This window comes from Stenella coeruleoalba, assembly GCF_951394435.1.
Source record: "Stenella coeruleoalba genome assembly, chromosome: 1".
NCBI lineage: Eukaryota > Metazoa > Chordata > Mammalia > Artiodactyla > Delphinidae > Stenella > Stenella coeruleoalba.
In genome coordinates this window covers 146,367,919-146,653,506 of record NC_137169.1, presented here as the reverse complement: position 1 = coordinate 146,653,506, position 285,588 = coordinate 146,367,919, and the positions used below count along the sequence as shown (strand labels likewise).

The 285,588-nt window shown below is 46.8% G+C and overlaps 8 protein-coding genes and 2 pseudogenes across 20 annotated transcripts; 7 read left to right on the top strand and 3 right to left on the bottom strand.

Annotated features, from left to right (window-relative positions):
- Positions 1 to 14,678: 14,678 nt before the first annotated feature.
- Positions 14,679 to 22,870, bottom strand: H3-3A (H3.3 histone A). The gene is made up of 4 exons (XM_079915134.1): positions 22,730 to 22,870; positions 21,036 to 21,186; positions 19,694 to 19,847; positions 14,679 to 15,341 (listed from the first exon to the last, which is right to left on the bottom strand). The coding sequence occupies exons 2-4, from the start codon at positions 21,161 to 21,163 to the stop codon at positions 15,213 to 15,215; spliced, it is 411 nt and encodes a 136-aa protein (XP_079771260.1). The 5' UTR covers positions 21,164 to 21,186; positions 22,730 to 22,870; the 3' UTR covers positions 14,679 to 15,212.
- A 47,380-nt stretch (positions 22,871 to 70,250) lies between these two features.
- On the top strand, positions 70,251 to 84,014 carry SDE2 (SDE2 telomere maintenance homolog). Its single transcript, XM_079942691.1, has 7 exons — positions 70,251 to 70,486; positions 76,282 to 76,399; positions 77,404 to 77,515; positions 77,852 to 78,021; positions 78,810 to 78,924; positions 80,860 to 81,364; positions 83,687 to 84,014. The coding sequence occupies exons 1-7, from the start codon at positions 70,367 to 70,369 to the stop codon at positions 83,906 to 83,908; spliced, it is 1,362 nt and encodes a 453-aa protein (XP_079798817.1). The 5' UTR covers positions 70,251 to 70,366; the 3' UTR covers positions 83,909 to 84,014.
- Positions 84,015 to 102,982: 18,968 nt separating this feature from the next.
- On the top strand, positions 102,983 to 107,815 carry LOC307175908 (deleted in azoospermia-like; annotated as a pseudogene). The gene is made up of 4 exons: positions 102,983 to 103,036; positions 106,451 to 106,866; positions 107,031 to 107,492; positions 107,761 to 107,815. The product of its transcript is annotated as a deleted in azoospermia-like (transcript).
- Positions 107,816 to 116,717: 8,902 nt separating this feature from the next.
- LOC307187228 (left-right determination factor 2-like) lies at positions 116,718 to 120,209 on the top strand (the record flags this gene model as incomplete). The annotated part of the gene is made up of 4 exons (XM_079923037.1): positions 116,718 to 116,967; positions 118,062 to 118,308; positions 118,532 to 118,774; positions 119,780 to 120,209. 4 exons carry the CDS (start codon positions 116,718 to 116,720, stop codon positions 120,141 to 120,143), a joined length of 1,104 nt encoding a protein of 367 aa, XP_079779163.1. The 3' UTR covers positions 120,144 to 120,209.
- A 6,586-nt stretch (positions 120,210 to 126,795) lies between these two features.
- PYCR2 (pyrroline-5-carboxylate reductase 2) lies at positions 126,796 to 130,934 on the top strand. Of its 2 annotated transcripts, none has more exons than XM_079940901.1 (7): positions 126,796 to 127,029; positions 127,330 to 127,400; positions 128,401 to 128,580; positions 128,705 to 128,896; positions 129,114 to 129,206; positions 129,392 to 129,555; positions 130,202 to 130,934. In XM_079940901.1, the coding sequence occupies exons 1-7, from the start codon at positions 126,963 to 126,965 to the stop codon at positions 130,365 to 130,367; spliced, it is 933 nt and encodes a 310-aa protein (XP_079797027.1). In that variant the 5' UTR covers positions 126,796 to 126,962; the 3' UTR covers positions 130,368 to 130,934. The 2 variants fall into 2 exon arrangements, with proteins under 2 accessions (XP_079797027.1, XP_079797026.1); XM_079940900.1 differs by having other exon boundaries at positions 128,675 to 128,896.
- A 29,203-nt stretch (positions 130,935 to 160,137) lies between these two features.
- On the top strand, positions 160,138 to 163,186 carry LOC307187711 (left-right determination factor 2-like; the record flags this gene model as incomplete). Its single annotated transcript, XM_079924167.1, has 4 exons — positions 160,138 to 160,387; positions 161,683 to 161,929; positions 162,155 to 162,397; positions 162,766 to 163,186. 4 exons carry the CDS (start codon positions 160,138 to 160,140, stop codon positions 163,127 to 163,129), a joined length of 1,104 nt encoding a protein of 367 aa, XP_079780293.1. The 3' UTR covers positions 163,130 to 163,186.
- Positions 163,187 to 165,677: 2,491 nt separating this feature from the next.
- On the top strand, positions 165,678 to 198,412 carry TMEM63A (transmembrane protein 63A). 5 transcript variants are annotated; one of them, XM_079925600.1, is made up of 24 exons: positions 165,678 to 166,113; positions 169,265 to 169,441; positions 171,243 to 171,442; positions 174,412 to 174,491; positions 176,416 to 176,479; positions 177,434 to 177,471; positions 181,147 to 181,289; positions 182,018 to 182,069; positions 182,485 to 182,593; positions 183,374 to 183,444; positions 185,423 to 185,503; positions 185,690 to 185,813; positions 185,906 to 186,039; positions 187,335 to 187,472; positions 188,872 to 189,025; positions 191,174 to 191,280; positions 191,422 to 191,508; positions 191,972 to 192,034; positions 192,983 to 193,145; positions 194,043 to 194,148; positions 195,579 to 195,746; positions 196,467 to 196,582; positions 196,933 to 196,995; positions 198,232 to 198,412. In XM_079925600.1, the coding sequence occupies exons 3-24, from the start codon at positions 171,257 to 171,259 to the stop codon at positions 198,403 to 198,405; spliced, it is 2,421 nt and encodes an 806-aa protein (XP_079781726.1). In that variant the 5' UTR covers positions 165,678 to 166,113; positions 169,265 to 169,441; positions 171,243 to 171,256; the 3' UTR covers positions 198,406 to 198,412. The 5 variants fall into 5 exon arrangements, with proteins under 5 accessions (XP_079781726.1, XP_079781729.1, XP_079781725.1 ...); XM_079925603.1 differs by having other exon boundaries at positions 171,087 to 171,442; positions 187,410 to 187,472; XM_079925599.1 differs by having other exon boundaries at positions 171,087 to 171,442.
- Positions 198,413 to 198,457: 45 nt separating this feature from the next.
- Positions 198,458 to 239,820, bottom strand: EPHX1 (epoxide hydrolase 1). 3 transcript variants are annotated; one of them, XM_079925645.1, is made up of 9 exons: positions 231,359 to 231,492; positions 219,531 to 219,718; positions 216,676 to 216,856; positions 208,825 to 209,052; positions 208,114 to 208,243; positions 207,394 to 207,599; positions 204,957 to 205,065; positions 200,833 to 200,949; positions 198,458 to 200,221 (listed from the first exon to the last, which is right to left on the bottom strand). In XM_079925645.1, exons 2-9 carry the CDS (start codon positions 219,711 to 219,713, stop codon positions 200,020 to 200,022), a joined length of 1,356 nt encoding a protein of 451 aa, XP_079781771.1. In that variant the 5' UTR covers positions 219,714 to 219,718; positions 231,359 to 231,492; the 3' UTR covers positions 198,458 to 200,019. The 3 variants fall into 3 exon arrangements, with proteins under 3 accessions (XP_079781771.1, XP_079781770.1, XP_079781769.1); XM_079925644.1 differs by lacking the exon at positions 231,359 to 231,492 and adding an exon at positions 222,674 to 222,855; XM_079925643.1 differs by lacking the exon at positions 231,359 to 231,492 and adding an exon at positions 239,673 to 239,820 and having other exon boundaries at positions 199,696 to 200,221.
- On the top strand, positions 231,665 to 232,181 carry LOC307175858 (small ribosomal subunit protein eS19-like; annotated as a pseudogene). The gene has a single exon. The product of its transcript is annotated as a small ribosomal subunit protein eS19-like (transcript).
- Positions 239,821 to 248,115: 8,295 nt separating the features above from the next.
- On the bottom strand, positions 248,116 to 282,376 carry SRP9 (signal recognition particle 9). 4 transcript variants are annotated; one of them, XR_013830634.1, is made up of 5 exons: positions 282,150 to 282,376; positions 277,913 to 277,981; positions 260,955 to 261,109; positions 257,302 to 257,420; positions 248,116 to 248,385 (listed from the first exon to the last, which is right to left on the bottom strand). XR_013830634.1 is itself a non-coding variant. In XM_079938164.1 (4 exons), exons 1-3 carry the CDS (start codon positions 282,219 to 282,221, stop codon positions 260,990 to 260,992), a joined length of 261 nt encoding a protein of 86 aa, XP_079794290.1. In that variant the 5' UTR covers positions 282,222 to 282,376; the 3' UTR covers positions 257,155 to 257,420; positions 260,955 to 260,989. The 4 variants fall into 4 exon arrangements, 3 of the variants coding, with proteins under 3 accessions (XP_079794290.1, XP_079794289.1, XP_079794288.1); XM_079938164.1 differs by lacking the exon at positions 248,116 to 248,385 and having other exon boundaries at positions 257,155 to 257,420; XM_079938163.1 differs by lacking the exons at positions 248,116 to 248,385; positions 257,302 to 257,420 and adding an exon at positions 257,875 to 260,331.
- Between the last annotated feature and the right edge of the window lie 3,212 nt (positions 282,377 to 285,588).

Sequence of the window (285,588 nt, the reverse complement as noted above, 5' to 3'; positions counted from 1 at the left end):
GCTTGCTCAATGGGCCCGTGGAACCAAGTGGCCATGGCGGCAGGGTCTGAGTCCAAGTCTATGCACAGGGTTCCCCTCACCAATGCTGACTTGGCCGACAACTGTCTCATCAGCTAGAAGCAGATACCAACACTGAGCCATACTGGGGGGCCCAGCCAGCCACCTAGTGGCAGGTTGATTCCATTGGCCCCTTTCCATAATGGAAGAGGCAGAGATTTGTGCCCAATGGACTATACACACATTCTGGATATGGACGTGCCTTTCTTGCTCATAGCGTTTCTGCAAGCAACCCATGCATGGATTTGCGGAGTGCCTCGCTCACGGCCCTGCTGCTTCACACAACACTGCTTTGGATCAAAGAAGTCACCTCATGTCAGAAGAAGAGCAGCAAAGGGCTGATGCCTGTGGAATTAACCAGTTTAGTCACATACCCTATCACTCAGAAGCAGCTGACCTAATAGAAAGGTGGGATGACCGACTGATGACCTAGTTATGGTGCCTGTTGGGAGTCACCACTCTGAAGGGATGGGGTTCTGTCTCACAGGTCTCACAGGCCACAGTGGATGCTTTGAGTCAGAGACCATCACGTGGCGCTGTTTGTCCCACAGCTGGGCCTGGGACTCAGGGTGAGAGTGGCTCTGCTTTTTTTTTTTTTTTTTTTTTTTTTTTTTTTGCGGTACGCGGGCCTCTCACTGTTGTGGCCTCTCCCGTTGCGGAGCACAGGCTCGGGACACACAGGCTCAGTGGCCATGGCTCATGGGCCCAGCCGCTCCGCGGCATGTGGGATCTTCCCGGACCGGGGCACGAACCCGTGTCCCCTGCATCGGCAGGCGGACTCTCAACCACTGCGCCACCAGGAAGCCCTCCTCTTGCTTTTATCACACCTAACACTCCACTCGTGGTCCCAATTTCTGTATCAGTCAAGGGCCAGTCAGGAGACGGAAGCCACAGTAGTTTTTTTTAACAGAGAAAATTTAATATAAAGAACTGTTCATTAACACGACATTGTAAATCAACTCTACTTCAACAAAATAAAGTTTTAAAAAAAGAACTGTTAAGTAGGTAAACATTTAACTAGTAAGTGAAAGAGTAAAAAGAAAGCTTTAAGGTATCACAAAGGGAGTAACTGCAGGAAGCAGCGACCGCTCTAGGGCTGGGAGAATCTAAGTGGTCAGAATGATGAAAACAGAAACTCACACGAGAGGCCCGGAGCTGACACACGGACCTCAGAGAAGGGGGTACTGCTCGGCTGGTGCTAGCATCTCTGAGCTGGGAAGAAGGGCCCTGTGGGTCTGGAACCCAATCTTCTGAGGAGGGGGTGTTGTCCAAATAGTGCTGAGATCTCCGGTAGGTGAGGGGGGCGGGGGGTTGCGGTGGTACATGATGAGGAGAAACTGCAAACTGGGTTGAGCCGCTGCCACAGGAAAGAACTGCTATTGCTGGGCTGAAGAACTGAGACCGGGGTGATGCCCCCACAAACTGGAAGCAGATGGAAAGCCCACAGGAAGCCTTCGGGAAGAAGTCAGTCCCCTTTGCCCCCTCTAGGCTGGCAGTCTCCTGCCCTGCTCCCCGGTGCGGTCTACAGGTGAGCCAGCGGGAAAGCAGAGGTGCTGACCCGCACTGCAAAGTGGAAATGGCACAGGGCAACCCAAGGGGTTGGGGTGCGTTGGTCATTCCCGTTTGGAAGACCCTGCTTACTAAACCTGTGGCTGGGTCCATGTTTGTCCTTATATGCTTCCCAAAACCTAACAAAGGTTTCATCCATTTCTTAATTATGTAAATTTCTCCTTCTACCAAGATTGAAGTCAAGACCTGTCTTATAATTCTGATTCTGCCCCTCAATAGCTGTGTGATTGGTGTCCGTCATTTCATAACTCTGAGCTTCAGTTTCCATATCTCTAAAATAGGGAAAACAATACTTATTCCTCAGGGTTGCTCTGACGACATGAGAATGAGAGCTTAGCATAGTGCTTGGCTCATGGTGAAGAAGACATACAAGAACATCTCTTCATCCTGAATAGGAAGCCGAATATCTCCCTTTAAATTGTTTGTCAACCATTCTCAACATTAAGTTCCAGGGTCCTAGAACTCTTGGGTTAATCCATCGTTCTTTATTTCCCAAGAGCAGGCTACTGGGAGACTTCCACAGTGTCCCCACCACTCAACCTGCAGATGGAAGGGAGGGAGGCTCTGGGGAGATCCCAGGTGGCACCTACCGGAAATTCCCAGGAGTGGAGGTGGCATCCTCTCTCTGGATGTGCCCTTTCCTTAGAAAATTATTCCCCTGCTGTCCTGAGGACTGTTTTATTTTATTTTTTATTTATTTATTTATTTTTGGCTGTGTTGGGTCTTCGTTTCTGTGTGAGGGCTTCCTCTAGTTGCGGCGAGCGGGGGCCACTCTTCATTGCGGTGCGCGGGCCTCTCACTGTTGCGGCCTCTCTTGTTGCGGAGCACGGGCTCCAGACGCGCAGGCTCAGTAGTTGTGGCTCACGGACCTAGTTGCTCCGCGGCATGTGGGATCTTCCCAGACCAGGGCTCGAACCCGTGTCCCCTGCATTGGCAGGCAGATTCTCAACCACTGCGCCACCAGGGAAGCCCCTGAGGACTGTTTTGACCTGCTCTTTCTCTCAGACTCATTGCCAAGTGCTTGATTCTGTGAGGAGGGAGGAAATAGTCCTGTTAAAACCTCTGGGCAGGACCTGGGGTGGTACAGAGGCAAAGCTCTGTTGAAGTGGTATTCGTGCTGGGGTCCCCTCCCCAGGTCGCCCCAGGCCTCCTCCCCAGCAAGTGGGAGAAGCTGAGCTGGGCCGTTAAGGCACCCTTGGGAGACAGCCCCCATCCCAGGACCCTTCTACATTTGGTGTCCCCAAGATGACTCCTCCAGGACTTAGGATTCCCTCTCCCCCAGGGGCAGCTCCTCAGGCCTTGCCCCGACCTCATAACTGATCACTTTGCGATAATCGCACATGACTGATTCCTAAGTAAAATCCCATCCTAAAGCCTCCCCGATTGCCTCTCCTGACCTGTATAAATCTTGCTTATCCTCGAGGGCACGGGGAACGCTGACCTGGACGACCGCCCCCCACCCCCGCTTCCCTCAGCACTGGCTCCCCTCTCCTGAGTGTCCCCTAAGGACTCGCTTTCTCCGGACAGGGAACTGCCTGGTCATCCTTTCTCCTAGCTCCCAGCGGGGCGGCTGAATCAAAGACCGAAGCTCCGGGTAAAAAAAAACCTTAATCCGGAGCACTGGGAATCGGGCCGGTCCGGGCGAGCCAGGGAAGCGGCCTCCTCCGCCACAGGGGAGGCTGGGGCGCAGTGACTGCGCCTCGGAAGCCTGCGGCGTCCTGGCGTTTTCTCCGACAGCCCTGCTTCCTGATCAGTTTCAGCCAGGTCCAGGTGGGTTAAAGGCTGAAGCCCACCTTCGAGGGGCAGAAGGAGGCGGCTGCCGGAGACAACCGCGGGCGCGGCGGGACGAGTAACTCCTGCTCCCCGGGAGCCGCGGCAAGAATAAACGCAGTTTACATGCTCATGGCTTCTCCGTTCATAAATGTTACATTTTCATCCACAGTTTTCATCTGAGACAGCTGAGCACTAACCAGCTTTGTTTTCCCAAAACGCCAAGTGTAACCCCTCGGCGGGACGCGCGGCGTCTTCGGGGCCGCAGCTGCAGCTCGCGGGCCTCCAGATGGCCACGGGAGCGGGCCGGGGGCGGGGAGGCCCTGAGCTCGGAGCCGTGAGGGCCGCCGGCCCCTCGTCGCGGGAAGGGACCCCAAACCTGAGGGCCGGGAGAAGCTGCGGGGACAGCGAGCCCGGGCCCTGACCCCCGAGGAGGCTGAGGTCTGGGAAGCAGGCCTCATCGTGGGCGCGTGTGGCCCTCGCAGGGACGGCAGGGGGCGTCCAGGATCTTCCCTCCTGGGGGTGCGGGCGGGGAGTGGGCTGCAAAGCCGGGACTCCCAACGCTAGCTCACCTTCCGGAGCTCCAGAAGAGCATCAGGCGCGGAGGGGCGTGGACTTGGAGGGGCGTGTCGGGATTCCGAGGGGCGTGGTCTGGATGGGGCGGCCTCCAGTGACAGCGGACGAAGGCGGCGGTGCTGCCCGCCGGCCTGGCGTTAGTTTGGAAAGGGCTGGAAAGATCAGCTTGGCGTCGTAGGAAGGTCCCTCAGACGCTGGACAGTGGGTGGGGAGGGAGAGATCGCAGGGAGAGAGCCCAGGTCAGGAGGCGATTTCAGAAAAGTGCGGAAAAGGAAAAGCCCTCAGTAGGGCAACAACAGGGGCAAGGAGCGAAAGGGGTGGGCTCGAGAGGCGAAAGGCGTGGAGGACTGGCCTCCCAACCTGAGGTAGACGGGGTGTGGGCGGCGAAGGGCAGGGAGGAGTCTGAGCGCTCGGTTCTCGAGGCCCCGTCCGTTCCCCGTCCCCCGCTGGCTGCTCCCGAGGGCGGGCTGGCAGCGGCAGCCTTTTCCGCACCCGATTCCCCGAGACTGGGCAGCGCTCCTTCGGAATCTGTCCTTGGCAGCCGCCGCTTCGGGCGCTGAGAGCCGCGAGTCGCGCAGGAAGTGCAGGAAGGACCCCTATGCGCGGCCCTCTGCTGACCAGTCTGGAGCCAGCGCGGTCGCCTCGGCTCAGCTGGCCGTGAAGCCACCGAGTTCCCCAACACGCTGTCGGGCCCCACCGGGGCTAAGCCCGGGCCTGGGACGTCTTGAGGGTGCCCGAGGCTGGTGACAGGAGTCCTGGCCACCTCTCTCTCTCCCCACTCCATCTCGCTCCCCTACACTTGGAATCAGAACTGCTTATTTCAAGTCCAAATGTGATGATGATAACCAATTAAATCTGTGCATTGATCACACACTGTGTGTGCGTTCTGGCTCTGTGCTAAGCATTTTTTCATGCTTTTTCTCATAAATTCCCCTCCTCTCCTACCCCTTTCGTCATTTTGGCCAGCACCACCTGTACTATTATTTACTTATTATAATTTTTAATCCACTCAAAATGTAAAGAGGTGCTATCTGAAATCCCAGGTTTGATGTACAATGTTTATTTTACTAGTTCATAAACTATATATATATATATATATATATATTTAAAATGTTCACTCATGGGAGTTCCCCAGCGGTCCAGTGATTAAGACTGCGCTAAGAACTGCACGGGGTGGAAGTTCGATCCCTGGTCTGGTAAACAAGACCCCACATGCCCCGCGGCGCGGCCAAAAAAAAAAAAAATCTCTCATAAGCCACATGAAATCACCTCATGTCCCACCAGTGGTCCCTGTTTTTTGGACTGGTAAACTGAGGCTCATGGAGGTTAAGTGCCCCGCCCACGGTTGTGGCATTGGCCAAGCTACTGCCCTACTTAACTCCTGAAACTGCCCTCAAACCAGACACAGGCGACTACAAAAGGATACAACCTGGAGCGGTCCAAACAGAAGGATTCTCGCAAAGGGGAACCACAAACACAGGGATGTGTCCAAGACACTAGGGCTGGGCAGGGATGGGAAGCTGGGGATACTCAGCCTCACTTCTCCCATCTCTGAAATGGAGATAGTAACAGTCTCCTTCCTGAGGTCCTTGTGAGAACTGAGATAAAGCAGAGTGTTTAGTACAGTGCTTGGCTTGGCACATAGCAAGCCCTCAATAAATCCCTCCTGTTGCTATAAAAAGTTGGGTAAGGAGCTCTGAAGCCATGCTTGTGAGTGAGTGGCTCCTCTGCCAGAATATCTAAGATTCCACAAACTCTGTTCCCCTTAGGCTACCACTGTTAGCGGTTTGGTGCATATCTTTCCAGACCTTTCCTATGCATATGCATGTAGTCTCTGGTTATATATAATGTGTACATACACACACGATTTACAAGTAATTTGCGGTTTTGTTGCTGTTTTTGTTGTTAGACTCATAGGAAGAAAAATGCTACACTTGTTGCACAGCTTTCTTTTTTATTTAACAGTATAGCTTGGAAACCTTTCCACATCAGCATGTATAGGTCTCTCTGCCTCATTCTTTTCAATGGCTATATAGTATTTCTTTCTTTCTTTTTAAAAAATATGTGTTTATTTATGTGGTTGCATCAGGTCTTAGTTGCAGCAGGCGGGCTCCTTAGTTGTGGCATGTGAATTTTTTTAGTTGCGACAAGCATGTGGGATCTAGTTCCCTGACCAGGGATCGAACCTGGGCCCCCTGCATTGGGAGCACAGAGTATTATCCACTGCACCACCAAGGGAAGTCCCAGCTACATAGTATTTATTTATTTATTTATTTTTTGCTGTACATGGGCCTCTTACTGTTGTGGCCTCTCCCGTTGCGGAGCACAGGCTCCGGATGCGCAGGCTCAGCGGCCATGGCTCACGGGCCCAGCTGCTCCGCGGCATGTGGGATCTTCCTGGACCGGGGCACGAACCCGTGTCCCCTGCATCGGCAGGCGGACACTCAACCACTGCGCCGCCAGGGAAGCCCTCATTATAAATTTTAACTAATTATTAATGTATAGAAATTATATTGACTTTTTAAAAACGAGTATAATTGACTTACCACATTAAATTAGTTCCAGGTGTATAACATAGTGACTCAATGTTTTTATACATTACAAAATGATCACCACTATTGACTTTTGTATATTTTATTACCTACCATCTACTGAGATCTCATTAAAACCAATAATTTTGTAATTGAGACTCTTGGGCTTCCAAGATAAATATTATTTGTTAATAATAACAATTTTATAATAAACATATCAGTGAATATTTATTGAGCATTTACTATGTGCCAGGAACGTTCCAAGTAGTTGACATGTTTTAATACATATAATCCTCACAACCCCAATAGCACAAACATACAAAACACACAACAGCAAACAAATATTCTATCTCTCCCACCCTACAGGAAACAAAAACAAAAACACTGAGCTACACTTTCCTCTTCATTTACTTTCCATTTCTCTTTATTTTAAGCAAAATTCCTGGAGTTACCAATTCATTTCTTCTAATTCTTTTTAAAAACATTTCCAACTGATTGTTTTGAAAATTTTAAGCCTATAGAAAAGTTGAAAGAATGGCACAATGTAAATTTACCAATTGTTATTTTACCATATTTGTTTTATCTTTTTCTCTATATATGTTTTCTTTTTTTAATTGAAGTATAGTTGATTTACAATGCTGTGTTAATTTCTGCTGTACGGCAGACTCAGTTATACATATATATACTTTTTTTTATATTCTTTTCCATTATGGTTTATCCCACGACATTGAATATAGTTCCCTGTGCTATACAGTAGGACATCATTGTCTATCCATTCTATATGTAATAGTTTGCATCTACTAACCCCAAACTCCCAGTCTATCCCTCCCCCACCTTCCCCTCTATATATTTTGGATTAAGCTGCAGCTGTTATGACTCTTCACTCCTTCAGCATGCATGAAGAACAAGTACATTCTCCTCTATAACCTTAATACCATTATCATACACTAAAGAAATTTGAAATTGATGTATTATTTAACATATATTCCATACTGAAATTTGCCCAACTGTCCCCAAAGTTTCTTTTTAACTTTTTTTTTAAATCCAGGATCCAATGAAGGATTGATTAACATGCAATTAATTGTCATGTCTCTTAAGTCACCCTTAATCTGAAACAGTTCCCCGGCCTTGTTTTGTTTTGTGAAATTGACATTTTTGAAGAGTCTAGGCCAGTTGTTTTGTAGTATGTCTCACACTTTGGATTTAGCTGGTTGTTTCCTCATGATTATATACAGATTAAACATTTGGGGTAAACGTTTGGGTAATGTTGTGTCCTTAGTGTTTTACATCAGGGGTTTATAATGTCAGTTTGTCTCATTATTGACAATGCGAAGTGTGATCATTTTGCTTAAAGCCCCAAATCTTGAATCCACTCTAATCAGGTTTTGTTCCCTCGATTTCACCAACATGGTTCTTATCAAGATCACCAATTACCTCCACGTTGCCAAATCCAACGGTCAACTCTCAGACCTCCCTCTTCCTGACACAGCAGTAGTATTTGTCACAGAGACCACTCCTCTTCCTTGGAGTACTTGCTTCTTCAGGCTTACAGACATCACGGACGCCTGGCTTTCTCCTATCTGCCTGCTCGTCTCAGCCTCCTTCGGAATGCTCCCTTGCTCCCTAAACTCTGAATGTTGAGTCCCTGAGTGCTTGGACCTCTTCTCTAATTTCTACCTACACCCACTCCCTTGGTGATCTCATCCAGCTTCTTGGCTTTTAGACCATACATTTACTGATGACTTCTGGATTTCTGTCTCCAGCCCAAACCTCTCTCTTAAACCCCAGGCTCGTATCTAACAATCTACTTGAAATCTCCACTAAAGTCTAATAAGCGTCTCAATCTTAACATGTCCATAACTAAGGTCCTTATATTCCCCTCCAACCTGCCCCGACATGTCCCCCTGTCTCAAGCAAGAGCAACTTCATTGTTGCTGTTGCTCAGGCCAAAAACCTTGGCACCGGGCTTCCCTGGTGGCGCAGTGGTTGAGAGTCCGCCTGCCGATGCAGGGGACACAGGTTCGTGCCCCGGTCCGGGAAGATCCCACATGCCGCGGAGCGGCTGGGCCCGTGAGCCATGGCGGCTGAGCCTGCGCGTCTGGAGCCTGTGCTCCGCAACGGGAGAGGCCACGACAGTGAGAGGCCCGCGTACTGCAAAAAACAAAAACAAAAAACCTTGGCACCATTAACTCCTCTCTTTCTCATGCCCACACCCATTAGCAAGTCCCAGCCATCCTACCTTTCAAAAATAGCCAGCATGCCACTTCTCACCACCTCCACTGCCATCACTCAAGTCCAAGCCACAATATCATGTCACATTTAGGTTACTGCCAGTAGCTTCCTAAGGGGTTTTCCTTCTTGCTCTACCTTTATTCTCCTCATTTTGCACACAGTAGTTGGAGTGATTTTGTTAAAACTTAAGTCACACCATATTAGTCTTCTGCTTAAAACTTTCCCGAGGCATCTCCTCTCACTCAGCGTCCTTACTAGGACCTCTAAGTCCTGCAGGATCTGGTCCCCATTGCATCTCTGATTTCTCTCCTACTCTGCTCACTTCTTCCACTGCACCCATTCCTGTCTCCCTGTGGTTCCTGAACACACCAGGCTTGCCCCCAGCAGGACCCCCAGTAGGGCCTGGAATATTCTTCTCTCACATCTGTGTGGCTTGCTCTCTCATTTTCTTTAGGGCTTTACTCCAAAGACACCTCAGTGATGCCTGCCTGGCCTAACTCCCAACACCCACTTCCCTTGTATCACAACACCTTTTACCCATGTTACTTTTTCTCTTTAGCACGTACCGCTATCTAATAAACGATGTACAGTCATCCCTCCGTGTCTGTGGGGGATTGGTTCTGGGACCCGCCTCGCATACCAAAATCTGCCGATGCTCAAGTCCCATAGTGGGCGCTCGTATTTGCAGATACGGAACCCGGGGAAATCGAGGGCTCACTGCATATTTATTGAAAAAAAATCCACCTATAAGTGGACCAGCACAGTTCAAGCCTGTGTTGTTGAAGGGCACGAGCTTGAACTCTGTGGGTCCAAGGATACGGGGATTTTTTTCACTAAATACATCCTACGGTACCACACGATCAGTGGTGGTTGATTCCCTGGATGTGGAACCACGGCCATGGAGGGGCCAGCTATGGGACTTGAGCGTCCGAGATTTTGGTATCTGCGGTGGGTCCTGTATCCAATCCCAGGGGATTCGGGGGAACAACTGTATTTTACTTCTTTATCCTTTAAGGATTATCCTTGTCTATTTCCCTCACTAGAATGTAGCTCCATGAGGACAGAGAACTTTAACTTTGTTTTGTTCACTTCAGTATTCCTTCAACAGTGCCTGGCACATGGAATACTGTGCCTGGCTCCATAAATACTGAATGAACAAGGCATCGAGTGGACCTGAACTACCCCCCGCACTGCTGGTCTTGCGCGGTCTTATTTCCCTGACCAGGGATCAAACCAAGGCCACGGCAGTAAAAGCCCGGCGTCCTAACCACTGGACAGCCAGGAAAGTCCCAGAGCTGGAACTCAGCTATGAAGCTATACTGCAAATAATTATTTCCTTTAAAAAAATACATTTTCTCGTTGACTAGAACTTTCCAAAGAATGTTTAGTGATAATGGTGAAAAAAGTACTCATAATGACTTTAAGAGAATGCCTCTTAACCTATGGTTTCACCACTAGTTATGTACTTACTGATTCAACTGACTTTGTCGTGATAAGGGTGTTACCTAAATTCTATTTCACTTAGACATCTATGCTTAATGGCATAAGAATGATAACTATTCAGCAGGGTTTTAATAGAAAATGCGTACTACTTAGAAAGATAGGAAGTTGGAGGCATTTTTCTCTACAACTTTGCAAGAAACAATATGTATGCTGACTTGATTTACCGGAATTTAAAATTCTAGCCCAGCATTTATTGAATATTATGTGCCAAGCCTCACGTTTTCACTTAATCTTCAAAACAATAAATCAGTTACTATATTTTAAGGTTATACAAGCTTAATGTTAAAATCTGAAGGACAGCAAGACATTCATTCTAGCATGAATGCAACTGATTTTTATTTAGGTTTACTATGTACCAGCACTGGGGCTACAATGGAGGAGACAATGAACCCCTGTTTTGTAGCACATTCTAATAGGGATAGAGTCAGGAAAAATGTAATGTAATTTCAGATTTTGATAAATAAGGAGATAAAGCCAAGGGATGTGACAAAGGGTATGTGGGCAGAGGGTTTGGCTACAGCTTAATAAGCAAGTGGTGGGAAGAGAAGATTGACAGGGCCAGATCACGCAGGGCCTGCCTCATGAGCCTGTTTAGATGTTACTCTGTGAGCAATGGGAAGTCACTAGATATTTTTAAGTGCGGAAATGATCTGAAATGATTTATGTTTTAGAAACATTCTCTGGGGGCTGTGTGAAGAGGCCGGAGGGAATGAGTGGATGAATGCAGACTGATTTAAGTTATGGCAATAGTCCATAACTTAGCTGCTGATAGCAGCTCGGACTAGGATGGTAGAAGGAGTAAGTAAGTGCAAAGTTTTGGATGCACTTGCGGAGAAAGTCAACAGGATTTAATGGAGGTGAGGAAGAGGGAGGAATCAAGGGGGTAGCTCAAGACTGAGCAGGTGGTGAGCAGCATGTTTTCAAATGAAGAGTTTTCTTGTAATTTCTATAATCTGTCCCTCTCATTCCCAATTTTGTCTCCTCTGGCCCCCATTTGTTTCTACTGTCAAGACTTTCCTTAACTTCTAGTGCCCCCGACAAACTAACTGCTCTTATTTGTATGTCTCACACTTAGAGCATGGGAATTAGAGAGCAAGGCCTTGGATTTAGTCTACCGGGAAACAAATCCCATCCCCTCTATTTACGGTGCGATCTTGGGCAAGTTTCACCTGTAGAATAGGGTATATAATAGCACCCACCTTACAGAGTTGTTGAGAATTTACATTGGAGCAGCTTTATACCTTTACATACTCAGCACCTAGCAGATCCTCGATATATTCAAATGTGCAAACTTGATTTCCTCTCAGATTCTAGGCTGTCAAGATGAGAAGGGCAAGAGCTTGGACATTGTTCAAGCACTAACCCACCTGACGGTATTTAGCCAAGAGAAGAATTCCTCCCCTCGTTTGCCTAAGAGAATGACATTTCCAAATTCCTTCCTAGAAGTTCTTCCAGCATTCCCTGATTTCCCTAAAACCTTATCTAAAGTTTTTTATCTTACCACATGAGTTCATAGGGTTTTTCATCTGTAAATTTGTCTTAGACTTTAGGAATATTTTCTGGAAACTTTTACGTATTAATCAGCTATTTTCATAAGATACTTCATATTCAAAAGCTGGTTACCACCTTGTTACAGATGTTAAAAACTGAACTTAATAACGAGTGGTGAGTTTAGCTATGGTCCCCACATATCGCTTTGGGCCCAACTCTAATTCACTATAGATTTTTCCTAGGTAAATTCTCAGGTAGCCAACTCCAAAGCATAGCAGGTAAGAGGATTTTCAGCCCAGGAGGTTAATAAGCATCAATGGGAGTGGCAGATCACACTCATATCTAAGTCAAAGAATAACCCTGACCTCAAAATTATGAATATTGTTTAGACCCTAGTCAAATAAGAATAATCCTCCCAAATTTCATTGCCTCTTTAGTTAAGTAGGAAAGAGTTACCTACCTTATAGGAACAAGAGAATACATGTCAAGTATTAACAGACCATGGTATACTGAGACAAGCTCAGTACATTGACCAGACATCTGTGTACCTGCTTTGAGTGCCAAGTTCATCTATTTTGTATCAAACATACTTCAATTGGCTCTTGGTAGCTTATACTGCAGTGGACATATGCTCCTGCCAATACTCCAAGTAATACTAGTGCCTGCCTGTAGAAGCCTATACAAACGATCACACTAAAACTAGGATACCACATCAACAAATTAGAAACAGGCTCTCAAAAAATCTTATATTTCTCAGTGATTTTATAATGACCTAAAATCTAAAAATGAAGTTACTGCTAAAAAGGAGCTTAACATCAATGTTTATAAGCCCAATGTTACATCGTATTGACATGAATCTGTTCTTAGCCCATTGATTAATACATCTCAGTTCACTTCCAGAGCAGCTTCACTCGTATGCTACAACTAATGTCAGAGTTCCCTGTGCTATACTGTAGGTTCTAATTAGTTATCTATTTTATACAGAGTATCAATAGTGTATATATGTCAATCCCAATCTCCCAGTTCATCCCACCCCCCTTCCCCCTTGGTATCCATACATTTGTTCTCTACATCTGTCTCTATTTCTGCTTTGTAAATAAGATCGTCTATAGCAATTTTTTCAGATTCCACATATATGCGTTAGTATACAATATTTGTTTTTCTCTTTCTGACTTACTTCACTTTGTATGACAGCCTCTAGGTCCATCCACGTCTCTACAAACGACCCAATTTCGTTCCTTTTTATGGCTAATATTCCATTGAATATATGTGCCACATCTGCTTTATCCATTCCTCTGTTGGTGGACATTTAGGTTGTTTCCATGTCCTGGCTGTTGTAAACGGTGCAAGGAACACTGGGGGAGCATGGTCTGTTTTTGTTTTGAATTTTTTTTTTTAATTAATAAATTTTCAGCTGCGTTGGGTCTTTGTTGCTGCGCATGGGCTTTTCTCTAGTTGCAGCAAGCAGGGACTACTCTTTGTTGTGGTGCGTGGGCTTCTCATTGCAGCAGCTTCTCTTGTGGAGCACGGGCTCTATAGGCACACAGGCTCTAGAGCGCAGGCTTAGTAGTTGTGGCACACGGGCTTTGTTGCTCCGCGGCATGTGGGATCTTCCCCAACCAGGGTTCGAACCAATGTCCCAGTCAGGTGGATTCTTAGCCACTGCGCCACCAGGGAAGCCCCCTTGTTTTGAACTTTTTTACACAGCAAGTTCTTGTTATCTGGTTTATACCTATTAGTGTATATATGTCAATCCCAATCTCCCATTCATCACACCACCACCCCCTCCCCGCCTGCTTTCCCCCCTTGGTGTCCATACTTGTTCTCTACATCTGTGTCTCTATTTCTACCTTGCAAACCAGTTCATCTGTACCATTTTTCTAGATTCCAAATATATGTTAACATACGGTTTTCCTCTTTCTGACTTACTCTGTATGACAGTCTCTGGGTCCATCCATGTCTCTACAAATGACCCAATTTTGTTCCTTTTTGTGGCTGAGTAATATTCTGTTGTGCATATGTACATCTTCTTTATCCATTCGTCTGTCCATGGGCATTTAGGTTGTTTCCATGATCCGGCTATTGTAAACAGTGCTGCAATGAACATTGTGGTACATGACTCTTTTTGAATTACGGTTTTCTCAGGGTATGTGTCCAGTAGTGGGATTGCTGGGCCATATGGTAATTCTACTTTTAGTTTTTTTAAGGCACCTCCACAGTGTTCTCCATAGTGGCTGTATCAATTTACATTCCCACCAACAGTGCAAGAGGGTTCCCTTTTCTCCACACCCTCTCCAGCACTTATTGTTTGTAGACAATTTTTTAATGATGGCCATTCTGACTGGTGTGATACCTCATTGTAGTTTTGATTTGCATTTCTCTAATAAGAAATGTTGTAAGTCTTAAAAGGTTCACCATCCTCATTTCACATTAATCACCCCAATGCTAAATAAAACACAGTGCTAAGAATGAACTATAGGTGCTTGATTAATAACTTCAGGGTTAATATACAATATCTTAAAATAGCCAGCTCTCTGATGCACTAATTTTTGAACTGAAGACTGTTACATTTGCAGTTAAATTACCATTAAATATTCAAAGTTTAATAACAGATTATGTTTATATATGTACTTTCACTACTTACACAGATTTAACTATTTTCATGTGATTCTGCTGGCCAGCTAGGTTTGGGAACTGCTGGTTAAAAGTACACATATCCGTAGTCAAACTCTGGTTTTGGAAAATAGAAATACCATCTTCAAATTTTTAAAAATTTGAGGAAAGCCAGTAGCTCCAGTTTCCTTCCCATACAAAGCTTATACTTTCCTCCTCTCTCAACAGTTTCAGATAAAAAGTGACAAAACACTTGATACTAAAATTATTCTGAATATGGAAATTTCAAGTAAGTTAATTGTACAGATAAGGTTGATAGTAAAGACCAAAAGCAGGTATAGTTTAATGTATTTTAATAGCAAACTTACAGGAACAGCACAGAAGACAGACAACATTAAAAACATGTACTTGCATATAGGACAACTCAGTTAGAAAAGTATAGTGAATGGATGGAATCTACTGTATGATAAAAATGCTACAAACACCATTTAGTTGCAGTCAATAAGAAATTTACTTGTTTTAAAAAAATCCAAATGCTGGCATTGTCCAGAAAAATTTAACAGGTTTATTTATAATTGTTATAAAGTTGAACTGCTGAAACTTGTTCACTGAAACATTTTGACTTGCATTAATGCTTTATGTCCCCGCATTTATATTAAAAATTCACACACAAATGAAAATGGAAAAACTGCCAATACCTGATTTCTGTCCCCCATTTTTCCACCTGCAATCATATACTTAGGTACCTTTTGACCCCACGGGGAAAAAAAAAAAATCTAACATTCAGAACTACCAATAACAGGAAGAGATTTTTTTTTTTTTTTTTTTTTTTTTTTTAAAGAATGAAATGTTTCCCATCATAGTGGATTCTTAAGCACGTTCTCCACGTATGCGGCGTGCTAGCTGGATGTCTTTTGGCATAATCGTTACACGTTTGGCATGGATAGCACACAGGTTGGTGTCTTCAAAAAGGCCAACCAGATAGGCCTCACTTGCCTCCTACAACAGGAATAAAGAAAAAAATATTATCAATAGTTAAGTTACATCTGTATCAGTTAAAAAGATGAGGTTTTTGAGCCCTTTAAAAACCTACTTCAGAAGATGTTGACTATTTTACCAAATGCTTACATTTTAATATCTGTGCGACGAGGCTGAAAGGCAGCTTATGAAAGTGAAAACTCAAGTCTTTATCAAATAATACAAGTCAAATAATTTCACTACTAAAAAAGTTTAATTTTTTTAATGTTATATGTGATTTTTAGTAAACTGAAATGTGTCTTGAGTAAAGCAAAAACTCCAACTTAAATTCTAACATTCATTCTCATCCTAAGATAAATGGAATCATGTATCTAATCCAAAGTAATATACTCTCCTACCCTGCTGTGTCCTCCTTTTTCTGAATCTTACTCACACTTCATTATATCTGTTTGACCACTGGTTTCCATCATATGGTCCCCATCTACCTTTCCTTTAACACCTCAGTTTTACCACTAGAGTGCTATTGGGTCCCAGGACACACCAGATTTGTGTCTTACTTATATACATTGACCTACTTTGCTGAGATATGCCCCCATGCCCCCCACTAACTGTACCTTCCTCTATGCACCCCTATCTGTAATGGCATTTTTGCTACCTCCCAGCATTAACATTGATCCCCCTGGTTTTTCTCATGATATTCTTAAGACTTTTCTGAAGGCATCTTCTTATCCCTACTTTCACTCAAAAACTGGTAGCTACATGAATCATTCACCAACACTTGGCATGTAAAGAGGAAAAAACGGGAGCTTCTACTTATAATTAACTCTTAAATTGTTAGCACATCTTACAGCTGTCTGAAAAGCTGAAGAATCCTTTCGTCTAGGTTAAAACATCTGCTTACTCATTTTGAAATGAACCTACTGTTTTACCAGTCATCAGTCCAACTGTTTCAGCGGATTAGGAACACACTAAATGAAAGACGATATTTGGCTTCTCTATAAGCAAGTTATTTCTCTGTTCGAGATATATTTAGGGGAAAAAAACAGATTTTTGTAATTGCTATTTTTGTCCTAATTAAAAAAATTATATCCATTTTGGAAACTCTGGGTAATAAAACTAAAAGGGAAATACACAGAATACTTGAGCAATTCAAGCCCCACAATACTACATAACACACAAGATACAGAGATGGGAAGAACCAGTTTTGCTTTTTACAAACATTTTGACTTTGCCAATAAAACTTGAGATTCTGCTTTTAAAAGAACTAACACAGCAACAATTAATTCAAATGGTTTACGTTATTCCATCTTATGAAAAAAATTATTCCCTACATTTATATCTTCATTCTTTTTAGCCTAATCTCTCTTCTATAAAAATCTGTTTCACCTAAAGTTTACTATCCCTACATGTCTTTCTGCAGCATTTGTTATCAAGAGCTAAGTCTTATTTACCTCCCCTTTATGGACTACCTAAGATTATTCCATGAAGGAGAAAGCAAACACTCCTCCTGCCCCTGGTTCCCAGGTGCAGGTAACTTTGAACTCCTAATGCCTTGGCAATCATAATGGCCTTGTACACTAGCCATCTTTTAATGCCCTTAAATTACTTAACAGAGACCTCTAACCCTAACTGAAATTTGCATCTTTTCCTTTTTTTTCTTGGCCAGGATATGTGGCTGCAGGACAGTTCCCTGACCAAGGATTGAATGCAGCTCCTCAGCTGTGAAAGCGCGGAGTCCTAACCGCTGGACCACAAGGGAATTCCCGAAATTTGCATCTTTTCTATGCAATTAGTTCCGTGTATCTTACCTATTCCAAAGAATATATTAAAAGCAAAAGTCCTTAATGTTTGGGGATTAATTCTTGGGATACTCTAGAAATAGGTAAAAAATTTAGGAAACACAGCATACTGTAGCCTGCCTACTCTTAGGGGTTCGCACCACACATCAGATACTAGGACTGAAGTTCCTCAAGAAAGAAACTAGTTTCTTTTTTCTTTCACCCAGCGTATCTCAGGATTATGCAAATCTAGAAGGCTTCTGCAAAACACAGCACTATGAGCTGCTATATGGACAAGCCAACAGGCCCTGCAATTCTGAGACCATTTAAGAGTGGAATAATGATCTACTGGCTCCCCTAGTACGACTCAAATGTGGCATGTAGCAGCTGGGCCTCTCACTGCCATCTTACAACCTGGCTATAGGTTTTATAGAGTTGTGTCTGGTCAGCTCTGGGAGAAGAGTCAATACTCATAGGGAATTTAACCATGACTCATATATTTCTAATTCTATTGCTAGTGTCTCAAAGTCTCCTAAACATTAAGGCTATGATGGGAATTAAAGACTGACACATTAATTTATAGCCCAGTGAACGTAATTTTGATAACAGCAAAAGAAAAAGTATCTTATAACTGGAAGAAAATGTTAATTTACAACATTTTGAGTATATTCAATATCTGACTCTTCCACCACTTCAAACCACCAATGTCCATTTTTAACATGATACCTCAGTTCAAACTCTCAGATATTAGGGGCAAAGGCTAAATTTCAAGTTAGCGAATTCTTGATTATCTATGGCAAACCTAGACTAAATTCTCTCCCATCCTCATTGGACTACCTCCCCTCCTCATTTAGTTGTATTAGAAAAGTTGTAAACTGTGTAATTCTAAAGGCAAAAATAGTGACTTTTGGAATTCTATTTCAACTGCTCTCTTCTATTGCCCTATTTCCATTAGCAAATTCTCCATCTCTGTATCTTTAAGAGAACTGATGTATAAAAAAAGCAACACAAACAAAATAAACTTCTAACAAAGATTACTCTTCCAATAAAGAGCTACCTAATGCAAGAGTACTACAGGCAGCAGAATTGAACATTTTGCTCAAAACCAATACAACCACATTTACTGACAAATATAAAACACACACCTTAATAACAGCAATGTGGAAGTTTAGACATGAATTTTAAAAAACAATAGTCTTTTACTCAGACTGTTAAGTAATCAATTTACAAAGCTCTATCATTGACACTTAAGCTCAACAATGTTGGACTTTCAAGTATAGTGTGTTCTTCAAGCATAGCCCTGCTAACTCTAACTACAAAACAAAATTGGCAGCTTTAGATCAATGCTTGAGAATATCAATAATATTTCTATATTTAAAATTAGTGGGGAAAATGTGATTAGCAATTATAGTAATAAACAAAATGGGATCTAAAGATAGTCAATGATTAAAACAGAAAATAAGGGTTTTAAATAACAGCACTGGAAGATTTTAGTAGTTTGAAATTTCAGTAATTTCAATTCATTGAGAATTTAATGGATGCCTACTCCTGGAATTTACCAATCAAATGAAGTTCAGACTAACCATAGAAACAGCTCAACCAATTACACTTCAGGGTAGAATCCACCTATCAAATCTTCCTCACACATAAAGGAAAAGCTTGGCAACAGCAGCCTTGCAAAATCCTCCAATGGAGTGTATGTAGATTCTGGACCCTCCCCCAAAAGAGATTCCGATTCAGGTCTGTGGAGGTGCCTAGCAATCTGCAATTTTAATCACCTCTAACCCCACGCTCTGAAGGAGGTGGCAGTCTTACCATACTCTGAGTTACAACGAACGCCAAACTCGTGAACATTATAGGTTACTTAAGTGATTGATGTTAATTATACCCACATACCTAATCAAATATCTTACTTGTGGGCATTTCAAGTTTTAATCTCGGCACAAACCACCAGTATTTCAAATAGATAACCACAGCTAAAACAGTATTTCTCAAAGTTCTGACACACTGGAGCTAAGAATAAATTCACTATGTTTCCCATTTAAGTGGAAATCCATACATAATCCCCTTTAGCAAACTACAAGTCTTCCAATTTCTTTTTACAAGCCTAGTATCTTTTTCTCCTTATCGTCAACCTAATCCTAACTACCACTCATGCTTCTTTTACCTCAATGCACAGTTCTTTTATGCTGCCTGTTCCCATCCCAGATATTATGTTCTCTCCACTTGCAACTGCCTCTTCAGGCCCAGGAAGCCATTTATTCTAACATTCTTTTTATATCAGTCACTGTTTGAAACTAATTACCAATTACCTTTAGCCCCATGACTTCCTGATGTCCTGCAGCAACTGTAAGCCAAACCAGAAGGTTCTTTTTCCCTTTAAACACTGCAACGTCTAAAATTTTAAAATCCTATGTCTGCTTGTATGACCTTGAGCAACTTAACCTTTCTGACATCTTAACAGTGAAATAGATAAGACCTACCTCATCCACTCGTGATGATTAAATTTAACAAGCATATACAAAGATTTAGAATTGTTCTTGGTACAAAGCAGGAACGGCCAACTCTTAGAGCCTTTCCCACCCGCCATTTTACCTGCAAAGCACCAATAGCTGCACTCTGGAAGCGCAGATCTGTTTTGAAGTCCTGAGCAATTTCCCGCACCAGACGCTGGAAGGGAAGTTTGCGAATCAGAAGTTCAGTGGACTTCTGATAACGTCTAATTTCACGGAGTGCCACGGTACCAGGCCTTTAAAACAAAACACAATAAAGACACGGTTACCAAATACATAAAAAACATAAAAGAGTGGTCATCAGCTTTAAAAAGACGCAGTCACTTTTCACAAAATAAATCACCCAACTATTCTTCAGCTTCTGTATCAAATTTCACTTATTAAATTATGACCCGAATATTCAAGTCTGTTAAGAGTAACACAACAATCCTTTAAAGCAAAAAGCATGATATTAAAGTAGATTCCTGGCAGGGGGGTTTAATCAAAGTCCCCTTATTTTCTTCCTCTTTAACATATATATAACTAACTTGTTATAATTACAACTTGGGAAAGTACTAGGTCACAAATAAAGAGGTCAAAATTGTTCAGACTCTTCTCAATTTGGCAGCACTCTCCTCCTTCCCACTGGCACCCCCAATTCTTCTAAAAGACCTACCAGCACAACCCAATAAGCTTCCTTTAAAAAATACACTTATGGCATTTAAGTTTGATTTCCCAGAATACCTTTGAACACTGCACATCCCTCATGAATGATTAAATGTGAATACTCTTTTATGGTGTATCTTCTATATGGAAGTTTTCTTTCTTTCCTTCTTTTTAAAACTAATTTTAAGCAAGAAATTTACCTCAATTCTGACTTATTTCTTCCACTTTTATTTTAGGCTAACTAAAATCATTTGCAGAAGGCACCTAAATACAGACAACTTCTGCCCTCTAATGGCAGATGCCCTTAACAACACTGCTCAGGGTAGTTCAAAACTGTGCTAACAGAAGGAAATAAACCAATTCAAGTAAATGAAGGACTTACCTAAAACAAAATGACCTCCAATCTTGATTAAATTACTTTACCAAGAGAAAGAGTATCCTCAAAAATGTATTTAAAAATGTATTTACTATTTAAAAAATATACAATACACCTAACAGCTAAATAAAATGTTACCCTATCCCATTAACGTTATTAGTGATACAACCTCTCCTCTGGGCTATGGGCAAGATCATGGCTTCAAAATTAAACATGTTCCCAATAAAACCTAACACTAAATTATATATATATATATTTTAAAGTATTAGTAAATATTCAAAAGGAAAAATTATTAGTTTCTCTAAAGCAAAAAGTATAATTATACATCTTTTTATTAAATTATATAGATACTGCTTCGGGAGATAGGCTTTGTCCCATTTTTTCCCTCCTCTTGTTTTAATACCTGTAACGATGAGGTTTCTTCACCCCTCCAGTAGAGGGCGCACTCTTGCGAGCGGCTTTCGTAGCCAGTTGCTTCCTCGGTGCTTTACCACCGGTCGATTTGCGGGCAGTCTGCTTTGTACGAGCCATGGTATAAAGACCTCCTTACTTACCTACCAGCATCAAAACACAAAAATCACCATATGCAACTAACAAACATACAAGTTTTCCTGCCATTACCACCGCTCCCCCCCCAAAAAAATCTGGAAATTATGATCAGTATAAAAAAATAATGTCTGTAATGTTACATAATTTTAAAGTGTGCAGATTACGTCTACCACCCAAATATGACTTCCTGAAACAAACTGTAGTACTAGAAAATTGTTAGCGTTAACACCAATCATCTCTCAAAAATGCCAAATCTGAGCGATAAACGGCAAAACAAAAAGACCCCTGACAGCCTTCACTTCAGTTTCTTTAATTAAAGTAGAAATTAGAAATGTCTGTAAATATTCGATCCACTAACAAGTCAAAAGAACGAAGCCACAAACCACAGAAAGGTCGAGTCAAATTACAGCAAAAAAGGTTTTGGTCACCCCCCCCGCCGCCCCCCCCCTTTACGTCTGGCAGTTGATAGACTGCTGTAAATATCTGAAAACATTCCTGCTTCTGCATCTCTACAGTTCTGTTGACAAAAAGGCGTCTCAAAAAACAAGAGAGGAACAACAGCTACCACCAGCGAGCATTCTACAAAGCACCGTCCTGGCGTCCAGTCCTCAGAAGCTTCGCAGTGAAATTAAAAAAAAAAAGTGCCCCGCACCCAGGCTTTAATTAACGCACGGGACCGGCCGACCAGTCCACCCCAAGCACCACATAAACTTTTGGTTTCGCCTCCTCCGGCCCCTCGGCACAGGGTCCCCCAGCCTGCCCGCCTCGCTCCCAGCGTCTCGCGCAGGCACAAACTCGGCTCCCAGACCAGAACAAAATGGAAACAATCGCAAAACGTATCCGATTCCCTACCAAAGAGACAAAACACCAAATCGCTCGAAAATAGCCCGATCCCCTGCCACGTGCCGCCCTCCAAAATGCAAAAGTTTTTTTTGTGCATTTCAAATGCATCAAGTTTCCGCTTCTCTAAAAAAGGAGAAAAAATTTTTTCTCTTTAAAAAATTTTCCTCCTTTTTCAAATGGGGAAGAGAGAAACGGGGGAAAAAATATGGTCGGTGACCAGAGAAGAGAGACAAGATGGTGAAGCTTAGCAACAACTGTGGGGAGGCAGCAAAAAGCGAGTTACCCCAGGGTGGGAAGCAGCGGCGATTTCCACCCTTTTCCCGCTCGAAAACTGGGGTCCGGGGTCCGGGGGCGGTAGTTAAGAGGCCCGCGCGGGTCGTGGTGAAGGTCTGGGGTCCCGGGAAGGGGCGGCGGGCGGGATTTCACCGAAGAAAGAGGAGCCAGGGGCGCGGGGAGGGAGAGCAGGCTCGGCGACGCGGCGGTTGCTGCTGTTGGGCTGAGGCGGCGAGAGACTGGGGAGCCGCCGGAGCCGCCGTCGCCTGAGGGGTGAGGGAAACTCGCTCCTCACCTCCATTTCTGGGCCAAAAAGTTTGTGGGCCAAGCCGGAGGGACCCTGGGTCCCCTCACCGCACCGCCGGGGCCCGGCCCGGGGTTGACGGCAAGCGGGGCTCGGTTCCGGGGAAGCGGGCAGACGGGGAAACTTACCCCCCTTCTCCTTCGGCTGGAGCTCAGCGAGCTAGAGGCGGCGCTGGCGTCGGAGAGCGACAGCGGCGCGGCGGCGGCAGCGAACACAATTGAAAGATGGCTGACACCGAGGCTATCCCCCAACACACGCCGCCCCGCCCCCGCGCCGCGCGCCAACCAATCACACACAATGGAGGGAAGGCTCGGCCCCGCCCCCGCCCCTCGCTCGCGCCCCGCCTCCGCCCCTCCCCCCGCGCGCCCGTTCGCTGGCGCGCGCTCGCCCCTCCCCCGCGCGCCGCCCGCTCCCTCCTCCCGGCCGCCTCGCGCAGTGTGTGTACAAACACAAAAGACACGCCGAAGGGCCGCCGGCTCCGGCCGAGACGGCCGCCCGCCCGCCCCCGTTTTAACTCCGGCTCTCCGGCCCCGCACTCCCACCCTGCTCCGTGCGCACACGTCTTGGCACTCGGGAAGCCCGGGTTTGGGGCGCCGAGGGGGAAGTGAGGGGGGAGGGGCGGGCGGGAGGAGGCGCGGTCGGTGAACACCCGGCCTGCGGGCGTCTCAGGCCGCGGCGGGGAGGGCGAGGGAGGGGGCGCCCCGCTCCGGCGCGGGCCCAGGCGCGCGTCCCCGAGGCGCCCCGGGGGCGGGGAGAAGGGCACCGCCGGTCGGGTCGGTGCACCCCAGTTGAAAACACTACCCAACCGGAAGCAAATAGCAGCCTAGCGTCCCGCGTCCACTTTCGGATGGGGCTGCTCTAGCCGCTGGCAGGGCTGCCGGACTGCAGTCTTCACGCTCTCTCTCCGGGCCAGGTGCGGCCGGCCCGCCCGTAGACAACTTTAGTCGCTCAACACGCCGGCCCGGGCCGTGGCGGGCCCCGCGGTGCGGGCTGTAGGCAGTCCGCAAGGGCTCTGCCACCTAGGACGCCCGGCCCCGCGCAGGTGGCATCTCCAGGGCGGAGGGGCCGGGGCTCGCCTTCCTCCTGAGCCGGGATGCCTGATGCAAGATGGCTGTATTTTGTAAGCCTCTAAAACAATGTGTGGAATACACAGCTAACTGCACCAGAGCCTGACTACCAGTCCTGGCAGCTTGTTCTACTAGCAAGTTCGGCCTTTTAACCTTTTCAGTATTCGGTAGAATTGCCAAATACTGGATAGTCAAGTGTTGTCAGCAGCTTCTGCATAGTTTAGATGCGGCGGAAAACGGCAGAAATAAGGAAAACGTGGTTTGGGGATTATCACATTTATCCATTTTCCAATTCTCAGTAGCATAGGAAACAGACTTCAGGTTCAAGTCATCCACGTTGTCAGCTCATTGGCCTTAGACTATCTGTACCGTCCCTAGATGGTTTTGACAGCACTCGCAACTATGTGTGAGGGTTTTCAATAGAAGTGTCATGAAGACATCCCATAGGATAGTGAAGGAGATAAATTTCATAGATGGAGGGCATAACTACTACTGGTAGTCTGAAGATCTTATAAAGCATCTTAGTCATAAACATTATCCTGAAACGGATATATGGAAATCAGATATGAAAGGTTATCCTGAAACGGATATATGGAAATCAGATATGAGAGAGGGAGTAGATTTGTCCAAGGACACTTGAGTGATGAAGAGACCCAGGAGAAACCAAAAAAAATCCAGGCCTCCTGTTTCATTATTATTTAATGAATGTTAAGTGTGTGTGGTTGCTCTGCAGAATACATGCAATCTGCAAGCCTCTCCTAAAAGCACGTATGCAAAAGAGCTTAGGCTGAGCTGCCAGCGAAGACTTTCTATAATTCGGGCCAAGAAGAGGTTTCTTTGCTTGTTTTTTGTTTTGTTTTGAGGAAACCAAAATATTTGTTGGTTTTTTTTCCAGGATTTTTCCAGGAAGGCTGTTGTACATCAATTAAACTCATCATATATTCAAGAAATGTTAAATGACACTGGTAACGTTCTCTTTATATGCTAGATTTTTCCATAGCTTCTATTTTTTGTCTTCAAAATATTTTTAAGGACAGGAAAGACTGTTTTAGGTGAAATAGTTCTGATCTTGGATTATCTGAACCTACTCAGCTGTCCATATGTAAAATAGAAGTGATATTTATCTGTGTGAAGATAGGCCACAAGTTTTTTCTACTTGTAGGATCAAGTACGTTTAGCACCTAGGTAGGTGCCTGGTTACCTACCTAGTGGCTTCTGGAAGTTTTCTCACTGAGTGAATATTTATTGGGTGCCAACTGTGCTTGGCATAGTTCTGGGTGCTGGAAGACAGCAGTGAACAAACAACACAAGCCCTCATGGGGCTTATAATCTCTGGAAGCATTGCTTTGCACAGGGAAGTAGCACTTGGAAGAGGGAAGGAAAGACATCCTTTGGAGTCCTAAGATTGGCAAAAACTGTAGCTGAGGGGAGAAGAGCACTTAGAGTCAGATGATGGGGGAAGGAAAGCTGTCAGGGCAAAAAGGGATTCTAAAGGGGGTACCAGGGTCAGTCCTGAATTGGCTTTACTTCTAGAACTCTTGGGCTAATAATGGCTTCAAAATTTGGAGTTTAAAAAACAATGGAGGGACTTCCCTGGTGGTCCAGTGGTTAAGGCTCCATGCTCCCAATGCAGGGGGCCCGGGTTCGATCCCTGGTCAGGGAACTAGATCCTGCATGCTGCAACTAAGACCCAGTGCAGCCAAATGAATTTTAAAAGAAAAAAAGAGAGAGGAAAAAAAAAAAAAAAAAAAAAAAACAGTGGAGAGGAGGGGAGCAAAAGCTTTTAAGTTAAAACATTTTCCCTAGAGTAGAAATCTTATGGTCACTAATTCAGATTTGTTTATGAGTAAAAGTTTAAAAAGTAGAATGGAAAGGACTTTAAAAACACCACTATTGATATCTGTTTAGCTTGTGAATCAGTCCAATGCAAAGATTACTGCCTCAAGGAGCTGTTGCTTCTGGCCACTCAGTTGCATGCACACTTTATCACATCACCCTTCCTCTTTATCACATTGATTTAAATGTGTCATATTTGTTTACTTGCTTGTTATGTCTCTTCCCCAGAGAATGTCAACTCTAGGACAGCAGTGGTCTTATCTCTTTCTTTCCACTGCACTAGCACCGCCACCTCTACTCCACTCCCCCCACCCCTGCCAGTGTGGGGCTGTCCCCATTTGTTGAATATTAGGTGATCTCATCCAGTCCCATGGAATTGTCAAACATACGCAAAAGGAGAGTAGTATGATGAACCTCTAGGTACCCATCAGCTAGCTTCAAAGATGATCTACTCATGCCCAATCTTGTGTTTCATCTACGCCTGTACTCATTCTTCCTACCTCCCCCCACTCAAATGATTTTGAAGCAAATTGCAGGCTTTACATCATTTTACCTGTAGATATTTCAGTATGTATTGTAATCATTGATTAATGATTCATATGCCCATTAAATCTCTTATCGTCTATGATTCTATTTGCCCTTTGTTGAAAACTATGTCCTGAGACTTTGGATCCCAGTGTCCTCTTTCCATAACTGTCCCTCCTTCAGTGTTGCCCAGTAAATGGCATTATGATTTACTTAACTGCTTAAACCGAAAAGTGTAGGCATCCTACTTAAGCCTCCCTTTCTTTCATTCCCATAGTCCTATTGGTCCTACCTATGAAAAGCTTCTCAGAATGACCTACTCCTTTCCTCCTCTCCTCACCTCTCAGCTGGCCCCCAGTTACTTCCTATATGACCTTTCTCTTTCCACTCTTGCACCTCTGTATTCCATTCTCTACAGTGCATGCAGAGATTAGATTTATAGAATGTAAATCAGATTAAGTCATACCCTTGTGTAAATGCATTCAGAGGCCTCCCACTGCTTTTGGTTAAATGCAAGGCCTAGCATCACTTCTGCCCTCTCCAGTGGTATTCTGCTCCAGCCCTGCTACCTTACCTTTCAAGCTCTTCCCTCCTGAGGGTCATTTCACTGTGTTTCGCAGCTTGAATGCTCTCCCCACGCTTTTCACAGGGCTGGCTCCCTCATCTTCTAAGGCAGCTTTTCCACTTTTCCATGTCTCTTAGAAAAAGATCCTCTTTGTACGGTACACTGAGGAAAAGTGAAGGGGATTTGGAGCGATTCAAATAGAACTTGATTAAAACTTTCGTTATACATTTTTATATTACATAATCACTATGAAAGAAAATAATTACATTTTTTAGATTACATTTTAAAGAAGATAATACATATCAAACTTGTGTAAAACTCCCAAATAAAACGTTTTCAAAGTTTTTAATGGGAAATGTTGAGCTTACATCCATGAGCATAATTTTTTATATCAGGTTTTATACTTGAAATAGCCACGTGCCATTCCTGATCAAGATTTTAGGATGAAGAGCTCTTCAAATTCTTGATGATCTTACTGAAAAACTTCAAAATAATTGTTTTCAGTCATTCAAAAAAGTGTAACTGTTGAAGTTATATATTTAAAATTCTTGCCTTTCTTTCATTGACAAATGTAAACTTGGAATTTCTTGTGAATGGATTTTGAATCTAATTAAACTTTTTAAAGGTCAAGTATTTTAAAATTATGATACAGCTCAAATTTGCAAAATGCACATGTTGCTAAGTAGTCACCCTGTAGGTGCCTTGGTCACCACCAAAAAGAGTCTAAAATAGTGAGAAGTACCTGGTAGGAGAACAGAAGTTCAAATCTGCACCAGCAGCCCTGTTCAGCCTCCTTGTCCCCAGCCCCGACTGGCTGCATTTTGGGCTACACCAACACTCCCTGGGCACCTGGCATGGTATTCCTATGTCTCCTTGTCCATGATGGGCAGTGTTCCCTGCCGCAGAACTAAAGCAAGCATGAGGGGCTAGAGCACCTCCTGGGCTGTGCTCAGCATATCACATGGAACAGTGGGTCGTGGGCACCACTTATCTGCTCAGCTCTGTGCCAACCATGGGGCACAGGTCAGACCCATGCCTCTCAGGCTGCCCTCCAAGGAGCCTCGGAAGGGGCTGCTTACAGCCAGGATCCCTGGGCCATAGGGCTGAGAGGACCTATCTCCTGATACCTACGTAGCCCAAAGTGAAGACCACTGGATGACTCTGAGGTCTCAGTTCAATGTCACCCCTCAGAGAGCCACCCTGTCTTCCTTGCCCCCCACCCCTCATGTTATACTCGGTCACATTTCCATGCTTATTTCCATCAGCAGTTCTCACAACCTGATGTTTTGATTCATTTGCTGATTAGTGGTCTCCCCAACTAGACTGTAAACTTGATGAGAGCAAGGACCTTGACATTTTATACACTGTTCTGTCCCTGTCAACTTGCATAGTACCCAGTCCATGCTGGACACTTAATAACTATTTGATGGATAAATAAACAAAAAGTGACCATAGTTTATAGAGTTTTATAACCAATTTTTAAATGTATTTTGTTTGCAGGATATTCACATCTGAAAAAATGTACCTCTTAGAGTTAATGAGCTATGATATCTTTCTCCGTATTCTCATCCGTATAAGGAAGGTAAATATTTTCTCATGGTGAAGTTGTGAGGATGAATGTGCTTTTGACCAGGGCTAACTGTCACTATTAATGTTTTATAAATTTTGAACACTCATTAAATGACTAATGGCATCTATTATCATTATTTTCTGCTCACCAGGCAGCCTTGGGATTGTAGTTGGGCTCCTTATGTAGATTGGAGGTGCCCTCCCCAGTATCCTAGAGATTGTCAACATTTCTTTGTAAATGAATAAATGGGTGTCCCAGTTCTACATCAGTCTTGGTGAAGTGAGTTGGTGTAGGTCTGCCCTGAAGAAGGACGGCCAAGAGGTTAAGTGGTTTCTAAGACCACAAGGCCCAGAGCCAGGCCTTTGAACCATTGTGAATTCATACATATAAATGGCACCTGGTGAAGCTTGTTGGACATTAGACAGCCTTTGAGACACTCCCCAACCCCTTGCTTCAAACTCCAACATTCTAATATAATGATCTTGACACTTGCTAAGTATTAATAAACAGGTGAGAAAATTCTATTTCATAAAAAACCTTTTAAAAAAAGAGGATTCTCTCTTTTGAAAAAATCCCCCCTTTTCCAAGAACTGGATTAATTGTCCAAGTTCAAAGAAAAGTAAGGTTCAAGAAGTATACTGCCTTTGGGACCTCCCCAGTGATGCAATGGTTAAAAATCCGCCTGCCAATGCAGGGGACACAGGTTTGATCCCTGGTCCGGGAAGATCCCACATGCCACAGAGCAACTAAGCCCATGCGCCACAACTCCTGAAGCCCACGCACCTAGAGCCCGTGCTCCTCAACAAGAGAAGCCACCGCAATGAGAAGCCTGTGCATCACAATGAAGAGTAGCCCCTGCTCGCTGCAACTAGAGAAAGCCCATGTGCAGCAACAAAGACCCAACGCAGCCAAAAAAAAAAAGTACTACCTTCTCCTCTGGGAAAAAGAGGAGTTATGCTTCCTTTGACAGACAGAATATTCTACTCTGCAGAGCTTGCCTGTCAGAAGAACAAGGACTTGAATTACCAGGGAGCCCTGAACTGCCTGGTACCATTTTTTAATGGTTCAAGCAGTGGTGTTCCCCTTTTCTAGTATCAAAAAAAGAGTAAATTCTTTCTTCTATAATCCCCTTTCTCACTCCTAGCATTTATAAGAATACCTCAAATACCAGACAAGTTAACTTATCCCTAGTATATTAAGATTTTTTTCTTTTTAATAGACTATTTTTTCCCAATTATATTAAAATTTAAATTATGGAACACATGGGGACTTCCCTGGTGATCCAGTGGCTGAGACTTCACGCTCCCAATGCAGGGGGTTCGGCTTCGATCCCTGGGCAGGGAACAAGATCCCATATGCCGCAACTAAGTGCACACTGCAACTAAAGATCCTGCGTACCACGACTAAAAAGATCCTACACGTGGCAACGAAGATCCCACATGGCACAACTAAGACCCAGCACAGCCAAATAAATAAAGAAATATTTTTTAAAAATTATGGAACATATGTTATCAAACCTTAAGTATGAAGTCTTTACCTGGAAAGGAAAATTTCTAAGTCACCTCAGTCTAAAAATCCATGCACATCCGCTATATTCTTAGATGGCTTGTCCTACCCTAGGCTGGCTTAGGGCTCATATGGCTCCCTGTTGAGACAGTAAGTTTCCCCAACACCACTTCCAACACTGACATCCACCAACAGCATCCTGGACACACTGTCCCCTCATAGAGGGAACTCTTTCTACTCAAGCTCAGCTCGGCTAGGGTTTCCAGATAAAATGGTGCCTGGGACATATTTATACTAAACAATATTTTGTTGTTTTTCTGAAATTCAAATTTAACTGGGCATCCTGTATTTTTATTTCCTAAGTCTAACAGCCCTTACGCATGCTAAGGGGATATTCCTCTCAACTTTCCATGACCCCAGCTCCCATTGCTCAAGCTTCTCTAAGCTTATTTAGCAACTGAATCTGGCTTCCTTTCATGGGCTGGCAGGGCTGGTGTCTGCCGGCACTCTTGCCACACCCATCTTACCCTTTCTAGAAAGCAAAGTGTTCCATGTAAGATCTCCACACTCGAGGAGTTTCCAGGCCCTCTCAGGTCTCTTCTGGGGCCTTTAGAACCCTCCACCGTCATGGCGAAGTGCTGTAATACCTGAGGTTATTACTCTGTTCTCCCTCCTAAATATTCTGCCAAGAAACTACCCCAGGAAGCAGTCTGGAGTCCTTGTCACATCCTGCCAGTGCTGTGAGGTTTGACAGTGCTATCTGAGTTCAATTCCTACTTAGTCCTTCCCCCAGCAGAACCTACCCAATGATGACTGACACCCATGGCACAGCCAGGATCAAAGGAGACCAAGTAGGAAGGGAGGGGACTTTGGAGGCAAACAGGACTGAGTTTGAATCCTAGCTCTGCCACTAATCAACGGAGCGTTAACCTTTCTGGGTCTTAGTTTCCTCGTCTGTAAAATGAGCAAAATTACCTTAAAGTGTAATAATAATCCTACCTTGCCAGGTCACTAAGGATCAGAAAGAATAAATACAGAGCACCTGACACAGAGTACGGGCTCCACAAATGACCATCATTGTGTCAAACCTGTCTTCACTGCTTTCAAAAGGTATGATCTACTATGTATCATTGCAATTTAAAGTAGCTGTGTTAATAGTTCCCAAACACGTGGGCAAACTGTAACCTTTTTTGAAGCATGAAGGTGCAGGTTAGCTTGAGAGAATTTGTCATGCTTTGTTTAGCTTCAGTCCCCTGCTAGGTAGCTAGTCAGCGCCCCCCCAGGACATAGTATGGGCCCAGTACTTCTACATAAGGTTTAGGAAGAAGCTTAATTAAACAATAACCACATTATTAGAAGCCCCACAATGTCCCCCAGTCTCTGAGGTGGAACAGTAATTGCAGAATCAGGAGGGAGGAAGATCTTTCTATGCTGGATCCATAGGAGTGTTAACATCTCAGAGAGAGAGACAGGGAGAGAGAGAGACTGACTCTGCCTAGGTGATGTTTTGGCCTGTGAGTAGTGTCCTTCCCTGGATATTCTCTCTGATGACCCTTGGGGGTCAAGAAGGACACCCTGCTGCTACTCCCCTTATTCTATGGAGGAGGCTCTCCCTGACTTTATATATGACTCAGTTATCTTGGAATGATATGTTTATGCTTCCTCCAAGAGTGATCAGCTTTTCCTTGCCTCTGGGTTATCTTGAATACCAAAAGTAGCTTCTTCACACCTAGTTACCAGGATTCACAGATGAGAGATCTGTTGTCATTTCAGAGGCAAAGTTTCTCTCCCTAGGTGCCTTAAACTTATTAGGAGATGAAGAAACCCCAACACATTAAACATGGTTTATACAAAGATTATTAAAAATCTTTTATATGCACTATTGCCCCCTACAAATTTTCATGCGTGGGCATAGACTCCCTCCATTTCCTAATTGGACCAGTGCTGGGAAAATTTAGAAGTTATATATGTGCCAGGAAATGGGAAAAGAAAATTGAAAAACATTGATTTAAATAATTCTGGTTAAAAAATAGTAGGTATTTGGACTGAATAGATGTTTTTTTTTCTTACTTTATTGCAGTATATGCTTTCCAAATTTTTATTTTTATAGTGAGACTGTATTACTTCTATAGTTAGAAAAAATGGAAGTGCAAAAACTGGGAAAAGGCACCCACGGCTCCTGACAGAGTGACTGGGAATGGCAGACACAGAAAAATGGCTCTGCTCCGGGGTTTGCCTCTTACAAATGTGTGGCCAGGCTCTGCCCACAGATCTGAACAGGATCTGCTAGCTGCTCACTAGGTGTGAACAAGGGCAATTCGGGTCGGTTCAACAAGCATCTATTGAGTGCCCACTGTGTGCCTGGCACTATGCTAGGCACTTGCTACAAAGGCAAAGAGATAGCCCTTGTCCTATTGAGAAAGGGATCATCTCAACATGGTGTGATGTGTTCTCCATTCGAGGCATTTCAGGAGTTCTGTGGGAGCACCAAGGAAACCTCAGGGTCAGGGAACATTTGGGAAGTGGCGACACCTAAACTTTCTTTAAAATATTTTCAACATTTTAAAATATTTTCTTATAAGGAAGAAAATTATTACAGATAACTACTTCTAACAGTTTGTATTTTCAAATATTTTGACTTCTTTCTATACATCAACATGCAATTCATATGCAAACTTTTCTTTTGGCATTTTTTTTTACAAAAAATAGGAATTAGCCCTGAAGAATGAGTAGGAATAGAGCAGGTGAAGAAGAGATGGAAGGGTGTTCCAAGCAGAGGGAATAGCATGAGTAAAGGTAGTGAGGCAAGCATTTTCATAAAACCAGGACACATATATCAAGACAGGAAGTCTCAGGAGAGGAGGCTGGAAAATGACCAGAGACTTGGTCCTAGATGGCCTTGTCTGTCAGCCCAAGACACTTGGGCTGTGGAGAGGGTTAGGGAAGAGACATGATCAGGTTTTCTTGTATGAATATCACGTTGGCAGCAGGGTGAGTGGTAAGTTTGAGAGGGTTAAGACTGAAGGCAAAGAATTTGCAACAATGTGGATGGACTTTGAGGGTGTTAGGCTAAGTGAGGTAAATCAGACAGAGGAAAACCAATACTGTATGATCTCACATATGTGGAATCTAAAAAAAACCCCCAAACCCCAAACCCCCAAACCAAGCTCCTACGTACAGAGGACAGACTGGTGGTTGTCAGAGGTGAGGCATGGGTTTTTGGAGGCATGGTGTGTGTGTGGGGTGGGTGAAATGGGTGAAGGGGGTCACAGCTTCCAGTTATAAAATAAATAAGCTATGGGGATATAATGTATAACATGGTGGCTGTAGTTAAACGTACTGTACTGCACATTTGAAGTTGCTAAGAGAGTACATCTTGAAAGCTCTCATCACAAGAAACAAAGTTTTGTAACTCTGTGTGGTGACAGGTATTAAGTAGACTTATTGTGGTGATCAATTTGCATTATGCTGCTTCCCCTAGAATTACACGGGGTTGGACTGTGCGGGTCTACTTATAGGCGGAATTTTTCAATAGTAAATACTACAGTACTAAAACAACCTCAGTTGGTTGAATCCGCGAATGTGCAGTTGTGGATACGGAGGGCCGATTGTAAAGTTCTACACTGATCTTTGAATGCCGGGGTGTGTTACCCCTAACCCCTGAGTTGTTCAAGGATTGACAGGATATAAATATCGAATCATTATGTTATACACCTAAAAGTAATACAATGTAGTATGTCAATTATACCCCAATTAAAAAAATTTATCTCGGGCTTCCCTGGTGGCGCAGTCGTTGAGAATCTGCCTGCCAATGCAGGGGACACAGGTTCGAGCCCTGATCTGGGAAGATCCCACATGCCGCGGAGCAACTGGGCCCGTGAGCCATAACTACTGAGCCTGTGTGTCTGGAGCCTGTGCTCCACAACAAGAGAGGCCGCAATAGTGAGAGGCCCGTGCACCGCGATGAAGAGTGGCCCCCGCTCGCCGCAACTAGAGAAAGTCCTCGCACAGAAACAAAGACCCAACACAGCCAAAAATAAATACATAAATAAATAAATTTAAAAAAAAATTTATCTCTACTCAACAAGTATAATTGAGCATCTACGAAGTACCAGACACTTAAAAAAAAAAAAAAAGACTGAAGGTAAAGAAACTCATGAGGAGACCTCAGGAATGCATATTTATTATTATTATCATCTTTGGCCGCGCCGCATGGCTTGCAGGATCTTAGTTCCCCGACCCGGGATTGAACCCAAGCCCTTAGCAGTGAAAGTGTGGAGTCCTAACCAGTGGACTGCCAGGAAATTCCCAGGAATGTATATTTTTTATACTTAAAGATATAGTCAATTTCACCTCCCTAATCAAGAGGAATTTAGCTTTTTAGCAAAAATAGTTTAATGATTTGATTGTATCAGAGTCTAAGGGATTAAACATTCCTGCTTATCCTGTGCTTTCATCTGATGGGCTCCATCATCATCATCATCATGTAAAACAATAATAATAAACATAGATAATATTTATTGAGCATTTATGGTATGTCAGGGACTGTGCTGAGTACATTAGATATGTTTTCTCAAATAATAATAAGTATATATTATTCTGCCCCATTTACAGATGAGGAAACAGGCTAAGGAAGGCAGGACTAGCAAGTTGCAGATCTGGGAGCCCAGGCTCTCCTGCCCACATGATTTGCAAACTTTATTTGACTAAGATTAGTCACAGTTATCAGAAATTTACCTTGAAAATCTTTCAAATGGCCACATTTCATAATATTTTTACCTACTAAGAACTGGTCAGTTTTTCCAGGGTGTCATGCAGATATACTAAGAACCTCACAATAAGTTGCTAAAATCCAGAATGTAAACCATAATGCTTACTATTAAAAGCTGCAGTAATTTTCAGAGAGATTAGCATCTAAATGCAAGAGCCATCCAGTAAAGAGGGTGAACATCAACCACTGGCCATGTATCGGCAGTTAGCCTATTAGCCTAGTACTTAGTAAATACCCTTCTATCATTTTAGAGGTGCAGTGCCTGAGCCTGGGGAGCCCCAGCCAAGAAGCCCCAGCTCAGTCACTCTGCACCCCTGGAATATGGTTTTCAGAGCTGCCAAGTGAGACTGAAGGGCCGGCACATTGGATCCAAGCCCATTAAATGGACAAAACCAATGTGAAGGGCCTGGCTCTTTGTAGGTACCCTGTAAATACTATTTTCCCCTTCCCTTTGTCAATGAATTGCTGTTTAGTTGTATCTAGCCACTATATATTGTTGCATTAGAAAATAATAGATTCGTTCCCATATGTTACATCCATAAGTAGCGTTGAAAAGACCAGTGTGTGGCAACAATGCTTTCCAAGGTATTTACATAGAAATCAGACCCTTCGTATGAGGCAGTGTGCCTGGAGCTGTTTGGAGTTTGGCTTCAGACTCAAATCCACCAAAAGACTTTTCTTCTGAAAAAGCTCCCCTAATTGGGATTGCTGCATGCCGTTTATTTGCCTGCCATAGTTTTATTTCCTAGCAGTCCTCAGACACATCATTGGAAATTGTGGTTTAGAGCATCATTTAAGTGCTTTTTATTTTTTCCTGCTCATCTGGCTTAAAAGATAACCTTTGTCAGTTTACCATCGTCAGTATATCTCTGTTTATAATCCATTTTGTACCTGTACTTTCCCTTCTAAAACAGGGGACCGTTACTCAATGAAACTATCATGAGAATCGTTCCAAAACTTCACCTCGACACATCGGTTTGTTGGTGGTGATGACGTGGAACAGACACCCTCATGCATTGCTGATGGTTGTGTATGTTAGCTCAACCCTTTTGGGAAGCAATTTGCAGTATGTATTGAGAGTCATTAGCATATTCATACTCTGAGCCTGGAATTCAACTTGTAAAAACTAAACTAAAGAAAAATTAAAAATATAGAAAATGTATATATACATGGTATATATACAATCCACAATATATACAATGGTATATATTGTGGATTTATTAACATTAGTGAAATTATAAACAAATATAAATATGATTAATGTATTTTAGTAATCTTCTGAATGAAATATTACCCTTTCATTAAAATACATGCTTTAAAAATGTTTGTTAGCAATGTTTTTTTAAAAAATGTAATGTTGGTTGGAGAAATCAGAATATAAAATTGTGTATTTATTTTGGTAATATGCTGGGAAATTATACACTGGTATATATAACTATACAGCAGGATGGTGGTATTATGGGTGCTATGTTTTTCTTCCTAGTTTTACAGAATTTTAATACTATGATTATATTATTTTTATAGTGGAAAGGTTTTTAATAAAAAACTCTTATAAGTACAATTAGAACCATATGACATTATGATGAGAAGTTTTAGAACTAAAAGCCCCAGGATACATGGACTGACTTATGGTCTGGCAACAGGACACAGGATTTGAAATTGGAATATTCCTGCAGATCCAGGACACGTATGTACATGTAAACTGGCAGTGATGACTGTGAGCCAAAAGTGAATCAGGTGACAGGGCTTTTGGAGGGAAGCCCTCCAGGCACTATATTGTCAGTGACTCAAGGCCACCCATGGTGCCTTAGTCCCAGGGTGGTGCAAGCTGTCAGGGGACCAAATAAAATCCATACCCTCCTGTGGCTAAAACAATGAATCTTTTGAGCAATTGTCCTGTTCCAGAAACTTCTCTGTTGGTGGTGTCATCATTCTATACAAAGGCAAGTCCTAACTAACATAAACACTGGTACAGAAGCATTACAATGCCTTACCCATAATTTAGAAGCTTTTTGGTGGAATTCAGATAATGACATTCTGCTACTTTTCCCCTCTCCCAGCGCATTCACCGAGTTTGTCCTGGAAAAGAGCCTTCCTTCTAGCCCCTGCATTAAACAGCGCATCCAGGATGGTGCCTGGAGACTACACCAGATGCTCATTGCCATTGCTGCTTTCTGCTCTCCCCCACCCCACCCCTCTCTTTCTCTCTCTTTCTCTGTCTCTCTCTCGCTCGCTCTCTCTCACTACTGTTACATACACTCCAAATTAAGTTTTCGTAAAAAGGGATTGCTGAATGTCCTGAAGACTGATTCAGTCATTTGTTCATTTATTAAAGGATTAATTTAAATGGGCATAATTTATTACATACTGGAATTAAAGACTACAGAAAAACATCCCTTCCCCTCCCCCTCAGTTTATAGGTTAAATCAGAGTCACAGAAGCTGCTGGGTAAAGGGGGGCAGGGTAGGGGTGTCTGTGTGCTTAGGACCCTGATCCCACGAGCCCTGTAGAAAGGGCTCAGACGGGGAGCTGCCTGCAGAGAGTGGGCCTCAGGGTTGTGCCTGAGGAAGGCCTTCGGAGGGCTGGTGACTTACTCTTAGTGCTGAGATTAGCTGGAAATTTAGAGGGAGATTCAGAAAGGGGAAGGAAAAGACGCTGAGGACAAATGTCACATACTAGACAATATTGTTTGCTAAGTGAGGGAACAGCAGGACTTTCGCTTTTTCTTCCTTGATCCGCCTCTGGATTTCTCCTTAGGGTGGTTCTGCTAATAGAAAAGTGTTCATGGCCACCTGCCTAGGAGGCTTTCTAGGAATTTATTGACCAGAGTTCTTTGATGCCTGAGATTTGATGCTTACCAAGAGTCAGTCTGAACAAATTCCTAAATATTAGACCTGAAGACAACATTTACAGGGGCAGTAGATGATGCTAATCGCTTCTTTCCCTACCAGAGACTGGCAATAGCACAGGCTACCTCTAACTTGTGGGATCCTAGCTCCCCGACCAGCGATCGAACCCACCTCCCCTGCATTGGAAGGCGGATTCTTAACCACTGGACCGCCAGGGAAGTCCCTAAAAAAAGCACTATGCTGAGTGCTTTCCATGTGTTAAGTCCTTTAATCCTCCTGAAACCTAGGAGGCAAATCCTGTTATTAGCATCCCCATTTTACAGATGAGAAAGCTAAGGCATGGAGACTAATTTACTTGTCCAACGTCACAGAACAGTGATAATGAGAATTCAAACTAGGCAGCCTGGTTCCAGAGTCGAGGTCCTTAACCCCTTATTAGTTTTGTGATAATAAAACCCAACTGTGCTCAGCAGCCTAAATAAAGAGCAGAGAAAATGCTTTATCCTTCAGAAAAGAACAAGACTTTTTCTGGAAGCATGGTTGTGAAAAGGAGTGATCAGTCTCTAGCTCTAGTGCCTGCACAGTCAGTGCCTCCTAGTTGACCAAGAAAACTGAGGGAATTGGGTGTGAATTCCCCTGGCTCCCACCTGCAGACATCTCCATTGGACCACCCTCACCTGCCTCCTCGGGCTCAGAGAATTGGGTGTCCCCTCGCTTTAGCGGATCTGGGTCCCTGTGGCATGCTCCGGGGGCTGGCCTCATCGGATGCGTGAGCCAGGGTCCTGGCAGAGGGAGCTGACCCCTGAGCACCACTAGGGCTTGATGGAGAGACTGTCCCCGGGGATGTGGGCAGGGTAAGAGGGGGCACCTGGGCCCAAGCGACAGCAGGGAGCCGTGGCTTACTCTATGCAGAGGGGTGAGGGGCGTGGGGAGAGGTGACACCGTGAGGAGGGGCTGTCTGAGAGAAGGGGGGCCTTAAAGTCAGGCGGAGCAGAGCTGTGTTTGGGGGGACAGAGGAGAGAGGAGGGAGGGTCTTGGATAAATGGAGGAGATATTCCTTCACTCCTGTATTATCAGCCTCTCCCCTTTCTTCTTCTTTTTTTTTTTTTTTAATTTATTTTTGGTTGTGTTGGTCTTCATTGCTGCGCTGGTGATTTTTCTAGTTGCAGCGAGCGGGGGCTACTCTTCGTGGTGGTGCGCGGGCTTCTCATGGCGGTGGCTTCTCTTGTTGTGGAGCACGGGCTCTAGGGTGGCGCAGACTCTCCCCTTTCCATTGGTTTCTTTCATCAACTATATTAAAGAGAAAGTTCCCTCAACACTATCTTCCCCTCTGCTGCCCACCTGTCCCCTTCCTTGCATGGACAAACTCCTCTGTAGAAGAGTTTATAATACTTGTCTTCATTGTCTTACTACCTGTTAACTCTTTTAAAAAAAAATCCCTATTGAGCTTTAGATTCCAAACACATATTACATTATGCAAAATTTGAACACTACAAAAATATGTAACATAGACAGTAAAAGTCCTCCTTAATATTAGCCCCCCTCCACCCCGCCCTGCACATACACACCAGAAATAACCATTGTTAAAAGTTTTGGTGCATATTTGTCTAACTTTTAAAAAATACATGCATAATAAGACTGGCTAAAATAAAAAATTGTGACAACACTAAATGCTGGCGAGGATACAGAGAAACTGGATCTTTAGACTTTGCTGGTGGGAATGTAAAATGGTACAGCCACTCTAGAAGAGAGTATGGCTGTTTCTTAAATTATTAAATATGCACTTACTGTATGACTCAGCAATTGCACTCCTGGACATCTAGCTTAGAGAAATGAAAACTTATGTTTACACAAAACCTGTGCATGAATGTTCATAATACCTTTATTTGTAGTTGCCAAAAACTGGAAACAACCCAAACATCCAGACAGCTGAAAGGTTAAATAAACTGTGGTACAATCCATACCATAGAATACTACTCAGCAACAAAAAGGAAGGAACTATTTATACACACAACAACCTGGATGGATCTCCAGAGAATTCTGCTGAGTGAAAAAAAATCTCAAAAGGTTACATAGTGTGTGATTTCATTTATATAACATTCTTGAAATGACAAAATTATAGAGATGGAAAACAGATTAGCGGTTGCCAGGGGTCAGGTAGATGGGAGGAGGGGGGTATGACTGTGGCCATAACGGGGTGGCACAAGGGGTGTATGTGATGCAACTGTTCTTTTTTTTTTTTTCTCTTATTTATTTTATTTATTTACTTTTGGCTGTGTTGGTTCTTCGTTGCTGCGCGCGGGCTTTCTCTAGTTGCGGCGAGCGGGGGCTACACTTCATTGCGGTGCACGTGCTTCTCATTGCGGTGGCTTCTCTTGTTGCGGAGCACGGGCTCTAGGTGCATGGGCTTCAGTAGTTGCAGCACACAGGCTCAGTAGTTGTGGCACACAGACTTAGTTGTTTCGCGGCATGTGGGATCTTCCTGGACCAGGGATTGAACCCGTTTCCCCTGCATTGGCAGGCGGATTCTTAACCACTGCACCACCAGGGAGTTCCCTCATAAGAGTTTTTGTGTTTGCAGTTCTTTTAGGTACATACCTAAGGAGTGGAATTGCCGAGTCATGTGGTAACTCTACACTTGACTTTCTGAGGAACTGCCAACCTGTTTTTCAAAGGGTCTGCTCCATTTTGCATTCTCACCGCTGTATGAAGCTTCTGATTTTGTCACATCCTTACCAACATTTGCCAGTGTCCATCTTTTTTATTATGACCATCCTGAGTGTGAAGTGGTATCTCACTGTGGTTCTGTAGTATCTGGCCTTCTATCTTCCACTGTCATTCTTTTCCCCAGCCCCATCTCCTGTCCTTTGGCCCCCACAGTCCCATGTGCACGTAGGCAGCTATTAGAGCGCTCAGGACACCGTGTGTCACCTGTGCACGCACTGGACTCCCCTACTAGGTCCAAGCTCCTGGAGCATAGGCTGCCTCTTGCCCACGTGCTTGGTCATCCTTCACATTGCTCAGCACACAGCAGTCACTTTAGGACAGTTTGTTGGATGAATGCATGGGCAAACCTCCCCAGAAAGGAACACCAGTGGGGTAGGAAGATAAGGAGGCTCACCTAATGGCAGGTGGCCGCATGGAGGCTACATGGAGGTGGAATGGAAAGTGCTTTGTGAGCAGCAGAAAGAGGGACAGTTGGAAAGGAAGAGGGAAGAGAGGAAATGCCTTGGGGCTACCACCTGGGGACTGAGAGCCTCAGAGCCTGCAGGAGAGTCTTCCTCCACTGCTGTCCCGGGTAAAGAAGGAAGAAAGTGGAAAAGTAAGGGAAGATACAGAGAACTCAGTCTGCCTCTGCAGTTCCTCCTTTGCTAAACTCAGCACCTAATTTCTAAATTTGGAAGCCCTTTATTAACTGAAAAGGTGTTCAGGAAGAACGGCCTCAAACACTTGGCACTTCTTTTCTCCTTGGATGGAAGGAGAATCCCTCTGAGCAAAGGTTGGACAATGGCTTTGCTGTGTCCGTGGAAACCTTTCCCTCTGGGAATAATGCGTCTTCCCGATTACATGGGTATTTTGAGTGTTCTCCTTTTCAGAAAAGTTTAAGAACAATGCATATAAATGCAGTCTCTTCTAATTATAAATTTATATTTGGGTAAAAGTTCATTCACAGCAGGGCTGAAAAAGAACAAATTATAGGACTCAAAGACAGAGAAAACTCCCTGCAAGAAAGTTTGAACTTACTTAAAAATAGTTGAGTGAAATTCATTAGTTTTCTTTTTGCTTATATCTATTTTATAAATGTTTTAGAATGAAAATGTCTTATTTTTGTAATAAGAAGAAAAAAAACCCAGTACTTCTTTTTAACTAAAAGAATTACTGATCAGTGAACAAGGAGTAAAGATTATAAGTAAAGCAGAGGAGCTGAGGCCACCTTACCCAGACTGGGGGCTTATAGGATAAGGGAGTGTGTGTTTTCTATGCTGCATAACAAATGACCTCAAACTTATAGTGGCTTGAAACAACTCCCATTTATTATCTCACACCCTGTGGGTTAGGAGTCTGGGTGGGCACGGTATACACTCGACCCCCTGCAAGGCTGTCATCATGGTGCCAGCCAGGCGGAGGTTCCTCTGGGGGATTAACTGGCAATGGATCTACTTTCAAGCTCACTCACCATTAGCAGAATTTAGCTCCTTGTCGCTGTAAGTCTGAGGACCCAGCTTTTTGCTGACTGTAGGCTGGAGGCCATGCTCATCTCCAAGAGGCTGCTCACAGCTCCTTGCCACGTGGGCCTCTCCACAGGGCCTCTTACAACATGGCGACTCACGTCTGCAAAGCCAGGAAGGGAAACAGCTAGCAAGAATGGAATCTTACATAACATAACCTGATCACAGACTAACGTCCCATCACCATCATATTCTAGTGGTTAGAAGCATCCCATTCAGGAAAGGGGATTGTACCAGGAAGTGGGAATCATCGAGATGATCTCAGAGTCTGTTACACAAAGCTCAAAAATTTTTGTGGGAAACACATCCCCTTGTCACTCAGCATTCTGGTACATTCCAAAGGCTGCTACTGCAAGCACCCATGATTCTCCGCCTGACAACTTTCCTTCCATACCACCGACAGACATCCTGGGGAATTAATGTCGCTAGAAGCTGGCCTCAGCCACTGACGGCTGGGAAGTGGAGGTTCCCCCGCTTCTTAACCCCTTGGGTAGGAAAACTCAGAGGCGTGTTCAGTACTGTCTCCCAGAGTCCCCAGCAGGACTGAGCCCCAGTTCCAGTCGCCACAGAGCTAACATGCTTGATAATGTTCTTTCCTTGGCTTCCCTCTCTTCCCTGCCTCCCTTCCCCACTCCCAGTCTTCCTCAGATCACCTCTTTTTTTTTTTTTTTTTTTTTTTTTTTTGTGGTACGCGGGCCTCTCACTGTTGTGACCTCTCCCGTTGCAGAGCACAGGCTCCGGACACGCAGGCTCAGCGGCCATGGCTCACGGGCCCAGCCGCTCCACAGCATGTGGGATCTTCCCAGACCGGGGCACGAACCTGTGTCCCCTGCATCGGCAGGCGGACTCTCAACCACTGTGCCACCAGGGAAGCCCCAGATCACCTCTTAAGTAAACTAGTTACACTCAAATCCTGCGTCAGTGTCCCATTCTGGGACAACCCAACCCGAGACAGTGGGAGTCAATACTAGACTGGGTGGCAGAGGAAAAAAATCAGTTACAAGTTGAATTTAGTATTATACCTGGAGTGTGTTGTAGTTCATTTGGACAGCTGTAACAAAATACCACAGGCAGGGTAGCTTATAAACAACAGAAATTTATCTCTCACAGTTCTGGAGGCCAGGAAGTCCAAGATCATGGTGTGCAGAGTTTTGGTATCTGGTGGAGACCCACTTCTGGGTTGCAGATTGCTGACTTTTTGCTGCATCCTCACATGGTGGAAGGGGTGAGCTGGCCCCCTGGAGTCTCTTTTATTAGAAAACTAATCCCATTCATGAGGACTCCATCTTCACAACCTAATGACCTCCCAAAGGTCCCACCTCCTAATACCATCACCTTGGGTATTGGCTGTGAACATGTGAATTTGGGGGGAGGGACACAAACATTCAGACCATGGCAGAGTCCAACAAAAGGAACCTGATATCAGCAAGGACTTGGAATTGGAGAAAGAGCCTAGCGGGCCTGGGGTTGGAAAGGAGGAAACTGAAAAATCGGACACAATCCTCAATAAGTTAGTGCAAACGTAACTAAGCTGGGCATGGTTACCTTTCCCATCTAGAGACAGAAAGTATTCTAAGATTCATCACAGTGTAATAAAGCAGGTTCTTGCACCCTAAACCGCTGCCCCTGAATGGGGCAACTGGACACATCACAGAGGAAGTGCACAGAAGAGACAGCCAGGTTTCGGTCCTCTGACAATTAGCAAAGTATGGCCACTTCCTTGTTAACTGTACCCTGATTTTCCTCCAAGTCTTAAAGATACCTCAAAATCAATATGTCCCAAACCAAATCCATGATTCTCCTTGCTACACTCCTGCTTTTTTTTTGGCTTGTGGAATTCCAGTTCCCCGACCAGGGATCTAACCCCAGCCCTCAGCCCTGAGGGCTCAGAATCCTAACCACTGGAGCGCCAGGGAATTCTTACCTGCTTCTGTTAGTATTCCATATCACGACCCACCCTGTTGCGTGGGCTAAGCACTCAGGCATTGGTCTGGTTTCCTCTTCTCAGAATCCATCACCAAATCCTGCCCTTCTACCGTCACAATTTCTGTTGAGTCCGTCCATTTCTCTCCATGCCCACCACTCCGACTGCCTCAGTCCAGCCCTGCCATCTCTGGACTCCCAAATTGTGTCACTTGCTAATGGGCAATCCCTCTGGGAGGAAGGCCCCTCCTGCAGCCTCAGCTCCCCTCCTTAGGCCCCCATTCCACGCACCCAACCCCAAGATGCACACACTCTCACAGTCCCACAGACCATGTTAACTTTCTGCCATGCTTATTTCAAATCTTTTCCTTCCCCTTTAAAATAAATCAAACAGAAAACAGATGTGGTTGAAATTCTTTTGAACTTTTCCCCTCCCCCTCACCCCTGTTCTCTTTCCCTTGTCAGAGACACTACTATCAAGAATTTCATTGTGTTTCTTTCCCATTCATGATTTTATGCTTTTAATATATAATGTGTGTTAAAAAAAAATCAGTGGTTATGTTCCTTTTGTTTTTTGAAATTATGTAAGTGACACTGTATTGAGGCTAGAGGCAGGAGAACATGTGAAGCTTTGGGAGCAGAGGATCAACGTGTCCCTGAGTTGTTACCACAGAAGTAACTGGGTGCCCAAATGCCTGAGGCCTTCTCTGGGACATTTTCCCTCGCTTCCACCTTCAGCCTGTTATAGAGAAGAGGATATGGCTAAATCAACCTCAGATTTGTTGCCTCCAGATACTGAGGGAGGGCATAAAAAGGACGCAAACTCTCTTCCAGGTGGTAATGCCAGCCAATCTATACATTCCAGGTTGAGAATTATACCTTGCCATGATAAAGGGTCCAAAGAACATTGTCAACTCAGTGTCTTTGGCCAAGAGTGAAGTTAGTGAATCTTAAGAGGCAAGGGATCTTATGGCCTCATGTTGTCTACATGCTTGTCACCTCTACCTAGAACTGATCTGGTTCAATGAGCTCCATCACAGTGAAATTTAGAACCCGCTAATACCACAGTGGGATGGACGACATAGAATTGTTGTTTGTTTATCTATAGAATCTATATTTTTTGAGGGTGAGGGAGGCGTGGAAAATGAGGAAGTGGAAAGGACGCGACCTTTGAAGTCAGACAGACCTGGGTTCCCTTCCTGGTGCTGCCTCTTCCTGTGTGTTGCTTAAGCTTTAGTTTTCTCTTCTGTAGCACAAGGAGGAAAATCCCATTATACGAAGAAGTAGAGAGAATTCAGTGAAAGCACTGAGCGCTCTGGGACATGATCGGATCTCCTTTATCTGAATTTGGGGAGAGTGAAAGTTCTGGTTCTGGGTTGTGCCTGCGAAAGGCAACGTACAATGTGAACATCAAATTTGGGCGACCGTTCATCAACATGGTCAGCTGGCCTCCGCCATCGTCTCACGGCCTGCCAACGGAGGGAGCTGGCTTTGTTTTGATCCTCTGGAGTAACCACAGTGATGGTTCAGAGTTTGCAAGTGGCCTCCTTTAGTCCTTCACTGTATCACCTTACCAATCCCAGACCCACAGGCTATCATTCACATGTGGAAGGAGAGCGGTTTTCTGTTTTCAGAGAACCATGAATGCCATAGCCTCCAGGTGACAATTCAGCTCTGAAGTGTCTAAGGTAGCCTGTTAAACCCTGTCCTGAGTGAAAGAGGCTTCAGACACTGCTATCAGACGTGTCAGGGATCTCTTTCTCCGTTTGAACTAGATTGGAGAATCAGAATCTCTTCTCCTTCTCCACAGCTGAAAGAGCAGTTCTGTCTACTGGCCTCCAGAGCCTGTCATCAGGCTACAATTTGGCCTTTCATCTTAGGAAGGTCAGAATGGGTAGAACAGCTGGGTTCTGTAATTCCACCCCCTGCTCCATCTTCACTCATGTGTAACTTTAGGCTGGATAAACATTGCCAAAGGAAACATACATTATTCAGGGAATGTGAGCTTGTAGGTCTCACGCCCACAGCATGTATCTGTATCACACACTCACCGAAGAGGTGTGTTGCTGATGGTGAGTCGGCCATCTTGTTTCAAACAGTAAGAAGCTAACAATAATTGGAGGAAGATGCCCAGGTCAATTCTGTGGATTATTCTCCTCCTAGGAAAACACAAAGACATTTTGGTGGACAGAGTTCAAGGTGATCACTTCTCCACCTAACCTATTCTTTAAGTCCTTTCAAGCTGGTTTCGGAAGGCTTTCAGTAAGTCACCCAGTTGTGGGTGGGACCTTATCTCCTGGGAACTACTCCCAGGTACCTGAAATACCATTTGAAAGCAAGGAAGACATGTTCCCAAGCCCCAAGGGCTTCTTTGAGGCTACAGTTACACTTCACTATGTACTGATCACACATGGATTTTGGGTTTGACATATAAACCTTAGCAGGTTGTTGGTTAGTGATTCAAAAATGTGAAATCATAAACTGTACGATATTTATCTTTTCCTTTTTGGTTATAGCACTGTTGCCCTGGAGCTAAGGTGGCAGATATCAGAAATGTTTTACATATAGTCCATGTCTTGTATTGTGTGCTCATTCTCAGATTCGGGCTTTGGCACAGATTTGCTAAACACGCAGATGCCAATTAGGAAACTAAAATCCAGTCATTACTCAGAGATTAAATATTTCAGCAGTGCCTCGAACTATAATTAAAGGCAGTGAGCTTCGTTATTGGGAGAACAAAACCACAGAGAGGCAGACAACTATTTTTGGAATTGTTCTTATCTTCAATACAATTGACACTTTATCAACTTGTTTACAGTATTTCCAACCTTACAAATCAGTCTGGATAAAGTGCCGTAAAATGACACGTTTGTGAAATGGCCTAGAGAGAAGCAGGGAAGAAGCAGGCAGAAGAGGTGATGAGAACAAGACAGGGATAGAATTCTCCTCCAGAAAAAGGTTAAGAAAGAAAATGAAATAATTAAAATCTGTCATCTGTGTTGAATTTTAAGGGGTGGTACAATTCAATTTTGACCCAGATTTACTCTTTGTATTTTGTTGCATCATCCAGTTTATTATTTTTTATTTATTTTATTTTATTTTTCAAAAAAACATGTTTTTGGAGTATAGTTGCTTTACAATGTTGTGTTAGTTTCTACTGTACAGCAAAGTGAATCAGCTATATGTATACATATGTCCCCTCTTTTTTGGATTTCCTTCCCATTTAGGTCACCACAGGGCACTGAGTAGAGTTCCTTGTGCCATACAGTAGGTTCTCATTAGTTATCTATTTTATACAGAGTATCAATAGTTTTCATATGTCAATACCAATCTCCCAGTTCATTCTACCCCTCCCTTTCCCTCTTGGTATCCATATGTTTGTTCTCCACGTCTTTGTCTCTATTGCATCATCCAATTTAAATTATAGTTGCAAGAGTATAAAGTACACATACAGTATGTGCATGTCTTGAGCATATGCTAATTAAATTAATTACTTTATAAATATCAAGATTGTATAAATGATGGGCCATATATAACAGAATATATATATATATATAATCAGAAAAAACTGACGAGAGAATTAAAGTTAAAAATTCCATTTCTCATTACCTAAACATTTGGTCAACTATCTTCTTATGATTTCATTTGTCTCCTTCGTATCCTGTTGTTTTGGCATCATTTGAGCACTTCCTTAATGGCTTTTTTAAAAAATTAAGAGTTAATATAGGTAAAGTGCTTAAAAGCACTGTGTAAGTGTGCACAATTATTATTACTTCTAACTCTAGAAATTAAGAGAACTAAGAATATTTTGAAGGTACTGAGAATATTTTACTATATATTTTAATACTCATACAGCACAGGTATTTCCAAAGCAGTGTCAGGAAACACCACACATTTCAATAACATTTCATGCTTCTGACTCTACAGAGAGTGGAACAGATAGATGTATGGCAGGAAACTGTACTTAAGCTGACTGAGATTCATCTTGGTTAATTACATTTTCTGACAGCTAGTGTGATGTCACAGCATCCAAAGTGGAAACTCATTTCACAGGTACTGTAATAATATCCAATCCACAGATACTAAGGAACTCCCCTCTAGTACTTACAAACATCTGTATCTAAAAGAAATATGCATTCTTAGAGATATTTTACAAAGAAAGATGTCTAAAGTATTTTCCCTCTTAGTCAGTTTCCCTCTAAAGTTTATTGTGGTAGGTGGGTATCATAATACAGAAGATAGCCAGTTACAACAGAATTAAATAGACTCTATTTCAACAACCAGAGAAATCTGATTATAGTCTGGGTATTAGGAGAAACCGAAGAAGTACTGTTCTTTCTGTTAGGTGTCATATTGACATTATGGACATGTGAGAACATACATATATTTAAGAGAGGCACACTGAAATATGTAGCAGTGAGTTGAAATAATTTCTAGGATTAAAAAAATAATTCAGAGAAAAAGAGAGAAGGGATAGTACAGCAAAATCTTGCTAATTGTTGAATCTGAGTGATGGAAATATGAAGGTTTATTGTTCTACTCTGTCCACTTTTCTGTGAGTTAAAAAGTTTACATAATAAAACTTATTTTAAAGAACATTAAAATATTTGGTTTAACAGTTTATTTTTTGTATATGCAGAGCATGAATTAGATGGAGAGAGTTCTGCCGTATTTGAGACTGTTAAAGGATTTTTTCTAGTTTACTAGCTCTCAAACGAGTATACATCAGAGTCCCCTGGAAGGCTGGTTACAACTCACATTGCTGGGTCCCCCCCGCCCCAGAGTTTCTGATTCAATAGGTCTTTGCAGGGGCCTAAGAATTTGCATTTCTAAAAAGCTCCCATTTGATACTGATGCAGCTGGTCCACGGACCACACTTTGAGAACCACAACTCTAGCTAAACCATCTCTTCTAAACTAACTTGCTTCTTCTTTTTATTTACTTATTTATTTATTTGGCTGCATCGAGTCTTCATTGCGGCACGTGGGATCTTCATGTGGCATGTGGGATCTAGTTCTCTGCTCCGGGAGCGCAGAGCCTTAGCCACTGGACCGCCAGGGAAGTCCCCTGCTTCATTTTTTCTGTCACCAATTCCATTCCTTTTCTTTTTCATGTCAAGTATGAGCTTTAACTATTCACTTCGGCCAGTTTCTGATCCTATTTAATTTATTGTAGAATATGCTGAGTGTCAAAATCTGAAGAATTTAGTATTAAGATTTTCACTATTTGATCTCAATCTATTTAGCTTTCCAATCTTATCTTTCACTCTTCTTCCGATTCCAAAAATATCAGGCTACCTGACTTCTAAACAAATCAGTCATATTCCTACCTCAGTAGGAATTCCTACCTATCATCCCCTTCTGGGATGCACTTGTGCACTCACACACATACACTTACACACTGGGTTCTGTCCAAATACCTCCTCCTCCATGAAGCTCTCCTGGGCTACCAGCATCCATGTTGATCTCTCCTGCTGAAAACCTCTCATTTTAGTCTAATCATATCCTGTCTTGTAATAATTTTAAAATTATTATTGGTTATATGTATGCATCTTATCTCCAATAGACTGTAAACTCCACAAGGGCAGGGGCTGTGTTTTATACAGAACTTTTTTTTTTTTTTTGTCTGTGTTGGGTCTTCCTTGCTGCGCAGTTTTCTCTAGTTGTGGCGAGCAGGGGCTACTCTTCGTTGCGGTGCATGGGCTTCTCACTGCAGTGGCTTCTCTTGTTGCAGAGCATGGGCTCTAGGCGTGCGGGCTTCGGTAGCTGCAGCACACGGGCTCGGTAGTTGTGGCACACAGGCTTAGTTGCTCCGCGGCATGTGGGATCTTCCCGGAACAGGGCTCGAATCCGTGTCCACTGCATTTGCAGGTGGATTCTCAACCACTGCGCCACCAGGGAGGTCCCTATACAGAACTTCTTTGTACAGCTTACAGACTTTGGCAAATTCATTTACCCTAAAAAATGGGGAGGGGGATACTTACTTTTTGCTAAAGTAAATAATGGAATGGAACCTGAAGTCTACAGATGTAGAAGCATCAGTGAAAGGCAATTGAATTCTAATATCTGTTTACCTCCGAGCAGTGTTATGAGAATAATTAATGTTTACACAGGACTTTGAGATGTTCAGTTGAAAGGGACTTTAAAAGAGCTGAAATGATGATGATGATCCCTGGGACTCTTTCAAAGCCTCGTACCAAATTTCATAGCACCCCTCAGGTTTTCTCAGGCTGGGAAGAGGGTCGAGGGCTACTCCTCTGATAGCGGCTAAGAGGTGACTTCCCAACAGCGCTTGGGGTTTTCAAGGAACACAAACTTTAAGACTGGATGTGTTGAAAATCTCAACATAACAAACTCTTGGCTTCCTGAGCAAAACTGAAACTGGAATGCTCCTTTTCACCCTCCCACAGGGATGTTGGACTCTAGAGCTGGTTCTATGCTTCACTTCTGATATCATCCCCTTTGTTGTTATCACTCTCAGTGATGACAGGACTGTGCCTGCAGGTACCTGGACTAGAACCTCCATATTTGTGTTATTACAGTTCAAAGGCATTTTTGGTCTGAGTATATATATATATATATATATATATATATATATATATATATATATATGTCTGAGTTCTGCTTTTCCGCAAGCATCCTCTCTCTCTCTCTGTGTCTCTCTCTCTCTCTCTCATAGAATATCTCAAGAGGTCTCTTGTTTACCAACTGAAAATCTGTTTGTGACCCAAGCTAGAGAATGTTGCATCAACATCTCAACTCAGGTTTTCTCTAGCCCTCATTTTCCTTGATAAGAACTTTCCTCTCTCTTTTTTCTTTGCTTTCTTCCTGCATCCTTGTTTAGGCCGACTTAGCTTGGTACCACTTCGGTTTATGGTTAATAATTCATTCACCATAAAAAAATATTTTCTCTGAATGCGTAACTATGACTGCCTATTATAGATGAAAAGAAAAGAGCTCCAGTTCTTTTACAGGCCCAGGCAGATGTGGATACAGTTATAATTAAACAGTAAATCAAAACAAGATACTGTCAGAGCATGCCTCAGATGTGTTGGGAGAAGTCAAATGTCCTCACCTGCCAGCAGGAAAGAAAGAAAGAAGGAAAAAAAAAAAAAAAGAATAGCCCAGTCACGCTTGACCAGACAGGGTTTATACCTGGTATGATCATAAAGCCACTCCTGGCCTGTATTTCCAGGAATAAAAAATCCAGTGTACAAAGAGCCAGGGTCATGTCCCACACCAGATGGTTATTCCTTTCTTAGCAGCAAGATCAGGTCAAACCATTTCCTGGTTGGCAAGGGGCAACTTTGGTTAAATTAATGCATGAGATTAGAGGTCCTCAGGCTGCTATGACTCGTGTGCCAAGAAAGTCTGCAATTTAATTAAAACAACAATAACAAAAATCACATAAAAAGACTCCACTCCAGACCCTAAATTAGAAGGTGTTGGTTCTGAACCTGGATCTGCCATCAGGTAACCAAGATCTCAGGGCTACTTCCTCTGGCCTCGAAGGCTCATTGTTGACATTTGCCCTTGCACAAGGACATCAATGTGGGTGGCCCTTGATTCCTGACTCAGACTTTAGGAAAACAAACAAATAAGCAGTGGAGGAGGCCTGGATTCTCAGTCTCTTAACTGCCCTTTGAGCCCAATTCAGGATATGCTTCTGTGAAAGAAGCATCTCTCTCATGGTCTAATGTAAATGAATGATAACTTAATGATGCTTCCTCCCTACATTACTGTTATAGGAAAATGTTTCCTGAGGTGTACACAACCGACTTATTACCTTTGGTACACAAATCTCCCAGTAAGTTGATGACTGTCTGTCCTCATCATAGGATCTGATTCTGGAAGAAACCTTACAGATAATATAGTCCGAACTCTAATTTTTCTATGCCTTCTTTTAGACTGCTCCAAGGTAAAGGGATCAAAGGATTTGCCACATTTACAGAGCCACAGTCTGTAACGTGTCCTGTAAGTGTGGTTCCCAACAATCTGGCAGCCACAGCATCGCCTGGGAACTTACTAGAAATGCAAATTCTCAGGCCTCACCCCAGACCTACAGAATGGGGCCCAGCAGTCTGTTTTAACAACCTGACCTGACGGCGCTAAAGTATGAGAACCACTGGTCTATAAGAAAAACATATATTTACAGAGGCAGAAAATTGGGGTGGGGAGGGACGCTTTATTGTCCGCCTTGAGAGTGCTTAATATTTGTATAAATAGCCATTTTTCTCCGTCCTTTGCAACTCAGTTTCTTCGTGTGAAAATTTAAGATTACCTTATTTTGCTCTATTAACCAAGAGAGGGCTGAGTACGTAATGGAAGAGCATTCTCTTTCTACCCATCTTTCGTCTCATGATGGAGCCAGATTCTGCTCAGAGAGAGGCGCTCCTGCCAGTACCAGCCCAGGAGGCTGCTAGGCAAAGAGCTTTCCTGTATGATTCAGAAGCAGCCTGGGAAAGTTGAGGGAAGAAATCTGCAGGAGGACCGCCTGGTTAGGAAACACCTGGTAGAGAAGTCCACATATGATCAGAGGGGCTGAGGGCCTGGGGCCTCGCAAAGAAAGGACAAACGTCCCCGGTAACCTTCCATGGGCTGTTATCAGAATAAATGATGGTAAGGTGGGGTGTGCCCAAAGGGCTCTGAGTTGTCAAAGAAAGGCATAGTATAAGGACTATTCATAGCGACCTGTATTTATTTATTACATGTGGGTGACATTTTCCTATTTATCTTTCTGCCTTGACAAATCCATCTGAGAATTCTTTTTTTTTTTGGCTGCGCCACGTGGCTTACAGGATCTTAGTTCCCCGACCAGGGATTGAACCCGGGCCCCCAGCAGTGGAAGCGGAGAGTCCTAACCACTGGACTACCAGCGAATTCCCCAACTGGGACTTCTTGAGGAAGTCCATTACTTGGACTTCATAACCCTGCCACCGGGTACCTAGTGAAGTCATTCAACACTGACCATGTGTGGAGACGAGTTAATTGCTTATTGAACTTGTGGCAGTATAGGCTAATGGTTTGGCATGGGAATCAAACTGCTTGTCTTCTGCGTTAACTAGAGAGGTGGAGAGTTGTTTAACCTCTTTGTGGGGGGACTTCCCTTTGTGGGGGGACTTCCCTGGTGGTCCAGTGGTTAAGAATCCGCCTTCCAATGAAGGGGACGCGGGTTCGATCCCTAGTCGGGGAACTAAGATCCCACATGCCTCGGGACAACTAAGCCCGCGTGCTGCAACTACTGAGCTCACGTGTCACAACTAGAGAGAAGCCCGCGTGCCGCAACGAAGAGCCTGCGCGCTGCAACAAAAGATCCCGCATGCCGCATAGAAGATCCCGCGTGCCACACCTAAGACCGGATGCAGCCAAATAAATAAATATTAAAGAAAACAAAACACTTCTTTGTGCCCCAGGATTTCTGCAGAAAAAAAGAAATCAGTAACAATAGCATCTACCTAGTGAGACTTAAAAGAGATAATCCATATTAGTGCCTGGTATGAAAGCATGAGTAAAATCAAAGTCCTCTGCTTGCGCCTGCGTCCTTGGTTCTGCCATTCTGCTCTTCGGAGCCTCCCTGGGCCTCGCCCCCATCCGTCGCAGAGGTTGCCTGCTCCGCCTCCTTCTCCAGAGTGTGCCTCAAACGCCGCTCCTCCCAGAGCCCCTCTCGATCCCCCATCAGGCACACAGCACTGCGTTTTTATACTTTTATCGTATTCATCACATTTCCCCTCAGATTTTATAATGTACCAGGGACCTCAGCTTACTTGTTCTGTTTCATTTTCTATATCCCTCTGACGTGCCGAGTGAGAGGCGTCCTAGACTGAGCATATTGGTGTTACGAGGTTTTCCTGTCACAAGGACTCAAAACCCCAGTTCAGGTTGGCTTACAAAGTAGAAGGACTTTCTTGCTCATGAAACTGCAGATTCCTGAGGAAATACATTCAGGCTTCATGGGTGGTTCTATCAGGGCTCAGGCTCTGTGTCCTGGGATTCCCTCAGCTCTGGTTTCTGAGGTGTCATCTCTGTTCTCAGTACAGCCAGTAGCAACAGGTTGGGCTACAGACTTCTCAGTTCAAGTCTAGGCGGGGAGAATGCATTTCCCTAAACAGCAAATGGAAGTCTTTAACTTCATTCTGGCGAGGCCAGTTTACATCAGGTACTCATCCCTCAACCCGTAAGGGATAACTGAGGTAAGGGGGTGGGATCACCCTGGTTAGTCAGAGCCTGGCCGGGAATGAGGGGGTGTCCAACTCCTCCCAAACTCCCGCAGCTCCACAGTGGGGATGCTGAAGACAAGTTTGGGGTTGTTGAAGAAGGGAAGGATGCTGGGAAGGAAACCCTTTATTACCCACTGGAGTACACAATCCATACAGATTAACTAAAAGAGTGTGGAATAAATAGCAGTGTAATTTTTTATGACACTCACCTGCTAGTCTTTACAATATTTTTGTCAGGCAGTTTCTGAGTAGCTCTTTTTTTTAAAAATAAATTTTAATTAATTAATTAATTTATGGCTGTGTTGGGTCTTTGTTGCGTGCACGGGCTTTCTCTAGTTGCAGTGAGCGAGGGCTACTCTTCATTGCAGTGTGCCGGCTTCTCACTGCGGTGGCTTCTCTTGTTGCGGAGCACAGGCTCTAGGAGTGTGGGCTTCAGTAGCTGTGGCACACAGGCTCAGTAGTTGTGGCTCACGGGCTCTAGAGCGCAGGCTCAGTAGTTGTGGCGCACGGGCTTAGTTGCTCCGTGGCATGTGGGATCTTCCCGGACCAGGGCTCGAACCTGCGTCCCCTGCATTGGCAGGCGGATTCTTAACCACTGCGCCACCAGGGAAGCCCCTGAGTAGCTCTTTAGATTACATTGAAGTGCAGTAACAAAAATCTTTGGCCTTGGAACATTTAGAACTCAACATACCTTCTCAAAGCCCATTTCTATATCTTTTATTTATTCAACTTATTTATTTATTTTTGGCTGCTTTGGGTCTTCATTGCTGTGCGTGGGCTTTCTCTAGTTGCGGCGAGCGGGGCTACTCTTCGTTGCGGTGCACGGGCTTCTCCTTCCAGTGGCTTCTCTTGTTGTGGAGCACGGGCTCTAGGAGCTTGGGCTTCAGTAGTTGCAGCACGTGGGCTCAGGAGTTGTGGCACATGGGCTCAGTAGTTGTGGCTCCTGGGCTCTAGAGCGCAGGCCCAGTAGTTGTGGTGCACGGGCTTAGTTGCTCCACGGCATGTGGGATCTTCCCGGACCAGGGCTCGAACCTGTGTCCCCTGCATTGGCAGGCAGATTCTTAACCACTGCACCACCAGGGAAGCTCCTATATCTTTTATTTCATTTCATCTTTTAAACCTCAGAATTGGATTAATCATATCCTCATTATTCAAGCAAGTCTCTCTTTTATTTAGTTATGTTTATTCATGTAACACGTACCCATAAACCCACCCCCAAGAGACACACGCCTCCCTGTACCTCAAGGAACCTGTCATCCTGAATCCTGTGTTCTCATTTATTTGCTTGTCTTTTCATATCATTTTATTTCATCTCTATGTATTCCTACAAAGTACATTTTTATTCTGGTCTTTTCTGGCTATATAAAAAGGGTCATAATAAATGTAATTTTTTGGAATTTACTTTTTTCACTTCATATATTGCTGAGATTCAACCATATTGTTACATGAAGCTGTAGTTCATTTGTTGTAACTGCTGAATCACATTCCACTGTGGGAATAAAATAGAGCTTATCCATCTATTCTCCTTTTGATTGGCATTTGAGTTGCTATGGAGTTTTTTGTTACAGTGAAGAGCAGATAGGATACTTGTGAAAGAAGATCAGCAAGGAGAAACTTATGCTGTAGATAGCAAAAACTATTGTGAAGCTATAGTAATGAAAGCAGTGTAGTGCTGGCCCAGGGATAGAAAAATTGACCAACGGAATAGAATGGGATGGTATGAAATTTTTCTGTGTCAGAGGTGGCATTTAAGACTAGTGGGGAAAGGAGAGACTACTCAATAAATGGAGTTGGGTAAAATTATTATCCATATGAAAAAGGATGAAGTCGAATCCCTACCTCAGACTATAAGTAAAAATTAACATTAACTGGATTAAAATCCTACGTATAAAAAAACACATAAAAACTCTAATTAGAAAATGCAGGTGAATCTTTTAGAACTTGGAGTTGGAAAAGACTTCTTAAGACACAAAAAGCATTTAACGAAAAAGGAAAACTGATAAATTTGACTACATTCAAAGTAAGAACATTTGTTTGCCTATAGATTTTAGGCAAACAATCTCCAGGACTAAAGATTATTCTGCTGTTTTAAACCCCACCCCCATGATAAACATTTTATAATTTGAGATTAGATGTGAATATAAATAAAATTGCAGCTGACTTCACAGTCTTAAAGAGACCCATTGTTTCCTCCAAATTGCAATAGTCTTACTGTAGCCAAATCACCCTCTTCCCTGGATGTGGCTCTACTTAACCAGGTGTTCGCCTCTTGCTTCCTGATTGCTCTCTCACTCCCACTTGGAATATAAACATCAGAGTCTTTACAGGCTGGAAATAGTGTTGGGAGAAAAAGGTTAAAATCTTCTGTATTAAAACAAATGGGAGGGCTTCCCTGGTGGTGCAGTGGTTGAGAGTCTGCCTGCCGATGCAGGGGACATAGGTTCGTGCCCTGGTCTGGGAAGATCCCACATGCTGTGGAGTGGCTGGGCCCGTGAGTCATGGCCGCTGGACCTGCGCATCCGGAGCCTGTGCTCTGCAACGGGAGAGGCCACAACAGTGAGAGGCCCGCATACTGCAAAAACAAAACAAAACAAAACAAAGAAACAAATGGGATATTATGCCTACCCCAATGTAAAAATTTGAAATTCCTAAAAATAAAGTTTCCAAAGAAGGTAATAAAAATTAATAAACATTCCTTCCTCAAGAAATTAAAGATGATACAAACAGATGGAGAGATATACCATGTTCTTGGATTGGAAGAATCGGCACTGTGAAAATGACTCTACTACCCAAAGCAATCTACAGATTCAATGCAATCCCTATCAAACTACCACTGGCATTTTTCACAGAACTAGAACAAAAAATTTCACAATTTGTATAGAAACACAAAAGACCCCGAGTAGCCAAAGGAATCTTGCGAAAGAAAAACAGAACTGGAGGAATCAGGCTCCCTGACTTCAGACTATACTACAAAGCTACAGTAATCAAGACAGTATGGTACTGGCACAAAAACAGAAATATAGATCAATGGAACAGGATAGAAAGCCCAGAGATAAACCCACGCACATATGGTCACCTTATCTTTGATAAAGGAGGCAAGAATATACAGTGGAGAAAAGACAGCCTCTTCAATAAGTGGTGCTGGGAAAACTGGACAGCTACATGTAAAAGAATGAAATTAGAACACTCCCTAACACCATACACAAAAATAAACTCAAAATGGGTTACAGACCTAAATGTAAGGCCAGACACTTTCAAACTCTTAGAGGAAAACATAGGCAGAACACTCTGACATAAATCACAGCAAGATCCTTTTTTGACCCATCTCCTAGAGAAATGGAAATAAAAACAAAAATAAACAAATGAGACCTAATGAAACTTAAAAGCTTTTGCACAACAAAGGAAACCATAAACAAGACTAAAAGACAACCCTCAGAATGGGAGAAAATATTTGCAAATGAAGCAACTGACAAAGGATTAATCTCCAAAATTTACAAGCAGCTTATGCAGCTCAATATCAAAAAAAACAAACAACCCAATTCAGAAATGGGCAGAAGACCTAAATAGACATTTCTCCAAAGAAGATATACAGATTGCCAACAAACACATGAAAGAATGCTCAACATCATTAATCATTAGAGAAATGCAAATCAAAACTACAATGTGATATCATCTCACACTGGTAAGAATGGCCATCATCGAAAAATCTACAAACAATAAATGCTGGAGAGGGTGTGGAGAAAAGGGAACCCTCTTGCACTGTTGGTGGGAATGTAAATTGATACAGCCACTATGGAGAACAGTATGGAGGTTCCTTAAAAAACTAAAAATAGAACTACCATATGACCCAGCAATCCCACTACTGGGCATATACCCTGAGAAAACCATAATTCAAAAACAGTCATGTACCACAATGTTCATTGCAGCCGTATTTACAATAGCCAGGACATGGAAGCAACCTAAGTGTCCGTCAACAGATGAATGGATAAAGAAGATGTGGTACATATATACGATGGAATATTACTCAGCCATAAAAAGAAATGAAACTGAGTTATTTGTAGTGAGGTGGATGGACCTAGAGTCTGTCATACAGAGTGAAGTAAGTCAGAAAGAGAAAAACAAATACTGTATGCTAAAACTTACATATGGAATCTAAAAAACAAACAAAATAAATGGTCATGAAGAACCTAGGGGCGAGACAGGAATAAAGACACAGACCTTCCAGAGAATGGGCTTGAGGATATGGGGAGGGGAAAGGGTAAGCTGGGACAAAGTGAGAGAGTGGCATGGACATATATGCTCTACCAAACGTAAAATAGCTAGCTAGTGGGAAGCAACCTAGCACAGGGAGATCAGCTCGGTGCTTTGTGACCGCCTGGAGGGGTGGGATAGGGAGTGTGGGAGGGAGGGAGACGCAGGATGGAGGAGACATGGGGATGTATGTATATGTATGGCTGATTCACTTTGTTATGAAGCAGAAACTAACACACCATTGTAAAGCAATTATACTCCAATAAAGATGTTAAAACAAAAACATTCCTTCCTCAAATATTTGTTGAGCACCAACTATCTTTCAGACACTGTGCTAGAAGCTACAAGTACAAAAACAAATAAGATGCAGCCCTGTTCTTAGGGAGACTGCAGTGTGTCAGGGAAGACAAGGAGTTGATAGGGCAACAAGAGTCCTTGGCGCTGTTAGAATTGTCGTACGGTCCAGTAGGGCACCAGGGAAGAGATGGTCCATCCCACCAGAAAAGGCAGGGAATGTTGAGGAAAGGTAGGCATAGGAGAAGCTTGAAAGAGGCAATTGAACAAAAACATGTAGGTGTGAATAATAAGGTAAAAATAGAGAAACATAAGTAGCCAGCATGGCTGAAGCATAGAGTCCAGTGGGGAAGGTTAGATGAGATCATGATGCAGCATTAGGCAGAGGCCAGTGGGTGCTTGAACTTTTGCCTAGAAGCCCCAGGGTGCCACTGAAGAGTTTTGAACAGGGAGTGACATCATTAAATTTGGTTTCAGGGAGATCACTCTGGAGTGTGGGTGGAGGGACTGAGGATGGTGGCTGAGAGCCCACCCAGGCCAAAGACCATGACAGCTGAAACAAGGTATTAGCATCAGGGGAAGAGGGGCCGGGAGAGGTGTGAAGGATTTGGACATTGATCTGATTTCAAAGAAAAGGTAGTGGTATTTCCAGGAAGCCACTTTTACCCTAAAATAAGTCCTAGATAGTGTCAAAATTATAGCACCTCTTGCCTCACGGAGAGCAAACAGCAATTTCAATGCACAGACAAGGTATATATCCAACATTACAACAATCACACAAAGGAATGTAACTCAGGGTAACAGGTTCAGGCCTAACGTCTTTATGTATATCTGTATTGCATGAATATGCTAGGCATCCAGCCCTTTTCATTGGGGTTTTCTATTTACGCAGATGTATTCGGTTGGCCAAAAGTTTCCTTCGTTTTTTGTATATTTATTTATTTATTTTTGGCTGCGTTGCGTTCTCGTTGCTCCGTGCGGGATTTCTCTAGGTGTGGCTAGCGAGGGCTACTCTTCATTGCAGTGCGCGGGCTTCTCATTGCAGTGGCTTCTCTTGTTGCGGAGCACGGGCTCAGTAGTTGTGGTGCACGGGCTTAGTTGCTCTGCGGCATGTGGGATCTTCCTGGACCAAGGCTTGAACCCGTGTCCCCTGCATTGGCAGGCAGATTCTTAACCACTGCGCCACCAGGGAAGTCCCTCCTTCAGTTTTTAAGTAAAAATAAAAGACATATTTTTCATTTCACCAACAACTTTATTGAACAACGTATTCACCCTTTTGTTCCACTACCTCTGCCATTTTTCAGGCAACTTCATAATTCCATCTTCCCAAAACTTTTTATCTTTTTGAGCAAAGAACTCTTCCAGGTGCCTTTTCAATATTCCAGGGAATTGAAATTTTTTCCATTAAGTGAATTCTGTAAAGACTGAAATAAATGGAAATCCGAAGGTGCAATGTCTGGTGAATACAGTGGATGAATCAGAACCTCCCAGCCAAGCTGTAACAGTTTTTTCGTGGTCAGCAAAAAAACATGCAGTCTTGCGTTATCCTGATGGAAGATTATGTTTTCTGTTGACTAAGTCTGGACGCTTTTTGTCGAGTGCTGCTTTCAGTTGGTCTAATTGGGAGCAGTACTTGTTGGAATTAATCGATTGGTTTTCCAGAAGGAGCTCATAATAGAGGACTCCCTTCCAATCCCACCATATATACAACATCACTTTCTTTAGATGAAGACCGGCCTTTGGTGTGATTGGTGGTGGTTCATTTCACTTGCCCCACTATCTCTTCCGTTCCGCATTATTGTACAGTATCCACTTTTCATCCCCCATCACAATTTGTTTTAAAAACGGAACGTTTTCATTATGTTTCAGTAGAGAATTGCATGCGGAAATATGGTCAAGAAGGTTTTTTTTCCTCTTAACTTACGTGGAACCCAAACATCAAAGCAATAAACATAGCCAAGTGCGTGCAAATGATTTTCAACGGTTGATTTGGATATTTTACGTATGTCGGCTATCTCCCATGTGGTATAACATTGATTGTTCTCAATTTGATCACTATCAACTTCAACTGGTCTACCTGACCGTGGAGCATTGTCCAGCCAGAAGTCTCTAGCACGAAACTTCACAAACCGCTTTTGACACGTTCAATCAGTCACAGCACCTTCTCTGTACACTGCACAAATCTTTTTTTGTGTTTCGGTTGCATTTTTGTTCTTGAAATAATAAAGCATAATAAGTCAAAAATGTTGCTTTTTTCCTTCCACCTTCAATATTAAAATGGCTACACAAAAATTCACCAATTTTGATTTTTTTTTTTAAATGCAAAAATTGTCTTGAATGAAGACAACTAACTGCTACTAGAGCCATCTTACAGAGAAAAAAACTAATGAACTTTTTGGTCAACACAATATGATGCAAACACACAAGCATTTTCCAGATTCATGCAGATACTAACAGAATATCATTATGAATTCATAACACAGACATTGACAGACTGCACACAGAACCCAGATATGTAAAACAAAAGGCAAAGAAAAGGGATCTGGCAAGAAGTGCATTGAAGATAAAGACACAACAGAAACGAGTCCCTGAGTTTCCCTGCTCAGCACTCAACAGCCATCTTGAGGCAGGAAGAAGACGCTCAAGATTCAGCAAATGTCTTCCTGTTTCTTCCCCCATGATCATCTCTCTTCTAGATGGTGGTTTCTCTATGACTTCTCTGTGAGGATGCCACGTCATGGTGAATAGGCAGGGAACCAGCTAGCCATTCTGCTTCCTCAGTGTCTCCCACCTGTTCTCTTCTTTTCGCTGTCACTGCCTGCAGGCCTCTTTGACCTTGGCAACAGCCTAATGTAGGACCTACTAGTAGGTCTTATGCTGTGGAATCAGCTATCAGTAGGGAGAGCTACTCAATAAAGTGTGGCTCTTGTGACTGCTTATGCCTCTGATCTCTCCCCAGATTTATTTTTCTTAAATATAGATCTGATCATGTTTCTTCTGTTTGAAACCTGCTGTGGTCTCTCCCTTCCTTGAAAATTGAGGTCTGGATGTCTCAGCCTGGAGTTAAAAGCCCTATCCACCCCTCCAGCCATTCTCTTCTACGGTTTCCACCCTCTTCCCCCACCTCGCATGCTCTTGCAGTAACTCAGACTTCTTGCACTCCTGAACCCTGTGCTCTCTTCTTCTGTGCCTTTCTATCGTGTGCATGTGCGTGTGTGTGTGTGTGTGTGTGTGTGTGTGTGTGTTTACCTAACCAGCCTATACAATGCATAGCCATTCAAAACTCAAATTCTTTGCCTTTCTCTCTCTCTTCCCTATATGCCTATAGGATGTAGTTCGTGTTTGTATGTTAGAATGCCTATTATAGCATCTATTGGTCTGAGCTGTTTTAAGAACGATTTTTCATTTATTACAGTTTTAGAGCGTCAGGAGAGTGGGCCCTTAACTCTTTTATTTTGGTATCTCTCTGTCCAGTCCCCTCTCTCTCCCTTCTCTTCTCCTGCACTTAAGAGGTAAGAAATAGCGGTTGTTAAATTGAATTGAACAATTCACTCACACTGCAGGTCTCTAAATCTCCAGTATGAACTATGAAGGTAGTAGAGGTTCATCTTGACACAGTAAATTCCTTTGTGTTTATTGACTCTGCATGTGGGCCTGAAGAGGACAAGGAATGGCATTGTGTTCACTTATTACCTTATCCCCCAAGAAGCAGAAAGAAGACTTAGCTCACCAGCATAGGTCCTAACAATTTAGAAAAAATATATATGGTAAAGTGGATTTTGATAGTGTGTGGAGGGAAAAAATGTGTTTGTTTTTATGAATTAAAATGAACTGAGCTCTATAATACCCTGAGGAATTGCCTTTGTGGTCAGCGTCTCTGTTTTTTTTTGTTTTTTTTTTTTGCGGTATGCCGGCCTCTCACTGCTGTGGCCTCTCCCGTTGCGGAACACAGGCTCTGGACACGCAGGCTCAGCGGCCATGGCTCACAGGCCCAGCCACTCCGCGGCATGTGGGATCTTCCCGGACCGGGGCACGAACTCGTGTCCCTTGCATCGGCAGGCGGACTCTCAACCACTGCGCCACTAGGGAAGCCCCTCTAGTTTTTTTTATTTAGAATCCCCATAGGTTAATATCAAAGAACTCATACAACTCAATAGCAAAAAAAAAAAAAAAAAATTCCCAAATAATCTAATTCAGAAATGGGCAAAGGATGTGAACAGACATTTTTCCAAAGAAGATATATGAATGGCCAACAGGTACATGAGAAGGGCTCAACATCACTAATCATAAGGGAAATGCAAATCAAAACCACAATGAGATATCACCTCACACCTATTAGAAAGGCTATAATCAAAAAGACAAGGGAAAACAAATGCGGGTGAGGATGTGGGGAAAAGGGACATTTTGTGCACTGTTGGTGGGATTGTAAATTGGTACAGCCAACATGGAAAACAGTATGGAGGTTCCTCAAAAAGTTAAAAATAGAAGTACCACATGATCCAGCAATTCCACTCCTGGGAATATATCTGAAGGAAACGGAAACACTATGTTGAAGAGTAACTGCATCCCCATGTTCGCAGCAGCATTACTTACAATAGCCAAGACATGGGAACAGCCTAAATGTCCATCAGCGGATAAACAGATAAAGAAGTTGTGGAATACATACAATGGAATATCATTCAGCCATGAAAGAGAAGGAAATCATGCCATTTGCAACAACATGGATGGATCTTGAGGGAATTATGCTAAGTGAAATAAGTCAGACAGAGAAAGATAAATACTGTATGATCTCACTTACATGTGGAATCTAAAAAACAAAACAAAAAAAGTACTCACGGCAAAAGAGATCAGATTTGTGGTCAGCAGAGGTCGGGGGTGGGGTGGAAGAATTAGATGAAGGTGGTCAACTGTACAAATTTCTACTTATAAGGTAAATGAGCATTAGGGATGTAATGTACAACATGATGATAGCTGTAGTTAACACTGCTGTGTGGTATATTTGAAAGTTGTTAAGAGAGTAGATCCTAACTAAGAGTTCTCATTACAAGGGAAAAACTTTTTTTTGGTACCTCTATGAGTTGATGCATGTTAACTAAACTTATTGTGGTAATTGTTTCACAATATATGTGAGATAAATCATCCTGTACACCTTAAGCTTATACAGTGCTGTAGGTCAATTATATCTTAATAAAACTGGGGGGGGAACCCATAGTTAACCATACTTCAGCCTCACCTTTTTAAAATACTAATCCTAGGGCAAACTAATAGGTGTATCTAGAAAAGAAGTTCCATAGTCAAATATGTTTGTGAAATATTGGATTAAACAAAGATAACAGAATTTCTCAGGGCTTTTATCATGTTAATGAACTTTGTGAATCTCTAGGGGCCAGCGTACGGTATGTGAGTGTTCCCAAATTTATTTGAAACTGGAATTCTTTTATAATAGTGCATTGTAAGAACCTAGCGCTTCATGGAACACACTTTGGGAGACACTGCTCTAATTTAACACTAATACCTGAAGACTGTATATGGGTTGTTTGCATCTCCTAATAGCAGCACATAATACGCATTACTCCTCTCCTTCTTCCAAGGTCCAGAGGATTTCAACAGTGATTACAGGAGAAATATGCATTTCATATCCTTTGTGAATCCTTTAGCCCAGATACCTGGGTTGTAGATTTTTAGCAAATATTCAGAAGAAAGCCCTCTACTAATGTATGGAAAATGAGAGAATTTTTGTGTCATTTCCAACCTTATCTCCTTACCCAGAGTGGCACAGATTGTCTTTCAAGGCACTGGGTAATTAAAAGAGAAGTTATGTGTTGAAATCACCATCATATGATAGTAACAAGGAGAAAGTTGTTTATTTGTACTCAAAGCAGTCTGTCTTACCCTGTATTTGAAATATGTTAGAAGACAAAAGTTATTTGTGGGGAGAGCCTAAACAGCTAAGACTTTCACATCTGGAGCTTTCGGGAAACATGCTGTTCTGGAGAGCTGAGTTTTCTTTATTGCTAGAGTTTAACCTATATTCTCATGAGTTTTCAAAATTCTACCTTTTGGGTAGATCTTTTCTAAAATGTGTATCATGCCACCTTGTCATCTTAACTAGGGTACACTCCACATAGCTGAGTCTTTCCTTCAAGGCTTTCACTCTGCTGTGATATAGGAAGATCTCCAGGGTCTATAGTGGTGTGTCACGCTGTTTGACCCATCACAAAATCTTCTCCAAATCTTCCCTGGCATTAGTTTTGTCTTTTATATCACTCTGGCCAGCAACTATTACTTCTCATTCTTGTTCCCACACCAGACTCTTGCAGTCCCCATTTCGCTCTTCATTCTTGCCTCCCCATTTCATAGAATTTACTTCATATTAATTTACTAATTTTCTGTAGCAGACCACCACCCTTCTTAGAATCCTTTTTATTTTTATTTTTTTTAAGTTTTGGTCACGCCACGTGGCTCGCTGGATCTTAATTCCCTGACCAGGGATTGAACCCAGGCCCACGGCAGTGAAAGTGCCGAGCCCTAACCACTGGACCGCCAGGGAATTCCCTTAGAATCCTTTTTAAAACAAAAAGAGTCTAGGGTTCTGTTGTTATAAATTATGCTGAAAATCTCTTCATGTTTATTGACTATTTGGCTTTCTTTTCCTATATCATTTGCTCATTCTTCTATTGGGTTGTCTGTCTTTTTCTTTTTGATTAGGAAGTGGTTCTATATATTCCAGATACTAATCCTTTTTGGTTATGTGCATTGCAAGTATCTTCTCCTAGCATTGTCATTTTGCTGGTGACATCTTTTGTCCTTTAGAAGCATTTCCATTTTCATGTAATTAAATGTATTTTTCTCTGCCTCTATGGTCCCACTAGAATCTAAGTTCTCTGGGATGAAGAATTGTCTATCTTATCCTCTTCTTGTTCTCAGTGCCTAGATCAGTGCCTGGCATCTAGTAGATTCTCAGTAAATATCTGTTAAATGAATGAATAAATTAATTAATGGATAAAAAAGGAGTCTAGGATTTTATGAGATAAATTCACAGATGTTAGCTGTGTAGAGACTTTTGGGCTTATTTTATTTTTTACTTTTAAAAAATGTGTTCTTAGGTAGATGAGTTAGGCAGACAGCTGAGTTATTAAAATAAATTTAGTTAATTTATTTAACCTAGAATCCTAATTCAGTTGCCCAATGACTCCTGACATTTTAATTAATAAGGTACAACACCTTTCATGCAAAAAATCTCAAAGGATTTCGCCACTTGAAGTTTGACCACACCCTGCGGTACAAAGATAAATTCTAACAACAGCTGTAGTGTAGTTCTTCAGCTATTCAGAAGCAGATACACAGAGCAGTCAGATGAGTTTCCTGAGTTCATACAGTGAAACCTCTGGGGAGTAAGAAATATCTAATTTTTTCTCAGTCTCTCTATTCACCACATAACATTTCCTCTTCAGGTGCAAAGTAAAATTAAATAGTTAAAGTTATTTCTTTACTAAAGATAACTCCAGTTAGTGGACATGATGGTTAATTTTTTTTTTTTTTTTTTTTTTTGCGGTATGCGGGCCTCTCACTGTTGTGGCCTCTCCCGTTGTGCAGCACAGGCTTCGGACGCGCAGGCTCAGCGGCCATGGCTCACGGGCCCAGCCGCTCCACGGCATTTGGGATCCTCCCGGACCGGGGCACGAACCCGCGTCCCCCGCATCGGCAGGCGGACTCTCAACCACTGCACCACCAGGGAAGCCCCTTAGTTTTACTTTTTATTTATTTTTTTAACATCTTTTAAAAACTTTTTTATTTATTTTATTTTTTGCTGTGTTGGGTCTTTTTTGCTGCGTGTGGGCTTTTCTCTGGTTGCGGCGAGCAGGGGCTACTCTTCATTGTGGTGTGCAGGCTTCTCATTGCGGTGGCTTCTCTTGTTGCAGAGCATGGGCTCTTAGGCACGCGGGCTTCAGTAGTTGTGGCATGTGGGCTCAGTAGTTGTGGCTCACAGGCTCTAGATTGCAGGCTTAGTAGTTGTGGCACATGGGCTTAGTTGCTCCGCGGAATGTGGGATCCTCCCAGACCAGGGCTCAAACCTGTGTCCCGTGCATTGGCAGGCGGATTCTTAACCACTGTGCCACCAGGGAAGCCCCATTTTTTTAACATCTTTATTGGAGTATAATTGCTTTACAATGGTGTGTTAGTTTCTGCTGTATAACAAAGTGAATCAGCTATACATAAACATATAGCCCCATATCTCCTCCCTCTTGCGTCTCCCTCCCAGATGGTTAATTTTATATGTCAACTTGACTGGGTCACGAGGTGCCCAAATATTTGGTCTAACGTTATTCTGGGTGTTTCTGGATGAGATTAACATTTGAACCAGTAGACTGAGCAAAGCAGATTGCCCTCCCTAATGTGGGTGGGCTCCGTCCAATCAGTTGAAGGCCTGGATAGAGCAAAAAGCCCAACCCTCCTCCCAGTAAGGGAGAATTCCTTCTACCTGACTGCTTTCAAACTGGAACATCAGCTTTTTCCTGCCTTCAAACTCAAACTGAAACATTGGCTCTTTCTGAGTCTTGAGCCTGCTGACCTTCAGACTAGAACTACGCAATCAGCTTTCCTGGGTCTCCAACTTGCCCACTTGCCCTGCAGATCTTGTGACTTGTCAGCCTTCATAATTGCATGAGGTGTGAGCCAATTCTTTATAATAAGTGTGTGTGTCTCTCTCTCTCTGTATACACACACACACACACACACACACACACACACACACACATCTCCTATTGACTCTGTTTCTCTGGAGAACACTGACTAATGTAGTGGACATACTCTAATGTCAAATAATTAAAGGAAAAAATACTCCCAAAGACTTATCACTTCTCCAGCAGGAAAATCCCCTTTTGAAAGGCTTAGCTATGCAGAATTCATAAAGGATTGTGGATATCTATTGACTAGAGAGAAATTAAATTTCAGTGTTGAAAAAATTCCACTGCTGAGATAGTAAATTTCTGAAAGATAGGTGCTTTGCCAGTTTTGTTTTATAGTTCTAGTACACTGAACAGCACGGCAGAAATTTTTAATGTAATGACATTATTTGATGGTGATGTAAGAATGATGATACCAAATAAGCCTTTGGAAACTACTGTTGGCATGATGATGCAAACAAGGTAATATCTAGGGCAATCAGGAGTGACAGAATGTATTGATGTAAGTCTACCCTAAGTGAAGATGCTTTCTTCTTGCTGATACTACAAAGAGGTGGGCTTCTTCATTCAGCACTGACTGTGGGTCCAGCTTTTTATCTCTGCTCTGTGCTTCTACCCTACTCTCCTCTTCTGCCCTCTCCAGATCCTCTCCAGCATCAGAGCTAAACACAAACCTCTTCTACATCTCAACTCCATCTCACCCTTGACGGGTCCTGTTTTCTTCCATCCAGTAAAGGAAGGAGGGTGGAGCTGTGCCTTCATTGGCAGCCAAACACCTTGGGTGCTTGCTTCAGGCTCCACCTCCTACACCAACCACCACCCAGTGTGGATTACACAGCTCTTACCCAGAAGCTGTTTTTCCATCCTAGGAGCTGACCTCATTGTTCCTGGGTCGGGAGCCATCTACAAGGTGACACTTACCAGTTGGGGAGTCTAGAGCGTTTGCGTTTGTGGCACTGGAGGAGTCATCCTGTCCCATTGTCTTTTGTCGTAAAGATGGCATTGACAACCTCCTTTCGTCTTCTTCTGAGCACGAACATGGCTGAAAACGCCGAAGTGCGACTTGCATGTCACACATGGATATAGTCTGTGAATTCAGTAGTTCAGGAGCCTTGCTGTCATTTATGAAAACTGCCAGAGCTGTCCGGCTCTGCTTCCTGTTCTTACAGACCAGCAGGACATTCTGGCTCAGTTGAGCCCCTGTCACGGGCTGCCACACAAACGTTGTCTGGTGCTGTCATTTCCTGGCAGTGAGCAATATTCCCCATTGCCTCGGGATGCTCTCACAGTGTCCTTCTTGTGGCGGTTGAACCAGTTTTCAAAAAGCAACTGTATAGCTAGAGTCAATCTTCTGGAGAAGATGGGCAGAAACAAGGTCAGTGTGGTTTATTGGAAAGAACACCAAATACAGTTCTAAGAGCACAGCTACACTCTTTTGATAGTAGAGGAACTAGGCCCCCACCCCCTCACCACTTAGTGTCACAACCCTACATGTGTCTTCCTGTCCCTTCCCTACCTAACACCGTGCGGTGGGAAACGTGGCAGCAGTTATCTCTGTTTTATCATAACCACTGACCAGTCTGGCCACACAACACCGTCTACTGGACACCACCACACACTCTCAGCCATCCAGCCAGTCAGCTGTGTTTCTAGGTTTTTTTCCACTGATGTGCACTGTTTTCTTGGCCACAGCCCTAACTTTAGGCACATCAGTTTCCTCATTATTTAAATGTATTCAGTAATGATAACCCAAGTTGAATCCGCATCCTTAGGAGAGAAAGCGTTCGGTTAGTGCAAGTTATGTCTCTTCAGATGTGTATTGGGAATAATTAGACTTACTACCTTAGTAATTCATCAAATATCCAGCTAATATTGATTTAATGTCTACTTTGTGTGTGTCATAGTGCTAAGTGCTTATTGTGAAGATTTAACAACATTATATACTGCTCAGGAGATTTTTGTCTTTGAAAAGTTAATAATAGCTATTTCATATATTATATGACAAACGCCTTTTCAATACTTGGGATTTTTTTTAACAATAGGAATTTAAATGCAACAAAGGGATAAAGAGTGAACAATTTCATTCAGACTTCAGGTTTTGGAAGGACTAGATATGATGTTAGTAATAAACAATGTGGACTTCCCTTATTAGAAAGATACATACTTAGTGAGACATTTACTGACTCCAGGGTCACCATGTCACCCTCTTTGCAAAACACTGGTCTCTAGCACCGCACCTTTGTTATTTTGTGTAATTTTTCTTTATTTCCTGGCACCCCCATGGAGGCACTTTCTCATTTTTCCTCCTGTGTAAGTGAAATAAAGGTAACAGAGTCTATAACTTCAGAGGCCTTGAAATTTTATTGTTGTTCATACCGCCACAGTTAAAATGATTTCTGAATTTTTTGTTGCTTTCCCTTCAGCAGAGTTTCATTTGCCAAGTACCTGAGCGTCAGAGAATTCAATTCTGCGGGCGGATATATTTGTGTTTAACAGGCGCAGATATCTCCTAAGAACCCTCCTATCTTCACACTCGTCGCCTTTATATTTTTCAGGATTTTAGAAACACCATAATCTCAGCATATTAAATAGGAAGGGACTCCTTCGGATTCCCAGAGCCTTAAAGTTAGGCTATGCAAATGCGTGCGAGTGTGTTTCCATGGTGCGGAATGAAAGTTACGGCAGGGTTTTTCGAAGCAGCATTGCTATAAGCGTCACTCCTGCCACTGCCTTTCACAAGGGCCCACTTGCTGTGAAATATTTTGAAAACAGAGCTGAAGTGAAGCTAACGCAGAGCGCAAACAGGCGGAAGTACGAATAAACTGAGCGTGGCAGGCAGAAACCGAGTGGTTGGCAGTTTCCGCAAAGGAAGAGAATGCTCGGTAAACCGGGAGGAAAAAACCGCCCAGGGGTGTTGTTTAGAAACCTCCTGACCTCCGTTTCCCTTGCCCCTAGGGTTGGGGGAGCTCCCCAGAGCCGAGGAAGCAGCCCCCCAAAACCGCTTCCGGGACTGAAGCTTCCCTCCTCACGCCCCCAGGGAGCAGCGCTTTCTCAGGCCACGATTCCCTGCGACCCAAAAATAACTACACAGACGTGAGGAAAAGGGCCAAAGCCTGCGGCACAGGGAGGTGCTTAGTTACCGACTTATCGCTTACAGCCAGAACGCTCGAAACCTAACCCAGCGCTAGCCTTTTATAGAGAGTCCCTGGAGCCCCGCCCTAGCAACTTCTCCTAGCAACGCCTCGCCCGGGTGCTCCGAGGTCTTATCTGCCTCTGCCAGGCTCTTCCTGTTCCCCTCCCCCAGGCAGCAGGCTCCGCCGTCCCAAGTCACGTGACTATCCCCAGGGGAGGAACGGGACGAGCGGAAGATGTGAGGGGCGGGGCGCTGGAGGGCGAGCTCAACGTCATCAAGATACGCCGAGCTGGTTGTGGCGCTTAGCGCTTCTGGGAGTCTTGAGATTCGGCGAGTGGGTGAAATGGCGGAGCCTGTGGCTGTGGTGTGGCTTCGGGGCCCCAGCTTCGGGTGCAAGGCGGTGTGGTGTACCTCGGCCACGCGCTCAGTACGCGATTTTATCCACCGACACTGCCAAGATCAGGTGAGGTTTGTGGTTCCTGGAAGGAATGGGAAAGCAGGACAGGGGCAGAATTAGGTGCGGTGAGGGTCTGTCGGGGTCACGTCTATTCTTTGGGGTTCTCAGTTTTTGAGGCTGAGGGTTAGGGTTTTAAGGTGCTTCAAACTGATGCTGAGGCCTGCCTTTGCTTTTGTTTTGTGGTGGTTCTGTCTCACAGAAGGGAGAAAAACCCCTCCGCTCACGGGCGTTTAGTCCGGCCCTCAGTCTGGACTAACAGAATACACTTTGGTATTCTCTTCATCCGTAAATGAGGCAGTTGAACCAGATGATTTTTAAGGCTCATTTCCTTACTTTCGCTCTGTGCTTATGTGACGTGGATTTTTTGTCCACTGATAACACAGCCCTCTTAGCTCCAACCTAGAGAAGTATGTCATATCCAAACCCAGGCCAAAGGATGGTTGGGAAGGAAATGGATTTATCTGGTCACTGGTCGGGGCCAAGCACTTACATAGGTCATGTCGAGGGCATGATTCTTAGGGCCTGTCATGTAGATGTTTTCACTAATCATTGTGATGCTCTGATTTGCCCAGGCATATTTTTGAAAACCTGTCATTGACTTCTAAAGTTACATGTGTGGTTTACTTAATTATCAAGTAAGCAAGCTTTTACCAACTATAAGATACTAAACCTATTCAGTTATTTAAAGAATATGCTGGTCTCAATGAATCTAATTTTAATTTTGACATTTGATCTCCTATTAACACGTTAACACTGCAGTCTAAACCAAATCTTTACTTGGATTGGTTCCGTGAAGAAGCAATGTCTGTTTGCAAATAATGTGGTTTTTCAGTTTCCCCATATTTATTCCCAGACTTCAGTCCAGTTTAAAAACTGTCAGATATGTTTTTACCATCTGAATGGGGAAATATTTTCCAAAATAGTTGGATTTTAGTATCTCTGAAAATAACTTTTATCTGATGACCAGTTTTCAAACTTACTGACAGTTGATCCAAAGTGAGACCAGAAAAAAATAAGATCTTAATTATGAGGAGTCTTGGAAAAAATAATTTAAAATAAGCAAGAAATATAAACGAATGGATTCATTCATATACTTAAGACACATGGCCATAACAAGTATGAACAAAACTTACAAAAGGGCATTTAATGAGATCCTGGAACGAATAAAAATAGCTCAAGTTCATGCTTATGCCTTTTAAAACAGAACTATTCTGACACATGATAAAGTTAGTGTTAGCTCTCCCTGAGAAAGTAAAAATCAGCCTGGCTCTTCATCAGACTGGGATAATACACAGATAAAGCTAGCTGCAAAGTTGATAGGAAACAGTGTTTCTCCCAAGGACATGGTACAGTGATGAAATGTCATAATGACTTCCTTGAAAGTCTGCTTCTTTTTTAGTCTTTGTGAAACCTTACCTCAAAAATCATAGACTATAAGAATAAACTGCTGTTGGAAGTTATATCAGTAAGAAGCATCCCACTCTTACCTTGAGAATCTAAGTCCCTTTGACGTAGAGAAGCACTCTTGATTTCCCAGGTGCAGAGCTTCAGATTAGGGGTTTCTGGACACAACATTCCACATTTATCTTAACTTTGTAGTTTCCGAGGAAAGAGGAGCCTGGATCTCCTTCACAGTCTAGACCTGATGTTGACCCTTACACACACAGCCCTGCTTTATTGTGAGCCTCTCAAAACATTGTTTCATTTAAATTTTACCTAAATTCCATCCACCCCAAATCCTATAATAACTATATCTTTTTATTTGTTGGTGAGACACCTCATGATTCCTCTTGTGTGCAGTCCCTCTCTTGTTGTAGTGAGTCAAGAAATTTGAGTTGTTGAACTGTATGTTGTCTCTGGTGGCCTTTGGCTGATTGGCCTAAGACACACGTAATACTTTCTGCTTGAAATGCTCTGTCATGGTTAAAAACAGTTAAATTGATTGTAAATTTTCTTTGTTATTTTTTTCTACTAGTGATTATTAACTGACAAGAATCTTAGCAAGTAGAAAATGCCATTTTGTTAATCAGTTGTCTCGTTAAATAAGCAGTTCTGTTTGGAAATGAAGTATGATGCATGATGTATAATCTTTCAGCCTTCATGTTAAAGTCTTTTAAAGTTATTTAGGATTTTAGAAATACCATACCCATTGGATATATAAGATATTAAAAGAAACTAAAGTAGCTTTTAATTTATAAACATTAAACATATAGGAGGTATATTATATGTCTCATTTAATTTTTACAACTCTTTAAAGTGGACAGTATTTTATAGGCAAGAATAGTCTTTCATGTTAATCACATCATTGCATATAGCCTGAGCCCCCTTGCTCCTCTCTCCTGGTATCATATTTGCCTGGGAAAACTCCAGTCAGTTTAAATCCAACTCTCCACCTGTTTTACCTGGCATCTGGGCAGTGACTGTGGTAGGGGAACTAATCACGCAAACAAGTCTCACTACAAATTCATAAACACCAAACTTAGTGGTGCTTGGCATTTCTACTGTATTTCTCTAACCCAGAGCATGCTTCCACTGGGTTGCAGGACTGCTGAGAATATTGATCTAAGTAGTCCTTGGGCAGCTGGACAGAACCCAGGATCTCAACACATCTTTAATAGCTTTGCTCATTTTCCCTAGAGTGTCATCCAAATATTATTTGTGTATACCATGATGTGAAAAGCGTTGAGAGGCACTGCTCAGTTCATCACTCTTTCACTCTCCTAGATTACTTTTTCACATCTCTCTTTAAATCTCCAAGACTTCTTCCATCCCAAGGACCATACTTTGTACTCAAGCAGTAAGGAGAGAATTTCTGCATCATCACACCAGTGCCTCTGGTAGGTACCTGCTGTATATTCAGCCTTCTTGTCTGTTACTGTGGATGCACTGTCATTATTTTACAAATAATTTGCAATTATCTTCTACTTTGTACAGTAACCCCTCCCCCTCACCTACTGAAAGACTTATTTGGGCATTAGTTCTTTCTCCCCTGTATTTTCCAGTGTTTTCCCTTTTTACAGCATCATTCCTACCAGTGCGCAAACGTGAGCCCACATCCATTCTAGCTATCACCTTATTTTCTCTGATTTTCTTTATAAAAAAATATTCTTGAACATAAAACTTTTCTCCTTTAGAACCCACTCTAGTTAGGCTTTTTTGTTCCCATCACTCCAACAGAACAGCTCTTTGTCATACTGGTCAGTATCTTCTATGTTGCCATATCCAGTGATCAGTTTGCAGTTTTCATCTTGCTTTGTCTGTCAGTGCCAGTTTGCACAATTGACCATTCCCCGCCGGAGTACACTTTTCTCACTTGTCCAGATATCACTCTCAGTTCTCGTCCACCTCACTGGCCTCTCCTTTCCAGTCTTTTACAGTTTCCTCCTCATCACCCTGAACTCTAATCTTGGAGGGGCCCGTCCCTCATCCCAGTGATTTCATCCATACTCATGGCTTTAACTACCGTCAGTATGCCAACAACTTTCAAATGTAAATCCCCAGTGCAGACCTCTCCCCCACACTCCAGACTTGTATAGCCACCAGTCTACTTGGCATCTGCATCTGGCTGTGCAATAAACATCTCAAAGTAAAATATCTGAGATGAGACTAATTTTCTCCCTCAAACTTCCTTTTCCCTCTTAATGAATGACAACTCCATTTTCCCATTTATCAAACCGGATTTTTGCAATAATCTCTAATTCCTCTATTGATCTCACTCCCTTCACCGAGAGCATTAGCAAATCCTGTTGCCTTTACCTTCAGAGTATCCTCAGAATCTCACATTTCTCATCATCTCTGCCACTGCTGCCCTGGTACAAATAGCCTTCATTTCTTACCTGGATTATCGCAATAGCTTCTCAATGATCTCTCTGCTTCTATAGTCTTACTTTCAGTTTAACAGCTAGAGTGATACTTTAAGAGCATGACTCAGATCTCACTTTGTTCAAAACTCTACAATAGTTTTATTCAGAGTAACATCCAGAGTCCTTACAATGGTTTTGAAGGCCTTATCACTCCCCTTTTGTGTACTTCATTCTAGCCTCATTGGCTGTGTTGTCATTCCTTGAATAAGTTCATTCCTGTTGCGTTTGCTCTTGTCTCTGTCTGGAATACTGTTCCCCCAGGTAGTCACATGGCTCATTCTCTCACGTTCTTTAATTCTCCGCTCAAATGTCACTTGATCAGAGAGGCTTTCCTTGACTATATATATTAAATAGATTACCACCACACCCATCCACATATCTTATCCCCTTTACCCTGCATATCACCACTTGACATGATATATAATTTGTTCATTATTTGTCTTCCCCCTCTAGAATGTTAGCTTCATGAGACAGGATCTGTATTCACTGTAGTATTCATGGTAGTATTCCAACACTTGAAAAGTACCTGGCAAATAGTAGGTACTTAATATTTGCTGAATGAATGAATGGGTCCCATTGAAATAGCTGTATGATGTGGTTCAGAATGAATGTTCATACTTTCCACTTCAGGAAGATGACGGCAATGCATTTTTCCTTTCTATTCCTATTTAGATCTCTCTTTTCTTCATGTTGCAGAGTTAATTGTCAGCCTCCTAAGTTCCATATAACTTTGGAGAATACTCCTCTCTTGTCTAATTTTATGGCATTAGAAACTTGTTTAGAAAGACTTACAGTTTTTATATTTTCCTTTCATCAGTTGATCTGAGAATTTTTTTGAAATACATAGAGTGGGTTTGGGGGAGTGTACTTGGGCTTCTGCAGTGATTGGCTGGAACTCAGGGGGATGCTGGCAGAAGAGATGAGGCACCAACTGCCAGCTGGTCCTAAAGCTGTTAAAGCTTATATAGGTAGTATATTAAAAATCAGGGCTTCCCTGGTGGCGCGGTGGTTGAGAGTCCGCCTGCCGATGCAGGGGACGTGGGTTCGTGCCCCGGTCTGGAAAGATCCCACATGCCGCGGAGCGGCTGGGCCCGTGAGCCATGGCCGCTGAGCCTGCGTGTCCGGAGCCTGTGCTCCGCAATGGGAGAGGCCACAACAGTGAGAGGCCCGTGTACCACAAAAAAAAAAAACATACTTTTGTCTCCTCCTCTCCTCTCTTCTTATCCCTATCTACACTTTTCAAGACGTCACTTTTAAACTTGGGGCCACTCAGTGTTCAACTTGATACTACCTGTTTTAAAAAGTCAGAGGAAGTGGGACCTTCAGAGTTACTAGATCTGAGCACTGAATATTCTACCTTGACCCCTATTTCCTATTAGAGAAGGAGAAAGAGCAGGTTTTTTGTTCCTGTTTTTTTTTTTTTTTTTTAACATTTATTTATTTGTTTGGCTGTGCCTGTCTTAGTTGCGGCACGTGGGATCTTCATTGCTGCATGCAGGCTCTTGCAGCATTCGGGATCTTTTTTTAAGTTGCAACGTGCAGTATCTTTAGTTGTGGCATGCGAACTCTTAGTTGTGGCGTGTGGGATCTAGTTCCCTAACCAGAGATCGAACTTGGGCCCCCTGCACTGGGAGTGTGGAATCTTAGCCACTGGGCCACCAGGGAAGTCCTGAGAGCAGTTTTAATTTTCACCCAAAAGGCAGAAAGTTCTTTTATATATCATGATTAAGTATTAGGAAGAAATTGTACCTAGAATACATCATACAAAATGAGGTTTTTCTTTTAGTAGTTTCCATTTTTGCAATTCAACAAATATTAATTGAACACATACTGTCTCCTTATAACTGGAGTAATAAAAAGATAAGCTAGGTCCCTTTCTGCAAGAAACTTGTATTGTCTCATAAACAGCATTGAAAGAACCCCCAAACTTGTCTCTAGGATATTCCAGTGGAATGCTACTTTGTGAAATGCAATGGATTACTCGTTAACACCAGTGACACAGTGCAGCATGGAGCTGTTTATAGTTTGGAACCCAGACTTCGTGGTGGAAAAGGAGGTAGGACATGAATGTTGATGGCTTAGTTGTAACACATCTGCGTTCTGTAGCCATATGTATTAAATTAACAAACTCCTTGGTGTCTGTAATGTACCAGCCTCGATTTGCCTTGTGAAATCCTTTGTTTGCTTATCTAATTTTGCATATTTTCTCTTTTATTCTTTTTGAGGTAGATACTGTATGATAAAATTCCCACCTTCTCCAGCTGGATCACTCTTAGGCACCCTAGGCTCTCAAACTCTAGGGAGGATTAGATGAAGAGGGATGATTGTTATTTTGTCCAGTTTGCAGACGAGTGTCAAAACAATCAAATCTCCTTGTGCTTTTCTCAAGATTTTTGCCTAGTTATTGTAGTTCCAAGGGAGGTCTAAAGTCACTTTATGAAATACAACCATTTACAGATTGAGGTAGATTAAGGTCCTGGTTGTAGTAACTCATCTTAGAAGAGAAAAAAGAAACTAAAAGAGCAAAAACTGAATATGAACAGTTCTTTGTATTTCTCCTGATGCACTAACATGTAATCCTTAGGCTTTCTCAAAATCTGTGGTGATTCGGTTTGGTTTTCAAAGAGCTAACATTTCAGATTATAATCATCCTGCTGTTCGAAATTGTGTCAATAAGAATGAAGCTTGTCGTATCAGCCAGTGACAGCTTAAAATTGCCTCCTTGCAAAATCTCACCATATAATTTTTAAAATTCTTAATCTTGGAATCTTGGGATTTCTGGCACTAGGTAAAGCCCTCTAAAATAGCCCAGTGGTGTGGGTATTGATACAATATTGCAGGAGTATAAGAGGAAGTGTAAAAAGCATGAGATTGGACCAAGTTTGTCAGTACTCTTACCTTTGCCACCTGGGTTAGAATCTTGATGTACATTTCCTTTAAAACTGAAAAGAAAGTAGAGATCACCTGTAGTCTTCTGATATAATACTATTTTCACAAATTTGGCTTTTGTCCATCCTTGAACACTTTTTTAACCTGCTTTCTCCAAACATATTTGCTCAGGTTTTGGCTCTATGCTCCGAGCACTTGGTGCTCAGATTGAGAAGACAACCAATCGAGAAGCTTGCCGGGATCTCAGTGGAAGGAGACTGCGAGATGTCAATCACGAAAAAGCGTAAGATGCCCACCTGTTTTTATTTTTTTTTAAGAAACATACTTTTCTAGCATTAGTGATTGTACGCATGCCATGCATATCAGAAATGTAAACTTGAAATACTTATGCTCTAATTTGTTGTTATCAGATTTAACTTTTTCTGTAATTTAATAATTATCTTTGGGTTTTAGTCAAGTCCATAACAGTATGCTAAGTAGTAAGCATGGCACACCTTTCTGAGGGAATATCACAGTATGAACAAGAGTGCATTAATTTGTCTGGGTGGGGTGTTTAATGTATAAAAACACACGTGTATAATATGGCCATTCAGTTACATCTCTTCTCTCCCATCCCCAGAATGGCTGAATGGGTAAAACAACAAGCCGAGCGAGAAGCTGAAAAGGAGCAAAAGCGCTTGGAACGACTGCAGCGGAAGCTTGCAGAACCCAGGCACTGCTTCACCAGCCCCGACTACCAGCAGCAGTGCCATGAGATGGCCGAGCGTCTGGAGGATTCCGTCCTCCGAGGTGAGAATGAGGATTCCTTAGTGCCATCAGCAGGCATCCCTGAAGCCAGCTGTTCCACACAGAGGGCAGTTCTTAAGCCTTTTTGGGTTACAGACTTCTGAGAAACTGATGAAGCTGTGGAATTTCTCCCCTCAGTAATGAATACAGTATATCTTATACAACCCAGGGAAAAAACCCATACACTCTCACAACATTTGACATACTTGACCCCTGAACTCTGTGGGCTCATGGGCCCCAGGTAAGAATACTTTTTGTACTTCATGGGAATAAGCTAAGTCTTCAGGAGGTGCCTAGACCCCAACATTTTGCTTCCAGTTTTAGGTCCCTTTTTTAAAACACGGTTTTTAATGAGAATGATTTTCATTAACTTTTATGTTTTTAGCATCCAAAGCATTATGCTAGGGCTATTGTGCATTCAATTGAATAAGAAGGAGTCTTTTCCATCAAAAGGGTTATGGCATAACAGGGGAAAGACAGTTGTATGCAAATAACAAGGACAAAGGGATGAATCATTAGGTTTGAGGAGAGATAGGTATGAATCTGTCAGCCTCAAAATTACAAATTGGACATGGTGCTTTAAAAATCCGGTTCAAGAGCCAGAATGCTTATCTTAAATCTGTATAAATTTGAGATTAGTCTCCTTTTAACTGGATTAAATTTTGGTATGTTAAGAAATTTAAATCTAGAGCTTTAGATTGCAGCTGTTTTTGCAATTCAGATTATTTATAAATTCTTTAATTGAACTTAGTCCTGATAGTAGAAACTGAGTTGTTAAAATGTCTGGTTAGGTATGCAGGCTGCCTCCAGCAAGATGGTATCGGCAGAAGTTGGTGAGAGTCGGAAACGGCCTAACAAATCAAAAACAGACAGAGCAGCCAGTGCAGAGAAAAGGAAATGCTTTTGGTAAGTGTGTTCATTTTCATTTCAAATAGATCTTTGAGAACTGAAGGAAAAAAAAATGTTTTTCCTTCTATTTATCCCTCTGGAATATCTTGTTCTGAAACTTACCTACTATATTTTTTTCTTGTCTACCTGGAATAAACATACTTTTAAGTAAAGTCTGATGGAAGCTCAGAAATTTTCCAGAGTGCTTTAGTTCAGGTTTCAGTGATTCTCACATTGTATACATTAGTAATGGTTTCTGCCATAAGTGCCATTCATAGAATCTAAAGGATAATTCTTTTCCTTACAGTGGAAAATCACATAAAAATAGCTTTATACTTGAATTACTGTTAGGTAATTAACTAAGTTAACTTTCAGAAATTCCAGGTGGAAGCCATGGCTTTACTTTCCAGGTGGTTCTGTTTTCTCTGTGGTTTTTCATCGTCATCACTGAGGTCTTTGGTCACTTTGCCAGACCTCTCTTCACCACTTTTGTACCTGCAGGTGAAAAGCACAACAGTACTTTTTCTTATCCATTCTTCTTACAGTTCTCCCACCCTTCCCAGTTGGTCCTCTGGTTACCAGCTCAGTTCCCTTGGGCCGAGTTCTAGAATATGATAAGTGCAAATGGATCTTGGTTTCCTTGTTGGCCTCCCCTTTGGGGATAGAAAGATAATTATTAACTAAACACCATGTAACTCTGTGAGTCCAGCATAGAATTTTTTGTGTTCTTTCTGAAATGTGAATTAAATGTTCCTGAGAGAAAAGATAGTAGTATTTCCTGTGGGTTTCTTTTTTTTAAGCCAGGTTTATTGTGGATATAGATATACCATATCTATATATGGTAAAATTCACCCTTTTTTTTTTTTTTTTTTTTTTTTTGCGGTACACGGGCCTCTCACTGTTGTGGCCTCTCCCGTTGCGGAGCACAGGCTCCGGATGCGCAGGCTTAGCGGCTGTGGCTCACGGGCCCAGCTGCTCCGCGGCATGTGGGATCTTCCCGGACCGGGGCACAAACCTGTGTCCCCTGCATCGGCAGGCGGACTCTCAACCACTGCGCCACCAGGGAAGCCCAAAATTCACCCTTTTTGAACAGTTCTACAAGTTTTGAAAATTTTATAATATACATCATGTAACCATCACCAAAATCAAGCTATGGAATATTTTTATCACCCTAAGAAGTTCCCACGTGTCCCTTTGCAGTTAATTTTCTTCCCCCACCTCCATTCCTGGCAACCGCTGATCACTGGTGTGATGTTTGTTCATATGGTTTTGTCTTTTCCAGAATGTCATTATGTCTGCTGCTTTCACTTACAATAATGCTTTCGAGATCCACAGATGGTATTATATTGTATCAGTAGTTCGTTCCTTTCTATTGCCAAGTATTGTTGCCTGGTATGTCTGTACCACAATTTGTTTATCAACCATTCTCTAGCTGTTAGAGGTTTGGGTAGTTTCCAGTCTTGGGCAATTATGAATAAAACAGGATTTTCTTTCTTTTTTTTTGGCCGTGCCATGTGGCATGCGGGATCTTAGTTCCTTGACCAAGGATTGAACCTGTGCCCCCTGCAGTGGAAACTCGGAGTCCTAACCACTGGACTGCCAGGGAATTCCCAGGATTTTCTTTTAATTGTTTATTATTTTATCTGATTTCCAACAGTTAAAATTCATACAGTATTGGGGAAAAAAGTTTTAAGCAAAACCAGTTTGTTTTAAGAGAGTCACAGCTTTTAAAAAGAGATCCTGTTGGATCTTTGGCATGTTGCTTCCAGTCTCACTGAAGTTTTTTTTCCTTTTATACCTCTGGAGTATCTTGTTCTGAAACTCACCTACTCTCCATCTCAAGCTAGCCGATACCTTTATTCAGAGTCTGTTTCCTGGACAAACTGCAACTCTTTTTTTTTTTTTTAAGTAGAAGCTGTAAATGGTGTTAAACCTTTTTGTTGCTTCTAATAGGTTGGGCATGGAAGGACTAGAGACTGCAGAAGGGTCTGGCTCTGAGAGCTCCGATGATGACAGTGCAGAAGCACCTAGTACTTCAAGAATGAGCTTTCACGTTCCCCAAAATGGCAGTGATGTTGTTGAGATGGCAGCCGAATTTCCTAGTAGCTCTCAGCAGGCAAGAGTATTGAGTGCAGACTCTAGATCACGAGAAAAACTACAGACCCCTGTGACGGACTCTGGGAATGGTATTTCAGAAGACTTGTATGCTGAGCTGGGAGAGGCATCTACCCAGGAGTACATGGAAAGGAAGATGGCTTTAGAAACAGAGAAAACCCAGGAGAAAAATGAGGCAGAGAGTAAAGAACCCTTAGAAAAGGAAGCAGCTGGAGTTGGACTGAACAAGGAGCAGGAGACCAAAGAAATGACTGATGGGGAAAGAGGTGCCAAGGGAGCCCCTGGAGGAGACAGGAAAAACATACCTGTTGCCAAGCTGGAGGAAAGCCAGTCAGGAAACACAGTAAGTAAATTTGGGGGGGTGATGTCTGAAGCCAAATCAGTTTAATCTCTGTAGTAAGTCGTTAAAATGAAAAGATGTGCTTTTTCCCATCAGCTGCTTAGTGGAAAAGCTTGTTTAATAATCAGAAGTACAGATGATGGTGAAGCTTGCCATGTCCCCCCCAAAAATCCTTAGTTTTTTTTTGTGGTACGTGGGCCTCTCACCGTTGTGGCCTCTCCTGTTGCGGAGCACAGGCTCCGGACGCGCAGGCTCAGCGGCCATGGCTCACGGGCCCAGCCGCTCCACGGCATGTGGGATCTTCCCGGACCGGGGCACGGACCCGTGTCCCCTGTATCGGCAGGTGGACTCTGAACCACTGCACCACCAGGGAAGCCCAGTTTTTGTTTTTTTTAAAGCTCTGGAATTGGTATTATTTTGCCACTAGGTGGTGTCCTTGGTTCCATATTTCATCAATTCTAAGATGCACGTTTTTCACGTTTTAATACCTCTGAATTTGAATATATATCATGTTATAGTTTAATTGGTATTGTTATTCTTTCTTAATAACACATGAACTAATAAGGCATATTATGATAGATGGCATTTTTAGCTTTGATAAAATGTGCTTATTTTCCTATCACTAAATTTCTAGTTACTTAGTTTTTCTTTCTCGTGTGAGTTACTGTTTGAACACAGTTGTCAGTTGGATGTGAAGATCTTTCCTGTAGAAGACGAGCAGCTCCTTTTTAATTTATCATTAAATCTTAAGCCCCACACTCAACCTTTTTAAAATTTATTTTCATTGTGCATGCTTTTCCTTAAATAGTTATTTGCCGCCTTTAGTGGACTTACTTCCAGGAAAAATCTTTAACGTTTACTCTTCAGTCTAATGATTTGCTTTTTAGGATAGATGAAACCTGAACTACTTGGCTTCTTTGGTAAACACAAAGCTTATCATTATTTATTTAACCAGCAGCTTCCCTACTGGTGCTGGTTAAATAAGCAAAAATGCACATATTGCCCTTTCTAGGGAAGATAGTGAAATTTTTTATGCTAAGGGCTTTAAATTGACCCTTACACCATCTCTGGAGTTACAAGCATGTAGCTTTTATGTTACTCATATATGCTAGGAGTTTATCTTAACCAAAGTCTTGGAAAAATGAAGAAAGGAAAATAGAATAAAACCTGATTTGACTTTCAATCTTTGAGCTTTTAACTGTGGAAATTTTGTTCTTGATGTAGTTGTAGCTGTTGTATTCATAATAATCATGTACAACCATGTGTGATTCTCCAAAGACACATAAGTGGTGGTTTAGGATTTGGCCATATATAAAGAAGCCAAGATTCACTCCAGAAATCTTAACAAAATGGACTTTTTAAAAAAAAAAAGAATAAAGATCACCTAGAAAGATAGTTTGTCCCTAGAGCTCTTCAATATTTTTAAAAAACAACTTACTGTGAGAGAAAATTACTGACCTTCGAATATGTTTTTTTAAAAAAAACCCTAGGGCTTCCCTGGTGGCGCAGTGGTTGAGAGTCCGCCTGCTGATGCAGGGGACACGGGTTCGTGCCCCGGTACGGGAAGATACCACGTGCCGCGGAGTGGCTGGGCCCGTGAGCCATGGCTGCTGGGCCTGCGCGTCCGGAGCCTGTGCTCCGCAACGGGAGAGGCTACAACAGTGAGAGGCCCACATGCCGCAAAAAAAAAAAAAAAAAAAAACCTAGGTGGTGAACGTTTTCATTCTTTGAAGAGCACCCGTCATTAGAAGTATTTAATTAAAAAAAAAAAGTATTTACTTTTGTCTTAAAGTCTATAAAGGTACTTGGTGGATAGAACAGTTGCAAGTCTTTTGAACAGCATTTAAATTTGTCAAGTTATATAAGTGAGAACTTTGATAATCACAGTTATTTGATTAAAATAGAAAGCTTAGGATTATGGGGTTAGTAGATTCACAGGCATAGGAATCTCATTAAAATGAGGCTTTATAGGGTGCTGCTCTTTTCTCTGGTCATAGTATGGGGGTAGGTGAGGTACATTTTGCTGTTTGAATTTTTACTGGAAAAATCAAAAAAGAAAAGTAATATTAAGAATCTGTTCAAGAATTCTATAACTTGTTACTCTTCTGAATACTTGTTTCTAAGTATATAGATAGAAAATTAATATTTATTAATTATATGTATTGACAATGTGTAGAGAATAGCTTGATTATTAAAATTCAGTAGTGAGATATGGCGTATTAAATGAAGATTTCTTGTAAAACAGAAAGTCGATGACAATTGAAGGAAGTTTTATTCAGAGGAATGGACCTATTTAAAATTTTTCTTTCTTTTTCTTCTTCTCAGGATATTGGTCAGGAAACTGTAGATTTACTGGCGTTCAGCTCTGTTGCGGAAGTGGAGTTGCTGGGTTTGGAGAAGCTCAAGTGTGAACTCACGGCCCGGGGACTGAAGTGTGGGGGCACTCTCCAGGAGCGGGCGGCGAGGCTCTTCTCTGTCAGAGGACTGGCAAAGGAGCGGATAGATCCAGCTTTATTTGCCAAGCCTTCGAAAGGGAAGAAGAAGTGAATTTCATCGGAGCTGATTTCCTGTTTCTTTATAGGCTAGCGCTTACAACCTGTATAATGTTGACTCTTGGACATTATTCTTGTTGCTATTAAAGGTGACTTTTTAATAACCAAATTCTAACTATCCTCTTTTTCTTTATTAGATTTATAGAATTAATTTGTGAAACCCTCTGGGCCTGAAGTTTTTTTTGTGGGAAGGTTTCTTATAACTTATTTCTTTAATAAATATAGGGCTATTCAGAGTTTGGGTTTCATCTTCTGTTGTTTAGGTAAATTATAATTTCAAAGAATTTATCCATTTGACCCCAGTTGTCAGATTTGTGGACATAAAGTTATTCATAATAGTCTTTTCTATCCTTTTAACATCTTGTAGGAGCTGTGGTGGTAACTTCTTTTTCATTCTGGTACTGATAATTTCTGTTTTCTCCTTGATCAGTCTACCTAGGAGTTTATTGTATTGTTCTGTTTTCAGAGCCAACTTTTGCCTTTGTTGATTTTTAATTGTTTTTAATTTCATTGATTTTTGCTCTTTGTCATTTCCTTTCTTCTACTTAGTTTGGGTTTACTTTGCTCTTTTTTCTTTATCTTCTTAAGGTAAGTCCTAAGTCATTGATTTTAGACTTTTTTTTCTAGTATAAATATTTAAAGCTGTTAGTTTTTCTTTAAGCACTGTTTTAGCTGCATCTCAAAAATTTTAATATGTTGTATTTTCATTTTCACTCAGTTCCAAGTATTTTCTAGCTTCCTTGTAAATTCTTTTTTTTTTTTTTTTTTTGCGGTACATGGGCCTCTCACTATTGTGGCCGCTCCTGTGGCGGAGCACAGGCTCCGGACGTGCAGGCTCAGTGGCCATGGCTCACGGGCCTAGCCGCTCTGCGGCATGTGGGATCCTCCCGGACCAGGGCACAAACCCGTGTCCCCTGCATCGGCAGGTGGACTCTCAACCACTGCGCCACCAGGGAAGCCCCCTTGTGAATTCTTTGACCCATGGATTACCTAGAAGTATGTTGTCTAATTAGCAAATGTTAAACTTTCAGTTTATTTAAACTAAAAAAAAAAGTTCACCCATTTCTCCCACCCTGTACCCCCCTGCCTCTGACACTACCCATCAGTTCTCTGTATCTATCAGCTTGAGGGGTTTTTTTAATTAAAAAAAAGTTTTTTTTAATTCCACGTTTAAGAGAGGTCATACAGTATTTGTCTTTATCTGACTTATTTCACTGAGCATAGTGCCCTCAAGTTCCATTCATGTTGTTGCAAATGGCAAGATTTACTTCTTTGTTACAGCTGAATAATATTCCATTGTATATATTTACCACATCTTCATTCATCTGTCATCCATTGATGGACACTTAGGTTGTTTTCGTATCTTGGCTATTATAAATAATGCTGCAGTGAATATGGGGGTGCGTATAGATTTTCAAGTTAATGTGTTCATTTTCCTCAGATAAATACCTAGAAGTGGAATTGCTATATTGTATAGTAGTTCTAGTTTTATTTATTTATTTATTTATTTTGCGGTATGTGGGCCTCTCACTGTTGTGGGCTCTCCCGTTGCGGAGCACAGGCTCCGGATGCGCAGGCTCACTGGCCATGGCTCACAGGCCCAGCCGCTCCGCGGCATGTGGGATCTTCCCGGATCGGGGCACTAACCCGCGTCCCCTGCATCGGCAGGCGGACTCTCAACCACTGCGCCACCAGGGAAGCCAAAGCCTCAGGAGGGTTCCCTTCTCTCCACGTCCCTGCCAACACTTGTTACTTCTAGTCTTTTTGATAACAGCCATTCTAATAGGTATGAGGTGATATCTCACTCTGGTTTTGATTTGTATTTCCCTGATCATTAATGATGTAGAGCAGCTTTTCATGTACCTGTTTGCCATCTGTATGTCTTCTTTGGAAAAAAGTATTCAGATCTTCTGCCCATTTTTATTATCAGATTGTTTTTTTGCTGTTGAGTTATATGAGTTCTTTATATATTTTGGATATTAGCGCCTTATCAGATACATGATTAGCAAATATTTTCTCCCGTTCAGTAGACTGCCTTTTCATTTTGTTGATGGTTTCCTTTGCTATGCAGAAGCTTTTTAGTTTGATATATTTCCATTTGTTTATTTTTGCTTTTGTTGCTTATACTTTTGGTGTCAGATTGAAATAAATCATTGCCAAGACCTGTGTCAAGGAGCTTACCGCTATGTTTTCTTCTAGGAGTTTTATGGTTTCAGGTCTTAAGTTCAAGTCTTTAATCCATTTGAGTTAATTTTTATGGATGGCGTAACATAGAACAAATGTTTGTTTTTTCTCCTAAATATTTTATTGTTACTGGTTTCTGCTTTTAATTCCACTGTGGTCAGAAAATAGCCTGTTTATGATTTCAGTCCTTTTAATTTTTTTGTGTGTGTGTGTGTGTTGTGTGTGTGTGTGTGTGTGTGTTTGCAGTATGCGGGCCTCTCACTGTTGTGGCCTCTCCCGCTGCAGAGCACAGGCTCCAGACGCGCAGGCTCAGCGGCCATGGCTCACGGGCCCAGCCGCTCTGCGGCATGTGGGATCTTCCCGGACCAGGGCACGAACCCGTGTCTCCTGCATCGGCAGGCGGACTCTCAACCACTGCGCCACCAGGGAAGCCCTCAATCCTTTTAATTTTATTGAGACTTGTATTATGACACAGTGTATGGTCTGTCTAGATGAATGTTCCACGTAAACTTGAAAAAGCAGCCTTAGAATCCTTGTCTGCTTGTTCTGACACTTGGATCATCTCAGGCTCAGTCTTTGTTGATTTTCTTGAAAATGGATCTCATTTTCCTGATTGTTCACATGTCAAGTAGTTTTAGGTTGTATCTTGGATATGGTGAATGATTTTACAGAGATTCTGGATCCTGTTATATGCCTTCAAGAGTATAGCTCTTTGTTTCCTATTAGGCATTTAACTTGGCTGGACTCAAACCCTAAACTCTTTTTTCTAGGTGGGCAGCACCTCATATCTCAGTTGCTGCTTAGAGTCTGCCCTGTGCCTGTGTGGTTCGGGGGCAGGGTTAAAGTAGACAGAATTTTTGGCTTACCTTCTCTGGCTCTGCCTTGCAGGACCTCCTCCCTCACTTTCCTGCAGCTGTGATTTCCCTGAATTCTTATCAACAATACTCTGCAATTTTTCCATCAGAGTTCTAGCTGCCTGGCAAGGTATAGAGTAGGGACTAAAAACTGTAAAAGTGGGAGACTTCCGCAGTGCTATTCTTTTCTTTGAAGTGTGAACTCTGCCTGCTTCTGGTCATTCTCCAGTGTATTCAGTTAGTTGTTTTTTGTATTTTGTCCAGAGTTTATACCTATTAACAACAGGAGGGTTGGTCCAAAAGAAGCTGCTCAGCCATATTAGGAGCAGAACCTCTAGTACTGCATTACAGATGTGTGTGTATCTATATCTTTCTAAACTGAATTGCAAGAGTCCATATATTTTGAGTTATGAAGGGATGATTTTACGTGGTGAAATTGTTCATACACACGTATTAATGGTTCCTAACAACTCAGTAGGGTTGTCTCTAAAACTACAAGTAAAATTATGGGCACAATTTTGTGTGTAAGTGCTTTTATTCTGGAGAAAATGAAGCATTTTAGTGTAGTGATGGAGAACTTGGATTTGGAGATATTTCCAGTCCTAGCTCATACACTTAACAAGCTATGTGACTTTGGAAAAATTATTTAACCTCTCTGGGAATCAGTCTGTTCAGCTGTAAAAGGAATAATTGTAGGGTTGTGAAGATTACATAAGGCATAAATGTAATGGGCTAAACTCTGCACAGCATTTATTAGATGTGCTTAGCTATTGATTTTGTCTGATTTTTCAAACGGTGTTCCTGTAAAGGAGAAAGCCACTGCCAAAATTCCCTTCATGGTATTACCAGGGGCTCTCTGTTTATATAGAAGTATGGTTATTACACAGAAAACAGGTGTTCAATGAAATGCCTTGGGCAAAACTGGACAGTAAATAGTTACCTAAGGAATCAAAAAGAAGTGCATTTTTTTCTTTATTATCTTCTTTCAGGAATATTTTGGACATTACCTTGTTTCATGATGATAGAAACAACCTTACGGAGACACTGCTCTGTTTTTCCTGGTTTCCCTTAATTGCTATTTTTTTTTACCGTATCTTCACTCCACTCCCTTCCCTTCCCTTTGTAATGTCTCAGTTTTTATTTAGGCCCAAATTAATGTTCCAGTATCATACTACATAGTCTGGCCAGTTCTTTGTTATTTTTGTTTTTGTTTTTGTTTTTGTGGTACGCGGGCCTCTCACTGTTGTGGCCTCTCCCGTTGCGGAGCACAGGCTCCGGACGCGCAGGCTCAGCGGCCATGGCTCACGGGCCCAGCCGCTCCGCGGCATGTGGGATCTTCCCGGATCGGGGCATGAAACCATGTCCCCTGCATCGGCAGGCGGACTCTCAACCACTGCGCCACCAGGGAAGCCTCAGTTCTTTAATTATTACTATTTTTTTTTGTCTTCTGCTGGTATTCTTAATTTCTTTCTTTTTTTTCTTTAAATAAAGAGTATATGGGTGGTGCACTTTCTGAACCGTCACATTCCTGGCAGTGTTTTTCTGTTACCTTTGCATATGTGATACCGTGACTGGATATCAAATCCTTAGCTTACGATCTTCTCCTTTAAAAACAATAGATATTTGCTTTTGTTTTCTGGGATAGAGTATTGGCAGAAGAGAAGCTTTCTGTCTGATTTTGAGTTTCTTTTGTATTGTGTACAATGTGAATTTTTCTCGTAGATAGATACCTCTATATCTTTATCCTTTAGATTTTAAAATGTCACCATGTTATTTCTAGGTATGGTCTCTTCCTTAATATTTCTTAGTGTTGGGTAACCTTTTTGAGGTCTGAAGACTAGCCTTTTAATTTTAGACCATTATTCTCCTATTATTTGATTCTTGCCTTCATTCTCTGCTCTGTTTCCATGGAACCTGATATTTCGCCACATCCAATCTGCTGTTTACCACTCCTCCTGTATTTGTCAACAATTAGGTTTTTCCCTTAGAGAATCTTTCTCACTCTCAGATTAGTCCCTCTTCATGCTTACTTGCTTCTGTTTTCAGATGTGTTCTCTTGAAACTCGGTATGCACGTGCTTTAGGGTCTTCTATGTTTACTGTTTCTCTTTCATAAGGGCACCTTTCCTCTAATCCCTCAAATTGATTTCTTTACAATTTTTCGATTTTTTAGTATATCTGCATGTGCATGCATTTAGGTCTGCTAGGATGGGATTAGATATACAAGAATTCATTGGGGGCTGGGGCTGGGGGCTGGTGCCAGAGAAGGTAGGGAGAGGCTTTAGATCTAGGTTTGACACCCATGGAGGGAGAGGGAAGAAAGGAGATAGGAAGAATCTCGGACTACAGTTCCAAGAAAGATTCGGCCAGGCGGATGGAGACTCAAGCCAAAGTCGTCTGTTGGAATCCAGCATCTCGGTGAATGGGGCTGCCTTAGTACCCCGCCATGCTCATTGGCTAGAAAGAGTCCCCGGGAAGTGTAGGCTGGGGTGAACTTGGTGGATCCAGGGGGCAGCCGATGGGACCATCAGTCAATGATGCTCTCCACCAGGGCATCTGAAGGGTATTTATTCATGGTTGCCACAGTATGTTCTTCTGTTGCTTAGGATTATTTTTCTAGTTCAGGTAGTTGAAATCCATTTTCTTCAAATTATGTGGGTACCTGTGCAAATCTTAAAAAGCACACTCAAAGGGGGAAGGGGAGAGTTTAGATTTAGTGGAGGTTTACTTTGTCAGATTAGAGGTTCTTTCACGTGTGAGAGATTTGGGCAGCTGTGTCCAAAGAATTTTTCTGTTGTGGCAGCATGAAGTTGGCTGGGCCAGTGCCCCTTTCCCAAGTGGCATGGTTATGCCCTTCAGTTGCCAGCTCGAGCTGTGCCCTGCTTCACTGAGTGTGGAAGTGTGAGCAGCCCTCACCCTGCTCCCCAAAGAAAAATGACCTTGACTGGCAAAGTAAGAAGATCATAATTCTGAAATTGCCCCTTGTAGCATTAAAGACCGGAAGTAAGGAGGTTCACGGTGAACAGAGACTGACCATCTTGACCTTATTATATGTGGCTGTAGTTTGTCCAGCTCTCACTGGTCCACGGGTGGGGATGTTAATGAGCTTCTGCTGGGGTCCATTCCAATGGCTCACGCTTTTTTTTTTTTTTTTTGCAGTATGCGGGCCTCTCACTGTTGTGACCTCTCCCGTTGCGGAGCACAGGCTCCGGACGCACAGGCTCAGCAGCCATGGCTTACGGGCCCAGCCGCTCCGCAGCATGTGGGATCCTCCCGTACCGGGGCACGAACCCGTGTCCCCAGCATCGGCAGGCGGACTCCCAACCACTGCGCCACCAGGGAAGCCCTGGCTCACACTTCTATTTTTCCCGCTTTATTGAGAAATTGTTGACATACATCACTGTATAAGTTGTAGACATACAACATGATGATTTGATTTACATATATTGTTAAATGACTACCACAGTAGGTTCAACTAGCATCCATCTTCCCAAATACATACAATAAAAGGAAAAGAAAAAAGGAAAAAAAAATTCTTGTGATGGGAACTCTTAGGATTTACTTGTAACAACTTTCCTACATGCCAGGCAGCAGTGTTGGCTATAGTCCTGTCATACGTTACATCCCTAGTACTTAAAAGAAAATTTTTTAAAATTTTATTGGAATATAGTTGATTTACAATGTTGTATTACTTTCGGGTGTACAGCAAAGTGATTCAGTTATACGTATACATTTATTCATTCTTTTTTAGATTCTTATATAGGTTATCACAGCCTAGTACTTTTTAATCTTATAAATTTGTACCTTTTAACTATCTTCCTCCAGTTCCCCCTCTCCCACCCTCCATCTCTGGTAACCACAAGTCTGATCTCTCTCTCTCTCTCTCTCTCTCTCTTTTTATGAGCTTGATTTTTTTTCCTTATATATAAGTCAGATTGTGAATTTGTCTTCCTCTGACTCATTTCACTTACTTGCTCACACTTTGATTTGAAGGTAGCAGCCTTTCTCCTCAGTTTCTAGTACTAATACAGAGTTTTCTTGTTATATTCCTTTGGTCACTTAAGTGGGAGTTTGCAAGAAGGAGTTAAATGTATGTTCTCAGATTACCAACCTGAACCAGCCCCTGTTAGTGGGTTTTCTAAATTAAAAGTGCCTCCCAGAAAGTCCAATATTTTAATAGCAGGTATTAACAAGTCTAGGCTGGCTCTGATCAAAATCGGGAAGGTACCAGCTGTTAAACTTCATGACACTCCTTGTGCGTCTGATCTAGAACACGGGGAATCCAGGTGTCACTGTGTCACACAGGCCCTCTAAGCCATCTGTCTGTCGACTTGTTTCTGGGGAGAAGTCTGATTCAGGTAAGGAATCAGGACTAGTAAGGAAGAGAATGAGGAATTAGGAGTGTAGACAAATACTCAATGAAAATGGGCATTCAGTACGGAGAAGGCCCCCAGTGCTGGATACCTCAGTTTACCAACTAGATCACTTGCTGCACTTCGAGGTTTAGCAAAGGAATGACGATTAGTCTAGGAAGGCCTGTCATGTCTGCTTGTTGAAGTTCTTATCTTTCAAGACAGCTCACATTGCCTCCTCCAATGTGGGTCTCAGTGAAAGGAAACAGTGGGCTGATTTTAGAGTTAATTCTGCAGACCTCTAGTTTCCAAACATTAATTGTGCATGTCTATCAGTAAAACACTTGGGGGTGTGTACCCCAGATCATGTCACTTATCTATTTAGAGCCCCATCTGCCTCTGAATAAAAAGCCCAAGTGCTTGGGCTTCCCTGGTGGCGCAGTGATTGAGAATCTGCCTGCTAATGCAGGGAACATGGGTTCGAGCCCTGGTCTGGGAAGATCCCACATGCCGCGGAGCAACTAGGCCCGTGAGCCACAACTACTGAGCCTGCGCATCTGGAGCCTGTGCTCCGCAATGAGAGGCCGCGGTAGTGAGAGGCCCGTGCACCGCAATGAAGAGTGGCCCCAGCTTGTCACAACTAGAGAATGCCCTAGTGCAGAAATGAAGACCCAACGCAGCCAAAAATTAAAAAAAAAAAAAAAAAAAAAAAGCCAAGCATTTGAAGCCCTTAAAAAAAAAAAAAAGCCCAAGTGCTTGCTTACAATCCCTGGCAACCCCTTTACAGTCTATGCCCTCACCCCTCTCTGACCTCATCTCCTCCCTGCCTCACTCCACCTCAGCCGAGGCGGCCTCCTTGCTGCTGTTTGGACAAACCCAACACCAAAGACACTCTGCTTCCAGAGCTTTGCACCAACTTCCCTCTGCCCAGAACATTCTATCTCCAGATATCCTCACTTCTCTAATTTAAAAAGGCAGCTACCCCTCCCCCACACACATCTGTACCTTTCCTGCGTATTCTTTTTTGTACCACCAATTTCATACTATTTATTTTACTTGTTTATTAAATGTCCCTCTCCCCCCTCCCCGCATAGGGATAAGCTCCATCAGGGCAGAAATATTTGTCTGTTTTCTAGTACCTGGTACATAGAAGCTGCTCAAAAAATGTGAACGAATGAATGTACTACTGCCCTAATATGATGTATTTTATAAAAACAATAAGCATAGAATTCCGAATATATTCATCATCCATCATATGGCGTATCCCACGGAGTGCCTTTGAAACCTTTGCTTGTCAACATAGGTGCCTTTGAAGGTCGTTGTGGAAAATGACTGGAACTTAATATTTTATCAAAATAAAATCTGACAGCAATCTCAAGTTGGGCAGGAAGGGCAACCCTACAGAAAGGGATTCTGTTGCTCACCACCTGCCAAGTGACAAAACTGCCAATTTCTGGAGGAAGAAAAGACTTTTCTTGTTGCCAGTAGAGGGTGCTGGGCACCAACAAATGTGAACAGGAGCAGGGCAGGGTGGGAGCCTGCTCCGAGGTGAGGTGACAGACAGAGGGTCAGGGGCAGCTGGCCTGGATTTGACCAGGCTCTATCCATTCTGATTCTTAGATTCCCGTATTGCATTTCAGCTTCCACTCTACCAGGTGTTAATAACTCATTTACAGGCTTGCTGAATATCCCAGAGCTACTTCTCAACAAACAACTCTTTCCTAATCATTTGCTGTTGTTTCTGCCAGAGGAATTGGAGTATCCTTGTGTAACAATTGCTTTATTTTTGTGTTATAAAACAAATTAGGGGAGGCGGGTACAGCTGTATTTTGTACACCTCTGACATATTTATTTCTGCCCGGTGTCCTCAGGTCACTTTAGTGGGAACTGTGTGCACTGATGCTCCAGCTTGTACTGCTGCCCCTCACTGCCCTCCCTCCAGCCGGCAGAAGAGGCCTCTGACCAGAGCTAGCTTCCTGTCCCGAAACGCAGAGACACAAGGAAATATACCGTCTTCTCTTCCTTCTCTCTCATCTCTGCAGAAAGGCTGTTGGAAGGTTCAACCACAGATTTTTTTCTTTAAATTATTTTTGTTGTTGTTGCATTGGGTCTTCCTTGCTGCACACGGGCTTTCTCTAGTTGCAGCGAGCGGGGGCTACTCTTTGTTGCGATGCGCAGGCTTCTCATTGCAGTGGCTTCTCTTGTTGTGGAGCATGGGCTCCAGGCACGTGGGCTTCAGTAGTTGTGGCACGTGGGCTCAGTAGTTGTGGTGCATGGGCTTAGTTGCTCCGCGGCACGTGGGATCTTCCCGGACCAGGGCTCGAACCTGTGTCCCCTTCATTGGCAGGCAAATTCCTAACCACTGCACCACCAGGGAAGCCCTTGACCACAGATTGAGTGAGAGGGGACTGCAGGAGAGGGGCAGAAGGGAGAAATCAGGCTGGGGGTGGGGAGGACAAAATCCCAGCTTCTGCCCTGGAAAATCAGAGATAAGTGGCTGCTTTGTTTAAAGGCAATCCCCCAAGTCACCCTATGTGAGTGTCGAGGTAGATGGGGTTCCTCAGAGATGCTTCTTCCTCTCCTCTGTTCACTTGGCGGAATTAGGGAGGCTCCTGGAACTGCCTGGAAGTCTTGACTGGTCACAGCCTGGCATGGGGAGGGAAACCCATCTGCCAGGCTCCTGGGGAGCTGGCAGGTCTGTCCCCTTCTCTATGGAGCTGCCACAGAATCCCAGGGTGTTCAGGGTGCCGTGATTCTGCGGGTGTGGCTCCTCAGAGGCTGTAATATAGCCCCAGGCTCCAATTTTGTCTTCATCTAAATAGCCTTAGTGTGTGAATTGACTGATGTTACCACAAGCAAATTACCAGGCTTTTGACTTAGAAAATGATTTTATTTGAATAAAGTATTATCTCTTTGTATATTGGAGTTCTATATAAGATTCAATTTATAAAAACAGGGTTTATTGATAAAGCAATTTTGAAAGCTTCGAGACATTAATTCTTTATATTGTTATTTTGGAAACATGATTTTTGGAAAAATGGATAATCCAGAACAAAGAGGGAAAAAAGAATGAAAACTGACCTTGAGATTTAAGAATGAAATATTGTAACAGTTATAATGTTAAAAGAGGCCAGATTTAAAAATTGCGTGTATAAATTACAAAATCATTGTGTAAAAACAGAGCACATCTAGGAAAAAATGACTGGAAAGAAATACAGGTTGGGACTTCCCTGGTGGTCCAACAGTTAAGACTCCACCCTCTCAATGCAGGGGGCCTGGGTTCGATCACTGGTCAGAGAACTAGAACCCACATGCCACAACTAGAGATCCCGCATGCTGCAACTAAAGATCTCGCATGCCAAAACTAAAGATCCTCCACACCACAACAAAGATCCTGCATGCCGCAGCTAAGACCCGGTGCAGCCAAATAAATAAAAATAAAATAAATAAATATATACAAAAAAAAGAAATACGGGTTAATGTTTACCAAAATTATCACTGGGGGATGTGAAAATGGATTACTCCCCCTTCTTTCTAATCTCATATATTCCCTAAATATTCTATGACCTATGATCAGGTTACTTTTTTTTTTTTTGGCAACTACTAATCTGTTCTTTGTATCTACAAGTCATTGTTTTATTTTGTTTTCAATTCCCTATATGTGGGAGATCATACAGTATTTGTCTTTCTCTGTCTGACTTATTTCACTTAGCATAATGCCCTCATTGTCCATCCATGTTGTCAAAAATGGCAGGATTTCCTTCTTTTTATGGCTGTATAATATTCCATCATGTATATATGGGTATATGTATATAATTTTTATTTATCTATTTTTGGCTGTGTTGGGTCTTCGTTGCGATGCGCAGCCTTTTCATTGCGGTGGCTTGTCCTGTTGTGGAGCACAGGCTGTAGGCATGCGGGCTTCAGTAGTTGCGGCACGTGGGCTCAGTAGTTGCGGCTCCCGTGCTCTAGAGCGCGGGTTCAGTGGTTGCGGCGCATGGGCTTAGTTGCTCTGCAGCATGTGTGATCTTTCCGGAGCAGGGCTCGAATCCATGTCCCCTGCATTGGCAGGAGGATTCTTAACCACTGCGCCACCAGGGAAGTCCCATGTATATAATTTTTATAACAATGAAACATGTTATGGCTCCTTTGCTGGAACGTCACTTTGGTTCATTTCAATTTTATTTTAACAAATACTCATTGAGCACCTGCCCTGTTCTCTACTCTCCCCCGCCCTGGGGATGCCTTTCTCACAGAGCTCAAATCCAGCAGCCAAAGTAGGTGTCTAGAACGTGGTTATAGTAGTTTTTTATCAATACATAGAAGGTGCAATAATGAAGCGTATTCACAGGCGACACAGCACGAAGAAGGAGGACTCATTCCATCTGGTGGAGTGAGGTCAGGTCACTGGGGAGGCGACTGGGGGCCTGGGTTTTAAAAGATCTTCCATCCCAGACAAAAAATGGGTATATAATGACGGCGTTCTTACTAAGAAGTAGCACGGGCATGCCACACAATGACTCATAAAATCCTTCCCTGTCCAGCCGTAGTGACAAAGGCTGGCTGAGGTGGGGAAACTTAGCTGCTGTTCTTTGCTCCCATAACCTCCAGCAGACCCTCCCAGGCCTTGCCAAAGAAAGAGACAATCTGAGTTGAAAACACTGTTCAAATACTTTCATTTGCTCCTCACCGCAACCCTTCAAACGATATTGTTTACTTGTTTTACAGACGGGAAACTAACGCTTACAAATAGGAAATGCCCAGCCCCAGGGCACACAGCTTTGAGGATGCCGAGCTGTCTCCAGGATTCAACGAGATCATTTCCCTAAAGCAGCCGTCTCGGTGCCTCGTGTTTTCTAGTGTTGGGACTGCACGTGCTCCCCTCTGCTGTCAGACAAAAGCCGGGAGTCAGGAGGATGCTGAGCTCCTGAAGCAGACCCCACTGGAACACGACCCTATGGACGGGGATCTGATGCAGTGTCCTGCGTGCTGAGACAGGCCGGGTTTGGAGACTGTAAATGGCCTTATGTGTGGGTTTTAAAATCTTGTTGGAAAAAAGATACAACGTTTTTTTTTTTGTTTTCTTTTTTGCGGTACGCGGGCTTCTCACTGTTGTGGCCTCTCCCGTTGCGGAGCACAGGCTCCGGATGCGCAGGCTCAGCAGCCATGGCTCACGGGGCCAGCCGCTCCGTGGCATGTGGGATCTTCCCGGACCGGGGCACGAACCCGTATCCCCTGCATCGGCAGGCGGACTCCCAACCACTGCACCACCAGGGGAGCCCAGATACATCGTTTTTTAATACAACAATGTTAAAGACAATTCTGAAAATGAAAACATGAAATCCTACGCTAGCACAACTTACTTGGGAATGCTTTCTTGTTACTGCATTTCGTATTCTGTTACTGTCATTTGTTGTTAGGTCACAGACATACTGACCTCTCCCTCCCCTTCTCCCCAGTCCAGTCCGTGGCCAAGTCCGGAATGACCCGGACGGCACATCTGCCCGCTTTTCTCACCCCCATGGCCACTGCCTAGTCAGGCCTCCACCCCTCTGACAGGCTGCCCTCAGCACTTTAGTCGTTGAAGGTCTCTCAGCTTCATCTCTGAAGCCCCAACCCTGCTGTTCATCCTCTGCACAGCATGTAGAATTACCTTTAAAATGTTTTTATCTTATTGTGGTAAAATATACATAACATGCAATTTACTATTTTAAGTATTTTTAAGTGTACACTTCGCTGGCATTAATTACATGCACATTGTTGTGCAACTGTCACCACGGTCCGCCTCCAGAACTTTTTCATCTTCCCAAACTGAAACTCTGAACGCTTTGAACGGTAACTCCCCATCCCCCCGCTTCCAGCCCCTGGCAGCCACCATCCTACTTTCTGTCTTTATTAACTTGATGACTCTAGGTACGTCGCGTAAGTGGAATCACACAGTGTTGGTCCTTTTGTGACCAGCTTATTTTACTTGGCGTAATATCCTCAAGGTTGTAGCATGTGTCAGAATGTCTGCCTTTTTCAAGGCTGAATAATATCCCATTGTATGTGTGTACCACACTTTGTTTATCCATGAGAATTATCTTTTAAAATGCAAATCAGATCACGTCCGTTTTTTGCTTAAGACTCCTCAGTGGCTTCCCATGGCTCTCAGTCAGAGGCTTCCCATGGCTGGGATGCCCTCCTCCAGCTTCCGCCCCTTGGCCTCTGTGCTCTGGCCACGCGGGCCGCTTCCTAATCCCGGAACAAGCCAAGCCCTTTCCCAGCCCCACACCCACGTTGCCCTCTGCCTGGAACCATCTTCCCTGCTCCCTTGGCGCTGGTTCATTCTACTCCAGATGTTGCCTCCTTGGTGAGGCCTCCCCAGTCACTCTCTCTTTCAGCACCCTGTTTACTTCCTTCACATTATCTGGCTTCTTTGGTGGCTTGTGTATTGTCTGTCTCCTCTCCTTGGAATGGGAGCTTCACAAGATGCAGACCTGGCCGTCTGGGTCACTGCCGTGGGCTCGGTAAAGATGCTCTGATGAGCGCCTGGCTGAATGGGCGCTGTCGGGCTGTCTGCGGGGGGCGTGACCTGCCGTGATTTAGTGTCACTTGCTCACTTGTCCTAAATGCGCTTTTATAAAAGTACTGATATTAGAAGGTGGTTGTGACCTTGCAAGGGGCTGCACTTGACTGTTAGGAACCCAGGTTTTCTCCCTCTCTTCCTTGTATCCACAGCCTCCTGATCAGGCAGCTGGACTGAAGGTCTCAGTTTCTCCTTCCGTCAAATCAAGGTGGGGCGTGCTGACAGCGTGTGTCTCCTCCTGACCGCCTAGCGCTTTGTGATGCTGTAGGGAGGGAGAGAAACTGAGAAGATCGGGTAAAGAGCTTTAAAAAGAAATAGATCAAATCTTTTAACTAGAGGAAGAAAGAAACCAACAACAACATAACAAAATTATTCGAAAAATTTCCCCAGAGAAAGAGCAGAATTTCCACTCATCTGCATTTAAAAGTTTGTCATGAGGGAAAATCTGCTCAATAAACACAAAGAATAATTTATTGTCAAATCACACATATCTATAGAAACACATAAAAATGCATAGTTAGAGAAGGATGAAGAGATCTTAGAAGGAAAAGCCCTTAATTTAACATGCTGGCAAAGAGCTAAGTGATATATGTACCGGCATACTTTTTCTGTGTTGCAAATATCTCCTCCTACTTTCGGCTTGCCTTTTCATTAATGGGGTCTTAAAATAAACATATTATTGAATATAACATACATACATACATACAGAACAGTGAATACATGATGCAGTACAATGTGAATTTTTTACAAATGAACTGTGTGACCAGCATCCAGATTGAGAATCAATATCACCAGCATCCCCAAAGCCCCTTTTATGCCTCCTCTGGTCACCACCCCTCCAAGGTAACCACTATCCTGACTTACGTACATGGGAAATGAGGAAAGTTCTCTTTGGTGCGTGCTTGCCTGTGGGATTCAGTGCATTGATTTGGGCAGTTGTTTTTTTCGTTTGTTTTTTTGCGGTACACGGGCCTCCCACTGTTGTGGCCTCTCCCGTTGCAGAGCACAGGCTCTGGACGCGCAGGCTCAGCGGCCGTGGCTCACGGGCCCAGCTGCTCCATGGCATGTGGGATCCTCCCGGACCGGGGCACGAACCCGCGTCCCCTGCAACGGCAGGCGGACTCTCAACCACTGCGCCACCAGGAAAGCCCCAACTTGATGTTTTGATGTACTTATATATTGTGAAATGATCACCACAATCCAGCTAATTAATGTATCTATCACGTCTCTGTACTTACCATTTATATGTGTGTGTGTTGAGAAGATTTAAGCTACATCCTCTTAGCAGATATCAGTTATACAATACAGTATTATTAGCTATAGTCACCATGCAGTACCTCAGGTCTCCAGAACCTATTCATCTTGCATAACTGAAACGCTGTACTTTTGACCAACATCACCCCACTTCCCCCTCCCCCGATCCCGGCAACCACCATCCTCTCTGATTCTAGGAGTTTGACTGTTCTTTAAATTCCACATAAAGTGAGATCATGTGGTATTTCTCTTTCTGTGTCTTGCTTATTTTGCTTAGCATAATGTCCTTCAGCTCCATCCCACTTATTCCAATGGCAGGATTTTCTTTTTTGTGGCTGAAAAATATTCCAATGTGTCACACAATTCTTACCAACAACAATCCCCAACCCTTGAACAGCTCTTGACAACTTTTGTCTGCAAGACCGTTTTACGAACGCTCTTTCAGTTGAATGCTTGGAAGGAAATTTCTTTGTGTGGGTTCATGGATACAGCTTATGCAGCCAAGAAGCACTTCCTTCTGAATGTTTTTCAAAATTGTAAGGGCAGCAAAGCCAGTCTGTAAACTCTCAGGTCTCTTCTGACATCCCAAGGGAGGATGGGACTCTTCCCCAATGGCATCTTCCCTGGCCTAAGGTGTGGTGGACGGAACCGTCAGGTGCTGGCTTTACTTCATTTTCTCATCCTCCAGTCTTCATGAAGTAGGTATTCTTTCCCCCATTTTGTGGTGGATCAAACCGAGTTATCAAGAGTGCTTAAATAACTTGCCCAAGCTCCTAAGCAGGCAGGTTATTGTCAGAATTTATCTGTTTTAACTACAGAGATTGTGCATTAAAAACAAAGCAAAGCAAAACAAAAATCTCATTTTTCTGATTACTAAAAAAGGCCTTCAGAAATTCTGGAAAATACAGAAGAAATATAAAGATGATACTAAAAATCACCCAGATATCTTCAACTCAGTAGTAATCATTGTTAACACATTGGTAAATTTCTTTTTTTTTTTCTTCTGTGTGCGTTGACTGAAATCATACATTTTATTTTTTTCATATTCTTTTCCATTATGGTTTATTACAGGATATTGAGTATAGTTCCCTGTGCTATACAGTAGGACCTTATTGTTTATCCATTCTATAAATAATAGTTTGCATCTGCTAGTCCCAAACTCCTAACCCAACCCTCTCCTGTACCCCCTCCACCTTGGCAACCACAAGTCTGTTCTCTATGTCTGTGAGCATGTTTCTGTTTCTGTTTTGTAGATAAGTTCATTTGTGTTATCTTTTAGATTCTACATATAAGTGATATCATATGGTATTTGTCTTTCTCTGTCTGACTTACTTCACTTAGTATGATAATGGCATTATTTCATTCTTTTTTATGGCTGAGTAATATTCCACTGTATATATGTACCACATCTCCTTTATCCATTCATCTGTTGTTGGACATTTAGGTTGTTTCCACACCTTTGCTATTGTAAATAGTGCTACTATCAACATCGGGGCACATGCGTCTTTTCAAATTATAGTTTTGTCTGGATATATGCCCAGAAGGGGGATTGCTGGCTCATATGATAACTCTATTTTTAGTTTTTTAAGGACCCTCCATACTGTTTTCTATAGTGGCTCCACCAATTTACATTCCCATCAACAGTGTAGGAGGGTTCCCTTTCCTCCACACCCTTTCCAGCAGGAAATCATACATTTTAATGATGATACATATTCCTTTTTAACTGACATTGCATAGTGTGAGCTTTCTTTATGCCATTTAAAATTCTTCTGAATATGGTTTTTAATGACTATTTAACAATTTATTTTGTGTATTTATCTTTCTTTTGTTGGGCATTTTCTTAATTTTTTTGGTAATTGTATGAAATGCTGTAGAAAATCTTTGTGTTTCAACTGTTGTCTAAATCTCAAATTATCTCTGTGGGACAGATTCATTTAAAAGGAGGCTTACTGGGGCAAGTTTATGAATATTTTTAAGGCCCTTGATACATGTGACCAAATTACTGCTGCAAAGGTGGCACCTGTAAATGCACCTGGCACCTTCTCACTGCTCTCTCTGCAACATTGACTATTAACTTCTCAAAAGAATTCTTTACTAATTTGGTGCCCGAATAATGCTACCTTCCTGTTTTTTGGTTTTGTTTTTGTTTATTGAAGTTAGTTGATTTACAATGCTGTGTTAGTTTCAGGTATACAGCAAAGTGATTCAGATATATATTCTTTTTCAGATTCTTCTCCATTATAGTTTATTACAAGATATTGAATATAGTTCCCTGTGCTATTCAGTAGGTCCTTGTTGTTTATCTATTTTGTATATAGTAGTTTGTATCTGCTAATTACAAACTCCTAATTTATCCTCCCACCTTTCCCCTTTGGTAACCATAAGTTTATTTTCTATGTCTGTGAGTCTGTTTCTGTTTTGTAAATAAGTTCATTTGTATCATTTTTTAGATTCCACATGTAAGTGATATCATATGGTATTTATCTTTCTCTGACTTCCTTCACTTAGTATGATAATCTCTAGGTCTTTCCATGTTGCTGCAAATGGCATTATTTCATTCTTTTTTATGGCTGAGTAATATTCCATTGTATATATATATATACACAATGGAATATTATATATACATATACACAGTATATATATATATATATATATATATATATATATATATATACCACATCTTCTTTATCCATTCATCTGTTGATGGACAGTTAGGTTGCTTCCATGTCTTGGCTATTGTGAATAGTGCTGCTTTGAATATTGGGGTGCATGTATCTTTTCGAATTACAGTTTTCTCTGGATATATACCCAGGAGTGGGATTTCAGGACCATACGGTAGCTCTATTTTTGTTTTTTGAGGAAACTCTAAACTGTTTTCTACAGTGGCTGCACCAATTTACATTCCACCAATAGTGCTACCTTCCTGTTGAGTAAGCCTGTCCTCTTTTGACTTCTCCATGCTCCATGGAGGGGATCCTGGGTGAAGGTAACGGGGCCGCTGCCTCTTGGATCCCTTCTTTTATTTTTTTTAAAAAGCCCTTCCATAGTGTTTTCCATGTCCTGGGAACTGTTTAAGTGCTTAACAAATAAGAATTCAAATAACCCTACAATGGAGGCTCTACTGTCATCCTCCTTATTCAGTAGATGTGGAAACTAAGGCACAGAGCGCAGCTCCAGGCCACCTGACTTGTGACAAGGTAGAGCTGGGCTCAGTCTGGGAGCAGGCGCTGGGGCCACTCAGAAGAAGGGAAGGGTTCCTGCTGCACGAAGAAGCCAGCACCTCTGACTTGGGCCTCAGCCACACATTCCCTGACTCATCACCCTTCTTTCTTTTAGGCCCTGTCTTATTTCTTCAGGTGCCTTGAGCACCAGTTCATGGACACTGTTGCCAAGCCTGGTCACATTAACGGGCCTACAGGCAGCCTGGCCAGTGTCCTTGGGGTGTCAAGAATGACACTTGCTTTGTAGTCAAGGCTGTGGCACAGACAGGTCATAAGGAATCACAGCCACAAGTCACTGTGCCAGGGCCTTTTCCAACCCCAAAGCTCAGTGGGTGGCAGGGCTACCTCTGCCAGTCAGCGTGGAAGTGTCCCAAACCCCAGAGGAAGGGAAATCTGACATCGACAGCTCACTGGGAAGCTAGGGAGAATCCACATTTGCCTCACGTCAGCCCAGCCACACTTATCACCCCGTGCAGCTGTCTGTTTACTAAGGGTGGACTTCCTACTGCTGGGACCCTGTCTTTGTCTCCCCAGCCCTGAGGTGTCTGGTGATTGATAGGTGCTCAGTGAATGCTGATTGAATGAGCGAACTGCAGATGGGATGAGCTGGCTGACCAGAAGTGGCCCACCTACTGAGATGAAGAGATTGTTTACCCACGAGATCAAGGTGCTGCGGGCACGGCCTACCCTGGTCAGGGGGCCTGCGTTCAAATCCCAGTGGTGTCCCTGACATTCAGGCTCATGGCCTTGGGTGATATTAGTTTGTGTGTTTTGGCCTCAGTTTTCCTTCCCAAAGGCCCCCATGGTTGTGAGGGTAGAAATGGAGTGTATGTGATGGCAAGGAGACCCAGGTAGATGTACGATGGGCGCTGAGCCTTTGGACGGGGACCTCGGAGCCACAGGGTCTGCTCTGTCTTGCTCCTTCGTAGCAAAGGTGGCACCATTAGGGGTTCCAGGGTTGACCTTCCTGCCCTACTCATAAATGCTTTTCCTGAAGGGGGCTCTGTCCTCTTGACGGCTTCAGCCTCTGGGAGGCAGGAAGCTGATTTGCCAAGACCTCTGGGGTCTGGCTGGACACGTTTCACATCGGCTGAGGCTGGATTCCAGGAAGTTCTAAACTTCCCTCCCACTGTTAACAAATTAAGAAGCGGCCACAGTGATGTGGTGAAGGCAGAGGAAGGAATAGGGTACCACAGAAGCAAGGGCCCATCTCTGCTGCATCCTTTGTGAAACTCCTCCCTCCACCCTTCCCCATTTTCTCCTTCCTAGCATTCTCCTAGATAGGCCCAAAGGGGTGGCAAGGGCTCAGCCTCCCTCAGCCTCCCTCCTCTGGCCTCCCTCAGAGGGAGATGGCTTCTCATTCCGGGACGAGGCAAACAAGTCCTCAGGACTGAGAGACCCGCCTTAGGGCTTTGGCCTTAGGGTCCTGTAGCCAGACCGCCTGGCAGAGGTCATCCCATCCACTCCAGCTGGAGCCTTCCTTCTTGCAAGGACTCTGAAGGCTTTAAAAAAAAAAAAAAGTATTATTCTGTTTATAGACACCCAGTAACAGGCCGTGTTAACATAGGGCGATAGCAACATCTTCCTCTGAGAGGCTGCCCGCTGTAAGTGGTCGCGAGCAGGTTAAGGGGCAAGGGCTGTGCTGTGTTCTTTTGCAAACAGCATGTCAGCTTCAGCCCCGAGTCCCATTCGCAATCTCACTGCCTCTTCAGGCTTCTGTGGGGCACACCGGTTGCTTTCCTTCTGCAGGATTTTGGGCAAAGTGTTGGGCTCCTACATCCCAGTCCTTCAGTTTGTCCATCTCAGAGGCTTCTCCAGGCTCTGGGGAAAATTGGGGAGGGGAACCCTTTTCTTAGAGAAATCTTCTTCAGGAAAGAGTCAAGGGGCTGCACAGTTCTGTGGTTAGTGCCCCTGGGGGAGCCTAGAAGCTGCCCTTGGACAAGGGACTTGGGTGATGTCCAGGGATGTTTCTTTTGCTCACAGAGCGCTGGTCAGCCTCTCACTGAAGACGAGGCTGAAATGCATGCATCCTCGTACAAGAAGCACGCTGACCTAAATTCACAATGAGGAGACATGGCCTCAGGTCTTTGCCAAAGAACAAATTTTGGTAGTGAAGACCCACAGCCCTACTTTCTCCAAAGTAATAGGTGATACCTTAGGTTGGTCCCCTTTGAAGGACTGACTCTAGAGCAAACAAATATTATTTGGGAACATAAAATGCTCAAAAATTATAATTAGTATTCTCAGAATGATTTTTAATTGAATATATAGTTGATTTCCAATATTGCGGTAGTTTCAGGTGTACAGCAAAGTGATTCAGTTATACATATACATATATATATATCCTTTTCTATTATGGTTTATCACAGGATATTGAATATAGTTTCCTGTGCTATACAGTAGGACCTTGTTGTTTATCCATTCTATATATAATAGTTTGCATCTGCTAATCTTAAACTCCCAGTCCAACCCTCTCCCACACCCCCTCCCCCTTGGCAACCGCAAGTCTGTTCTCTATGTCTGTGAGTCTGTTTCATAGATAAGTTCATTTGTGTCATATTTTAGATTCCACATATAAGTGATATCATATGGTATTTGTCCTTCTCTTTCTAACTTACTTCGCTTAGAATGAGTGGCCCAGGGTTTATTTTGGACCCACAGCTTTTTTTTTTTTGGCTCTACAATAAAGAATATTTACATAATCATGGTAACATAAATGTCACTTACTTGTTTTCAGCATTTAAAATCAACTTATAAACAAAGGACTAAACAGAATGTTACGGTTACCCATCTTGACATCGCAAACGCCAAGGTGTAGCTAGTACAGGCTTGGGAGACCAGGCTGGGTGAGGAGGTGCAAGACACGGTCGCTTCATAGTCTAGTTTTACATGATGCAAAAATAAGACACTGTCTGCAGCTCAGGGAGCGAGACATAGAGGTTTTCGTATATTGTTTAAATTTGCAAAAGTGATGAAAATAACTAAAATTACCAATGCGTTTATTAAAAATTTGAGAGGAGGATGGAATCCAGAATGAGGGGGGAAAAGAGCTAAACCCTTGTTTTTCGTAGCAGGGAGTCAACAGATACGTCTAAGGTAAGAAATCAAGCATACTGTTTATGGTTTGGGAGGTAAACTGTCAGAAGTGACGTTTGAAGAGTGGGGAAGGATGGAGTGGGAGACTATTACATTTCATTATAAATCTTTCTTTGCTATTTGATTTAGTACCATAGATACGTCCTTGAACACACACACACACACACACACACACACACACACACACATACACACACACAGCTCTTCAGAAAACTCATCAGCTCCCACCAGGAAACTGTCAGAGCTCCAAGAGCAAGCGGCAGGCCAAATGCTCAAAGGACAGCTTAGAGCTGCATTGCAGAGGAAGCAAAAAGTGTTTCCAGGAGGTGTCGGGGCTGCTTGGTGGCTGGAGTGTCACATTCCCTAATGAACATGCAGGAAGCGGGTAAAACACGCCAGTAGCTTCTCACCAGAGTGGATGGCAAAAGCTCGTTTCCTTTCCATGATAGTTGCAGTGCTGAGCTATTAACAAAATGCTGAAGTATCTGGGAAAAGGATCTGGCTCAGCAGGACAGAGCTAATCCCAGGGATTCCCAAATGACTCCACACTCGTTATTATGTATTTTGTTTACTCAGGCCACCTTTCCAATTACCCGTCAGAATGTGCAAATGCTTCCTCCCTGCTTTATCAGGTATGAGAGGTAGAGAATCAGGTAGAGAATAAGATAATGATATCGGTACCATAATAATGATTACCATAGCAAATATCAATTAATGATGTCAAATGTCAATACCACCGCCCTCCATTCACACTCTCCCCCGGACTGGTTAGAACTCTGGCTCCACTAGGATGAACTTAGTACTGACAGTCTAGAAAAGATGATCTGATCCAGGCCTTAAAGAAGTTTCCATCTAGAACAGGTGATCCTAAGGAAAAGGCCAGGGGAGTCCGCCTGTGCCCATCGGCCTCGCCACCCGTCTCTGACTGTCCCCGCTCGTCCGCCTGCGCCCTGTCAAGCCGGGCGGCGGGCACGAGCAGGCCTAACAGCAGCCCCTGCTCCTCCGAAAGCCCCTCTGCGGGAACCCTGGCTGCCGCCATCCTGAGGCTGCAAATCCTGAGACTCCAAACTCAACCGCCTCCAGAGAGGCCAGCACCCAGCCTTCACCAACTACGACCAGCCAAGGCTATGTTTTACCAGAAGGCAAAATCATGCCAAATACCTTTTTTTTTTGGTGGTGGTAGAATTGATGTTAGGATGGATGAAACCGAAATTACAAGCTTCTTTGCTACGTATGGTTCAGTAAAAGAAGTGAAGATAATCACGGACTGAACTGGTGTGTCCAAAGGCTATGGACTTGTTTCATTTTATAATGACATGGATGTGCAGAAGATAGTAGAAGCACAGATAAATTTCCATGGTAAAAAGCTGAAACTGGGCCCTGCAATCAGGAAACAAAATTTAAGTGCTTATCATGTACAGCCACGTGCTTTGGGGTTTTTTTTGCGGAGCACAGGCTCCGGAGGCACAGGCCCAGTGGTCATGGCTCATGGGCCCAGCCGCTCCGCAGCACATGGGATCGCCCCGGAGCGGGGAATGAACCCGCATCCCCTGCATTGGCAGGTGGACTCCCAACCACTGCGCCACCAGGGAAGCCCCGTCCTTTGGTTTTTAATCCTCCTCCTCTACCACAGTTTCAGTGTAATCCAGACACTGGAGTAATCCCAACACTGAAACTTACATGCAGCCTCCAATCACGATGAATCAGTATGTTCAGGCTTATCCTCCTTATCCAAATTCACCAGTTCAGGTTATGACCGGATATCAGCTGTGGGTTTATAGTTATCAGATGCCACCTCAGTGGTCTACTGGGGAACAAAGGACTTACGTTATTCCTCTGGATTATACAGCTGTTAACTACCACTGTAATGAAGTTGATCCAGGAGCTGAAGTTTTGCCAAGTGAATGCTCAATTCATGAAGCTACTCCATCCTCTGGAAATGGCCCACAAAAGAAATCTGTGGGCTGAAGCATACAGACGGTGGAATCGTGTCTATTTAATCCAGAGAACAGACTGAGAAATTCCCTTGTTACTCAAGATGACTACTTCAATGTTAAGAGTTCATCACTTTATTTATTTATTTATTTATTTATTTATTTATTTATTTACTTACTTACTTACTTATTTATTTTTTGCGGGTACACGGGCCTCTCACTCTCGTGGCCTCTCCCATTGCGGAGCACAGGCTCCGGACACGCAGGCTCAGCAGCCATGGCTCACAGGCCCAGCCGCTCCGTGGCATGCGGGATCCTCCCCGACCAGGGCACAAACCCGTGTCCCCTGCATCGGCAGGCGGACTCCCAACCACTGCACCACCAGGGAAGCCCGAGTTCATCACTTTAGAAGAAGTTGGGCAGTGCTTAAGTCTGTTTGATCTTCTCTGCTGACTTTCTAGTCTCATAGGAAGTTTCAGGTTTTGAATAGTAAGAAGAGACTGAAAGTGTTTCAACTATTATAGAAATTTAATTCTGAATTTTGATAAATCACACTCAGACTCTTCTATACCAGTTATAATAGATTGTCTAGTTTTATTTTACAGTGAAACTGTTTTTCATTAGACATGTACTTAGAAACTGATTCTGTGTTCAATATATAGCTAAAAGTAAAAAACTAATTGAGACTGAAAGGAATAACTTTAAGATTTATCTGTAAGGATTTTTTTAATTGACATTTTAAGAGTTTAAAAGCAAATGCTGATTTGCAAAAAAAATTGTTTTAGAAAACCTGTTTTGAAAGGTCAGAATTTTGATAGTTTAAATACAAGGACTTCACTTCTGCAACAAGTACCTGTGAAGAGTACAATATCTATGATGTTGTGCTTTGATGATTTGTCCAGAAATTTACCACAAAAGCAGAGTTGTTTTGTTTTTTTTAAAGAAGATGTTGGGGGTAGGAGTTTATTAATTAATTAATTTATTTTTGGCTGTGTTGGGTCTTCGTTTCTGCGTGGGGGCTTTCTCTAGTTGCGGCAAGCAGGGGCCACTCTTCATCACGGTACGCGGGCTTCTCACTATGGCGGCCTCTCCCGTTGCGGAGCACAGGCTCCAGATGCGCAGGCTCAGTAGTTGTGGCTCACGGGCCCAGTTGCTCCGCGGCAAGTGGGATCCTCCCAGACCAGGGCTCGAACCCGTGTCCCCTGCATTAGCAGGCAGATTCTCAACCACTGCACCACCAGGGAAGTCCAAAAGCAGAGTTTTTAAAACTGCATTTTTAATCAGTGGAACTCAGTATATAGTTAGCTTTATTGAAGTTTTCCTTATCTAAACCCAGTAAAACAGATTCCAAACAAACAGTCCAATCAGTGGGTCTTACATTTATTAGTTCAAAATATTTTATCTTATCTAGAATCCACTCATAGAGATATCTGATTGGGATGGTAATTAGGATGATTAAATTCTGGGCCTAATTTTTTGTAAAGACTCCAAAACAAACTAAACTTTATTAAGTACATAAGCTTCTCGATAAGTTACCATTCTCCTTTTTCTCTTTACTTTTTTTTCCCTTGAAATGCTAAACTCAATGGCTATGTCTTAAATTGTGTAAAATATTGGTATTAAAGAAGGCTGAAACTTTTTTTTGTTTTTTTTAAATTTATTTACTTTTGGCTGTGTTGGGTCTTCGTTGCTGTGCACGGGCTTTCTCTAGTTGAGGTGAGCAGAGGCTACTCTTTGTTGCAGTGCACGGGCTTCTCATTGTGGTGGCTTCTTGTTGCGGAACACGAGCTCTAGGCACACAGACATCAGTAGCTGTGGCTCACAGCCTCAGTAGTTGTGGCGCACGGGCTTAGCTGCTCCGCGGCATGTGGGATCTTCCCGGACCAGGGCTCGAACCCGTTTCTCCTGCATTGGTAGGTGGATTCTTAACCACTGTGTCACCAGGCAAGCCCTGAAACTTTTTTTAATGTCACTTAAAAGTTACTCAGAGCACCTGAAAGGAATTGTTTCTATAAAAACATTAAAATATTAGTTATTTGTTAAAGAACAGATAGATTTTTGTTTTTTAGCCTATTATATTTCCTTTTTTAAAGTAAAATATGTCCAGGAGAGTCAAGGAAGTTTTGGCATTTCTAAACCAAAAAAGTTGTTTAGCAATAAGCATATCCCAAAAGCATACTAGATTTAGAGTTAACAGTCCATTTTTAGATCAGCTAGATTCCTCGTTAGACAGTGTAAACCGTGACAAATAACTAGAGATCCAGAGCCCCTTTGCTATACCCACAGTCTTGCTTTTCCAGTCTGTAGCACCATTCTTCCAGGAGGTTTGCTCCTAGAACAGGTGACGTGAAGAAGAGAAGTATCAGTATAAACAATTTGAGGGCTGAGCCTTGGAAAGGTAGCAATGGGATAATACCTTTCTAAGGGAAACACTTGTATCAGCATCATTTGACCTGCCATGGACATAGTTTAAAGTGGCTTCCTGGGTTTTCTTTCATTGGCCAGCCCCTTCACTAAAACATGGAAACTCCATTTTTCCCTAGCCTAATGAATCTTCCATCGGCCATATCATCAGTGCCCATTGTCTTACAATTCCTAACAATCTTCATTCTGAATCTGAAGGGAAGAGTCTTTTAACTTAAGGATGCCCAAGAGTGCTTTCTTATGCCTCAGAATTTGAAAGTGCCCTGAAATTTGTTCTTTTTAAAATTCTCTGTACTTTTGTGTGTGTGTGCTATAACATTTTACATGTATTATTCTATGATTAAATTTCAAGTTTACTATAAATGATACCTAAATTCTAAAGAGCCAATTCTAATTATCCCAATATGACCTTAAGAAAAGTAAGGGAATAAACTTTTTATTTGTGTGCTATTTTGTTGGACCGAAGTATTTAAAAAGGTAGAAAGAAGAGACAAAATTCTGAACCTTTCAAAATGGAAAATTAAACTTAAAAGTGTGTTCCTATTACCTATGTTGATACTGTCTTTGCATAAATGAATAAATAGAAATAAAGAAAAAAATATTTTTTTCAAAAGCGTTTTGACCTACTTATTCATGTCATATTATCTAAAAAGATGGTGGGGGGGCTTCCCTGGTGGCGCAGTGGTTGGGAGTCCGCCTGCCGATGCAGGGGACACGGGTTCGTGCCCCGGTCCGGGAAGATCCCACATGCCACGGAGCGGCTGGGCCCGTGAGCCATGGCCGCTGAGCCTGTGCATCTGGAGCCTGTGCTCCGCAACGGGAGAGGCCACAACAGTGAGAGGCCCGCGTACCACAAAAAAAAAAAAAAAAAAAAAAGTGTGTTCCTACTACCTATGTTGATACTGTCTTTGCATAAATGAATAAATAGAAATTAAGAAAAAAAATTTTTTTCAAAAGCATTTTGACCTACTTATTCATGTCATATTATCTTAAAAGATGGTGGGGATTTGGGTGGGGAATATGTGACAAGATTTAGATCCTTGAAGTGTAAGTATTGTTCAGTCTCTTAATCTGGCCAAGTTAGTTTATAAAAGCAAATCTTGCCACACTGAAAAAAAAATAAAGAAAAGGCCAAGGGAATCACGTGAGAGCAGGAGAACCAGGACCCAGCTCCGGCCCTGATGACTCCTGGCTGTGTCTCCAAGGGCAGGGAGGCGGCGGAGGATGTGTTGTCAGGTGAAAACAGGAGAACATGTTACCACACGGATGTTGTCACACACCTGGGCTTGTGCAGGTCCAGCCGTTCTGGGAGCTCATACAAGATTTAGTGTTGCTTTGGGGAAGCAGAGCTGAGGTTAGAGGTGAGCACAGGAGACGCTTCTCATTGTCCATCTGCCAAGTTTGTCAACTTTAACGTTGTATGTGTTGGCTATTAGTTTCCTGAATCAATAGTGGCCTTAATCTGGAGTAAGATCTCATGTGTCTAATTTCCATTCATCTACTCTTCTCTTTTTCCCCTGCTGCCCACCCCCTGCCTCTCTCTTTTTTCAGCAAGTGCAGTTCGAGCACAAACTATCTGCCGGGCACCATGTTAGACATGATTACACCTAGAGGGGTGTCCGTCCCTCGCTGAGCACGTGCTCTGTTGGGAGAGCTGCACCCCAGCATCTCTTTCCAGAATGTCACAGGGAGTGTCATCCCCCTGTTTTCACGAGAGACCAAGGGCATCCAGAGAACATAGTGATGAACTGGGCAGGGAGAGATGGGGGTGCTCAGAACATTAGGAAGCGTTTTCATAAAGGAAGTGAAATTTATGCTGAGACTTGCCAGATGAGAACATTTCAAAGATAAAAGAGAGATGAAGAATGAGCCACTAGATGAACATCCAGGGGGTGTTCTGTGAGAGGCCTGAATGCTGAGTGGAGGGTGATGTGAGGGGCAGGACGCGGGGGTGGGAAAGCGGGCTGGGCCTCGGGGGAGGAACCTCTGTGCTCCGTGTGGCCACGAGAGTGACAAGTTAGGCGTCACCTGGGCAAAGAGGCACGGTTCGGAATCAGCACCCTGGGCTCCTGTGTCCTATGTAACGGTCCTTGAATGTGAAAATATTCAGAAGTACTGAAGCTATGGGGAAAGACACAAAAGGGCTTTTTACCAGAGGGAGAAAAAAAAAAACCTTTCTGATTGCCTGCTCTGACTCTCAAATGTTCAGGGAAAGCCCAGAAAAGACCTCAGGGAAAAAATTCTTTTCCCTTTTTTTTCTGGTCACTTTATTTCCTCTCATCACAGGCAATCAGGAAGCTGAGGAACCCTCTGGAAAGGGCTGGGTTACGGTTCTCCTTAATGGTAGGATGGGATGCTTTTCTCCCACAGGACTGCTATCGCACTGCCACCCAACCCTGCTCTGCTGCACCCTCATGTGCACGCGCAGAAGCTCTAACATTCAGATTCCTGGCCCCGGACCCCCATCCGAGCCCTTAACGAGGTCTGTGCTGGGGTCCAGGAATCCACAGTTAACACCAGCTCCTCAGATGATTTGCCCCCAAGAGTCTCCTGTGGAAAAACACCCAGACCTGGCGGAAGGTGGGAGGTTCCCGAACAGGGGTTGTAGAGAAGCTGTCTGGGGCTGTGGGGAGGGGAGGCATGGGGACGCCACTCCTGACACACAGGGGCTGCGGGCTTTGTGGCTCCACGATGGCCAAGCTGTGCTGGGTGGCCGGGCCGGGTGACGCCAGGTCAGGGGAAGCGGCTGCAGGAGCCGTGGACTCTGGTCTGGGGAAGACAGAGGAAGGCTGCCAGTCTAGGTTATCTAAAGGTCACGGGGGGCGGGGAGGAGACTGGTCGTAAATGTCCCCAGTCCTAACGCACGTGCATGCCAACAACATGCCAACAAAACAGACGGGAGGCGGAGTAATTGCATGCTTGTACAGAACTCACACGATTACACCTAGAGCATTCACAACGTGCTATCTCTGGGAAAAAAAGTCTTCACCAACTTTTCAAACCCCTAACGACACAGGTTCGTAAACAGTATGCACTCCTTCTACCTGAGAAATCAGACAGCTTTGGAAGTAGTCTCCCCTCCCACAAGGTCAGTGGAAGCTATTTTACAATTTTTCCACTTTTCAAGCCCAACCCGACCCCACAGACTGCCTGACCAGACTCTCCCCCCAGATCCACAGTCGGAGGGGAGGCCTGGTTCCCAGCTCTGCATGACAAAGGGCAGCTGCCCTTCCTCCCTGCAACTAATAGGTCCCTTGAAAAACGTCTCCCAATCCACATTCACCACTAGCTAATTGCTCAATTATTTTATTTCCCCAACAAAACTCTTCAGTCCGCCTGGAATCCACATTGCAGGACTAGGAGGCTGTGTCCAGAAAGCCTCAGGAGTCTGGGGGACTTGCCCTCTGTCTGTCTGCCTCCCCGGCCTCCCCTGCCCAGCCCAGACTCGACCCTGGCTTGACTGAGTCCCCAGCTTGCCTGGGGCTTATGGATGCTCCCAGCCAGCTTCAGGGGGTCCTGCAGGACCATGTGCTGGAAATAGTTTGAAGGTGTGGAAAGATTTGGGGCTGGGAATCGGAACACCTGGCTTTATGCAGGCATCCATCATTACCTGTGTGAGCTTGGAGATGCTGTCACCTCTCTGGGCCTCAGTTTTCTTAGCTCTACAAACCAGGGGGCAAGAGAATGGGTGGGGTGGTCCACTTCAGCCTTAAGCCCTCTGATTCTGCAAAGTAGCCAGGAAAAGGCCGGGGATGGGGCACCTTGCTGGACAAATCCTCTGAGGGTGACAAATGCTGCCAGGCTCTCGCGCCTTAAGGGAGATTGGGAAGGATTCTCAGTTTCCAAACCGTGGACCATCTACCCAGGCACCAGTGGCCCTAGGAGCTCCCTGAGCACCGGACCCCAGAAGCCCATCCACGAAGGCAGGACTGGTCCTGGTCAGTTCCAGTTCCCATGAAGGACTCAGTCTAGAGTCGGCTCCGTGCTGGGAGGCCAGCCCAGGAGCCCAGTGAGACACCTGGGAAAGGCAGAGAATCCGGCAGAGGAGGGTGCTTCCACTTTACTTTCTTATCTGAAAAACTAAGTTTCAGTTTAACTGGTCAGTTACCCCAGGTGCAGAAGCGGCTTCTGACCAGGGGGACTCCCAGAGGTCCTCAGCCCTGAGGCATCTCCTCGGCGCACTGGCTCTCAGGGAGCTGCAGCACAGGGGCCCCGCAAGGCCTCATCATGAGCTTCCAGCCCCGGGGAGCTCCGGGGGGTCTAGATGTTGGGGGCCTGGAGAGGGGGCCTCGGCTTGCAAGGGCAGCCTGGGTGTTATATCCTTGGCACCACCCTGGCCAGTGATAAGCCACATCTCTTCCTCTCACCCAGCAGCAAGGGTGGTGGACTACTGCATATTTATGGAACAACTTCCAGGGACTGAGGGCCACAAGTCCTGGGTCTCCTGTAAATGTGACACTTCTGCACCTTTTGGCCTGACTTAAGGCCCAAATGTTTGCATCAAGTAAGTCCTTTCCTTGCTAATCACTTGCAAAGAAAGGCAACAGCTCTCCTTTTGAAGAAGGCTACACTTTTCACAGGGAGAGCAGGAGGGCCCCCTCAGGCCGGACCCAGAGGTGGCGCCTTATATTTCAGGGGGTGTCAGAACAACGTGATATATGAACTCCAAGATGGGATTTGAATTCTGCCTTGTGAATTACACAAATGCTGAGGAAACAGAGGTGCAAGAGAAGGAAAGGGGAGCAGAGAAGCAGTAAAGGTCATGATTGTGTTGCCCCCTGAGAGGCTCCCAGCCCTCCCCCATCCATTACCCTTCCCACCCCGTTCAACTATCAGGATCTCTGTATTTCCTCTTACCTTGTCCTGTGAGCATGTTTGACAGAATCCTTGTTTCCTTCCCTTCAAATAACCCACGCTCTGCCACTTACTAGCTGTATGCCCTTGGGCAAGTCAGGTACCCAGTTTTATGCCTCAGTTTCTTCATCTATAAAATGGGAACAATCATGGCAAATTGTGAGGATAAAGAGTTAATGTATATAAAACACTCAGAACAGTGTGCAGCCCATAAACAATATTAGCCATTATGATTATTATCAGCGTTATTATTATTTCTCCCCTTCCTCGAATTCAAAGCCCCCCCCACCTTACTACTAAAACCCAAGCAAATGCACACGCGCAGGTATATGCATACGTCTATCTATCTATCTATATATATGTACGCACATAGGCGTATGGTGCAATCTGTGCTCTCATCCATGGGGAATTCCGCCCTCGAGCACCAGAAGGTCCTCTCGTCCTCTGCCTGGGACATGTGAGGAGAACAGAGGCAGGGGGTTGGCGTGAGAGACCTGTCAGTGACACAGCATACCCACAGAGGAGGCCAGAGTGCCCCCTGCTGGGAAAGGGCTCAGGGGTGCTCCCTGCGCACTGGGCCCCTCGGCCCCCAACCGCCGTCCTCTTCCACCGTCATTGCTCACCTCCCATGTGACAGGACAGGGGGAGGTGAGGCTGTCTCCTTTCGGGAAAGGCTTCCTCCTGTGCATACTCAAATCCCCTGTGCCAGGAGGGGCGTCGGGGACTTGCTGAGCGAGCGCAGGCAGGTTCCTTCGCCACGCAGTGTTCTGACTTCGCATCTGGAAGATCTGCAGATGCTGACACCTGCCTCCTAGGGCTGTTATGAATACACGTCCAGTGCCCAGAACACTGCCTGGCACAGAGCGACACTCAGGAAATGACTGCTCTTCTTGTCATCGTCATTTTTAGAAAGGTGCCCCCGAGACTGCAAGAGCAGGTAGATGGAACCAGAGCAAACCCTCTAGGGTGCTCACTACACCAGGCGCTGCACCCAGCGTCTTATGCGTGTAATCCACTCAATCTTCACACTGGCCCGTGAAGTAGACCTGTCATCGCCCCCTCCTTCAGAGGAGAAACTGAGACGCTGAGAAGTTAGGGGACTTGTTAGCAGGCCAAATAGCCAGCGAGCAGCAGGCCCCCTGCTTGAGCCCAGCCAGCCGCAGATGTGTGTTCGAGGAGGCACTGGGGGCTCCCACCCACGTGACTCTGGGCAGCTCCGTTGTTCTGAATCCGGGCATGACCTGGGCTCAGACTGCGCTGCTGCTGTGAGCCCGCGGCCGGCTCACCGTGCAGAGGGCTGGCTCTCCAGGAGGATGCTGCACCTGAGGGCTCCCTCACTGCAGTCCTGTGGTTGCACAGACATGTGCAGAAATCGCTTCTCCTGGGACTGGCAGAGAGCCGAGCTGCCAGCTTCCCTGTCCTGATAGCATCTAGCTTCCTTCTGTCACGGGGAGGACGGGGTCACCTGAGGGACTGTGGAGATGAGCGGGAGGGGGCTTGCAGGGACTGGAAAATGGAGGGAGGCGACTCAAGGGGCTTCTGTGAAAGTGCCCTGAACGGGGCCTGGACCAGAACAGGCAGGAGTGCAGAACACTTTCCCTCCTTCCTCTCAGTGAGCAAACCTAGACCCAGACTGGCCTGCAGGAAAGAGATTTAAGCAGCCGGCTAGTGGGACGCTCGTTTCCACAGAATAGGCTCACTTTTTCATAGACTAGGACTGAGGTGGGGTCAGGCAAATTCAATAGGCACTAAAATTATTATTGAGCTGCCAGACAGCAGCGGTCAGAGGCCCCAGGCCCGTGTGGCATCCAGACAGCCCTTTGTGCCCTTTCTAGACAGCCCCCTCCTCGGGTCTCAGGGACCTGTCTGGCCGCTGAACTCCCAGGAGGTCCGAGGGGTGTGACCTCCCTCCCTCCCGGGCTCCCTCCCTCCCACCACCCAGGCCCAGCCCAGGCCTGGCTATAAAGCTGGCCCAGCCTGGCCCTCAGCACACCCAGCTGGGACCCTCCCGGAGCCTCGTCCGGGGACACGTCCGCTCTGCCCCTGCGTCTCCCGAGCAGCACCATGCGGCCCCTCTGGCTCTGCTGGGCGCTCTGGGCGCTGCCCCTGGCCGGCCCCGGGGCGGCCCTGACCGAGGAGCGGGTCCTGGGCAGCCTGCTGCGGCAGCTGCGCCTCAGCGAGGCTCCCGTCCTGGACGGGGCTGATGTGGAGAGGCTGATCATCCCTGCCCACGTGAGGGCCCAGTACGTGGCCCTGCTGCAGCGCAGCCACGGGGCCCGCTCCCGGGGGAAGAGGTTCAGCCAGAACTTCCGAGGTGAGGCCCTCCCTCCCTGCTGCAGCCTGGTCCTCGCGGGGTGGGGGTGGGGGGCTGCTCTGGGGAGGCGGTCTGGGGGCGCAGGGTCCACAGGGCGATGAGGAGGGACCATGGACTGTGAGGAAGGCTGGGCCCGGGCCCCTGGTCTCTGTCTGCACTGAGGGCCCCCCTGCTCGGGGCCAGGAGGAGCTGGGCCAAAGCTAAGGCATCAGAGAAGATGAGGATGGAGAAGAGAAAGCAGAGCCAATGGGAGCGTGTGGGTGTGGCGAGAACCCTGGCACAGTCTCAGGGAGAGGCGTAGAATCAGGGCTTCCGGGGTACCGTTTTCACATTGCCACCAGTAGCCTGACCTTGAGCAAATGGTTTTTCTTGTTTGTTTGTTTTTGCGGTATGCGGGCCTCTCACTGTTGGGGCCCCTCCCGTTGAGGAGCACAGGCTCCGGACGCGCAGGCTCAGCGGCCATGGCTCACGGGCCCAGCCGCTCCGCGGCATGTGGGATCTTCCCGGACCGGGGCACGAACCCGTGTCCCCCGCATCGGCAGGCGGACTCTCAACCACTGCGCCACCAGGGAAGCCCGAGCAAATGGTTTTAGAATCATCTTTTTGCTTCTCTGTTTGTTCCTCCGGAGCACTGGTGTGACTGTAGCTGACCCATCTCCCGGCGCTGTGAATATTAAAGTGCGTTATTGTGGATGAAAAGGTGTCGGGACAACACTGTAGCGTAACGCCGAGCTATTCAGCTGTCAGGGATGCAGCCATCCTGAGTCCTATTCAGCCTCTTACCTCCCTGGGCCTGGACTCACCTCCTCAGTGCCCAGCGCTAGACCCAAGGCCAGGTGCCCCCAGGGGAGGATTCTGATCGTCAGCATCTCAGCTGAGGTAGGCCTGTCAGCCCTGCCAGCCTTCCTGCTGGGCGGAGATTGTTACAAACAAGGCCCAGACACATAGGGGGATTTTCAGGTGACTGAGCTTGGCCCAGGGAGACAGAACAGGGGCTGGTCTCTCCCTGCCTGGCCACCGCCTCAGTGGCCCTGCCACCCTCAGAGCTCCCCTGGTGCCCGGAGGGGCCCCGCTGACCCCGCTCGTGTCCCCAGAGGTGGCCGGCAGGTTCCTGGTGTCCGAGGTCTCCTCGCACCTGCTGGTGTTCGACATGGAGCAGCGGCTGCCGCCCCACAGCGAGCTGGTGCAGGCCGTGCTGCGCCTCTTCCAGGAGCCGGTTCCCAAGGCCGCGCTCCGCAGCCACGAGCGGCTCTTCCCGCGCAGCGACCGCGCCCGAGTCACCGTCCAGTGGCTGCACGTCCGCGATGACGGTTCCAACCGCACCTCCCTCATCGACTCCAGGTGGGGAGGTGGCGGCTGGGGTGTGGGGCGGGGGATGAGGAGGGGGGCTGGGCCCGGCGCGGGAGGAGGGGTGCCCTGGGGGAGGAGGGGCGGCGCGGGGGGCCCCTGGGGGGGAGGGGAGGGGGAGGAGAAGGGTGGGAGAGGGCCCCCCCCCCCGGGGCCACCCCAGCCGTCCCAGTCCCCACCCCTCAGCGCGGGCCCGTGTCTCCGTGTGGTGTCGCAGGCTGGTGTCCATCCACGAGAGCGGCTGGAAGGCCTTGGACGTGACGGATGCCGTGAACTTCTGGCAGCAGCTGCGCCGGCCCCGGCAGTCCCTGCTGCTGCAGGTGTCGGTGCAGCGGGAGCACCTGGGCCCGCTGGCCTCCAGCGCCCACACGCTGGTCCGCTTCGCCTCGCAGGGGCCTTTGGGCGCCGGGCAGCGGGAGCCCCAGCTGGAGCTGCACACCCTGGACCTCAGGGATTACGGGTAGGTGCAGGGCCAGGACTCTAGTAGACTGGGTGGTCCAGGCCCACTGTGGCGGGGACAAGCTGGGGGGCAGATGCAGATAGCCCCAGGATGCAACTGATTCCCCACTACATGTTAAGAGTCTCTAATGGTAGGAATTTTTATTATTCAAATATTTTATTGAAAATATCTTCAGGGAATTCCCTGGCATCCCAGTGGTTAGAACTCCTCGCTTTCACTGTGGGCGGGGGGTGAGGGGGGTGCAGGTTTAGTCCCTGGTCGGGGAGCTAAGATCCCATAAGCCAACCAACTGGCAAAAAGAAAACAAACAAAACCAAAAACTGAAAACCAAAAACCAAAAAACTTCAGGTATTTTCAACAAGCTTTATGTTGTCATTGATATGTATACATTATTGTAATCATCTGTCTTCACTCCACCCTCTTCCCTGATTAATTCTTTGAAAAATATTAGCATTAGCGGTTACTAGGTTTAAACAGCTTTCCTCTGGCATTGGTGAATTCTTTCTTCTTGGGACAAGTTAGCTATTTGGAGTGGATGGAGCTGTGTAGTAGGGTGATTAATAACAGGGCTTTGGAATCGTACAGCCTGGGCCCATGTAGCTTTGCCTTCTACTGCTGCAGGAACTCTGGCATGTCAGTTAACACCTTTGGGTCTCTGTGTCCTCATGTGTAATGGGAATGATACTGGAACCTCTTCAAGGTTCATCTGAGGATGAAATGCAAGTATCATCTGAGATAATATATGTAAAGCACTTAGTTCAGTGCCTAGCATAATAGGAAACCTTTAGTGAACAGTAACTGATTTATAATTTATGTTTTGGATGTGTTTATTCATTCACCACTTATCACAAATAGCCAGCATTTTGAACATAACAAGAGATGGACCATAAATCTCCCTCCAGATGCCCCACGAAGCCCCGCCCTGGGCTCCCTGACCTCTGCCCTCCCAGCTGACCTCTGCCCTCCCAGCTGACCTCTGACTCTGCCTCTCCTTGCCCCCCACAGAGCTCAGGGAAACTGTGATCCTAAGGCACCAGCAACCGAGGGCACCCGCTGCTGCCGCCGGGAGGTGTACATTGACCTGCAGGGGATGAAGTGGGCTGAGAACTGGGTCCTGGAGCCCCCAGGCTTCCTGGCCTATGAGTGTGTGGGCACCTGCCAGCAGCCCCCAGAGCCCCTGACCTTCAAGTGGCCATTTCTGGGGCCGAGACAGTGCATCGCCTCAGAGACGACCTCGCTGCCCATGATTGTCAGCATCCCGGAGGGAGGCAAGCCCAGGCCCCAGGTGGTCAGCTTGCCCAACATGAGGGTGCAGAAGTGCAGCTGTGCCTCGGATGGGGCGCCTGTACCGAGGAAGCTGGAGCCGTAGGTGTGGGGTGCAGCCATGGAGGCTCTGACTAGACACGTGCACAAAGCAGGTCTTAACATAGGTCTTAATTTTCTACTTAGCAAGTTACCCCTGCCCCAGCTGAGTGCCCCTATTTTACCTGTCTCGTGTGTTCTTCCATTTCTTGCTCTCCTGTCCGTCACCCACCCTAAGCACTTACATGAGTAATTAATGCAACCCGATTGCAGAGCTGTAGAGGGAAATCCCAGCCTACTTGTTAAAGGATATAGCTGAGCAGGGACAGATTGTCAGCTAGGAGCTTCTGTTCTCTAGCAGATTCTCAACCGAGTATGGGACAACAGACCCCACAATGAGAAGTGGGAAAACCGACTGATTTACTCTATTAGATGATGAATTAAAACAAAACAAAAAATCCCTCTGTTTCCCCTAGGTAGGGAGGAGGTCTAAAAAGAAGCCCCATTCACCAAAATGTTGATCCGCTCTGGGCTTTTGTACATATACTTGGGTCCCCAGTCCCCTGAGAGAGTGCTAGAAGGGAGGATGAAGGGCTTTAGGCTAGGGACAGTGGACAGGGTATCAGGACACCTGGTTTCTGGATCTAATAGGGCCATAAACTGTGACCTCAAACAAATGCAGACGCCTTTGGGCCACCATTTCCTTTTAAAAAGGAGGATTTGGGATTCAGCTCTAGGACTTCATTGCCCTGGGGATCAGACAGCTCTAAACTCACCCACTCCTCTGCTCCTCCAGAGACAGAGCATTGCCTGTGCATATGTAGGTTATTTCCCCCACTATTTTAGAGAACTTATCACCAGAACCCACATGTATTTACGTGTTTGTTTCTTTTAACTTAGCAAAAAGAAAACAATCGAATGTAGATAATCTGCTGAAATAAAAGTGATGTTTCACTCTGTGTCTCTGTATTTAATTTGTAGTGTCCTTGACGTAGGAGAGAGGGAGCAATAATGGGGAATGAGAGCAACATAAGGATCTGAAGAATGGGCGTGACCAAGGTCCCCCAACCCCTAGGTGGCGCTGAAGACTGTAATAACGGTTTAGATTCTGCTTTTATTTGTAATATTTATATCCCTCCAACTCTCATTCCAAAAATAGTATTGTAAACAATTATTGTATTAGTGGTTCTGGGGACAGGGAAGGCAAGCGAATGTTTACTGAGCATTCACTCTGAACCTGGGACCTATGCTAGGCAACCTCATACACATTATACGACTTAATTCTTGCAACTACTTCTTGAGGTAGGTATTATTATTCCCATTTTTCAGATGAAGAAATCAAGGCTGAGGCAATGCAAATCTATGGGGTAGAGATCAGCATGCCCCATGCTCTGCTGATGACACAGGCATTAGTTAACATGTCATTTGGAAGCTGCCACATCTGGCAACTCCCCTACATTTACCTTTCCCGCTCAACGGGGTTTCCTCATGCCTGACTTATTGAAGTTCATGGATTTTCTATTTTGGTGTACAAAGCTAATTAATAGCAACTGAATAGCAAAGGGGAAAAGGAGCTAGTCTGTGGACAGCCAGGACTTGAGGACTTGGCAAGAATATTGTTGGAGATGGGGAGAGAAGATTTGTCTCTGACTTGTAAATGGCTATCTTACCTCTATAAGACATCAAAATGAAGAACTGCCACTTGGCATGTTGTGAGTACCAGGGCATACAGTCGCTTTCTCTACAAGAAGGTTATCGAAATCATCTAAAGAATTCTACCAGCTTCTCAGTGACGTATCTGTGGCTCTAAATGGTCTGTGGACTCCCAACCAGTCACATGCAATCAGTGGCAAGGATGGGCCTGCTCACATCAGCCCATGCGAGCTAAAAATACCTAGGAAATCGGCTTCATTTCAAAAAGTAAGGATGTGCTCATCAGCACAGGGAGACAATGTGGTAGACAAAATGTTCTCCCCAAATACGTCCATGCCCCCCAATCCTTAGAAACTGTATGTTCTGATACATGGCAAAGGGACTTCGCAAATGTAATTAAGTTTACAGACCTTAAAATAGGGAGATTGGGGCTTCCCTGGTGGCGCAGTTGTTGAGAGTCCTATGCAGGGGACACGGGTTCGTGCCCCAGTCTGGGAAGATCCCACATGCCGCGGAGCGGCTGGGCCCGTGAGCCATGGCCGCTGAGCCTGCGCGTCCGGAGCCTGTGCTCCGCAACGGGAGAGGCCACAGCAGTGAGAGGCCCGCGTAGCGCAAGAAAAAATAATAATTAAAAAAAAAATAAGAGGGAGATTGGTTTGCATTATGCAGGTGCACCCGATCTGATCACATGAAAGCAGAGAACTCTCTCCAGCTGGAGGCAGGAGAGATGAGGCAGAAGCGGAGGTCAAAGCGATTCAAAGCTTGAGAAGGACTCAATCCGCCATGCTGGTTTGAAGATGAAAAGGACCATGAGCCAGGGAACGTGAGTAACTTCTAGAAGGTGAGAATGACTCCCAGCTGACAGCCAGCAAGGAAAAGGGACCTCAGTCCTACAGCCACATGGAACCAAATTCTTCCAACAACCTGAATGAGACTGGACGCCGATTTCCCCCCAGAACCTCCAGATAAAAACCGAGATCAGTTGACACCTTGATTCGGCGCACAGAAGCCAGTTGGGCCCACTCAGATTTCTGACCCACAGAATGTGAGATAACTAATCTGTTTTGTTTTAAGCTGCTAACTTTGTGGTGAATTCTTACGGCAGCAGCAGAAAACTAATACAGACAGTGAACCAAATCCCATTAGAAGTGAGCTGTACTTACAATTTTTTTCCACTGAATAAAGTAACAACATTACAGCTAATTTTGAATGAATTGAAAACTACCCATAATCCCACCATCCTAAAACAAAATTGTTTCGGTTTTTGAATCTCCTGTTCATACACAACCTGACCTGTTTACATACAACAGGAGTACGTACCTGTTTTAAAAAATCAAGGTTAAGGGAATTCTCTAGCGGTCCAGTGGTTAGGACTCAGCGCTCTCACTGCCAAGGGCTCCAGGTTCGATCCCTGGTCGGGGAAAAAGCCTGATCCCGCAAGCCGCGTGGCATAGCCAAAAAAAAAAAAAAAAGAAAAATCAAGGTTAAGGTGTGCCTTACTGCATATGAAAAAGAGGTGTACAGTCGTATTCCAAAAGAGTCACATTGATTCTCTTTAGGTGGTGGGATTAAAGGCTGTGTTCATTTTTCCATTTGACCTAATTTCTAATTGTTCTACAGTAAACATGGATTATTGGTATAAGAACAACAACAACAAGGCAAATATGCATGCGAAGTGTGACTCCCTGGAGATTCCTATATCGGGAAGGAGTCAAGGGCACCTGCCATTTGACTGGCTGGGAGCAGCTCAGGATTCGCCCTCATTCCCTGAATCATCTCCATTCTTAGGAAGATGAGCCTGCTATCCAGAGACAGACCAGGAAGGATGTTCTGAAAGCCTTGAGAGTGAAGAACCTGGACAAGTGAAAGCAGAAATGAAGCACTGTCCACTTTGTTGGGACAGCTGGAGGTGAAGAGGGGGCAGGACCGGGGGGTTGGGGGTGAGAAGGGAGGAAGGGCAGGAACAGCTCAACCCGTCTGACTGGTGGATGCGAGGATCAGAGGAGAGGAGTGAGGTGGGCAGTCCTGGAAGCTTAGTGAACTCCCCGTTTTCTCTCTGGACTTCTCTGTCTGTTCAGATGGAGTAAAGTGATAGAGTAGGCACCCAAGAAGGCAGGTGGCAGAGAAGGAGAGTATATGTCCATGGCAGGATGGCAGCACCAGGCTTCCTGAGGGTATGTCCTAAGTGGCCGGGTGGGGAGGACGGGTCTTTTCTCATCTCATCTCATCTCATCCATCCAACACTTGTACCCAAAGGAACTTCACAGGCATCAAACGTAATGGCCATGGGAGCCACAGCAGGGGCCGCTGTGCAGACGAAATGAGCCTTTAGAATCAGCAAGGTCATTACAAGAAAATGAAATGGGACTGCCTACAATTAAAATGTATATTTAAAACTTTGTACGCATAAACTTTAAACTTTGGGGAAAAAAAAGATCACAAAGTACCACTAAAAATAGCCAGTTTTGGGCTTCCCTGGTGGCACAGTGGTTGGGAGTCCGCCTGCCGATGCAGGGGACATGGGTTCGTGCCCCGGTCTGGGAGGATCCCACATGCCGCGGAGCGGCTGGGCCCGTGAGCCATGGCTGCTGAGTCTGCGCGTCCGGAGCCTGTGCTCTGCAACGGGAGAGGCCACAACAGTGAGAGGCCCGCATACCGCAAAAAAAAAAAAAAAAAAAAAAAAAAGAGCCAGTTCCTGGTCAGGAGTTCACATGTTCAAGCTTAGTCAGGAGGACCAAGTGCTCTGGCTGCTTCCTGTCTTACATGGCCTGCCCTGGCTGGGAATCAAGCCAGCACTGGGGGCCACCAACTCGGCCTCCTTTCCCAGGCTCTCCAGTCCTCCTCATATTTCACCTCCACTCCTGGAAGCTGAGGCAGGAGTTACCAAGGCAATCAGGTAAGGGATGGATGTGTGTAAGGGGACTGACAGGTGTGAGATACTGGTGTCTCCTACACCTCACCCCACTCCAACACACACACACTCACGCGCACACACACACTCGGCGCACAACCTTTTGTACTGCAGGCCAGAACCAGACGGCCAGGGGGCCCTGCAGCCTCCCAGTGGACCGTGGGGAACCCGAGCATCCCTCAGAAGCACAGGCACCGTTAGGAAGTTCTGGTTCCAGTCCCCAAGGTCCTCGTGATGTAGGTGTTTCTTCTGGTTAGTGAGCTCCTCGGCACCTTTCCTAAGGGCTGTGTCATAAGTCCCCCTCTTCCTTCAGCTAGTGTGAGCTGTAGGGTTTCTGGTGTCAGAGCCCACGCTGGTGACAACTCGGCGGGGCTGCAACATGGCCACTACGGGAAGCATTTAAGGCTTCTACACACAGAACCACGAGATCTCACTTTCAGGGATCCAAGCTAAGGAAATAGTCAAAGAGTTAGGCAAAGACTTTCTCACAGTAGTATGAACAATAATTTTAAAAATTGATATAGGTTTTATGAAGATAAGGACTTTTGTCTGTTTTGTTCGTGGCTGGATCCCCAGAAACTGGCTCAATAAATATATATTGAATGAATGAATAAACCTAATGCTGATCTTTGAGAGCATGGCTAAATTAGTACAGTGCATCCATTTAATGGAAGGCTAAGTAGTCACTAAAATCTTGTTTTAAATAACTTTTCAGTGACATTGGAAAATATTGTATATCTAGTATAGAAATTTCAAAACTACATGTATATCATTTATTTCCAACGATGGAAAAGGTATGTATGCATACAAAATAATGTGTAAGGAAACACACAAAAAACGTCTGCAGAAAATGATCCTTAGGAAGTATGGCTATGGGTGATTTTGACTTTTCCTTTTTTCGTATTTTCTAAATTTTTTCTCAAGATACATGTATTACTTTCCTAATCAGAGAAAGTTATAGAAATGCAATTTTGCTTCACAGTAAATATTTGGTCCTCACTTTTCAAAAATAAATTAATTTTTGGCTGCATTGGGTTTTCTTTGCTGCCAAAGGAAGGGGGGTACTACTCTTCATTGCAGTGCACGAGCTTCTCATTGCTGTGGCTTCAGTAGTCGTGGCCCGCGGGCTCTAGGCGCGCGGCTTCTATAGTTGTGGCACACCAGCTTAGTTACTCCGCGGCATGTGGGCATGTGGGATCTTCCAGGACCAGGGATCCAACCGGCGTCCCCTGCATTGTCAGGCGGATTCTTAACCACTGCAACACCAGGTAAGTCCCTGGTCCTCACTTTTAAGGGTCCAGAAACTCAAGAACCAGGGACTTGTCCTCCTGGACGTGATCAACTGGAGGAACATTGCAGAAAGCCTGGGGGTGGGGTGTGGATTATACGGAAAGCCCTGTAGAAAAACTGAGAGAGGCGGTGGTGAACCAACTGTCTCTCCTGCTGTTCTGAGACGCCTCCCTCTTGAGATGCCATCTCCTTCCTCTGTCACCTGTCCCCCGTAGTACTTATATTTACTACTGATGAAAACGTAAACATCACATTTGTGGAGCGTTTTAAAGCAAGTGGCGGTGGTCGGGGTTACTTTAGTCAGGCTCTAAGGAGCCCATCATTTCCTAAACAGAGGAACTGACCCTATTCGCAATCTAGTTAATAAGACCAATCGCGTGAACCACGCAAGTTCAAGTGAGTAACCGCGGCTCCCCCGCTGCCTCCCCGCGCGGGCCGGGAGGGAGCGGGCGGCAGCCGGGGGCCTCCCAGCTCCAACGCGGGCGCACCGAGGCGCCTGGCTCGGAGCCCACAGGTCCCCAAGCTCCTGTCTGAAGCCCGCCAAGAGCGTCACATTCGTCCCCTCAAATCAGCAACCTGGAGAGCTCCTCTTGCCCTCGAGGTGCGGCTCATGGCCAGCACCAAGGATACATTAGCCAGACCTCTGACCGGCCTCAGCGCTGAGCCCCACGCGGCTTCCAACAGCTGGGCTCTCCGGCCCCCAGGGCTGGGGCCCACACGAGGCGGAAATCCCGGCTTCACGCGCCGCGTCCGAGATTCCACCCGCCAATCCCGTGCTCAGGAGGCGGGCACATGGCCTCGTCCCGGCCAAGGATTGGTCGCCCTGGAGGGGCGGGGACACTTGGGCTTCTGCGGCGCAGTCGGTGAGTGTGAATGAGGAGGGGTGGCGGGATCCGGCCCGGAAGCTGCGGGCCGCTCCCGGGATTCGGCTCCGGGGCTCTGCGCCCGCTGGGCCTTCCGTTTTCCACTCTTCTTTTAGGGCACCTTTGAGCCGACTTCTGCGGCGGCCCGGCAGACGCAGAGCCTGGAACCATGAGCGTGGGCTTCATCGGCGCTGGCCAGCTGGCCTGTGCCCTGGCGCGGGGCTTCACGGCCGCAGGTAAGCGCCTGGAGGCGGGAGGCGGATGTGCGGACGGTTCCTAGCCTACCCTGTGAACCGCCCTCCACCCCACGAACGTGAATGAATGAAGAAAGGGGAATTTGTGTCTGCTGGGGGAGAGGAAACTCCTCTTAAGCAGCGAGAGAGTCATGCCCGCATAAGGGATTGAGCGGGGAGAAGGACACTAGCAGCCGTCTCCACAACGGTCAGAACGTCGTGGGTTTTGACTCTGCTTTCCCAGGGAAAGCATGGGAACCGGGTGGGCCATGATCCCCAGTTGAAAAGCCCTGTCTTCTCCAGGCATCCTGTCGGCTCACAAGATAATAGCCAGCTCCCCGGACATGGACCTGCCCACAGTGTCCGCGCTCAGGGTAGGTGGGGCAGGGGGGTAACTTGGGAAGAGGGTGAAGGCCCAGAAGAAGGATGGCCTGATGAGCTGAGCCCCTGTGCTGGTCCATGGTCGGCGCTGACCTACCCACCAGGAGCATAATCCTCCACCTTCCATGGGGCAGCTCAGGGTGGTGGGAGCACCCAGGCAGACAGACTTGGGTTCTAATCCAGATACTGGGGTGGTTAGAAGGTTAGTTGAGGTTTTATGTATGGAAAGCACCTGGCGCATAGTAGGTATCCAATAAAATACTCACTTTTCTTCATCCACTGGCTAAGTGGCCTTACGGTCCTCGGCTACTCTGAGACTCAGTTTCCTCATTTATAAAATGGAGACCACAATAGCCACTTAGCTGAATTATTCTGAGGCATAAAAGAGCGTGTTGGGAAAGAACCTGGCAGGTTAGTTGTTCCTCTGTCTAAAAAAAGAATATCCCAAGTCTTCACCCCAAACTTGAGCAGTGTGGGAGAGGATGTCTAATGAGGCGGGCGACAGGCAGTGTCTGTGCCTGGGATGGCTGACGTTACCAGCACTGGAGGGCCCTGTTTCTCCGTATGGAGTCTTAGAGAGATGGGTATCCTCCAGCCCACCCCTGGACCACACAGAGACTGCACTCTGATGAACAAGTGTCTGGAGTTGGAATACGGCCTCGCTTCCGACCATTGGGCACTACTAGCATTTCACCTTTCCCTTTGCCACTTTCCAGCCATGGAGACTTCTTACCTGGCAGAGGGGTGCCTTGGGTTCCAGAGAAGTGGGGATGGGGTTTTTCCTGGTTGCCATGGGGAAGCTTGTCCGCATCCAGCACCTATGCTCACTTGCCCGGTAGCAACATTGGAAAACTTTGTGCCGGTGGCGGTAGGGGCAGACCCTGAGGGGCTGGGGCAGGGAATTCCAGGCTTGTTGCAGGGTTCGGCTGCTCCTTGGGAGTTCCTGGGCCTAGTGAGGCTGCACACTGTGAGCCCAGTGGTCTCCTCCCGCAGAAGATGGGTGTGAACCTGACCCGGAGTAATAAGGAGACAGTGAGGCACAGTGACGTCCTGTTCCTAGCCGTGAAGCCACACATCATCCCCTTCATCCTGGACGAGATCGGGGCCGACGTTCAGGCCAGGCACATTGTGGTCTCCTGCGCGGCAGGTGTCACCATCAGCTCTGTCGAGAAGGTGCCCATCTCAGCCCTGGCAGTCCTGTGTGAGGGGAGGAGGGGTGGGTGCTAGTGGGACTGGCCACTCACTCGGCCCTCTGCCTTAACCCCAGAAGCTGATGGCATTCCAACCGGCCCCCAAGGTGATCCGCTGCATGACCAACACGCCCGTGTTGGTGCGAGAGGGCGCGACAGTGTACGCCACGGGCACCCATGCCCTGGTGGAGGATGGGCAGCTCCTGGAGCAGCTCATGAGCAGCGTGGGCTTCTGCACTGAGGTGGAGGAGGACCTGATTGACGCCGTCACAGGGCTCAGCGGCAGCGGGCCTGCCTATGTGAGGCCCTCATATACTTACGCAGCCTTCCGGGGACCCAGGGACGCAAGATGGGCTGGCAGGCGGGCCTGGGCTGGGGGTGTCACCCACCTCTTGGGCAAGGCAGGCTGGTGGAGGAGGTCAACCCTTGGAGCTAGTTCCAGTCATCAGGAAAAGTAGACCCTAGGGGGTGCCCCTGAGTGCCTGCTGCCCCAGGGCTCAGTGAGTGTCTCCACAGGTGTTCATGGCCCTGGACGCGTTGGCCGACGGTGGGGTGAAGATGGGCCTGCCGAGGCGCCTGGCTGTCCGACTGGGGGCCCAGGCCTTGCTGGTCAGTATCTTCCGCCTGCGTGTTCTGGACCACAGTGTGGGGATGGGGTTCTTAGGGGTCACTGGGCCGGGGCACAGCTTGGTTGGGAAGCTGGGATAAGGATTGGGGAGGAGCAGTGGGTGTGGAGAAGCTCATCTCAAGGGGCACCAGCAGTTTTCTGCTCTAATGCTTCCCTCCTGCCCTAGGGAGCTGCCAAGATGCTGCTGGACTCAGAGCAGCATCCGGGCCAGCTCAAGGACAATGTCTGCTCCCCTGGGGGGGCCACCATCCACGCCCTGCACGTCCTAGAGAGCGGGGGCTTCCGCTCCCTGCTCATCAACGCAGTTGAGGCCTCCTGCATCCAAACACGGTGGGTCTATTTCCTCCTCTGCCCAGGCTCTCTACTCCCAGCCAGCCCCAGTATGGGCTGCACACCATCTTGCAGAATCTGCCATCTTTGGTCCCATTACCAATGCTGGAGTCTGTGCTCTGTTTTGTTTTGTTTTTAATTTAGTATTATTTTTTAATTTATTATTTTTTTAATTTTTAAAAATTTTTAAAATTTATTTATTTTTATGTGCTCTGTTAATAACCACGATTTATTAGACTTTGTTAGGTAAGGGTTTGTAGGCCTTCATTTAATTCTCACACAGTTCTGATAGCTGGCGTTAGCTTGATTTACAGATGAGGAAGTCGAGGCTTAGAGATACAGCTCTCCCAAGGTCAAACAGCTAGTAAGTGATGGAGGCAGGGTTCGACCTCAAGTCTTTGACCTCCAGTCCTGTGATTTTTCCACACTCTCTCTCCCCATCTGATCACAGATAACACTTAAAGCTCTACATCTATGTAGTAACCCCTACTTAGTTAAATAGCACTTCTAGGAAGCTTAGGGGAGTTTTTGGTTTGGGGTTCTAAGTTTGGCTGGTACCAAGTCAACGAGGGTTGGGGGTTAAGTGAATGGGGAAGCCTCATGCAGCTCTGGCTCCTCCTTCAACCTCTTGGGGCTTTGTCTGCAGAGAGCTGCAGTCCATGGCCGACCAAGAAAAGATCTCCCCAGCTGCCCTCAAGAAGACCCTCCTGGACAGAGTGAAGCTGGACTCCCGCACAGTGACCTCACTGACCCCCTCCAGCTCAGGGAAGCTCCTCACGAGAAGCCCAGTCCCAGGAGGCAAAAGAGACTAAGGCAGCCTCGATCTGCCCTTCTCTCTGTGACCGGAGCCCTCGGATGAGGGATGCTGTGCAGTGCAGGGGTAGGCTCAGTCAGTCTTCAGGTCCTTGTGATAAAACCTCCTCAAGTCTGTTCAGACCAAGCAGCACTAGTTTCCCCTCCTGTCTCTGGTTAGAAGGTGCTCTGAAGGGGTGGTGGATGCTGGAAACCAGATGCGGCCCTGCACACCTCACACGGTTACGGGAGAGAGAGGCTGGGACTCCAGTCAGAGCCCCAGCTCCATAGGGAGGTCTGGAGACCTTCAGCTGATGACCCCTTCAACTGGGGTCCTCCGGCTGGAGCCCAATGCAGGGTCAGTTTGTTGCCAAGTCAAGGAGGTAAGAGGTACAAAACATGACAAGAGCTTTTCTCTTTGAATCGGTAAATGGAAAAGAAGAGAGTGACTTAGAATGATCACAGTTAATCAGAAATGCACCTATTAGACTGTTCTATTTAACTCTTGCTTCCGAGGTATACCATTGAAAGTGTGTTATTCAGTGCTGCTAAGCTTAGCTGCTTTAATAAAGCTTTATTTTTTATTACCCTGCTTTTCTTATGCTTTATCTTAAGTCATCATTCTAGAGAACTCGAGGCCCTCTCCAGGTGCTCCAGCTTCGGGAGAGTACTGCCTAAAGGCAAGAAGTAGGGATGAGAGGAAATAAGGGGCCAGGCCCTGAGAGCTGTAATGACACCTTGCTCCAGCCCGGCCCCTAGGGTCAGGGTCAGGGTTAGGAGATTGTGTTCTAGGATGGGCCAAAGCTCAGGACAAGGAAGAGCCAAGTGGCCTTGGTGGGGGGCTGGCCGCAGCCCAGCCACAAAGGAGGAAGCTGCCTGCTTGTAGTGGGCCGGGCGCTACATCGGATCCAGACAGGTGCCCTCCGAGGGAGGAACCATTCTTTTTCTGACTTTATAGAGGATGCCGAGGCCTGAAGGGGATAAGCAGCTTACTCCAGTTGAGTTGTTCATCAGTCGTGGGGCCGTCTACACAGCCGGACTGAGCCCGGAGGTTCCCCCTGCAGGCCGTGTCCCTGGTGCTTGCCCCCACCAGCTCCTGCCTGTGGCACTGGCTTCAACATCAGCTCTGAGTTCACATCTTAGTGCCCACCGCTTTCAACTAGGCGACCTTGGAGAAGGTACTGAATATCTTGGACCTCAAGGTTTCATCCCTAGAAATATGGAGGTCATGCTTCATCAAAAGGTTCTGGTGGGTATGAAATGAGATCGTGTGGAGTTGCTCAGCAGAACATCTAGAACATGTGGACCCTTGTGCCAGTGGAGCTCATCCTTCACCTTCCCCTGAGGAGGGAGGGCAGCTGGGCCCCAACTCCAGCATATTCCTAGGGGGCCAAAGTGACAACGAGTACGACAATACTAAAAGCTGTCATCTTTAAGCCCTCATTATATGGCAGCCCCTTTGCAAACCCTCTACATAAAGTCTCATGGCCTTAGGAGCTGGGTATAATTAAGAGTAAGAGGTGAAGTAAGTGGCCCAAAAAGATGATAGACATTTCACCAAAGAAGATTTACAAATGGCAAATGAGATGCTCGACATCATTAGTTATGAGGGAAATGCAAACCAAAACCCGGTGAGATACCACTTCACACCCACTAGTGTGACTTCTAGTTAAAAATAAAAAGGATAATAACGAATGTTGCAAGGATGTGGAGAAGTTAGAACCCTTGTGTATTGCTGGTAGGGGTGTAAAATGGTGCAACAACTCTGGAAAACAGTCTGGTAGTTCTTCAAAAGGTTAAACAGAGTTGCCGTATGACCAGGCAGTTCTACTTGTAGATACCTACCCGAGAGAGAGAAGAACAGATGTCCACACAAAAACTTGCTCATGATTCTTTGTGGCAGCATTACGCAAAATAGCCAAGAAGTGAAAACAACCCAAATGCTGAAAAACTGGTGAAGGGATAAAATGTGTTATACCCACACAATGGATATGATGTCAGTAATAAAAGGAAAGTAGTGACACATGGTACAACGTACGAACCCCAAAAACATCATGTTAAGTTAAGGAGGTTGCTTGCAGAAGGCCACAAATGATATGATTTCATTTACATGAAATGTCCAGAACATGCAACTCTACGGAGGTAGACTGGTTGCCTAGGGCTGGGGTGGGAATGGGACAAGGACAGGGCTTCTGGAGTGAAGAAGTGATTTAAAATCAGATTATGGCAATGGCTGCACAGCTCTGGACATAGTTATTGAATCGTAAACTTAAAAGTGCATGAATTTTAGGATATGTAAGTTACACTTCATAAAACTTAAAAAAAAGGGGCTTCCCTGATGGTGCAGTGGTTGAGAATCTGCCTGCCAATGCAGGGGACATGGGTTCGAACCCTGGTCTGGGAAGATCCCACATGCCGCGGAGTAACTGGGCCCATGAGCCACAACTACTGAGCCTGCGCGTCGGGAGCCTGTGCTCCGCAACGAGAGGCCGCGATAGTGAGAGGCCCACGCACCGCGATGAAGAGTGGCGTCTGCTTGCCGCAACTAGAGAAAGCCCTCGCACAGAAACGAAGACCCAACACAGCAAAAATAAATAAATAAATAAATTTATTTAAAAAAAAAAAACTTAAAAAAAAGGAAATAGGCAGTTCCCTTGTGGCATAGTGGTTAGGATTCTGGGCTTTCACTGCTGTGGCCCGAGTTCAGTCCCTGGTTTAATTAGCTAGGAAGTGGTACCAGGACTCAAATCCAAGTCTGATACCAAATTCTGTCCTTTGTGCACCTAGCCTGCTGGCAAGCTGTCTTAGGTGACAGGAGACTGCCCTTCATCTCCTCTCCTCCGCCCCCCTGCAAGGCCACCTCCTTCCCAGGCCTAAATCCACCAACATACATTTACTGAGGACCTACTAACTGCTAGGCCCTGGCTCATGCTTTGGTGTGTAGGGTCCCCCTGGCTCAGGTGAGTCCACCTGCTCAGGACCCCCTGCCCTTTGCTTCTGAGCTTTGACCAGGTGTGGTCAGGACTAGATTTCACCAAGGTGGCTGCGGCCCCAGGCCTCCAGGGCGTAGGCGAAGAGGGCCACCCCTTGGAAACCAGTTCCGGTCGCCTTTCTGCGGGGCCTCAGGCTGGCCCCTCTCAGCTGCCCGCCTCCTCACAGGGCTGATGGGTGCGGGGGCTGGAGCTGCAGAGGACACCCTGGACAGAGGGTCTAGAGGCTGGGGCCCGAGCCACCAGGAAAGCCCGTGAATGCCTCCTGACGCCTTGTAGGAGTAAAAGCTGGTGTGAGAGGCTAGGGCAGCCTTCCCAAGAAACACGTGCGCAGCACTCCCTCTGCGCCAAGCGCCCTGTGAGGCCGGGGTGTGCCGCAGTCAGGAAGACTTGGTCCTTGTTCTGAGTTGCACAACGGCCGAGGAAAGATGTGGACAGAGGGAGGAGAAATGGAAAACACGGGAAGGCAGAGGAAAAGGAAGCACGGAGATGGGTAAGAGTGAGGAAGGGCGCCAGCTAACCCCCTGCCCGCCCTCCCCCACTCTCTGCTTCTCCACCTGGACTCTGGGGGCAGCCGGGCCTAGAGCAGACACAGCCCTCGTTTCATAACTGACTTCTCTCAGGACCCCCCAAACACTCCCTCATCTGTTGCCTCAGTTTTGCTCTCCTGTGAAATGGGGGCACAGACCTCCGGCCCAAAAGTTAGCAATAGTTACTTTGGGGAAGTGGGATTGAGGTTGACTTCTCAGTTGATTTCTTTCTCTGTTTATTTTGCTTTAGATTGTTGCTTGCAATAAGCAGGCATGATCTCCATAGTTAAAAGATTTTAAAATGTTTCCCCTGATCCCCACCGGCAGGCCGCGTGGGGCACAAACACACCCTTCTTCATCCTTGTCCGCACGTGACCATTACCAAGCAACGCTCTGGGGAGGGACACCAGAGAGCCTGACTGTGCTGCTTCCCTCACCGTTCGAGATGGTATAGACAGGCCTTTCTGCATATCTAGTCAAATACTTAAAGCCTTGACCTGTGCTTTGCTTTTACCAATAAACCAGAACGTAGGCAGAATGGATATCGTGTCTACTTGAGATCAGTAGTGTTTTGAAAATGAAATGCACCTCTTTTCAAGGTCCAAGCCAGTGTGGATAGCTTGCTACCTTTATGTAAGAAAAGGAGGAAATACGAAATTGGATGAAGAAACTCTAGAAGGATACACAAGACACCAAGAAGGGGTACTTGTGGGGGGACAGAGGGAAGGAGGCTGACAGGAACAGGGACAGGAGTAACATCTCATTATAAACCTTTTTGCAGTGTACTGATTTAGGAATCATACGAGGGCGTTACCTAGTCACCAAATACATTCTGTAGACCTTCAGGGGGCTGCCAGGCTGCCCTGGCTGTGCAGTGCTCTAGCAGGACGCATTGCCCCAAGGCGGTCAGTCAGGGCTGGAGCGACCCGAGTGCCCTACTCTGGTCTTGCGCTGCATCCAGGAACACTCTGGGCATGAGTGTGTCCTCCTTGGCAAAGGTGGACAAATGGGTGCTCTGGGCCAGCCTCTTCCTTCCACCTGGGCCCACCTTCTGTGTCACTGTGGGCCGGAGCCCAGCTCTGGGCTCCTGTGGAACCTGGGACTCCTCCCCAGTGACACTGACCACGTCGTGTGGTAATCATCTGTTTTCCTGTCTGTTTCCACCACCAACTTGGGTGCTTCCAGGTATGGGGAACAGGCTGGGTTGTAGGCCATCCCTCCTGGTCCTAATGCTTGATACCCAGTAAACACAGCTGAATGAATGCATACAGTCATGAATGAATGAATGACAACTCTTCTGCTTAAATGTCAGTTTGGGCTCTTACTTGCTGTGCCTCGAGAAGCTTCTGGTTTACTGGGGTGAAAGCCCTGTGCAGCTCCCAGCCTGACCCTCAACTGTTGAGTTCTGACTCTTTTATTCAATCAGCCAGTGTTTGCTGAGCACTTCTGAGATGCTGTGCTCGTGCTAGATTGGCTGGGTTGTGGGGAACTCTTAGTGAATTTCTATCCTGGCCACTCTGTCTCGGGGGCATCTCTAATAGTTCACCCTGTTCCTCCCTCAGGGCTGCCTGAGAGCTTTTTCAGCATGTGGACACCTCAAAGCCATCTGTAATTTCATACAGCTCTGGGGTTCCTTAGGTAAGAGGGAAGCACCTCAGGAATGTTTAGGTAAAATGGGATTGGGATGGAAATCAATTTCATAACAGCTTTCAATTTTAGAAAGGGTTACATGGATAAGTGTTCTCTCTTCCTTGAAGATAAAAACAACCAGGAATGCACTCGGTGGGCTGGAGCAGCAATATATTTGGTTAGACATCAGAGACTTCTTCTGTCAATCAAGATACGTCGATAGTGGTGACCTGGAGAAGCTGAGAAACCCCAGCACCTCTCGGGTACTGGTCACCCTGAATTGTAAGACCTGAATATTGAACTGGAATTTCATTTGTAGTATGTTTTCAATTACATCACAGTAAAGATTGTTTTCCTTCTGCCAGCTTGGTTAATGCATTTCTGGTAACAGAAAGAACAAAGGTCTGGGTTCTAATCTTCACTGGCCGGGTGACCTCGTACAAGTCATTCATCTGCTTTGGTTTCAATTTATTATTATTACATTAAAATGGAAAAATAATAATAATTGCATGTGCTTCTCCCAGGGTGGTCTTTGCTTTGGGTAAAGCCTTAGTGAAGGCTGAGTCACCGCGCAGCCAGGTGGCACCTCGGCAGATGACAGTGTTGCCCGGACACAGTGGTGTGTCTCCCACCCCTCCCCCCTCCCCTCCCTCCTGTCTCCCTCCCATCACCCCACCCCACCCCCAACCCTTTCTGCAATCCCACGCCGCAAGGTTTCCTCTTTCCTGAGATGGGAAGCCTGGCTGACATTCCTTGTCAAGCAGCTTCTCATTTATAACCTAAAACATAGAAACTTTCTTAATAAACTAACACGTATTTTCTTCCTAAGTGCCAGGCACAATATTATATATGCAATATACATGATCTCATTGAATCTTAATTGAGTAATTATGATGTAGTTATTATTTCCCCATTTTACTGATGGGAATACTGAGGTTTGGAGATGTTAGGAACAAAGCCAATGAAGGGAAAAGCCTGGATGCTAGAAACCAAGACTCTTTTTCTGAAGCACTGAATGTCCTGCCTCAGGCGGGCATGGCTGCCCTCCTCATTGCTCTAACTGAGGGGCCCTCCTGCCGGAACACAAGGAACGACCGGAAAACTAGGCTGAGGGGGGATGCAAACGGGGGATAATGTGCAGGGGTCCCTGGCGGGTGCCCGGGAAGGAGACCTGGAACAGAGGCGGGGTCAGGACTGGCCTCATTACAGCCTTCAGCGGGGGTAGGGACCTTTTTTTGAGGGTACCAAGCCACGGGAAAGCCACTCAGAGAAGTAGATATTTTAATTTTTTCATTTTAGTATGGAAGCAAATATAACCATCATTTTGAATGAAGAGAAAGGAATGAGAAATGAGTATTTACGCATCTCCTTTTCCAACGCCATTACCCACATCTCCCCCCAAAGTCTCCCCTTGCCCTGCACACATGTGCCTGTCTCTGCTGAACCCCGTGCCCCCCACCGTCTTGCTCACTCCATCCCTCGACTGCCTCCCCTCTCCTCAGGCCTCTGCCCCAGCCCTTCACTGGTCCTTAGCATCCTGGACGTCACTCTGTTGGTCATTTTCTTATGAACGCAGTAATTTGCTGTCACCCATCACATCCCATAGGATTCTCACAAGATCTTGGGAAGCAGGTGGGGAGGGTATGAGCATCCCCATCTCACACAGGAAGAGCTAAAGCAACCGGGGGCCTTAGGTCCCAGCTTTCGGATTCCAAGTCCTCTTTCCGGTTTCCCTCACTCATTTCACAGATGGGTTCTCAGGGACAGTGGGTGGCTCCTAAAAATACCCTTTACACAGTAGGCCCTGAGGAAAGCTTGTCCTGGCTGCCCGGGGCCCCCACGGCTCAGCTGCAGAGGAAAGGCTCCATCGCGCCACTAGAGGGCGCCAGGCGCCAGCCGCTGAGCACCCAGGCCGCCTGATTCCAGTTGCAAAACGCGGAACGCCTGTGCCCTGGGGAGAAACTCGGTCAGAAACACGGATCCAGCTCGGTGCCCCGCGTGCCAGCTGCAGCAGGTGATTTCATGTATTCACATAACAAAGCAGCTTAGTGTTGGTTACAGAGGGAAGCACTTGAATCATCTTCCTCTGAGCAGCCTTTGCCCTCTTCCCCTCAGCATCATCATCCCTGGTGGGAAAAGCGGGACACCTGAGTGCCCACACCGGGGTCCCTCCCCTGGGCGTCCTGGGCTGAGGGAGAGGAGGCTTCTCGAGGGCCCCTGTGTCCAGGCTTCTCATAGGTCATCTCAGTCAATACACACCAGCCTTGCTCAAGAAGCAGCCTTAAATAAATAAGTACTAGGGATATAATGTACAACGTGATATAGGTAACACTGCTGTACGTTATAAATGAAAGTTAAGAGAGACCTAAGAGTTATCGTCACACGGAAGAATTTTTTTCCTATTTCTTTAATATATTTAATATTTATATGAGGTGATGGATGTTCACTAAGCCTATTGTAGTAATCATTTCATGATGTATGTAAGTCAAATCATTACACTGTACACCTTCAACTTCCACAGTGCTATATGCCAATTATATCTCAATAAAACTGGGGAGAAAAACAAGCGGCCTTGAGAGTCAGATCATTTAGTGGTCCTGTGACCCTGGGCAAGTTACTTACCCTCCAGGCACTTATCTGCTGCATAAGGATGATAACAGTCCCCACCTTGAAGGGTTGAGATGAGGATTAAATGAGATAAAGGGCTGGGCTTGGTGTCTGGCAGGAGGTGAGTGCTAATGACTGGAGGTGCTGTTGTTTTTACTATAATTGTTCAGGAACCTGAAGCTCAGAGAAGTTAAGCGTGAGAACAGGCCCAAGAGCCAGGGCCTGGCGGAGCCAGAGTCAGGCTCAGGTCTGGGTGTGCGCATGGCCCCTGTTCCCTGGCACCACTGACTCCAGACCTGGTTCTCAAACCAGTTGGTCACCTGCCCTTTTTTTTTTTTTTTTTTTTTTTTTTTTCGGTACGCGGACCTCTCACTGTTGTGGCCTCTCCCATTGCGGAGCACAGGCTCCGGACGTGCAGGCTCAGCGGCCATGGCTCACAGGCCCAGCCACTCCGCGGCATGTGGGATCTTCCCGGACCGGGGCACGAACCCGTGTCCCCTGCATCGGCAGGCGGACTCTCAACCACTGCGCCACCAGGGAAGCCCCACCTGCCTTTTTAACTAAGGGAAATGTAGAGGAAACTAGCATTTTCTAATTTCCATTTCTAATTTTATTACTCTTGACTCTCCAAAATCTGGAGCCCAGACTTACCCTTACCCATATGCCCTCCACTGCTTTTGCTCATCCCCTTTCCTGCACTGGAAATGCCTTCTCCCTCTCTTTTCTCTTTAAATGTGGCAGATCCTCATCTCCCACTAAAACCTCAGAATCAGAGATTCCAAGCCTCAGCCAGTGTGGGAGCCACAGCCCAGCACTTGACAAATGGTTGTTGAATTGAGCTGATTGTGGCCACAGCCAACGTTCCCGGGTATCCATGGAGATAGACCAGAAAAAAAGACGACGACCAGAGAAGAATAGCTGCATGATCACCAGTCAACACGTATCACTTAGAGCTTATTATGGGCACATGAAATGCAAATCATTCAGGTACCAGGACTCTCCATGGTTTGGTGTCAGTATCCTGAGCCATTCAGGGCAGAGAGGGAAGCTGGCTCTCCTGTAACCTTGTACTTCCTCAGCTGTGTGGAGATTAAATGCGAGGAGGTGTAAGGAGCATCTGGCTCAGTCTGACTCGCCCGCCTTTGTCAGTCATTTGTTCACTCTGCACATGTGGAGCGCCCCTGTGTGGCGGGCACTGGAGCAGCAAATGTAACCAGACCTGATCTCTTCCTCCCCTGATGGGGTTCCTGATCTAGTGGAGAAAACAGATATGAAAGAAATCGCTGCAAACTCCACACTACAAGGTGATAAATGCTGTGATGGACACAGTAAAGCCTTGGGAGCCGAGAGGAGGTGTTTGGGAAGATCTGGTGAAGGAAGTGATGTTGGAGCTGGTTCTTGAAAGATAAGGGGAGTTTTTCAGATAGAAAGAGGTAGCTAAGAGCAAAGGTGCGCTAAGGAATGACACCCAGGTGATGGGCACTGCCTGTGCCCAGGTCTGGAGGTGGACAGAGGCCAGTGTCTCTCATCTGGCAAGAGTGAAGGATGTGGGACTTCCCTGGTGGTACAGTGGTTAGGACTCCGTGCAGGGGGCCCGGGTTCCCTCCCTGGCCAGGGAACTAGATCCCACATCCATGCCACAACTAAGAGTTTGCATGCCACAACTAAGGAGCTGGCGAGCCACAACTAAGGAGCCCACGAGCTGCAACTAAGACCCAGTGCAACCAAATATAAATAATTTTAAAAAAGAAAAAAGAGTGAAGGATGTGCTGGAGGAGATAGGCGGGAAGACAGGTGAGGCTGCACCATGTAGAGGAGGGCCCACTGAAGGCAGGTGCAGCCAGGGAAGATTTTAAGCAGGGAAGGATCGGGTCTATTTTTGCTTAAGAAAGGAAATTCTGGAAGCCTTTGGGAACAGTAACTTGAGTCTTGCAGCCATCTGGGTAGAAGACAAGCCAGCCAAAGAAGGTGATTCACTGGCTTAAGGACCCCTCCCCCTCGTCCCCCAGCATACCCCCCTCCATAGTAATTGATGGTTTAAAACTCAATTTGTTTATTAATGTGCAGATAAGCTGAAGCTCCTCCCTGCCCACAGGCTTCATTCAGGCCCCGGGGCTCAGCAGAGCACAATGGCTGTTGTTTAGTAGGTGCTGGATGAGGACTGTTGAGTTAATGAAGCAAACACAGGTCAGATCCAGGAGGCGGGGGCAGGCAGGGGGCTGCAGGTGTGGAGGTCCCTCGAGGCTCCCAGCTTGGTGGCTCCAGGAGCTGCCCTGGGAAATACTGGGTCAGGTTTGAGAGAAATAATAAAAATAACAGATGCCATTCATTGAGTCCCAAGTAAGGGTCAGACCCAGGCCTGGGCCTTTGCACAATCTTCCCAAATCCTTGCAAGCAACCCTGCTGAGTGGGTGTTTCGATCCCCACTTTTACAAAGAGGAAATTGAGGCTCACTCATTTGCCCTGGGGCTGTGGCAGGCAGCGGTGGAGGCCAGAGCCTGCGCTCACCCCACTCTGCTGTCAGGGGTTCCACTTGGGGTGAAGTGAGGGTTAGGTGGAGACCCCTGAGGTGCAGCCTCAGAAGAAGCCTTTAGAGCCAGGTGTGGATCTGCGACCCAGCGCCACGCTTTAGAGCTGAGCAGAGCTGGAGCGCTGTGGGCATCTGTGTGGGAAAAGCAGAATAGTAGTTTGCTAGGACCGCTCTAACTAAACGCTGCAGACTGGGCGGCTTAGAAACAGACATTTATTGTCCCCTAATTTTGGAGGCCGGATGCCCCAGATCCAGGTGTCTGCGGGGTGGGTTTCTTCCTAGGCTGGTAGACGGCTGCCTTCTCACTGTGTCCTCACAGGGTCTTCCCTGTGTCTGTGTTCTACTTTCCCTTATTATAAGGACACCAGTCAGATTGGATTAGGGCTCACGCTAATGGCCCCATTTTACCTTAATTCCCTGTTTAAAGGCCCTGTCTTGGGACTTCCCTGGTGGCCCAGCGGTTAAGACTCCGCACCCCCAATGCAGGGGGCCTGGGTTCGATCCTTGGTCAGGGAACTAGATCTCGCATGCTGCAACTGAAAGATCCCACACGCGGCAACTAAAGATCCCACGTGCGGCAGCGAAAATCCCGCGTGCTGCAACTAAGACCCGGTGCGGCCAAATAAATAAAGAAATATTTAAATAATAATAATAATAAATAAATGAAAACCCTGTCTCCAAACACAGTCACATTCTGAGGCACTGGGGGTTAGGGCTTCAACATGTGAATTTGGGGGTACAATTCAGCCCATAGCAAGCACAGTCTGGGGATCATGAAGGTTCAAAGGCTGAGGGGAGAAAGACCAGAGACAGCCTGGGAGGCGGGAGAGGACATCCTGGGAGTGTAGTGGCAGCTCGTAGGGAGGGGTGGAACAGAAGCCCTGAGGCTGGCAAATGACGGAGGCCCCGGGTGATCCAGGGAGAGGGGACCAGGGTGACCGGGGCTGTGTTCCTGAACCCAGAACTTTGAGAAATGGGAGGCTTTTCGGGAGGAGGAGGAAGTGGCTGGAGTGGCCACACCTCCAGCTAAAGCATCAGTCAGACCTGCTTCAGACAAAGGTCAACACAGTTGTGGAGGCACCTCTGGTCAATTGCCATTGCGGACTGCGGTGTCTTCATCAGTGGGGATGAAGACCACTCCCCAGAGCTGGGGGCCAGGGGCGCCTGCTGCACTGACCACACCCCTGCTGGCATGGCCAGCTGCAAAGCCAGGCCACAGGGAAGCAGGCTCTCTCCAGGTGTGTCCACTCCCATCAGCGCGTAGTCTGCTTCAAGCACAGCCCAAGCCTGGGACAAAGGTGGTCCAAGCATCACTGAGCTGCTGAGCTACTGACTACAGGACCCAGAACGCCAGCCCAACCCAGGTGTGTTCACCATTTCCGAAGGGGCCAGTTTGGTTCCTTTCCTTTCCGCATCCTGTCCATGTCTAGAATCTACCTATAGCCGCTCCCATGTGGAGACCAAGGGACCCTGGCCTTGTTATTAAACGCATTCTGGGGGCCTCAGGGGTACCTGCCAGGAGCAACCGGCCTTCCCACTAAAACACAAACAAAACATTTCCTGGGACCACCATGAGCTCCTCTGTGGTCATCGTGCAGTTACAGAGCGCAAGGTCCTGCCCTTGGTCAGCTTGTAGTCAGGGAGGGGTTTGCACACCCATGCACACACACACACTCTCACACACACACTCACACTCTCTCACACTCACACACACGTGCACACCCAGAGGATGCTTCTCTTTTCCCCAATTGCTGCTGACGCCGAACTAACACATCTCAGGATCTTCTTATGAAAAACAGCAACAGTAAAACTGGAGTGGAAATAAAACAGACACATCTTGGATGATTCCTGACTAGAGGACACCGCCATGGTCAAGAGCCAGTGTCTGGAGGGATGTGAAGATTATGTAGGTCAAATGCCTCTTGGTCCAGAGAGGGTCCTGGTCTGCCCGAGATCACACAGCTGGAAGGCTTGTCCTGCGTCCACTCCCTCTTTCAGGCCCTCTTGGTTTGAGTTCAAGCCACGAAGGCCAGCCCCAAGTCTACCTTTGTCAACGCTGACCCACAAACAGATGCTGGGGTGCTCCCCCCTGGTTCTTTGATTCGAGGTGGGGACTGCAGCCTCCCACACAGCCTCCATCCTCTTTCAGGAGGCCCTGAGGCCCCGGGAGGGAGTTTCCCCTGCAGGAAATGAGAGGCTGGTCCCCCGGCGGCCCTGGGGACCGGCTCCCTCCTCACTTCGCATTTCTTTTTTTTTTTTTTTTCCGGTACGCGGGCCTCTCACTGTTGTGGCCTCCCCCGTTGCGGAGCACAGGCTCCGGACGCGCAGGCTCAGCGGCCACGGCTCACGGGCCCAGCCGCTCTGCGGCATGTGGGATCTTCCCGGACCGGGGCATGAACCCGTGTCCCCTGCATCAGCAGGTGGACTCCCAACCACTGCGCCATCGGGGAAGCCCTGTTCTTTCATTTTTAATTACAGAGCCAGGCAGCAAAGCCTCCGAGGCTGAGCCAGAAATAGTGAGCTTTCTAATTTGACTTCTGTTCTCCTGATGGAAAGCCTTGCGGGTCCACTGCATGGAACACGGAGTGAGGGGCTCAGTGCAGCCTGGAGCTTGGAGATGCAGGGGATTCTGTGACCTAGACGTTGGACTCCAGCCTGGCTCCGCCTCGGCAGGCCTCGGTTTCCCCATCTGTGAAGTAAGGCATTGGATCAAAGCTTCCCCTCAGGTCTCTTCCTGCACTAAAACTCTGAATCCTGGGCTTCCCTGGTGGCGCAGTGGTTGAGAGTCCGCCTGCCGATGCAGGGGACACAGGTTCGTGCCCCGGTCTGGGAGGATCCCACGTGCCGCGGAGCGGCTGGGCCCATGAGCCGTGGCCGCTGAGCCTGCGCGTCCGGAGCCTGTGCTCTGCAACGGGAGAGGCCACAACAGTGAGAGGCCCGTGTACCGCAAAAAAAAAAAACAAAACAAAACTCTGAATCCTGAACAGGCCTTCACTCCGCACGTGTGCGGCTTTGCAGGGCCTCTGACCTGTCTTCCATTTCTGGGCCTTCCTCTTTCCTGGAAATGGTCAAAGTGTTCTCCTTCCCTCCCTGCCCACGCCTCCAGCACCAGCCTGGGGCTCTCTGGAGTGGGATGGGGTAGGGGATGTCTCCTGCTTCTCTAACAGCTCCTTTTGTCCCATCTGGCTTCCTCCCTCTCCTCCACCCCCAGCCGCTAGTTATTTCCCACAGTTTGCCCTTGGCCCCTGCGCTCAGCCCAGCCCTTGTCCTTCTGCACAGGTGCCTGACCATCTCTCCTGCTCTCACCTCCGGCTGCCAAGGGCCCACGCCTGACCTCCAGCAGGTTCCTGGGTGTGGCCGCCGGACTTGCCCCTGGCTTCTCAGACTGCCTCTGTCCACTCTCTGCCCCCCCACCCCCCGTACGCCCCACCTGCGTGTCCCTATTCCGTCCCTGCCTCAGTTAATGGAGCCCCCCGTGCCTGGTCTGTGCCCTAGGGCCCAGGGAGTGCAGGAGGATGGGCCTTGCCGCAGGGTGGGAAGGCCCCTCCTCCCCGCCCTCCCCACGGGAGCTTGACCCTCCTCCTTTCTCTGTGCCCAGTGCAGCTTTCTTGCTCCAAAAGATGGGAACAGATACTTATTTTTGAAATTCCAGGATGTCTGTCCCTCAGGCCCAGAGCGCAGAAGTGTCTTCATTATGAGCTGGTGAAGAGTCAGGTCAAAGCCAGGTCTCCAGACTCCTGCCCCTGGGGTGTCCAGGGCTGCTCTGCATGCCATGTCATGCCCTGTCCCCAGCCCCTCACCACCTCAGGCCCAGGGAGCTCTCTGTGGCTGTAGCGCAGACGGATTTCAGCAGGACCTGCCACCCTGGGGCTGAGGGAGGCCAGGCCCCTGATGCTGTCTCCCTCACCAAGCGAGGCCTCCACAAATAGCACAGGGTGCCCTCCTGTCAGGAGATGCCTCGGTGGAGGGTGACTCTGGGAGGTCCCGGGTGGCCAGAGTCCTTCCTGGACCCAGGGAGACCAACCACTTAAATGAAGAGCTTATTTTCCTGAGGAGATGAAGTTGAGCCCACCTCCTCACCAGAAACATCCTGCAGGCTCCGGGTCAGCTTTACAGCACAGAGCCAACTGGGGCCACTCTGTGTAGCTGAGCTCCATTCCTTGCTGGAGCTGAGCCCTGGGCAGGTGCAGAAACTTCCCCGTCAGCAGCGGGGCTTGCTGCTCAAGGAAGAGTCCTTCCCGCGGGCACGGGCCTGACACTCAGAGGGCTGCCGGGCAGGAAGCCCACAGCTGGGACATGGTCAGCCCTTCCTGGTCCTGGGGAGACCAGCCTTGGCAGGAGTCTGGCAGCATCTTACACTGGTGGCTGTTTGTCCAGGAAGATGCCCAATCCACCCTTCTTCTCTCTTCCAGTGCTTTGGAGCTGGAAGGAAGATCTAGTTTATCTCCCTCATTTTACAAAGAAATTAAGATCCAGAGACATTCACAAAACTTGCCCCGGTCTGGGAAGATCCCACATGCCGTGAAGCAACTAAGCCCGTGTGCCACAACTACTGAGCCTGCACTCTAGAGCCCGCGCGCCACAACTACTGAGCTTCCAAGCCACAACTACTGAGCCTGCGAACCACAACTACTGAAGCCCGAGCACCTAGAGCCCATGCTCCGCAACAAGAGAAGCCACCGCAATGAGAAGCCTGCGCACCACAACGAAGAGTAGCCCCCGCTCGCTGCAACTAGAGAAAGGCTGCGCACAGCAAAGAAGGCCCAACGTAGTCAAAAATAAAATAAATAAATAAATTTATTAAAAAACAACAAACAAAAAACAAAGCTTGCACAGCTAAAACTCCCACTTTTTTTTTTTTTTGCGTTACGCGGGGCTCTCACTGTCATGGCCTCTCCCGTTGCGGAGCACAGGCTCTGGATGCACAGGCTCAGCGGCCATGGCTCACGGGCCCAGCCACTCCGTGGCATGTGGGATCTTCCCGGACCGGGGCACGAACCCACGTCCCCTGCATCGGCAGGCAGACTCTCAACCACTGCGCCACCAGGGAAGCCCCCCACTTTTTAATTAACTCATTCATCCAACAAGTATCGGAGTACCCACCACAAGGGCTGGACATTGTTCTCGGCACAGGGACACAGCAGTAAACAAGTAGACCAAGTCACTGAGCTCCTGGAATCTACATTCTAAAGTGGAAGCAGTCAATAAACAGTTAAACAAATGGATGGAGAGAGTAACTTTAGATAGTACTAAGTGCCATGAAGAAAATAAACCAGGGTGAAAGGAGAGATAGTGACTGGAAGAGACAGGAAGGGTTGCACAGGTATCCATGAATGGGCAAGAGAGGGCCTTCCGAGGAGGTGACATTTGCTCTAAGTCCTGAATGATAAGAGCTAGCTAACCCTGCAAAGGTCTGCGTGCAGAGCCTTGCAGGCAGAGGGAACAGCTAGTGCAAAGGCCCTGAGGTGGGACCAGCATGGCATGTTTGGGGACAGTAAGAAGGCCGGTGTGGTTGGCTCTTGGGGAGCACGTGAGGAGTGGTGGGACCTGAGGTGGGAAGATGAACCCGGCCCAGGTCAGCCTGGACTTTGGTGACATGGTAAGAAATTTGAATTTTATTCAAAGGGTAGTAAGAACTCATTGGAGGTTTTTTGTTTGCTTACTTGGTTTTTGGTTTTTGAAATAGACTTTATTTTAGAACAAAACTGAGTGGAAAACACAATAGAATTCCCTTATAATCCCCTCCCCCTGCCCCAACATGCACAGCTTCCCCCTTTATCAACATCCCCCACCAGAGTGGTACATTTGTCACAACTGATGAACCTACACTGATACATCATAATCGCCTAAAGCCCATGGTTTGCATTAGGGTTCGCTCTTGGTGTTGTATATTCAGTGGGTTTAGACAAATGAGGAATGACATGTATCCACCATTACAATATCATACAAAGTAGTTTCACTGCCCTAGAAATCCTCTGTGCTCCCCCATTCATTCCCCCACCAACCCCTGGCAACCTCTGATCTTTATATTATTCCCATAGTTTTGCCTTTTCCAGAATGTCATATAGTGGAATCATACAGCATGTAGCCTTTTCAGGTTGGCTTCTTCCATTTGGTAAAATATGCATTTAAGTTTCCTTCATGTCTTTTCATGACATGATAGCTCATTTCTTCTGAGGGCTGAATAATATTCCATTGTCTGGACGCTCCACAGTTTATTTATTCATTCACCTATTGAAGGACATCTTGGTTGCTTCCAAATTTTGGTGATTTTGAATAAGGCTGCCGTAAACATCCATGTGCAAGTTCTCTGTGGACAGAAGTTTTCACCTCCTTCGGGTAAATACCAAGGAGCACCATTGCTGGATCAGGCGGCAAGGGAGTATGTTTAGTTTCGAAAGAAACTGACAAAGGGTCTTCCAAAGTGGCTGGACCGTTTTGCATTCCCACCAGCAATGAAGGAGAGTTCCTATTGTTCCACATCCTCACCAGCATTTGGTGCTCAAGATTTTGGCCCTTCTACTAGGTGAGTAGTGGTACTTCATGGTGGTTTGATTTACATTTCCCTGATGACATACTATGTTGAGCATCTTTTCGTATACTTATTTGCCTTCTGTATATCTTCTTTGGTGAGATGTCTGTTTGGACCTTCTGCCTATTTTTTAATTAAGTTGTGCATTTTCTTATTGAGTTTTAAGGGATTTTTGTATAGTTTGAATAATAGTTTAAAAAAATTATTTATTTATTTTGGGCTGCGTTGGGTCTTTGTTGCTGCGCCCGGCTTTCTCTAGTTGCAGCGAGCGGGGGCTACTCTTCATGGCGGTGCTCGGGCTTCTCGCTGTGGTGGCTTCTCTTGTTGCGGAGCATGGGCTCTAGGCTCACGGGCTTCAGTACTTGTGGCTCACAGGCTTAGCTGCTCTGCGACCTGTGGGACCTTCCCAGACCAGGGCTCGACCCTGTGTCCCCTGTACTGGCAGGTGGATTCTTAACCACGTGCCACCAGGGAAGTCCCTGAATAACAGTCTTTAATTAGATGTGTCTTTGCAAATGTTTTCTCCTAGTCTGTGGCTTGTGCTGCTGTTCTCTCGCTCTCTTTTTTTATAAAAAATATTTATTTATTTATTTTGGCTGCACCGGGTCTTGCAGCATGCGGATTCTTACTTGCGGCATGCGTGTCAGATCTAGTTCCCTGGCCAGGGATCGATCCCGGGCCCCCTGCATTGGGAGCATGGAGTCTCACCCACAGGACCACCAGGGCAGTCCCATGTTACTGTTCTCTTGACAGTGTATTTTGCAGAGCCAAAGTTTTTAATTTTATTGAAGTCCAGCTTATCAATTCTTTCTTTTATGGATCTCGCCTTTGGTGTTGTGTCCAAAACATCATTGCCGAACCCAAGTTCATCTAGATTTTCTTTTATGTTATCTTCTGGGAGCTCTATAGTTTAGGGCTTTATATTTAGGCCTATGGTGCATTTTGAGTTAATTTTTGGAGGATTTTAATGGATAGAGTTCATCTGATTAAAGTTTGCCTAAGATTACTATTGACTAGGGGCTGGGGAATGGGAGCAGGGAGATGGCAGTGACAGTCGCTCAGGTAAGTGATGGAAGGTCACGAACAAATACAAGATTTATTTTGCAGGTGAGACCAACGGGGCTTCCTGGGAATTGACCCTGAAGGATGTGGGATAGGAATCAAGAATCACCCTTAGGGCTGGAGGTCTAGCTGGGTGTAGGGTGGAGCCATTTACTGAGATGGGAACAGGTCAGGGTGGAAGGGCAGCTGGATATGTGGTTCTGGTACCCAGTGAAGTGGGCAGGCTGAAGGTGTGAGCCTAGAGCCATCAGCGACTGGATGGCGACGGAAGCCAGGAGACTGGACCGCTTCACTTCGGAAGAAAGAGGAGCAGGTTCTTTCCATGACCTCAGGCTGTTTGTAATAGCAGGTCAGCCCCGGGGCCCTTCTGGCCTGAGGTCAGAGAGATGGTGAGACACCATTAATACAGGGGACTGATTGAGTGCAGACCTGGGCAGCCGATCAGTAGAACCAGACAATGAGCAAATCCCCCAGACCTATTATCCCTCTGCAAACACAGGCCCCTTTCCTGAATGTGGATTTCACATGGGTTCAAGAGTTTTGCTAGGGAAGTAAAATAATTGGGCGATCAGCCAGAAGAAGGTCAGTGTGGATTGGGACGCTTCTTACAATGGACTGATTAGCCCTCTGGGGTAATCTTTGTCATGCGGAGGAAGGAGCCTGGCTTCCGGCTGTGGGTCTGGGGGAGAGTCTGGCCCTCTGCAGACTGGCTTTGTCCTAAAAGGCCCGGAGGCGGTGAACTCATCCCAAAGCCAGATCTGCTGTCCTCCCAGAGGACAGGAGGTGGGAGGGAGTGGGGAGGAAGGGGGAAAGCTCAACACCCCTGACTGCGGGCCTGGCCGTGGGCCTGAGGTTGAGAACGCTGTGGGGAGATGGATGGTGGGAGCCCTGACCACCCTCCTGCCCCTAGAGGCCAGGATTCAACTCCAGCTAGAGTCCCCGCTGCCAGCCGAGGCCTCATGAGAAAAGATGAGGGTCAGAGGTCATCCCATGGGCTCCATCGGTGGGGATGAGCTGGACCTGGGCCTGGGCTCAGAACCAAAGAGGACTCAGGTCAGTGAAGGCTGGAGCCCAGGAGCAGGGTCCCTTCTAGATTGGAGCCCAGCATCTGGGGGCTCCAGGGGGGTCCTGTTCCCTTTCCAGCCGGGGGCAGACACCACTCTGGGAACCCCAGAGACACCCCGAGGCCCAGCCCCAGGTGCCTGCCACAACCCTGTACCCTTCGGCCTCCCCGACCCCAGACATGGGGGCCCATGTGGCTTTTTGGGATCTCCAGATACACCCCTGCCCACAGGTGGGCCCTCCCTGCCCTCCCAGAGCAGCTTGGTCTCAGCATCAGCAGGACCGGCCCTTCCCCGGGGCTCCCTGGGCTGAAGGGGGTGTGGGGGAGGCCCGCGTTTCCGTTCATCCACACCTCCCCAGCGAGGCTGGGTCCTGGGTTCAGTCCTTGCTGGGCGGCTGTGTGGCCTCAGGAGGATCACTGAGCCCTCTGACAGCTGTCTGCTGGTCAGTTGGGTGAGGCAAGGAGAGGCCTGGCTTCTGGAAAGAGGGCCAGGAAGGACACCTTTGCAGCCAGGTAACAGTAGCTGGTCTGGATGGAGTGTTTACTCTGGGCCTGTACCTCATTGAACTCTCACCGTGAGCTCATGGAATACATATTATTAGTGTTCCCACCTCACAGATAAGGAAACCAAGGCGCAGGCAAGGTGATGAACTTGTCCAAGGTCATTGGCCAGGATTGGCCCCCCTCCGTGCTCTCATTAAGGATCTATGACCTTGGACCAGGGTCTTAACTGCTCTGAGCCTCCTTCCTGCAATGTCAACAATGTCTTCCTCCCAAGGGTGAGAGGGGGAGGGAGGGAGAAATGGGAGGCGAGGGAGGCAAAGGGAGAGCCCAACCGGGGCAGGGGTGAGGCTGTGGAACCACCCAAACATGGCATTTAGGGTGCCCTTGGCCCACGGCCTCCAGCCCCACTGAACTCAAGCTTCCTCTTGTATCAGCTGCCCCTTTGTCTTCTCAGCTGCCCCCAGGCTTCAGAGAAGAGGCAAAATCACCAATATACATTTGCTTAATTAATTGAAGAGAAAGAGAGGCAGGAAGAGGAGCATTGGAGACGTAGGGCTTCTAGAAGGTCCTTCCTCAGGGCAAGATTTGAGGATAGTCTATGTGGGTGTTTTTCTTTTCGGATTTTTTTTTTTTTTTTTTTTTTTTTTTTTTTTGTGCTACGCGGGCCTCTCACTGCTGTGGCCTCTCCCGTTGCGGAGCACAGGCTCCGGACGCGCAGGCTCAGCGGCCATGGCTCACGGGCCCAGCCGCTCCGCGGCATGTGGGATCCTCTCGGACTGGGGCACGAACCCGTGTCCCCTGCATCGGCAGGCGGACTCCCAACCACTGCGCCACCAGGGAAGCCCTGGCTGTTTTTTATTTGGGGGGCAAATCAGAGACTAATACTGCTAACGACTCCCTCAGGGCAGGTTGGTGGAGGTTGGGGCAGGGGAGAAAAGAAAAGAAAAGAGAGGGAGAGGGGAAGGAAGGAAACAACCTGTGTTACAATCACAATTGTGATTTTCTGAATCCGGGAATGTCTTGGCTTTAAAAACTGCAGAGGCGTGAGAGCTCTCCCAGTAAGGCCCCCAAGAAAGAAAGGAAAAGATGAACTCTTGAGAGACACGTTTCGTGCTGGGGAAAAACAACACGACTGCTCCCTGCACGTGGAAGAAGCAGCCGGCAGTGAAGGAGATGCCATTGCTTTAATCTGGGTCTGGACATCTCCCTGTGACACAGTCACCCACCCCCTCCAGCTGCCCAGCCTGCCCAGCCCTACTGGAAGACCTGGTCCTGGAAAATGGGTGCCCAGATGACCACACAACCGCGTCTCCATGGTGCCCCTGACTCGCTTAGTCTGATGTGGGTCCCGCCTTCCGGCTGGAGTGAGCTTCCACCCACTGCCCCTGTAGTCGTTGAGACTCCCAAGGTCAGGGCACAGGATCTCACTCAGCGAGGGCCTGGGTCCTGTGGCCTGGATGCTCTCCCTCCAGGCCGCCATGGTTGCCTTCTGGTGAGAGGGCTGCGGAAAGGTGGTCGCCAGGCCAAGGCTACAAGGTCACAGAGGGGCTTTGTTCTGGGCCTGTGGCTGGGGCAGTGTTCTACCGGGTGGACTCCCACACCGCTGACCTTGGCCTGCACTGGAAACTGCAGGAGAGCCTCTTCCTGCAGGGTCCCTCCAGCGCCCTCTCTCAATGAGCTGAATATCATGCTCGCTTTCAAGGAAATGCTTAATGAAATTCCTTTGTTCATCACAGAGTATCTGTTGAAGATTGCACCCAGAGCTGAGGCGATAAACTGATGACTACACAATCCACCCCTTGTAACTCAGCCTCCATGTGCCCCTTCTACACGTGGGAACCGCCTGACAACAAGAACACGGCTGTATGTTTCTCCCTAACAGGATCCACCTGTCTTTCCTACCCGTGAAGCAATTCTCTCTCAGCTCCAAAATGAGAAGACCCACCATCCCAATAGTTATTGTATCCATCACGGGCTGTATTAGTTCCTCCTCAAATTTGGTGATGGTCTCACTAAATATTCTGTTTCCTACTAAATTGCAAAATTGACCTTCAATAACTCATGTATACAATTTTTTGAAAAGGGATGAAGGAGAGAGGAGAATGATTACTTTTTACAGATCAGTACATGCACGAAACAAGCATAGAGAGACAAAGCTACCACCATGCTCATTCCTGTAACAGTCACCAGGTCATAGTCGGTATCTATGGTTTCCGTCTTCACCGACTCATGCCGTGTTTCCCTAGCCCTCAGCCAGAACTTCAGCTGCTTTGGGTTCTGGAGTGACCCAAACCTTCATTCCCCAAAGGTCTGAGTCCTCAGTTATCCTGCATTTTTGGGGTTGCTGTAGTTTTCAACTCACCTCTACTGTTGGGAAGCAAGTACCAAGTGGGTCCCCAGAGAATTCCCTGGATCTCAGATAGTCTTTTTTTTTTTTAATGTCATATTTCTCTTTTTTTAAAAATTTTATTTATTTATTTTATTTTTGGCTGCATTGGGTCTTTGTTGCTGCACGTGGGCTTTCTCTAGTTGCAACGAGCGGGGGCTACTCTTTGTTGCAGTGCACAGGCTTCTCATTGCAGTGGCTTCTCTTGTTGCAGAGCACGGGCTCTAGGCGCACGGGCTTCAGTAGTTGTAGCGCGCAGGCTCAGTTGTTGTGGCGCACGGGCTTAGTTGCTCCGCACCATGTGGGATCTTCCCAGACCGGGCCTCGAACCCGTGTCCCCTGCATTGGCAGGCAGATTCTTAACCACTGCGCCACCAGGGAAGCCCTCAGACATAGTCTTCTTTGCCATCACTGTGTGACAGTCCCCTATTCCCCTTGGTAGTCGGGATCAGTCATACCAGCCAGGGGAGTAGCTCCTTTTTTGACCTGGTGGTTCAGTGATAAGGAGCCTAAAATGGCCAAGTAGATGTCACATCTGAGGATTCAGTGGAACCATTGATGTGTCCCCTGGTAGAAGCATGTCCTGCTCCATGCAGGACAGTGGGATTTCAGTTGGAAGATGTACAGTTTTTAAATTGCAGGCCCATATGACTCACACAGTCCATGGTAGCATGACTCACAGAGAATGGTAGCATATGTTTGGAGGCAGGAGAGGGCAGGACATGTTTTCACTCAATATTGATGGAGCCCCTACTGCTGCCTTCCACCATGCTAGGTCCTGGGGATCTATCAGTGAACAATTCAAGGTTGTTTCTTCAAGAGCTTGCTTTCCATGGGGAATTGTGGGAGCATATTGGAGAAGTGGAGCAGAGAGGGAGGGCGGCCTGGGGTTTCAGTAGAAGGTCTTGGGTGCCATGTGAAGGGCACTCACCACCCCTCTTGCCAAGTGCCAGGGTAAAACCCTCTGTGTCTGGGGGCTCAGAGGGAGCGCTTAGGATAAAGGCTCTCCACCAGGGCAGGACCAGTGTCACTCACTGTCCAGGAGCCAGGCCTGCCCTCAGCTGGGCCTCAAGAGGACAGTGATATACGAGGAATGGGGCCCCACCACAACTGCTAACAGCTTGGTTCTTAGCAGACCATGGACGGAAGATGGGTATGGGGTTCAGGGCTTTCATAGGGCTGACTCCCCTCTTCTCTCCAGGCCACTGGTGGGTAGAGGGTAAGAGAACAGTGGTACAGTATGTGTATCATAGAATTATAGTATAAAGTATGAAGAAGGAAATTGATAAGTCAAAAATCACTGCTAGCCTGAAGGTATTTCCTAAAAAGTTTGTACACAATGACTGCAAATACTCAAGTGAGTGACTGTAGAGAGAAATCAGAGGTAAATATTAGAAACAAGGAGCAAAATTATCATTCTTAGCAAATAACTCTTTTTCTCTTTCCTAGGAGAGCAAAGGAATACATCTCTAAACACTACGGTATTGCCTGGTTTGAATTTAAATAAATGGTATCATATGTCTTTCGGGTCTGGCGTCTTCTGCTCATTTTCTGTTTGTGATCAGCACCGATATTGTCTGTAGTTTGGTTCATTTTCTTTGCTGCAGTATATTCCATCACAGGACTGTACCACATTCTATTATCCGTGACACTGTTGATGGATGTCTTTGGTGGGTTGCTTCAGTTTGGGCTCTTACAAACAATGCTGTTATAGTCATCCATACACGTGCATTTCTGTCCAACTGAGTGGAATTTCTAGGTCTTTGGGTAATGTGATTTTTTTTTTTTTTTTTTTTTGGTGTCTTGAACTGTAGTAAATACTGGGAAAGAATTCTCCAGTGTGGTTGTAGAACTTTACACTCTCACTAGCAACATAGGAGAGTTCTTGCTTCTCTAGATCTTCACCAATCTTCCGCGAGATCCATTCTTGATTTTTAAAAACTCCTACTTCGGATACTTCCTTAATATGACAAAGTGTGTTTATCTCAACTGTAAAGCTCATACTTAATGGGGAAAGAGTAAAGTAGTCCTGTAAAAACAAGGGACAAGACAGTGATATTTATTATCATCAATTTTATTTAGCATTGTTCTGAAGATACTAGCTAATGAAATAAGACAATAAAAAGAAACCAGAGGAATACATTTTTTTAACATCTTGATTGGAGTATAATTGCTTTAGAGTGTTGTGTTTGTTTCTGCCGTATAACAAAGTGAATCAGCTATACGCATACATATATCCCCATATCTCCTCCCTCTTGCATCTCCCTCCCACCATCATTATCCCATCCCTCTAGGTGGTCACAAAGCACAGAGCTGATCTCCCTGTGCCATGCAACTGCTTCCCACTAGCTAGCTATTTTACATTTGGTAGTGTATATATGTCCATGCCACTCTCTCACTTCGTCCCAGCTTACCCTTCCCCCTCCCCGTGTCCTCAAGTCCATTCTCTACGTCTGCGTCTTTATTCCTGTACTGTCCCTACGTTCATCAGAATCTTTTTTTTTTTAGATTCCATATATATGTGTTAGCATACAGTATTTGTTTTTCTCTTTCTGACTTACTTCACTCTGTATGACAGACTCTAGGTCCATCCACCTCACTGCAAATAACTCAGTTTCATTTCTTTTTATGGCTAATATTCCATTGTATATATGTGCCACATCTTCTTTATCCATTCATCTGTCGATGGACACTTAGGTTGCTTCCATGTCCTGGCTATTGTAAATAGAGCTGCAGTGAACATTGTGGTACATGACTCTTTTTGAATTATGGTTTTCTCAGGGTATATGCCCAGTAGTGGGATTGGTGGGTCATATGGTAGTTTTATTTTTAGTTTTTTAAGGAAACTCCATGCTGTTCTCCATAGTGGCTGTACCAATTTACATTCCCACCAATACTGCAAGAGGGTTTCCTTTTCTCCACACCCTCTCCAGCATCTATTATTTGTAGATTTTTTTGATGATGGCCATTCTGACTGGTGTGAGGTGATACCTCATTGTAGTTTTGATTTGCATTTCTCAGAGGAATACATTTTTAAAAAAGAAGAATTTAATTATCATTATTAACAAACATTGAGATTTTGTACCTAGGGACTTCCCTGGCGGTCCAGTGGTTAAGACTCTGAGCTTCCAATGCAGGGAGTGTGGGTTCGATCCCTGGTTGGGGAACTAAGCTCCATGCTGTGGACGGCGTGGACAAAAAAAAAAAAAAATTGTACTAGAACATATATACAATGGAATATTACTCACCCATAAAAAGGAATGAAATAGTGCCATTTGCAGAAACATGGATGGACCTAGAGAGGATCACAGAGTGAAGTAAGTCAGAAAGAGGAAGACAAATATCAAATAATACCGCTTATGTGTGGAATCTAGAAAAATGGTACAGATGAACTTATTTGCAAAGGAGAAATAGAGTCACAGATGCAGAGAACAAACTTATGGTTACCAAGGGGGGTGGGGTGGGATGAATTGGGAAATTGGGATTGACATGTATACACTACTATGTATAAAATAGATAACTAATGAGAACCTACTGTATAGCACAGGGAATTCCACTTAATGCTCTGTGGTGACCTAAATGGGAAGGAAATCTAAAAAAGAGTGGAGATATATATATATATATATATATATATATAAAACTGATTCACTTTGCTGCACAGCAGAAACTAACACAACATTGTACAGCAACTATGCTCCAATAAAAATTAATTAAAAAAAAAGATTTTGTACCTAGACAATGCAAGAGAATCAATTAAGAACTACTACAAATGATAAGACTATTCAGTATGGAGGCTGGGTTCAAAATTGGTACATAGAAATCAACATTCTTCAATGATACAAACAATAATTGGCAGTGCTGTGGAATAAAAGATCCCATTTTCAAAAACAAAAAAATATAAACTACTACTATAAACTACCATAAAAAATATAAACTATCAGTAACTGATTTAACTATCTATCAAAATGAAAACTACACATACACTGTAACCCAGTGTATCAACTTGTAGACATTTATCCAAAAGTTACATTCTTATATGTATAAAGTGTCATTTATACTAGGTGATTTATTGCAACATTATTTGTAATAGCAAAGGATTGAAATGGAATTTGAATATTCACTCAAAAGATTCTGGTTATATAAATTATGGTACATCTATATAAAAATTTATGTAACCGTAAAATAAAATAAAAGAATGTGGCAGTACTATATAGAAGATTCTACAAGGGATATTGTTAAGTGAAAGAAGAAAACTGTAGGAAATATGTGTAGTATGCTAATCTTTGAGTTAAAAAAGGAAAGAAAAAATGTATCTGCATATATTTGCATAGAACATCTCTGAAGGATACCTAAGAAATTATGGTATTTCCTCAAACCTAAGAGCTTTTGATGCTGGGGCTTCCTTCATCTGACCAGGGCTGAACTGTGTCACAAATTCATATGTTGAAGTTCTAACTCCCAGTACCTCAGAGCGTGACTGTAGCTGGAGATGGTGGTGCAGGGGGCTTTTAGGGGTGATTAAATTAAATGAGGCCCTTAGGGTGGGCTCTGAACCAATCTGACTGGTGTCCTAAGAAGAAGAAATTTAGACACATGGAGAGACACCAGGGATGTGTGTGCACAGAGGAAAGACCATGTGAGGATACAGCAAGAAGGTGGCCATCTGCAAGCCAAGGAGAGAGGCCTTAGAAGAAACCAAATTTGCTGGCATCTTGATCTTGGACTTCCAGCCTCCACACTGTGAGGAAATAAATTTCTGCTGTTTAAGACCGCCCCCTCCCCTCTCCCCACTAACATTTTGTTATGGCCGCCAGAGCAGCCTGAGACACCAAATGTCATCAGAAGGTGGTTGCACAAGAGTGTCCTAACTGCCACCTGTCTGTCAGTGATTATGAGACAAATTCTGATTTCAAAGAGGCAGCGTGTCAGAGACAGCAATAAACCCCTTTGAATCAATTGAACTAACAACACTGGTGCCTCTGGGGTGGGGGGTGGTGGATAGAGAGACTGGGGCCAGGGATGGGAGAGACTTTTTACTGTAGCATTTACAGAATAAAATTATAATTTTGAAAAGGGGGTATGGATCACGATGATAGATTAGTAAGATTCATACTAATCTTGGTGGGAAAAATATCTGAGTTTCTTTGTAAGCAGACTGTCTCTGGGGAGGAGAAGTGGGAGATGAGTAGCAAAGGCAGGGAGGCTGACTTTAAATATATATATATATATATGTATGTAGGCTGCACCGGGTCTTAGTTGTAGCATGTGGGATCTTTTAGTTGCAGCATGTGGACTTCTTAGTTGTGGCATGGTAACTCTTAGTCGTGGCATGCATGCGGGATCTAGTTCCTGGGCCGGGGCTCAAACCCGGGCCCTCTGCATTGGGAGCGTGGAATCTTACCCGCTGGACCACCAGGGAACTCCCGAGGCTGATATTTTTCACGAACATCTTTTGCACCTTTTGACTTTTGTACTGTGTGTATTAACTAGAAAATAATTAAGAAACATTGTTAACTTACAAATTTAAAAAGTTAAACATGGTAAGTTAGTATCAGTTGAAAGACCCCTACCATTTATTGAGCACCTATTGTGTGTGTGTGTGTGTGTGTGTGTGTGTGTGTGTGTGTGAGTTTGTGAGAGGCACTTTGCTGACATCTCCACTAATACTGACAGGTTCTTTGCAAAAAAAAAAAGTACATTATCCCTATTTTGTAGGAGGAGACTTAACTGAAGGGGATAGAAAACCCATCTAAGGCCACACAGCAGATTAGTGGCACAGCAAGGACTGAACCCAGGGCTCACCCTTGCCGGAAAGGTGTGGATAAACGGAAACATGGGTCCTTAGTCCTCTCCTGTTCCCCACCCTTCTCAGCCCAGGGAGCCCCAGGGCAGGGTTGGCCCTGCTAACGCGGAGGCCAAGTTGCTCTGGGAGGACAGGGAAGGCCCACTGCCCACCCAGAGGCGTGTCTGGAGACCCCAAGGAGCCACATGGGCCCCCAGGTCTGGGGTCGGGGAGGATAATGGGTGCAGGGCTGGGGCAGCCCAGGGCACCTGGGGCTGGGCCTCGGGGAATTTCAGAAGCACCACAGCAGTGCCTGCCCTGCTCAGGAAGGGGACAGGAGTCCCTATTCCCCCAAAGACCCCCAGATGCTCTAATCCACAGGTGAACTTGCTCCCGGCCTCCAGTCTTCATCAACCTCACAGCTCACTTTAGTTCCAAGCCCAGGCTCTGGTCCAGTTTGTCTCCATCTGCAGAGTCTGCAGGATGACCTCTGACCTCACATTTTCTCACGGCCCTCAGCTGGCAGTCTGGACTCGGGCTGGGGTCAAATCCCACCCTATTAGGGGCAAGAGGGTGGTAGTGGGCACCCGGCCCCGCTCCTCACCTGCCCTCCTGCCTCAGTCCCTATCATCCATCTCTCCTGGACCCTCTGGGGGCCAGGTCTGCTGCCCACACCCCAAGACGTCCGGCCCACTGCCCTCTGGGGTACCCTCGGCTGTGGGCCAGGTCCAGATTGGCCCATAATCAGGGGTAGTGACGCCCTGTTCCCTTGGCCCCTCTCCTCCCTTCAAGATCTGGCTAAGGGGCCACTTAACCATCTCCAGCCGTCCTGACCTGGCAGGGTGTTAGGCCAGATACAGGTTGGGGTGGAAGTGGGGGAGGCCTGGCTCCTTCTTCTGCATGACAAAGGATGAGGGCTGCCCTCCCGCCCGACCGCTAATCAGCCCATTGTCAAAAGTCTCCCAATCCACATTCGATTTCTTCTTTGGGCCTCTGGCTAGGGTTGCCAGATTTAGCAACTAAAAATATAGGACTCCCGGCGAAAGGTGACATTTCAATTTCGGATAAACAACAAATAATTGGTTAAAGTACATCCCAAATTGTGTTGGGTATTTCATCTGGCAGCCCGATCCCTGGCTGATTGCCCAACTGTTTTATTTCCCCAGTGAAACTCTTCAACCAGGCAAATCCACGTTCACGTGGGGAAGTCTCAGGAAACTGGGGGACATGTCCCCTGCCCCTGCCCAGCCCTGATCACCTGGATTGAGTCCACTTGGCTAGCTTCAGGGGGTTGAGCAGGACTCTGGCTGGAAATAGCTGAGGCTGTGGAAAGAACTCTGTGCTGGGAATCAGCAGACCTGACTTTACGCAGGTGTCCATCGAGAACAGTTGTGAGCCTGGGGATGACTTGCCTCTCTGAGCCTTGGTTTTCTTGGCTCAAAAACTGGAGGACGGGATGGACTGGATGGTCTTTTCGACTCTGACCTCTGAATCCATGAACAGCCAGGAAGAGGGAGAGGATGGGCTTCCTTATTGGACAAAACCCCATTGGAACTAAATTATCCCAGGCTCCCTTGCCTAGGAAGACCCCCCAGAACACCGGGGAGAATAATGGGTTTTCCAACCGCGGACAGCCCAGGAGCTCAACAGCTCCCGGGAGCCCTTTGAACGCCAGGCTCAGACGCTCATCCCGGCAGGCGGGATCGATCCTTAGGCAGAGAGTCCTGGTGTTGAATTGGTGGTTTAGCTGCGGCAAGGAACAGGCCTCTACGTCCACACTCCAGGGACGGGAGTTTGCTCTTTGACTTGCGGGACAGGGGATCTGGCACAGAATGAGATCCCTGCCTCTGCTTCAGGAAACAAGCTTTTAAATTTAACTGGTGAGGGACCCCAAGCCAAGGTAGAGGCTTCTGACCCACAACAATAGCCATCTGTCCACAGTCCAGACAGCCCCCTCCTCGGGGCTCAGGGACCTGTCTGGCCGCTGAACTCCCAGGAGGTCCGAGGGGTGTGACCTCCCTCCCTCCCGGGCTCCCTCCCTCCCACCACCCAGGCCCAGCCCAGGCCTGGCTATAAAGCTGGCCCAGCCTGGCCCTCAGCACACCCAGCTGGGACCCTCCCGGAGCCTCGTCCGGGGACACGTCCGCTCTGCCCCTGCGTCTCCCGAGCAGCACCATGCGGCCCCTCTGGCTCTGCTGGGCGCTCTGGGCGCTGCCCCTGGCCGGCCCCGGGGCGGCCCTGACCGAGGAGCGGGTCCTGGGCAGCCTGCTGCGGCAGCTGCGCCTCAGCGAGGCTCCCGTCCTGGACGGGGCCGATGTGGAGAGGCTGATCATCCCTGCCCACGTGAGGGCCCAGTACGTGGCCCTGCTGCAGCGCAGCCACGGGGCCCGCTCCCGGGGGAAGAGGTTCAGCCAGAACTTCCGAGGTGAGGCCCTCCCTCCCTGCTGCAGCCTGGTCCTCGCGGGGTGGGGGTGGGGGGCTGCTCTGGGGAGGCGGTCTGGGGGCGCAGGGTCCACAGGGCGATGAGGAGGGACCATGGACTGTGAGGGAGGCTGGGCCCGGGCCCCTGGTCTCTGTCTGCACTGAGGGCCCCCCCCCTCGGGGCCAGCAGGAGCTGGGCCAGGCTGGACCCGCTACCAAGGCCAAGGCAAGACCAGATATCCTGGGGTAGGGAAGCAAAGTGGAAAGAGGGGAGAACAGAGAAGAGAAGACAGACTGTCAAGGGGACTCTGTGCTGGTGGACAAAAAGGCTGGCCTCAGCAGAGACTGTTGCCTCAGAGAGAAAGAACCTCTGAGTTCAGTTCTCAGTTGTGATATTTGTTTTACTTTGTACAAGTCACCGAACAACTCTAGCCTATTTGCGTTTCTGGAAGTGAGATTAAAGCAGCTCTGACTGCTTCCCAGAGTTGTGGGTGTTCTATGAGACGGGAGGTACCAGGTCTGAATCCTGTTGCAGCCTGTCACCTCCCTGGGGCTGGGGCTCTCCTCCTCAGTGCCCAGAGATAGACCCGGCCAGGTGTCTGGGGAGATGAGGAGACCTGGACACCTGGGCGTGGGGGGGGTGACTGCTTGTGGTCACGGGGCTGGCTGGTCAGGTGATCGTGCTGCCCACCCAGAGCCTCAGGTGTTGGGGACCTGTTGCTGGTGCCTCTGAGGAGGCTGTTGTACCCATCCTCACCATTTCCCTCAGGGCTCAGCAGTCCCACAAAAGTTGTTTACAGGCCCCTGGCTACTCTTCCTCCTTTGGGGGACATTTCACTGGGCATAAGCAGGGAAATGAGAGTAAATTCTGGGCTCTTCCTCTGGCTCTTAGGAAAAGCCAGTCTCAGCCGGTGACCATAGATTTTCACTAGCTGGGTCTTCTGCCGCCCGTGCTCCATTCCCCCTCCTGCCCCTTTGCCTGAAGAAGCCTGTGGGTTTGTAGTCCTCACTGGAAGCACCAGTCTTCGCAGGATGTCTCAAAGCTGCCCCTACCAGGTGAGGGCAGATGCCACTAGTAAACAAGCCCCAACCTCAGATGATGGGGGAGAGCCTGCTTGGCCCTAACCGTTTTTCTAGGAGTGGAGGTGCTCTCTTTCTGGCCTGGCCCATCAGTTTCCCAGCCCCCAAACTCTCCCTAGGGATTACTGGGGAAACCCTGTTCACTGGACCTGGGCCCTGCCACCCTCAGAGCTCCCCTGGTGCCCGGAGGGGCCCCGCTGACCCCGCTCGTGTCCCCAGAGGTGGCCGGCAGGTTCCTGGTGTCCGAGGTCTCCTCGCACCTGCTGGTGTTCGACATGGAGCAGCGGCTGCCGCCCCACAGCGAGCTGGTGCAGGCCGTGCTGCGCCTCTTCCAGGAGCCGGTTCCCAAGGCCGCGCTCCGCAGCCACGAGCGGCTCTTCCCGCGCAGCGACCGCGCCCGAGTCACCGTCCAGTGGCTGCACGTCCGCGACGACGGTTCCAACCGCACCTCCCTCATCGACTCCAGGTGGGGAGGTGGCGGCTGGGGTGTGGGGCGGGGGATGAGGAGGGGGACTGGGCCCGGCGTGGGAGGAGGGGTGCCCTGGGGGAGGAGGGGCGGCGCGGGGGGCCCCTGGGGGGGGGAGGGGAGGGGGAGGAGAAGGGTGGGAGAGGGCCCCCCCCCCCGGGGCCACCCCAGCCGTCCCAGTCCCCACCCCTCAGCGCGGGCCCGTGTCTCCGTGTGGTGTCGCAGGCTGGTGTCCATCCACGAGAGCGGCTGGAAGGCCTTGGACGTGACGGATGCCGTGAACTTCTGGCAGCAGCTGCGCCGGCCCCGGCAGTCCCTGCTGCTGCAGGTGTCGGTGCAGCGGGAGCACCTGGGCCCGCTGGCCTCCAGCGCCCACACGCTGGTCCGCTTCGCCTCGCAGGGGCCGTCGGGCGCCGGGCAGCGGGAGCCCCAGCTGGAGCTGCACACCCTGGACCTCAGGGATTACGGGTAGGTGCTGTGGGTCAGATGGGTGAACCCGAATAATGAGGCAAATGGCGGAATTAAACTTATTTTGAAATGGGCAACTTTACAGGGTGCTATGGGAATGGATGAATATATATAATTTCTCCTAACAGTCTTAGGAGTAATATCAGATCGAATTATTTATTTGGGGGTTATTTCTAGTTATCCACCCTTACACAAATATCCAGCATTTTGAACATAACAAGAGATGGACCATAAATCTCCCTCCAGATGCCCCACGAAGCCCTGCCCTGGGCTCCCTGACCTCTGCCCTCCCAGCTGACCTCTGCCCTCCCAGCTGACCTCTGCCCTCCCAGCTGACCTCTGACTCTGCCTCTCCTTGCCCTCCACAGAGCTCAGGGAAACTGTGATCCTAAGGTACCAGCGACCGAGGGCACCCACTGCTGCCGCCGGGAGGTGTACATTGACCTGCAGGGGATGAAGTGGGCTGAGAACTGGGTCCTGGAGCCCCCAGGCTTCCTGGCCTATGAGTGTGTGGGCACCTGCCAGCAGCCCCCAGAGCCCCTGACCTTCAAGTGGCCATTTCTGGGGCCGAGACAGTGCATCGCCTCAGAGACGACCTCGCTGCCCATGATTGTCAGCATCCCGGAGGGAGGCAAGCCCAGGCCCCAGGTGGTCAGCTTGCCCAACATGAGGGTGCAGAAGTGCAGCTGTGCCTCGGATGGGGCGCCTGTACCGAGGAAGCTGGAGCCGTAGGTGTGGGGTGCAGCCATGGAGGGACTTGGCTTGTGTGTGTGTCAGAAGTGTTCCAGGTACCGGGAGAGATGGGGGTTACTGAACCGTGGATGGCACATGTTCTGTGCTCTCTCCTGAGTTCTTCTGACCAGTCAGCTCACTTTCTGATTTTTGTTTCCCCGGAACAAGTCTCCCTGGCCACTGGGTAACCCCTGCCCAGTCTACCTTTTCTTGACATTATTCACTGCACTGTATCCTAAGCACTTATCTGTGTAGATTTTGTAACCTAAGAGGAGAAACCACAATTTGTCATTCATTGTTTCCTTGTCCTGTCACTGGATCTGGGCTGAGCTCTGTGGTATGGGTGGGAGATGCAGCTGCCACTCTGGGCTTAAAACCTAGGGTCAAGTATGGGTTGTGCATTCCCAACTCAGATAAGAAGAGTATTCTGCAAGAAACAAATAAAACAGATTTTATTCGGTATTGCTGTGTTTTACCCAGAATCCTGCAAATTGTGAGGGAACAGAAAGTTCTATAGGGATTAGGTCAACCAGATTAGAAAACTAAGGGAAAAGCTTAAAAAGACTTGTTCGAGGTCTCAGTTAAGTGGTACAGGGTACTAGGATCAAAACGCATTGATTCTAAGGTGCCTGTCCTCTTAGGATTAAAGCAGAATTTATTTTGGTCATTGTTGTTGACATTTTTACTTTTCTGGGCACAGGGAGTGGGCTTTATTTCAATTCTACTTGATACAAAATTTTTAAAAATCTGTGATCAAAATCATCATCAGTATTACAAGAATGTGGGTCACTCCTTTAGATTTGGGGGCAGATAAAGGGAGCAAATGATAAAATGGTGAATATAAGATTTTTGAATGCCAAGATTACACTGGCTTTTAAACTGAGTTTGATGTAGGATCTGGGCCTGGGGCGTGGATGTCTTGGATTCCTTGCCAGCCAGGCTGCACAGCTCTTATTAGCTATAAATTCTATATCCTCTAAATTTTCATTTTCTTGTCTATCAGAGACAGTCCCTGACTCCTGTACTTTTACTGGAGATTTAAGGAAATAGTGTTTTGTTTTGTTTGTTTTTTTAATATTTATTTGGTTGTGCCAGGTCTTAGTTGCAGCAGGTGGGCTCCTTCGTTGTGGCATGCTTGTGGGATCTAGTTCCCTGACCAGGGATCAAACCTGGGCCTCCTACATTGGGAGCACAGAGTCTTAACCACTGCGCCGCCAGGGAAGTCCCAGAAATAGTATTTTTATAAGCACTCTACATACTGCCTGACACATAATGGGGGCTATGGTTATCTCAACTCACATTCTGATCTATCTTGGCCTTCTCTTGATTTTGAAATAACCAACGGAAAGTCAAATTTAGAAATCCCTTCCCTCTCTGAAATCAAGGATCCTAACTTTTCTCTTTGTCAGTGGCTCCACCAGGTTAGGGGTTAGAACTTTGCACTTCCCTGGGCCCCAGGGCACAGACCAGGCAGGGGGGCCTCCATTAACTGAGGCAGGGACGGAATAGGGACACGCAGGTGGGGCGTACGGGGTGGGGGGCAGAGACTGGACAGAGGCAGTCTGAGAAGCCAGGGGCAAGTCCGGCGGCCATACCCAGGAACCTGCTGGAGGTCAGGCGTAGGCCCTTGGCAGCCGGAGGTGAGAGCAGGAGAGATGAGATAGTCAGGCACCTGCGCAGAAGGACAAGGGCCGGGCTGAGCTGAGCGCAGGGGCCAAGGGCAAACTGTGGGAAATAACTAGCGGCTGGGGGTGGAGGAGAGGGAGGAAGCCAGATGGGACAAAAGGAGCTGTTAGAGAAGCAGGAGACATCCCCTACCCCACCCCACTCCAGAGAGCCCCAGGCTGGTGCTGGAGGTGTGGGCAGGGAGGGAAGGAGAACACTTTGACCATTTCCAGGAAAGAGGAAGGTCCAGAAATGGAAGACAGGTCAGAGGCCCTGCAAAGCCGCACACGTGCGGAGTGAAGGCCTGTTCAAGATTTACTGATTTCTAGTGCCGGAAGGGACCTGAGGGGAAGCTTCGGTCCCACCCCCTCGTGTTGCAGACGAGGAAACCGAGGCCTGCAGAAGAGGGCAGTTTGGTGCCGCAGGCAGGCGGTGGTCTTCGGTTTCACAGGGTGCGGAGTCCTCACTGAACCCCGTCCTGCGTGTGGCCCAGCGCACACCCCGGCGCCCCCGGGCAGCTTACAGCCCAGTTGCGGAGGCCGCTGGCTCATAGGAAACAGCTGGGCTAGATGGGTGGCACCCGGCAGCCTGGTCCTGCCAGTACCCGCTTTGGCTCCAGGGGACCGCTGAAAATACTGCGACCTCCGTTTGGGGCCAAACGTAGGACGCACCCACCCACCCTCCACAGGGCGTTCCCCGTCCGGCTGCCCAGAGCGGTGGGGGAGCCGCGGCCTTTCACACTGGGATCCGGGTGACCGCGGACTGCGTGGAGCCGAGGTGCGGGCTGAGCCCAGCAGAGCTTCCCATCCTCCCACTCCCCCTGGCGGGCCGAGGAGCCAGTTGCGGAAATTCAGTGCAATACAGGACAACCAAGAACATTTGCTGATGCTCTCCCCGCGCCTCCCCCTGTGCTAGGCCCGGGGTTCCCCGAGGTGCCGGGGCAAGGGGGACGCGCCGGGGACTGGGGAGAGGAATTAGCCGTGGCGGCGCCCTCCTCGGTCCCAGGATGCGAGCCGGCCCGGCCGGGGTCTGCAGAACATTAGGAGGAGCTGCGCGGGCTGAGCAGCCGCCCCGGGGCCAAGCCAGGGCGGAGGATCGCCGAGGGGCGCACGGTCCGGGGCGCGGGAGCCGGCGGCAGCGCAGACGCCTGTCCCGCTGAAGCTGCAAATTGAGCAAGCAGTGGGCGCGGGTCTGCGCATGTGCACGAGTGCCGGAGTTTCACTTTGTAACTTGTAAGTAGTCTGGACGCCGCCCCGCCCGGCCAGGTGGAGCCAGACAACCTCCCCGGGCCGCGCCGGGCCGCAGCGCCGCCGCCGCAGGTAAAGGGGAAGAAGCGTTGGGAGGGGGGAATGTCGCCCTCCGCCTTTCCCGGGACGTGCAGGGCCTGGGGTCTACGTCAGGGTGCCATGTCTAGTGTCCGGTTCCGGGGTGCGGCCCTCCGGCCTCCGCAGCCCCGACTCCGGAGCAGGGGGTGACCGGGTGGGTGGGAGGAGAAGGTCCGTCCCTGGGCCACGCAGACCCCGCGCCCCTCTTCCAGCGCCGCGCCTCTCCACTTTCCTAACGACTTTTCGGGATTTCCCCCTCCAAGGCTCCAACTTTTCGCTTTTATGGCTGATCCCTTTCTCTTCCCACCCCTCTCTTTGGGGTTTTCTCAGCTGGTGTCGACCTCCCAGCCTAACCCGGAGTGCAGGCTGGGGGCCCTTCCTTCTCCGACTCTGCGAGGTGGGCCTGGGAAGGGGCCAGGCATCTGAGTCACCTGCTGCTGGGAAGGTAGAAAGCACCTTGGGGCTGCTCCCCGGTGACCGCTCCCTGCAGCCCTGGTGGAGTCCTGAGGAGGGAAGCTGGGGGTTTGGGGAGGGGTGGGGAGGGCGAGGAGAGCTCTGCCAGGAAACCCAAAACGCAGAGGTGCCAGTACCTGATAAGCCCGGCCACCTGAGACTCTGGCGTGGCCTCTGTCTTTCAGCTCAGGCGGTGTCCTGAAGGGCAGCAGGCCACAGCGGTACGCAGAATGACCCGCCAGCTTCCTTCCACGCTGAAGTTGTGTGGCTGTGTCCCAGCCCCACAGCGTGCAGGGTTTGAGGTTAAGCCAGTGGACTGTGCTCACCACTCCAGGCCCAGTGTGTACAAGGCGGCATCCTGGGGTCTTTCTCAGGCCCTGGCTCCTGCAGGGCTGTGGACAGTCGTTGGCAAGAAGGAAAGACTCCAGGTCGTCGCTTATTGGAGAAACGACACATATTTCCCTTCTCCCTTCTGCACGCCCATTGTCTTTCTACCTTCTCCCCTCCTCTGACAGCTGTCAGGTAGTCCTGTGTCTGCTTCTGCATTGAGGTGGATGTGTACAGAAGCAGAGGCCTCCTTTTGCCTTCATTCACCTCTTGTTTGTTTAGTTTGGGGGCAAAGGTCTCCCTTGGCTGTTCACTGGGCTGTAACAGGAAAAATATCAGATGGGGTCCTGCTATCCCTCATGTTGTCTTTCCCACTGTCTGGAGAGGTGACAAAATAAGAGGAGGTTTTGAGTGCCCACGAAGGCTCAGTGCCTTATGGACGTTGCCTCTCACCAGCCCTGCAGGAGAGACGTCATTGTGCCCATTTTATGGAGAAGGAAGCCAGATCGCAGAGCGCTTAAGCCACTTGTCTAAAGGCACGTGGTGCTGAGACCCTAACTCCAGAGCCTGCTCAGGTGACTGCCGGCTGCCCCCGCCTCCCACTGCAGCCAGACCCTGTGCCGTTTCCTTGGCGCTCCAGGGCTCGTGTCTGTGGAGGTAAAGGGTTGTCCAGGTTCCTGGGCCCTGTCTGGTGGGGCTTTAAGGAGAGGTTTGCAACCTGCCATCTAGAACATCAGAGTCACCTCCCGTGGCAGAAGGCCTGGAGCTGCTTGTCATCCTAACAAGGTCGGAAAATTTGGTGATGATAAAAATACCCTGAATTTGCAAGAGCTGACGATGCTCGCACGCTTCCTGCAGCGTGTGCTGCCACTCCTGGCAGGGGCGGCGTAAAAGTCTTCAGGTGTGCTACGGGGGCCAGCAGCTACCAGCTCAGGCGGGCAGGGGGTTAGCCTTGGCGGCTGACTTCTTTGGCAACTTCGGGACCAGCCATGGCATTGAGCTCTCAGTCTCACTGGCCACAACCAGACTGTACGGTGTATGTGGGCTGAACTTTGCGTTGGGGCCTGAGTCACCTGCTGCTCACCTGGCGCCTGGGCCTCAGCAGTATATCTTGCCTTTCCTGAATGAGGTGATGAGCAGAGAGCTCTCTGAAAGGCATGGACAAGACTAGGCATTCACACATGCATATCTGACAAATATGGGATGAGTGAACATTGCCAGGCAGGGCGCCTTTGGCCACAGGGCCTACTTGGTGGTTTGGCCCCTGCCCAGCACCACCAGTCTTTTGCCCACTGAGCTAGCTCTCTCCCGGTCACCACCAGCTGAGTTCCCTTCTCTCCTCGTCCCGTTCCTTCTGAGCCTGGCGGGGCCGCCCTGTGGTGCGTGTGTTTCCAGCTGCCTTCTCAGAGCGTGCCCGTTTGGGAGGATGCAGGGGGCTGGCCCTGGAGGGACCGTCATGGTTCAGCAGAATCTGGACTTTCCATGGGTAACAGACTACAACGAGGCAGGAAGTTCTGAGAGAGAATGCGGGCCCCCAAAGCCGTGCCCTTACCTGGAGGGGGAAGGCAAGACAGGCCACCTCTGGGGAGCCCTGAGGGTCCATCCCAGGCTGCTGGGACCTGATGGCTGACCTCACTGAGTCCTTCTTATCAAACCTTGTCAAACCACCCAGGGGAGCCTGTTTGACTTAGAGGTGTGACTGGGGCTGAAGTGGGGAGAGGAGCCTAGGTACCTGCTTCCCGCGGGGCCTCTGCTCTCCCAAAGCTCAACACAAAGCAGCATTGGTGGGGCTCATCCTGCCCCAGCACCACTGCAGTAGCTGCCCCTTTCCAGGAACAATGCTCCCTCTGTGACCATTTTATGGGGGTGGTTTTTTTCTTTCCACTTCACTTTTCAAGCCTTCCTTGTTTGTTCTGCTGCATTCCTTTTTCCTGATTCTAGCCTTTGGGGGCCCTGGGGAAGCCTCTTGGGGCCTGTATGAGGTCCTGGACTCAGTCTTCCTGGAGCCTACAGCTGCCAGTACTTCTGTGGGGGGAGGTCCACTGCCCTGGCTTCAGCAGGGCCTTGAGCCGTTGGACAAGAGGGGGCAGGCTGGACCCTCAGGTGGTGCTGGGGAAGAGAGAGGAGAGAGGAGCAGGGCAGCACAGAGGAGCGTGGACCCTCCGTAGTGCTTGGAGTCTGGGGAGAGAGCCAGGGCAGGAGGGAGCGCATTGGAAAGAACCACAGGCTCCGCACGAGCGTTTGAGTTCCGACACGTTGGGGCACGTGTGAGTGCAGGGGAAGTGTGCTGCAGGGTTTCAGACCAGAAGCCCTGAACTGGAAGAGGGCAGCTCCCACGTGCCTCTGACGGTCTGTGTTCCTTCAGGGAAGTCTGTAAAGGCTGGTGGCCCATGACCCCAGTCAGGAAAGCCCTGCAGGAAATGAGTGGCGGACCTGAGGCAGCTTGGGAGGGTGGCCAGGGCTGCCACTGCCTTTGCTAGAGCCTGCATCAACTGAGGTCCTCTCCAAGGCGTTCATCCACACTTCCTTCCCCTGGCATCTGGTAAGTGCGGGGGACAGGAAGGAGGGGCAGGCCTTTGCCAATCAGTGTCAGGCTGGGCGTTCCGCTGGGGTGGTGCCAGGGGGTGGGGTTTAAAGGAGGGAAGCTAAGACCATCTGTCTGCCCGAGGCAGCTTTTGTGGCTCTACCATCACGTCCTCTGGCCATTGCCCAGTCTCTTATAGGGATGAGAGAGTGACTTGGCCTTCTGAGGAGTCCTCCCATGCCCTTGACCTGCCACCTCCCCCCACCCACCCTGCACTTCCTGTCGTGTGTGTGTGTGTGTGTGTGTGTGTGTGTGTGTGTGTGTGAGAGAGACTGTCCCCAACCCAGCCGTCCCAGGGGCCAGAATTGGGAATCACCTTCCCCCAACACACATCCTGCCAGTATTACCGGGTAGTCCAAATATCTGTCTGTTCTCTGTACCTCCTCTTCTTGTCCCCAAGATTTTTGTCCCTCTAACAGGTAGAAAGACCAGACTTAGCCGAAGTCCCCTGGGAATCTAGGTTAACCAGATTTAAGGAGGTGGGACCTTGAGAGGAAGGTGTTGCTGAGCATTTCTCCAGGCTCTTCAGCCACAGACAGTGTGAAAAGCAGGCCAGAACTTGGCTACTAACTCTGGGGCCTTTGGTGTTTGGAGATTTCCATTAGTTTCACCTGGGTTACCAGGAGCCTCGAAGGAAAAGTCAACAACCAGCCTGGAGCGATATTTGCTTTGGAAATGCTGGACCTTCCAGTAAGGCTAGGGGTGTAGGAATGAGAGGGCAGAGCCTGGGGAGTGCTCCAGCGGTGCACGGTGGGCGACTCAGGGGTCCCTGAGGAGGCCTGGGACCCCATCCTCCTCACCCTAGACCACCCCCTTTTGCCTTCTCTGTCTCCTCTCCGCTACCCCTTTCCTGGCTTTTAATCTCTCACTAAACTAACCCATGTGTGTAGCCGGCTGCAGAAGGAGTGTGGTGTAGTGGAAAGAGAGCTGGCGTCTGGGACCCAGGAGGCTGGGTCTGAGACCCAGTTCTGCCCCGACCAGCTCCTTAATCTTAATCTCTGAGCCTCGGTTTCCAAGTGTATGGAGTGGGCCTGTCTCTGAGGCCCCGGCCTGACATCCTATGAACTCTTGTCTGTGGCTCAGATGTTCAAGAGTTGTTGGGCTTCCCTGGTGGCGCAGTGGCTGAGAGTCCGCCTGCCGATGCAGGGGACATGGGTTCGTGCCCCGGTCCGGGAGGATCCCACATGCCGCGGAGCGGCTGGGCCCGTGAGCCATGGCCACTGAGCCTGTGCGTCCGGAGCCTGTGCTCCACAGCGGGAGAGGCCACAGCAGTGAGAGGCCCGCGTACCGCAAAAAAAAAAAAAAAAGAGTTGTTGCACTTGGACACTCTTCCTCCTCCTTTGTTGATTCCTGTGCCCTGCCTGGTCTCCCCTGCCTGCCCTCCGGACCTCCCAGGGTCCCGCTGCAGGAATGACTTCCCGGCAGTCATCCCTGAGGCTGGAGGAACTTGGCACCCCTTAGGCAGGCACCACAGCAGCTCCTGTCCTCCCCTGTCCTCCTGTTCACCCCCGCTGGGGAGGCAGCCAGCTGTGTCCTGGGTGAGCCATCCGCCCGGTCCATCTGACCCTCCGGGCTGTTCCCACAATGGAGCTATTCTCTGTAGGCTCTGCCGGGCGCTCGGGGCCAGTGTTTGCCTCTCCCCGATCCCTGTGCCCCACCAGCCCCTGGAGGAGACACCCGCCCTTGGCTCTGCCCGCGCTGGCCTGGGAAACCACGGGAGACTTGGAGCCCTGACCCTCCGCCGGGTCCCATTCTCCAGGGAGGACCAGCACGATGACTGACTCCCCATTCCTGGAGCTGTGGCAATCCAGGGCGGTGGCCATCCGCCAGCGGCTGGGCATCGGGGACCAGCCCAATGACTCCTACTGCTACAACTCGGCCAAAAACAGCACCGTGCTCCAGGGGGTCACCTTCGGTGGCATCCCCACTGTCCTGTTCATAGACGTCAGCTGCTTCCTGGTGAGACTCCTTGGGAATCGTGTCAGTTATTTGTTTGTTTAACCTCCATCCCCCAACTCCCCACCACCCCAGGGCTTTCTGGGAAACTCAGGTGAGGAGCCAGCAGACATCCCTGGGTTGAAGTCCTAGCTCCGCTACTTCGCAGCTCTGTAACCTTGGGCGTGTTATGTAGCTTGTTTAGGCCTCAGGTTTTTGCTCTGTAAATGGAGGTAATAATTTTTACCTCGAAGATTCTGGGACAAGATTAAATAAGGCAATGTGTGTAAAGAATACACATTACGATTCTTTGATTATTACCATTGTTACCGAGTTACCAGGCCGTCATGTGTCTAAGGCCCCTGGGAAGGGTCAGTCCACAGGGATGAGAGATGTGAATGAGCATTAGAGCAGCTGCAATTCCCAATTTATAAATGTCACCCCCCTGTTCCCCGCTGGGGTCCCTGGGCCTTTAGAGGATCAGACGAGAAAAGGAGAAAACTGGGGAAAGGCGAGCTCAGTGCCGACCCTCATAGGTGGCCTTTCTTTAGTTCAGACCTCCTTGTTCCCAAAGACCGCCCCCCCAACCCAATCTGAAATATGCCGTATTCTCCCCTAGACTGGCTCAGACATGCTAGGTGAGATTTACTGGGGCTCAGGGGCACCTTCTTTTGACAAGTGCCCATGGGATGGTTGGTCCCTCTTGTCACCTTCTCCTCCCATGTAGTGGAGGCCATCTGATTAAACAGGGTAAGAGGGGACGGAGGGAGTAGACCCCTTGGACTGCTTTGGGCCAGAGGTTAGGTGGGGGCCTGGGGGAGGGGGGTTAGGGTAGCCCGAGGGCCCCCGTCCCTGAAGGAGGCGGGTATCCAACCCAAGTTTGCTTGGGGGGAAAAATGTTCATAGGAAGAGGGAAAGGGAGTCCTAACTCCTCTTTGCATTTTCCTCCCTAGGATTAAAATCTGAATTGTTGCCTTAGACTTTTGCTACATTTGTTGGTCCTCTAAGGGCAGATGTGGGAACCCGTGTGCTACTCATGTTGCTTTTATGAAAAAGGGCTCTTTAAGTGCCGAATAACCCACGTCTTGGAGCCAAAACCCATTTGTAGGTTGAGAACAGTCATATCTACCAGCCTTGGTTGGGAGGAGGGAGGAGGCAGGAGAGTGGTGATGGATGTGAGGGTTGGTGGGATTCATGGAGGAGGGTGGCCCTAGAGCTGTGATCCGTCCAGCGTCTCCAGGGAGGGGAGGGTCTGGGCCAAGGAGAGAAGTCCGGAGAGGCAGGCTGGGGTGGGTATGTCTTGGTTGAGAAGAGAGAGTAGCTCTCCGGTGGAGTGTGCTGGTGGGGGTGGATTTGTATTGCAGGAGGTTACGGGGATTGGGGGTGGGGTGGAGGAAGGGACCCACCAAAGAGCCAGAGGGGCCTGGAGGAGAGAGATGCGTGGGAAATGTCCACACCGCTCGAGCCAAGGGAGCAGCAGCCAGGGCAGAGGGCAGGCGCTTGCCAAGCCGCCTTCATGTTTATCCGACAGCAGGACTCACCTGCCTTTGAAAATATATCACCAACTTCCAGATTCACCTTGAGAAAATTCTGCTGGAACTCAGCCCCTCTGGGGTCCAAAACCCACATTTTTTTTTTTTTTTTTATATCTTGAGAAACAGAGCAATTTTATTTGTGCTTAAACATGAAGGAATACCAGAAAGAGTATCATGACGTGAATAAAGGGAATGTCCAACACGGACAAATAGGACGGAGAAAATGCCAGTTTCCATGTTTCCTTTCTGCATGTGCAACTCAGCGTAGGAGGCCCTGATTCACTACAGCGTTGGGTGCTCATTAACTTCAACAACTTTCTTTCTTTTTCTTTCTTTCTTTCTTTTTCTTTCTTTCTTTCTTTCTTTCTTTTTAAATATACAATGTTCTTTATTATAAATTCCATTTAGCCAATTCATTCATTAATTTTTTTAACATCTTTATTGGAGTATAATTGCTTTACAATAGTGTGTTAGTTTCTGCTGTATAACAAAGTGAATCAGTTATACATATACATATGTTCCCATATCTCCTCCCTCTTGCGTCTCCCTCCCTCCCACCCTCCCTATCCCACCCCTCTAGGTGGTCACAAACCACTGAGCTGATCTCCCTGTGCTATGCGGCTGCTTCCCACTAGCTATTTTACGCAAAACCCACATTTAAAACCACAGTTCCTGACTAGGGCAGGCAGGGATATACTGATTAAAACGCTGAGCCCTGAAGGGAGGGAGCCTGTCCAGGGAGGGGAGACAGGCAGGAGGAAGACAGAGGACCTGCAAAGGTGGACACGGAGGGAGCGAGGAGACAGTCTAGAATCGACAGACTTAGAGCGGAAAGGGGGTTAGAATTGAGTCCAGCGCCTGGCGTTGCTGTTGGGCGCACAGGCCTGCCGAGGGCCCCGCGTGCTCTGCGCGAGGCGTCCCCAGGGCTTGCCTCCAGGAGAACCAAACTCAAGATAAAGATCTGACCACTTCTGGCTCAGCTTCCAGGAGCTCTGCTACCTCTGTTCTGTAATGAAAAATGCAGCTGTATGTAAAGTGAAGGAGGGAGCTGGTCCCCAGGGCTGCTGTGAGGGCCTTCCTGCTCAGGAGACCCTGCAGGCACACCAGGGCTGAGGAAGGCCGTGGCTGTCAGGGCTGCCTTGAGACTAAAAGAGCAGGACCTGAGTGCTTGACTAGGGGGCTGCTGGGGCAAGCTCCGTGTCAGTGTTGACAGCCTCTGTGGCTTGGGCACAGGGGACAGGAGCTGGTGAAGGGGGTGAGCACAGCATTGAGCCCTTGAGCTGTGTGGCCTTGGGCAGCTCCGTGCCTTCTCTGGCCCTTTTAGCCCTCCTGAGTCCGGCGGGGCGGGGGGGCGGGGGGGTGTTGGGGGAGGGGTGGGCTTTGCCCCTAAGACAATTGCCCCTAATTAGAAGCCATCCAATATGCTTTTACAAGACCTGATTTCTTTTCTACTTTTAGTTTTTAGTATTGGTATTTTCCATCATAAGAAGAAACTTCTGGGATTATGGCCGCATTGCCCTGGTGTCAGAAGCAAACAGGTAAAAAAGACTCATTACGTCAAGCGTCTGTGTGTGTGTGTGTGTGAGAGAGAGAGAGACAGAGACAGAGACAGAGGCTGGAATGGGGCTGGGGGCTTGTGAGGCCCACCAGGCACAGCCCACACATGATGCTCGTATTAGATTGTGTTCATTAGTGTGTCTGCCAGGCCTGTACCAGAGACTGTTCCCTCTGCTCTTCACCACAGACCTGTGAGATTAGCCTTGGTACCTTCTTGGTGGCGGTAAGAAAACCATTGCCCACACACCCAGCTTTCCCCCGGGGCTCGGAGCTGGCCCGCGGCGAGCCAGCTGCTTCGGGCTACGGAAGAAATCTAGTTGCCTTAGATACTTAAGGCTTTCATCATCAGCTGAGGAGGACGCCAGCTTGCTTTCTCGCCTTGGACATTTTCAAGTGTATCTCCTTTGAGATTAATTAGTTCGGGGCTGGGGATGAGGCGAGCTGGATTGAGAAGGGCAGCAGGGCCGTAGGTGAGCTGCTCCTCTCCTCTGGGTCAGGGTCAGCCAGTGGCCCTAATCCGCCCGCTTCGGACACTCTGTCACACAGCACAGACTGCCTTGGCCAGGACTCACGTCCTTCCACCGCCACCCTGGGCTCTCTACGCATGTCACCTGAAGGGGGAGAATGAGTGCCAGGTCTGCACAACTGGAATTTCCAGCTCCAACTAGCTGTCCCACACCCCAGGATCTTGTGCCAAATGCAGCAATAGGAAGCGATTGGGGAAACAGACTGGTCCGGGCTGTCCCGCCCAAGCCTCCCCGGGGGCTCCGCAGGCAGACCCCCACCCTTGCTCCTCAGGGGGTTCCCATGTTGACATGCGGTCTGTGCAGGAGGGCGATGGGGGTGTCTGTAAATGCACCTTCTTTCCCCACAGTCTCCACCCTGGTGTTTGCGGAAGCCCAAGGGTATTAACCTTGGGGTAAGGTGCTGGGGCCTCTGCTTCAGCTGTGCGCCAGCCTTGGCCGGTTTGGGGGGAAACGTTTGAAACACCTGGTGCCTTTTTGGCACATTCACTCCTAGGAGGGCTGAGTACTACAAGAGACTAGAGCACCTGGAAATCAGGGGCCTCCACACTTCCGTGGCTGTGTCATCTTGGTCAGGACGCTGAGCTCGTTCGGTTGTTTCCTCTTGCCTCTTCTTGCCCGTAGGGTTACCATGAAGGTCAATTGAGGCAGTTCTCTGGAAAGGCTTTGAAAGTTGAGCTTCACCAGGCCTTATGCCATGAGAAGTGGGATGGTGAAGCCAGGAGTAGGAAAACAGAGAGAAAAGCAAAACGTAGCATATTGCAAACACCTCAAATTCACAGCGCACGGGGTGTTTTTATGGGTTACTCAGAAGCAAGGATCTGCCCAAATTAGCAATGTGAAATGCCCTAGTTCATCAAGTCTAAAACGCTCATCTTTGGCATTTTCTCATCTATGAAATTGGGTGCAACTTATTATCGATGGTGATCATGGTTAATTGACAGCATCCTTTACTCCTTAGTGGTTCAAAAAATAATTGTGCCCTTTACAACCAGTGGTGTCTTAGATTTGATAAAATACAGTATTTATTCCAAGTTTTATTTGCTCTATTGGGAAATATATTGTAAACAGGCAACACTTTGAAGTCACTCTATGTAGACCAGTCACAGGGCTGAGGTTCAAGGGTGTGGAGCACAGGATGGTCCACTGACACCCTGACCCCCTGTTATTCATCCCGCGTAACATAGAGTTTGACGTCTCACCAAACCTTGGAACGGTCGATGCCCTTGCCTATATTTTTCACAGGGTGAGTTATGTTTTGTTCCAGCCACCGAGCACCAGTAGCTTTGGTCCTGAGCTCTAAGAGGCAGCGAGATACTAGACATAAGTTTTTAGACCTTTTAAAAGGATTATCTGCCATTTTTCCCTTTTGTGTTTCTAGTGAGTCCAGATTCCAGAGACTGTCATCTTCCTCCTCAGGGCAGCAGGACTTTGAAAGCGAGCTGGTTGGTATTTAAGGGGCAGGTATGGTTGTGGCTGCGGGATGGGGGCTTGCAAGGATGGGCAGTAAAGAATTGGCAGGGAGAGGGCAGTTGTACTCCTGCTGAGCCGCTAACTCTATACCCTTGACCTTGAGTGGCACATGCTGGTGAGAGCTCTTCTCTGCTTTGACAAAGACACCTGAACTTGGGAAATACCACAGCAAAGGTGGCAGCTGCGTGATCCAGGATCGGGAGACTTTGATTAATTCTCAGGCACCTGGCTACAGCTCTTGTCTGTGTTATCATACTTAACGGCTTTGTGTGACAGTTAATTATTGACTTGCTTGCTAGCTTATGAGCCAGCTGTGGGCAGGAACCGAATCTTATCCAGCCCTGTTCCCCACCTCCTGACACCCAGTAGGTGCTAAGTGACTGTCAAATGAATGACGAGCAAATATTTGTTTTTCCCAGCTGGTAGTCCAGCTTGAAGTGGTATCAAGTTGAAGAGATACCACGGACGGACACTAAAACCCATGAAACCCTTTCCCTCTCTAAACCCTGCCCCAGGGAACTGTCCAGTTGAGTGGGCTTGGTTCCTTGCTTTTGTCTTGCATCTCATTCAGTTATCTTGAAACAAACAGAAGCCCCCCGTCAGCTTCTCCAGAGCGGCCTTGAACTTTCATCAGCTCTCCATTCAAGTTGCACCATTTGACCCAGGAGCCTGTATAATTCCACAAATTGTCAAAACTTGAGAGACGTTCACAAGATCTCCAGGCACAGGATGCATGTGACAGAGGACTGGGAACACACCGACTCTGTCGCGTTTGGACAAGAGGGTTGCTTTGCTGAATTTGGGACAAAAGCACTGCTTTTTATAAAATGGGAGGTTAGGTGGTTGTTTAAAGTCAAAGATGATGATTATGTCTGCCTCCGAAAAACAGAGATTGTTGGAAGCTAATCCCTGTTCTCCGTTTCCAGGGATGCTGCCCCTGGCTGACTGCGGTCTTCCGCCTGCAGTGAGTACAGCGCGGGTGGCTGGAGGTGTCTTTGTCTGGGTGGGTTTGTTTGGGTGTCGGCCAGTCAGCAGGAGAGAGCCAAGCTGCCTGATCCTGAGCTGGAGTCTCTCAGATACTTTTCAGTTCAGACCCAAAGCTATACTTGGGGGCTGAGAATAAAGGTGGCCCAGGGAGCCCCTGTGCAAGCTAATTAAAGCTAATTTTTTGCATTAGGCAGGAATTATATCTACGTACTATTTAACACAGATATATTTGGATGGAAGCTCTTCTAGGCAGTGTCATGTCTTTGAATTAGTGAAAAGTGGAGAAATAATGATTGCTTAATATATTCAGCTCATGTGGTTAGAAGTTTTCTTTTTTTCCTTAAAACTTGGGCCCCTTGGGCTTCCCTGGTGGTGCGGTGTTTGAGAGTTTGCCTGCCGATGCAGGGGACACGGGTTCGTGCCCCGGTCCGGGAAGATCCCACATGCCGCGGAGCGGCTGGGCTCGTGAGCCGTGGCCGCTGAGCCTGCGCGTCCGGAGCCTGTGCTCCGCAACGGGAGAGGCCACAACAGTGAGAGGCCCGCGAACCGCAAAAAAAGAAAAAAAAAAAAAAAAGAAAAAAGAAAAAAAAAACTTGGGCCCCTTGGAGAGAAATCCTGAAAGAGGCGCTTGGTGATTATAAGCCAGTTAGTCCCCTTGCATGTGGTGGGAGAGCCAAGCTGCGAGTCTCAGCTCTGCTGCCTGCGGCCGTATTGCATCCTATCTGAGAAACCGCCGTTGTAAGACGCACAGCACCGAGAATGAGAAAATGCTTCCTATTGTGCTGTGATTGGCTATGATCCCAGGGTGCCCCCCATTTCAGAGGTGTTGAAATATGGAAATGCCATCTTAGAAGTGATGAAATGTGACAGTTCTAGGACATTGGGTATGTCCCTCTCTCTGGGCTTCAGTTTCCCCAACTATAAAAGCAGGCTGAGAATAACACCTGCTCTGTCTAGTTCAAATGCATTCACACGCGTGAGCGTGTTGTGAAGAGTCCAGGCTGGTGAGAATTGTTCCCAGGGGAACTGGCAGAAGGCATGTTGTGCAGAAGAAACCAGTGAACTCTGGTCTGGAGTAGGAGGGGAGGTTTCTGGGAGGGAGGAGGGGACAGAGGTGGGAGAGGTAGGTTTGCCAGCCTCGCCCTTTCCTGCCCACTCCAAAATCATGTCAGCGTTTCCTCCGGAAGTGTCGGAAGTCATGCATGTTCTGTGCAAAAATCCATCACGTACAGAACAGAATTCATAGGAAGAAATTTTAAGTCACCCCTACCCCTACCTCTGAAAGATGCCCTCGGCATGTTTCCCTCTGCTCAGCCACTGCCCATGGCACCGCTGCTTGGGACTTAGGCCATTCCCCTACCCTGGGCTGTGCCCCCCACTCTCTGCCTCGATCGGGTGGGGCAAAGCCAGAAACTTTGACTCATCATCTTCACGTTAACTAGCAAAGGCTGCTGACGGCTTGCACCGCAGTCCATACCCACTGTTTCTATCACTCCATGTCCCCTTCCAGCCCTCTCTGCGAGGACCTCACTTCTCATTGAGTGAGGCCATACCCGTACAGTTGCGTATTCTGCTTTGTCATTTTAATGCTGTATCAGACATATTTTTCCATTTCAACTCCCACTGTTTTTTCTCTTCTGTTCCTGCCACAGAAAGGACTACCCTTTGACTGTTTTTAAGGCTGCAATTAAATTTTTTTTTTTTTTATTTCGCGGTACGCGGGCCTCTCACTGTTGTGGCCTCTCCCATTGCGTGGCACAGGCTCCGGACGCGCAGGCTCAGCGGCCATGGCTCACGGGCCCAGCCGCTCCGCGGCATGTGGGATCTTCCCGGACCGGGGCACGAACCCGTGTCCCCTGCCTCGGCAGGCGGACTCTCAACCACTGCGCCACCAGCGAAGCCCTGCAATTAAATTTTAACAGCTGCTCACGCCCAGCGTTACAACTGACATTTAAAGAGGCCTCTCAGTTTCCTTCCAGATTGCCTTTCCCAGCAAGATAGGGAAATTCGGGGTGTATCTCAAGAAAAAATTGTTGATGAAAATTACTCACTTATTGGTTTTATTTTTTAAAAATATTTATTTATTTATTTCTTAGTTGCGGCATGTGGGATCTTTTTAGTTGCGGCGTGCACGTGGGATCTAGTTCCCCGACCGGGGATCGAACCCCGGCCCCCTGCATTGGGAACGTGGAGTCTTACCCACTGGCCCACCAGGGAAGTCCCACTTATGGGTTTTAATCTTCACCAGTGTTTGTTTAGTAAGCACGTATTGTGGCAAAGTATATGCATTTTGGTAGTGTATTTAGAAGTGAAAACAGTGTAGTCAGTGGCAGAACTTCGTCCTCCAGGTAAGCAGTAAAAAGGGGTAATATTAGCAAGCGTACCGCGAGCGTCCACCCGGCACCAGGCACGGCGTTGGGCCTGGATCCTCACTGCCTCCTGTGCACCTGCTGAGTGACCAGCTAGCTAGCGGGTCGTAGCCTCCCTGCTTTAGGTCCCAGCCTCAGGTGGGTGCTGTGACCCTCTCTGGAGGCAGCTGAGCTGGAGTCCACCGTGGTCTGGCTGGCTGGCTGCAGAGCCCTCGCGCCACACCTTTCACACCTGCCTTTTTATGCTGTGGCCCTTGCTTCCCTGAGCTCTTTCTTCCCAGTGCAGGGCTTTCCCTGTCTTCTGGAAGCAGGATCCTCAGGGTAGCTCCCTGTCAGGAGAATAGGAAAACAGGAGACACCCCCCTCCCCTTGTCCCTCTGTAGCATGGAAGTCTGGCTGTCAGAACCCAGAATCTTCTGGGTCCCCAAATGACCTGGAGACTCCAAATACAGCACTGAGGGTGGGAAAGGGTGGAGCAGGTCGCCCCCCGCCTCTGGGGCCACAGCAGGGACACAGGGAAGAGGCAGGGCCAGCAGGATGGACTGAGCCTTACAATGTTTAAAGCAGTAGCTCCAGGGACTTCCCTGGTGGCCCAGTGGTTAAAACTCTGCGCTCCCAATGCAGGGGGCCCGGGTTCAATCCCTGGTCAGGGAACTAGATCCCGCGTGCCACAACTAAAAGATCCCACACGCGGCAACTAGAGATCCCGCGTGCCGCAATGACGGTCCGCACGCGGTCACGGAGATCCCACACGCCTCAACGAAGACCGGCACAGCCAAATAAATAGATAAATATTCAAAGATAAATAAAATAAGGCAGTGGCTCCTCCTCTGTCTCCCAGTTTCCCTGAGGAGGAGACGGGAGGAAGGGTAGGAGCCGTGAGCCTGGACACACACAGCTTTGCTCAGGAAATTCTCAGCAGCCCTCTTATCAGTGGCTTTGCTTGTCCACGGGTGCAGGAAAGGGATGAGGGATAATTGTATTTACACACAAACGTGGGCACAGATGTTTCTAGAGACCTAAAGTGGAGCAGTGGCAGGTTCCTTCGTCCAGGAGTGTGGGGCGAGGGCTGAGAGCTCCAGGCTCTGGAGTTCACGTCATAGCTCTGCTGTCACAGGCTGGATGTTTGTAAAAGTTAATGTGCTGTTTCTGTACCTATTTCCTCATATTTAAAAAAGTGGAGATCAAATTGGGACCTACCTCACGGACGGTCATGACGGTTAAATGAGATCATCCCAGCCTGTTACCACTACTCACTAGGATTCCATGTGTGTCTTGGCCAGAGATGACCAGATCCTGGAGTGGTGTGGGGAGGACGCCATCCACTACCTGTCGTTCCAGAGACACATCATCTTCCTGCTGGTGGTGATCAGCTTCTTGTCTCTGTGTGTCATCCTGCCCGTCAACCTCTCGGGGAGCTTGCTGGGTAAGGACTCCTCATCTTGCCTGAGTTGGGCCCAGGCAGAGCAGCAGCCCTGGGGAAAGGGCCTCACTGTGGTGGGTCAGAACCCCGGGATTCATGCTCAAATTCAGATGTGAGAAGGTCTCAGGGTGACTTTCTGAACTTTTCCATCTGCTTAAAGATCTGGAGAAGAAGCCACCCCAAACCTGGGCCAAGAGCTGGGGCCCCTAATATCTAAGTAGGAGGAAGACCCCAAGACTGATCAGGGGCTTTCAGAGTGTGTTTTGTAGTTTCCTGCCCCCACCCAAATCAGGAGGCCACAAGTCGTGGATCCAGAAGATGTCTGTGTTGCTCAAAGTGAAAATCAGAGCGTGGCGTTCTATTTCTCAGCACCCACAGGAATCCGGTGTCCCCATCACGAATCCACTTCTTACACCCAGTGATTCCCAGCCTTGGCTTTGGGAACAGCTTAGGGTGTTTCTAGATTTCTCAAGGAATGCCACAAGACTCTCAAAGCAAGATGAATTCAGATTTTGACTTTACCCACCTGGTAGGTTGAGAAGTTGCCAGAAGCATCTTGGAGTAAAGCAGAGGCCTTGGTTGGTGTAGCTCTGAAAAGACCGGATACAGTCCTCTGACTTCTCGGACATCTTATGCTGCTGCTTCTCAGAGCTCCACAGACCAAGGCTGTGCTGCCCCCCTCCCACTCCCCTAGTGTGACCCTGCAACTGAGTATCTGTGCTTCTCTGCAGACAAAGACCCTTACAGCTTTGGGAGGACGACCATCGCAAACCTACAGACGGAGTGAGTTCGAAGTTGGGGGGCGTGAGGGTGCTGATGGGTGAGACCAAGGAGAGGGCGGATTCTGGAGCCCGGGATAGGCCAGAGGTCGTCCAAAGTGAGCGAGTGAATGTCTGAAAGCCTCTTTGCTGTTGGTGCCCGCTGCTGGGCTATGGGCATGGACACGCCCCAGGCCGCCGTTGTTTTGCAGCGGGTTTTAGGAAACACAGAGGGCCCCGTGGAGCTGGTCTTCATTAGTCAGGACAGTGCCCTCTCTAAAGGGCACTGGCCGCTCAACCTCTGTTGGAGGAATCTGTTGTGCTGAAGCCTTTGGCCCTCAGCTCAGTGCCATGAGGGTAGCCAAGCCCAGCCCTGCACCCTCACTCCCTGCCTGGGAGCCCAGCCCTGATGGCCCGTGGTGTCCCTCCCTCCCCCGCAGCAACGACCTCCTTTGGCTGCACACCGTCTTCGCTATCCTTTACCTCATCCTCACTGTGGGCTTCATGCGGCACCATACCCGGTCCATCAAGTACAAAGAGGAGAACCTGGTGAGTGAGGGGCGGTGGGGGGCTGGACACGTGCTGGGGAGGGTCTCAGGTGGGAGCTGGGGAGGAGTGGTGCCAGGCTCACTCCCCAGCACCACGATGGCAGTGAGGGTAAGGAGGGGCCTCAGGCTTGCAAATGGGTGCTCAGAATCGGCATTAACATTTTTTTCTGGTAGATTGTTTTAGGATTTGGCTATTTCCCCCCATTTTGCCAACTAGCCTTTAGATTTGTGGGGTTTGGGCGTGTAGTTACTGATTCTAAGTAACTTCCAAGAAGTTTGAATTGAGAGCAGCTCCCTCTCTCATTGCAGCCCATAACTCGATGGGGGGAGAAGGAGTTTCTATTACTTGGTTCCAGGCCTGGGTCCTCCTCTGATCTGCTGTGTGACCTCATTTGAGTCACTTCCCCTTTCTGGGTTCTTTCTCAGTCTCTTGTCATGCAAAGGAGGCTCATCGAAATTGCTTTGGAAATTTTTTTTGGCCACACTGCGTGGCATGCGGGATCTTAGTTCCCTGACCAGGGATCGAACCCGTGCCCCGTGCAGTGGAAGCGCAGAGCTCTAACCACTGGACCACCAGGGAATTCCCTGGAAATTTATTCTTGACTGCCTAGAAGAAGATGCTATGTAAAGAAGAGACTTCAAGGCTCTGTCAGGCCAGGAAGGCAAGCACCTGAGCCTCTGAGTCCCCATCGTCTTCCCTGAGGAGGCTTGAACAGGGTGTGTCCCCCTGGCAGACTGGCTTGCCCTGGTGACTTTTCTCCCTGGTGTGTTTCTGCGGCAGGTGAGACGGACCCTGTTCATCACAGGACTCTCCAGAGACGCGAAGAAGGAGACTGTGGAGAGCCACTTCCGGTGAGCAGGGCCACTTCCACTGGGAGGGAAGGGGAGAGACACCGTAGGAGGACTTGACCCAGCCACAGAGCCGTGGATGCTGCTCTGGGCAGGCTCTCCTGGGGCTGTGAGGGCCTGGGCTGGGGCGGCACGTCCTCTGCCGGCAGCCACGGCTGCCCACGTGAACGCAGTAGCCAGAATACAGGCCAGGGTGTGGGGCAGATAAACATCTTGAGAGCTCAGGGGCAGAGAAAAAGATTCATAGAAACAACACGCCCACACATTCCCCACGAACAAAAAAAAGAAAAGGATTCACCCTGGGCTTCTCTGCGTCGGCTTTGCAGAGTAAGAGATGCCCGAGAGACAGCAGTCTCGGAGGCGGGGAGGGACCTGGGCCCCGCTCTGCATTTCGTGGTTCAGTCTTCTGCTCAGCACGTGTCTCTTGAGTGAGCACTCCGTGTCCGGAGCCCTGTCCTCACAGAGCTCTCTCCCAGCAGAACCTCCTTTCCAGCAGCCTCCTCTGAGCACCTGCACCGGGGATACCTGCAGGTGGAGGCTAGAGGAAGGGCCTTCCTGTGAGAAGGAAATTGTGTGTACGGTGCAATGAATGCGGGGCATCTCATGGAGCTTCGGGAAAGGGGATGGTCGGGGGAGAGCAGGCCGGGAAGGCTCCCAGGACCCTGGGCTGGAGGACTTGCACCTGGGCTAGGGAGTTGAGGTTTCAGGCTGTATTCATTCCTCATCAGCAGTCATTAATTTGTAGTATGGATTAGGGGCTGGCTTGGCTTGGCACTGTTTATGAAGAACACTTGCTAAGCAAATTATTAGTATAAACAGAATTGCAAAATGAATGTTTAAAATTTATTGACGAACCTCTCTTTTAGAAACTCTAAGTATTTTAGAAATATTTTTCTATACATAAACATTGGGTACTGGAATCATTTTTCTCTATTCCTTGAAACAGCTCCCCAAAGTTTCCTGTTAGGCAACATTTGGAAACAGTAGCTCCACTTAATATATTACCTTAAAGAGAAAAAAAAGTCCTCTCATTCCCATTACAAACACTGAATCACACTTTCTCCTATTTCAGGCATCCCTTTTAGTGAACACTGCTGCAATCCATGGGGATTGATGTGTGAATTTGCCTTGTAGAAGGGATGCTTACACCATTGTTCTCTTCCGCAAAGCTCATAATGGGACCTGAAATTGTCTGCCTGACATGTCTATGGGCTGTGTCTCTCTCTCTCACTAAAATGTAAACTTATCCAGGCTCCATCCCAGTGCCTAGCAAGTAGTAGGTGGGGATTTACACGGTTCAGGAATGCCCAGGAGTTGCACATAGGATTTTGCGTATATGGTGAGGGAGCATCGTATGCTGGGTACAGGCATGGGCCCTGGAGCTGGGCCACCTGGATTCACTTCCTGGCTCAGACACTCACTAGCTGTGTGATCTTGGGCACAAGTCGTTTTACCTCTCCGACACATATTGTCCTCATCTGTAAAATGGGGACACAAACCTCACAGGTTATGGCGAGGATCAAATAAGTTAATGCATTTACTGGGCTGAGGGTCCTTTGCTTTCATGAGACCAAAAAGGTCTGTGATCTTCAAAAGGGTCACAAACGGAATAGGATTTCAGTGAAGGTCCAGAGTAGAAATGACCTAGAGCAAACAATAAATTTACTCCTTTGCATGCGTAGAGGAGGTAATGAATAGTGTTATTTTTTTTCTTCAGGAGAAGTACTGACTGACTTAAAGCCAAGTGGGTATACACTTGTCAGTTTCAGGCAGTTACTTTCATGCTATTTAAAAGGGCCTCTTTGTATTACATTTCAAAATTTCCCCCTTCGGTAAAAGACAAAGAGGAAAGAGGTCTCCCCTGGCACAGAAATGAGCAGTGTAATTGCTCTGCCACCCCTGGAGTCTTGGGGGTCTCTCCTGCCTGGGGGGTTCTCTTTTCCAATGGCTATCTTTTGCTTCTGATCTGCCCTGGGCACAGGGACGCGTACCCCACGTGTGAAGTGGTGGAGGTCCAGCTGTGCTACAACGTGGCCAAGCTGATTTACCTGTGCAGGGAGAGGTAAGGGAGGGCTGGCAGGGTGGGCGGGCATGGGCTGAGCTGGCCTGCACCTTTCTGACTCCTTCCCTCTGAGATGCCATCCTCCTTCCTTGCTGGCCTCGGACCCCGTAGGGAGGAAAGGAGGGGAGTGGCTCTGTGAGTCACACCACAGGATTGCGAGTCTGAAGTTTGTCCCTCCCACTGCAGAAAAAAGACAGAGAAGAGCCTGACCTATTACACAAACCTGCAGATGAAGACAGGCCAGCAGACCCTCATCAACCCCAAGCCCTGTGGCCAGTTCTGCTGCTGTGAAGTGAAGGGGTGTGAGTGGGTGAGGGCCCACACCCCCCGGGAACGTGGGCGCTGGGTCCCCCGAGACCTGCACAGGGCCGTGTCATCACAAGGGGATGTGTCCTCTGGTAGGAGGATGCCATCGCCTACTACACGCGCATGAAGGACAGGCTGACGGAGAGGATCACAGAAGAGGAATGCAGGGTCCAGGACCAGCCCCTGGGAATGGCCTTCGTCACCTTCCAGGAAAAGTCCATGGCCACCTAGTGAGTGTGGGCATGTTCCTTGTCTGCCTCCAGCTAAGTTGCTGTCCCTCTTGGATAGAGACGGTACTGCTGGACCGCCACCGCTGGGATTTGTAGCATTTCCGTCTCCTTCTGCCGGTGTGGCTGGGATTGGGGGCAGCCATCCACACCCACTCCCTTGGGGAGGCCTGGCCGATGTTTGTGTGACAGCTGGGCATGGGTGATTCCAGCTGAGCCCCTCTTGGGTTGATATGGCCTTACCCACTGCCGGGCTCTCACCAGCTGCCCCAGGGATCCCATTGCCTCTATGAGCCAGCATTTCACCAGGTGGGGTGGATGCCACCCTCTTTCATGTACCCACCCTGGAACCACAGATCTTCCTTCTGTGCATGGCCTTCCCATCTCCCTACAAATGCACTGCTGTGGGGGAATACCTCTGGGCACTCCAGGATGCTCACTGCTGCTGAGAGCCTGGCCCAAGGGAGTGGGTTTTCATAGTGCACCTTGGCATGAGCTCTAGCTCCTAAAACGCTCTCATGCCTGGGATCTCCATGTCGTCTCGCCTCGGGGGCAGCAGGGGATGGGGTCGGTAGAGGGAGACGGAAAGGAGCTGGCCCAGCAAATGCTCCTTCCCCTGCCTTCCCTGCTTTGTGCATCGTGAACCCTGGGAACAGACTCCCGGCTGTGCCTTGCAGACTCTCAAGTGAGGCTGGGGTGGGGACGAGGCCAGTGGAAAGGGGAAGAGTGTTCTGAGACAGGAGTAGGGGCGCTGGTGGGTTCTTTGTGGGAGACTAAAGAGGGAAGGTGTGGAGAGGGTGGGGGTGGGAGTCCTAGGGAGGGGCATCTTGGAGTCGTAGGTGATGCAGTCTAATGTTGCTATGGGGCCTGGGAAGAGGTGAGGGAGTGGAAAAGTGAGGCCCCGGGCCTGGCAGCGGGATGTCCAGCTTCATGGGCAGGGCAGAGGGGGGCCGCAAGGAGGAACCCTATGTTGGGGCAATGCCAACAGCGTGGGAGCTGGGGTCAGACAGACAGCGTGCAAAACCTAACTCTGAGAGCCTCAGTTTCCTCATCTGTGAAATAGGAATGGTAATCCCTGGCTTAGAGGGTTGTCCTGAGGATTCAGCAAAATTCTGCACATAATGTGCTAAGAATGGCACCTCTTTCATAGCACTAATTATAGCATAAGTATAATAAACTAATAATAAAGCAAAGGTCCTGTGCCATGGGGCTCCCACTCTCACACGGTCCTGTTTGCTGTGTGGGTACATGGTACCCCGAGGGGTCTGGACCCTGGCCATTTCTACATTTCCTGGCAGCATCCTGAAGGACTTCAACGCCTGCAAGTGTCAGGGCCTTCAGTGCAAAAGTGACCCGCAGCCATCCTCCCACAGCAGAGAGCTCTGCATCTCCAAGTGGACGGTCAGCTTCGCCGCTTACCCCGAAGACATCTGCTGGTGAGCCCCCAGGCCGGCAAGGGGCGGGAATGGGGCCTGGGAGCCCTGCAGGGCTGCCCAAGTCACCTGGAAGCACCGGTGTGACCTGGCACTCAGAGAGACACTCATACTCTCCTGCACCCCTCTGGGCAGGGGGCGGGAGGCGTGATGGGGGTGGGTGGTGTGTCCACAGCCAGGACTTCACTCCATTGTTTCTCCCCGGTATCAGCAGTGTCTGGTAGGATTATAATGGGAGCAATGTATGTAATTTTAAGTTTCCTTTTAGCCACATTAAAAAAAGTAAAAGAAACTGGGGAGTTCCCTGGTTGCCTAGTGGTTAGGATTTCAGGTTTCACGGCCATGGCCCAGGTTCAGTCCCCGGTCAGGGAACTGAGATCCTGCAAGGTGCACGGTGAGGCCAAAAAACACACAAAAAAACACAACAAAAAAACAGGTCTTAAAAAAAAAGAAACTGTTAAAATTAACTTTAATAAGAGTTCTCCCTCTGTATCTAAAATATTATCATTTTAATATGTAATCAGTTTTTTTTAATTGAGATGTTTTAGTCTCCTTTTCATACGTAGTGTCTTTGAGATCCAGCGTGTATGTGCCACTTCTGGCCCATCTCTGTTTGGACCAGCCACATTTCAACACGCAGTAGCCTGCTGTGGCTCGAGGCTGCTGTAACAGACGGTGCAGCCCTGGGTTAGGTGCCAGCCGCCTCTCTAGCCTGGGCCCCAAGCTGGTGAGCCGAGCTGTGTCCACAGGAGCCTTAAGCACCATGCCGAGGGTGAGGACAGCCCCGCAGAGGCCCCAGCATGGCTCGTCATCCGGCCTGGCCTCAGTTCCTGGTCCAGAGCAGGGTTTGGGCGCCCATCTCCACCGGGCTGTATTTCAGCCCCTGGCAGTTCTGCTCTTTGGGTCACTGAGCTTTCTAAACTTGGGACTGGTTTGTCGGTCTGCTCCTGGTGGGGTGAGAAGCCAGGCGGGTTCCAGCTGCGCCTTTTGCTTTTGTCCCCCGCCTCCCTCCAGCTCACACCACAGCTCACGGCCCTGTGGGGAGTCACGTGTCTTTAGTGTGTCTGAGAAGTGCCATGTTGCAGCCTTGTTTGGTCTGCTGGGGGGCTCATGGCATCTCTTCGAGTAGGTTCTGGCTCCCAGGCTCTAGCTGCAGATAACCTGTTTTCCCTCTGAGCTAATAGGGACCCCAAATTCGACCTTCCTATAGCTGAAGGTCAGTGCAGGACACTTGCCTGTGCTCCCAAGGTCAAGATGGGCCCTCAGCCAGAGCCCTCAGTCTAGTCTCTTGCCTTGCCTAAATTTGACCTTCCGACTCACCCAAGCCGTGGGCACTGTAGGTGTCATAGGTGGCCAGAGCCTGAGAGATAAACCTCCAAGGCCTGTGTCCTCCCCTCTGCAGGAAGAACCTCTCTATCCAGGGCCTCCGCTGGTGGTTCCAATGGCTGGGCATCAACTTCACTCTCTTCTTGGGGCTGTTTTTCCTGACCACGCCCTCCATCATCCTGTCCACCATGGACAAGTTCAACGTCACCAAACCCATCCATGCGCTAAATGTGAGTGACCACTCTGCAGGGCCTCTGCCAAGAGGGCATGGCGGGTGCGGGAGGAATGAGACCGAGAGCCGCGGGGGCCGCTGAAGCCAGAGGCCGTGTCACTCGGCTCACGTGCTTTGAAGCCCCTGAGCAGGCACGGCCACATTTACTACAATGTCTTTATAGTAACGTTATGTAGATATCCATGTGTGTATATACTTTACGTATACATGTAAGTGTATGTATACGTGTGTGTATATGTGTTAACTATAGAGACATAGATACAGTGGAATCAACCTAAATGTTCACCAGTAGGGGTAGAATTAGGAGTTGAACGAGGTATATTCAGTCTGACAGACTGTTAAGCATCCATTAAAAAACTGTATAGACTTTGTGGCAGACGTGGGGTTTTACGATAAAAGCAGAACATGAAATTCTCTCTCAGCTGTGGTTATAGCGGTGTGCCAGTCATGTGTGTGCAGGATGGCTGCTACGGGGAGTGGGTAGCGAAGGATGCAAAGCGCTTCTCTGGTTGGGGTGGCAGGGTCATGAATCAAGTTTTCTTTTTATATTTCAGTTTCTGATAATCCTGTTGTAAAGGTCCTTATTCTAGATAGGTAATGGATGATTTTTAAGGACGTTAGATGAATTGATAACAGCTGAACACTCCCTAAAATGGCATCTACTTGGTTTCCCACAATTGGCTTTGCTGAAATATCACTCCATATCCTTTCTTTTTTCTTCAGTTCCACTTGGCATTTGGTTAATCACACTCTGGGAGAGCACGGTGGGCTGGGGGGCCTGAGGGCCTGGTCCTCGCTCTGCCATTCCCTAGCTGAGGAATTCTGAGCCTTGGTTTTTCCTCTAAAAACTGGCTTTGTCCTCTATAACACTCCGCTATGTTATACCCATGGGGCCGTTGTGATGACCAAATGACTCAATAGATAATAAAAAATATGTAAGTTTTGTTTAGATTTAAAGCATCTACATGTTTATTCCTTTGCCAGTCTTTTGATGTATGGTCAAGGCCTGTTCTTTTGAGGAAGGATCTGCTGACTGGATTTCCCCTTTGTGTATTTTATATAAAACACACGCTTATTTCATTGTTTGTGATTCTAGTTTTGCTTTCTCACAGTCAAGCAAGAACTTAAAGATACTTGCAAAGCCGTTCAAAGTATAGAACCCTCCTAGATTTCATTTCCCTTGGTCTTTTACAGTTAATTCACTCTCATCTAATTCAGCAGCGTTTTTGAGAAATTGGCCTTTATCAAGTCTTTCCAATGTACCCAACTTAGTTTTCAAAGAAATCTCTCTATTGCTATGCTCATTTTATCAGAGAAGGTAATAAGTTAATCGAACCATGTAATTGCAATAACAAGTACAACAGGCATAGATGAGATTGGGAACAATCACGAAGCAGTTCTGGGAAGCTACGACTGGGCCAGGTGGCTGGGGAAGGGCCCTGGCCGTCAGTGCTCTGTCTTCCTTTGGCGTCCGTCATTGGCTTTCTATAGGGAATGGAGGAGGTTATCTCTCTGGTCAGTAAGACAAGTGGAGTTCAGTTGTATGTGAAGTTGCATTCTTCACTCTAAAGAGCTATAAAGGGACTTCCCTGGAGGTTCAGTGGTTAAGACTCTATGCTTCCACTGCAGGGGGTACAGGTTCGATCCCTGGTGGGGGAACTAAAATCCCAAATGTCACATAGCGTGGCCAAAAATCTTCTTTAAATAAAAATAAGAAAAATAAAGCACTGGGGCTTCCCTGGTGGTGCAGTGGTTGAGAGTCCGCCTGCCGATGCAGGGGACGCGGGTTCGTGCCCCGGTCCGGGAAGATCCCACGTGCCGCGGAGCGGCTGGGCCCGTGAGCCATGGCCGCTGGGCCTGCGTGTCCGGAGCCTGTGCTCCGCAACGGGAGAGGCCACAGCAGTGAGAGGCCCGTGTACCGCCAAAAAAAAAAAAAAAAAAGAAAAAGAAAAAGAAAGCACTGTACAAATGTCAGGTGCTGTTATTGTCTGTTCAGCCGACATTATCTACCCTGTACCAGGTACAGTGTTGCTTCTGGGGGACAAAAGTGACCAAAATCCCAGAGGTCACTGAGTCACCATGCCAACAGGTCATGGCCCAAAGCCCCCAGGGCTCACAGCTCTCTCTGCTGTGGACTGTTTTCTAGGACCCCATCATCAGCCAGTTCTTCCCAACCCTCCTCCTGTGGTCCTTCTCAGCCCTGCTGCCCACCGTCGTTTACTACTCTACGGTGCTGGAGTCTCACTGGACCAAGTGAGTTCCCTGGGGCTTGCCCCTGAGGTGGGTGTCTCTGATGCCCCCTCCCCGCCAGCGCGATGGGCATACAGCCGGGGCCTTACTGCGGACGCCCGGTGCACCTGAGGGACTGTGACGGCTCACTCTGACTTCCTGCAGGTCAGGGGAAAACCGAATCATGATGACCAAGGTCTACATATTCTTGATCTTCATGGTGCTGATTCTGCCCTCCCTGGGCCTCACCAGGTACATATTACCACCTCCTGCTCTAAATTCAGAACCAGGGTCACAACAGAGAACACTGTCCTCAAGAAAATGCAGATGCTTTGGGAGTGGTTGCAAATTCCTGACGACATTTGAACCTGTCACACTCACTTGGCATGCAATTGTGCCGGCCCACTGATTCTTCCAGAGATATGATCTTTCTGCCTTAAAAAAAAAAAAAAAAGCTTGAAAATGAAACTTACCATGGACCTTCCACTTAGGGAGAGGGTCTCATCATGGCTTTGGTTATTTTGAGGAAGGAAGTTTCTGTTAAAGCAGGCCCTGATGAGTTATGGTATAATAAGTAGCATCTTAGAGAACCAGGGTAGATCTTGAGATTTGGCCTTTTTTTTAAAAAAAAAAAAAGCAAAAGAAAATGAAAACATATGCAGTGATCACATGGACTGTTGGAAATAAGTTCTTACGGGATTCATTTTTCTTTCAGTTTGGATTTTTTCTTCCGGTGGCTCTTTGATAAAACTTCCTCGGAGGCCTCTGTCAGGTTGGAGTAAGTATCGGCCACGCTGAGTTTTGGAGCCACGTCCCCCAGGGGCTGGGGCTGGGGCTGCAGTGGGGGGAGGGTTGTCTGTCCTTCAGGGCCTGTGGACTCCCCGCACCACTACGGGTTCCTGGCGGGGCTGCACCGGGGGAACTGACCCACTTTGTGCTACAAGTGCAGAAATGTGGTTAATCTTTTAGGTTGAAACTCAATTAGTGGCGTTCTCATTCATTCTTTGAAACTTACTTACTGAGAACAGAACCGCCTGGGGAGAAGGAACTGCTGGGTCTCAGTGGTGCCAGGGAAGGGGGAAGGAGAATAATAATTAACACTGCAACCAGAATGACTGTCTGGTCCAGGATTATTTTTGCTAGGAGAGAGGAGTTGAACTTATTTCTAATGTGTGTCCTCGTTAGTATTTTCAACTTGTACCGAACCCACTTAATAGTAATAGCTGTTATTTAAGAAGATGCTATGCTAAATGCTTGATTCTTTCTTTCATTTAATCTTTAAACAAGCTATGAGTCAGAAATTTGACTATTTCCATTTTACAGATGAGACTGAGGCCCAGACATGCTGAAGAAAAAAAGGCTACCCAGCTAGTTAAGAGACAGAGCTGGGATTCATTCCCAGCCCCTACTGTACTATACTTTAAGTCCTAATGTAGGCCCGAATGTCCAAGATAGACTTCTCCAAAGGACTGCTCACAGGGAAGCCTGGCCGTGCCTATCTGAAAGGATAGAGTGAATTTTCTTAAATGGGTTCTCGCTGGGTAAACTGAGGACTTGGGAGCTGGCAGCCACAGACAGACACACCCATACCCCACCAGCTCGGGTCTAGGTTGACAGTGACTCCCAGATGGCCAAATCCGTGGTCAGTTCTGAGTCCCGTCTCTGCTCAGTCACGGGCCCCTCTCCCTCTCGGGGCGCTCAGCTCGCACACCCGGTGGTTCCCCAGGTGCGTCTTCCTGCCCGACCAGGGCGCCTTCTTTGTGAACTATGTCATCGCCTCGGCCTTCATTGGCAACGGCATGGAGCTGCTGCGGCTGCCCGGCCTCATCCTCTACACCTTCCGCATGGTCATGGCCAAGACTGCAGCCGACCGCAGAAACATCAAGCAGGTACAGAGCCTGGGGGTGGGCGCCGCCTTCGTCCCAGAGCCTCCCCGCCGCGCGCGTTCACCCAGCCGCCTGCTAAGTGCCGGGCACTCTGCTCAGGGCCTCTCAACTGGGCCCAGGGCTGTGGGGGGAGGAGGTGTAAGGAGCCTGGGTGAGGGCCTGGCTAGGTCATCCTCCACACTGACTCGGGCTGGAGGAGAGAGTGGGGATTTTTGCATTTTAACCGGGCTGATCACACACACACACACACACACACACACACACACACACATTTCTTTCCCATGGACCTTCATTTGCATAAATTCTTAGATTACTACAGAGGTCAAGGCATTTTGGGCTGGTGGCATTTGTTCCAGGAGTCTCTAAATTGGGTGTGTGGGGTTCTCTTTTATTCTCCTTTGCCACTGTGGGAACCATAAGAGGAGAAGCCCTGCATCCTGTCATTTAATCCTCAGAGCCCGCCGTGAGATGGGCGCTACTGGAGTTTGCTTTGCAGACGCACAGACTAAGCCACCTGGAGGTCAAGTGCTTGGCCCGGGACACAGGGCTAGAAGGGGCGGAGTGATGTTGGGTCTGACAGAGTCTGTGGAGTATCATTCTGCAGTCAGATGTAGCCCCTCTGCCCTTTGGGGGCTCACAGGCCTGTTGTGTAGACAGGATTAGAACAAGAGAAACACTACGAAAACACGAGTCATTGTGCCTTTCGAGGTCTGGGTGTGAGCCAGGTGAAGCTGGAGGAGGCTTGTGGAGGGACAGAAGGGGCCTTGAGAGGTGAGGGGCGTGGTGAGCCTCCCACTTCCAAAGTCCTCGCGCACTGTGCTCTCCCCGACCACTTGGAGTGCACAGAGGCGGGTTGGTGTGGACCAAACCCCTAAGCCCCTCACCACCTCCCCCTCCCAGAACCAGGCCTTCGAGTACGAGTTTGGAGCCATGTACGCGTGGATGCTCTGCGTCTTCACCGTCATCATGGCCTACAGCATCACCTGCCCCATCATCGTGCCGTTCGGTGAGTGGCCCTGGGGCCGGTCCCCGGGTAGGCGGATGGCTGACAGCCATCAGCAGGGCGTCCTGGAGCCCCACAAACAGAGGGCCTCTTGTGGCCACAGGAACCAGAAGCTGCCAGGGAGCCACAGGGGACGCCACATTTAATTTCACTTCCCGTGGATTCCTTCCGCGGGCCTTCCAAACTGCGAGCTCTCTTAGTACCCCTCCTGGTCTGAGGGCCTCTGCCGGCTGACCACTTCATTCCTGGCTGACCCTCCGGCAGCGGCTAGCACAGTGCCAGCAGCACTGGTGGAGGCTCTCGTGTTTGTGTCCTGGCTCTAGCAGCCACTGTCACTCTCCACGTGGACTGTCACACTTAATTCTCTCACGATCCTTCAAGGCAGGTCTTGTTTCTGTCCCCTTTTCACAGATGAAGCACTTAACGCTTTGTTAGTGAGGAGTAGAGCCCAGATATGAACTTAGGACTGTTTGACTTACAAGGTCAAGGTCTTGCAATTAAAATACACCATCAGGAGCTGGCAGACAAATGGAAGCGTCTGGAGGGAAACAGAACACCCTGGAGACTGTTGGCAGTGATAGCTGTGGTTTAGGGAAAGGAGGAAGTTTTAGTTTTCCCTGTATACTCTTGTACTTTTTTTTTTTTTTGCGGTACGCAGGCCTCTCACTGCTGTGGCCTCTCCTGTTGCGGAGCACAGGCTCCGGACGCGCAGGCTCAGCGGCCATGGCTCACGGGCCCAGCCGCTCCGCAGCATGTGGGATCCTCCCGGACCGGGGCACGAACCCGCGTCCCCTGCCATTGGCAGGCGGACTCTCAACCACTGTGCCACCAGGGAAGCCCTCGTACTATTTTTAAAGATCTACGATAGTATTACTCCTTCAAAACAACAACAAAAAATGTTTTTAAAGAACCTGACATGATAGAAAAGGCAGCACCCACCCACCTCCTGTGCCATCCCTGGGTTTAGACGCTTGGGCATCTGTTGGCAGTGACGGTACAGGGGGTCAGCTTGGGTGGGAGAAGGAAAGGAGCATGGGAGCACTGAGGGATAAGAGGAGGGGGGCTCAGCGTGGGAGGAAGTTGAGGCCAGGCCTCTGGGTGTAAAATCGCTTCTTTCCCCAAAATGGTCCTAGAATTTCAATGTTCCGTGGGGACAGCAGTACAGACACCTCTACTCCCTGGGTCAGAAAGAGGCTGGGAGGGAGGGAGGGGAGGTGGGGAAAGGAGAGAGGGGGAGAGGTGGACAGGGCGGGGCGGGGCGGGGAGAGAAAGAGAAGGAGAAAAAGCAGTAGGAGCCAGGACGTGCACGTGTGCACGTAGCCCAGCCGCAGCCCCAGCCCAGCTCCCGGCACAAGTAGCCACCTCCAGGAGGAAGGGCGTCGAGTGGCCCCTGCGGCCCAGCCACCGTCCAGCTCACGGCCCTGGCCCTGCAGGCCTCATCTACATCCTGCTCAAGCACATGGTCGACCGGCACAACCTCTACTTCGCCTACCTCCCGGCAAAGCTGGAGAAGAGAATCCACTTCGCAGCTGTGAACCAGGCCTTGGCCGCTCCCATCCTGTGCCTCTTCTGGCTCTACTTCTTTTCCTTCCTGCGCCTGGGTGAGTGGCCTGACTAGGGCGGGGGTGGAGGGCAGGAGGCAACACCCAGCCTCCTATTCCCGCATCCACACCAGCCACTCAAATCCCTTCCTGTTTTAAGAGCATCAACTCGGTGTCCAATCAGAAGGTGGTACCCCAAGGGTGAGGGCTGGTTGGGTACAGCGCCGACAGCCCAGTTCCAAGCTATCCTGAGGTCAGGTGTAACCTGGTGAAGGCCAGGGCGATTGCCCCAGACAGCCTGACAGAGAAGATGGTCCCTTTACCAGCTATGAAGGGGCTGAACCAGAGAGGGGGAAGCTCGTCCGCGATGCTCTTTGCGGGTGTGGATGGGCCCAGGTCCTCACACTTCACGGTGTGGAGGCAGTGGGGACACGCAGGAGGGAGAACTGCCACTCTTGAGAAAAAGGAAGAGGCAGAAGAGATGTGTGACTCTGCCGAGGGCACTGGAGACTGGAGGGAACTAACCCGGCAAGGAAGCTGGCAACTTGCCTTTGACCCGGTGCCCCAGTACCTGAAATCCGACCAGGGATAACGCCAGCTGTTCAGTGGGTCACTCTTTGTGCCCCTGCCTGTGAAGATGCCATCCCAGCTGCTGGAGATGGTGGGAAGGGGGTGGCTGATGCCTTCTCTTCGTCTTCGGCCTGAGGGAGAAGCCACACACGGTTCCTGCACCAGGTGTGACCTCCCCCCCCGCCAAGGCTGGCATCTCTCTGTCCACAGGTCTGAAGGCTCCCCTCACCGTGTTCACCTTCCTGGTGCTTCTGCTTACCATCCTGGTCTGCCTGGCCTACACCTGCTTTGGATGCTTCAAGCACCTCAGCCCTCTGAACTACAAGGTAAAGGGCCCCTCCCCCCCTGCTGCCCAGCCAGGGTCTGGGAGGAGAAGATGGTGGCTTCATCCTCCATACCGTCTCCACCTCTTCCCAGATCAACAGATCAACGGCCCTCTCCAGATTTTATTTATCCACGGGCAAGGCGTGGGTAGCTGGGTGTGATGTGTAGCTTCCCTCCCTGCCCCCTTCCCTGCTCCCTGCACTGCCCACACCATCCTCTCTTGGGCTGCCGCGGGGAGCTTTGTGCCAGCTGGTACTATTATTCTGGGTGTTAATAGTCTGTTTGTTTAGAGGGTGTTAGTTCAGGAAGATCGGTTTTGTTTATCATCGCAAGTTTTTGCTGTTGTCTGCAGACGGAAGAATCGGCAAGTGACAAAGGAAGTGAGGCAGGGGCCCACGTGCCATCACCGTTCACAGTAAGTGCGGTTCTTAGCCAAGCGTGAGCATCTGCACCGGCCCCGACCAGATGGGCCCTGCAAACCTGCTCTGATCCTCTCCTGTTAAGACAGAAGTCCCTTGATCACGTGCCAGGCGGGTTTCTGAATTAACGTCATTTGAGAAGGAATCCCTGGTCCCTCCGGATGTTTTCTCTTGCATGTGTGAAGCCACACCCATCACCAGAAGATAATTAGTTTTGCCTTGATGTATACCCATCTCCCTCGGTTTCAGTTGCCTGCTCACTTTCCTTCTCTGCATATTTAATGCTTGGTGAGCTTGGGCCTTTAGCGAAGCCATATGGCAAGGCCCTGCGGTTTGATGAAGCTTTATCAGAGCATTTCGCCAGCACCTGCCTGCGTGAGGTCCTTTGCTAGGCACCTAGAGGGTGTCACACTAACTCCCCTCTGAATTCAACAAATGAACATTTTACCTGCTATGGAGGGGGGGCACAGTGTTAGAAAGACACCAGGACTCCTTTCCTTCCTGGTTCTTCCTGCTTCCGGCCTCCAGGGTCCTGCTCCTAGGGTGGGGTTGGGAAAGGAGGGTGGAGCCACAGGCTCCCGGAGCTGTGACCGCCCGGCCTGACAGACAGGGCTGGGACAGCGCCGATCTAGATCAGCAGCAGCATTCTTTCCAGTGGCTCCCTCTCGGGTGTCAGTGTCTGTCTCTGGACCAGCCCCAGAGGAGGTTTCAGGAAGATTCATTACCCAGAGGCACACCTGTGACTGTGCCTGCCAGACAGGGCAGGGGGATGATGCAGATCCCTCGTTCCCAGCCTGGTTCAGGTCGGCAGCTGGAGTCTGGGATTGAGAGGAAACAGAACCTGCAGAGTCGGTCAGCTGCTCAGAAGTCCCACTGACAGCATCCTAAGCCTGCCCTGTGTCGATAGAGCTGTTTCCTACATAGAGTGAGAAGTTCTTCTAGAATCCAGTGCCAGGAAGAGTTTTGTTTCCTCTGAGAAATTGATGTGTGCGCTTTCTTCTGCCTGACCAGGAGAACTGTGACTGTGTGTTCTGATTTGCTCTGGCTGTTAGGAAAATCTGCAGTTGGCATAGTTTAGGTCCTGATGTCCTAGGTTGATGTTATTTCTTTGTGTCCTTCACGAGCATTCTGTGTGTCTTCCGGCTGGAGGGAGGCGGGGCGGTAGGGGAGGAACGGGATAGGGACTCTCGTGCCCACCCCACCCAAGCACTAACACCCCCATTTGTTGGCAGTCCTATGTGCCCCGGATTCTGAACAGCTTGTCCTCGGAGAAAACAGCCCTGTCCCCGCAGCAGCAGCAGACCTACGGTGCCATCGCCATCCACAACATCAGTGGGACCGTCCCACGGCAGTGCCTGGATCAGAGCCCTGCGGACGGCATGGCGGCCGCCCGCCAGGAGGCCTGAGGGCTGGGGAGCTGCCGGGCTGGTCCAGACCCGGGGAGTGGGGAGGGGAAGAGACACAGGTGGAGAAGTGGCTCGACTCCAACCTCAACCAAGTCAGGACTTCTTTCCACCTGTTTAAGCACAACAGCTCTAACAAGATGGGAGCAGAAAGGGGCTCTGGCCCCTGGCTGAGGCGGAAGTGCGGGACTGCCATCAGGTGGTGGTCTTTTCTAGTCCTAGCAGTGGTAAGGGCAGGATGTGCAGCTCTGGCCTCTCCCTTGCTTGCCCGAGGCTCTGTTTATTTCCAAGTCCCCCTTCTGCGTAAGTGCTCAGCTCTGTGGCCGGGATGGTGCCCCTGACGGTTTTCAGCAGGATCGTGTGTTGGCACTGTGTTCCTCCAACCCATTAGTGTGGTGACTGTATCAAGCAAGAGGGGGAGGTACCATGTGGAAGACCTTCTCCCTCTGAGCATTCAGACACTGCCCCCCTCCTCCGGGCACACATGCAACTGATAACCAAAGAGTCTGCAGCAACCACAGGCCTGAGATGGGTGCCAGATGATGGTCCAGGTCCATCCCAGCTTCCCCTTCTGGCTATCAGGCCCTTCACACCCCTGCCCCCCGGCCCCCCGGAGCGAGCCACAGGGCGCAGGACGGGAGCGGGCCGGTGCTGGGCTGCCCCAGTCTCCTCTACGTCCCTGCCATGGTTCTGTGTTTTTCTGTCACGTTGCCAGTGACACTGTGGCTGGGTTAGGGTCCCCTGCAGCTGGCAGAGACAATGAGGACCACTAATAAAATGCCCATTCAGCCAGACTGGTGAGATGCCGCCTCTTCGGGGCCCAGTGCGTGGGGCTCAGCCTCCAGCCCTTGATTCCATCTGTCTGTTCCCTCCAAAGGGAGCAGTGCTCAGGGCCTCCTTGAAGCCAAGGGAGATCTATGGCCACAGAAGGAGGGGCGCCGCCTCTTGCTTTTTCTCGCCCCACGGGATCCCGCGGCTTGGGACGCACCTTTGGGCACTTGCCAGAGAAGCTGCCTCCCTACTGCCAGAGGCACAAGCTGGTGTGATGGGTGCCGGTGGGCAGAGCTGGGAGGCCGCTTCCATCCCCGCCCAGGCGAGGTGGGCAGGTCCCCGGCAGTCACTCGGCCTCACTGCCTCTGCTCAGAGCTGCCTCGGGCGGCACCTGGGAAGACAGAGTGGCCTCCCGCCGGCCCCAGCGGCCCATCCTGCCTCTCCTGGCCAGGCTGGAGCAAGGGCCCCAGTGCAGACCTGGCAGCTCTGCTGGAAGGGGCACCCCACGTGGGGCAGGGGCTCAACATGTCACTTGTTCCAGCCGCTCTTAGAAGGAAGATCATTTATCATCAAAGCCATGTTGCTTAACAAAGTGTGTGGGGAGTGTGTGTGGAGGGGTGAGCACGGGGTCCCAGCACGGGCAGGGGATGGAAGCAAGCACATTCCTGGGGAAAGGGGCAACTCCGCCAACAGAGGACTGGGAGGGGGCCTCCCTGCCAGCCTCACTTCTACTGGGAGCTGGGCTGGGAGACCGGGGGCTTCCGGGGAAAACAGTGGGTGTCGGGAGGAAGCCTGCCATGCCAGGGCAGGGGCTGCCTGCGAGGTGACAGCCGGTCCCCGCCGGGGTCACTGCCGCTCCAGCAGCCCCACGAACTTGTGGATGTCCTGGGCGAGCAGCTCTGGCTCCTCAAAGGCAGCAAAGTGGCCCCCACGGGGCATGTAGGAATAAGAGATGAGTTTCGGGTATTTGGACTTCACCCACTTTTCTGGGACATGTATTACCTCACAAGGGAAGGCAGCAAAGCCCATGGGCACGTGGACCTTTATCCTGGAAGAGACAGAGATCCCACTGAGGGGGAAGCTGTGTCCTGGTCCCCCTCTCCCCCAAGGCAGGGCTTCAGGGGGCTGGGGGTTCAGTTCGCTCGCCCACGTGGAGCCATAGAAGGACAGACCCAGGGTTTTAACCGCCCACCTCAATTCCAGCCCTCTCTGGGGCCCTCTTTTCTGGAAGGGCTGCCCCAGCTGGACAGCGTCACCGAGGTGGGGTGGGACAGCCTCTAACTCCCACCTTTGTCCCCCCCCTTCCCTCTGCTGCTGCCTGAGAGTCTCCCTGTGAGATCAGGAAAGGGTTCCGGGGAAGTCCCAGAGCCATCACCGCCACCCTAGGACAGCCTCCCGGCCCTGCGGGAGCCCCTCGGGATGTCTGGGGGCCAGGCCTGGTGTTCCCTCCATGAGCTACTTCTAATGACAGGAATCTCTCCCAACGCCCCTGGCCTTTCAATTGTGTTCTCATCTTACACTCCCGGTGCGCACCTAAGGCTAGGCTGTACTTTACCGCATCAAACGTCCTCCCTCGAGTCCAAGGCCAGGCCATTCCCCTGCTCCCTGCCTCGGAGGCACCCTCCTCAGAAGCCCCGCTCCGGGCTCAGCCGGACTTACCCCTCGTGCCTACTGTCCAGCCTCATGTTCTCTTTGTAGAAGCGCTGGGAGGAGGTGATGGTGCCTGTCGTCCAGTAGAGCATCACGCCCGTCAGCAGATCGTCCAGGGAGAACTTCCTGGGAAAGCAGACCAGAAGGCCCCTCTCAGTGCCAGGTGCAGTTGTATGACAAATAAGGGCCGCCACTTTCAAGCTGTACGCCAGGCGCTATGCCCTCCTGGCTTCCCTCCTCAGGCCTCACTGCCAGCTTGGCGATCTTATCCCCGTGCCACAGGCAGGCCTGGCCCAGCGTCACCATAACCGTGACGACAGGTAATGCAGAGTGATGGCCATGTACAAGGCAGGCTGTCATCTTGGGTGGTGTCAGCCAGCCCCCTCCCTGACCTGCCTAACGGCTCAGGCCAGAAGGGGTGAAGCAGGTGAGGTCAACTGAACCCAGAGGCTTTGGCTGGTCACCGCTGGGTAGCCAGGAGGTCGGTGGGTAGGATGCTGCAAACCCTGCTCAGAGGTGGTGCCCACTCCTGGGACCTCAGTGCAGGCCACCTTCAGACCATCCTCAGGGGGGCCCACCCTGCCAGGCCCTGAGCCAAACCTGATCTCCAGGCAGGCTTCAGAAGCCCCGATCCTGCCCTGACCGGGCACCAGGAGAAGCAGGGCAGGGTCAGCAGCTCCTGGGGCATTTTTATTCACTAGCCCCCAGCTTGCCTCCCGCCAAACCTGTGTCACCCCAGGAGGGAGCCATGGGCTCCTGCAGAGACCCGCCACACCCACTCAGCAGGGGACACCCCTTTTCTTCTCCAGCCTGGGAACTGCTGAGCAGGTGAACCCCACCCAGACTGCAGAGCCCCACACTCTGGAAGGAAATAATCATTTGGTACCTAATGTTGGAGCACGTGGCCTGTAGACTCTGGAAGCCCCACTTCCTCCTGGGCCCACCAGGCCCTCTCTCTCTCCTGCTGCTGGGCTCCCTCAGCCCGGCCTGCGTCCAGAGCCCCCGGAGCCCTCCATATGGCCTCCCCTGCCCTCTTGCTCCCCTGCCATCACTCACCCCTTCAGTACCCTCACCCTGGGGGCCTTCTGCCACCCTGAGCCCACCCGACAGTCCACAGACGTGAGGGGACTCCAGCACTACTGACGCCACGCTCTCCAACCTCAGCTGCCACCTCCTCAGCAGGTCCTGACGGCCGTGTGCTCACCCACAGCCTCCCGCCTGCCCTGCCTGCCTCTTTGAGGAAATCCAAGTTCATGGGGCAGCAGCTCCCACCCCCCATACCCTTCCCTGCTTGAGTCCAGATTTGGGGCTTAGGAGAGCTGTCGCCCCTTGTCCTGGGCCCTAAATGCCTCCATCTGCCTCTTCAGGCCCAAACGTCAGTCACCCGCCCCCCAACCCCGGATGCCCTCAGGCCTTCCCCTCGCTCCATACCCCTGCCCCTCTCTCCCGCCCCTGCCATCTCTCCCATGCCTCCTGACCCTGCACACTGGAACTGTCCCTGCTGCCCAGGCCTCGCAGGTAGGGCCCTCTCACCAGGTCTGTCCTCCCAGACTCTCTCACTTCTGGTCCTTCAGCAGCCAATAAGGCTCCTCCCAGCATCCCTGGATGCCGCCCTGCTGCACTCTGTCTGAGGACATCTACCCTGTGGCTCCAGCTACTAACTCACCAAGAGGACAGTGGAAATAACTCCTTCCAATTCGACCCCCCACCTGAGCTCCAGATCTGTGAGCCCAGTTACCAAGTGGACACCTGCGCCCGGGCATCCTGCCAGCATCTCCCACTCGGCATGTCTGTGACGAAAATGAGCTCAGCCTGTGTCCCCGCCAAGCCCTGCTGCCCTCACTCCTGCATTCCCACCCCATCCTTGCTGCCTGGATTAAAGAACATTTGCGGGCTTCCCTGGTGGCGCAGTGGTTGAGAGTCCGCCTGCCGATGCAGGGGACACGGGTTCGTGCCCCGGTCCGGGAAGATCCCACGTGCCGCGGAGCGGCTGGGCCCGTGAGCCATGGTCGCTGAGCCTGCGTGTCCGGAGCCTGTGCTCCGCAACGGGAGAGGCCACAACAGTGAGAGGCCCGTGTACCGCAAAATAAATAAATAAAATAAAATAAAATAAAAAAGAACATTTGCTGCTCTGCCTGCCAGACTCCTCAGCTGTATGCAGTTAGCTTCGTTGATTCATCAGAAGCCAATTGGCCCAAAATGGTCAGTTTGCTTAATTTACTTGTTTGCTTCAGCTATTTAGATGCAGTTGGTCGATTACATTTTTATCCTTAGAACCACATTTTGCGCCACCAGGGAAGTCCTGAACATCTTTTTAAATGCAATTTTGATAACAAAATGAAAACCAGTCAATGGAAACTGAACAGTTAAAAGAAGCATTTAAACTTGTGAACTGGGACTTCCCTGGTGGCGCAGTGGTTAAGAATCCACCTGCCAATGCAGGGGACATGGGTTCGAGCCCTGGTCCAGGAAGATCCCACATGCCGCAGAGCAACTAAGCCCGTGCGCCACAGCTACTGAGCCTGCGCTCTAGAGCCCGCGTGCCACAACTACTGAGCCCGTACGCCACAACTACTGCAGCCTGCGTGCCTAGAGCCCATGCTCCACAACAAGAGAAGCCACCGCAATGAGAAGCCTGCGCACCGCAATGAAGAGTAGCCCCCGCTCTCCACAACTAGAGAAAGCCCGCACGCAGCAATGAAGACCCAGCACAGCCAAAAATAAATATATAAATTTTTAAAAATAAATAAACGGGTGAACTGGCTTTTGGCAAGTTGGCCAAGTGCTTCCATCACCCCTACAGCTCTGACCACAGCTTGAAAACTGCCACAGCAACCATTTCCACCCTCCTGCAAAAAGATCTGTGTCCCTTATAGAACACAGATCTGATCACGTCTGTCCCCTGCTCAAAGCTTTGGTGCTCTGGTATGCAGCCAAGCAGAAGCTGAAGGGGGAAGCCCGCGGGCCATCTGGCCGGCCTCACATCTGGCTCCAGGTACTTGTGTGCAAGAAGCAGGGCCGGACCCCTCGCCAAGGTGCTCCCGGTGGCACTCCATTGACCTTTGGGTGCTGCCCAGTGTGGGGCGGGGGAGACAGATCCCAGGGTGAGGCTCTTGGAGGACCCACCTGTAGCAATGAGTTTGTGGTCTGGCTCCACTGTACCTGCTCCAGCCTCTGGACAAGTTACCCCTTCCAAGTACACCATGCATTTTAATCACTCCAACCTTTGCTTCTGCTCTTCTCTTTGCCTAAATTCCCTTCTTCGCCTTTTCCAACTGGCAAACTCCTACTCATCCTTTAAGGCCCAGATCAAATAGATTCTCCCAGTCATTTCCCCTCCCTTAAACAGAGTGAATCCTCCTTTCTCTATGCCCCACAGTTCTTGGCATGTATCTTTAGAGCTCATTTCATTAGACAAGTATTTATTGAGCACCAACTATATGCCCAGTGCTGTTCCAGGTGCTGGGGCTAGGGCATGGCTTAGACAAAGTCCCTACTTCCAGGGCCAGATCCATTCACTCTTTTCCACATCTTAGCACTGTATCGGGCACTCTCTGTGTCTCTGAAGCAATAACAAAAGGGATGGGCCCTGGAGAAGGTGGGTCAAGACCAACCTTGATGAAGCTTAGGTCAGACCAGGGACCCAGGAATCTTGTGCTGTCGAGGCTGCAGCCTCCAAGGCTTCGGGAGACAGGACAGCCTCCCCACTCTTTCTGCAGCCACCCTGCAGGACCAGCTTCCACAGAGCATGCATTCCTACGGCCATGAGGCCCGGCTCTTCCAGGGTTCGGGGGCAGGGGCCGTGGGCTGCTCCCACGTCTTGACCAATAAGAGGCTCTTGCTGCCCTCTGGACGCCCCGGTCCCAGGAGGAGGCTGCTTAGCAACCAGAACAGTCTTGAGCCCTGCATCCTATTCTTGACCCCTCCACTGTGAGGCTAGACCTTTCTGGGCCTCAGCTTCCTCATCTAAAAATCAGCGTTAGGCTGGCCACAGGGTGAGGATTTGTGGGACATCCAGCAACAGATGGAACTTGCTGACCATCCCACCCAGATAAAGCAGGCAGGGATGAAGATGGCGAGAAGGGAGTGGGTAAGGAAGGCAGTGTCAGCAGCAGGGGTGGACGGGGTCTCACCTCTCCAGGCCTCCATCCTCCAGGTCTCGGAACTCTGGATTGGTCCAGGTAGAAAACTTCTCTAGAATATAGGCAGCCAGTCCCACGGGAGAGTCATTCAGAGCACAGCCTGACATGGGAAGAAGCAAGCGAGCGGCTCAGGCCTGGGGCCAGGGAGCTGGCCAGCAGGACAGAGGTGCGGTGCCGGTCCCCCAGAGCGGCACCGTGGGCAGGAAGCCCGCGTCAGAGCACAGCCCTGCCCTAACTCTAGGAGCACCTCACTTCCTTGACCCTTGGCCTTGGAATCCTTCATGGCAAAAGGGGTAACACCTCTCCCACTACCTCTTAGGGATCCATACGCTACACGGGCAACTTCCTTCAAACTGAAGGGTCTACGACTCCAGGTTTTGTAGGATCCCAATGAGAAGTACATAGGAATGCTGTTTTTAAAAAGTGGGCTTTTTTTGGTTTCTATTCTATGATTAGTGAAAAATTAGAAAAACCTAAAAGTCCAAAATAGGGAACCAGTTACAGATAATATTGATCCACTCATAAGCTCAAAGACTGAGCAAGCATTAAAAATGGCATGGATGGATCTCACAAACAAAATATTCAGCAAAAGAAGCCAGACTCAAAAGAGCACCTATTTGAGGATTCCAAGGCATATAAAGTATAAAAACAGGCAAAAGCAATCTATCTGTCAGAGGTCAGGAGGCTGGCTGCCCTGGGCGTGATGGGTAGTGTCCAGAAGAGGGTACAGGTGGCTTCTGGGCTGGTGGGTCATGCTTTGTTTCTTGAGTGCGTGCTGGTTATATGGACAGATCCCATTTGCGAAAATTCATCAACCAAAATGTTAGCAAGTTCTTCTGCAGGTCTGGGAGAGGAGAGGTAGGGAAGGACGAGAGGTTTCAGGTGACTGTCTTCTATTTTGTGCTTTTCTGCATCTTTCAATTTTTTGACAATGAACATGGATTACTTTTATAATCAGAGGAAAAAAACTGGTTTTATAAAACACTGTTATTATTATCATGAGCTGCCTAACGTGTGTGAGCATGAGACTGTCATGGAAACTCTAAAAGACTTGGAAATGGGCAAAACAATTTCTGGGTATCCTCTGAGTGGAATTCGAAGAGTTTCTAGTGGACCCTTCTGGGGTCATGTGATTGTCAAGGGGATCCCTCTTCCCTTGTCTTAGAGCTATTTTTACAGCTCTGTAAATTGTTGAAAACTGATAGGAATGCAAATGATTCTTGTTCACAGAGAAGCAAAGTAGAGCCTAAAGGTTCTCATCACATAGTAAACAACATTTTTTTTCTCTTTTTTTTGTATCTATGAGATGTTGGATGTTAACTAAACTTATCGTGCTAATCATTTTGCAACAGATGTAAGTCAAGTCATTATGCTGTACACCTTACATGTATACAGTGCTGTATGTCAGTTATATCTCAAAAAAACTAAAAGAAAAATAAATTTGTCCCGTGGAGATTTACTTGAGTTTTACCCTGTGGATTTTGACAAGTTTTGCATCTATTAGCAAATTTACTTTAGTGTTCCCAGTTGCCTTCAAACTGTTCTGTTTTACATTTTACTAGTTCCTTTATTAATTAATGAGTTAAATAAAATCTTTGACACGTGTTCATTTTTTATTTATATGATTTTATCTTTTTAAATATTTGGGGGGTTTTAATTTACATTTGTAAATTACTTTATTGACAAAAAATATAGTATACCCCTCCCACACACAAAGTATAGCTGTGTGATTAATATCTTAAAAAAAATATTATTCCTGGGCTTCCCTGGTGGCGCAATGGTTGAGAGTCCACCTGCCGATGCAGGGGACACGGGTTTGTGCCCCAGTCCGGGAAGATCCCACATGCTGCGGAGCGGCTGGGCCCGTGAGCCATGGCCGCTGAGCCTGCGCGTCCGGAGCCTGTGCTCCGCAACGGGAGAGGCCACAACAGTGAGAGGCCCGCGTACCGCAAAAAAAAAAAAAAATTATTCCTTAACAGGGCCCTGATGGCAGAAACGGTTGCTGGGCCCTCCTCAGTGTCTTGGGGACACTCCCCCGAGGCCCTGGGGCACCCTCCTGCCCCCAAAGCCCCAGGCCTAAAGAGCCCTAGGCTTCGTCCTCCCCCCATCCCTGTCCATCCCTCTGCTTCTCACTGTAGGACTTGGGCTCAGGGGTGGAGGGACCAGGGGTCAAAGCCAACAGGAACACTGATGCCGCTCAATGGAGTTGTTTGGGAATTTTATGACCACGCATCACTCGTGTCTGTGGAGAAATGCCGTGTAAGGGTCGAAGGAGCTCTGAGTCTCTCACAAGAGGTTTTCACCCCGTGAACCGTGTTCCTGGGGTGGGTGAGGCTTCCCCCCGGTTGGGAGCCTTGCTGAATGGAATGGATGTAAGCCCACCCGACCCGAACCACTGAGCCAGGCTTCCCTCCGCCTGCCCACTCACCTACGGTGTCCGGCTTGGTACTCTGGATGTGCAGGTAGCCGCTCTCCCTCAATAAGTTGAAGAAGATCTTCTTTAAGGAGTACATCAGCTCCATATCCCTCTTGGTGTAGCCAAAAAGCCTCCCAAAACGCCGTCCCAGGAGAAGGGTCAGGGTGTAGAAATTTCTTAAAATGAATGCCATGTTCAAGTGCAGGCCTTTCACGTGGCTGAGGGCAGAGAAGGGCCAGGGGAGGCTGGGTGGCATCAAGGATGGGGAAGCGACAGGGGCAGAGATGGAGGAGAAAGAGGCCACAGGGCTGAAGAGCACAGGGCCAGCCTTCTTCGGCCTCTGCCCCCTGGGGTGACCACATGGTGGAAGGGCAGGTCCCGGTCAGGCCTCTCCTGGGACTTGGTCCATCAGAAAGGTATACTCCCCAACTTTCCCCTCCTCTAACTGGCCCTCTCTGCCTGGGAACCTGGCCCAGAGTCACCAATCCTGTGTGACATCAAGTGGAGGGAAGAGCCACGTCGAAGTGCCCCAGGCAGAGCTGAATGACAGGGACCCTCCCTTGTCTCCCCTGGGTCCACACATATCCTGCCTGTGTGGGCCCTGCTCCAAGGCTCAGACACTACTCCCAGGCAGGGCCTGGCGTGCATAACCCGCCTCCCTGCACATCCACCTCACATGGGCTGTGCACACACACCTGCACACGTACACACACGCCTGACAGCCACCCTCACCTGGGCACCAGCTGGGCCATGTTGGTGCAGATCAGGGCTCCCCAGTCTCCGCCTTGAATATAGAATTGCTGGAAGCCCAGCCGCAGCATCAGCTTATAAAAGATCCTGGCAGTGGCCACTGAGTCGAAGCCTGGTTGTAAAGGGGAAAGAAGAACCGTGTGGGGGTCACGCCTTGGGTCCTCCCAGGCCCTCTGAGACTCCTCAGCACCCCCGCCCCAGGCTGAGGGGAGAGCAGCTCACAGGGGGTGAGAAGGAATCCTGGAGCCCAAGGATGGGGTGCCCGGTGCCCAGAAGGCAGTGCCCCTGGTGCTGGCCTTGGTGCAGGAGACAGTGAGGGCGTGTGATGGGCTCAGGCCGGTCCGGCTGAGCGTCCGTGGGCCCACGCTGCGTGCAGGGCTTAGTCGGCCTCGCTGGCCCGGAACAGTGCAGGGCCCACACGTGGACCTGCCCTGAGTTGGCAGCTCCTGAGGACACGAGAGTCCAGGTTTTGAGCCAGCTCTGGACAGTCGTGACTCGGCCCGGTCCCCCGCCTGCCACGCCCCTCACATCCTGAGAAGATGCACTGGCCCTCTGGCAATAAAATCGCCCCCATTGCTTCTCTTCCCTCTGGTCTCAGACCCCTCCTTCCTCAGCCTCCTTAGGCTCTGAAGGAAGCTGTCCCAGCCGACTCCCCACCCCTGGGGCAGTGACACAGCCTGCAGCAGCCCGTACCCTTCTTGGAAGATGCCTCTGAGAAGCCGTAGCCAGGAATGGATGGACAGATGACTTCAAAAACATGCTCATCGCTCAGGCCATGGTTCTTGGGGTCAGTCAGCAACGGAATGATCTTATAAAACTCGTAGAAGGAGCCAGGCCAGCCATGCACCATCAGCAAGGGCTTTGGGGTCTGGCCGGAGGGCAGCTGGGGGGGCTTCACGTGGATGAAGTGGATGTCCAGGCCTAGGGAGACAGAGCACAGTCAGGATCAGGAGGAGAGGGCCCTGAGGCTGTGGACGCCACAGTCCCAGCTCTCAGGGTAGCCAATCAGGCTCTGCACCGCCACAGCAGGGCTGCCACCCTCGGCGCCCCCATGGTATTGACTACAGTCGCCACCGCTAGTGCTGGCTGAGTGCTTACACGGAGCTCCAGATACCCGGGTAGCTCGCTCGGCCTCACGGCCACCTGCAGCGTGCCCCTCTCACGTGAGAACGTGAGCTCTGTCTGCAAGGCCGAGGCCAGGCTGCTCACGCACGGCTGGATTCCCAGAGGCCAGAATAGGTCCTGGCTCGTGGCAGCACTCAATGAATACTTGTTTAATAATTTACAAATTGCGGGGGGAAAAAGCCCTATATATCCAGCAGTAGAGAATGAAATAGATTATAGTTTAACAGTATACTGTAATATAACACAGTCATCTAAAATGACTTCCTGGCGGTCAGGACTCCCCGGGCGGTCCAGTGCTTAGGACTCCGCACTTCCACTGCAGGGGGCACAAGTTCAATCCCTGGTCGGGGAACTAAGATTCCACATGCCGGGCGGTGCAGCCAAAAAGTAAATAAATAAAATAAAATGACAGTGTCGACGTGTATTGAATATGGAAATCAGTTCCGTATACACGGCTAAGTGGTAAAAGCAAACTACCAAGCCATATCCATCGTATGACCGATTTTCATAAACAGTCACATGTATGCATATGTTTGCACCATGTGCATAGGAATTTTAAAGTCTGAAGAGATAAACTACAAGAATATAAGAAGTAGTCCTCTCTGAGCAATAGAATTTCAAGTAAATTATTGTCTTTTTTGTGTTATAGGAACTACTAAATTTTTCTACAATGGACATATGCATAACTATTTTTTTTTTAAGTGGAGAAAATTTTCCTAAGGTAGAGTGCTGGGCACTGGAACACCATCCTGGCCAAGGACAGGTGAGTGGATTCCAGGCCCCACTAGAGTCCCTTTGATAGCAGCCCCTTCCCAGGCAAGTGGCCTGGATTGCGCCTGGGTGTCCAAGGCAAACACAGCCAGGGCTGCTGGCACACCTGGAACCCTCCACCATGAGGGCTGGCACCGATAGCAAGGTCTGTTGTTTATTCATTATACAAACAATACATGTTTTCTATAGAAAACAGGAAACAAAGGTAAATCAAAAGGGGGAAAAATCACATTGTAACCCCATGATCTGAAGAGAACATGGTGTTGTCTGTCCAACTTTTTGCAACAAATTTTTTGGGGAACAATTTTATATTTATAGAAAAATAGTGAAGCTAGTACAGGAAGTTCCCATATACCACTACTCAATTTCCCCTACTATTAATATCTCATGTTAGGATGGTACATTTGTTACAATGCATGAACCAGTACTAATACATTAATAACTAAAGTCCATACTTTAAGTATGCAGATTTCCTTATTTATTTTTAAGTTTTAATTTTTTTAATTTTATGGTGGTAAGAACATCTAACATGAGACCTACTGTCTTCACAAAGTTTTAAGTGTATATATAGTACGGTATCATTATCTACAGGCGCAATGTCCTTCAGCGGATCCTTAGAACTTACTTATCTCCGGTAACTGAAACTTTGTACCCAGTAATTAGCAACTCTCCAGTTCGCCCACCTCCCAGCCCCTGGCAACCACCATTCTACTCTCTTTGACAATTTTAGATACCTCATATGAGTGGAATCATGCAGTATTTGTCCTTCGGTGATTGGCTTATAACACTGAGCATAATGTTCTCAAAGTTCATCCATGTTGTCACATATTGCAGAATTTCCTTCTTTTTAAAGGCTGAATAATATCGGTACATACAAACAATGGAATATTACTCAGATTTCCTTAGTTTTTACCCAATGTCCTTTTTCTGTTCCAGGATCCCATCCAGGACACATTACATTTATCTGTCATGTCTCCTTAGGCTCCTCTTTGGCCGTTCAGACAGTTCAGACTTTTTTAAAAAGAGAGAACATAACTTTCTTTTAACAAAAATAGAACCCTACGTACATTCTATTTTGGAACCTCATTTTTTTCACTTAACAATATATCCTGGGTGTCCTTCTATGCTGCTAAATTTACTCCTAAAGTTTATTTTAGTAGGTAATTTTATCTCCTTTGGAACACAGAGCATGATGTGAGATTATTTTTGATTCGAATTCTATCAATCACATTATCATTTGAGTTTAAAGTTAGAAAAAACACACACATACATCCATTCTTGTGTATGCATGGGCTATCCCTGGAAGTGTATGTTTTTGTTTAATAAATTTATTTATTTATTTATTCATTATTTATTTATTTATTTTTGGCTGTGTTGGGTCTTCGTTGCTGCACACAGGCTTTCTCTAGTCACGGTGAGCGGGGGCTACTCTTCATTGCGGTGCACGGGCTTTCATTGCGGTGGCTTCTCTTGTAGCAGAGCATGGGCTCTAGGCGTGCAGGATTCAGTAGTTGTGGCACGTGGGCTCAGTAGTTGTGGCTCGCGGGCTCTAGAGCACAGGCTCGGTAGTTGTGGTGCACGGGCTTAGTTGCTCCGCGGCACGTGGGATCTTCCCTGACCAGGGCTCGAACCTGTGTCCCCTGCAGTGGCAGGCGGATGCTTAACCACTGCGCCACCAGGGAAACCCCTGGAAGCATATGTTTAACGGAAGCAGACACTGTCCCTGGGGAGGGACAAGAGGGAGACTTCCTTTTAGCTCTGTCTCCTTCTGTACTTTTTGAATTTTAAATACGTAAATTTTTAAAATTAAAAAAAATGTTAAAATATGCCCTATGGGCCCCCCTTCCCTTTGGGGAGGAAACACTCTCTTGGTTGCCTTACGTGGTACCGGTAGGTTCTCTGTGCCCAAGCTGCTGGGTCAGAATCGAGAAGCCAAACTGGGCTCAGAGGGTAGCACTGGGCCTGGCCAGGGGGTGAGGGGAGGCGGTGGTCACAGCCTAGGGCCCGAGCTGAAACCGTGGCCACAGGTGAAGGAAGAACAGACAGGCTGGGAGGCTGGAGAGCTGGGTTCTGGCCCTGAACCTCCACTTCCCTGCGACTTGGGCGATTCCCCCCTCCCATCTGGAGGTGATGGGCTGCATTCCCCGGAGGCCTCTGAAGCCCCTGAATGTCTCAGACTCTCTGAGAACAGAGACTGGTCTGTGGCAGGAGGCCCAGGACATGGGCTGGAGCCAGAAGCTCATCACAGAACAAGGAAGTGGCAGGAACAGGGAGGCCGAATAAGGAGGCTAGTGGAGATGAGGACAGAACATCGGGGAGGGGTCAGAGGTTGAGCCTTGAGCAGCCTGGAGCACAGGGGTCAGTGCAGAGACAGAAAGGACCCCGAAAAGGTCCAAAAGTGAGGGAGGAGGATAGCAGCAGAGAGAGTGACGAGGGAGCCTTCTTGGGCCAAGAAGGCTTTTCCTTGGGCTGGGGAGCCAGGAAAAGAGACACGTTGAAGGCGTGCTGGGCCCAGAGCTGGGAGGTGGCCAGCTCAGCACTGTGGCGGGGGGGGGGGGGGGGGGCGCAGATGGCACGTGAAGCCGGGTCCAGCAGGAGGACCCACACTGCAGGGCCCAGGGCCAAGGCCAAGCTGCAGGCCTAGGGAAGTGACTGAACTGCACACGGGTTCAGTCACAGTGGGCTGCTTCCGTGATAAACTCCACGCAAGAAACTACCCCCTTTGGAGCACTTGTACCCTGAGAAGGTTTTGTGCTATAAACACTTGATATCCTGTGATGTCGTGAGGAGCCCTGAGACAGTCTAGTGGGGTAAGGCTTTCTCAAGCTTGCAAGCCTCCAGGAAGGAAACAGCCCTTTAATGCCTCTTGCCTCTGGGTTTTGGAACATGCTGTTCCCTCCTCTGGACAACCTTCCCCACACACACCTGGCAAACTCCCATCCATCCTTTAAGTTTCAGCCTAGATGCCTCCTCTTCCAGGAAGCCTTCCCTTACACTCCCAGGTGGCATGTGGGGCTCACAAAGTTCCCGGAGCCTCTCCCCTCATAGCACCCCTTACCACATGGTATAATCACCCCCAAGAGCCTGTGAGCTGGGAAGGCAGGGACCTTGTCTTCTCTGACTGTGTGTCACAAGCAGAATGCTTGGGTACAGGAGGTGCCCTGTCAATAGCTGCCGGATGGACACTGAAGAGCTGGGGTAACAGAAGGAGCTGAGTCAAACCCAAGGGAGCCAGGCCTCTGGCACCAGGGATCCAAAAGGCAACCCTCGGGACTTCCCTGGTGGCGCAGTGGTTGAGAGTCCGCAGGGGACTGCGGGTTCGTGCCCCGGTGCAGGGGACACGGGTTCGTGCCCCGGTCCGGGAAGATCCCACATGCCGCGGAGCGGCTGGGCCTGTGAGCCATGGCCGCTGAGCCTGCGCGTCCGGAGCCTGTGCTCCGCAACAGGAGAGGCCACAAAAGTGAGAGGCCTGCGTACCGCAAAAAACCCCACAAAAAACAAAAGGCAACCTTCGTAAATTACATACAAGGACCTGTAGGTACTTTGGCTTAGATAAAATGGTTTAGATCCTCTTGTCAGGCTCATGACAGAAGGCATCAAAGTCCTCTCAAGTGCACAGCAACAACTGGTTTATATTTAGAATTATTCTCCTACTTATTGAAGTTACAGATTTAAAAATTATTCTTCAACTTTCTGAAGTTACAAATTTCAAATTTAAAGCTCTTCATTAAGCATGTGAGTTCAACTTACAGATATTATTCTATATATTTCTTAATCTAGCAAATGTTGACAGGCATTCTCCAGGAACCTTTGATTAATGGGGCTGCATGTCTATACTTGCTTTATGACACTCCCTTAAACACTGTATAATTTCAATTTCCTTTATAAGAACTTTACATGATTTGACTAACCAGTATATCTTCCACAAACTCTAAGTAACTCTTAGAATTTTAATAAATTAAATTTATAAATATGGTGAGGCTTAAATCTTCCAATATTGCACATAAACTCAGGAAGATTTTCATATAAAATCACAGGTCTAAATCCATGACTCAATTACCCACTTTAAATTAGTACTGAAAAGTCATATCTGTTACTTGCAAAGGCCAAATTCTCTTAAACATTACAAATATCTAAAATTCCAAACACGTGCAATTTCTTCAACATGAAAAATTATTGGTAGAGCGACCCACAGAATGGGAGAAAATATTTTCAAATCACATTATCTCATAGGGGATTAATATCCAGACTATATAGAGAACTCCTAAAACTCAACAACAACAACAAAAAACAAAGAACTCGATTCAAAAATGAACAAAGGACTTGAGTAGACATTTCTCCAAAGAAGAAAAACAAATGGCCAACAAGCACATGAAAACGTGCTCAACATCATTAATCATTAGAGAAATGTAAATCAAACCCACAATGAGGTACTACCACTTCACACCCGTTAGGATGGCTGTTGCAAAAACAAAAACAGAAAATAACAAGTATTGGCAAGAATATGGAGAAACTGGGAATCTTGTACACTTCAAAAAATATTTACTCATTTTATTATTTTTCATCCCCAAATACACATAAATGAAAACCTACTCTTCAAATGCAGGGAGGTCCTTGCCTATAATGTAGTATTTATTACATTTACATTACAAAACATTCTCATATGAAAATCAGTATGCAGCTCTTTCACACGCAGTTTTATACATACTCACACACAATATATGTAAGCAGTTAGGACTTTTCTACTTACGTATTCCTCTGGTGGAAAATTAGGAAACTGGGCAATTCCCACACTTTTCAGCCTTGGGAAGGTAAATACAACCTCTCTGAACATTTTTTAAGAAGATGAATTTAAAATGGTGCAACTGCTAGGAAAAACAGTATTAAAGTACCCCCCAAAAATCAGCATAGAATTACTATTTGACTCAGCAATTTCACTTCTGGGTATATACCCAAAGAACAGAAAGCAGAAACATAAACAGATATTTGTACACTCATAATCATAGCAATATTTTTCACAATAGCTAAAAGGCAGAAGCAACCCAAGTATCCACTGACGGATGAATGGATAAGCAAAATCTATACCATGGGGTATTATTCAGCCTTAGAAAGGAAATTCTGACACATGTTACAACATGGATGAACCTTGAGGACATTATGCTAAGTGCAATAAGCAAGTCAAAAGGACAAATACTGTATGATTTCATTCATATGAGATACTTAGATTCAGAATCATATTTAAATTCATAGAGACAGAAAGCAGAATGGTGGTTTCCAGAGGCTAGGGAGAGGGAGGGAATGAGGAATTATTGCTTAATGAGTACAGAGTTTCAGTTTATTTATTTATTAATTATTTATTTATTTACTTTTGGCTGCGCTGGGCCTTCATTGCTGTGCTCGGGCTTTCTCTAGTTGCGGCGAACGAGGGCTACTCTTCGTTGCGGTGCACGGGCTTCTCCCTGCAGAGGCTTCTCTTGTTGCGGAGCACAGGCTCTAGGCACGCAGGCTTCAGTAGTTGTGGCACGCAGGCTCAGTAGTTGTGGCTCCCGGGCTCTAGAGCACAGGCTCAGTAGTTGTGGCACCCGGGCTTAGTTGCTCCGCGGCATGTGGGATCTTCCCGGACCAGGGCTCAAACCCAAGTCCCCTGCACTGGCAGGTGGATTCTTAACCACTGTGCCACCAGGGAAGTCCCCAGAGTTTCAGTTTTGCAAAATAAAAAAAGTTCTGAAGATAGATGGCTGTGCTGGCTGGATAACAATATAAAAGTACTTACTCCACTGTGGCGTTACACATAACAATGTACACTTAATGGTTTAAATGGTCAACTTTATGTTATGTGTATTTTACTATAATTAAAAACAGATAAATTTGTAAAAATTAACAGCATGAGTTTGATTTTCTTAAGCATTTCTATATTTGATTCTAAATCTTTCTGGGGCTAAAAAAATGTTTTTCCACTTAGGAAACTATTATCTCATCCCAAATGATCTTAGGTTACTTTCCCAAGAACATTTTGAGAGATACCTTCCCTTCCAGATGAAGTTGGGTGACAACCTGTGATACTGTTGGGACGGGAGATCTAGAGCTGCAGAGACAGGACAGTTTTTATTCGGACCTTGACTGACAGGCTGAGCACCCTTGAACAGTCACAGCATCATGGACTCCAAAGCTTCAAGGAGGGGCTGACTGACCGAGGCCACGCCCAGATCTAAATCTTATCTCCATCCTCTCAGAGATTGTTCTATCACTGAAGTGGACTGTGCATTTCTTTGGTTTTTATTTTATTTATATGTTTTCCTGTTTAGCTCTAAAGACCATTGGATTTGTTGGAGTTCTGCATTATTTTTGCATCCTCGTGGCGTTATACCTTCCAAATACATCTCAGTGACCAATAATTGAATTCTGGGTCTCTGGGCTTTATCTAAGTCATGTCCAGTATCTAAGGAAGGTGGTTCTTTTTTTTTCTGCCGCACTGGGAGGCATGCAGGATCTTAGTTCCCTGACTACGGATGGAACCCATGCCCCTGTGGTGGAAGCGCAGAGTCTTAACCACTGGACCACCAGGAAAGTCCCTAAGTCACGTCCAGTACCTAAGAAGGCCGTTCCTGTGATATACATCCCCCTCCAGCTGGTGTTCTGGAAACATACCTTCAATCTTAGTCTTGAAGTGAGGATATCTGTTAAGAGTCTCCACCTGCTTCCTCCAGTCAAATTCATTCCGCCAGTAGGAGATGACTTTCTTCAGATAGTTGGAGTTGAAACCGTAGTGGAAGCGGCTGTCCTCCAAAGGTGGGGTTAAACGGACCTTGTCAATCCTCTGGTGTAAATCCTGGAGCAAAATGCAGGACCCCAAGTAGAGAAGGTGAATGAGGCAGAGCACAAGAGAAAGTTTGTTTCCAGAAGACAGTTCCAAACCCTGCAGCCACAAGACCCAAATATTATATATTTTATAACATTATTATATTACATAAAATGTATAATATATATTTTATATTATTATATTTTATTTATATATTTATAATTTATATATATTTATTTTATATTATATATATTTTATATTATATCCTAGATATTATATGTAATATATTAATTATATATTAATATGGTTAATATATATGATATATAATATGTATTATATATTATAATTATATTAATATATATTATATATAATATGTATAGCAGAGGCAAAGCAAAGTTTCACCAGACAAGGTGAGGAGACTCCTGGTCTGCACACTTGTGCTCTGGGTTGTTAGGTTTATCCCAGAAGAAACCTCCTGGCTTCCCACAGCGGTGGCTGTTCCCCAAACATATGTTCTTCACTTTCGACTTCAGGTTGACTTCTCATCTTTCAGTTTTTAAATGTATGAACAATACAGATCTTTAATTTATCGAGGCTTATATACAGCAAGGGTTGGCAAACTTTTCTGTAAAGGGCCAGATCATAAATATCTTAGGCTTTTTGAGCTGCAGCTACTCCACTCTGCCCTTGTAGTGTGGAGACAGCCGTGGATGGTACACGGACAAATGGGCATGGCTGTGTTCCAAAAAAACTTTATTTATGGACACTGAAATTCGATGTCACGTAATTTCCACATGTCGCAAAGTATTATTCTTCTTTTGATTTTTTTCCAACCATTTAAAGATGTAAAAACTATTCTTAGCATGGGAGCTGTACAAAAGCAGGTGGCAGACTACATATAAAACAGATAATCAACAAGGATCTACTGTATAGCACAGGGAACTCTACTCAATATTCTGCAATAACCTATATGGGAAAAAAATCTGAAAAAAAAAGGATATATATCTGTGTATAACTGAATCACTTTGCTGTACACCTGAAACTAACACAACCTTGTAAATCAACTATACTCCGATATAAAATAAAAATTAAATTAAAAAAAAAACAGGTGGGGCTTCCCTGGTGGCACAGTGGTTGAGAATCTGCCTGCTAATGCAGGGGACACGGGTTCGAGCCCTGGTCTGGGAGGATCCCACATGCCACGGAGCAACTGGGCCCGTGAGCCACAGCTACTGAGCCTGCGCATCTGGAGCCTGTGCTCTGCAACAACAGAGGCCGCGATAGTAAGAGGCCCGCGCACTGCGATGAAGAGTGGCCCCCGCTTGCCACAACTAGAGAAAGCCCTCGCACAGAAACAAAGACCCAACACAGCCATAAATAAATAAATTAATTAATTAATTAAAAAAAAAACATGTGGCAGGATGGATTTGCTGACTCTGATACGCAGCACTGAACGATACAGTATATCCTAACTCAGTTAGGATAAAAATGACAGACCCGGAGAGAAGGTACAAGTCTCACGGGCAGGCGTGCATCAAGCTGAAAGAGCAGCTCCAGCTGGGGAAGTTCAAGTTGGTCCACGGAGCCTCTCAAGTGTTACCCTTCCCAGAGTGTCCTCCCAAGCACTGCAGTAACCTCCACACAGATTTTAGGAATGTCAGACGCTGAGCCTAGGAACCCACTAAAGGAGGTATCGACAGGGCTCAGCCTCTGTCCTCAATAGCGACACCTCGTCAAGTGCTACCAAGGGAGCCTCAGTCTGGCTTCTCTTGGGTACAGCTGTCTCTGCTCTTTAATCCCATCCTCCTGAGCGCTCCCATGACTTTTTATCGGCACCTCTTACCGCATTTATCTCTATTAATCATTAATGTTTCTCTGTCCACATTTCTCAACTGCTGGACTAGGAGCTCTTTGAGGGAAGGCTCTCCCTCTTCTTCTAAGCACCCAGCACAGGGCCTGCACACAGTAGGTGCTCCCACACCCACAAAGTGAAAAAAGGATGAGTAGGGACATCGCAGGTCCCACCCACCCTCCTGGCCCTGCTCAAGCCTCGCTCTCAGATCAGCCCACCCCACGATCATGTCCATCCATCCTGATTCCAGCCCCGTGCAGAGGACGGGCCTAGGCTTTGGAGTTAGACAGATCTGAGTTTAAACCCTCTGCTTATTATCTCGGTCGCCTTGGGTCAGTTGCTTTGCCTCTCTGAGCTTCACTTTCTGCATGACCGCAGGGACTGCACGTGACTACAAGGGGGCTGACACACAGTAGGTGCCTGGCCACGGCTGGCCCTGTGCCAGGTTCTCTGTGCAGCAGCTTTTATGTCACCACGGCCTTGCTTTTCACTCACGATCTCCACCCAGGCCCTGAGCCGACAAGCTCACTCCCAGGGTTTCAGGTGGGCCACCAAGGAGGCAAACCAGCTGCTTTCTGTGACCCTTGGGTCCAGCTGGCACCCACTTGCCGGCCTGGGTACTGCTGGGGCCTTGGGAAGGGGAAGGCGGAAACAGGGGAGGGAAGGAGCAGAAGGGATGGGTGGGCAGAGCGGGAGAGCCCAGTGGGAGAAGAGTAGGTGAAAAAACACCCCCCCCCCCAAGAGGAGCACTTCCCAAGCCCCTCCCCATCCCAGCCCCAGCCTGAGGCGCAGCCCCAGAAGGGACCTCCCCCCTCTCCCAACTGCTCCCTCGTCTGGAAAGAGGTGCCTTACATTGATCTCCTCATCTGACGTTTCCACCTTGAATGGGCGGATGCTCTCGTCCTCGCCAGCTGTGGGCCTCACCCCGGGCCCCCACCATCCATCTTCAAGTGGCAAAGTTTCCTCCTTGTCCTTGGAGACGAACCAGTAGATGACAAAGCCCAGCACTGAGGCGAGGAGTATTTCCAGCCACATGACTCCTGCAAGGGGGATAGAATCACCTTGACCTCTGGCCGGAAACGCCAGATCCCCGACTTCTTTCCCACCCAACCCTCGACTTTAGGTAATTTTGTCCTGAAAAAAATAATATTATAAGCATAGTATGGAAAAATTGGAAAACAACAGAAAAAGACACAAAAATCACCCATAATCCTACTGAGCTATGAAATTCATGAGTCAAATTTGGAAAAGGTGAAGCTGTGTTGGCTTCCGCACAGCCCTGGGTGGTGGGCCTGCATTTCTGAGGCCTCATGGTTCTCTGAGGGGCCTCTGGCTCCAGACGCTTCAGAGAAGCTTCTCTCCACCCTCGTGACACCCTCCCCAACGGGAGGCGCAGGGACTTCTCTGAGTGGTGGGCTCAGGAGAGGAGATAGAGCCATGCTTGCCCCTTGCTGTCTCTCTCTGAGGGGGGGTCTGTCCTCAGGGTGCCCATAGGGGTAAGAGGGGAGGTGTGAAGAGCTGGGAAGTTAAGTTCATTTGGGGTGGGGGAGTGTTCAGTGGCCCAAACATGGCTACATATCTCAGTTGGTTGTCAACAGCTTTATTGAGATATAATTCATATACCATGTAATTCACTTGTTTAAGGTGTACAACCCGGTGGTTTTTAGTATATTCACAGATATGTGCAACCATGACCACAATTTTAGAACATTTTCACCACCACAAAGAGGAACCCTGTACCCTTTAGCTATCACCCTGCTTTGTCCCTCATACCACCCAAGGCCCCAAGCAACCACTAATCTACCTTCTGCCTCTACAGACTTGCCTATTACATTTCATATCAGCTCAGCTCTTTTAACCCTCATTAGTCTGATTCCCCTGCTTCTTTCTCAGAAGGGGAAGAAAGAACTTAGTTCCTGCAAACCAATACCAGGCTGACACTGGCCCAGCATTATTATCTAGCTCCTCATCTTGCACATTCCCAAGGGAAGTAACCCCCCGAAGGTTCACATTCAGAGAAATGTGCGTGAATACGGGCACCGTCCTCGGGCCTGAGCCAGCAGAGGGTCTGCTGGATGCAGGGCAGTCAGGACCCCACCGGAGGAGAAAGCATGGATCTCAGGTGAGGCCTCAGCAGACCCACTTCCCAGGCCCATCCGGACTCTGCCTTGGAAAACTGGGGCAGGAGGAGGACGCTGCTAGCAAACCCACCCTAGGGTGCCCTCTATCTGCCACAGGACTCTGCTGGGGGCTTGCTGAGGCTCTCAGGTTTGCTCCTGCCAAGAAAAGAAAACATGCACAGGCTTCTCCCGCCTCCCACAGAGAGACGCTCTGTCCCTCCCAGGAAATCCTACCCTTTGAGAACAGGGAGAAAAGCCAGCTGCTAGTCTCTGTGGTATTCGAAGGCAGGACTAGGCTTAGGGATTGTGGGGCACTGGGGAGCATGTGGGAAAAGGCAGAAGGCAGAGAGCACAGCTGCCCCCAGCAGCAGGAGCAGATGGACACAGTTCACCCAGTGGGAGGGTCACGACACAATAGTCTGGAGCTAGGAAGGCAAGGACTGTGTCTATCCTGGTCCCTGCCCTGACCCCAGTGCCCAGCATAATGCCTGCCCAGAAAGGCACTTTGCCAATATCTGTGAAATCAGCATACACGGTAAAAGCAAATAAGATAAATTTTGCAGGATGTTGTCAAGCACAGAGAGGCCAAGAGCACAGTTGTCACTTGCTGCTGGGATATAAATGCCCAACTTTCCCTTTTCTGCATAGAATTATCCCAGTGCTTTCACTTGTCCACATGAGCTCTGAGTTCTCACCCTTTGATCAGCTCCTTGGGAAGCAGCCAGGGAAGCAGAGCTGTGGAGTTAGGGGCCTGCAGGAGAGGTGGGGCGGCTGCAGGCGCCACCCTCACTCCCCACTGCCTTTTTTTAATTTTTAATTTATTTGTTTTTTAGGTTTTTTTTTGGCTGCATTGGATCTTCGTTGCTGCGCGTGGGCTTTATCTAGTTGCAGTGAGCGGGGGCTACACTTTGTTGCGGTGCGTGGGCTTCTCATTGAGGTGGCTTCTCTTGATGCGGAGCACGGGCTCTAGGCATGCGGGCTTCAGTAGTTGTGGCATGTGGGCTCAGTAGTTGTGGCTCGCGGGCTCTAGAGCACAGGCTCAGTAGTTGTGGCACACGGGCTTAGTTGCTCCGCGGCATGTGGGACCTTCCCGGACCAGGGATCGAACCCATGTTCCCTGCATTGGCAGGCAGATTCTTAACCACTGCACTACCAGGGAAGCCCCCTCACTGCCTTTTAACAATTACTGGGTCCTACCAACTTAGCAGATCTGATGTGTGTGCAGCGTAGTTATGTCCCCGGACTTCGACAGCAAACAGAACCACGAGAGAGAATGTTGAAATGATCAGTGTTCAAGCACTGCATCTAAATTCAGGGAACCAGGACAAGGGTCACCATGATGGGCCACAGCCCAGGGCAACATAACAGATTCAAGGAGAAAGTTTAAAGCCCTTTCTCTTGCATCCTAATTAAGATAATAAGAATATTAGTCCTTGGTTCAAGGAGGGCGCTTTAGAGCCACTGATCTCGGATTACAAAGCGAGCTTTACTGCAGTGTGTTAATCTGCCACCTATTAACCGCCCTTTATTTAATGGTGGGTACTAACGCACACGAAGTAAGGCGCTCTAGGTTAGCCAGGTGTAACAGGTATTGACTGTCTGCAGGTGGGTTTTCCAGGGATGTGATAAACCATGGCCCATACAAATCCACCCACTAAGGAGTCAAAATTCATTGAACTTGACTTTCCTTTTCACTTAAGGTAAGAGTCAGAGCAGGCAAGGGACTTGCCCCAAATCGCATCGCACTTGTGAGGATTAGAATTTGTAGTCAAAGCATTCATTCCCTGTCTGTCATTGGGCATGTTGCTCCTGCCAACCCCGCCCCCATCCCATCTTGTCTCCCTTCAGCATGTTTTCAGCCTCAAGCCTTCATACCTGCTCTTTGGGACCCTCAGAGCACAGGAGCCACGACTGCACGCGGGCCGCGGCTGTCTACCCGAGTGGGTCTCTCAGGCCTGCACATTTTTTTTCCGAAAAATTAAATAATAAACAAGACCTTCCCCTTGCTGGTGCACAGGAGCTGGGGGTCCATGAGGAAGGAAGTCAGCGAGCTCCGAGAAGAGGCGGGGCCTCAGAGTCCGACCAATCAGAGTTCAGGGGCCCCCTGCGTCCTCAGGTTTAACTCCGCCCCCACGCTCCCTGGTAGGGAGGGAGAGCCGAGACGCCCACCCCCGGGGCGTGAAGAGTCTGAGCGTGCCGGGCGCCGGCGGGACGGCTACCCGGGTGCCGCGGCCGCCCTTAGGCCTCCGGCCCTCCTTGGCCAGGACTGCTGGTTTACTTAGAGTATGAGGAAAGTGGAAGTTTGAGGCTCAGGAGGGAAGGCGCCGCTCTGCCTGCCCAGCTCCCTGCACAGTGCAGGCCAGGGCGTGGAGCCAGCTGGTGACTCTCCTCCCCAGGGCGGGCTCCTTGGGGTTGGACTCCCCATCTCCCCCAGTGGGGAGAAGCACCGTTCACCGGGAAACCCAAGGCCAGCTGGACTCCGGCTGCCGCAGCCTGGGTTGCGGAGGCGGTAGCACTAGGCAGATGACAGAGCCCTTACCTGCCTCCCCTCCCCCCAGGCCTCTCTAGGCCAGTTGGCACCTGAGACGAAGAGTAGGGCTGCATCAGCCCAACCTCCCTGGGTCGGCCAGTTGCTAGGTTGGAACCACTGAACCTCCAAGCTAAAGAGGAACTCAGCAACGTGAGTTCACCCCCCTCACTTCATAGCTGGGGAAACTGAGGCCAGGGGTGGCCGTGACTCACCCCAGGTCATGTGGCCAGGGAGCAACACATCTGGAACAAAGGGAGAAAAGGACCACTGCCCTCGCTGCCCTCTACTGTAACTGCTCTAGGGCAGGGCTTCTCAACCTCAGCACAACTGACATTTTGGACCAGATAGTTCTTTGTTATGAGGCCTGTACTGTGCATTGTAGGGTGTTAACAGCATCCCTGGCCTCTACCCAGTAATACCAGCTCCACCTCCTCCCCTACCCCCACCCCCACCCCACCACGCCCCGTGTGACAACCAAACATATCTCCAGATATGGCCGAATGTTCCCTGGGAGGGAAATTGCCCTCAGTGCAGAACCCATGCTGCAGATCAGCGGTTCCAACTTCAGGATGTGTTAGAATCACCTGAGAAGCTGTTAAACGATTCAAGGGATCTGGGGTATGGCCGGAGAATCTGCATTTCTAACTAGTTCCCAGGTAATGCTGCTGCTGGTGGTCCGGGGACCACACTCTGAGAACCTTTGCTCTAGACTGAATTATAAACTCTAAGAAGGCTGGCTATCTGTCTTGCTCCCCAAGGTATCCCAGTGAGCACCGAGCCCAGTTCTGGCAGATGCAGGAATCTCACCAACAGTTGTTGAATAAACACTTGGGCCTGACCGAGGTGGGAGGGACTGTGGCCCTTCTATAGGATCAAGAAGCAAAGAGAAAATGCTATCTCCAAGGTGAGCAGACAATCCCAGAGCCTCTCTCTGCACACAGACTGGTAAGTTGGTCCCGTGCAGAGAGCTGGATTCCCCAAGCTGCCCTCCTGGTTGTAACTCTCAGGGGGAAGGGTGGACCCATGACTCCACATCCATGGTGTCCAAGATCCCAGTTAGAAATTTGAAGAAAATGCTACAGTTCCAGGGGGGCCTGCTGCCCCCACAGCCAGGCCTGTGAAAGTCTCAGCAGCCTAACTATCACATTTTACCAACCCTCTTTTCCTAGGGAGGAGAAATTCCATAATCTGTCCTTCTCACAAGCTACAGGCTAAACTCCTAGCCAGCCCCAGGAGGCACCCCGACTCTGGAGCCTGAAGCCATACAAGGCAGTTTCTCTGTCCCCCACAAACAGACCTCCAAATCCTGGGACAACCCTCCATTTCCCCCATCAGAACCCTGCTCTTCCTCCCTCAGGAGCCCGCAAAATCTCTTGTCCGTGAGCCGCCCTTGACCCCATGGCAGTGTGTATTTATGTTCGCCCCTGAACTCTCACCCCAGTGGGCTCAAGGCCTGAGGGTAACAGGCATCTTAGGGAGGGCTTCCTCGGACACTGCTGTGAGCACTTTGTATCATTGGACCCATTAATCCTCACAACAGTCCCACTTTACAGATGAGAAAACCAAGGTTGTGTAACTCGTCTGAGATCACAGCCAGTGAAGGGGGTGGGGTTGGAGAGGAAATGTGGCAGGATTCTAATAATGACAGCCAGACCCACAACCCCCCCTTCCCCAGACCGCCTCTATTCCTTATGCTTTGTTACTTGGGGAGGATTTTTCTGTACGATGAAACTGTGTGCTTCTCAAAGGCTTCTGTCCTTTTCAGCCCCAAACCCCCACCCACCATGGCTTGTTTGTAACAGGTGGCCGAACAACCACAGAACTGAATACTGTAATAGCCAAGCCCGTCGTGACAGAGAGCTGGCGGAGGCTCAGGGAGACCACATGGCTCTGCTCAAGGTCACCAGGGCTGCTTGGGGCAGGGGGACTGCCGAGAGCTTGGAAGGAAGCTGGGGAGATGCCATCCAAGTCACCTTCCTTGCAGGCGTCTTTCCTATCTTGCCCCAACCCCTCCGCCCCCTCCAGCTAGACTGCGATCTTCTGTTTCTTCTGTCTTCCCCGTGGCTCCAAGCACGGGGCTCTGCCCACGGAGGCGCTCAGTGTCAGTGCAGGCACACACTTGAAGCTGCAGGGCTGGGGTTTCAGGCCCACCTCTGGCTGGTGGGCTTCAGTCCTACCACTGGACTCAGGTAAGACGTTGACCTTTAAGATGGAAGGGTCTGTGGAGGGTCCCCTCAAAACTGGAATTGAGGTAACAGTGCTAGAGAGAAACTAGGATGAATCAAAATGTAACAGGAGACTTTCGTAAAATCCCTCTGGAAGACTGTTTGGCAGAATCTCCTAAAACTGGGCAGATACAAACGCTATGACTCAGCAATTCATTCCTAGGTATAGATCCAACCAAGGTGTGTCCACGTGTTTACCAAAAGTCACAAATGAGAAATGTCCGTAACAGCACGATCCGATCCGATCTGTAGAAGCCAAAAACTAGAAACAATCCAGATGTCCTTCCACCACAGATGATGGTCTCTTGACACAAGGGAACACCATACAATGAGAACAGACGATCTGTAACTACACACAGTGACAGGGATCAATCCCACAAACAGTGCTGGGCCAAAGATGCCAGACACAAAAGAGCACACACCACATGACTCCACTTATATAAAGGACATAGACAAGCAAACCGAATCTGTAGTAAAAGACTTGAGGATAGCGCTTTCCTTTGGTATGGGGGCTGGAGCCCAAGCGCTATGTTGTCAACTCCCCAGTGAATACAGTGTGCAGACAGGGGACAGGTCCGCATGTAGCCCAGAAAAGAGAGGCCTCAAGAGCGAGACTGGGGCGTGTGACTTAACAATGCAGGGGTGCGCTGAGCAGTCACGAGTGTGGGGTGACCACGGTCGCAGGCCTCCCTATAAGCCTGTGTGCTGCCCCTCCACTGTGGCACCCCACCCGGGCTCTGATTCTCTACTCAGTGAGAACTACTGACTCAGAAGTCAGCCGCGGGTAAGCCTGATTCCTGGAGGAGGGTGGGACATTAGAGGGCAGACCTAGTCACTGGGTCCCTGGGAACAAGGTGTCACCCCGTCCTGCCATACATCAAGGAAATGCAAACACCCTGTGAGTTTGGGGAAGCCTGGTGGCCCACTTGGGTGTTCCCATTTGAAGAGCCAGCCTGGCTTTCCTGGTAGAACCCCCGTTCCATGAGACATCGCCCCACCAACAGCAACTCGGACTACCTTTGACTTTAAGAACCGGGAACATTCTGGAGTTTACAGTAAAGGATCTTCTAGCTTGCTTCCCTGTTTGAGTAGTTCAAAGCCCAGCGCTGCCATTTTACCAGCTGGGGGGCTTTGGACAAGTTACCAAACTGCTCTGAGCATCTGTGGCCTCCTCTCTAAAATGGGGATAACGCCGATCTCATAGGCTCAAAACAGGTACTCTACCGATGTGTGTTCCTTCCCCTTCCCCCAAAGCCCTTATTACTGTGCCGAATCTTCATGCAGGAAGAGACCCCAGAGGACCCCTATCCCTATGAGATGACTGAGGGATAAGCAGGCTGGGAGCAGGAAAGTGCATGGCGTGGGCATCTGCTGGCCTCCCCATGTGCCCTCACCAAGGACGGACTTGAAGGATAAGGAAAGCACAAGGTCACGTACATCTTGGCTACCAGTGTTTTGCAGTCCATGCACCTGGGTAGTCCCCACTCTTCTGAGAAGTTACATTCTCAGTGCAAGGGAGCAGAATTCTGTTTACTAAGCCTCCCCGTTTCCAAGGAAAGCTATATTTATCTCTTCTGTGTGGTCAGCTCCTGCTGGTGTAGAAAATATTCTATCTACTTCAAAACATCAATATTTAGGAGACACCATGAAAAATTCAGAAGTAATACAATGCAAAACGAGAGTGCCTGCTTTATTATGCCAGCACCCGAAACTGGAAGGTAATTCATCTACTCCAAAAGTTCAGAGAATATATTTTATCTGATTAAGTTGTTGTTTTGTTTTGTTTGTAATGCACTTTTCCAGAATACTGGCAAAACACTTTGCTGAGAGAATGGGAGAGTGGGTGGTAGCCTTTCAGAATGAAAGCAATTTTTTTTCTTGAAGCCACAGTACCCTTCCTTAAAAAATGATTAGTTTGTCTAGTAAGGAAAATGCAGCTTTTGTTGTAAACTAGCCTAATTTTTTTAAAGACACAGTAACTGGAGGACAGTGGTCATTTAGTTCTAAAATGTTGAGCTGAGAAGTAAATCTGAGCAGCAGTTGACTACTCATAAGAAATGGGATTATATGAAGTTTAAGTCCCCACATTCTATACTGAAGCTTTGAGCATGCGCTTCTGAAACTTGGGAAAAAATTAGGAATTAGTTCAAGTTGAAGAAGTCAGTTGTGCAATATGGTGACCTTTACCCTTAAAAGAGGCAAATAGAGCAATTTATTATTTTACTTTTCTTTTGTCTTTCTGGGTCTTACTCGAAAAGGACAATTTTAACTATAGGAGACCAAGTAAAAAGGGTGCTTAGTTCTCTAGGATTGCTAAAAGGAAACCCAGTCTAATAATTTCACTGAATGTATAGTATTTCTGTTATGCTTGGGGCAAAAACACAAGTTTTAAAGCATACGATTGGGACTTCCCTGGTGGCACAGTAGTTAAGAATCCACCTGCCAATGCAGGGGACATGGGTTCAAGCCCTGGTCCAAGCCCGTGCACCACAACTACTGAGCCTGTGCTCCAGAGCCCACGAGCCACAACTACTGAGCTCACATGCCACAACTACTGAAGCCCACACACCTAGAGCCCATGCTCCACAACGAGAGAAGCCACTGCAGTGAGAAGCCCGCACACCAAAACGAAGAGTAGCCCCCGCTTGCCGCAACTAGAGAAAGCCCGCCTGCAGCAACGAAGACCCAACGCAGCCAAAAATAATAAATAAATAAAAATACTGATGGAATTAAAAAGAAAAACATACGATTCCTTTATCTTACTTATTTTTGGCTGTGTTGGGTCTTTGTTGCTGTGCACAGGCTTTCTCTAATTGCGACGAGCAGGGGCTACTCTTGTTGCGGAGCATGGGCTCCAGGCGCACGGGCTCAATAGCTGTGGCACGTGGGCTCTAGAGTGGAGGCTCAGTAGTTGTGGCGCACGGGCTTAGCTGTTCTGTGGCATGTGGGATCTTCCCGGACCAGGGCTCGAACCTGTGTCCCCTGCATTGGCAGGCGGATTCTTAACCACTGCGCCACCAGGGAAGCCCACAATTCACTTTTAGATTGATACTGAAAGTTCAAGTGAAAACTCTTTTCTTGTAATTTGAATATGTAAAGTATCAAGAAGTCATTTTGTTCTTTTAAAGTAAATAAGAGATTTGTATTGGTGCTGGAAAAGTAAGTATAAACTTGCTTTTGGATCAAAGGGCGGTTTAGTAGACGCTACCTATGACTATGAGCTGGGGTCTTTGAAGGCACAAGGAACAAGACACAGTCCTGTACCTGCTGAAGTGCATGCTCTAGTAGGACAGACAAACAGATGAACAAATAACACCTTTCTAATGATAGATACAATATATCTGCACAGATGGAAGAGAAGTGTGCAAAGTTAGAGTGGTTAGTCTGCCACAAAGGTTTCACAGAGGAGGGGGTCACTGAGTAGGGTTTTTAAGGATGAATAGGAGTTTACCAGGCAGAAAATAATGGTGGAATGGGGATAAATCTAGGGAGAAAAGAGAGCATGTGCAAAGGCATGGAAGTAAGAAAGTGCATGGTGTAAGCAAAGAACCACAAGAATCTACATCCATGTTCAGTGTAGAGCTGACGATTACAAACTTTGGAGTGCAGTCATTTAATTTCTATATTAGCTGAAAGGAGTCCCTACCTTATCTCTTTTATGAATTGTTACTTCATCATGTTGAAGCTGACTCAGGAGTTTAACTTAGAAATTGTGTTTGCAGTTCAGATGACCCTTCTGTAAATTAGATGCCAAGGGGAGTGAGGAAAGGAAATATACTTGGGAGGTGAGTATTTCATGGTTGCATGAGAAAAAGGTGGCCAGGGCAAGAGATTACTCAAAACCAACATTCCACCCCAGCTGCCCTTAGTGATTGGGCTGCTTCAGCAAATATGCCCTGAGACTGATAGTGTGGCAGACTGCCAGCTATGTTTTCCTCTTCGTTCTCAGCACTGGAATTTTTATTTTAGTTGGAGAAGCGCAGCTAAACACTACATTTCTTGGCCCTCTTTGCAGCTCAGTATGACAGGGTGATTAGGTGCTGACAAAGAGCTGGAAGTGTATTTGAGGCAGAGCCATCTGTGATCCAGACAGTACCTTTGTGTGATTAGGAAAAGGCATCCATTCCTCAAAATACCATCACAAGATGAATCTAATATACTGCTTTGCCATATGCTAGAAAGCACTTGTAAATAAAATATAAATCCATGATGTTGATGATATGAATGGCATCCTTGTCCAGTAAACAACCTACACAAGAGTACATGGGTCCTGCATGTGTGTGGAAAACTATGTAGAGAGCCCTGACTCAGCTGGGAAGCACACCCTTTTGCCCTTCCCCTTTCTTTTCATGCTTCCTGGGACTCAGACATGATGGCTGGACTCTGGTAGCCATTTTGGACCATGAAGTGATCTTGAGGATGGAAATCAGAGATGATGGAAGGATCTTGCATTCACCATGGAGCCACCAGCCCAGGCCTGGACTGCTTACTCCCAAACTTCCTTTGTATGACAGGAAAATAAACTTCTATATTGTTTAATCCATTGTTATTTTGAGTTTTCTATTATATAAAGCCTAACATAATCCCAACTAATTGAGAAAGTCAGGGCGGAAAGAAAATATATCAAGTTCCCCCAGGGCGCACACTCTTGAGAACAAATGCCCAGTCTTCAAAATTTTCAGTGCTCTATTACTGTTCCATCTCTGGAACATTTATATGATAAATAAACATTTTCCTGCTGCCCCAATCATATAAAGGTATGTTCTCAAAAGACAGCAAAGAGGAAACAAACTTTCACTGAATATGCTTTTGCATGTTGAAAAAAAAAATTCTTTTTACCAAATGCATGTACTATCTACCCCAAAACAAAATAATTATACATTTAAAAAATATGGACAACCACAAGAGTGAGTCTTCCCTGTGATCCAGCTCCAACAGTGAGTCAGACACCTCGCAGCACCAGAACTGCGCAAACGCACTCAGCAGCTGAGGTGTGACTTCCCAGTGGCCAAGAAGCCCTGGAGACAAAGGTGAATCCGGAAACTCAGAAACCCATGGGCATCTGAGGGCCGGGGGCCTGGCGAACATGTGAAACAGGGTAAAGAAAGCTGGCTGGGCTGTGGGAGAAACACTGGCTGCCGAAGAACGGGTGTCCAAACGGGGCTGTCCTTTCTGTGCACATGGCTCCCACTGCCACCTCTGGACAGATGACAGACATGAGCATCTCTAACCCAGACCCCCTCTGAGCTCCAGACCCAGGCACCCACCTGCCAAGTCGATAGTTCCTCAATGTCTCAAAACCTCCTCCAGTGCATCTGAAGTTGCACTTGTCTCCCTAAACTTTGTCTTCCTCTGGGGTTCCCTCTCACTGTAGCTGGCAGTAGCCACCTTCCAACTGCCAAGCCAAAAACCCAGGCGATGTCCTTGAAAGCCCCCTCCTCCATTTCATCCACATCCAATCTCTCGGCAAGTTCCGGCAGCTCTACCTCCCAACTTATATCCCCAATCCTTCTCCACCACCACCACCGCGCCCAGGTGCCCAGGTGCGCGTCTCTCCTTGGACTATAGCCGGTCCACTCACCCCTGCTCTGCCCCCCAATACACTCTGTAGCCAGAGCGATCTTTTGGCAATGCAAATCTGACTCTGTCGCACCCCCTGCTAAAACTCTTAAATAGCTTCCTGCTACTTTGGGGACAAAGCAACGCTGGTTAAGGTGACCTTCAAGGCCTGTGTGGTCTGACCTGCCCACACCCCTCCCAGGCTTCAGCCCTGACCCCCATGTCCTTTCAGGCGTGTGTGCTCACCTGCTCCCTCCGGCTGCAGGGCTTCGCGGAAATGCTGGTTCCCTCTGTCTGCAACGCTCTTCCCATCCCTTCTCAGCTCCTTAACTTGCGTTCATCCTTCCGATTTCAGATCGTGTCCCTCCTCCAAGCCTATTTCAGCACCACGCACCTCTCCTTCCTACCCCTCGTCACTGTCACGTTTGTCCATGACGTTATGTGACTGGTAGGGGTCTCCCCCACTGGAAGGAAGCTCTTTGAGGGTAGAGACTAGGGCTGCTTTGGCTCCCCTGTGTCCCCAGTGCCTGGCACTTATTGGATGCTCGGTAAATATTTGTTGAATGGCCTTTTCCCCTGGCTGGCAGCTCGGAGGCTGCACGATGCCTGGAGTTACTGTAAAAGACGTGAACCAGCGGGAGTTCGTCAGAGTGCTGGCAGCTTTCCTCAGAAAGTCCAGGAAGTTGAAAGCCCCTGAATGGGTGGACACTGTCAAGCCGGCCAAGCATAAAGAGCTCACTCCCTACGATAAGAATGGGCTCTACACACGAGCTGCTTCCACAGCAAGGCACCTGTATCTCTGGGGCAGCCCCGGGGCTGGGGCGGGGGCTCCGTGACCAAGATCTATGGTGGGTGTCAGGGAAACGGTGTCATGCCCAGCCACTTCGGCAGAGGCTCCAAGAGCGTGGTCTGTCGGGTTCTCCAAGCCCTGGAGGGGCTGAAAAAGGTGGGAAAGGACCAAGATGGGGGCTACAAACTGACATCTCAGGGACAGAGAGATCTGGACAGAATCGCTGGACGGGTGGCAGCTGCCAACAAGAAGCATTCGAACAAAATGAAGTGCTGTTGACAATTTGTGATAAAAAAAAAATTTGTTGAATGAATGAATTTAAAAGTTCTTTGAATGACAGCGTTGAAAATGATCAGACCTTTTGAGCAAAAAGTGGCTGAATTCTCCTTGAGGAATTATAGACGACCTACTTCTGAGCCTAGTTTGTAGAGATGGGCCGGTATCCCAGGCGCACTGTAAATGTCAGGGTTTGGGATCTAGAAAGATGAGGCTCAGCCTCAGGATCCTGCTGACCACGATGGGGGGAGGGGTGGGCCAGCCAGCCTGCCCTCGGAGAGTCTTCTCCCTCGGACCCAGGCAGGTGGTGAGAAACTCACAATCTGAAAATGCTCCCCAAGTCATAGAAAGCTACTAGCTAACTCCAACTCCTACCATGTACCTGGCCTTGGGCTGGATGCCCAAATGTCCTTCAAGAGAAGAGGCCGAGGGCTTCCCTGGTGGCGCAGTGGTTGAGAGTCCGCCTGCCGATGCGGGGGACGCGGGTTCGTGCCCCGGTCCGGGAAGATCCCACATGCCGCGGGGCGGCTGGGCCCGTGAGCCATGGCCGCTGAGCCTGCACGTCCGGAGCCTGTGCTCCGCAACGGGAGAGGCCACAACAGTGAGAGGCCCGCATACAGCAAAAAAAAAAAAAAAGAGAGAGAAGAGGCCGAGAGGGTGGACACAGACCTGAGCCCCAGGAGAAGGCCCAGCTGTGGCCTGCACGGGGGATTCCTCCCTCCAGCCTGTTGTCTGATGTCTTCCTGACAGGGATTCAGACTCAGGAGCGTAATAACCTTGTGTTCCTTCTGGGGAAGTAGTCGGCCAGTGGTCCACAAGCGCGGGGCAGAGGGGTACACTGTGTGCCCCCCGACTCCAGGCCAGAGAAAGGCAGGGCTGGGGGTCTGTGTGCTTCCTCGGCCTCGGCCCCTCGCCGCCCTACCCAGCCTTGCTGCTCCTCCCTGGGGAGAGACATATCCAGCAGAAAGGGGAAAACAGATGGCTTCCCTTCCACTCCAGGTGGGCATGTCAAGGAAGGCCACCCAGACCAGGAACGTCCCTCCAAGCAACGTGCACCGAAGGCTGGCCAAAGCCTGGGGCTCCCAGGGGCTCCCCAACAGCGATGCCCGAAACTCCCAGGCAAGCTCACTGTAGCGGAGACCACTCTGGCCCAGTACAGATGGGGGAATACCCTGGGGGAAGGGCCTCCCCAACTCTGCACAGCCCAGCACGTAACCAGCCTCTCCACCCACAGGCTTTTCTCGGAACCCCAGTGGCCAGCGGTGCTGGGGTGGGCCAGGCCCATGGGCAAGGTCAGCTGGGCTGGACAGATTAGAATGCTCCGCACTTGGGACAAGGGCCATGTTTATCTCCCTGAAAGATCTGGAACCAAGCCCCGGGAGAGCAGCCTGGCAGGAAAAGAAACATGTCGTTTGTAGGCAAAAACAAGGGGAAGTAAAAAAGTAAAAACAGTGTGGGGGGGCAGCCTTATTATGGGGAACCCTGTTCTGGGGCCTGAGTGAAGGCACATCACTGTATGACCTGGAGGGTCACCCCCGCCCCCTGCCCCCATCCCCATGCCCCCAACGAGATATATATATATATGCACACACACATACACACACCTGTATAGACAGAAAGAATACAATTACTGACTGCTGATCTGATCTGATGAAAATCTTTATGGACTCAGGAGCCAGCTCGGCTGGTGGTCAGGCACTCAGGGCCTGCTTTGAATCCTGGCCCTATCCCTTACCAGCCATAGCCTAGGTAAACTTAGGCCAGTGTCTTCATTTCTCCGAGCCTCAGTCTCCACACCTGCAAAATGGGTGGAATAAAGTACATCCCTTACTGAATGAACTCAGGGAAAGTGGCCGCACAGGGAACAGCTGTCACAGGCATTCGCTTTTTGTTTTTAAATCCTGAGGACACTAAAGGTCGGGGAGAGAGGCCTACCCTGAAGCTGAGGGAACCTTCCCTGAGGAAGTGTTATCTGAACCAAGAAGGGAAGTTAGGAGCGATCCTTGAAAGAGAGAAAGGCAGAGGGTTCCAGGGCGGATAGGATGCCTGAAGGCCAGTGTGGCTGGAAGGCAGAAAGTGAGGGAAGCACGGCCTAGGATAAGGATGGGGCTCTCGGCTCTGGGGCCTGAGTGAAGGCAGCCTCAGCACCTGCCAGGAGGGTCTGGATGGGTGAAGGGGGGGAATCATATGGGTGGGCTGCCTGGCCCAGAGCACCTTCAGAGAGGGGATGCTGACCTCCACAGATTTTAAACGCCCCTGAGCTGGGGGAGCAGGGGCCACCACAAACTCATTTACACAAGCTGCCATGCAGACTTTTAGTTAAACAACACAAGTGGGGAGCAGACTCTCTCCACCCTGCAGGGTTCACACACTCATGCTCTGGGAGTTTCATTTGAATCCTTTCCATCTCGCATTCTGTCAAGTTGTCCACTGGTTTAAATTACCAGAGAAAAAAACCCAAGTGGAACACAGTTCACTGCCTATGAGGAAAAAACATTACCTTCCTGGAATTTCAATACGTGACATTCTCTATTTGAGGAGAGAAAGACTCCTATTTCAGGAGATAATAGGCGTGGGCCTATTATATAGGTGTATAATACACCGATTTGATTTCCTTTCCACCACTAACCACACTCTCTCTCCTCCCTCCCCTCCCCAAGGCTGCTTTTCCTCAGCGACGTGCTCCCAGTCTGGAAGCTTCCTCAATAGTGTGTAACAGGATAGCACTGCGAGCTGGGCCACAGCACAGTCATTTGAGCTGGCTTTATTGTCTGAAATGCACTGAAAGGGTCCCTGTGCCTCACGTACTGCAGCCCTAAGGACTAGAGTCTGAGCTCAGAGGAATATTCTGGGTTGCTGGTGTCTTGGTGAGGTCAGTTTGCTTGTGGAAATGTCTAGGTTGCAAAAAGAAATAAAAAGTCAAAAAAGGCTGAAAGTACTTCTGAAGTTCAACCAAAGGTCCAGGGGGCAACTCTGAAATTAAGGTGTTCCATCTTGACAGTATCACTGTGACCCTGAGACCCACCTGTGGGAAGGGGGCACAGACCCGGCCGAGGGCAGGGGGCCACCTTCCCCCACCTGGTGGCCAGCCTGCCGGCTCCTGCGTCCTCACAGCGACAACTTGGTTCACAGGCAGAAAACCCGGAAAGCAGGAAAATACATCCATTTTCTCCTAAAGAGTTGGTAAGAGCGTCAGATTTCCCTGAGCCCTTGGCACTCAGGGGTTAATCATGGAGCTTGGTGCTGGAATCAGTGTTTCTCTTACTTTCCAAAAGGTCCAAGTCTCTCCAGTTCTAACAAGAAGGGTAGTACAATCAGAAAGTCGCACCCAGTATCGCAAAGGCCACTCATGCCACCTGGAAAGCCAAGTGGCAGGCTGAGCCGCCGGGGGACACCCTGAGATGGTGGTCCTCGGGGAAGGCCCACGCCCAGCCACTGAGAAGCACCACACGGGTCTCTGACTCAGAGGCACCTGGCCTCCCGCTGCTGGTCACTGGCTTCCTGCAGCCCTCACGGCTCACAGCGCAGGCCACACCCTGGCTACAGCCAGCCCGATAGGCCCACGGCGGGGACGCTCAGAACCCTTCCAGAACATGAGGACGTGTCTGGGCAGCACCACCTCCTCTGAGGAAGCCCAAAGAAGCCCTGGACTTGGACATGGTGGTGGGAAGACTCCGTAAGCACAGCATCTCCTGTGCTACGATAACCCTAAGAAGTAAGGCGTAATTGTTTTCTGTTTTAAAGAGATTGAAAAATGAAGCTCCAAGAGGCTAAACAGTTTGCCCAAGTTAACCCAGCTTGCAAGGGCCAAGAAGATATTTCGATTCAGTCTGTTTATCAATCTTCCCAAATGCTAAAGGTAGTAAAAACTCCTGCTCTTGACTCGGGACAAGACCCATGGTTCCCATTAGCTATAGATTCCTCCAGAAAGTCCTTGAAATCCCCAAATAGAAGAGCATTTTTTTTTCCTACCGCAAGCACTTTCAGTTGAGCCTAACAGGTGTGGCTTAGCAGTAGTTGGACTGTGCATTCAAATGGCTCCTCATGAGAACGGTACCCGCTGCCTGACAGCAAAGCCAAGACAGACCATGGGGTCCAGTGGACAGGAAGACTCCACTGCAGGTCCTTGAGCCTGTCTAAAGGAATGTTCACAGGCTAGACTTCAGACAGTGAAAATAGCTGCTCTCTGGTGACAAAGGATGAACGATGACCTCCCTCAGGAAGTAAACATAGAGTCATTCCTCAGTATCCGTGGGGGATTGGTCCCAGCACCCTCCGTATACCAAAATCGGTGGATGCTCGGGTCCCATATATAAAATGGCAGAGTACAGTCTGCCCTCCGTACGGCTGGGTTCCACATCCACGGCCTCAAAGCCTAGGCATATGGAGGGCCAACTGTAACCTTGATGGCAGAAGAGGCAGTTTCGGTTTGAACCTGGTTTGCACAATGGCGTGTTCACTTAGGCAACCAAGGGCAGGATCGAGCCGTTCTCTCCTTGATAAGAGAGCGTCCAGCACTCCCTCCTCAGGGAAGGGGGTGGGGGTGGGGGCTGGATCCTTGGCAAAGCTTTGGTTCCCTCTTGGGGGAAATGCTGGGGTGCCATCTCCCTGCTGCAACTTCCCCACCTGACCGTACGGCCCCTGGAGCCTCTGCTCCTAAACCACTAGGCTCGGGCCAAGAACCACCCACCAGCAGCCCACAGGTGACCCGTGGGGCCAGCTGACCTGGGTAGTGACTCTTCTGCCTCCACCCTGGGCCCTCGACCTCTGCCTGGGGTCTTGCCTCCTACACCCTGGCCAGGCCCTTCACTCTTATTTGACGCGGCCCGCAGCGAACCCGGCGTAGGCTGCAGGACCACCTAGGCCCCATCAAAACTGACAGCTTCCCAGTAAACTCTTTCCTTTTCTGAAGATCCCTTTGGATTCTTAACCACAGAATCATCACATATTAGATCTGTAAGAAGCCTTGCAGATTATATAGTCCAACCTCATTTCATGGATGAGGTCCCCAGAGGGGAACTTACTGGCATAGCTGGGATACCAGCCAGATAGTCTTCCTATGCCAATTCTCTTTCCACATCACTGTATCACCTCTCAAAGGAATGAATCACTATGATGGGATGTAGGGTCCTATCAGAGGTGGGTTTTGAGCATGGGATCCTAGAGACCCCTCAAGTCACCACAGGCCTGTTCTGTCTGTGTCCACTCCAGCCTGAGTGGGTATGCTCTGGGCTCCTTCTTCGGCAGTAGTGAGCAGCTCACACTGAGCCCTGCCTTATTTTGTAAGCCCAGCTGGGTTCCATGTCTTTGAGTAACTCAGCTCAAGGATGGAAAACTGGAATCTGGGCAGCCCCCGCCTTCCCATGTCTGGGCTAGGCCAGGATGCTGGAAGGAAAGTCAAGGTGCAAGTCAGCAATCACTAAGCCTGGGCATGTTAGGTTATGTCGATGGGAGGGTCACCGTGTATTGATAACATGGGGGCCCCCTGTGCCCTCCAGCTGGTGCTGGATTTAGACCTCAGACATGAACGAGGACACTACAGGAGGGGGCTGGGGGAGGCACTCCACTTCCTCCAGTGATCCGATGCCCTTTCTCTAAAGGTCCCTCTGCCCAAAGAGGCCCCATTCAGTCTCTTACCACGGACATCCCACTCCCATAAGTCTGTACCAGCCCATGCACTTAAGGGATAGCCGGGAGGCAGGTGGGATTACACAGGGAGCATGTGGTGGGAGCAGGTGGTGTTGAAGTTCACCCTGGCGGCCTTGCTGAGCAGTTATTTCCCATGCAAGACTTTCCTTTCCTGGAACTGGAGGTGGGGGGAGCCTCTTGTTCTCAGGCTGAGCCAGTTAAGTTTATCCAGTAGCCCACTCACACCAAAGGACCCCGGTGGCAGCTTGGCCCACACTCAGCAAACACAGATATAAAGTTCATCCATGCCAGCCACATGCCTGCCATGGGGCCTTTGCACTTGCTTGACCTGTGCACCATCACTCCAGATAGCAGTCTGCCACCCCCTTACTCCTCAGTATTATTCAAATATCCCCTCTCAGGGGGGCCTTCTTTTACCCGCCCCCCCACTTCTCTTTTCAGTGCTGTATTTTGCTCCCACATCGCTTTCTAACATAGTTTATATTTTACAAATCTATTGTGCATATCGTCCATCTTTCCCCCAGCAGAACGGTAGACTCCGTGAAGGCATGCTCCCTGCTGAGCCCCGGTGCAGGGGCAGAGCCTACACACAGTGGTCAGCATGCTCGCACTGCCCACGCCTAGGTGTGGACATGTGGGAAGGAAAAACTGCTTTTTGCTAAATCAGACTTCTGGGGCTAGTGAAAGGCTCCTACAACGTCCCCAAGCCCCCACTCCCTGAAGGAAGCAACCACCATGCCAGAAGACAATGCTACTTCCCGGAGCGGTGCCGCTTCTTGCCGAAGTTTATTTTTAACGCTGAATTCAGAGTCTGCGGAGCGGCACTGAGACAGGCATAAATCCCAATGCTCTCAGCAATTTCCCGCAACAGCTCGTGAATCCGATGTACTGGGTGCTGAGGTGCCGAATGCAGAAGTCCCCCCTACTCCACGGCGGAGCCGGCACGGAGCTACAGCGCGGGGAGGTGGGGCAGGGCAGAGAGAAGGCTGTCTGCGCATCCGGGCGCCAGGGGCCCACCCAGGCTTTGTGGAGCCTGAAGTTTATATAGTGGAGGAGAGCGAAGAGGGTGGGGGACGAAGCTTCAAAATAAGTCAAAACTAGGATCACAACATTGTTAGAGTCTGACCGCGCCTCCACCCCTTAGGCGTCAGAAGGGCCGGGCAAGTGAGGGGCCGGAGGTTTAAATTCCCCAGCTTCCTGCGGGGAGGGAGGCTAAAGGAGACTCGGGCCTCTGCTGCGCTTACACTGATCACATCCCTGGGCTCCTGCTACATGGTGAACTCTTAACCCCGGGCCCAGGTTTCCTCTCCCTTGCGCTGAGCTGAGCAGGTTGGCCTTCTCTCCCGAAAGAAGAGCAAGGGGAGGGAGAGAAACACTGGAGCGGCGCACGGAGATGGCGAGAGAGCACGTCTCAGCTAAGAGACCTGAGATCGGTTTTAGGACTCCGGTGACAAACAAGTGCAGTTGCACTGCGTGACCCAGACGCAACGTGGAAGCGGTACTCTCCAGGAGAGCCAAGCAACGGGGTCCCGCTGCTCTCCCCCGCTGGCCCGAGCCCGCTCGCAGGGCTCACGCGGGCCTCTCCCGGAGCCCGGAGCGCTTGCGGGCCAGAGGGGGCGGGGGCCGAGCGGCGCGCTCGGAGCCTAGGTCTCGACGGAGCTGCGGGCTGCGGGGAAGCGGGCGGGAGCGGAGGCCTGTCTGGAAGTCTCCCTGGAGCCCTGGCCGGACGGCGCCGGCCGACAGCGTCCCCAAGCCCGCGGGATCGCGATCCGCCCCTGCACCCCGGGAGCGCGGTCACGGCCGCCCGGGCCCCGGAAACTGCGCACGACGCCCCCGGGCGCTTACGGTCGTCTGCTCCTGGCTCCCGGGCTCGGCGGCAGCAGGTACGCGGTCCCTCCGGCTCTGGCTCCCCGGGTTCCCCTGCTCCCTATCCGCGCGTCCCCTGCCAACACCACGCTGACCCCGCCCCGGCTCGGCCTCCCAGAGGGGCGGGCCGGGGCCGGGCCCAGGGCGGCGAGGCTACCCGGGTTCAGTCGCGCTCCGCCCCTGGAACCTGAGCGACCCGGGCGAATCTCTGCACCTGCCTAAGCTCCGCCTCTGCTTTGGAAGAGGGCTCTCAAAGTGCTGCCCGCGGACCCGAGGACAGAAACGAAGCCGAAGTGTTTAGTAACTCAGGCAGTAACTTTGTCCACTGAATCAGAAAACAAACCCGAAGGTTGCACGTTGTATGACTTGTTTCATATTTCTAGCCGTTCATTGCTATTGTATTTTACACATGTATTGGTCCAGGACAGATTGGGAAATTTAAAAACAAACAAATTTGTCTTTCAACACACAGAGTCTGAGAAGCATTAGTCTGGGTGAAAGTACGACCCATTCAAAGTGGTCTTCATCGCACTCGTAGAGAACGGACGTGAGGGCACGGATGGGGCGAAGGGTAAGCTGGGACGAAGTGAGAGAGTAACATGGGCATATATACACTACCAAATGTAAAATGGATGGCTAGTGGGAAGCAGCCGCATAGCACAGGGAGATCAGCTCGGTGCTTTGTGAGCACCTAGAGGGGTGGGATAGGGAGGGTGGGAGGGAGGTTCAAGAGGGAGGGGATATGGGGATACATGTATACATATAGCTGATTCACTTTGTTGTGCAGCAGAAACTAACACAACATTGTAAAGCCATTATACTCCAATAAAGATGTAAAAACAAAACCAAAAACAAACAAACAAAACCCAAAGAGGTCTTCGTGGTGAGGATTAGGTCTACAACGGGTAGTTCAACCCCTGGACAGTAGCGCTTAATCAATCCACTTCAGTTCAGCAGAAGCTGGGCGCTCAGGCCAGTGGATGCTTGGCTCTTGACTTCTGCAACAAGCGTTTAAACCCCAGACCTTCATCCTTAGAAAACCTACCCTGTCACCTCTGTCATCGCTCCTCGTCACCGCCTCACAACTCCTCCAACACCGTTTTTATGTGCTCACAGATGCAGTTTCAACACCCGGCGTCCTCAAGATCACAGCCAGCAGACCAGAACCAGGGCCTGTTACAGGGATATTAAACTTCTCACTGTCACCCTGTATACAACTTCAGGATAAAGTTCACCCCCTTGGCCTCCAACCTTACTGCTCACCCTGGCCCAAGAACTCTCCATTTCAGTGAAGAGAGGCTGTTCCTGGCTAACAAACACACTCAATTCAATCACATCTCCAACCTTTGCTCGTGCAGCATGCCTGGAAAGGATGCTCTCCTGCATCCAAACATGAAATCCTACTGTTCTTTAATTCCACACCCTCCTACAAAAGCCTTCTCTCATCCCTGCAGTGTCTGGCATCTCTGTGCTTCTTGAAAACGTGCAGCCTGTGAGATCCCTCCATCCCTCCCCCACATCTTTCAGACAGAAGCTGCTCTGCCTCTGGCCATTTTACCAAGGGACTCAAATTTGTTACTCTTCAAACTGCAGTGATGATGAAAACATTCTAAAATTAGATATTGGTGATGGTGTATCACCATAACTCTGTTAATATACTAAAAACTACTGAATTGTACACTTTAGTTTTTTATATAAATTTAAAAATTTATTTTTGGCTGCGTTGGGTCTTTGTTGCTGCGCGCGGGCTTTCTCTAGTTGCGGAAGGCGGGGGCTACTCTTCCTTGCGGGGCGCGGGCTTCTCATTGCAGTGGCTTCTCTTGTTGCGGAGCACCGGCTCTAGGTGGGCAGACTTCAGTAGTTGTGGCTCGCGGGCTCATGGGCTTAGTTGCTCCGTGGCATGTGGGATCTTCCCAAGCTCGAACCCGTGTCCCCTTCATTGGCAGGCAGATTCTTAAGCACAGCGCCACCGGGGAAGCCCTGAACTGTTCACTTTAAAAGGATGAATTTTATGGTATGTGAATTATTGAATTTTATGGTATGTGAATTATATCTCAAGAAAACTGTTATTTTTATATAAAAAAACTGCACTGAGGTTGTAACCTCACTCCTCACTCCTGTATCTTAATATCCTTCTCCTTGGTTAGATATTCCTCCAGTATTAGAATATGGAATCCAGGACAGTGCAAGATATTTCAAAGTACAGTCTATATATACATAGTCAGTAAATAAATAAGGCACTGAGTCCAACTCAGCAGGGCAAAATTTAGGCAATCAGATTTCAGCTTTTGGTCAAAAGCTGTTGAAAGGTTTATGGAGTGAAAGAATGGGTATAAAGTGATCTCTAGAATAAATTATGTATTTTTAAAAGTCAGAACAAAGGCTGTTCTTCTGTACAAACTTCTGGAGAGTTTCCAGGTACATCAGGGAGAATGAAGAATAATGTGTTGGGGGGAACAATCTTGGCTAAAAATTGTAGATCAATTCCTGATTCACTGGAAGGAAACATCTTTTATGCCAAAAATGCATAATATAAATCTAATCATGAGGAAACATCAGGAAAAAAAACACACCAGATTAAGTAACATTCTACAAAATAACTGGCCTGTACTTTTCAAAGATGTCAATGTCAGAAAAGTCAATGTCATGAAAGGAAAGGAAAGGCAGATAAAAACGTTCATGATGAAAGGAGACTAAAGAGTCATAAAAACAAATCGCAACGCTCTATCCTAGACTGGATCCTGGACCAGACACCATTTCTATGAAGAATATTATTGGGACTACTGGGGACACTTGAAGAAAATCTATAAATTAAATAATAGTATTATATTAATGTTAAATATCTTGATTTTGAGAATGAATTCTTTCTAAGTGAATATCCTTGATCTCAGAAAATACACACTGAATTATTTAAGGAGTCAGGGCTGAAATGTCCTTTCATTTCATATACTATAGATACTCTACATATATATATATATATATATATATATATATATATATATATATATATATATATATGGAGAGAGAGAATTACAAAGCAAATGCAACAAAATGTTAACAACTAGTAACTCTGGGTAAAGCATATATGGCAATTCCTTATACTATTCTTGCAACAACTTTGCTGTAAGTTTGAAATTATTTTGAAATTAAAAGTTTTAAAAAATGTGGGTTAAATAAACATATACATTTATCTCAGTTCCCTACTGAAAACGCCATGGAAATAACTACAGAGGGGTAGAAAAGCTATAAATTCCACCAGGAGAAAGTGATTGGGAGAAAAGATAACAGCAGAGGAGAAATGGCAACAGATTTTTGTAAGATGAAAAGTCAGATGATTGACTTAGCAGAACAGATAAAGCTAAAAAGCTTTTTACAATCAGAAGCAAGCAGATTCCTGCCCTAGTCTTGCAGAGATCATTCAGCTATAGCCCATGGGCCACACAGGACCCACAACTTATTTTTGTAAATTGTTTTTGTAAATAAAGTTTTATTGGAGTACAGTCATACTCATTTGTTTGCATACTGTCTATGGCTGATTTCATACAATAGCTGAGTTGAGTAGTTACCTGTAAAGCCTAAAATATTTATTATCTGACCCTTATACAGAAAACATTTGCCAATTCCTGCCTTAGAGCCCTGCAAAGTCTTAGGAGCTAGAGGTATGGGGAGTCTCTGAAGGCAGGGGTGTGATGGTGTGGGAAATGGTCATCTGCCATAGACCTTGAGTGTCCCTGCATGTTCCTGCTGGGTGTGCCGAGAACGCAAGGCAAAGACTCAATAGTGGAGCATTGCTGTTTAATGGGTATAGAAGTTCAGTTCTGCAAGATGAAAAGAGTTCTGGAAATGGGTAGTGGTGATGGTTGCATGACAATATAAATGAATGTCCTTAATGCTACTTAACTGTACACTTAAAAATGGTTAAGATGATAAATTTTATATTATGTGTATTTTACCCCCCCCCCCACACACACACACATTGGGGGGAAAAAACCCTAGGAGGATTAATTTAAAATTTGTATAAGGAGAATTTATATCTCCTGTCCCTTGTTCATAGTCTAAGCCAGCGACCAGTCCTCCCTCATTGTGGCTGACCAGGGGTTTATTTTCTGGAGACTGAACTGAAAGGCTTCCACCCCAGGGGCACTAGGCCCAAGTAGAACAGGGATGAGGCACCGACTGAAAACAGTAGAACCAAGTGAAAGTCTTCCCATTAACCTGTGAGTCCCTCCTCAGCCCCTTCCCACTTGAGTTCACAGAACACTGTCTCCAAGTAATAATCCCAAGGCAGGAAGCAGAGGATCTGCCTTTGAACTAAATGAGCCGTCCTGGAGAAAATAGCCACAGATAGAAAGAGCCACAGATAGTGACATCTGGGGGCCTCATAACAAAACAGCTGGCTCCCCATCTGACCACCCTCCATTGAGGTCAATCAGGCTACTGCCCCCCACGCACACAGAACTTCCAAATGGTGTTTTAGTGCCTCACTCCTAAACGTTAAAAGATCACCAGACACTGGCAAAAGTCTCCCACATAAAAGGCAGAGTCCAAACTAGAGAGAGAAAGTGCTCACAGGTAACAGAAGAAACTATAATATCCTCAAAGAGATAAAAAATGAATTGAAGCAGGAACAGGACACAATTAAAAAAGAAGCATGCAGAGAATTAGAATGCACTTTTTGAAATTAAAAATTTAAGAGAAAGGTCAGAGGATAGAGTTGAGGAATTCTCCCAGAAAAACAGAACACAAATCAAAGAGATAGACAGTGGAAGAAAAAAAAAAAAAGGAAAAGAAAAATCAGAAGATCGATCCAGGAAGTCACCAGACTAATAAGAGCTCCATAAGAGAGAAAAGAGAATATAGACAGAAGGAAATTATTAAAGAAATAATCCAAGAATATTTCCCAAACCAAAGCACAGGAGTCTCCAGATTAAAAAGACACAATAAAAAGCCAGAAGAACACACCAATGCAAGTCACTGTGAAATTTCAGAACACTAAAGAAAAAGAGAAGATCCTAAAAGCTTTGGTTGGGGGGGACCCAAAAAACCAAAAATAGTCAACACAAAGACTCAATAATCAGAATATCCTCAGACTTCTTAGCAATAACATTGGATGCCATAAAATAGTGAAGCCAGGCCTTCAAAAGTTGTGGGAAAATTATTTCCAAAGAAGAATTATATAATAAAGTGTGAGGGCAAATTAAGGACATTCTCATACATATAAGGACTAAATATATTTTTACTTCTCATGCACCCATTTCTAGGGATATTACTAGAGGATGTGCTCCAGCAAAACAAGGGGGTCAAATATGAAAGGGGAAGACATGGTATTTGGGAAACAGGGCATCTTATAAAGGAGCAGCAATAGGAGTCCTGGGCTGACAACTGTGCAGCAGGCTTAGAAAGCAACCTGTCCAGATTGAAAGAGGAAGACAAATGGCTAGGAGGCAGGTCTCCAGGGGAGAAATGAAATTATATACTAACTGAGTTAACTTTTTGGGAAATAACATGAACAGATATTTGTCAGATCTGATGGCTTATTTAGGGGGAAAAAAACTAAGGATAGGAAGATAGAAAAATAAGTGAAGGAGGAAAATGATTAACAACAGGAAAAACAGAAAGTTGTTCAAGAAAGCAAATCTAATCATGGTACACTGCTTGGCTGGGTAGTGGGCATATTTACATAGTCATCATTAGGTAACCACTAATGATTTAACACAAAGTTATTGTTACTATCTTGGGAGGATGCAGTGGGAGCAGTAGGGCCAGGTGTATAATACTTAAGTCTTTATTATAAGAAAAAATCAATAGGTCATGTCTAAAATTGACAAACCAAGAAATATGCATTATAGGCATATTATTTAGATATTCAGAGGTAAATGCCAAAAGACTTGAAAGTAGAATGAGAAAAGTGAGGGAAGGGGATTGTTATATTTTATTCTAAGCCTTGATTATTTGATTGCTCAATAACCATGTACAGATAAAAATAGAAATTCATTTAAAAATATTATTTTCTAAGGCCATCGGTCACTCCAGATTCGTTGCATTTCTCCCTAGATTTCTAAAGCATGACTTGCACTCTTCCCAATTCCAGGCTCATATCAGTTCCAATAAACTGCTGTTTACTTCTGCTTCCACTCAAACTTTTCCTTCACATTTATTCACCATGGGGCTCCTGCCTTGCACTCTCTGCTCTCTGGATGCTTACCAGTAAGTTCCTTTTCCGATGCCAACTGAAAGATTATTGATTGCATCAGACCCTGTATGTATTTTATTAGAGTTAGATTCTCATATCACCTGCTACTCATCACAAAAGTGTTATCTACCTCAAAATGAACAGATTACAGATCCCCTGGGACTTTAGAGTGGAGGTGAGGATACCAAATGGCTTTTTTACAAAATGCCCTAAAGAGAGAGCATTTTGTAAGAAAATCAATTACACAGAATTATTTCATATCTGTATTTCTCATCATTTTTATAATCAAGTATATTTAACAGTCATCTGTTAGCATACGGTGCTACCCCAACTAATGGAAGAGATTTTCACATAGTGAGGTATAAGAACTTATTCTGGCTTATACATGATTTAACTTGAACTTTAGCCTAACAAGGACAGCTTGTTTGTGGCCTATTAAACATTCATTGTACATCTGCTTTAACCATTAACACAAAGAATGCAGTTTAAAAAATCAAAATGGAGTAACTGTGGTTCAAGCCTTCAAAATGGAGCTGAGTGGCCATTTTGGACACTGTTTCAGACACGTTCCTGGATTACTAAGAATTAAATTTTCTGAAATGTATCAGACTCAAGGACACAACCATCCGTTCTCAAAACAATATCTGATAGCTGCCAGCTGCAACCTCACGGTCTCAAGGTCTCCCCTTGTAACTATGCAACCATTTGGGACAACAACCAATCCTTCCTTGGCAGGCAACCTTGCTTCTTGCCAGCTCCAATTATAATTCTTGACAAACAGCTCCTGTAATTTTGCAGTCTTTGCCTCCATAAGCCTCCTCCATTTTGTAGTATGGCAGAACACAATTCAAGCGCTACTTGAATCTGTGTCTCCTGGGCTGTAATCTTCAGTTTGGCTCAAATAAAACTCTTTTCTACTCCTATTGTAGATTGGTTTATTGATTTTTTCCGTCAACACAACCAAACAACCAATAAAGAAACACAAATGGAACCCCCAGTTTCTAGAAACTTGCCCGTGTACAATAGACAAGATAATTTACAAGGATATCTTTTGGGAGATCATCAAGAATGACAAAATAAAGTAGTATGTACTGAGTCACCTCAAATAGAAAATAATTTTAGGGGTTTTTTTGGCGGTACACGGGCCTCTCACTGTCATGGCCTCTCCCGTTGCGGAGCACAGGCTCCGGACGCGCAGGCTCAGCGGCCATGGCTCACGGGCCCAGCCGCTCCACGGCATGTGGGATCTTCCCGGACCGGGGCACGAACCCGCGTCCCCTGCATCGGCAGGCGGACTCTCAACCACTGGGCCACCAGGGAAGCCCAAATTTTAGGTTTAAATAGATTTCATAGTTTTACAAAAAGATGCAAACGAAGAGGAAAGATGCAAAATGTTGGATTTTTTAAAGCACTTTTCCTATGTCCACAGAAAGGCGGAAGGATACATTCTTACTGAACAATCCTTCCTTTAAATTACTTCACACTGACCACTTTCTCCCACGTTTCTTGAGATCACTGACTATACTATATTCCCAGGACTTCAAGGTCAACAATATTATCTCATGAAGATCAAAAGTCAACAGAAGAATTTAGTAAAGAAGCCAGTTGTAAACACAGTTTATACACAAAGTTCAAAGGAAGTCAAGGCCCTCTTGAGCCCTCTATGGGCCTGCATTGGACACTGCACTATGACGATGCCCTATCTGAGTATGAGAATCATTTCGTTCTTGTTTTGCCCAGGATGGGGAGATTGTTATTTAAACTCAGTATTTTAATCAGAGTCAATCATTTGAAGCCTCAGTTGGCTCTACACGGTTTTAAGACAACAGCAGTTTCAGCCCTTTTCCCCCACCTCCATCCCCTGTTCTCCTTGAAGAGCAAAAACCAGGTTTAACCCTTTTAACTGATTCTTTTTATATTTGTATACTTAAGTGTTTTTCTTTTTTAACCTCATCTTAGGCACTACCTGTTGAAGACTTCAACAGATAAGGAAATTAGCTCTTCAACTGACTTCCCTAGGGAACTTCCATCCGCCCCGTATTCCTTCCCCCCAATTTTAGTTATATTTTAATATTCAGTGTTTTCATTATTTGAAGGCAACTCAGGGCCAAGCTATTATCACTATGATTTTCTTTTCCTGTGTAGCATGATGTTTTCCCTAGAATTAATATTTTTAAAATTTGCTTGGTTTTCTGTGTACCGATCACTACTTCACCACTGACCTCTCTATCAGTTAAATACATGCCTTCATAGTAAATTCATTCACATCAGATTTTTCTCCTTTTCTTAAAGAAGTGCCTCAGGAGCCCTCTGACCTACCTCTGATCTGGTCTGGTGGCTCCACCCCTGCGGCACAGCTGTCATCTGAGTTCCCCCTTCACCACCATCCTGGGGATTCCTTCCTGCTGTCTCCTATGTTAGGTATCCACTTCCTATATCCCATGTCTTCGTCTTTCTTGATTCATTCCATTTTAGAGGAACACCTCCTTGAGTGACTTCCTGAAAAAGGTTATGTGGGAGGTAAATTTCTGAGACATTGTGGAGTAGATTACTGCCCCCGGCGATTTGCTGAGGAGCCACAACTGTCTGTAATTTGAGCAAAAAATAAACTTTTTTCAAGATACTGAGGTTGGAGGGCCACCTCAGTAAAACCTAATCTAATTGTGTCTGGGAAATGTCTTTATTCAATATTTCCCTTTAACTGTTTGGATGAATACAGTTAAACAGGATGGAAACAGTTTTCCTTCAGAATTTTGAAGGCATTGCTCCACCATATTCTAGTTTCTAATATTGCCCATGAGAAGTCCAAAGCCACTCTGATGCCTTTTAAAGGCATCTGATCCTTTTAAAAGTTCTGATCCTTTTAAAGAACCACCCCCCACCCCCGGGACTTCCCTGGTAGTGCAGTGGTTAAGAATCCACCTGCCGATGCAGGGGACACGGGTTCGATCCCTGGTCCGGGAAGATCCCACATGCCGCGGAGCAACTAAGCCCGTGCGCCACAACTACTAAGCCTGCGCTCTAGAGCCCGCGAGCCACAACTACCGAGCCCACGAGCCACAACTACTGAAGCCCGTGCACCTAGAGCCTCTGTTCCACAACAGAAGCCACCGCACTGAGAAGCCCACACACAGCAATGAAGAGTAGCAGTAAAAAATACATAAATTAATTAATTAAAAATAAAGACCTCTCCACCTTTTTCCTCTGGAAGCTTATAGGAGCTTCTCTTTATCACCATTATACTGAAATTCTGAGATCACAGGTCCTGATATTTGGTCTACTTTCACCCTCATGCAAGGCACTAGGCAGGCCCTTTCAGTCTGGAAATTCATGTCCTTTAATTTTGCAAAAATTTCTTAAATAATCTTGTTGATGATTTCTTCCACTCCATGTTCTTTTTTAGGAAATTCCTATATCCAAATCTTGAGCTGTTTTTCCTATCTACTCTTGCCTTTTTTTCTGCCTCTTTTTGGCTCCATTTTCTGAGGTATTTCTGCAATTTTTTCTTTTCCCACTTCTACTTTTTCACTTCAGCTGTCATGTTTTTAATTTCCAGGAGTCTTTTCTGTTCATTTAATCTAGGTTCCCCTGAAAGCAGAGCCTGAGACAAAGGCTTACTTATAGTAGCTTATTTGGGAAGTCATTCCAGGGATAGGAGTGAGGGCTGGGAGGTGAAAATGTAAAGGGGGAAAAGACAATATGAGGACGTTTTCAACTACACCACTGCCCTGGGTAACTGGCGCTTGATTCTATCGGACCTTCTGAGAAGATTTATAAAATGATTCTCAGAACTGTCCACACAGGGAGCAAAAAGTAGGAGTATTAGTGCCATCCCTCACTGGTCAAGGGTGAACCTCACAGGCTTAGAATTCCCTGCATTTCTGGGTTGCATGTACATGAACGCCAAGAAAAGTGGTGTCAGACTGAAACCATAAAGGAACGGACTAAGAGAGTAAGTGACTATATCAAAATCTGAAACTTCTGCGTGGCAAAAGGTATCTGTGGTAGGCTGAACAGTGGTTCCCCCAAAGACATCCCTGAGCTAACCCCCAGAACCTGTGACAGTTACCTTAGATGGCAAAAGGGACTTTGAAGATGTCATTAAAATGTGAAGATTATCCTGGGTTATCTGGGTGGGAACTAAATGTAATCACCAGGGTCCTTATAAGAGGGAGTCAAGAAGGTCAAAGCAAGAAGGAGATGTGGTGACAGAGTACGGGTAGGAAGGGAGATGCAGCATGGAGCCATGAGCTCCATGAGAACAGCCTTGGGAGACTGGGAAAGGCAAAAAATGGGTTCTCCACTGGAGCCCTCAGATGGAATGAATCCTGATTGCTTTTAGTCCTTTTTCAGTCACTTCAGACTTCTGTTCCTGTAAGAGAATAAATGTGTGGGTTTTTTAAGCCACTAAATTTATGATAATCTGTTATGGCAGCAATAACAAACAAATTAGTTTCCAAGGGATCGAAACAGTATCCATACACAAAGATAAAATATGAATGACAGAATGGGCAAAATGCTTGGGACATATTTAACAGAAGACATTCTGAAAACATAGAGGATTCCTGTTTTTTTAATTTAATAAACACGTAGAAATTACTATGTCCCAGGCCCTAAGTGCTTTACAAATGCTAATTCACTTAATCTTCATAATAACTCTATGAGGTTCTTATTATCTGCCATCCGAGGAAACTGAGGCACAGAGGTTAAAGAACCTGTCCAACATTCCAAGAACGCTTAAAGAAATAACAACCCAACAGAACATTAGCAAAAACACATTTGAAGATACCGTTATCAACTCAAGTCCTCTGGAAAGCATATACCAAGATGGAATAAGTGTAAAGGTCTATTGGCAGAAATGCCTGTGAACAGAAGAGGAAGCAGGAGAGGGAAAGAGCCTCAGACCACAGTGCAGGTCTGACACCTGTGAAGGGAGAGCAGGGAGGAAGGAAGATTGGGTAGGAAGAGCCTCAGCCTGCAGTGCAGCTCTCGGTCTTGGCCAGGCTATACGGGGCAGGACTGGCCCAGTGCTAGTATCCCTGCCATGGTCAGTTACTGGCTGGGAACAGCCCAGGAAGAGTGACATATCAGTGTGAACCTGCAGCAAATCTCACAGATGTGGCAATTGGAGGCTGCCAGCTAACTGCAGTTTTTTTCAGGAGGTTCTCTCCTTTTCTTCAAAACACCATATTGAGGTATAACTGGTATACGATAAACTGCCAATATTCAGAATATACAATTTCGCAAATTTTTGTATATGTGTACACCCATGAAACTGTCACTATAATTAACATAGTGAATATATCCATCACCTCCAAAGGTTCCTCATGTCTCATTATAATCCCTTCCATCCACATCTCCCCTCTTCCCCAAGGAAACCACTGATCTGCAGTCACTATACACTAGTTTGCACTTTTTAGAATTTCATGTAAGTTAAGTCATTTAGTATGTACTCTTTCATGTCTGGCTTCTTTGACTCAGCATAATTATTTTGAGATTCATCTACCTTGTTGTGTGTATAAACAGTTCATTCCTTTTCATTGCTGAATAGTATTGCTATGTATGGATGTGTCACAATTTGTCTATCCAAAAACCTGCTGATGGACTTTTCAGTTGTGTCTATTGATAGTGTTTTGGCTATTAATAAATAAAGCTGCTATGAACATTCAGGTACAAGTCTTTGAATGGATGATTAGACGTATGTATAACTTTTAAAGAAACTGCCTGTTTTCCAAATGGTCGTAACAGTTCACATTCCTATCAGCAGTATGAGAGATTTGGTTGTCCCACATCCTTGTCAGCACTTGGTATGGTCAGTCTTTTTAATTTTAGCCATCGTAATAGATCTGTAGTGGTATTTTGTGATTTTAATTTTCATTTCCTTAAAAACTGAAGATGTTGAACATCTTGTGCTTATTTGCCATCTTTCCAACTTTTTCAGTTAAGTGTCTGTTCAAATCTTTTGTGTACTTTTGTTGCGGGGCAAGGGGAGTTTTGACAGTTTTACTCGTTTTTTTGTTTGTTTTGGTTTTTTTTATTTTATTTATTTTTGGCTGTGTTAGGTCTTTGTTGCTGCGCGCAGGCTTTCTCTAGTTGCGGTGAACAGGGGCTACTCCTCGTTGTGGTGCACGGGCTTCTCATTGCGGTGGCTTCTCTTGTGGCGGAGCAGGGGCTCTAGGCACATGGGCTTCAGTAGTTGTGGGATGTGGGCTCAGTAGTTGTGGCTCACGGGCTCTAGAGCGCAGGTTCAGTAGTTGTGGTGCATGGGCTTAGCTGCTATGCAGCATGTGGGATCTTCCTGGACCAGGGCTCGAACCCGTGTGCCCTGTATTGGCAGGCGGATTATTAACCGCTGTGCCACCAGGGAAGCCCAGTTTTACTGAGCTTTGATAGTTCTTTATATATTATGGATACAAGTCATTTATCAGATATATGCTTGCAAATAATGTTTTTCTGATATGTGGCTTGTCTTCTCGTTCTCTTAAGTCTTTGGAAGAACATAAGATTTCAATTTTGAAGTCCATTTTTTTTTCTTTTATAAATTGTATCTGCCTAGCCAAGGACCCAAAAGATTTTCTCCTGGAAGTTTTATGGTTCAGCAGGTTCAGTAGTTGTGGGGCACAGGCTTAGTTGCTCTGCAGCATGTGGGATCTTCCCAGACTGGGGCTCAAACCCGTGTCCCCTGCATTGGCAGGCAGATTCCTAACCACTGCACCACCAGGGAAGTACCTAGCTTTTCACTTTAATTCTTCTTTTGCAGAATTGTTTTAGCTATTTTAGGTCCTTTGCTTTCCATATAAATTTTTAGAATCAGCATACCAATTTCTACAAAAAAAAAAAGCCTGCTGGTATTTTAATTGACATTGCATTGAATCTATAAATCAACTTAGGGAAAAATGAGATCTTAATAATACCAATTCTTCTGACCCATGAATAAGATATATTACTCATTTTTTAACTCTTCTTAATTTCTCTCAGCAATCTTTTGTAGTTTCCAGTGCATATCTTGTGATGATTTAAATTTTTTTTTAAGTAGGTTCTTATTATTTATCTATTTTATATATAGTAGTGTGTATATGTTATTCCCAAATTCCTAGTTTATCCCTTTCCCCTACCTTTCCCCTTTGGTAACCATGTTTATTTTCTATGTCTGTTAGTCTGTTTCTGTTTTGTAAATAAGTTCATTTGTATCATTTTTTTTTTTAGATTCCACATATAAGTGATATCATATATTTGTCTTTCTCTGACTTTACTTAGTATGATAATCTCTAGGTCCATCCATGTTGCTGCAAATGGCACTATTTCATTCTTTTTTATGGCTAAGTAGTTTTACATATATATATACCACATCTTCTCTATCCATTCATGTCTTGGCTATTGTAAACAGTGCTGCTATGAACATCAGGGTGCATGTATCTTTTCAAATTATGGTTTTCTCTGTATATATGCCTACGAGTGGGATTGCAGGATCATATGGTAGCTCTGTTTTTAGTTTTTTAAGGAACCTCCATACTGTTCTCCATAGTGACTGTACCAATTTACATTACTACCAACAGTGTAGGAGGGTTCCCTTTTCTCCACACAGTCTCCAGCATTTATTATTTGTAGACTTTTTGATGATGGCCATTCTGACTGGTGTGAGGTGATACCTCATAGTAGTTTCAATTCATATTTCTCTAATATAATTAGCAATATTGGGCATCTTTTCATGAGCCTGTTGGCCATCTGTATGTCTTCTCTGGAGAAATGTCTATTTAGATCTTCTGCTCATTTTTTGATTGAGTTATTTTTTTTGATATTGAGCTTTGTGATATTAAAAATGTATTTGTCTTTTAAATTTCCATACCTGTTTATTGCATACAGTATACAGAAATAAAATTATATATGTTGATCTTGTAACCTGCAACCTTGATAAACTCACTTACTAGTTTCAGTAGCCTTTTTGTAGATTCCATAGAATTCTCTATGTGTCCCGTCATGTTATCTATAAATACGGATAGTTACTTCTTCCTTTCCAATTTGGATGCCTTTATTTTTCTTGCCTTGTTGCACTGGCTAGAGTTTCCAGTATGACATTAATGAATGTCTCACGTGCACTAGAGGTATTCTGCTGTTGAACTGAGTGTTCTGTGTGTCAATTAGATCCAGCTGCTTGATGGTGGTGGTGTTCTTCTACATCCTTGCTAATTTTCTACTTACAAGTTTTATTACTGAGTAAATTGTTGTATAATAAAGAATTTATTTAGTCTTTGTCCCTTGTTCCTGGGAATTAACCTCTAAATCTTAGGAATTTCCTGAGTGATAGAAGAGTCTTTGTTATTCATGGTGGGCCCTAGGACCATGTCTTGAGTTCATACTAATGAGATAACTTGCGATGGGGCCTGGCCATGCCAGAAGGGCCAGTCATATGATTAGAGGGTTGGTGATCTTAGGCCAGATGTCTGGCCCATCCTTTGGGGAGATGCAGTGAGGTTGGAGATTGAGTTCTAGTACGTGGCCAATGATTCAATCATTCCTACATGATGAAACATAATGGACAGCCAAAGCTCAGGTGAGCTTCCCTGATTGGTAATCATATATGTATGTGCTGGGAGAGTAATTTGCCCTAAGAACATGGCAGCTTTGCATTTGGTACCCTCTCAGTTCTTACCCTATGTCTCTTCATTTGACTGGTCCTGACATACCTTTTATAATAAAACTGCTAAGTATAGTGCTTTGTTGAATTCTGTGAGTCACTCTAGCAAATTATGAAACCGGAGGGGATAGAGGGTACCCCTGAATTTGTAGCCAGTTGGTCAGAAGTGCAGGTGGCCTGGGAACCCCAGAGCTTGCAGCTTGTGTTTGAAGTGAGGGAGTCTCATGGAGGACTTTGCTTTTAACCAGTGAAGTCTGTGCTAACTCTGGATATATGATGTCAGAGTTGCATTGTAGGTTTCAAATATAATTGTGGATTTTTGTTTCTTCTTTCAGTTCAGTTCAGGTTTTGCTTCATGCATTTTGAAGCTGTTTATGTGAAATCACATTTAGGATTATTATGTCTTGGTGAATTGACCCTTTTATCAATATATTGTCCCTCTTTATGCTTGGAAATATTCTTTGCTCTGAAATCTAATTTTAAAAAAATTTTATTTTATGTTGGAGTATAGTTGATTAATGTGTTAATTTCAGGTGTGCAACAAAGTGATTCAGTTATACATATACATGTATCTATTCTTTTTCAAATTCGTTTCCCATTTTGGTTGTTACAGAACACTGAGCAGAGGTCCCTGTGCTATATGGTAGGTCCTTGGTGGTTATCTGTTTTAATATAGTAGTGTGTTTATGTCAATCCCAAACTCTCAATTTATCCCTACCCCCCCCCACCTTTCCCCTTTGACGTCTACTTTTTAATATTAACACAGTCCAGGTAGCTTTCTTTTGATTAGTGTTTGCATTGCATGTTTTTTCCATCCTCTTACTTGTAACCTACTTGTTACCTTCAAATACCATTATATTTGAAGTAAGCTTCTTGCAGAGAGTACAACTCGTTCTAGTATTTTGTGTTTTGACAATCTCTGTGTGCTTTAACTATTTGCATTTGATGTAAGTGTTGATATGCTGCATTTAGGCCTACCACTTTGTTATTTGGTTTGTGTTTGTTTCCTGTATTTTGCTCCTGATGCCCTTTTCTTGCCCCCCCACTTTTTAAAAATGTTTTTTAGTATTTCATTTTATCTACTGTGTTATTATATTTCTTTGCATAGTTCTTTCAGTGATTGCTTGAGGGATGAGGATATCCATACTTTTCAGTCTACTTAGAATAAATATTTTTTCACTTTGAGTGGAATGTAGAAAGTTTACTATCATATGGGTCTCTTTATCCTCCTCCTTTATGCTACTGATATCTTATGTATTACAACTACACACAGTGAGAACACCATATATATTTTATTTCTACTATCAAACGTATTTTAAGAACTCAACAGAATATTCTTTTAACCTCGATAATTACCATTTCTATTGCTCTTCCTTCACTCCTGAAATGTTTCAGTTTCCCTTATGGTATCATTTCCCTTCTAACTGAAGAACTTCCTTTAGTAATTCTTTTTTACACCAAGTCTGCTGGCAATGGATTCTCTTCCTTTTCCTTCATCCAAGAATGGCTTTATATCACTTTTGTTCCTGAAGGATATTTTCTGTGGATATAGAATTCTGGTTGACAGTTCTTTCCTTTCAGCAATTTAGAAATATTGTGCCACTTCCTGCTGGCCTCCATGATTTCTGATGAGAAATCCAGTCATTCAAATAATTGTTTCCCTATAGATAATGCTTTTCACTGGCTGCTTTCCAGATCATTGTCCAGTTTCATTATGTTTGTGATTGGATTTCCATTATGATATGGATTTCTCTGGCCTTCTTGAATCTGTAGGTTTTAAGTTTTTCACCAAATTTGGAGTTTTCTATGCCAGAAAATTTCTGATTGTATCCTTGACATTTTGAATATTGTTACCAACTCTGGGCCTTGTTTAAATCCTATGGAGAATTCAGAGTTTTTGTTTGTTTCAGGAGGTAGTCAACCTGGTAAGGTTGCAGGCAAAGGCTTTTTGTTTTTGTTTCTTTTGGTTACTTTCAGGTGTTCAACACCAGTCAGTTTTTGGAAGGTGAACTGACATTGGAATCATAGCCTACAGAAGACAGGTGCAGCTTTCAAAATTTTTGCAGTGCTTTTTGGACCTGCTGTATGTGAATGCCTCCCAACTGCTGGTCTGGGATTTGGGTGGTGGTCTACCTATTCAGTTTCTAAGTCTTTAACATACTGAAAAGAATCAGATCCACACACATTAGCAGATTGGGGGCAGACTCAGAACTACACAAACAGCTTTATAAGGTCACTTTTTTGAGTTCCTTCCTTTCTATGATCTCGCTGGTGCTTTGATTCCTTCTATTGGTTCTCGGGCCAAAAGAAATCTGGCTTTAGTTACCCTGTGTACTTCTGCCACCATCTTTTGCATCCAGGGCCAAGCAGATAGAGAAGAGAGAGAAAAGAATGAAGGCTGGTTCCACCCTCTTGGAAACACAGCCGTACTGGAAAGGTAGGGCTATCTCCCTGAGTTTTGGCTCCTGCAGGCTCCCATTGCCAGTAGCTGACACTGTCACCACCATGGGATTGCTTGGGGGTGGGCTGTAAGAGAACACAGAAAAGGCGGGGGAAAGAAAAAGGATTTCTGCACTCTCTCCAAATATTAGAAGTTACCCTTCTACTTCTTGGGTCAGACCCGAAGGCTTCTGGCACTCCTGGTCTGCACCCCAGTACTCATTTCTAGGTTTCCAATGTGTTGAATTCAGGCTGGGGGATACCGGAGGGAGGAAAATGATAAGACTCATTCATCACTGGTTCAGTGGTACTTCAAATTCTAGTCTTCTTGCCCAACCCACCTGCTATTTTCTTTTCAGAGTCCTCCAACAGCTGCTCTGTGCATTCATAGCTGTACTCAGTGGAAGGGCCATGGTGGAGTGTGCTTCTTCATCTTTATCTGGAACCAGCCCAATCACTACTTTTAATGTAAGAAAGAAGAATGAAATATTTTGACTTTCTTCCCATGCTATCATAAATTTTAACTGTAGAACTAGAGGAATATTTTCTGTTTTAAAAATAATAATACTGGGCTTCCCTGGTGGCGCAGTGGTTGAGAGTCTGCCTGCCAATGCAGGGGACACGGGTTCGTGCCCCTGTCTGGGAAGATCCAGCATGCCATGGAGCGGCTGGGCCCGTGAGCCATGGCCGCTGAGCCTGCGCGTCCGGAGCCTGTGCTCCGCAACGGGAGAGGCCACAGCAGTGAGAGGCCCGCGTACCACACACAAAAAAAAACAAAAACAAAAAACAAAAAACAGAAATAATACTAAATACTATGATATTGCCATTACCACAACAAGGTATTTTTTACTAAAAGGGGAACAATAAATATTAACTAGGGATTTGGTTTTGTTTCATTTTTAGTAGGCAGAAAGGAGTACCTCTTACTGTCCTTGGGCAATTAATTTCACATTTCACTCATTTTGAATTAGTTTTACATACAGCTGACCCTTGAACAACGCAGGGGTTAGGAGTGCTGACGCTCTATGCAGTAGAAAATCCACATTTAACTTTATAGCCAGCCCTCCATAACTGTAATTCCAACCAACTGCAGATTGTGTATTACTGTATTATGCATTTTTGAAAAAAACTGGCATATAAGTGGATCTGTGCAGTTCAAACCCATGTTGTTCAAGGGTCAACTGTACTTTCAAGACGATTACCATCATATTGTTGTGTTAGATTTTTCTAAGGCTAACAGAAGATATCAACTATAAAATGCTGCCAACACTGCCTCTAATCACTGACTTAGAGCTGTGACTAAGAGATTTTATATTTTTAAGACACAAAGTTGGCAAGCTAGGGAGAAAGGAGAAGCCAGCCCTTTCAACAGAGAACATATGTAGCCAACAACGCTTAATGGGCTCTGTGCTCCAAGGAGAGTGGGTCTTTCCAAGAGAAGAACAAAACCGCTAGCTGTACCTAGAATCTTAATTACTATGATGACTTCATTTGGATTACCTTAGAATAAGCAGCATTTGATCAAATACATCACAAAACAGTTTGCTAAAAATTAGTTCATGGGGAATTCCGTGGCGGTCCAGTGGTTAGGACTTGGGGCTCTCACTGCTGGGGCCCGGGGCTCAATCCCTCGTTGGGGCACTAAGATCTCGCAAGCCAGACATGCAGCCCCCCCACCAAAAAAAGTCCATGAAAGTGTGATTATAGTATCCAGAAATACTTCCTAATAAAAGAAAAAAAATCAGAGTATACAGCATTGTGATTTTCAGAATACATAATTTGGTGTTTTATTATTTATATGGTCTTTAAGAGATTCAATACTTTCACCCACCACCAATTAGTTCTCTTAGTAATTTTATTTTGTGTAGATACAAATAAACATGTTTTAGATTTAAGGATTTCAGTTTCCCCCACCACATAAGAACACTCCCCATGGGGACAATCTTGTTTTACCTCACCTGCCAAAAATGGCATTTGATAATAGACATAGCTCGGTAGAAAAGGCAAACGTTACTTATAAGTAACTATTCAATTACAATTATGAGAAAACTTAAGAGCTGGCTACTTATACCCAGTCCCCTGAAAAATAACAATCATAACAATAATAGTAATAATAGCTACCGTTTATTGAGCTTTACTGTGTTCCAGGTACTGTGCTAAGGGCTTAAAGGGGATTATGCCATTTAATCCTCAAAGCCCTATGAATACTACTGTCAGCCCAACTTCCAGAGAAGAAAATGGAGGCTTAGAGAAGTACTGTCTCAAAAGCCACAGAATTGGGGAACAGTGGAGCCAAGATTGCAACGCAGGCAGTCTGCCTTGGAACCCCTGCTCTTAATCACTGCTGCAAGCTACAAGGACTCAAAGAACTCAAACAGAAGTCCCCCCCATTCCCAGTTATCTTCATAAAATAGTGTTAAAAAGTGAAAGATGTAAATGAAAAAGAAAAAGGCCATAAAAACCTCTGGTTATCCTACTATGGGGGGAAAACACCAAAACCCAAAAAACCCTATACTATTTGATGTTACTTTTCTTTTTTTTTTTTTTTTGCGGTACGCAGGCCTCTCACTGTTGTGGCCTCTCCCGTTGCGGAGCACAGGCTCCGGACACGCAGGCTCAGCGGCCATGCCTCACGGGCCTAGCTGCTCCACGGCATGTGGGATCTTCCCGGACCGGGGCACAAACCCACGTCCCCTGCATCGGCAGGCGGACTCTCAACGACTGCGCCACCAGGGACGCCCTAATGTTACTTTTCTTAATCAAGAAAACAAAATGCCATAGCATACAGCTCAGAGAAAGTCATATAATAAAAGTACCAAGAAACAAAATAAATAAAAATGTATATATAGCATCATTAGGCTCACTTTAGTCTAAATAAATATAGAATATCCCAGTCAAGAAATAAGTAATTCTTGAGAAGTTAAAAACTTAAAGAGAAACAATATATCTTCATGTAATATTTTATTTACTGATCTCTCTGAAACATGCCAAAATTCATATGGCTAATGGAACTTTCCATGTTAAAACGGTGGTCAACACAACAAATCCCTAACAAAAAATATTTTAATGTAAGAATCAACATGTGAACATTATATTCAGGTGGTAAAACTCAGGTTACAAATATAAGATAAATATCAAATAATATCATACTTCTGATTTAATGGAGAACAGTTGTGAGAGTCATGCTTAACACCTTGGTTAAGTAATGAGAGAAATGGGTTGGGGTGTCAGAGAGGTATGCAAAAATTTAACAGTTCAAATAATCCTTAGCCCTTCTGAGAAAATATAGATGGCAAATATTCCTGTAATATGGTGGTTTCGATCCATTAGTGAGCATTCTGTTCATGCATTTAAAGTAACAGCAGACGTTTCTAGGCATGAAAATTAGATTCAAAGTTAGTCTTTGCTCAACAAGTTAATGATACTATGAATCCCTTATATTTAAAAATATAGTTTAAATTTGTAAAGTTTAAGGTAAAGCATACTTGTTTTCATAGTTATCTTTAGATATAATTGAGACTACACTACCATATATAATCAGCTATACTGCTGTGCACAGTTAATTCCAGTTACCGTATTTTATATTTGCTGGTCATCAACAGCACAAAATTTATGCTCCAAAAGAAATACATCAATCCAGCAAAATGGTTCCATTTAATTTTTCTTTTAAAGACAGATTAACTAAATTTAAGGAAGAACTGGCTTTTCTTGATATCTCATTTTCAAATTACTGATACAAACTTACCAGAGAGTAATTATTTATTTTGCCTAACATCAAACAATCTGCAAAAAGTTTCCAAGATAGAGCCATTCCTTGTTCCATTTCCAAAAATAAATAAAAGTTTTTTAACTGAAAGCATTTACAGTCCTAGCTCTCTAAAGTAAACATTAAAAAATAAAGTACAAAAAATGATCTCTTGGCTTCTGAATAGCCCACTTAGTTACATAAAGTATTTTCTGTCCCAACACTTTCTCAAATTCAAAAGATATTTACTTCCTAGGAACATGACAGTCTTCATTTCAAACCATTCAGTCTGTTTCCATGGCAACACTGCGGGATTCCTTGGCCACCATAAGTCGCATTAGTTGACTGTGGAATTTCTCAATCTTCTTTACATCTTGAGCTTGGTCTGTTCTATACACCAAACACTGTCAGAAATTTTAAAAGCACACATTAACTATGTAAAACTAGATTATCAATGACATAGCAAACGTATGCTTGGATAAAATTTTGAGTCTTTTCCTACCACTGTTTTGCTCTACTTCCTCTGGAGGTCATACTAAAGAAATTACATTCAAGTTTCCAAGTCCCCAACAATTACATTCCTTAAGTTTAGTATTTATAATATTTCAAATGCCACTGCTGTGGTTAAAAAACAAACAACTCTATTAGAAGCTTCTCAAAAATGACCAGTTGAATAACGTATTCAAATTCTGCCATGGTCTGATGAGAAGACTTCAAGATTGGAATTAGATATTTTCTCCCTGGGATCTGGTCATAAATGATTGAGTTACAGTGGGAAAAGCATATAAATCTTAGGATCCCTTTCTCTATTTGTGAAATGGGAGGGGGGGAGGGTTAATGATCATTTAAAAAAAATCTGGAATCCCTTGCTTACTGCTGGTTGCTACCTAAATCAAACGAGATAAATCTATTCAACCTTGATTTTCTGACATTACTTATAATTTTTAAACCAAACCAAATTCTTCCTTGCTATAAATTCAATTCTTCATTAGATACTTAAGATCTGTTTATCGTTGGCCATAAAACCATTTGTTCTAGCATCTTCAAAATTATCCAATTTAAGCTGGCAGTCTTTTTTTCATCTTGTAACACTGATCCATTTTTCTTTAGCGCATCTTAGATTCACGTGAGTTTTAAACAATGGGAACTTCATGATCCTACAGTAATATTCATCAACTTAAGTACTTTGGATTCAACCCCATCATGCCCAACTGATCTGAATTCATACAGCCTTTAATTCACTTGCTTAAAAAAATTTTATCCACGCATTGTACAAATTTGTCTAACAATTTTGTAAAGCGGCCATAATCATCTCCACCGTTTCAATTTTAGTATATGTTCTGTAGAAGAAAAAATACCTTCTCACTACAGTTTAGTGAGAAGAACAAACACCTTCTCATTAAAATACACAGAAAGATTTTAGGTCCACAGAAGACAATATTATAAATCAGTCATGGCACTGGAAAAAAATGATGCATAAATGGGACTATAAAAAAGTCAAAGCTCCATGACGATAATAATGAAGTCTAAGATGAGTTTTGTGAAGGAATTATTAGCCATTAAAATGAATTACTGACTTCCGGGAAGATGGCAGAAGAGTAAGACGCGGAGATCACCTTCCTCTCCACAGATACACCAGAAATACATCTACGCGTGGAACAACTCCTACAGAACACCTACTGAACGCTGGCAGAAGACCTCAGACCTCCCAAAAGGCAAGGAACCCCCCACGTACCTGGTTCGGGCAAAAGAAAAAACTAAACAGAGACAAAAGGATAGGGACGGGTCCTGCACCAGCGGGAGAGAGCTGTGAAGGAGGAAAAGTGTCCACACACTAGGAAGCCCCTTCGCGGGTGGAGACTTCGGGAGGCGGAGTGGGGGAGCTTGGGAGCCGCGGAGGAGAGCACAGCAACAGGGGTGCGGAGGGCAAAGCGGACAGATTCCAGCGCAGAGGATCGGGCCGACCGGCACTCACCAGCCGAGAGGCTTGTCTGCTCGCCCGCCGGGGCGGGCGGGACTGGGAGCTGAGGCTCCGGCTTTTGTCGGAGCGCCGGGAGAGGACTGAGGTTGGCGGCGTGAACACAGCCTGCAGGGCGTTGGTGCGCCGCGGCTGGCCGGGAGAGAGTCCGGGGAGGGGTCTGGACCTGCCGAAGAGGCAAGAGACTCTTACGTCCCTCTTTGTTTCCTGGTGCACGAGGAGAGGGGATTAAGAACGCTGCTTGAGAGAGCTCCAGGGACGGGCGCGAGCCGCGGCTAAGAGTGCGGAGCCCAGAGACGGACATGGGACGCTAAGGCCGCTGCTGCCGCCGCCAGGAGGCCTGTGTGCGAACACAGGTCACTAGCCACACGCCCTTCCGGGGAGCCTGTGCAGCCCGCCACTGCCAGGGTCCCGGGATCCAGGGACGGCTCCCCGGGAGAGCGCACGGCGCACCTCAGGCTGCAGCGTCACGCCGGCCTCTGCCGCTGCAGGCCCGCCCCGCACTCCGTGACCCTCCCTACCCCCCGGCCTGGGTGAGCCAGAGCCTCCGAATCAGCGGCTCCTTTAACCTCCTCCTGTCTGAGCAAAGAACAGACGCCCTCCGGCGACCTACACGCACAGGCGGGGCCAAATCCAAAGCTGAGCCCCGGGAACTGTCAGAACAAAGAAGAGAAAGGGAAATCTCTCCCAGCAGCCTCAGAAGCAGCGGATTAAAGCTCCACAATCAACTTGATATACCCTGCATCTGTGGAATACCTGAATAGACAACGAATCATCCCAAATTAAGGAGCCCTGTGGATGAAAGGCTCTTGGTGCTGCAGCCAGGACTCAGTGCTGTGCCTCTGAGGTGGGAGAGCCAACTTCAGGACACTGGTCCACAAGAGGCCTCCCAGCTGCACATAATATCAAACAGCAAAAATCTCCGAGAGATCTCCATCTCAACGCCAGCACCCAGCTTCACTCAACGACCAGCAACCTACAGTGCTGGACATCCTATGCCAAACAACTAGCAAGACAGGAACACAACCCCACCCATTAGCAGAGAGGCTGCCCAAAATCATAGTAAGTCTACAGACACCCCAAAACACACCACCAGACGTGGACCTGCCCACCAGAAAGACAAGATCCAGCCTCATACACCAGAACACAGGCACTAGTACCCTCCACCAGGAAGCCTACACAACCCACTGAACCAACCTTAGCCACTGGGGACAGACACAAAAAACAACAGGAACTACGAACCTTCAGCCTGCAAAAAAGGAGACCCCAAACACAGTAAGATAAGCAAAATGAAAAGACAGAAAAACACACAGCAGATGAAGGAGCAAGATAAAAACCCACCAGACCTAACAAATGAAGAGGAAATAGGCAGTCTACCTGAAAAAGAATTCAGAATAATGATAGTAAGGTTGATCCGAAATCTTGGAGATAGAATGGACAATAGAATGGACAAATTGCAAGAATCAGTTAACAAGGACCTAGAAGAACTAAAGATGAAGCAAGCAACAATGAACAACACAATAAATGAAATTAAAAGTACTCTAGATGGGATCAATAGCAGAATAACTGAGGCAGAAGAACGGATAAGTGACCTGGAAGATAAAATAGTGGAAATAACTACTGCAGAGCAGAATAAAGAAAAAAGAATGAAAAGAACTGAGGACAGTCTCAGAGACCTCTGGGACAACATTAAACGCACCAACATTCGAATTATAGGGGTTCCAGAAGAAGAAGAGAAAAAGAAAGGGACTGAGAAAATATTTGAAGAGATTATAGTTGAAAACTTCCCTAATATGGGAAAAGAAATCGTTAATCAAGTCCAGGAAGCACAGAGAGTCCCATACAGGATAAATCCAAGGAGAAATACGCCAAGACACATATTAATCAAATTGTCAAAAATTAAATACAAAGAAAACATATTAAAAGCAGCAAGGGAAAAACAACAAATAACACACAAGGGAATCCCCATAAGGTTAACAGCTGATCTTTCAGCAGAAACTCTGCAAGCCAGAAGGGAGTGGCAGGACATATTGAAAGTGTTGAAGGAGAAAAACCTGCAACCAAGATTACTCTACCCAGCAAGGATCTCATTCAGATTTGATGGAGAAATTAAAACCTTTACAGACAAGCAAAAGCTGAGAGAGTTCAGCACCACCAAACCAGCTCTACAACAACTGCTAAAGGAACTTCTCTAGGCAAGAAACACAAAAGAAGGAAAGGACCTACAATAACGAACCCAAAACAATTAAGAAAATGGGAATAGGAACACACATATCGATAATTACCTTAAATGTAAATGGACTAAATGCTCCCACCAAAAGACACAGATTGGCTGAATGGATACAAAAACAAGACCCATATATTTGCTGTCTACAAGAGACCCACTTCAGACCTAGAGACACATACAGACTGAAAGTAAGGGGATGGAAAAAGGTATTTCATGCAAATGGAAACCAAAAGAAAGCTGGAGTAGCAATTCTCATATCAGACAAAATAGACTTTAAAACAAAGACTATTAGAAGAGACAAAGAAGGACACTACATAATGATCAAGGGATCGATCCAAGAGGAAGATATAACAATTGTAAATATTTATGCACCCAACATAGGTGCACCTCAATACATAAGGCAAATACTGACAACCATAAAAGGGGAAATCGACAGTAACACATTCATAGTAGGGGACTTTAACACCCCACTTTCACCAATGGACAGATCATCCAAAATGAAAATAAATAAGGAAACACAAGCTTTAAATGATACATTAAACGAGATGGAGTTAATTGATATTTATAGGACATTCCATCCAAAAACAACAGAATACACATTTTTCTCAAGTGCTCATGGAACATTCTCCAGGATAGATCATATCTTGGGTCACAAATCAAGCCTTGGTAAATTTAAGAAAATTGAAATTGTATCAAGTATCTTTTCTGACCACAACGCCATGAGACTAGATATCAATTACAGGAAAAGATCTGTAAAAAATACAAACACATGGAGGCTAAACAATACACTACTTAATAATGAAGTGATCACTGAAGAAATCAAAGAGGAAATCAAAAAATACCTAGAAACAAATGACAATGGAGACACAACGACCCAAAACCTGTGGGATGCAGCAAAAGCAGTTCTAAGGGGGAAGTTTATAGCAATACAAGCCCACCTTAAGAAGCAGGAAACATCTCGAATAAACAACCTAACCTTGCACCTCAAGCAATTAGAGAAAGAAGAACAAGAAAACCCCAAAGCTAGCAGAAGGAAAGAAATCATAAAAATCAGATCAGAAATAAATGAAAAAGAAATGAAGGAAACAATAGCAAAGATCAATAAAACTAAAAGCTGGTTCTTTGAGAAGATAAACAAAATAGATAAACCACTAGCCAGACTCATTAAGAAAAAAAGGGAGAAGACTCAAATCAATAGAATTAGAAATGAAAAAGGAGAGGTAACAACTGACACTGCAGAAATAAAAGAGATCATGAGAGATTACTACAAGCAACTCTATGCCAATAAAATGGACAATCTGGAAGAAATGGACAAATTCTTAGAAATGCACAACCTGCCAAGACTGAATCAGGAAGAAATAGAAAATATGAACAGACCAATCACAAGCACTGAAATTGAAACTGTGATTAAAAATCTTCCAACAAAGAAAAGCCCAGGACCAGATGGCTTCACAGGCGAATTCTATCAAACATTTAGAGAAGAGCTAACACCTATCCTTCTCAAACTCTTCCAAAATATAGCAGAGGGAGGAACACTCCCAAACTCCTTCTACGAGGCCACCATCACCTTGATACCAAAACCAGACAAGGATGTCACAAAGAAAGAAAACTACAGGCCAATATCACTGATGAACATAGATGCAAAAATCCTCAACAAAATACTAGCAAATAGAATCCAACAGCACATTAAAAGGATCATACACCATGATCAAGCGGGGTTTATTCCAGGAATGCAAGGATTCTTCAATATACGCAAATCTATCAATGTGATAAACCATATTAACAAACTGAAGGAGAAAAACCATATGATCATCTCAATAGATGCAGAGAAAGCTTTCGACAAAATTCAACACCCATTTATGATAAAAACCCTGCAGAAAGTAGGCATAGAGGGAACTTTCCTCAACATAATAAAGGCCATATATGACAAGCCCACAGCAAACATCATCCTCAATGGTGAAAAACTGAAAGCATTTCCACTAAGATCAGGAACAAGACAAGGTTGCCCACTCTCACCACTCTTATTCAACATAGTTTTGGAAGTTTTAGCCACAGCAATCAGAGAAGAAAAGGAAATAAAAGGAATCCAAATCGGAAAAGAAGAAGTAAAGCTGTCACTGTTTGCAGATGACATGATCCTATACATAGAGAACCCTAAAGATGCTACCAGAAAACTACTAGAGCTAATCAATGAATTTGGTAAAGTGGCAGGATACAAAATTAATGCACAGAAATCTCTGGCATTCCTATATACTAATGATGAAAAATCTGAAAGTGAAATCAAGAAAACACTCCCATTTACCATTGCAACAAAAAGAATAAAATATCTAGGAATAAACCTACCTAAGGAGACAAAAGATCTGTATGCAGAAAATTATAAGACATTGATGAAAGAAATTAAAGATGATACAAATAGATGGAGACATATACCATGTTCTTGGATTGGAAGAATCAACATTGTGAAAATGACTCTACTACCCAAAGCAATCTATAGATTCAATGCAATCCCTATCAAACTACCACTGGCATTTTTCACAGAACTAGAACAAAAAATTTTGCAATTTGTATGGAAACACAAAAGACCCCGAATAGCCAAAGCAATCTTGAGAACGAAAGAAGGAACTGGAGGAATCAGGCTCCCAGACTTCAGACTATACTACAAAGCTACAGTTATCAAAACGGTATGGTACTGGCACAAAAACAGAAAGATAGATCAATGGAACAGGATAGAAAGCCCAGAGATAAACCCATGCACATATGGTCACCTTATCTTTGACAAAGGAGGCAGAAATGTACCGTGGAGAAAGGACAGCCTATTCAATAAGTGGTGCTGGGAAAACTGGACAGCTACATGTAAAAGTATGAAGTTAGATCACTCCCTAACACCATACACAAAAATAAGCTCTAAATGGATTAAAGACCTAAATGTAAGGCCAGAAACTATCAAACTCTTAGAGGAAAACATAGGCAGAACACTCTATGACATAAATCACAGCAAGATTCTTTCTGACCCACCTCCTAGAGTAATGGAAATAAAAACAAGAGTAAACAAATGGGACCTAATAAAACTTAAAAGCTTTTGTGCAGCAAAGGAAACCATAAAGAAGACCAAAAGACAACCCTCAGAATGGGAGAAAATATTTGCAAATGAAGCAACTGACAAAGGATTGATCTCCAAAATTTATAAGCAGCTCATGCAGCTTAATAACAAAAAAACAAACAACCCAATCCAAAAATGGGCAGAAGACCTAAATAGACATTTCTCCAAAGAAGATATACAGACTGCCAACAAACACATGAAAGAATGCTCAACATCACTAATCATGAGAGAAATGCAAATCAAAACTACAATGAGATATCATCTCACACCAGTCAGAATGGCTATCATCAAAAAATCTAGAAACAATAAATGCTGGAGAGGGTGTGGAGAAAAGGGAACCCTCTTACACTGTTAGTGGGAATGTAAATTGATACAGCCACTGTGGAGAACAGTATGGAGGTTCCTTAAAAAGCTACAAATAGAACTACCATATGACCCAGCAATCCCACTACTGGGCATATACCCTGAGAAAACCATAATTCAAAAAGAGTCATGTACCAAAATGTTCATTGCAGCTCTATTTACAATAGCCCAGAGATGGAAACAACCTAAGTGTCCATCATCGGATGAATGGATAAAGAAGATGTGGCACATATATACAATGGAATATTACTCAGCCATAAAAAGAGATGAAATTGAGCTATTTGTAATGAGGTGGATAGACCTAGAGTCTGTCATACAGAGTGAAGTAAGTCAGAAAGAGAGAGACAAATACCGTATGCTAACACATATATATGGAATTAAAAAAAAAAAAAAAATGTCATGAAAAACCTAGGGGTGAAACAGGAATAAAGACACAGACTTACTAGAGAATGGACTTGAGGCTATGGGGAGGGGGAAGTGTAAACGGTGACAAAGCGATAAAGAGGCATGGACATATATACACTACCAAACGTTAAGGTAGATAGCTAGTGGGAAGCAGCCGCATAGCACAGGGAGATCAGCTCGGTGCTTTGTGACCGCCTGGAGGGGTGGGATAGGGAGGGTGGGAGGGAGGGAGACGCAAGCGGGAAGAGATATGGGAATATATGTATATATATAACTGATTCATTTTGTTGTGAAGCTGAAACTAACATACCATTGTAAAGCAATTATACTCCAATAAAGATGTTAAAAGAAAAAAAAAAACAAGCACAAGTACACAAAAAAAAAAAAAAAAAAAAAAGAAATACAAAAAAAAAATGAATTACTGAAGTATACAAACTTTTCTTTAAGAATCATTAGAAAACAAATTTTTATGTTGGAGTTGATTCATATATTTACTGTTTAGGAGGATGGGTTTGATTGTATCTTTGGTCCCTTCTAGACATGGAGTAGTTCTCAGTAGTTTTAAGAAAGGAGACAAAAAGTATTTTTCATATTTAGATCTTGTCACAGGAATCATCAATTTTAAATAAAGTTCTTTCCAATACTGCTTACCATGAATCCTTTAACTATATTTAATCATTACCAGAGGCAAAAAGTCATCATCTGGAGATAAAGCCTCTTGTATTGAATTCAATTCTGCATTTTCCTCTATTTTTAAAGCAGGATATACCAATTTCTCTTCAGTAGATACGTCTATTCACTCTGCGACAATCATAAGTAAACTTTTTCTCAGTGTGAATGCTCGAGATTCAAGTATACATTTACTGAATCTACTAAGTGCAGGCACTAGTGCTAGGCACTTCCACATATTTCATTTACATTCCACAACCACCCAACTGCGTAAGCAGACTATCACTGTGGCACTTCGTAGACAAGAAAATTATGGCCCCCAAAGCCAAAACTTTTGGCCTGAACTTTCCCCAGGATGAAATGCTGGTAGATGGCTAAGCTTAGGATTCAGATCTCTTGAATCTAGGTTTAGCACAACAGAGCTCAATTTATTCTTCCTTTTCCACATTTTCACAGTTACTTCACCAAACTCAATTGGTTCTTGGAAGACATGGTAATCATTAAAAGATCTGACTTCACACAACCTCACAATGGAACCCTGAACAAAAATATAGTAAAATATATGACCAAAAAGTCATTTTTAAAGTCACTATTAAATTTTTTAAAGAATTAATCCATTAAAAAAAAGTGTTTGCTAAGTACCCTCTGGGTCAGGACACCATGCTAGTCACTACAAATACTGGTAAGAATATTAGTGATCTATCTTTATTTTGAAGCTCACAATCTATTAAAAGTCCAATGTGATAAGACAATTGTGACACAGCACAAAAAGAGGCAGAAATAAAAGTAAGAGATGAAGCAATCCTTTTGAGCTGGGTTTTGAAAGATAAGCAGCAGGTTTGTCACACTGGGGCAGGGGTAGGATTCAATATTACAGAGATGGAAACAGACTGTTCAAAAGCACAGAGGCCGGGCTTCCCTGGTGGCGCAGTGGTTGAGAATCCGCCTGCCGATGCAGGGGACACGGGTTCATGCCCCGGTCCGGGAAGATCCCACATGCCGCAGAGCGGCTGGGCTCGTGAGCCATGGCCGCTGAGCCTGCACGTCCAGAGCCTGTGCTCCACAGTGGGAGAGGCCACAACAGTGAGAGGCCCGTGTGCCGCAAAAAAAAAAAAAAAAAAAAAAAAGCGCAGAGGCCTAAGACATCACGGCATATGAAAGGAGCCCTTAAGTAACACTGAAAAACGAAGATTAGACAGGCTATGCGGGTGGAATTTACATTATGAGTGATGAGAAGCCACTAAAGATTTTTTTTTGGCCACTAAAGATTTTTAAGCAGGGTAGTAACAACCAAATTTGCATTTTTAGAAATCACTCCGGCAGGGCAGCATAGGACGACTAAAGGATGAACTGGAAGCAGGGACACAGTTAGAGCCTATTCTACTAGTCCAGGTGAGTGACATTGAGTCCTTAAAGTTAAGAAGTTAGCAGTCAAGATGGAGAGTTCATGGCAGAAAATGAGACGAGGGAGCTTGAATCAATAATTCACAAATGCCCAGCAAAATGTATGGAACTTATCGGAGAATCAAAATACAAGTTTTTCAAATGAAGGAATAGTTAATGTGAGAATGAGGGAAAGGAAGGGACCAAAGATGATCCCCAGGTTTCTGAGCAAGTAACAGAGAAAAAAACAGGAAGAGCCAGTTTGATAAGATATGATGAGTTCCATTCTAGACAGGCTAATGTTAACGAGTAGAGGAGGCAGGATGCTCAACTTAGAGCTAGTCAGGAAGCCAAAAGAAAAATATGACCTAAAGGTACAAAATTGGAAACAGACAGATACAGGCAGTACTGGACTTAATGGGTTGGTCCAGAAGTGGTATGAAAAGATCAAGAACAGAATCCTGGAGAAACCAATATTTATGGGGGCACATCAGTGGAATAATTAGCAAAGAAGAATGAAACAGAAAAACAAGATAAAACGGAGCACAGATGCCAAAATAATAATTTCTACAAGAAGTGGTTTTCTCAGAAGCAGCCAGGAGGTCACATAAAATATGAACTGCTGAGGCTACTGGGTTTGAAAATAAAGGGGCTGCTGCTGAGCTCTCACCAAGAGCAGTCTGAGTGGAAGACTTCATGCAGAAACCAGATGGCAGAGGGGTAAGGAATGAATGGGGTGTGAGGAACAGACAGTGAGCAGACAGGGAAGGTCAGAAATACAATTACAGAGCCTATAACTTGTGTTCAAATCCATTATTTACTTCTCACACACGTATAAAGAAACCTTCACTCCTCATATCCACTTTTGGTCTCTACGTTCCTCTTGCTTAGGGTCCAAAGAGAGCAGTTATTAAACTACACTTAACATACTGCATTAATGAAGTAAGTTGAATTATCTTTCCAAGTGCCTATAAAAATTGCTTCCAGGGGCTAATGGCAGACTCTGGGAGGGCTCACGCCAAGCAGTACTTCCCAGAACTTCTACTGCCAGTGTCCTTGTTCCCATGGTGAGCCACAGCCACCGCCCGCCTCTGCAGGAGACCCTCCAACACTAGCAGGTTGGGAAGCCCGACGTGGGGCTGAGAACCTTCACTCCAGTGGGTTGACTTCTGTGAGGGAATAACTGAATTGTTAAGGTTAAGATCCAAGGATGAAACAGAGAATTTGCTTCATGTTCTGACACTGAATGAAGTCTTCACTATGCACCATATCAACCCCCAAGCTTTGTTCTGTGAAGCACTGTGGTTCAAAAAGATAGTAATAGAGCCGTGTGGACGAAAAGGCTCTTGGTTCTCCAGCCAGGAGTCAGTGCTGTGCCTCTGAGGTGGGAGAGCTGGTCCACAAGAGACCTCCTAGCTCCAAGTAATATCAAACGGCAAAAATCTCCCAGAGATCTCCATCTCAACACCAACACCCAGCTTCACTCAACAACCAGCAAGCTATAGTTCTGGATACCCTATGCCAAACAACTAGCAAGACAGGAACACAACTCCACCCATTAGCAGAGAGGCTGCCTAAAATCATAGTAAGTCCACAGACACCCCAAAACACACCACCAGATGTGGACCTGCCCACCAGAAAGACAAGATCCAACCTCATCCACCAGAACACAGGCACTAATCCCCTCCACCAGGAAGCCTACACAACCCACTGAACCAACTTTAGCCACTGGGGACAGACACCAAAAACAATGGGAACTACAAACCTGCAGCCTGGAAAAAGGAGACCCCAAACACAGTAAGCTAAGCAAAATGAGAAGACAGAAAAACACACAGCAGACGAAGGAGCAAGATAAAAATTCACCAGACCTAACAAATGAAGAGGAAATAGGTAGTCTACCTGAAAAAGAATTCAGAATAATGATAGTAAAGATGATCCAAAATCTTGGAAAGAGAATAGACAAAATGCAAGAAACATTTAACAGACCTAAAAGAACTAAAGATGAAACAAGCAACAATGAACAACACAATAAATGAAATTTAAAATGCTCTAGAATGGATCAATAGCAGAATAACTGAGGCAGAAGAACAGATAAGTGACCTGGAAGATAAAATAATGGAAATAACTACTGCAGAGCAAAATAAAGAAAAAAGAGTGAAAAGAACTGAGGACAGTCTCAGAGACCTCTGGGACAACATTAAACCCACCAACATTCGAATTATAGGGGCCCCATAAGAAGAAGAGAAAAAGAAAGGGACTGAGAAAGTAGTTGAAGAGATTATAGTTGAAAACTTCCCTAATATGGGAAAGGAAATAGTTAATCAAGTCCAGGAACCACAGAGAGTCCCATACAGGATAAATCCAAGGAGAAACATACCAAGACACATATTAATCAAACTGTCAAAAATTAAATACAAAGAAAACATATTAAAAGCAGCAAGGGAAAAACAACAAATAACACACAAGGGAATCCCCATAAGGTTAACAGCTGATCTTTCAGCAGAAACTCTGCAAGCCAGAAGGGAGTGGCAGGACATATTTAAAGTGATGAAGGAGGAAAACCTACAACCAAGATTACTCTACCCAGTAAGGATCTCATTCAGATTTGATGGACAAATTAAAACCTCTAGAGACAAGCAAAAGCTGAGAGAGTTCAGCACCACCAAACCAGCTTTACAACAAATGCTAAAGGAAGGAACTTCTCTAGGCAAGAAACACAAGAGAAGGAAAAGACCTACAATAACAAACCCAAAACAATTAAGAAAATGGGAATAGGAACATACATATCGATAATTACCTTAAATGTAAATGGATTAAATGCTCCCACCAAAAGACACAGACTGGCTGAATGGATACAAAAACAAGACCCATATATATGCTGTCTACAAGAGACCCACTTCAGACCTAGAGACACATACAGACTGAAAGTGAGGGGATGGAAAACGATATTCCATGTAAATGGAAACCAAAAGAAAGCTGGAGTAGCAATTCTCATATCAGTCAAAATAGACTTTAAAATAAAGACTATTAGAAGAGACAAAGAAGGACACTACATAATGATCAAGGGATCGATCCAAGAAGATATAACAATTGTAAATATTTATGCACCCAACATAGGAGCACCTCAATACATAAGGCAAATACTAACAGCCATAAAAGGGGAAATCGACACTAACACATTCATAGTAGGGGACTTTAACACCCCACTTTCACCAATGGACAGATCATCCAAAATGAAAATAAATAAGGAAACACAAGCTTTAAATGATACGTTAAACAAGATGGACTTACTTGATATTTATAGGACATTCCATCCAAAAACAACAGAATACACATTTTTCTCAAGTGCTCATGGAACATTCTCCAAGATAGATCATATCTTGGGTCACAAATCAAGCCTTGGTAAATTTAAGAAAATTGAAATCGTATCAAGTATCTTTTCCGACAACAACGCTATGAGACTAGATATCAATTACATGAAAAGATCTGTAAAAAATACAAACACATGGAGGCTAAACAATACAATACTTAATAACGAAGTGATCACTGAAGAAATCAAAGAGGAAATTTAAAAAATACCTAGAAACAAATGACAATGGAGACACGACGACCCAAAATCTATGGGATGCAGCAAAAGCAGTTCTAAGAGGGAAGTTTATAGCAATACAATCCTACCTTAAGAAACAGGAAACATCTCTAATAAACAACCTAACCTTGAACCTAAAGCAATTAGAGAAAGAAGAACAAAAAACCCCCAAAGTTAGCAGAAGGAAAGAAATCATAAAGATCAGATCAGAAATAAATGTAAAAGAAATGAAGGAAACGATAGCAAAGATCAATAAAACTAAAAGCTCGTTCTTTGAGAAGATAAACAAAATTGATAAACCATTAGCCAGACTCATCAAGAAAAAAAGGGAGAAGACTCAAATCAATAGAATTAGAAATGAAAAAGGAGAATAACTGACACTGCAGAAACACAAAAGATCATGAGAGATTACTACAAGCAAATCTATGCCAATAAAACAGACAACCTGGAAGAAATGGACAAATTCTTAGAAATGCACAACCTGCCAAGACTGAATCAGGAAGAAATAGAAAATATGAACAGACCAATCACAAGCACTGAAATTGAAACTGTGATTAAAAATCTTCCAACAAAAGCCCAGGACCAGATGGCTTCACAGGTGAATTCTATCAAACATTTAGAGAAGAGCTAACACCTATCCTTCTCAAACTCTTCCAAAATAAAGTAGAGGGAGGAACACTCCCAAACTCATTCTACGAGGCCACCATCACCCTGATACCAAAACCAGACAAGGATGTCACAAAGAAAGAAAACTAAAGGCCAATATCACTGATGAACATAGATGCAAAAATCTTCAACAAAATACTAGCAAACAGAATCCAAGAGCACATTAAAAGGATCATACACCATGATCAAGTGGGGTTTATTCCAGCAACGCAAGGATTCTTCGGTATACGCAAATCAATGTGATACTAACAAACTGAAGGAGAAAAACCATATGATCATCTCAATAGATGCAGAGAAAGCTTTTGACAAAATTCAACACCCATTAATGATAAAAACCCTGCAGAAAGTAGGCACACAGGGAACTTTCCTCAACATAATAAAGGCCATATACGACAAACCCACAGCCAACATCATCCTCAATGGTGAAAAACTGAAAGCATTTCCACTAAGATCAGAAACAAGACAAGGTTGCCCCCTCTCACCACTCTTATTCAACACAGTTTTGGAAGTTTTAGCCACAGCAATCAGAGAAGAAAAGGAAATAAAAGGAATCCAAATCGGAAAAGAAGAAGTAAAGCTGTCACTGTTTGAAGATGACATGATACTATACATAGAAAATCCTAAAGATGCTACCAGAAAACTACTAGAGCTAATCAATGAATTTGATAAAGTAGCAGGATACAAAATTAATGCACACAAATCTCTGGCATTCCTATACACTAATGATGAAAAATCTGAAAGTGAAATCAAAAAAACACTCCCATTTACCATTGCAACAAAAAGAATAAAATATCTAGGAATAAACGTACCTAAGGAGACAAAAGACCTGTATGCAGAAAACTAGAAGACACTGATAAAAGAAATTAAAGATGATACAAATAGATGGAGAGATATACCATGTTCTTGGATTGGAAGAATCAACATTGTGAAAATGACTCTACTACCCAAAGCAATCTACAGATTCAATGCAATCCCTATCAAACTACCACTGGCATTTTTCTCAGAACTAGAACAAAAAAAATCACAATTTGTATGGAAACACAAAAGACCCCGAATAGCCAAAGCAACCTTGAGAATGAAAAACGGAGCTGGAAGAATCAGGCTCCCTGACTTTAGACTATACTACAAAGCTACAGTAATCAAGACAGTATGGTACTGGCACAAAAACAGAAATAGAGATCAATGGAACAGCATAGAAAGCCCAGAGATAAACCCACACACATATGGTCACCTTATCTTTGATAAAGGAGGCAGGAATGTACAGTGGAGAAAGGACAGCCTCTTCAATAAGTGGTGCTGGGAAAACTGGACAGCTACATGTAAAAGTATGAGATTAGAACACTCCCTAACACCATACACAAAAATAAACTCAAAATGGATTAAAGACCTAAATGTAAGGCCAGACACTTTCAAACTCTTAGAGGAAAACATAGGCAGAACACTCTGACATAAATCACAGCAAGATCCTTTTTGACCCACCTCCTAGAGAAATGGAAATAAAAACAAAAATAAACAAATGGGACCTAATGAAACTTGAAAGCTTTTGCACAGCAAAGGAAACCATAAACAAGACCAAAAGACAACCCTCAGAATGGGAGAAAATTTTTGCAAATGAAGCAACTGACAAAGGATTCATCTCTAAAATTTACAAGCAGCTCATGCAGCTCAATAACAAAAAACCAAACAACCCAATCCAAAAATGGGCAGAAGACCTAAATAGACATTTCTCCAAAGAAGATATACAGATTGCCAAGAAACACATGAAAGAATGCTCAACATCATTAATCATTAGAGAAATGCAAATCAAAACTACAATGAGATATCATTGGTCAGAATGGCCATCATCAAAAAATCTAGAAACAATAAATGCTGGAGAGGGTGTAGAGAAAAGGGAACACTCTTGCACTGCTGGTGGGAATGTGAATTGGTACAGCCACTATGGAGAACAGTATGCAGGTTCCTTAAAAAACTACAAATAGAAATACCATACAACCCAGCAATCCCACTACTGGGCATATAACCTGAGAAAACCATAAGTCAAAAAGAGTCATGTACCAAAATGTTCATTGCAGCTCTATTTACAATAGCCAGGAGATGGAAACAACCTAAGTGTCCATCATCGGATGAATGGATAAAGAAAATGTGGTACATATATACAATGGAATATTACTCTGCCATAAAAAGAAAGGAAATTGAGTTATTTGTAGTGAGGTGGATGGACCTAGAGTCTGTCATACAGAGTGAAGTAAGTCAGAAAGAGAAAGACAAATACCATATGCTAACACATATATATTGAATCTGAGAAAAATAAAATGTCATGAAGAACCTAGGGGTAGCGACGGGAATAAAGACACAGACCTGCTAGAGAATGGACTTGGGGATATGGGGAGAGGGAGGGGTGAGCTGTGAAAGGGTGAGAAAGTGGCATGGACATGTATACACTACCAAACGTAAAATAGATAGCTAGTGGGAAGCAGCCTCATAGCACAGGGAGATCAGCTTGGTGCTTTGTGACCACCTAGAGGGGTGGGATGCAGAGGGTGGGAGGGAGGGAGATGGAAGAGGGAAGAGATATGGGAACATACGTATACGTATAACTGATTCACTTTGTTATAAAGCAGAAACTAACACACCATTGTAAAGCAATGATACTCCAATAAAGATGTTAAAAAAAAAAAAAAGCTTCTAGACCAAGGTTCTTGACTTGGGAATGAAATGTGAAATAAGCATCCTAATGGGTGACCTGCATAAATTCTATGTAAATAATTTCAAACAAATGGTTAACTCAAACAAATCTGAAAGTATGCAACAAATAAAAATGTATACTTACAACTAAATCATCTGTTACTTTAATACACAAACTCCCATCAGAATGCCTATATTTGAGAACCACACGTGCCTGAAATAAAAATACATATTTAGAAACAGTGAAGTCAGAAGACATTTCTCATAAATAATTTAGTCTTCAGGTGGGCTAAAATGGATCCTTGTAGAATTAATAGCCAAAACATCTAAAGGCACCTTTACTGTAAACTTATTATTGAAATATGGGAAAACAGGATTTTGTTCATTTCTATTGCTGCAATTTTTTTAAGACTTAAAATAGTCAGGTATTTTATTTTCAGCCACTTTGAAGAGATGTACTGAAAATTCCCAAGACACATCCATATTCAGAGAGCCTGTGAGACTCTTAAGGTGGTCTGGCATTTCTTGCCAGTCAGAATAATATACTGAAGGGTATTCACAGCTTGCCACCTCAAAGTATACCACTTGGGCATAAGGAATGTTTTGAGCTGAAGGCAATTAGCTCTCTGCCCTTTCTGGCCAAAAGCAGGACATAAATTAACCTTTGTAAAGGTGACATAAATTTCCAGTTGTAAAGGTGTTTCCCTCTCCCTGGGAAAAGAGAACACGGTTTGTTCCCTAACAAACCTTACTAAACAACTCTTATTTCCCATACATTTCCTAGTCACCTTCTCACAACTTACCCCCTCCCAGAAGCCCCAAACCTCTTTTCCTTTGTCCAGCCTCTTTCCCACCCTTTGTTAAGATGGCATATAGGTCCCAAATTCCTCAGGTCACATTTCTTTGTGAACTTCTGTGCTATGTATGTTTCTACCTGTTAATTTGCAGAGCCCCAGTCATAACACCTAAGAGAGTAAAGGAGAAAGTTTTTTCTCCCCTACAATACCAAAACACCTAGCCACAGATGAATGATAGGCAAAGATGGGGGAAAAAAATAGCAGAAATGGCTAGTTTAGTTCAAATCCATTCCCCAGGAAAGAGCACTGCAGTCGCAATTCATACCTTCCATTTTCCCATGGCTCTCAGGAGGTGGACTCAGGCTAAGTTACCCAGCAAAATCACATCTTTATCGTGATGGCACAACATGATGTCTCCATCAACAACTTTCTAAATCCAGAATAACTCCTATACTGAGTGCCATGCTACACAGCACTTTTTGTTGTTTGGTATTCTACAGTTAGGAAGCCAAGAAAATGATTTAGGTATTACAATATTCCAATAAAAGAAGACATCTCCCAATAGAGTTTACAACTTCCATGAACATTATTTTTACTACTTTAAATGATGGATTCGAAAGTGTACTGCAGCAGAGTCAAGTTTCTTGTTAACCAAAATAAACAACTCTTCTTTAGTTTTAGCTAGCTGTTTTAAAAAGTGCTAAGTATCTATAAGCCAAAACAGGAACATAATTTTAAAATGGTTACAATGTAGCACAGGACCCTCAAGACAATTCTGGAAACTAGATAAAAAGGGCTATTAGAGCTTTTCCTACAGCTTTTCCCATTATGCTCTCTGCTCTCCTGGGATTGCAAAAACAAAAGTCATACCACCCTGAGATTTGTCTTGGTGAGGGAGGAAAGGGAACGCACCAAGCACTTAAGTAGGTATAAATAATGACAACTAGGTTAAGTACCTTTAGACTACCTAACTGATTCTATTTATTGGGCTACTAAATTCAGTTTTACGTATTTAAAAAAATTCAGTCCTCCAGAAACAAAAAGAAACTGAAACTAAAAAATATACTAAGCATGACAACTACGTAAGGTTTTAACTCTCACTTAAAAGAATACTCAATGGCGAGTAGAAATGAGAGTTAAAAGGTCTGTGATACTATACAAGAGAGTCCATTTTGTAACTTAGAGAGTGCCTAAGTTACCATGTCAGATGCCACTAAGAGAGAAAAAGAAATCAAGCTTCTTGCTTTCTTAGGAACTTTGAATTCAACCAAGCAAAATAATCAAAACATAAGACAACATAAATTAAGCCCTATAAAGGCACATACAGGTAAAATGTTAAAAGAGAACGCAAGTAATTTAGATTGGGAGAAGGGGAAGTGTGAAAAGGCTTTATGGAGATGGCTTCAGAAATGCATTTTCTTTTCTTTTACGGAAGAAGTTAGGAGAAAAGCTGAAGTGGCAGTCTGAAGATATGATACATTATGTAGCTTCATGAGACTAGGGCTGAGTATGGCGGAAATGGTGGAAGACAAAGCCAGCAAGACTGGAGAGAGGGTCAGACTGGAGACTGGGAGTCCGGATGTCTACCAGCAATCAATGAAGAACCAGGTTTAAAGCAGGAAACTGAGAGTTCAATTTTTGTGTTTTAGATAGCTGTGGTATGAGAGTGGTCCAGAAATAATGCCATCTTCAGTTAGAGCAGATGCAACAGAGAATGGTAAAAGGTGATGAATGTAATCAACAGGGAGAGAAGACAGAATTCTGTAAAACAGATCCCAAAGAGTTCTGACAAAATTTCTTTTCTTTTTTAGTCCCAGCAGTATGGACCGGTAGAAATAGCATGAACATGGGGTTTAGAGACGTGGGTTCAAATTTTAGCTTCATTTCTTAGAGACTAAGCAAATCATTTAGTGTATCTAAGATTGTTTATTCGTCTACCTCAAGGAGCTGTCTTAATTGTTCACATAAATTATACAAATAAATATATATATAAAATGTCTGTCACATACAAGGTACTCAATATAACTGTCAGTATCTCCCCACTCATCCCCTCACCTTCCAATCAAAAAAATCACTAGTTTTTAACTAGTGCAAGGCTATCATAAGAAGGCACAAGTTTTTAGGCCACTGGAATTTTCTGATTGGGGAAAGAGCTCAAAGATTCTCGCTCTCTTGCCTATACTAGACATGCCTTGTTCACAGCAATGCTCTATAATTGCCATTTTATTTTCATTTTCCCTAAGAATGACCACATTCTTAAAATATGATTACTCTTGATATGAATTTGTATTTATTTTTACTACCTTTTCAAATATTTTTAGTTTACACTGTGGGTACTTCTGGACAAAATTCCTGTATTGTCCTCATGGTGTACTGCTTAAAGAAACAGATGGCCCTACAAACAAAATCTACCAAATGGAGGAGCCAGAAATTGTGTCATAAACAAAGTACTCAATTTCAAAAATATCTAACTCATTTCATAATTTGTTATTAATACATCTTTGTATTGCAAAGAATGAAACTAAGAATGTTTTACAGCTTCTTATTACTTATCTAGGTCTAAAAAGCTAGCAGGATTTTTTTTTTTTTTCTGGCTGCATTGGGTCTTCATTGCGGTGTGCGGGCTTCTCATTGCAGCGGCTTCTCATGTTGTGAAGCAGGGCTCTGGGAGCGCGGGCTTCAGTAGTTGCAGTACGTGGGCTCAGTAGTTGTGGCTCAGGGCCTTACTTGCTCCTCGGCATGTGGGATCTTCCCGGACCAGGGATGGAACCCATGTCCCCTTCATTGGCAGGAAGATTCTTAATCACTGCGCTACCGGGGAAGTCCCGCTAGCAAAATTTCTAATTAACAGGGAGCTGCTTCAAATATTATTTAGATGACAATAAAATAAATAAAAACCTGAGAGGAAGAAAAGTCAAGACCCAAATGCTATATTCTCATCCTTGCGACTTCTTTGCTTTTTAATAATAAGCTAATCTCTGACACTCACTTATAATTTTTGTGGGGGCCATGCATGAATTACAGGGATCCATGGGCCCTCTAAAATTGTTTACAAACTTCTACGTACAAGTGAATTTTTCTGAGAAAAGGGTGCAAGCATCTCATGTTCTCAAAAAGGCACTGACCTCCAAAAGATTAAGAACCACTACGCTAATGGCTGTAGATGCCTCCAAACTGGGGTCTTTCCAAAATTTCTCTGCGGTGGCAGAAAAACATAACCGTTTTATCTTACACGAGGTAGTACGGGACAAGGGCACCAAAACAGCTGAGGGACAGAAGGCCGAAACTGCAAGGGGAGGAGCCCTGCCCTTACAGACACGTAAACCAACGACAGCCATAAGGGATGTTCAGGGATTGGGGGCGGAGGAAGGTTACCTAAGGGCCCTGAAATGACCCCGATCTTGCCCGTTTCAGGGCTTCACCGGCCGTTAATAAGGGAGGAACAAGCGGACTTGGCGGGGTCCGTCTCTCCTCACTCACAGCACCTACCAGGATGCTGGAGAAGCTTCGAAGGACGAGCGGACGGCAGAGAAGTTATCCTGACCGGGGGCTGGGACAGAGGCACTGGCCCCTCCAGTGATTTACCTTCATAGGGTCTGCGAGGTAGAGCTTCTCCGCTGCGCGACTGAACTCCTCCCAGGTCTGGTACTGCGGCATCGTGGGCCCGCGGCAGAACAGGAGAGGGAGGCAAAGCTACGGACCTGAGGCGACGCGACGCGGCCCACCGACCTCCCTACCTCTCGCAGCCACCTACTGCGGCAGAGACCCAGCCGCTCAACGATGGTGGCGCCTCTTCGCACCAACGCCTCGTTCCATTGGACGGCCCTGACCGCCCTCGCCCAATGGAAAGGAGGGATGTTGCCAAGTAGGAGGTGGAGCCCCGAGCGTGTGGCTCTGGGAGCTGGTCCAGAGAAGTGGAGAGCGAGGAAACGATGGAGGTTGCCACAGCGCCCCCTATGGGACTGGAGGAGAATCTGTCCCGCTGTTCTTTGGGCTGGACTCCAATGGTAAAGCCTAAGTTTCTTCAGCAAACATTGAGCGGCTTAGTGATAAGCGCTGGAGCTACAAGAATGGAGACATTAGGGTCCAGCTGTCACACCTACAGCTTAGTAAAAGCGAGAGGAGACATAAACACAAGAATGCAACCGAAAACTTTATGTGATGGATATTTATGTCGGGTTAGTAGAACACAAAGGAAGAGTGATCACGTGTGGGTGGGGGGATGCTATAGTGATGGCACAAGCCGAATCTAGATAAACATGGTGGATGTCCAACAGGTGGGCAAGGCAGGACAGGATATCTAGGCCCACTTTAGATCTGTAGTGTATTTAATGTGATAGGTATTTGGGGGTTGGGGGAAGAAAAGAATCAAGGGAAGAAATCATGTCATCACTTAAACCAGGAGAAGACATTTGAACTTTGTTCTCCAGGCAATGGAGTGGTATAGAAGGGTATTTTTCTTTAATCAAGTTTATTGAAGAATTTTTTTTGTACAATGAAACACACCAGTTTTAAATGTACAGGTTGATGCATTTTGACACACACACACACATTTATATATTAAAACCATTGGATATATGCCCATATACCAGATACCACAATCAAGATAAGGAACATCTCTATCTCCAGAATAGTTCCCTTATGCTTCTTTATATTCAATCCCACCACCTGCACCCCTAACCCTGGACAATCACTGACCTGCTTTCTGCCACTCTAGTTTTCCTGCCCATGCAAGGGCTTTAAGCTGATTTGCATATTATAGGGCTCCAGCTTCACACAAAGACTGAAGTGAAGTGGCAAACCTGGAGATGGGGAGACCTCTTAAGATGCTCATGCAGTAATACAGGCATATAGATAACTAAAAAGGACCTACTGTATAGCACAGGGAGCTCTACTCAGTACTGTGTAATGACCTATATGGGAAAAGAAATCTAAAAAAGAGTGGGTATATTGTATATGTACAACTGGTTCACTTTGCTGTGCACCTGAAACTAAGACTACATTGTAAAACAACTATACTCCAAAAAAAATGTTTTAAAGGATATATTGTACAGCACAAGGAATATAGCCAATATTTTACAACAACAAAAAAGCCATGGATCTGAATTAAGGCACTAGCTTAGGAACGGAGAGGAGGAATCAGTTTTGAGATTTACTCAGTGAATGATGTGGGGTATGCAGGAGAGGAAAAAGTAGAATGATTCCTGGGCCAGTGGAGGTGGTGATGCCATTGACTGATGCAGGGGAAAGGGAAGAAGAAAAGGTCTGGGGGAGATTGGGGAAGACAGTGAGTTCAGTTGTGAACTTGATGAGTTTGAAATATCTTTGGGACATGCAGGTGAAGATGTCTGGTAACTTAGCTGGGTATCTCCATCGGTAACTCCAGGAGCGGTATGAAATAGGAGTCATCAGCAGATAGGTCTTAGTTGAGCCTTCCTGGGGAGAGGACACAGCATAAGAAGAGAAGACTAAGGACAAAGCCTGTGAAACAGCCACATGTACAAAGGGTTAGAGAGAGCGAGTAGAGCTCACAAAGGAGGCGAAGCAGAAATTATCAGAGGGATAAAAGGAGACCAGGAGTGTCTGGGAAGTGGCGGGGAGAAGGTTTTGAGGAGGGAGTAGTCAGTGGTGTCAGGTGGCGGGTAGGGAGCAAGTACAAAGAGAACTAAAATGAGTCCACTGATTGTAGTCATTGGGAGGCCATTGGCGACCCTCAACCAGAGAACCCTCAGTCATACTGGGGTTCGAGTAGAACCGACTGAAAGAGGCTGAAGAGGTAGAAAAGTGAAGCCAGTTGCTTTATACTCTCCTTTATAAGAGCTTAACCACAAACAGAAGTGGAAGAAAATAAAAAGATATGAAATTGAGTTATTTGTAGTGAGGCAGATGGACCTAGAGTCTGTCATACAGAGTGAAGTAAGTCAGAAAGAGAAAAACAAATACCATATGCTAACGCATATATATGGAATCTAAAGAAAAAACAATGGTTCTGACAAACCTAGGGGCAGAACAGGAATAAAGACGCAGACATAGAGAATGGACTTGAGGACACGGGGAGGGGGAAGGGTAAACTGGGACGAAGTGAGAGAGTGGCATGGACATATATACACTACCAAATGTAACATAGATAGCTAGTGGGGAGCAGCCGCATAGCACAGCGAGATCAGCTGGTGCTTTGTGACCGCCTGGAGGGGTGGGATAAGGAGGGTGGGAGGGAGACGCAAAACGGAGGGGATATGGGGATATGTGTATACGTATAGCTGATTCACTTTGTTATACAGCAGAAACTAACACAACATGTAACGCAATTATACTCCAATAAAGATGTTAAATAAATAAAAATTAAAAAAAGAAGAGGAGGTAAGAAGATGGCCCAAAGACACCGGTAAAGAAAGTGTTATTGTTTAAGACGAAAGATTTTGTCCCTGTTTATAACTTTCACAGAAGGAATTGTAAGAGATTAAATAATACAAGAGAAAGAGGAAAGCAAGATTTCAGGGGAAACATGAAGGGGAGGACTAAAGGCACAGATGTATGAAAACAGAAGATTCACCATTGCCTTTGAGGTGGTGGGGAAGGAGGGTAAGGTGGGTAAGGATATAGGTGAATATGTAGATACGAGGACAAGAAGGTAAACTTTCTTTGCCACCTAAGAGGCAAGGCCATCTTCTAAGGTAGGAGGGCAAGAGTGGATTTGGAGCCTTGAGAAGATTTAGAAAAGCCATTGTGTGAAATGAGTAAGGAAGCAGACCAGAAACTTAAAAAAAAAAGTATATCAAACAGAGTTGAAGGCCCAGCTGAAACTGTAGATCATACCCTGGGAATTGCTCCAATCTGCACATCTGCCCCAATCTGGATGGTCTCCAGCACCATCCAGAAGCTTGGGTCTTAGAATGGAAAAGGCAGATAGTAGGGATTTGCAGGGTATGCAAGGCAGAAGGACAAGGGGACAAAAATGTTGAAGGTACAGGCAAGAGAGCAGTTGAAGTGATAAATCATGGGATAATTAATTGGGCCAAAAGAG

Coding starts and splice junctions, on each gene's coding strand:
- SRP9 (XM_079938164.1), bottom strand. CDS start 282,221: ATGCCGCAGTACCAGACCTGGGAGGAGTTCAGTCGCGCAGCGGAGAAG. Junction 277,982..282,149: donor ACCTCGCAGACCCTATGAAG/GTAAATCACTGG, acceptor TTTTTATTTCAG/GCACGTGTGGTTCTCAAATA. Junction 261,110..277,912: donor AAGTAACAGATGATTTAGTT/GTAAGTATACAT, acceptor AATTTCTGACAG/TGTTTGGTGTATAGAACAGA.
- SDE2 (XM_079942691.1), top strand. CDS start 70,367: ATGGCGGAGCCTGTGGCTGTGGTGTGGCTTCGGGGCCCCAGCTTCGGG. Junction 78,925..80,859: donor GAGAAAAGGAAATGCTTTTG/GTAAGTGTGTTC, acceptor TGCTTCTAATAG/GTTGGGCATGGAAGGACTAG. Junction 81,365..83,686: donor AAAGCCAGTCAGGAAACACA/GTAAGTAAATTT, acceptor TCTTCTTCTCAG/GATATTGGTCAGGAAACTGT.
- TMEM63A (XM_079925602.1), top strand. CDS start 171,257: ATGACTGACTCCCCATTCCTGGAGCTGTGGCAATCCAGGGCGGTGGCC. Junction 176,480..177,433: donor AGGACTTTGAAAGCGAGCTG/GTTGGTATTTAA, acceptor CTCCGTTTCCAG/GGATGCTGCCCCTGGCTGAC. Junction 196,583..196,932: donor TCAGCCCTCTGAACTACAAG/GTAAAGGGCCCC, acceptor TGTTGTCTGCAG/ACGGAAGAATCGGCAAGTGA.
- PYCR2 (XM_079940900.1), top strand. CDS start 126,963: ATGAGCGTGGGCTTCATCGGCGCTGGCCAGCTGGCCTGTGCCCTGGCG. Junction 127,030..127,329: donor GCGGGGCTTCACGGCCGCAG/GTAAGCGCCTGG, acceptor TGTCTTCTCCAG/GCATCCTGTCGGCTCACAAG. Junction 127,401..128,400: donor CCACAGTGTCCGCGCTCAGG/GTAGGTGGGGCA, acceptor CTCCTCCCGCAG/AAGATGGGTGTGAACCTGAC.
- H3-3A (XM_079915134.1), bottom strand. CDS start 21,163: ATGGCTCGTACAAAGCAGACTGCCCGCAAATCGACCGGTGGTAAAGCA. Junction 19,848..21,035: donor AAGAAACCTCATCGTTACAG/GTATTAAAACAA, acceptor TTTGTTTTAAAG/GCCTGGTACCGTGGCACTCC. Junction 15,342..19,693: donor CAGCTATTGGTGCTTTGCAG/GTAAAATGGCGG, acceptor TTCCTGTTGTAG/GAGGCAAGTGAGGCCTATCT.
- EPHX1 (XM_079925643.1), bottom strand. CDS start 219,713: ATGTGGCTGGAAATACTCCTCGCCTCAGTGCTGGGCTTTGTCATCTAC. Junction 209,053..216,675: donor CTTCAAGACTAAGATTGAAG/GTATGTTTCCAG, acceptor CTGTCTCCCTAG/GCCTGGACATCCACTTCATC. Junction 200,950..204,956: donor GAGGATGGAGGCCTGGAGAG/GTGAGACCCCGT, acceptor CTGCTTTCCCAG/GAAGTTCTCCCTGGACGATC.